This window comes from Abrus precatorius, unplaced genomic scaffold (assembly GCF_003935025.1).
Source record: "Abrus precatorius isolate BTA unplaced genomic scaffold, Abrus_2018 Scaffold9, whole genome shotgun sequence".
NCBI classification, from domain to species: Eukaryota; Viridiplantae; Streptophyta; class Magnoliopsida; order Fabales; family Fabaceae; genus Abrus; species Abrus precatorius.
In genome coordinates this window covers 22,664,956-22,912,479 of record NW_020874439.1, presented here as the reverse complement: position 1 = coordinate 22,912,479, position 247,524 = coordinate 22,664,956, and the positions used below count along the sequence as shown (strand labels likewise).

At 31.0% G+C, this 247,524-nt stretch overlaps 23 protein-coding genes and 2 pseudogenes across 42 annotated transcripts; 12 read left to right on the top strand and 13 right to left on the bottom strand.

Annotated features, from left to right (window-relative positions):
- Positions 1–12,073: 12,073 nt before the first annotated feature.
- LOC113850105 (protein BIG GRAIN 1-like B) lies at positions 12,074–13,810 on the bottom strand. The gene has a single exon (XM_027480473.1). It carries the CDS (start codon positions 13,328–13,330, stop codon positions 12,125–12,127), a length of 1,206 nt encoding a protein of 401 aa, XP_027336274.1. The 5' UTR covers positions 13,331–13,810; the 3' UTR covers positions 12,074–12,124.
- An 8,093-nt stretch (positions 13,811–21,903) lies between these two features.
- On the bottom strand, positions 21,904–32,747 carry LOC113849251. Of its 3 annotated transcripts, none has more exons than XM_027479015.1 (10): positions 32,365–32,747; positions 31,021–31,076; positions 30,781–30,916; positions 30,573–30,702; positions 28,872–29,470; positions 27,945–28,287; positions 27,421–27,688; positions 24,933–25,025; positions 23,227–23,681; positions 21,904–22,503 (listed from the first exon to the last, which is right to left on the bottom strand). In XM_027479015.1, the coding sequence occupies exons 1-10, from the start codon at positions 32,543–32,545 to the stop codon at positions 22,278–22,280; spliced, it is 2,487 nt and encodes an 828-aa protein (XP_027334816.1). In that variant the 5' UTR covers positions 32,546–32,747; the 3' UTR covers positions 21,904–22,277. The 3 variants fall into 3 exon arrangements, with proteins under 3 accessions (XP_027334816.1, XP_027334814.1, XP_027334815.1); XM_027479013.1 differs by having other exon boundaries at positions 22,015–22,503; positions 23,232–23,681; XM_027479014.1 differs by having other exon boundaries at positions 22,015–22,503; positions 23,232–23,681; positions 28,872–29,383.
- Positions 32,748–36,786: 4,039 nt separating this feature from the next.
- Positions 36,787–40,961, bottom strand: LOC113850385 (protein Brevis radix-like 2). 3 transcript variants are annotated; one of them, XM_027480916.1, is made up of 6 exons: positions 40,896–40,961; positions 40,220–40,397; positions 39,669–40,045; positions 38,210–38,345; positions 37,471–37,865; positions 36,787–37,050 (listed from the first exon to the last, which is right to left on the bottom strand). In XM_027480916.1, the coding sequence occupies exons 2-6, from the start codon at positions 40,337–40,339 to the stop codon at positions 36,972–36,974; spliced, it is 1,107 nt and encodes a 368-aa protein (XP_027336717.1). In that variant the 5' UTR covers positions 40,340–40,397; positions 40,896–40,961; the 3' UTR covers positions 36,787–36,971. The 3 variants fall into 3 exon arrangements, with proteins under 3 accessions (XP_027336717.1, XP_027336718.1, XP_027336716.1); XM_027480917.1 differs by lacking the exon at positions 40,896–40,961 and having other exon boundaries at positions 37,471–37,707; positions 37,765–37,865; positions 40,220–40,631; XM_027480915.1 differs by lacking the exon at positions 40,896–40,961 and having other exon boundaries at positions 40,220–40,631.
- A 12,728-nt stretch (positions 40,962–53,689) lies between these two features.
- On the top strand, positions 53,690–58,514 carry LOC113849576 (phospholipid:diacylglycerol acyltransferase 1-like). Of its 2 annotated transcripts, none has more exons than XM_027479578.1 (6): positions 53,690–54,554; positions 55,467–55,689; positions 55,845–56,128; positions 56,480–56,795; positions 56,921–57,180; positions 57,630–58,514. In XM_027479578.1, the coding sequence occupies exons 1-6, from the start codon at positions 54,088–54,090 to the stop codon at positions 58,120–58,122; spliced, it is 2,043 nt and encodes a 680-aa protein (XP_027335379.1). In that variant the 5' UTR covers positions 53,690–54,087; the 3' UTR covers positions 58,123–58,514. The 2 variants fall into 2 exon arrangements, with proteins under 2 accessions (XP_027335379.1, XP_027335378.1); XM_027479577.1 differs by having other exon boundaries at positions 53,749–54,554; positions 56,480–56,828; positions 57,630–58,458.
- Positions 58,515–59,847: 1,333 nt separating this feature from the next.
- LOC113849379 (polyadenylate-binding protein-interacting protein 3-like) lies at positions 59,848–70,881 on the top strand. Of its 2 annotated transcripts, none has more exons than XM_027479259.1 (15): positions 59,848–60,097; positions 61,167–61,330; positions 61,401–61,562; positions 61,733–61,869; positions 62,093–62,283; positions 64,031–64,208; positions 64,306–64,539; positions 67,525–67,652; positions 67,787–67,853; positions 67,974–68,007; positions 68,273–68,583; positions 68,731–68,877; positions 69,921–70,016; positions 70,091–70,147; positions 70,526–70,881. In XM_027479259.1, the coding sequence occupies exons 2-15, from the start codon at positions 61,195–61,197 to the stop codon at positions 70,553–70,555; spliced, it is 1,908 nt and encodes a 635-aa protein (XP_027335060.1). In that variant the 5' UTR covers positions 59,848–60,097; positions 61,167–61,194; the 3' UTR covers positions 70,556–70,881. The 2 variants fall into 2 exon arrangements, with proteins under 2 accessions (XP_027335060.1, XP_027335061.1); XM_027479260.1 differs by having other exon boundaries at positions 59,850–60,097; positions 61,172–61,330; positions 70,526–70,839.
- Positions 70,882–75,382: 4,501 nt separating this feature from the next.
- Positions 75,383–78,076, top strand: LOC113850501 (nuclear transcription factor Y subunit A-3-like). Of its 2 annotated transcripts, XM_027481064.1 has the most exons (5): positions 75,383–75,656; positions 75,985–76,133; positions 76,209–76,283; positions 77,321–77,488; positions 77,561–78,076. In XM_027481064.1, exons 1-5 carry the CDS (start codon positions 75,401–75,403, stop codon positions 77,930–77,932), a joined length of 1,020 nt encoding a protein of 339 aa, XP_027336865.1. In that variant the 5' UTR covers positions 75,383–75,400; the 3' UTR covers positions 77,933–78,076. The 2 variants fall into 2 exon arrangements, with proteins under 2 accessions (XP_027336865.1, XP_027336864.1); XM_027481063.1 differs by having other exon boundaries at positions 77,336–78,076.
- A 1,611-nt stretch (positions 78,077–79,687) lies between these two features.
- LOC113849030 (PHD finger protein ALFIN-LIKE 4-like) lies at positions 79,688–83,954 on the top strand. Of its 6 annotated transcripts, XM_027478575.1 has the most exons (6): positions 79,700–80,087; positions 80,877–80,909; positions 81,901–82,129; positions 82,315–82,447; positions 83,045–83,050; positions 83,376–83,828. In XM_027478575.1, exons 1-6 carry the CDS (start codon positions 79,991–79,993, stop codon positions 83,640–83,642), a joined length of 765 nt encoding a protein of 254 aa, XP_027334376.1. In that variant the 5' UTR covers positions 79,700–79,990; the 3' UTR covers positions 83,643–83,828. The 6 variants fall into 6 exon arrangements, with proteins under 6 accessions (XP_027334371.1, XP_027334376.1, XP_027334377.1 ...); XM_027478570.1 differs by lacking the exon at positions 83,045–83,050 and having other exon boundaries at positions 79,688–80,087; positions 83,376–83,954; XM_027478576.1 differs by lacking the exon at positions 83,045–83,050 and having other exon boundaries at positions 82,315–82,450; positions 83,403–83,828.
- Positions 83,955–85,872: 1,918 nt separating this feature from the next.
- Positions 85,873–89,030, top strand: LOC113850252. Its single transcript, XM_027480710.1, has 8 exons — positions 85,873–86,136; positions 86,256–86,345; positions 86,461–86,516; positions 86,983–87,078; positions 87,196–87,273; positions 87,803–87,865; positions 88,101–88,274; positions 88,510–89,030. Exons 1-8 carry the CDS (start codon positions 85,935–85,937, stop codon positions 88,687–88,689), a joined length of 939 nt encoding a protein of 312 aa, XP_027336511.1. The 5' UTR covers positions 85,873–85,934; the 3' UTR covers positions 88,690–89,030.
- A 1,474-nt stretch (positions 89,031–90,504) lies between these two features.
- LOC113850175 (solute carrier family 25 member 44-like) lies at positions 90,505–93,065 on the bottom strand. Its single transcript, XM_027480584.1, has one exon. It carries the CDS (start codon positions 92,549–92,551, stop codon positions 91,508–91,510), a length of 1,044 nt encoding a protein of 347 aa, XP_027336385.1. The 5' UTR covers positions 92,552–93,065; the 3' UTR covers positions 90,505–91,507.
- Positions 93,066–95,410: 2,345 nt separating this feature from the next.
- On the bottom strand, positions 95,411–96,025 carry LOC113851038. The gene has a single exon (XM_027481528.1). It carries the CDS (start codon positions 96,023–96,025, stop codon positions 95,411–95,413), a length of 615 nt encoding a protein of 204 aa, XP_027337329.1.
- Positions 96,026–97,772: 1,747 nt separating this feature from the next.
- LOC113851037 lies at positions 97,773–99,212 on the bottom strand. The gene is made up of 2 exons (XM_027481527.1): positions 99,171–99,212; positions 97,773–98,492 (listed from the first exon to the last, which is right to left on the bottom strand). The coding sequence occupies exon 2, from the start codon at positions 98,484–98,486 to the stop codon at positions 97,773–97,775; it is 714 nt and encodes a 237-aa protein (XP_027337328.1). The 5' UTR covers positions 98,487–98,492; positions 99,171–99,212.
- A 4,666-nt stretch (positions 99,213–103,878) lies between these two features.
- LOC113851036 lies at positions 103,879–104,666 on the bottom strand. The gene has a single exon (XM_027481526.1). The coding sequence runs from the start codon at positions 104,494–104,496 to the stop codon at positions 103,879–103,881; it is 618 nt and encodes a 205-aa protein (XP_027337327.1). The 5' UTR covers positions 104,497–104,666.
- Positions 104,667–107,697: 3,031 nt separating this feature from the next.
- LOC113848970 (midasin) lies at positions 107,698–150,313 on the bottom strand. Its single transcript, XM_027478439.1, has 77 exons — positions 150,192–150,313; positions 149,710–150,029; positions 148,693–148,759; positions 148,362–148,597; positions 148,058–148,267; positions 147,657–147,826; positions 146,493–146,602; positions 146,254–146,373; positions 144,622–144,697; positions 143,940–144,062; positions 143,714–143,813; positions 143,539–143,632; positions 143,322–143,456; positions 143,188–143,244; positions 142,903–143,079; positions 142,702–142,827; positions 140,886–142,625; positions 140,254–140,321; positions 139,977–140,172; positions 139,775–139,879; positions 139,272–139,577; positions 138,118–138,311; positions 137,950–138,040; positions 136,201–136,351; positions 135,283–135,356; positions 132,617–132,764; positions 132,267–132,365; positions 132,072–132,172; positions 131,855–131,944; positions 131,709–131,774; positions 131,387–131,551; positions 130,913–131,120; positions 129,895–130,787; positions 127,981–129,483; positions 127,560–127,728; positions 127,213–127,284; positions 126,420–126,505; positions 126,088–126,339; positions 125,722–125,857; positions 125,548–125,633; positions 125,369–125,463; positions 124,806–124,947; positions 124,616–124,705; positions 122,871–122,994; positions 122,548–122,708; positions 122,278–122,391; positions 121,408–121,557; positions 119,741–119,920; positions 119,483–119,671; positions 119,275–119,376; positions 118,959–119,183; positions 118,741–118,863; positions 118,038–118,119; positions 117,801–117,931; positions 117,520–117,684; positions 116,691–116,766; positions 116,499–116,611; positions 115,469–115,530; positions 115,250–115,363; positions 114,934–115,002; positions 114,684–114,840; positions 114,015–114,172; positions 113,833–113,936; positions 113,488–113,714; positions 113,136–113,381; positions 112,494–112,715; positions 112,245–112,403; positions 111,930–112,154; positions 111,533–111,847; positions 111,313–111,456; positions 110,912–111,118; positions 109,098–110,813; positions 108,728–109,009; positions 108,440–108,619; positions 108,232–108,330; positions 108,021–108,146; positions 107,698–107,920 (listed from the first exon to the last, which is right to left on the bottom strand). The coding sequence occupies exons 1-77, from the start codon at positions 150,294–150,296 to the stop codon at positions 107,879–107,881; spliced, it is 16,341 nt and encodes a 5,446-aa protein (XP_027334240.1). The 5' UTR covers positions 150,297–150,313; the 3' UTR covers positions 107,698–107,878.
- A 2,140-nt stretch (positions 150,314–152,453) lies between these two features.
- On the bottom strand, positions 152,454–157,450 carry LOC113851035 (U-box domain-containing protein 35-like). Its single transcript, XM_027481525.1, has 8 exons — positions 157,276–157,450; positions 157,006–157,103; positions 156,743–156,870; positions 155,776–156,021; positions 154,783–155,065; positions 154,290–154,391; positions 153,764–154,192; positions 152,454–153,176 (listed from the first exon to the last, which is right to left on the bottom strand). The coding sequence occupies exons 1-8, from the start codon at positions 157,448–157,450 to the stop codon at positions 152,454–152,456; spliced, it is 2,184 nt and encodes a 727-aa protein (XP_027337326.1).
- A 1,464-nt stretch (positions 157,451–158,914) lies between these two features.
- LOC113849951 (60S ribosomal protein L18a-like protein) lies at positions 158,915–161,770 on the top strand. Of its 3 annotated transcripts, none has more exons than XM_027480226.1 (4): positions 158,934–159,130; positions 160,925–161,051; positions 161,132–161,249; positions 161,377–161,770. In XM_027480226.1, the coding sequence occupies exons 2-4, from the start codon at positions 160,933–160,935 to the stop codon at positions 161,428–161,430; spliced, it is 291 nt and encodes a 96-aa protein (XP_027336027.1). In that variant the 5' UTR covers positions 158,934–159,130; positions 160,925–160,932; the 3' UTR covers positions 161,431–161,770. The 3 variants fall into 3 exon arrangements, with proteins under 3 accessions (XP_027336026.1, XP_027336027.1, XP_027336028.1); XM_027480227.1 differs by having other exon boundaries at positions 159,127–159,578; positions 161,377–161,430; XM_027480225.1 differs by having other exon boundaries at positions 158,915–161,051; positions 161,377–161,734.
- Positions 161,771–163,254: 1,484 nt separating this feature from the next.
- Positions 163,255–165,360, top strand: LOC113851379 (verprolin-like). The gene has a single exon (XM_027481843.1). It carries the CDS (start codon positions 163,345–163,347, stop codon positions 165,064–165,066), a length of 1,722 nt encoding a protein of 573 aa, XP_027337644.1. The 5' UTR covers positions 163,255–163,344; the 3' UTR covers positions 165,067–165,360.
- A 203-nt stretch (positions 165,361–165,563) lies between these two features.
- On the bottom strand, positions 165,564–167,038 carry LOC113851482 (aminopeptidase M1-like). The gene is made up of 5 exons (XM_027481979.1): positions 166,976–167,038; positions 166,764–166,878; positions 166,589–166,656; positions 166,428–166,505; positions 165,564–165,836 (listed from the first exon to the last, which is right to left on the bottom strand). Exons 2-5 carry the CDS (start codon positions 166,858–166,860, stop codon positions 165,708–165,710), a joined length of 372 nt encoding a protein of 123 aa, XP_027337780.1. The 5' UTR covers positions 166,861–166,878; positions 166,976–167,038; the 3' UTR covers positions 165,564–165,707.
- A 2,599-nt stretch (positions 167,039–169,637) lies between these two features.
- On the top strand, positions 169,638–170,587 carry LOC113850551 (mitochondrial import inner membrane translocase subunit TIM23-2-like). Its single transcript, XM_027481120.1, has one exon. It carries the CDS (start codon positions 169,807–169,809, stop codon positions 170,359–170,361), a length of 555 nt encoding a protein of 184 aa, XP_027336921.1. The 5' UTR covers positions 169,638–169,806; the 3' UTR covers positions 170,362–170,587.
- A 956-nt stretch (positions 170,588–171,543) lies between these two features.
- Positions 171,544–178,065, bottom strand: LOC113849572 (dihydrolipoyllysine-residue acetyltransferase component 2 of pyruvate dehydrogenase complex, mitochondrial-like). 2 transcript variants are annotated; one of them, XM_027479572.1, is made up of 19 exons: positions 177,831–178,065; positions 177,644–177,737; positions 177,255–177,325; positions 177,011–177,084; positions 176,872–176,915; positions 175,624–175,679; positions 175,471–175,545; positions 175,283–175,375; positions 174,864–175,109; positions 174,687–174,759; positions 174,419–174,516; positions 174,034–174,119; positions 173,877–173,952; positions 172,796–172,863; positions 172,643–172,709; positions 172,451–172,546; positions 172,250–172,352; positions 172,047–172,142; positions 171,544–171,941 (listed from the first exon to the last, which is right to left on the bottom strand). In XM_027479572.1, exons 1-19 carry the CDS (start codon positions 177,867–177,869, stop codon positions 171,871–171,873), a joined length of 1,626 nt encoding a protein of 541 aa, XP_027335373.1. In that variant the 5' UTR covers positions 177,870–178,065; the 3' UTR covers positions 171,544–171,870. The 2 variants fall into 2 exon arrangements, with proteins under 2 accessions (XP_027335373.1, XP_027335374.1); XM_027479573.1 differs by having other exon boundaries at positions 171,547–171,941; positions 176,872–176,912; positions 177,831–178,045.
- A 9,063-nt stretch (positions 178,066–187,128) lies between these two features.
- On the bottom strand, positions 187,129–188,688 carry LOC113851034 (annotated as a pseudogene).
- A 3,249-nt stretch (positions 188,689–191,937) lies between these two features.
- LOC113851033 (linoleate 9S-lipoxygenase 1-like) lies at positions 191,938–193,390 on the bottom strand. The gene is given in 3 exon segments (XM_027481524.1): positions 191,938–192,082; positions 192,085–192,502; positions 193,361–193,390. Coding segments are annotated over 3 exon segments (558 nt in total). The 3' UTR covers positions 191,938–191,972.
- A 4,639-nt stretch (positions 193,391–198,029) lies between these two features.
- On the top strand, positions 198,030–202,275 carry LOC113850558 (seed linoleate 9S-lipoxygenase-like). Its single transcript, XM_027481130.1, has 9 exons — positions 198,030–198,246; positions 198,469–198,752; positions 198,998–199,232; positions 199,568–199,882; positions 199,977–200,062; positions 200,204–200,311; positions 200,520–200,827; positions 200,923–201,186; positions 201,360–202,275. The coding sequence occupies exons 1-9, from the start codon at positions 198,057–198,059 to the stop codon at positions 202,111–202,113; spliced, it is 2,544 nt and encodes an 847-aa protein (XP_027336931.1). The 5' UTR covers positions 198,030–198,056; the 3' UTR covers positions 202,114–202,275.
- A 9,474-nt stretch (positions 202,276–211,749) lies between these two features.
- Positions 211,750–215,835, top strand: LOC113850559 (annotated as a pseudogene).
- A 5,599-nt stretch (positions 215,836–221,434) lies between these two features.
- On the top strand, positions 221,435–226,465 carry LOC113850556 (seed linoleate 9S-lipoxygenase-like). Of its 3 annotated transcripts, none has more exons than XM_027481129.1 (10): positions 221,435–221,610; positions 221,656–221,736; positions 222,809–223,098; positions 223,351–223,585; positions 223,929–224,249; positions 224,342–224,427; positions 224,563–224,670; positions 224,889–225,196; positions 225,287–225,550; positions 225,672–226,465. In XM_027481129.1, the coding sequence occupies exons 1-10, from the start codon at positions 221,502–221,504 to the stop codon at positions 226,423–226,425; spliced, it is 2,556 nt and encodes an 851-aa protein (XP_027336930.1). In that variant the 5' UTR covers positions 221,435–221,501; the 3' UTR covers positions 226,426–226,465. The 3 variants fall into 3 exon arrangements, with proteins under 3 accessions (XP_027336930.1, XP_027336929.1, XP_027336928.1); XM_027481128.1 differs by having other exon boundaries at positions 221,435–221,616; XM_027481127.1 differs by having other exon boundaries at positions 221,435–221,736.
- Positions 226,466–227,644: 1,179 nt separating this feature from the next.
- Positions 227,645–232,390, top strand: LOC113850555 (seed linoleate 9S-lipoxygenase-like). Of its 3 annotated transcripts, none has more exons than XM_027481125.1 (10): positions 227,646–227,786; positions 227,832–227,920; positions 228,760–229,049; positions 229,350–229,590; positions 229,872–230,192; positions 230,286–230,371; positions 230,509–230,616; positions 230,796–231,103; positions 231,200–231,463; positions 231,585–232,390. In XM_027481125.1, exons 1-10 carry the CDS (start codon positions 227,686–227,688, stop codon positions 232,339–232,341), a joined length of 2,565 nt encoding a protein of 854 aa, XP_027336926.1. In that variant the 5' UTR covers positions 227,646–227,685; the 3' UTR covers positions 232,342–232,390. The 3 variants fall into 3 exon arrangements, with proteins under 3 accessions (XP_027336925.1, XP_027336926.1, XP_027336927.1); XM_027481126.1 differs by having other exon boundaries at positions 227,671–227,779; positions 227,846–227,920; XM_027481124.1 differs by having other exon boundaries at positions 227,645–227,920.
- Positions 232,391–247,524: the final 15,134 nt, after the last annotated feature.

Sequence of the window (247,524 nt, the reverse complement as noted above, 5' to 3'; positions counted from 1 at the left end):
TTTTTAATTTTAATCTCTTCAAACATTTTTACTTTAATTTCTACGTTTTAACGTTTTCTCTAAGTTCATCGTGTTGAAGTAGTTCCACAAATTATAAAAACTAAAATTAAAATGTATTAAAATTAAAAATAAAAAAAAGTTCAAAAGCCTATTGAAAGTGATTTCAAAATGGCCCATTTAGGGAAAGATATAACCCGAGCAAAAGATTTTGAGCCCATTTTCGACGTTAAAGAGGTAGGCCCATTTGAATAATAATGTTTGGTTCATAAGGATTGGGGCTCTAGTTGTCATTGACAAATGGCATTGGGGAAGTTGATATGGCAAATAGCAATGAAACATGGACCATTGAGAAATTGAGAGCCATGAAATGAGCGAAAACCTAAAACATTTAGAAAAAAGATCTTTAAATAATGTACGCAACGCAGACTTTTTGAAAGAATATTTTCAGTCAAGATAAGCGAACCCTAGTTAGCTACCGTAAACTCTATTTCTATGAAAGTGAAACCATTAATGAATCAAATGCTAACTTTTCCAAGGTTTTTAATGCAGTCAATGATATGTCCATTCAATGTTATCTCACGTCTCAATCAGGCATGTTACATTTGTAGATAATTTTAATGAATAAATGGGAGCGCCACAATTGCTTTCATTTCTCAAACACTATTCAAAATTCAACTTGGGTGTGTACAGTATAACAATCATAGTTATTCATTACTAGCGGACAACTTGTCACTGTTAATATTTGATGATAATAATAATAAAAAAAACCAAGACATAAATGTATTTTATACCTAAAATTTCATTTCAGGTCTGAAGTTGATCATCGTCTTATCAATTTGGAGTAAGAAAGCCAATTTATTACTAACAAAATAGGAATTTCTGACAATTGGAAACGTTATATTTATCAAAGTATGGAACTGCTTACAACCATATTGATGTCGGTTTCTGCACTATACACAAGTGATATTGATTTGAGTAGCGTTAAACCTTAATTTATGCACAAATTGGTTCGAATTCAGGCTATTAAGTTTCGTCCAAAAACTACGTGGCACCCAGAAATTTTGAGATTGAGATTTTATATTGAGTTGTAGAATATGATTATATAAGAGAAAAAAAATTATTTCTTTATAATTAAATGAGTATATAATAATCAATCATGATAAATACTTGTTTAATAAAAACTTTATTTTTTTAGTATAATCATATCATGTTAATTTATAATGTGAGATGATCTGAGTTTAAAATTTCGTACTAATTTATCACCAAACAGAAGTTTAATAAGGATATGCGTTGTTCATAATTTTCTGTACATGTTTAGTTGTGAATATATACACAAGCTTTAAATGCTTTTGAGAGTATAGAGTAATGTTGAAAATGCATGTTCGTGGGATAAGGCCACATTCACCTCATGTCATGATTTTCATTTGAAACGATTCCATTTTTTTTTCCGATAAGGCCTCTTATAGTCAACCTTGGTGAACAAGCAACATGTGTATACCAAGATCATTCCATCTTTTGACCGAAAGATAATTTAGCTGGTAAGTAGCCTAGCTAGCTAGTTAAAATAGCAGCCATTGCTGGCATTTCCTTCAGATTGGGGCTTCAACAACTTGTCTTTGTCTTACTATTTACCATCATGCTAGTTTATTTCGAATTTTTCCATCTCAACCTCTATTTACCATCATACTATTTAACTGCTTAAAATTTAAGCTTAATTCATGAAAAAAAATATGTTCAAGTTTAATTCATTTGTTTAATTAAACTAAATTTTTCACTTATCAAATTTTAAAAATCAAAATAAAAATTACACATTAAAATTATTTATGATTAATTTGTTAATATTAAATTTATAAAATTTTTAGATTAATCTCATTTAAATAAATCAAATCTAATTTAAAGTCTATTTTTTTTAATTAAACCAACAAACTTAATAAAGTATTGAGCTAGAGGTCTTCTTTCCACAGTTCCCAGTCATCATAGAACAGAACATTAGAACCCCATTTCCCAGCATCTGCTATAGTGCCATGATCATAATGTCCACCATAGTGTTACGACACATGCAAATTAACAATTTTCCATGCACATTTCTTGCAGTCTGGAACATGGGTCGCTCCCAAATGTATGTCCAAAAATGATTAAATATATCAATTCTTAAAGCATGGGATCGCTTGCAAACAAATTAAGGGCTTTCACTGTGCAACAGTATAAGGTATGTGAGCAGGTATGGACATTGACCCACTTCAAATGATTTCTGCCAATAATCATCAATGATTAGAGAATGGCCCACTTTAAGGAATCCACGGCACTGACTAAAATTTACCGACTTTGCTTATGCAGAGGTCAGGTGCATGTAATTGATCTGTTGCATGCAAAATGAAGTTGTACTTGTTCTTACCACCCTTCCAAAGGTAATTTCTATCATTGTGTGTTTGGTAAGTTTTGTATTCTGCTCCAATTTATTAGGCCACCAAATTGGTTGACTGATCTCCTTCCATTATTGTTTTGGAAAATTGGTGAGAGAGATGTGAAAAAAGAAAAAAAAAGAAGAGAGAATAAGAGATCTGATAAGTAATGTAATAACAAAAAATAAAATAAAATACTAACATAAAAGGATGAAAAATAGAAATAGAAAAAGATGAATAAAATATACTAGTTTATTTTCTTAAAACGTAAGTAGATCATTCAGTGCCTCTATGTGACACTTAGTATCTAGGCATGTTTTATGATAAAGAATAGATTATCAATTCCTATAGATCGGAGTTACTGGTGCTACTCAAAGAAGCCTTCATAGATTTTAATCATCAATCCCGTCTAAATCAGGAGTCTGTATTTAGTATTTTATTTTAAAATGTATTATTTTTTTAAAATTTTTAAAATTTTTGTGAAAAATACTAAAATTTAAATCAGGAGTTCGGTAGGAATTTAACAAAAAAATTAGTTATTTTCACAAAAAATTAACAATAATTTATATTTAATGTTTTACTGACAAAATATATATTTTATAAACACATTATTGTGAAAGTTTTTTAATAATGAGGAATTAACTAATAACGGTATGAATTATACTCACTTTTATATTATTTAATATTTTTTTACTCTAATTGATTGTTAAATTAAAATATTTTATCATATAAATTATGTCTATAAAATTTCCAATTGTTTATATATATCAATCCTTTTTTTTTTATCACACCTCTTATTATATATTTTTTTTCTCTTCTCTTTCTATCACTATTCATCTCCCAAGGTGTATACAGTTTATTAGCTGAGCTAAAAATATTTTCCAATCAATTAACATCTATTGGGTATGGTTTAACTTCAACTTGAGTCACTTCCAAGTTACAAATAATAATGATGAGAATTTATGTTGGGTGAAACAATTATAGGTAGTTGATGGCCACAATGAAGTTTAAGTACACAAGGTAGTTATTTTTCCACGACTTCAACCTTGTATTGATGTACAAATAGTACATTGATAATCTTACATAGGAGTAGGTGAGTTTATCAATATCATAACATGCGCATCAAAAAGAAGCAAAGACCTATTTAATTGAATGGTAGCATACCCGTTTCACTATGGAGAAATAATTTGTCCCTTTTACTATATGGGGCTTATGTTTGGCCAACCTTCATCAAACTTACATTTCACAGATTCTTTGAAGGACAGAAGATATACTCACATTGTGTGGTCGGTGTTAGTTAGGCAAGCTAGTGGTAATTAGGCTAATAGGACCCCTTGGTGGAGTGTCCTCAATTCATAACTGCTATAACCAGTCACCATCATAACATAACTTACTCATATGGCAAGTTTCCTTGCTTGCTTTGAAAATTATAGCACAAGTTATATGAATTTCTTTTCCAAGTTATCTATATGCACAAAGATAATTAAGAAATTCTATTCTAGATAATGAATTAACAGCTGTGAAACAGAAATGAATTGCCATGTATTCTTGATGTTTACTTTTAAATTGACATTAACATGCATGATGGGTTGCAAAATAAAGTAGAAAAGCCAAGAGAAGATAAATATCTTTTAAAGAGGCAAGTTAATGTTACCCAAAAGTGATAAAATAAAGTGACAAGATGTAGGGAAGAAAAACAAGGGCAGCGGAAATTGAAGACTATCATTTCTTTTATATAGAAAAAGCCACTAGTTTAAAAGAAAATATCATGGGATGGGATAGAGTAGGAAGCCCACAAAGTGAAGATCAAGTTATTTAAAGACTATATTCCTTGTTTTTCTTGTTGAAACATATGTAAGGATTATGTTCTTTCATTCAATAATAATCCTTTCCAGATAGATGGAAGTGTAGATGATGTACAGATATACTGAATTACCTTGTATTGTTATTCAATTTTTCATTAGTACAATAGAGATAACAAATTAAATTTTACATTGTTTGGTCATAGAAGTTCATATACGATAAAAGCAAAATGCAAAATTTACTAATAAGATAAAAGCTCAGAGCACCTCTCTCAAGCAAGCAAAATGAACAGGATATATCACCTCAACCTTGCCAACAAGCCTATAGTTCCGATTTTCTTGAGACACTATACAAAGCTAAAGCACTAGGAAAAATAATTTCTTACCCTTCAAGGGAAACTCAATAAAGAAATTAACATGACTCCTTTTTTTGTTATGCCAAAAATAACCTTAATTAATTAACCAGATGATTGAAATCCATGGGCCCAGGGACTATTTGCCATCACAATTCTATAATGCTTATCACATTGCTTCTCAGGTGAAAACCTTTCCAGCCAATTTATTGAGAAAGTTGTTAAGATTAACACCAAACAACTTTCACTTAGGCATTTGAAACTTGGAAAAAAGCTTGAATGATAGTCCTTCATTTTTTTTAAGTAATTAAATTTTCTTGCTGTAATAAACTTAACTATTTTTTAAATATATACCTAAGGATATAAATAAAAAAGCATATTTTATTTATTTATTTGATAATAAAAACAAAAATATAATATTTAGTATTATTATGCATTGAATTTTGTAAATTTTAATAAATACTCATTATGTATTGATTTTTTTCAGTATATTCTTGATCACACATGTACATTAAAAAAATCGTAAACTCAATTAATATAACAGGTACTTAATCATGGACCAACTTAACCTTCACTTAATAATGCGCCAATCTCATTTTAGATCAATATGTATATAACTGCTGATATGCTCCACAGATCAAATATTTCACGGCTTGGGCTTTTAATCGAAGGCTTAACACCCTAATTGAAAATATAATCTTGTCCTTTCGTTTATGCTTTCTCTTTTACTTTTGCCAAATTTTACAGATGGAGAGAGAGCAAACAGAAAATAAAATAAAATAAAAAGGGTAGAAAACTGATCAATACGGATTCTGAATAACTATTATTATATGCAGGATTAGTACACACATGTTGAACCGTAATTAGCTAATGTACGATGTTACATGATCATTTTACTTATTCTCGAGAAGTAACAAAGTTATTTTTGTCTTTAATATAAAAGATAAAGTGAATGTACTAACATGAAAGGCACAGTTCATATCCGGAATGAAACATGAACTTTCACATCCTTAGTGTGGAAAAGTGACAGATCAATTTTCCAAACTAACGTGATACAATAATTATTCTTCATTGTGGTTGGATGGGGAACACGTTAGATGGTCTCTCTGATAGAAAGTTGCAATTCCATATCCAAGAAATTACACTATTGCTATTTTTCTATTGAACCGGAAAACTAGGAGAACAATTAATAGATCAAAAACTGCAGATTCTAGCTTTCAAGATTCTGATGTCTGAAGCATACTGATCAACATGTTATGGATTGAGGAAGAAGTTTTGTCTTATTGAAGTTAACTGCTTGATTAGTTGTGTCATCATTTTCATCAGGAACTACATGCATTAATTGCATAACTGATTTAATTAATTAAGGCTTCCCTTCTAATCTTCGCAGGACTAGTGCTTTTGGAATGTATGCTTTCATATTCAACATATTGGATGTGTGGTGTATAATTTATTCGTGAAATTAGTGACAATAATAAAAATATCATATATATAGTTTATTTTTTGGTAAAAAAAAATAGTTTAAATTAATAAACTGTTCACCCCATGTAAGATTAAGAAAACCAACAATTTCAAATACAAATTTACAATGGAATTACGTATTCTTTACTAATTAATGGATTGCTATATTGTAACAAATTTACATTTTGATTTTATGTAAGAGCACTTTTAACAATTTAACTGTTTCTCTCTTTTACGTTAATAAAAAATTATTGAGAATCGCATTTTTCTTTATGCAACTTTGCTACAAACTATAACATCTTACATGTGGATAATATTTTATGAACTGAGGGTTGATCTAAGACCAAAAAGCCGACAATTAAGCTGAGTCTCTGTTAATGATAGATTTATTTATAATTTATTAAAGATTGGATATAAGAACATATCAGTATATTATTTCTAGAAATGTAATGACACGCAGAAGTGTTTCATACAAATTACCTTGATTTGAGCTATTTAATATAAAACTTCTGATTGCTAGCTCTCTCCAGAATATGGGACACCAAATGATTGACCATTAGGTAATGTATAATCTAGAGATTCCAAATTCAAACTTTATTGGGCTGCAGTAAGGCTTGATACATAAGAATTAGATAAGCTCAATTCCCAAAACATAATACTCATTTGTCAGATTAAAAAATGAAATAATCCATCAGAAAAAAGACGCTAGGAAAAATGAAGGAAGCTTAGCCATGATAAAAATCAATAGTTCCTTTAACTTGTTAGTGACAAACTCAAATAAAAGTATATATCAAGTAAATATATAATTGAAAAGAAAATAATATATAAAAAAGATTATTGTAAACTTGGATACATTAAATTACATATATATAACTTTTATTACGTACCTATACTTTAATTCGAATGCATAAGTGTGTAAACAAGATACTCCATGCGATATTAAAGAGGAACATGAATTAATATTTTTTCAAACTTAAATACTTTTTATAACCCAGGAGAATCTCGCACCCTCCTATAGACCATCTCCCACACAAGTCTCTGTCTCTTCAAAGAGAAATTAAAGCTGCTAACAATTAAGTATTTCAAGACAAGCAATCTTCTTGGGATCACCAAAATTTTGTTCACTTTCTCTTTTTTCTATTTTCCGTATAGACAAACACAGTGAATCACACATCCAAATCCACGATCCCTTGCATTGCCCTTTTACTTTCTTTTACTAAAGCTGCTACCTTCACCTCTTCAAAAACCCTGATGCTTTCACTTTACCAATTGTACACATACCATTCCAAATTCAAAAGAACCAAACCCCCACACACACCCTTCATCCTCCACATCAACCATCAAAGTCAAATTAGGCACTTGCGGCACCAAACAAAAACAAGGTGATGGAGCCACACGTGTGAATCCCACACAAGTGTCACCACTTGAGTGGTATTTCTTGCTAGGCAGTAGGGAAGCAACGCTTATCAAATTGAAGGACCCCTACACACAACCCTTTCACCCTTAAATGAATTAATGTAAATATCAATCTTGAATTAAATTAAATGTGGTTCATACTTGTATACGTGTGTGTAGATGACTATACTCTTGAGATATATAATTTTTAAAATCATACATGAAAATTAAAATCGTTCCATCTATATATGTGTTGAAAGATATATACGGCAATAAGCATTAAGAATGAATTATAGAAGAGAGCTTGTATGGATGAGAATGAGTGATGAATCAATATACATAATACATTGATGTTTCCGTGTTGCTTTGCTTTGCTTTGACAGATAGAGAGAGAGAGGTCTCAAAGGGATAAGTGAAGGTGAGGGCACACGTGTGCATGCGCAACAGTTCTGGGACATGTAGGACCAATTCATCACGTGTGGGTGCAAAGGGAAGAAAAGCAAAAAAGAAGTTGAAGGTTACTATGTCTATGTGATGTGGCCTAAAGCTGGCTTTCAAGTTCTGAATCCAATTTGTATGTAGTGACTAGTGAGTGCTTTTTTCGTACACCTACCTAGTTAAATACTAGCCATTAAATTAATGTGTATGAATATTCTTACTAAATATGTGAAATTATGAATGATATAGTCGGATCTATCTATATATAAAAACATTCAACAGACATTAATTACTTGGATTAAGAAAAGTCTTATCATCTCGAAGTATATAATTTTTTTCGTTATAGTATAGAGGTTACACAACTTTGAATTAGTGAAACTCAACCTATATATATATTTTTTAAAATATATATCGTTATTTTGGGTGCGCCCTGGTCCCACGGCCTCTCCTTCACCAATTTCCCACACATTGATATTGGACAAGCCGATTAATTGTCAATATTCAAGAAGAAAATAAAGAAGAGAAAATAAAAAGCAATAAGAACATTGTAAGAGAGAAAACCAAAGGTGAGAGAATTGTTGATTTGGTCTATTATAAAGGATAACTTTAATCTGTTCTACATTTCAAAGATTAACCGGGTGTCGAAATATGGGAAATGTTCTCGAACTCAATTAATCACTTAAATAATTAATTACGGGATTTTGTGTAAATCATTTGAAAAGTTTGCTAAAATAATGAGCGACAAGAAACGGTTTTGGACAAAGAAATGGTCTGTGTATATATGTATGTGGGGTGCAAGGTTGTTGGTAACATATTCTTAAAGACATGATGCTTGCATATATGTATGTATGCACACACACGCATGCATGCGTAGGTTAATTAATGGATCCAGGAAACTTCGCTTCTCATTATGAATTCCATGAAATAAATTCTCATCAACAACAGAAAAGTTGTAAAGATGCTGCTGATATGCGCTTCTCATAATTTTATTGTCTACCAGGAATGGAATATAAAAAAGGAAATACTGCTAATGAAAAAGCTCACTAAATAGATTCTAAATAAACGAATTATTTGAATTTTTTTTTTTATTTATAGTTATGACTCTGCATCATATACTTTAGACATTCGTAATGTTTTTTATACAGAAACATCTCAAACCAAATTGCTGTCGTATTCTTTATTTGAAACATAAAATAATTTCCCTATATATAACCCTCTATAAGTAATATTCTTTTATTAAAGTTTTAATGTTTGTAGAAGAGATAATTTGATGACACAAGGTGTATAAACAGTTCAAAGTTATTAATTTTTACTGATATTTTTTTTTTACCAAAGTTTATTAAAAAGGAAAAAGTAAAAAAGAAATTTATAGAAATAACGATTCTGTTCTTTTAGAAGGCTATTATCTTTTTTGCCTTCTTTTTTTTTGCCCTCCCCTAGCAAATCACTAAACAGTTTTTCAGACCTATCCTCTTTTCTTTGTTTCCCTATTATTTTAGGCTTTGTTATTTGGATATGGATTTGAGGATTTCCTTTGCTTTTCCCTCTTGCGCGTGCTTTGATTAAATTTCATATATGTTTTTCTTTTGTCTTCACCGTTCTGTATTAAGTTTCAACAACATTCAAATTAAACTAATATAGTTTTATGTTTTGCTACTTTTCTGACATACAAGCTTTTTTTTCTTCCTTTTTCTTGATGAAAGGGTTGATTTCACTAAAATCATGTCGGTTATTGATGTGTAACTTGGCAAAATCCAACTTCCTTATTGTCTTGCCAATCACTAAATACTGAACATGATCACAAGATCTTAAAGTAATGCAATGAAAGAGCCAGACACAACATATATACAATATAAGAGATAAGTGAAGCTAAGATAAAATATTAATATAAATTTACTCATTTTGAAAGATCCTGTTTTTAAACTAATTTTTTAAGTAGAAAATAAAGCAAGAATCTCACAATTATGTCCACTTACAGCGTTCACGAACTTCGACCCACCACTCATTAGACAAATATATATACTCTTTTATATAATCTTTATGATTTACCTTAACCCAACTCACCTAATTTACAACCCAAATCCATCTATCTTCATGTTGATATAATCGAATGAATAAGAAAAGTAAAACCTAAATAATAATCTACTTCATACAAATAAATAACTTGATCAACTTGACCCAAATCACAATAGCATATCATAATCTATAAAAGAAAAAAGAAATAGAAGGAAAATAATGCCCCCACTTACGTCACTTTTTCAAGTTTCTGATATCAACAAAATCACGGTAGGACTTCTCTACAAACAGCGCGAAAATTAACTTCTCATGCATGATAAAACTCAAGAAACCAAATAGGTAGTTTTAATTCCATTTAAAGTAAAAAAGAAAGTTCATAGTTAAGTTTAATTAAGGGAAGACGATTGTTGTTGTTATTATTAAAATTATTTGGAATCCAAGGAATCGTCAACACTTGATGAGTAGGTGGTTTCACACCCACTATCCAGTATATATTATCATTGTTGTACTCCCCACTTCACCAACCATATGAAAACAGTAACAGTTATGGTGTTTAAATTTGAAGCAAATCATTTTTATTAGATTACAAAGTGATTTTTTAATCCAATAATTACACAGTTGCATGCCAAATTCCCTTCACTAATCAATATCTTAATGTTTTGTCATTTGCGGTTAGGGCATCACAGGTCCACGACTACACCACGCCCTACAAAGCCATTCTTCGCCTATGACACTTTAGAGCATAGCATAGCCTTTTCTTTTCCTACAGTGCAAGCTAGCTAGCTTTGAAAGTTTAGATTTTTCCCTTAAAAATGTGTTAGTTAAGGCCATTCAACTTAATCAGCATATCACACTGTTATGATTTAGTGGTCCTCCAAAGTTTCTGTTGCTAATTTTTTATTAGCATTGTTTCGTTTTCTAAATTGTTCAGCTGGATGATGCTTTTTATGCTAATTTGAAGAATAAAGGAAGAGATATACTAATTTTTGTAAGGAGCAAAAAAGAAGAAAAAAAGAGAGGAAAGAATGTCATAATCGTTTGGTTGTAGAAAAACAAGGATAAAGAAAAATTATCCTATAGAAAAGTAAATGACAATTTTGGACTCGAATCTGAACGTTTTTGTTTGTTTATCTTGAGTTTCCCTTAATAGATGCAAGATAATGTGAGAATCCCCATAAAGTTGGTTTTTTTTTTTCTGTCCTCATGTATTATATGTAGTCTTTTTGGGATAGAAACTACAGAATGTTTTTTATGAACATGAAACATTTAAAGGGAAAAGGATTAAATTTGACTTAAGATCTATTTCATTGAAGAGAATGAGACAAAAAATGAGAAAAAAAAGTAAAAGGCAAACATGTATGAAACATAAGAAAAACAGAGAGAAAGGACTTGAGATGATAGAGAGATTTGGGGTGGAAGGTAAGAGATCATTAGCAATATTCAGTGATTTGTATTAGCCTTTCAAATAATTCAGGGACAAGCTCTTGGCTTGGAAGCCAACCAATTTGACATCAAGGTTTTAGAGAATCCAAGAAGAGATCTTTTGTCCACATCTTTGGAGACCATGCCTTATATCTCCACCCCTTTTTTCCATTAAACCCATCATTTGACCTCTTTTTTGCTGCCTCTAAAAATTAGCAATGTTTCAATTGAAATTTTCCACCGAGTAATTTTACCAAAAAAAAAGTTCATTTGAGAAATTAAGTTTGAGATGATTATTAAGTAAAATAAATTTCGAAAATTTAAAAGGAAGAAAAGGATGCCATTAGATTAACATAGTCACTTTTTGACTATTGCTCCCACGCATATGAGTTGCATGAGGATAGTGTTAATTTCAAGCAAAAGAGGCCCCCATCCACAAGAGAGAGAAAGCAAAAGCCCGCTTTTCTCTGGCCATGAATAAGTGTAGAAATTCTGCCTTTGCTTTCAACTTCATCTTCATCTTCTTCCCCCTCTTTAATTGCTTTTTTATTTTTTTTCCTTTTTGCCATTTCTTGTGCAAACATCCTCATCAAATGCAAACGTTACCTTCTCTCTAGCTCAATGATTTTGCATGAGAGACACACTTTAACCATAAAATCAAACACACAACCATGAAAAATGCTAGTAAGAAAAATTAATAACAAAAGGAGAAAAATCATAGAGAAAGAAAAGGGAATTGGATTAAAGAAAAAGGAGAAATCTTATTATCTGATGTAAACCCCCACACCATTAAATTCTAATTAAGAAGTAACCCCACTTTTTTTTTTCCTCAAAATTACATAATGAAGCCATTGGCAATGGCGCGATTGGTATTGAAATGGGTAGTTTCATACACAGGCAACTCTTCCCTATACCTCTCAATCCCAATTGCTGATAGATTATCCAACTCAAAAAGATCAGAACTTGAACAACTAGCCACATCATCATCATCATCATCATAATGCATAACATCACCAAACTCCAATTCATTCTTTTTCTGATAATTCTTCAACAAATCTCTGGCTAACTCCTCCACCCTGCGACTCTCTTGCATCACATGCAACCTAAGTTCTTCACTACTATTCTTCCCATAAGAAACAGAGGATTTCACCAAACCCTCTTCACCCTCATGCAGATTCTTGTGCCCACAAGGCCTGCAATCTTCATCCACTATCACACTCACAGGGCAAAATCTCACAGACCTTTTAGCACCTGATCTTGAAGAAGGGGTTTTGCTCAAACAAGACCTTGAAAATGAAGATGCTGATGAACAAGTTGAACTGGGTTGTGCTGATTTGGACTCGTGCCTTGCAGCCACAACAGAAGCTGAAACTTTTGCCTTTTTTGCACTCCCACTTGAAGTGAAGAGAGAATTGAGAAAGCTTGCAAGTCTTGCACCTGGTGAAATGGGTTGCTTTGCTTTCTTCAAGTCACCATATAAGATTCTCAAGGCTTTGGACTTGGTTTTCCCAAACCCATTTTCATGCTTTGGTTTTTGGGTTTGAGAAGAGTGGTTCTTGTAACTGTGAAGTGCATCAAAGTTGGTTTTTTCAGAAACACTTGTTCTTATTGGCTTTGGCCTTTGCACTCCAAAGAAGGACTCTGACTCTGATGAAGAAAAGCCACCAACAGAACTTGACTCAGAGGAGGTTGAGCTTGAATACATGGAGAGTGTGTTTGAATTGCTTCGTGTTCTTCTTTCAAACTCTGTCAATGAGTTCCTTCCCATTAAAACTTTCTCTGTGGACCTCTTTTCAATCCAATTCTCCACCTTTCTGGCCCTGCGAGAGTTGAGTTTTTCAGCTTCAGGTTCTTCTCTGAAACAGTTGCTCTGTTTCTGTTTCCTCATGGTTTCTTTGTAGAAGATGAGTTGGTCTTCTTCTACCTTCTCTTCCGCGTGTTCGTCGATGGAACGGTAGATTACATCGAGGAGACTGGAAGAGAAAGATGGGTTTTCTCTGTGGTGGTGTTTTCTTAAGGGTTTGTTATCCCACTTGTCCATTGGGATGATGGTTCTGTTTTTTTATATAGAGAAGAACAGAGGAAAAAACAGAAATGAGGGAAACAGGGGATTTTGGATGGTATTAATTACTTGGCCTTTGTTGTCTGCTTCAAATAGTATTACTGTGAAAAACTTTAGTAGACTGAGAGAGAGAGAGAGGGAATTATGAGGAGAAAGAAATGATTGTGAGAAAGGACAAAGCCATGGCTATATTTCCAAAACAAGGACTGTGTAAGAGTGCTGTGTTTGGAAATCACTGTGGAAGGACATAAGAGGAAAGAGGAAGAAAGGAAGCAGACATGGGTATTGATGAGTGCTTGATGGTTTAGAGAGAGACAGTAATGAAAGCCAAATTCCACGCCTTAGAAGTGAGGAGAAAACAAAGGATGATGGAGAGAGAGAGAGAGAGAGAGAGAGAGAGTTTTGGAGAGTGGTTTCTTTTGGATGCTCTTATAAGGGTTGGGGAAGGAGTAAGGTTGGCCAGGCTGTCAATAATGATGTGGAATTTCAGTTATTTAAAATTAATACTTTGATTATTCAATTCACCTTCCCCTTCTTTCTCTCTTCCAAGTTATTTTCCCCCTTCATCACATGAATTGACATTAGATCCTTGCTTTTTCTTTATATAAGAAAAGAAGGGAAGTGCATTGTTTTGTAGGACCATGCAAAGCAGATATTGATCCTAGATGTTATGATCCTGCAAAGAAGATTCCACTCCTGCAAGATAAATTTATTGATGTCTATCTTACTCTGGATGTAGATGTGTGTAATTGTGTAGTTTCCTCCATTCAATATATGATAAGAGATGTCATTTAATGGAGTTTTAACTTCACTGGAAAATCTTTGATTATTACCATGCTCCCTTGCCTCTTCTTTAATTGGTGCTTTTTATGATTAAAAGGGTAGTGTTTTTACTCTTGATTAGATATGGGAAATGAAAGCTATGAACATGTGGAGCACTTCCAACATAAGGTATTATACTGTATTATGAGGCATTGCCATTATACTCCTGTTTGCACAGTCAACTAATGCGGCTCCAGAACTAAACTTTGGGCTTTCGGAGTTCATTTATTTTTCTGGATTCTATTGCCCGTGACATCTTCAAATTAAAAATGTTCTCTTTTTCCCTATTTTAATGAACTGCCGAGGTATCGGTGTATATCTTCTACTAATATTTTATTTTGTTTTATTTTGAGGTGGTTGCTGGTGTGAAATACACTTTTTTTTTTCTTTGCAGTAATTTTATTGCTTCGACTTAACCATGTATTCCATAACTCTTTCCATCTTTAAAATAACAATTTTGTTAATTTCAGTATTTAGGATTAAATTTAAACATTTAAAAATAATAATTTTTTATTAAAAATATTTTGATTACATTGAAAATACAAAAATATAATAAATAATTTATTTTCTAATAAAAATTTACTACTATTAGTTACTTAAAATTAGCTCAAAACTAAGACAAACTAAACGCTAAAAAGTGGTATGATTTTAAGAAATAGAACAACGGTTTAAGCTTAAACTATCAGTAAATAAAAAATTTGTCAAAAAGTCATTTTTGGGGTGACTAGAAAAAATACATTAGCGAGGCATAGAGGGATGCAGTTCGAAACCTTTAATTAACAGAATAATTGGTATGCCTGAATTACAAAAGCAAGATCAATAGCAATCTATGGTTGTTCATGTGATTTATGGAAGCTGACTTGATTGACAATGCAAAAGAAATAGAAACACAAAAATGGTTGTTCACTCCTTTCAATTGTCAAATTTATACGAGTCCTCACCTACGTGTCTACACTTGTGGGGGCTTATAGGGATGCAAGTGAAGAGAGAGAGTTAGTGGGAGAAATGGTGTGGTTATTTGCACAATCATTGCTCCCGTGGCTCCTAAACTTTATGAAGAGAAAGAGAAGGAAACAATTGTGAAACGAAGAAGAAAGGCTTTAGAGATTTTATTAACACTAAAAAAGGATTAGAGCAAGAGAATGGGAATTTAGAAAGAGATGAAAAGTGGGATTAATTAAGTTGATAAGCTTGAAAAAGGCACCAAAACAAATAAAACGACGTGTGTATGTGTTGATATGTTCTTCTACTATTCTCTTTTGGCCTCACATGCTCTCTCTCTCTTTCTGCCCTCCCTTCAGCCACAAGAAAATATTTCATAATGAAACGTACCAGCTAGGTTGCTAATATAATAACACATCCACCAAGTGTCTTCTATAATTATACAAAAGCAACTAATACACAACCCATATAACAATCATGGGATGTTATGATGATACACGAGTCTCAACTCTCACGTTTCATGTGTAAGAAATTAATAATTTAGTACGTATGAAGTACTTGGCTAGTTAGAAAAATGATTTTCAAATTACAACAATTTTATCATATAAAACAAATTGGAGATTCTATTATCATGTCACTCGTATGCACACTCTACTATTAACCATTTATGAGAAATTGATGAGTAATCAGTCCAAAATTCCATCCTTAAGAATGAAGGATGTTCAAATCAAGTGTGAGTAATTAGGTTTTCAGGAAGAGTCCAATGATATCTTGCTTAAGTGAAACAATAGTTCATATATGGTACAACTTTCAAGAGCCAAATATTAGTGTTTACTTTTTGGACGGGTTAAAATTGAGGGGATAAAAACAATAAGCTTCTTTCTCTTCTTCATGTATGATCAGCTTGAGAATTATATGCCATTCATTATTATCTCCAATATCATTTTCTAGATAACGACATAGAAGTGCAATATGCTTGTTGTGTAAGACCTATTATTTTCACTCATACTTTCATCATCTAGCTAAACACTTCAATTTGGCGTTTTCTCCAAACAAAATTTAGCTTCAAACATGCTCCACTTATTACTTTTATAATGTCTAAAACTTTAAGTAATATGAGTTTTATGAAGAAAAAAAACTATGTTTCTATTTTTCTATTTTTTGCTTCCTCTCTCTCTCTCTTTCTTGTTTCTCAGAGTATACTTTCTACATTCTTTAAGTAAAAACTAGTCTGTTAAGTATGATTAGTCATTTAGCCCGAATCTTTCTCAACAGTGTTTTCTTCATATATATATATAATTGATTCAAGATGACGTTTTAAGTTGTATTCTTTCTTTTTTCTCTCTGATTTATAATGTATATGAACCTTAAAAAAAATCAATTAATAAAGAAGATTAGTTACTTAAAAATAGTGAGTAAATACAACATCAACTAATACAAATGAAAAAGAAAAATAATTTAACGTATTGACAGGTGTTTTCTTTAATTTCTTTAGCATATTTTTCGCAATATAATGCCAAGGGAATTTTGTAAAGGCTGGCAACTTTTCACAGACTTCTGTTGATAAAGCAAAATATATTACTTAACAGAATAAATTTAAGCTCATAAATAACAAATAATAGAGAGAGAAGTTATAATAGAATAATTTTTCAAGAAAGAAAATATATGTACACCTAAAATATTTAACGCGCACAGTATCATAGTAAAGATTTATTCATCTTACTTTCAAAGTAAATCAATATGCATTCATTTAATTTTGCTAGCTACTATAATAGAGAATCTAAAGCATTCTTATGGGAAAGGTTGACGATTGCTTTCACATAATGGGGTTAACAAAAGAAAGTAATTGTGAGGGTTAAGATTCCATTTAGATCATTGCCAATGACCAATGGGGACCCAGAACCCAGTCATATGCCACATTGACATGGCCTATATAGCCCCCAATTAAGAAAAAGTTACTTGCATCGTGTCCCATGTTTGTATTGCCATCATCCTTCTTAAGAACGTATTAAAGTTTATTCCTTATGGATGTACGCTTCAATTTCCACGAATGTCATCCCATTTGAATAGACACACCACTACTAGCTACTAGGCATGATATAGTATTAAACCGTTATAAAGTTATAATTATGCTAGCTAGAGGATGATGTTATATTTCTAAACTTTTATTCGTCAATTAATTTAGAACGTGTGCAGCATATTATATCAAAAAAGTATTGCATATAACATTACATACAAACACAACTTAAAGACTCTGCATGTATATTAATAAGTTACATTTTCTTTTTATTTCATAACCTTTCATATTTTTACTGTGCTATTCGATATCAAATATTGTTCATCAATATGAAAGCAGTCATTTCACATAATGCGTTTGTTTTTTGCCTTTCCGAAACTTTTGTTTTTAGCATAATGCCGAAGTAACTGTTGTCTTAAACATCTTTGTTTTTAAGGAACCAATAGTCCCACGTTAAACACACTTTGTCTCTTAAACGCAAAAGGAGAACGGGAGGAGGCTGTGAGATAGAAAAAATTATTATAACATGAAAGTTCGTAGGCTTGCTAACACACTTAAATATAGGAAAAGATAAACTGTTACATGTTAAATTTAGTAAAATAAATGTTATATTATGTTCAACAGTTTATTCAATATTAAATTATTCACAATATAAAAGTGATTGCAATTTATATTTGTGTAATTTAATTTCTTTTCTATATTTAATATTTTCTTATAAAATTAAACTTAACTCATGCCTAGTCTGTATACATTGATTAGTTGAAAATTGCAAAGTTAAATTGTAACAAAATATAATTGGTCTGTTATTAAAAATTAATATCATAAATGATATTATATATCGTATTAATATATATATATATATATATATATATTAAAAATATGTCCTATAACACACACACACACACAAAAAAAACACCTAAAAGAGGTTAAAAAATAATTTTATGAAAATTATTAGTTAAAAGTTAAAAAATTTTAAATTCATTTATTAAATTAAAAATAATAATAAAATTAGTTATTTAATTAACTAAAAAATATAAAAGAACATAAAAATATGTTTGTATAATTTTTTTATTTTATAAACAAAATTACATACATCAATTAAAATGAATTGTCAAATACTCTATTAATTATTGATTAAGATAGAATTTCCCATCTAACAAGTCTTGGAACCCATACACTTATTCTTGAGATGAGGTAAATGTTTCCCGGATTTAAAATGTTGCAACATCCCTTCTTCTTTAATTTTTTATAACATAAAAATAAAACACTCTTAATTTGCTACAATATGATAGTTGTAGGGTTTAAATATGATAATCATTTACGAAGTTTCTGAAAAAAAAAATAATATAGAAGAAACTATATACCCACGTATGGGATTACATGATTCGACATGTATAATACTGCTACGATATGAGACCAACTTGTCTACCACAAACACTATGAACAAAGGTGGTTTCCACGAGATGGAGATGTGAAATTCGTATCATTCTTTTCCCTTTTTGAAAAAGAGAGAGAGATGCATCAGCCTCATGACACCTCTCCACACTACAAACACTTTGCAAAGTTGGTTGGTAGCCATTTTGCAAAGGCAGGCCATGCCTCCATCATTTCTTCTCTAACTTCGTTTCAAATCGTGGGTCACCCCCACAACCTTAGCTTCAATCAAAACCATATATTGCTTTGGCCCATTTTGATCGTTTCCTCAATAAAACCACTTATGATAAACCGAGCATGACTGCGCCTTCATGCCTATCCGTTTAACTATTGCTGCACGATTTTCATATAACATGATTCAAAATCATTGAAAATTCCATGCTTCATATATTGTTTCTTATTGGATATTTATTAACCCACTATAGAGGTTTATACAAATTAATGTTAGTTAAATCTAAGGATTTTTTTTTCGCTATCTTCATCAAACTTTGGTATGTATAATATATACAAGATCGTTTGAGCGAGAAAGGACCTTAACAGATCCATACTTCGCTTGTTTTTAGGCTCTAATATTCATTAAACCTTACGACTAATATATCTAAGTCAAACAAAATAATTAGAATATACTTATGAGACAAAACACTTATTAGTTGCTGATTATTAGGAAGCAAAAGCGAAGAGGTGAATGAAAAAGAGATTATATGATTACACTAGGTTAGGAACCCTATTCTGTGGGTGCTCAGTTTTCATTGGAAGGTGAGATATATTGGAAGGTGAGATATATTGTCAATTTTGACCTGAGAAAGTTGACGATTTTGCGCTTCCAAAATGCAATCTCCATTGTGGACTTAATAACTAAATTATTTCGTTATAAAATAAGCCGTAAAATACTGTATAATACTTGTAGCCATGACGACATGCAGAATAAGATTATATTCACTGAAATAATTTTCTTTTTCTCTTATACAAAAGTATTTGCATTTTAACATTAACTTTCTCTTGCATTCATTTTTTTATTTTTCTCTTCTATCTTTCTCTTCTTTTTCTATCACATCTTTTTTTTAATCTTCTTGTTTCTCTCTGTCATCACTCATTTTAAGGGTGGAAACACGTCTCAGATTTCTGTACTATTTAGTTGGTACGTAGTTTTCACACATCTCTTGGACTGATCGAAGTTTAATGTGATTTTCAAATTATCATACAAAAATAGAACCCATCAATACATATAACGCAACAGTTGATCATCTTCAGTTATATGCCATTTTACCCTACTTTTTGTTGAAATGTAGTCCTTACTATAGAGATTGGCACATTTGACTTCATTTTATTATTTTCATTCCCAAGGGAGCTGTGGTAAGTGATTGGTAAAAGTGAGAATCCTGATATCTACGAAGACTGCTCTCAATTTTAAAATGTGTAGAAATCAAAGGAGATTAGGGTGTAGGAGTTTTTGAAGGAGACATGAGTAAGAATCTCGTGTTTCAAAAAGAGGGTTTTTGAAAAATGAAGAAAAAAGGAGGGAGAGTCTGTAAAAGTTAAATAATCAAATTAAAATTTAGAGATATAGGTTTGTGTTAGTAAATTTTAGGCTGCTTAGTGACAAGTTGAAAGGTGAGTTAGTTGAAAACGTTTGTTCAATTCACTCCTCTCACACTAAGAAAATCGATTAATTTCCTTTCCCTAATAATTCATTTTACTTTTTTAATTAAAATGCTTGTTTTAAAACCTATCTAAATTAATTAACTCTTTATATACACTTTATGCAATAAATAAATTAACTCTCAATCACACTCACTCCTTTTGAAAAAAGCTGGAAAGAAGAAGAAAAACCGAAAACAAGAATGGTTTTTGAGCTTGGAGTGCTTTGTTTCTCTTTTAGATGAGCGTGGATGGACGACAGAACCTTGGCTTAGGTCTGCCGTTGCAATAAGGTTAACTTTAAAAATGTATGTAGCTGTTCCTTGGGATTGCTGTAGCTTTTCTTTTTGTATTATCAACACTTTTGTTCAAAGTCTGAAATCTCAGGGTCACTACTCACTACAACCGTGTTCATAGGGACAACCCTTTCTTTATAGACCCTCTTGTGCCCATCCCAAGGGTTGGTTAGTAGGACCAGTGCACGTTCAGCCACTACAACGAATTTTCTAAATCATTCCTTCGATTCGGTGTGCTAGCTAGCTACCCTTTTGCCCTTTCATTCCTTGTTATCAAATTCATCATCATATCGGAAATTTAAATTTTCAAGGGCTTAACAGCATATTTGAATTTGTGTTTAAATAGTTATAGTTTTACATGTATTTTAACGTTGTTAGTTGGAATTTTTACACTGAATTTATGATTTATAAATATTTTAACAAGATTCTAAATATATATGTTAAGACATACCGCCATATTTGCTTTTGAGATTTCATGCCTTTTATACCTCTCTTATATGTTGCTAATTATAATGACTATCCGTGCAGACATAATTTTTACAATTACCTTGTGATTTATTAGATAATAACTGTGTTATTCCATATATGAGAAATTGCATTTGTATATTTATTTTTTTACGATAAAAAGAAAAGGGAAAAATGTAAAAGAAATAAAAAATTATTAAAAGTAAAATATTTTATTAATAATATAATTTTCCATGTATTTAATCTTTTCTTTGGTACAGACAAAATTATAAAACATGTTTGTTCATTGAAACCACTCAACCTTGTTTGTGGTAAAAAGTGACTTCAAACCTGTGAAATCATATTCAATACACTTTCGAGCAAGATCAAGTGTAATTTCAAACGTAGCTTTGACCTCTTAAGTAAAGGAGTAACACTGCGATGTTTTAGCGTTGAAAAATCGAACTCATTTGTGTATATCAACAAAAATATCCTTTAAATTTAACATCATACTACCACAATAATATTTTATTATAAAGCTTATGATTATTTTATTACATTGTACCGATGATGGGTTTGATTCCTCTACAGTGAAGAGTGCAGTTAAAAAGTGTAAAAATATAATCATTCATTAGAAAATTTTAAAAAATACCTTTCAACTTTTATGTTTTGTAATTACAATCCTGACATTGAATTGTATAATCACCAATTGTAACTTTAAAATCTTTTTATCTAATGAAGTACGCAACTCATTTTCTTGGACAGTTGATATCTTTTTCTTCAGTCGTCACAAACACAAAACAGGTCACTGCCACCTGTAACTTCAACTTATCATGTTCACACAATAGTCACCAATTTCAAATGTTGTTTACGTGAGATTATCTGGTTAATTTTACTTAAAATTGGAAGGAAGGCTTTATTGTAAGTAACATGGGGGTTGTTATCACCATAGACCTATCAGAAAAAGCTTTTCAGCATGATCTGAAAGGAATTTAGGAATCACTGATGAGATTTAACTTTTGAAGCTAAAACTCAATAATTCCTAAAGCTGCTGCAAACAGAGAAGATTGAAAATTTAATGCCTCATTGCATTTGTAAAAAAAAAATAAACGATGAGTTAATTCATTTCACAATGAAAACTGCCATTTTTCTATATCTACTTCAGTCCCTTGTACACATAGGGGTTAAATTCACTTTCTTTTCTGGTTATCAGCTCAGAAATTTGTTGTCCAATTGATGTGGCCCAATTGGGGCTGCTGATATGCACCAACCTGTGCTCCAGGGGTAGCTGCGGCTACACCAACTCCAACATTGTTGCCAATTGCTGGTGGTCCTAAATGGTGAGGACTAGCAATGGCAGCTGGTTGTGGAGGAGTATGATACATACCAGGGAATTGCATGTGAGAAGACTGAGCTGCAGCTGCATTGAAGGATGCATGACCAGTGTGAGAAGGCATATAAGCTGCATGCGGCGTTTGCCCCGGCATGTTATAGTATGGAGTAGATTGCATGCCAGGAAGATCCCTTGGATTTTGTAGCCAGATTTCTGATGTCTCAGCCTGTGAATGGAGAACAAATGAGGCATTGAATTTTAGTCAAGTAATAGAAAGCAATCACGAAGGAAAAGGTTGTTTAAGAAGCAACAAATGATCTTATTGATGACATTGAAATATACAGAGATTAGGAGATATTTATGACATGAGGATCATACTTTACATTAATTTTCATGACAATACTATATTTCCTACTAGAGCCAGGGTGTACTACATTCCTCGTGAAACTTGCAACTTATATCACTCAATACTTGGGGAGGAGGGGGGTGTTAGAACCTTTGGCACCTTCCAGACAACTTAAGTTAGGAAAGACAAGGAGAAATGGAAAAAATATCAATTCCAGCAAAACAGGCTATCTAGAATCACGCACATAATTGCCAATCATATTCACTCGGAAAAACTATATTAACAGCGGGGATTTCAGAATAAATGTTGTAATCGTCAAGACTAAAATATCCACATAAGGAATGAATTTGCCCCTCAGGAATGACCCTGAGAACAAGACAGGAAAGAGAATCGGACAGTAATTTGGAAGATTATTTGGTTCACGTTATTAATTAGCTAATAACAAAAGGTGAAAATGAAAAAATAGCCACTGCTATAATAGGAATAATACAGTAATGAAATGATTAAAATTTTTTAAAAATCATAAAAATTTATTAGCTTGTTTGTTGCTTCTTTTGCTGAAATTCAACTAATATTTTCTTCTACTCAACACAACAGCACCACATTACCTGAGGATTTGGCACATAAAGATTATCTTTGTACTTGACTCGAGATGAATCTTCTAGAGCCGTTGCACCCCCAACCACACCAGGAGTTATCATGGCATATCCAGTTGGATTAGCAAAATTTCCAAACCCTGTAGGACTCCCAGCAGGAACAGGCTTGAACTGTTGAACTCCATATTTGAGGTTGTTGGCATTAAGATGGGAACCACCACCTCCAGGCATTAACAGGTAACTGCTGCCATTTGTTGGGTGAGGATAGGGAGGATTACCAGAATATCCAGGCATGGCCATTGGTGGAACATAGACTGGGGACAGAAACTGACGATATGGCATAAGATTAGCAAAATGTGAAACGTGAACTTGTGGATACATCTGTGCCACAGGAGGTTGCTGTTGTTGCACCATGGCAATTGTGGACGCAGGAGTGTTATTCGCTGCATGGGAGATCAAAGCCTGCACTCAAATATTATGTTAAGTAAGAAATGATGAACTTATTCAAGGTGAAAAATACCAAAAATACACTGACAATTAGTGTTGCATTTTAAAATGAAGAGTAGGGATGGAAATACGCCAAACCGTCCGACAAAAGACCTACAATCTAACCTTTTTAAAGTCTAGCCTATTTAATTAATAGGCTTAATTTAAGCTTTTTTAAAAAGCTCAATTAATTAAATAAGCTAGATTTGAATTTAAGAAAAAACCCATTAGACCTATTAGAACAGTCTATTTAAAATTTATAAAATTTATAATAATATATTAAATAATTTTATATAAAAATTATAATATAATAATATATTAAATCCATTAATTTTAAAACAATAAAATCTTAAAAACTCTAATCTTTTTCGTTAGAATTGAAGAATGTCTTTACTACATACTCTTTAAGAGAGAGCCCTGCTTGCCGAAATTTTTTACATATCTTATATGTATAACACTGATTTATATTACACTGTCTCAATTATGTTTATCGCTAATTCGTCTCATCTTATCCATCATCTTCTTACAATCTTGCGCATTTATTTATATTATATCATTTGTTTTAATAATTTATTTAGATATAAGCCTTATGATTTTTAAAAGATATACCTATTTTAGATAATTTAATAGTCTATTTATAAGAAAGTTTAATAACCTATTGAATGTTTTGATACGAAGTAGACTATTAAAAAGGTTAATAAGTCAAATTAGACTTTTAAAAAGGTCAAGTTAGGCTTAATAAAAAGCCTATAACAGGTAATAAGCCAACCTATTTATATAAAGTCTAACCTAACCTATTTCCATCCCTAGTGGAGAGAGTGAATTGTGTCCTGTATGATGTGAAAATATTCTATCCCTCAACAAAAAATCTAAAGCAGAAACATCCAAATGATATTTAAAAAACTGACAATCAACAGAAAAGGTCTAAAAGAATATCAAAAGCTGTTTTCTCAATCAAAATTAAGAGTCAAACTGAGTCGGACTGTTTTAATGGGCTAGTAAAGTTTACTAAAAAAATCTCGTCTAGTTAAACTACTATCACTTTGCAAAACATGGATAGCAGATAAACAAGAAATACTCATTAAGACTAGATTAGTAAACTCTTATGCTCACTATTGGAATTTGGATACACATAGATCAACAAAAAAAGTGTCCTTGCATGCATAAATTCCATTATAATTAAGCAATTAAATGACTGAAGTTCTATTGGTGTAAAATTAATTATACCTCCTGAGGTGACGACAAACCCTGCCCTCGAACAGTTTCATCAATTGTGGGTCTGAAATAAGGAATGTCATAACCAGCTGGAGGATCGTATGCCTGCTTGGAAATTGAAAAGTAAGAACAGAAAGACAATAAGACAAAAAGCAGGTATGTATTAAATATAATGTTAAACTGACATGCAATTAATGTCTAGAATAAAAAGATGGCAGAATCAATGTCAGACAACAGTATAAGATTGTCAACCGTTCACCATAAAATAAGAAATAACATCAGTTTTTATCATGTCAATCCCTGAGCTGAGACTATTTGAATCAAGTTGCATTAAGCACTTCCTCTATCAAGGCAGTATGATACATAATATGTACTTTTAATTTGCCTCTAGGTATGTGTAGATTAACTTATTCTCAAAAAAATATTTCCTTTTATTTGCAGCTTCCTTGGATAGTTTTTGGGGAAAAAAACACCTAAGAACAAATAGTTCCCAAACATAAATTAAGATTCCATCACATCTCATGTGGTTATTTATAAGACGCAACAGACATTGTGGGCTCATTTGAATAAGCTTTAAAGATAAATGTGATTTCAAGATAGCACAAAAATGTAATTTCTAGTATTACATTGATAAAAAAGCAGGTATTTTATTTTTAGATACAATTACAAAAATCACTCTAAACACTAAAAAGTAATGTTTAATCGTTTGGATATAACAACATAAAATCACTCTTCTCTTTATTAAATTACAATAACAGACATAAGAAATTACTTTCCAAAAAACATTTCGGGATACATTTTCTATGATCAACATTTTAATTCTTAGTTTAAGGTATCTTAGTTACTCTAAGCTGTTTGTCTTCCATAACCACAATTGCTCCATATTTTGGTGATTTGAACCCAATATAATCATTTTTCCCTGTGCTAAGATCTTCAGCCACAAATTCTGCCACTTTCTTGGCTCAAGATCAGGTTGAAAGTTTTCCACTGCAAGCTTCATTTTAGACATTTCCTCCTCCTTGAAGTCTCGCGATTTTACCTTTCTTCTTTCTCCACATATGATTATATGTTTTTCCTCTGCTCAGCAATTCTCAGCAGAGGGGAAAATTTCCGTCGCCCACATCGTCCTTCAATCAAGTCTTGATTTATAAAGAAGTTTTTAGGTTAAACTTTTGTGAAGGAAAAACAACCAGTTCGATTAAACTTTCCATTTTGAATTTGTGTAGGGATATTTTTGTCTAAGAAACTATAATTGATTCTCCATGTTTTTCATGCATTTTCTCCCTCATGTAACACTCTTCACTTTTTCAGAAGCTACTAACTGCAGCTTCAGAAAAAAATCCAAAATCTGAATTTTTCTCATATTTTGATAAACTTAGAGCTTACCTAAACAAGCTCCAATATTTTAGAAATGGTTTTTCATGGGAAAAAAAGGTGCCTTTTAAGTATTAAAAAAATAAATAAAAGCTAAAATAAATGTTAACATTGCAACAAAGATGCTTAAAATACTCAATTTTAAACATATAATTGTACAAATCATAGACAAATGGTGTAACCGATACAAGCACAGGACAATTCTATCATGCAACAATTGCACCAACACAATAATTATTAGGCAATAGTTGCTTAAATATTGAATTCTGCCAATATAAAAGAGAGAAATTTTCTTTTAAACTTAGATTCAGTCAAATGGTCCAAAAAGTATGACGAATGAATAAAACAGATTGTTTTCTTACGCATTTCATTCACTAACTCAATTTATCTAATGTATTTTGCCTTGTTGATTTGCCATTTCTTCATTTCTATTTTCCATCTCAGAGCTTTTCTAAAAGAAATGTTGCAATTATATAATAATTTATTCACAAAATTGGCCACTTCTTTGCATCAATTTATTTTTTATACTAGTTTTATAGTTTTTTTAATTCCTGAACTCTTTCATTTCCTATCTCCCACATTCATCTTTTTTGGGCCAGACCAATATATAATTTTTCATTTTTTTTACTAACTAAATCAAAACTTTACATCAATTTTCTTGATATTTATGATTATTTCTTTCCTAATTTAATATTTAATTTCTTCTTTTGCCAGAAAATAAATGACTGACAATAAATACATCTATGGTCCCTCCCAACATCAACATTAATTTCTGGACATTAAAAGACATAAGAAACGTCTTTGCAGACATCATACACAGAATGACCTACCATGCTTCAGTCATATCTCACTAGATCTGACCCTTTCTGGCCACAACCAGTGCCTGACTAGCAACTATCTATAGTTTCAACATAGTTCATAATCATATTTTACATAACATATGATCAATGGCACAAGCCAATCAAACCATACAGGAACATCACTGAAACCAGACCAGATTTTGCTATGCAACCCTCATTCCATACTACCATGGACAACTGTGAGGCATTAGCAACTTTGCTTATACCATATAGAACATTTCGATGACATTAGACTAGGATGGTAAGATTGGAAAAAAACCACTCACCGCAAAGCCCGGCATATCATGAGAATCTTGCTGCTGTGACTCTGAAGGTGCATAAGATGGACTACTATCACGTACCAATCCAATATTGGCATAATTGTCCAGATTCTGAGCGCTTGAGGAATCTTTGTTATCAGGCAATTGTTGTTCAGAAGCAGCACCAGATGCTGGAGAGTCTGACCCAGAACTTCTAATGTGGTCATCCCGCAAGTCAACCTGCTTGCTCCCAGAAACATCATCAGTGGACAACTCTGGAGCAGGTACTGTCAAGCTGACATCAAATGTTAAATAAAATTACATCTAGGTTATGGAAAATGTGGACTAACTATCATGTGCTTATTATACGAGTAAACAGTACAAATTGAGTTCACAACTGAAATATTTTATACACCATATGAAAATATCACAACCAAATAATAACAAAACTTAAAAGAAATTCAATAATATTAGGTCTGAATCAGCTATCTGGGCAAACATTAACTCATTAACATACAATTAAAAAAAACAAACAAAACACAAATGCCAACCTCAAAGTCAATTCCTCATTGGATTTTTCAGAAGCTCCAATTAAGTGATACTTAGATTGAAGCCTTGAAGAATCTAGTTCAGTCCCAATGGTACCAAAGGTCAGGCGACAGCGATCAGTCTCTGGAACTCGTATATGCTGTGCTATAATAACATTTTGATTCTCATAAACATTTACTTGGGAAATTTTGTCCTGAAGCTCCACCCTATCTGATTCTATATCTCCAGAATTTTCTGCTGGAGGTGAAGCAGAAGCAACCTTTTTGGGGGTTCCAATTACTCCAGGATTGTTACTGTTTGACTTCTGGCTTGACTTAGGTTTCCACTCTTTATTATGCTGGGAAACTGCATCAAAACGCACCAAATTTCAAGAAATAGATAAAAATGGCTAACAATTAAAAAAATCTTCCCAAAAATTAAGTAAGCACTGCATTCAAATAAAGAAGAATGCTAGCAATACACTTTTATTAACACACTCTTAACTATTAGCTAAAATTTATTGAAAACTACAAAAATCATGTAAATCTCACTCTTTCTCACTCCTAATTTAATATTTCTCTCATATTTTTGTAGTTTTTAATAAATTTTAGCCAATAGTTAGAAGGGTGTTAACTAGACTGTGCTAGAAAGTGTGTTGCTAGTAGTCTTCTTCAAATCAAAATCCAAGAGAAAAGCAATCAATGAGTTACTATCTACATTTCAATAAGCAATGATCTCTGAAATAGTTTAAAAAAAAAAGGCTTAAACTAATGCCAATAAGTTCTCCCATTCAATTGCTTTGGATTGATGACATAAACTGATAAACCTTCATTTTGAGTTTGACTGAACGACAATGCTTCATTTCCCAACCAAAGAGCAGGCTACAATAGTTCTACTCTTGAAATATTGGATTGAAATGATAATTTGGTGGTGTCATTTTATAGATATACCTCTTTGATGTCCCACAAGTTGTTGATGTGCCCTACTATTATACTGGCTGTTCAAGGACGGTCTGCTAACTGGCGTAGCAGATAATGGAGGCTCAGATACATCAGTTTGACTAAATTGTTCGGTCTTTGAGACAGCACCAACTGATTGAAGTGATTCTGCAGATGTACCATCTTTTCCCACAAGAGAATTGGTATAAGAACTACTAGGAACAAATGATTGTTTTACTTTGTTGTCTGAAGATTGTCGCCGAACACCTACAACCCCAACTTCACGCCTAATTGCTCCAACAACACCTGATGATCTAGAATCAGGTGAGGGCACATGAACTGGATCTGTTGAAGAGGAATACACCCCAACAGCAGAACTGGTTGATGCCATTGACGCAGAACTTTGATGGGTGCTATTAGGCTTAATTGGTTGCACCCGTGCTGCTGCATTCAAAATCATGCCTTGCTTATCCTCAGATGCAACTTTTCTGTCAGTGACATTTGAAACAGCATCCTTTGAGTATCTAGCATGTGAATCAGAAGGACCATTTAGAACCTGAGATGAATTCCTTGCACCAGCTGACCTTTGATTGTTGGAAGCTGATGATGAGCTGTAACAAAGATAGCATGTAAATCATATACAAAATTCAATTACCCAATAACTATGTAAAAATAACTTTGAAGGTCAATTGCATTAGTCAAATCAAAGAAGGGTAGCACCACTGAACCCAGACCGCTTTTATTCCATCAGCCAAAACCTTTATTGCTACCTGATCTGCATACAGAATAGAAACATTCCACTTTCTTTTTTACAGAGAAAACAAAGCTACACTCACTTTGTTTCAGTTATGAGTCACTCTGCTGGATTGGAGATTGTTGCAAAGCAGAACAGAGATGTCAAAGAGAGAAAGGAAGAAGAAAAACTCAGGGAAAAGTGAGGTTAGGTCTGAAAACTAAGAAGACTATTTTACCCTTAAAAAAACCTAAAGATTGTGCCATCATAAGGGCAAAGAGGAAAAACTAGCTTTCTAAAAGATTAAAAGTCCTTTTTACCCTTAAAAAACCCTAAAATTCCTTCGTTCTGAGGGTAGAAAAGGAAAGTTAATATCTTTCCCTGTGGTGGCACAGTAGCACTGAGAAAGTCGCATTTTAGGCCACAAATACAGTTGTGATGGTCGCAATGGCTGCGACAGAAAAAATGCTCTGCTATGCCAGATCTGTAGCGGCTAAAGGCCGCTCTGCCACGCACCACCGCTATCATGCACTATTGACAACTATAATAACAATATTCAATTTAATATATTATTATTCTTATCCTGATTATTTTATTATTTCTCATCATTTGATGCATTTCTAAACCCTTCTAGCCTACATAAACTCTCAACTTCCTCTTCCTGTGTAACAGCATAACTAGCATGAGACAAAAGCTTTCAGTTTGCATGTATAATAACCTGGGTTTAAATAATTGACATCACATCTATTAGTTAAGTAATCTTCTCCTGTTAAAATTGTTTTCACAATAAAGGTGTGCACGCTTTTTATTAACTCTACCACAGAAGCACTTCTGCCTCTGAACAATTTAACATAACCCAAATGTGTTTGTTAGGCTAGCAGGCCAGGGATGCGCATATGGGGACAACTACTGACACTGGATATACAAAGTGCAATCAACCATGCTTGCTAAATCCATAGAAGCTAAGATTAACAACATACCCTTTTTCAGATGTGTTTACAATTAACTGTTCATTGGCAGATGTTGAGTTCTGCAGCGAAGGAGGCTTTACTTCTTTATATATATGATTTACTCTGTTGTCTCTAACCACACGGAATTCTCTGCTGATGCCTGAATAGTTAGGAAGAAGTTAAAGATCAGCGCATCACACTTTTAACCCTCAAAACAGGCACAACATAAGAATATTACCAGGTACAGTACTCCAAGAATAGTTCGTTCTTTGAACATTACGGTCAGAAGGAGTATGAAATTTCATTGTCTGACCACCATTCTCAGCATGCCTCCTTTGTGGGTCAGCTGAACCCTTGTTCCCAACATTCTGAGTCTGCAATAAAAGATGCATGTTAATATACTACTGATAATAAAACTGCTACTTATTAATGGTTATGCTGTTAGTATGAATTTAATGAGCTGTGTAAAGAAGTATACATGAACCGTTGTCTCCTTCTTTCGATCTCTCCTTCTCTTCACTTCATGGAATGGATCTGAATAATAAAACCACAAACAACATTAGAAGAACATAATTTTGATGTTAAATTTTCCTTCAAGGTAATACTTAAGTTGGGACATTATCAAACCACAGCCAGAGTTGGACAAACAATCTGACAAAAGAAAACAAGCGTCAAATTGCAAAATCACACACATGGTTCAAACTTTGATAAAATAAGAGTCACAAACACATCCTAATTTACACCACCTAATTATGGCATTGCACATCAATGGGCACTGACATTCATGCAATAACTATTTAAGCACATTAATTGAACAAAATATTCATCACCAAACAACCCCATTTGACATTTTGACTCAAGATCAATAGAACGATTGAGAAAGATAAAACATGATTTGCATTACATATTTCAATCCAGATGCCAAAAACAATAATAAAAGTAGGCATCAATATAGACACCAAGCTTTTATGAATTCACTGTGTAAACTGGTTTAGACTAATCAAATATCACCCCGCTGAACTGTGTTTCAGGCCCTCTGATCATGCCATAGAATATTAACTATCATTTCTAGTCCTCCTCTTTTCACAGAATGCAGGAGGGCATAGTCACAAAATGCAACTATGTGGAACTAACTTTACCCCAAAGGCGGAGTCGGCAGCAACACAAGGAGACAGATGGAATATCATATTGACAAATTATTTCAATTGTATCATTTCCCCCTAAATTCTCAGATAAAATACAAAAATACAAGGGGAATTATGTTCAGTACACGGATACAATCTAAAATAATTGCGCTAAAATTTCACTCTGATGGTACAAGCACAAATTAGTCAGTATTAACCAGCTCAAAAAAAATTACAACGGCGATAAACTCAAAACCGCATTTGCCAGTTTCAGCTCCGAACCTAAGTAAAGAAAGCAGAACCAAAAAAATAAACATGAACAAATGCAATCATAGAACCAAAAAAATAGTCAATAAAATTAGCGTAGGATTTTTCAAACCAACCTAAGCTGCACCAGCACCACCAAGAGGCTCAACCTAGTCCCCCACCACAAAAATCAAACCGAGAAAACCCATTGCAAGCTCTAGAAATCAGTATTCTCACACTGGCAAATCAAACACCAAAATGCAGCCCACATTCGAATCACACCAACACAACAAACCCCGCGAAACATTTTGCACCAACCCAAAAAAGCCCCAAAAGCAGAAACGAAAAACAAGAGCAAAAAAAAAGAACCCCATTAATCAAAAATCGAGAAACAAACCAACACGATTGAAAAAACAAAAATAGGGTTGAAGAGAAACAGTTAGGTCCACCACCTTGGTTGAGCAATTTCTGAGCGGTTTCGTTAGGATCCATGTTGGTTTCTTTAAGGGCAACATATATATCAGCATCAGAATGATTCCCAACGATTTCCTTGATGGATTGAATGGTTTTGCGAACTCTAGCAGAAAGCAAGTGGGTACTAGTGCCACCTTCGGTTCTGGAACCAGGGACCATTGCACCCAAAAGCGAACGATACCCACAAGAGAAAACACAAAAGCGAAGGTGAAAAAACAAAACTTGATGATGTTTGAGCGAAGAAGAAGAGGTGGGTGGGTAGGGAAGAAGAGAAAAAAAATAGGGAATGAACGAAGCGGCTTTGAGAGACAGAGTGAGGGTTTTGAAAACGTTTGACAATGACTTTTGGTTTTGAGGGAAAAATTTTTCTTAAATCTTAGATTGTATTTGCATGTGCCCTAGCTTGGTCTCAGTGTATAGTCTACTGTTTCACCCTAAACTACCATTTTGCCCCTCTGTTGAACTAAATATTGCAAATCATTAGGGATTAGGATTCATTTACCAATAATGTAAAACCAACACGTGGCTATTCATTAGGTATCAATTTCCCCGTTATAAATTTATCAACACAAAATTAATATTATTTACTATGTAAAATAATTATGAATACTATTTTGTTTAGATGATAAAAATTAAATTTTTATTTTTAAATATGTTAAATGTTAAATTTATTTATATTTGTTATTTTAAGGTTTATATTAATAATATGTTTACTTATTGTTCATCCCTGTAGATGTATTTATTTATTAATTTATAAGTTATTATTCTGAGCATTTAATGTACTGTAAATATTTTTAAATATAGTCAATATTTATGACATATAGTTAGTATTTTTTATTTTATAATTTATTTATTTATTTATTATAATTAGAATAAATATACATAAATTGGGCATTGAAATTTTAAATATTAGTTAATTATTTTTTAAATGATAATGTTTATTTTAATTTTAAATTATTACATTTTTTTCTTGTGATTTGGTGATTAAAACTATTATTATTTTATCATTTTAAAATTAAAACATATATATAATTTTATAAATTAATTTAATATATTATTCAATTTATAGTTACATGTCATTCTCTTTATGTGACATGTGTGCCTTTAAATGAATAAATTATAAATTATTAATTTTTCTCATTTTTAAAAACCACATTATTCTCTTTAAAGTTATTAGTTTTTTTTTTAATGCGTTATTTTTTATTTAATGAAATAGATAATAAATAACGAGACATGTAAATTGATTCCTTAATTTAGATGTGAAGAACACTGTTCAATACGGTTTATATTTTTATTATTTAATAATGTTGTATTTTCACTCAGTTAAATTAATGGATTTTTGTGTAGTATATGAATACTATTAAATTAAAATAAATAAATTATATTGTGACTTCTAAATTTATAAAATGTTATAAACTTCAAAATGAATAGTTTTCATTATATTAAAAAAATATTTTTTAAAACTGAAAATTAAATTTTACGAAAGTATAATATCAGATAGTGTAATAAGAAAACTGTGGCTCTTTTAACATCATTTATAAAAATAATATTATATTTAAAATGAAAACTTGCATTTAATGCATAGAACCAGATGATATAAATACATTATTTAAGGGGGAAAAAAAAACAATTGGGTATCGTATAATTATAAAATAAAAAAATATATGCTATCAACATTCCTGACTTTAAATACTACCGTGACGTCAACGTTTTTTTATTTAAGTTAGTAATTAATCACTCATATATCATTCCAGTAATTTTAAATGGGTTAATATACATATATATTTGAATAAACTTAGATTGCTTTGATGAAATGTTTTTTAATTAATTTTTAAGAGATTTTAAAAACAGTTTAATATTGTGATTTTAAATTTAGTTTTAAATATTTATATTAAATGTTTAAAAAAAAGATTTTTCCTATTTATAATAATCTTATTTAAATTGTCTCTAATGACCTGCCACAAAAAAGTAAAATATTCCTAAGCATGTATGAATTCTCCGTATAACATTAAAATCTTAAATTTTTTAAAATTATTACAAGAATTCAAAGTTGAGATGTAATATTTTTTTAGAAGAATATTAAGAAAATATTATGTAATATATTTATGAATATTTATTTATTTATTTATTAAAGACTTTAACAACATAAATAAATTTTTTTAAAGCAGGAGGTGAATATATCTTATAATTTTTATAAATTTTAATTAATAACAAAAATTAATTTTAAAATACGTGTTAAAAATTATTTTGTTAGTATTTTCTTTTTTGAATTTAGAAATGTTAAAATAACTAAAATATAGTGAGCAATTTAAATAGTTCAACATATAATATTTGTAAAGTCTTTCAGAACTCCAAGTTAGATCAGTTTGGAATAAACTTCTAAAAAATTTTATAAATAAAATCTGTATAAAAAATAAAGGCTTGTTTATTTCTGTTTTGAATTTTAATTTTTAAATATTATATTTAAAAATAAATATTATTTAATAAACATGATTTATTTATTTTTTTAAAAAAAGAAAACACTGTTTTAAAAATCGAAAATAAACAAATTCTAAGAGTATGTTTGATTTACTTTTTAAAAATAGTTTTTAGTTTTTAAAAATAAATTATAGCAAATTTGGAATATAATATAAATAAAAAAATTTAAAGTTCTTTTATTTTTTAAAATTTGATAATATAAACTATTTTTAACTTATAATGTGTTACATACTTTTTGAAGATTTTATATGCATATTAATTATTAAATTAATGATAAGGTTATGATGGAGTTTTAAAGAAAAACGAAACGAAAAGCTTATGGATTGGGCATTTAGTTTACAACTCGAAATGGGGTGGATCGAGATAGCAAATATTCATCCCACAATCTTAATAGGCCGAATCCAACTCTGTCAAAAATTTTGTTGACTTATGCTAGCTGATATGATCAAGTTGGCCTAAATTAACACTCTTTTTTGGGGATTCTGTTGTGAAAATTGGACTGAAAATTAACTGGACCCAAAATTCATGATTTTCACTCTACAAGGCTGATATTTACTCATTTTATTTGATTTGATGTGTTGCTTTATTTAGGGTTTTTTTTATCACTTTTTTATATGATTCGAGGACCAAGTGTTAGAGTGCATTTAAAATTAAGTACAAATTATCTTTATGTTAACATTGAATCCAAGTTTATAGTTTTTTTAATATGTGTTTCCAAACAAATACTTAAAGGGATATAATTAATTTTTCCTTGTGTGCGAAAGTCATGATACTTCAACAAAACTACAACTTGAAGTTGCTAATTTATTTCCTCAAATTGTCAATTTTGAGAAAGAAAAATGTTAGCAACACACTCTTGAAAATATTTTTTTATTAGAAAATCAAAGTACTTACCTCAAAAAATCATCACTTTTTAAATATTGTTTTAACATTTTTGTAAAATAGACCAATAAAGTGTATTAAAAAAGATTGTGTTCAAAAGTATGAGTTATTAGCATTCCTCTTCCAATACAATGTATCTCATGTTTCTTTCATACTCATGGATGGTGATGCTTATTGTTCATGTCTCTGTCATGCTAGAGATGGCAGAGCAATGGCATTTCCCTTTGAGAGGAGCAAGTCTTCCACATGCTTATTTGTGAACTATTGAGCCTAATTTCATCTTATTGTCACTAACATAGTTCATGCACTGTTAACTAAAAAGGTTACTAGACGGAGAGTTATAATTACTTTTTGTTATTAGCTTTTCAGTTGAACTCATTATGTTACTATTAGCTGAAGCTGTAACTAATCATTTTTTGGGTCATTTAGTGCTCCACTTTGATTCCTAAGAGTAACCAACTTACGATATAGGTAGTGCAAAAAAGTTTGTCAAATTCTTATAAATGGCATCGTTGATTGCTCCGAGGGCTCCTTCTAGTTGCCACAAAAGACTTTATTTTAATGCTCAAGATAGTGAAAAAGAAAGGTAGGAACAATTTCAAAGATTGATACTTATGATAGTTTCTTTACTATAGTCATAACATGTTTGGCTCTTAAAGGTTAATTCGATTATATTACGCACTACCTACCTTTTTTGTCCTATCATCACGATAGCCATGAAATGCCCTCCATCTTTCTTGTGTGTGCTATTGATATACTGTCTGAAACTCTTGACCTTTTATAGAAACCGTTAGACGTTTTCTAGTGCTTTTAAAAAAATCAGGTACTTTATTTTCTAGTGCTTTTAAAAAACCAGGTACTTTTTTGTCCTATTATCAGTTTAACCATTTTGACAGAACCAAACGTGTTATCTCAATTGGAATTGGAGTAGTCCAAAATTCATACAAGATTGAAAACATTTGACAATTCCCACTGCATGACATTGGCATGAACAAGTTTTAAATAAAACTAAAATTTCACTATCACAGTCTAATGTTTCCCAACATATGCGTTTCTCCACGGCTAAAGTGAACTACAAAGTCGTAAGTTGAAGTTACTTGCAAATTATCCACTGGATAGAAGGTAACTGGATCTAGAATGCACAATACTGTTGTAAAGCTTTCATGTTGTACTGTGTTAGCCTGCAGAAGCAGTTGTCTGTGTAAAGGCTCTTCTATAGTCACAATCACAAGTATTGTTCTTGTATCCTAGCACGGTTTTCTTCCCACCACAATCTGGCATGCATTTCTCCAAACTTTTCTCGGCTGTGTAAAAAATTGAAAAAGAAAATTGTCAATTTAAATTAATGTGATTATTCATGATAAAATCAAACTTGATACCTAAGCAATCTAGCTGTTAAGCCTTAAGTCATCAATAAGATAAAAAAAAAAAAAGTCCAAATAACAACAACATCATCCAATCCTTGTCTCACTAAGTGAGGTCGGCTAAGGAGCTACATCCAAAACTGGTTTAATTTTTTATTCTATTCACAAGGTTTAATGCATAACAAAAATAGATCATAGAATCAAATTACTAAATGTAAGCTAAATCACCAAAATATTCTGTTCACACAATACAACTTGGTTAAGAGGGAACATTCACCAGTGAAGACAATTATCAAAAAAGAATTCAGAAGTTGTCACATTAAAAGGATTTTATCTTCCACACTAATGATTTATGTATACCTGAACCGGACTCGCCTGAGTTCCCTGGTTCCACCAGGCAGTGCTCTGATAGTGATGTATACTCCTGGTTCATCCTGTTCAACCCATTCAGTTTCCATATCACTGGCATTGCTGATTGAAAGCTCACCCGAGTGATCTTCCTCTCCTGATGAACTTGTCCTTACCGAACCATCAATGGATGATCTTTCAGTCTTTGGTGCGCCAATGTTGGAAAGCTTTGGTGTTGACGCTAGACCACTTGTTTCATAGCAAGGATGAGGTTGCATTTGGTGGTGATCCAGTGAATCTGAGGACGAATAGCCCATCCCCATTGGGTGGTGAAAATGACGGGGTGCACGCTCTTTGCTGAGTGGAGGAGTGACAGGACTGTCCCTAGAAGATTCAATCTTTGAGCTCTGAAAAAGAAAAGGAAAGTTGTATAAACACCAACTAAAATGTACCCATATAAGAAATTCACTAAAACAGAAGATTCTAAAAGAATTGCTCATGTAATGTAAATACTTGAGGTAACAACCTATTCCCTAAGTTAATTAGTACATTACACATTATGTATTTGTTCAATCAAGAGCCAGGTTTCTAACTCAAAATATCTCAAATTCAGACCTCAAGTATGAGTTAGAAGGAATTTGTGATTGATTGCTAAGGATAACATATTAATAGATATGCTGGATGAATCTGTAGAGAAAAGTTTAATCATGCAATTCTTTAACATCAAATGACAAAAAAGATGTATGCTCACCTCATCTTCAGATCTAGGGGGTGTTGGAAGAGGAACTGCTTGCTGATTGAACCTTTGAACATTGTACAATTCCATGACTTTGTCATAATTCTCTGCCCACCACCTCTGTGCTTGCCATTTATTAAACATTTCACGACTGATCAAATATAAAATAAAATATTCAGTACAATCACCAACGGGATAAAGAAAAGAAAAGGAAAGTGACATCACACACTAGTACATTTCCCTTCATTAGAAAATTTTCAGGCTGTACTATTGATTGACACAAAAATGTAAACATGGAACTCCAATTGCTACTTTTTGGGACTAGATATGAATGCATTCAAGATTTCAAGGAAAGACAGAAAATACTTGCTGGTTAAAATAATGTATATTTTTCAAATATTTTCAAAGACGCTCCCCACCCCCCCCCCCCCACAACACAAAACAATGAAGAGCTGCTTGTGCTCCAGTAGGGGTACAGAAATCATTAATTGGTGAACCCATTGATGTTTTAGCCATAATAACAAATGCAATATGAGATTTGGATCCCCAGTTGTTGTTCATAAACAGCAAGGGTGCTGTTTCAATAGTGATTCCAACAGGCATAAGAAAATTGCTTCAGGTGGTTACCACTAAGAAAATAAAAGGTAGATGAATTTTAGAAGAAAAAAGTTAAATTCCCACAACCTTCATATTGTTTTAATTTGAATTTCCACAGCCCTTAACTGCTTTAAGATTCAAGATCTTATTGCTTGTTTCCAATTCAGTTCTGAGACTAGCTTAATAGAAAGCCAAAACTTTCATAAAAGACAGATGAGCCTGAAGTTAAGTCTCATGACAAAAACCCAAAGGACACTTTCCCAATAAAAAGGACTTGTATTCATGATTCATGAACTATTAATGATTGAATAGACCCTTCTAATACCCCTTTATAATAATTGTATTTAATTTTTTTTCCCTATTCAGAAGAGATGGGTTTTTTGTTGACAAAATTGCTTTTATTCCATAAAATGAATGTTACTCTGCCACAAAACCAAGCCTGGCCTTTTTCTTTTGCATAGCTTCCTTTTCTTTTTTCTTTTTCTTTTTGTGGGCTGAGAGGAGGGAATGAATTTGAATGATCAAGCTAGAAGATAAAAATACTTTTTGCTTTTGTCCCTCTCTACTACTTCCAAGCCAAGCATGAGTTACTGACAAAGGAACAAAGCTAAGGTCCTCAAAGAGGCACAATAGAGACAATATAGATCCTGGTAGCCTAGAATCTGATGAGCCTTTGAAAAGCATTTGATCACTCTCAAACAAACATGTACTTAATATGCCAGATCAGAGAAGAAGAGAAAGTTTAAACCACAAAGGACAAGGTCACATTGGTTAAAAAGCAAGTTGCATCTAAAACATGACAAGGCATGTGCTTTCACTCCAACAAATTGGAACATTGTACAATTCCAAAACACGCAAGATAGAAGAGTAGTAGTACCTGAACCGTATTCTCTTCAGATCATTCCCACCCTGAGGCAATGAAACAAAAGTAATAAGCACACCAGGCTCCACTTGTGCAATCCATTCCTTAGGCTCATCCTCCTCCATGAACACCACTGACTCAGTTCTTCCACTCACTGATGCTGGTGTTCCTTCACCACTGGAAAGCCCTTTCACTTTACCTTCCATTTCCTTCCCCCACATCCTTGGGGTTGAATTGGAGCTCCCAGTTCTGCGGTAGGCCCAGTTGAACCTTGCTGAATCTGATGCCATATCAGAATCTGCATACTTTCTATTCCTGTTACCATTTGAAGACCCTGAACAAGGCTTGCAACTCTTATAGGCCCCAGAAGCCTTCACTGCCATGTCCTTGATCTGAAAAACAAAACCGGGTACCCCTTTGTCACACCTTAGTGAAGAAAATCATGAAAAGACCAAAAAAAAAATTTGAATCTTTTTATTCCATGATTGAAGAGGTGGATTCTGGACTTGTGTTTCAAGATTTAGTAATGAGTCAAATCAGGTATATATAAGGCATGGCCAATTTACCTGAGCAGTGAGAGCCTTGATGGCTTGCTTGGTGCTGGGTGTGTGCACTGCTTCTTCCTCTTCTTCTTGGCGAAGAGATCCATTATTGAGCTGCTTTGTACACGCTATGCAAGTCAACATTTCTGATTCTACTCACCTGATTCCTCTAAATGACAAATGATTGATAACCAAGTTGAAGCTACACTACCAATCCAAGATATTAATCAGAAAAAAGAATGACACTTTGCAACAATCAAACAAATTGAAGATCTGAGGTCAACTCAATCCATTTCCACCCAACAAAAAGCTCCATTGAATGTGCTACTCTCTCAACACCCACAAACCAAAGTCAAATAGAGAGTGTGTTCCCATTAAGAATGAAGACCAAAATCATAACATTTCTCAACACTCCCACGAGAGCGAGGGAGAGAGAGAGAGAAAGAGAGAGAGAGAGTATAGAAGTGGAAGGCTTTGGCCTATGCATAGATGTAAAAGGACATGTTTCAAGGCGATTTGTGAGATCAAACGCATTAAAAATCATTTCTTTTTTCATTTTTTTTAAAATTCCAAAGTTTGGAAATTTGATTCTCTCTTTGAGTGTCTCTCTGAGTGTCTCTCTGAGTCAGAGAAGACTAACATACATAACACACACCCAAAACAAAAACAAAGAGTGCAAGTTAAAAGAATGAGTACCTACCCTTACTTCCTTTTCAGTGCCTGGGAAAGGCCATTGAGATTTGAGCTGAGGGTGGAGCTCTACTACGTGTGAGTCAGAGGTTTGTGTTGGAGGCTTATGTGTCTGTGTATGTATCATGTAACGTGTGATAGAGTGCATACATTTATAGTGAGAAAAAGTTGATAAATGGGTTGGCTTTTGTGTCCAACACAAGTGAGTGTGTGTGCATGCGCCACCCTATTCTCTCCGATGAGATGAAAGACAGTGCAAAAGGTGAAAATGGGTGTGTTGCGGCGTGAAGTTATCAGTTATGTTATGTGTGCTTTGTTGTTTTGCACGAACAAAAACATTGTGCAAGCATCAGTGTAACATAACCACTTTAACTTGCCCCCACATGATAAAAACACATCTGCTATTATTCTCCTCAAAAGCTGTCTCAGTTATTTTATTTTTTTATTTTTTACTTTTCTAGGAGATTCGGATTATTTTTTCATAATGAGTAGTATCATGTCATGATGTTATGATATGTACCTAAAAATATTGGGCATCATGCCTAATAGTTCTTTCCTTATATTTTTGTAAAACATAATTGCTGATACATTTAGATCAAATTTTCTCCATAATTTTTGCATTCATTTAATTACAATCATTTCTTTCCGTTATAGTCAGAACTATTTACTTCTTTTAATTTTTATCCCTCATCATTTATATTTTTGGGATTAAAGAGGAACGGCTTTTAATTATTTTATATTTAAATAATCGGATTATTCTACTTTTCCTTGCATTGATGTCCATCTTCAAGATTTGTGAAGTTATTTGTTAAATTTATGAGCTAATTGTTTGGTTATCAACTGATTGTTTAAAAAATAACAAATCGTATGAGTGATTAAATAAGATGCAATAGTTTACTAAAAGAAGTGCAATATTATATAACAATTTACATTAGAGCATCTTTAATAGTATAATTTAGCATAGTTGTTTAACTCTATTCTTAATTCTATTGTGGACACACCACCATAAAAAAACCTTTTCACGCCGTGTAGTTTAAGCAATTTTCTTCTGTAATATATATAGATGTAGTTTTACCAATGGACTTTTTTCTAATTACTTTATATTTCTGTACCTCATCAACATTTATTTATTTATCCCACAAGTTGACCCACTTTTATTGATAAACATCTACTACATATCTGGAGAACCGTTGTTTATGTGTGAATCCCATGTAAGCCATCTCCAATAATGCTGCAAATTAAACATAAACGGTACTTTAATAGTTAAAATAATAAGGTTGCTTGAATTTGAAATTACTTTAACAATACACTGAGTGGCACATTGACAGACTGGAATAAGCTTAATAACAAAGACATGAACAGGTTAGAACATCATTTCCTTTTACTTGACATGCTGTGATCGTGTGAACCCAGATGCTATAGTGCAAAACCAACAATGTTAAGCAACAAGTACTCCAAGGTTGGAGGTTTGCGTTATGAAGGGAACATAATTGGCTGTAGAATATGCAACATATCTAATACTCCTAAGTCTAGGTGTATTGGACAGATAATCTTTCAGTTGTTCCCACGACACCCTTTAGGATCAGAATGTCATACATCAATTCTGTCAGCAGTGGATACATATGTGCCAAACAGTGGCAATAGGTATAGTTGCTCCACATGTTGGCACCTCACGATGAAGACTACTCTTGCACCTGTTCCATCTTTTTCTTTCCTCATATCTAAAGTTATAAAACTACTTACAATTGACATAGATATTTTATCAAATAGTTAGGTATTTTATTATAAGATTATGTTTGTACATTTTTTATATTATAAAGAGAGATGTGAAGAGAAAAGGGAGATTGTGAGATAAAGTATTTAATGTAATGGAGAGAGATAATGAAAAAATAATGTTATAAAAAAGTTGTGTATGAATAATATAACTTTTTTATCTTAAGAAAAAATATATATTTTTGTATTTTATTTGTAGTTATAAATATGTCATTTTATTTTTTATAAGATTAAAATTAAAATTTTATTGTTTTATAATTTTTCATAAATTATTAAAAATAATAAAATAAAAAAGAAATTTTCTGTAATTATTGATAAATATAAATATTTTATTGGATTAATTAAGCATGTCCGTATACTTTAAAGTCATTTTTGATATGGTAAAAGTAAAAAAAAGCAAGAATATGCTAAATACGTGCAAATCTTGATTTAGAGGCTTTCAACAGCAAATCCAAGAGACGCACACTTGTTCCAATTAAGTTTATACTAAAAATGTAAATATAAAAACAAGGTATCAAATATCATTGTTTGTTTTGGGGTTCCACATTTTAATATTAGGGAAAAAGTTAATCTTATAGACTAATAAAAGAATGAAAAAGAAAACAACAAATGAGGAACTGCTAGGATTTTGTGAATTAATGTGATTATACTGTTTGAATAAGTACAAGTAACACATCAGATTCAAAATCCAATTAATGACAACCCTACCAAAATTGATTAAATTGGAGCTTTAGTTAGAGGTTTGATTATTGTCTGATTAAGTTATTAGCCTTATAGCCGTTGAACATTTTACCAAAATAAAAAAATGATCATAATGTGTAGAGTCACGGATAGAATAGAAAACAAGCAATTAGGGCTATGATCAGAAGATTGACCCAAGCTTCAGTCAAACCAAGAAAACTGGACGTGGGTCTGCCTCACTTTCGTCCATTTCTTTCACAGTCGAAACATCTTAAAATTCAAAGATACCAAAAACTTCCTTTTCTGGTTTTTTTCTTCTATTTGGTTTCATGTTACAGTGTTTAGTCAATTCCAGTTGGCACAAATTCGGTATGCCTGTTAGGCCATTCAATGGCCAATATAAGTAAGGATTAAGGAAAACAAAATAGTTAGAAAATTTAAATGTAAAGTACAAATCTGGTGTAAGAGTTTTTATCTATAATGAATTCAATGAACTCAAAATTAGTTTCAGTCTTTGAGATTTTATTAATTAATTAATTAATTGAACTTGATTTATGAATATTTTAGCTAAAATTTGAGCTTATTAAATAAATGAGTTATCTTGAGGAATATATGATTTATCTCGTCCGGTTCATATATTAGCTCGTGTGATTCTTATCACAATATTATTATATAGAATTCAGTTTTTTTAATTGGAATAAATAAAATTATACAGTATTTTAAATCATATTATATTTACTTTTATGTTTTACATCGTATAATTACTATTTTTTTTGTCTAAAAACTATTAGTAGATGGTGAATTTAAATTGTTCTAAATTTAAATTATTTTGAGTATTAATTCATGCAATTCGAATTAACAAATTGAACTGAATTATTCATGAGCTTGAATTATTTTGAGTTTGGGTTAAAAAATTTCATATCACTCGAGCATGAGTTTCAAGTTTGAACAATTTTTGTCAAATTGACTAAAGTTAAACCAAATTTGATTCTATTCGACGCATTTGCAACTTATGCTTATGTATATCATTTGTTTAAAAGAATGAGATAACTCATTATTCTAATAATTTTTATATATGTTATTGTTACGACCATTTATTTCTTATCAAATGTGACACTACACCATATATAATACTTTGTTTTACTTCATTCGATATTTACTAAATCATTAATTAATTATTTCTTTTTCTTTTTCAAGATTATATGGCTTGATCGATGCCTTTCAACTTACCAGTAAAAGCTGAAGTAATATTTTCTTCAATTTGGTGACTCAATTTGATTTTTAAGACATTGTCAAGAAGACACAACAATGATGTATCAAACAATTGTAATAATTGGACCCATATATATTGCAATACTACAATCCCCTCTTTTTCTTTGTCTTTCACTTATACACACGTGAAACATATTGGGAATGCATTATATTATTTATACTATTTTTTAATAGTTTTTTTATTATCGAGTAAAATTTTATACAACTTCACATGTTATGTTTGGTATCCATGAAAAGTGAAAGAAAATAAAAGAAAAAACTGGAAAAACAGAACAGGTGCTTACATATATTTGGTTAAGAGAGAAGAAAACAACTGCGTGAGTTTTTTTTTTTACTATTCACTGTTACCCTTCTTTCTATTTATTATTATAGTATATAACTTAGGGGCTGTTCATTTTTTTTTACCTCTTCATTTTTTTATATCAAATAACTTAAAAATTTATTATTTTTTGTCTAATTATTTCTCTTCTACAATTTGTTCTTTTCTATTTTTGTAAAAATCAAACAAAGTGAAAAAGTAAAGCTAAAGCATTTAATGAGACCTACTCAAAATCAGAGTAAGGGCTGAGGGGAATAAATACAATACTATAATGCTCCAGTTACTAGAACTACTATATGAATTATAATATAATATGTTCACTCTTTTTTAAAATACATTTTATGTAAAATATTTTAACTGAATGAATAAAAACAATATTCAAACAAAAAATAATAAATAAAGAGTAGCAATAAATAAATAAGTGACGATAAATATTGTATCTACATTTCAAGATCGAAAACTGTATTTGCATCTTTGTATTTGGTGCCAAAACCACGTCGGTCTTAAATAATAAATATATGACTATCACACTAAATACAAATGAATAATTCTAAATCTTTTTTTTTATACTTGTAAATTATTTTAATTAATAAATTAAAATATTAAATAATTTTAAGATTATATATATAATGTTTATCTTATTAAACAATAGATGGACTATTTTTTAAAAAATTAGAGGAGAATATATAATAAAATTCAATACAATTTCAACTTCTTGCAAATGTAGGGTATATGAACATGTATTTTACCAAAAAGACATGGATCGAGTTTACTTAACATGTAGTTAGTCATGATTGAGATTTTCACTTAGCTGATATATAATCTTCATTAACCTTTATCATCGATAAGAAAAGTGATAAAGTCATAAAGATGCAAAGTGTTGTACTCTAGTTCTACAAAATCTATTTAAACTTGAGCGGTCTTGTTACTAGGAAAAGTGGTGATTGATCGAATCTGTTTAATTTGCACCCAACACAACGGGCAAACCAAAAGGCCAAACTTTTTTTTAGAGCCGAAAAGAAGCATCAACAATCACTACAAATACAAATATTGTGTGATGACAAATTTTCCTCTTCCTCTCTCCCTTTTCTTTGGGCGTATAAGATGCATTAAAATATGTGTGCCTTCAGCTTAGAGGAAAAAATGATTTGGATTATTTAAGTTTCTCTTCAGTTGTTGTCAAGAAGGGACGAATAAAGTGATGTACACCCTTTCTTGTATAGTGGATGACTCTTTTTGTTTCTTTCCATATGCAACATTACACGGGAAGAGGGCAACTCAAGATTCCATATTTGAAACCTTTAAGCAAGAATTCTTACTTCTTAAGGAATTCTAATACATGGAATTTCGATCTTTTTTCGAAGTAAAGTAGTTTGGACTCTTCATTCTTGAATTTAAATTATGACTTGATTTCATCAATGGAACATATGTATTTGGATAAGTCGGATAAAACCCAATATAAATTAGCATAAAACCAAGGTAAGCTCCCTCCTGAACATCCCGTTAGTATATGAAAAAAAGGAGAAAAAAAAAAGTCTTGTTGGGGGCTCATTCCTTTTCCTAGAAGTCTTTGTCAAGTCGTGCTCAATGTTTATCTCTATAGTACGTATCAATTGGTTTGCTTTCTCAAAATATGTTGATGAAGAGATCGAAACCTCCAATTCCATTAATGTCAGGAATTCATATAAAATTAGCCACTATGGTTCTACAGAGATGAAAGTTTATCTTGGCAAGATTTATAAAGAAAAGAAAATTACTAATAACAACTAGTGTTCGTGGATTCAGTTGAAGAGTTTAAAGTATTTTTCTTTTATGAAAAAGTGTTGTTGAGACAGACTTAAAATAACTTCTAAGGCAATTTTATTATAATTTTTTATTTACTTATTTCTTAATTAATATTTTAAAGACATTTGATAACACCATTTTGAGGAAAATCAAGATAAAGAGTAATTGTAAGGATAGAACTCTACTACTTTGCTGCATGTCCCCAGCTTTTACTAATTAAATTTCTAAGCTGAGCCATTTAGAATAGCATACACGGAAAGCATTATAATATATTATTTTTTAATAATACATTCCAATCTATGCATTTATTATTATTATTATCTGTCCGATACTAAACATAATATTTTAAAATTACATTTGCGTGTAATTGTTCCACATTTTTAACTTGAAAAATCAGCATTGAAATCAAAATTTATGACACGCAATGTACCGCATGGGTAAAATTAATGTATAGAAGCGTAATTAATATTTGTTCATATCTGTTATGATCCTTCAAAATTCAAACTCTAATCTTTGGTACATCACGTATATAAGGGTTAAAGGTGACGGTGGATTCAAGGGCCTTCGCATCTGATGAAAAGACTTAGGCCCACCTAGTTTCGTAGGGGAGACATTATCATATGAATGATTTCAATGCCATTAATGTATTGGAGTTAATGTTCATCAAATGTGAAGAAGATATGTTGTCATCATATCAGTGGACCATAAGTCACATGCTTGCAAAGGAAAAGATAGGACGTGATTGGCTTTTGTACTATGTTTCAAGAATTTAGAGCATTTACACTTGGATGGGAGAGCAAAACAATGATGGTACTTTGGGCACTTCAATCATTCAATCTGGCATGTAAGGTAAGGATGGGGCAAAAGGAAATGGTGAATTGGATATTAACTGGTTTAGCCATATGTTCATAACTCTTTTAAAATCCACAAAGAAAGGGACTCTCAGTTTCTGATGTCTCATTGCATACGTACATCAAATTGTGACAAATTGAACATTGCTATGTGCAAAACATGCATGGATTTGTAAGAAATATGCTAGTGAAAAAAAAGAGCCCCATAGACTTCATTTCTACAATGTCAGAGAGTAGTATTAAAATGAACATAATAACCTTTTTAATAATCAATATTTAATTGCTTTAAATTACTTAAAAAGTAGTAATTTACATATAATATAAATAATAAGATAATAATGTGGGTGAAAGACAAAGGCTGCAACTATATATATATATTATGGTTACGATGATAAAATGATGAAGGAAGTGGTGAAGTGATGAATCACAATGATAACAGTAATAATCGTAACACAATAACAGTGATGGTAATTAGAATTAAAAATTTATCTATAAATATCATACCATACCATATTTCTAACTAAACTCACATCTTAGTGATGAAACTTGAACAATAAATTAAACTAAAAAATATTCATCTTATTCTATTTTTTTATTTTTACCACTGAATGGACCCTTAACTTACAATTTTAACATTGTACGTGCATCGTATGTATATGGTGAAAATGAGATAATTTTTGTCATTTGAGCAGTTAATATATTACTCTATCATTGTTGCAACTATTTGTAGGATATTTGATTTTTTTAAAAATAAAAGATATATAAAGGGCATGGAATATAAAATTATAATCATTAACTCAAAAATTAATGCAAGAAATATGTGTAAATATTTATTCAACAATTATAATTTTATACCTTTTTTTAGAAGCGTACATCCTTCATTTTAAGGAAACCAGATTTATTTTTATGATTTCACTAAACGCGTGTCAAACTAATCTCTCATTAAAATAGTGAGATTACTTATATAGTTTTTACAAGTGTGTTCCGTGGGTTTGAAAATCTCTTCTTACCAGAAAGCTTCATTGAGTTTGAAATGTGAACCATATATTATGTATAGTAATAATGATTGTAAAGTAACTTATCTTAAAGAATGTAACTTTATAAAGTGAGAATAAAGACCTTATTCTCTTTTATTTTTGTATCGATTTCATGTAAATATCTTTTATGTTATTTTTATTCAGGTGCAACTTCATTTATCCCTACTTTATTAAGCACATTATTATGATTTGTACAGAAAAGATAAAGAAAAGTGAGAAAATGAGGCATTATGAACTTTGTCGTTGATATAATCACTCTCAATTTACAGTCACAAAATGGTTTAGAATTGTTTTGATTGAGAGGTTTTGAAGAGGAGAGTAAAATTTATATTTTAAATAAATATTTTTTAAATTAAAAATATAAATTAATATATTAACATAAACTTAATATATTAATAATGTATTTATCTATTATAAATAATATATAATTTTTAATTTAAAATTTAAAAATATGTACTCTCTTTAAAAATCACTTTCCAAACATGCCTAGGGCCAGAAATCATTTGCACTCCCTTTTTTTACCCCTGAAATCGTTGCCTATGGGCTGCATCTGAAAGGGCTCTGTGTTTTTCGGCCCATGGGCTTGTCCCTACCATTGTTGGTCGCTTATTTGAATGATTTAGCTTTCTTTATATTTAATTAATATTTTTTTTCTAAAGTCAGAAATTATGAAATTCAAAAGTTAAATACTAATCTCTATTTGTGATTCATTGCTATTATTAACTTGAAAGAATTTAATTTATATAGTTTTTTGATTTTCTTCTGCTTAATGCTCTGTTTGTCATAAGAGAAAATAGTAAAGAAAAAAATTTCTAATGGAATTTTTTTAGTTTGAAAAAACATAAAAATAAACGCTAAAGAAACAATTTATTTGAAACGTATACCAAAATTCTTTCTCTCTAAATTGTCTAGAAAATAAAGGAGAGAAAGAGATAAATATTTTATTCCTTTTTTGGTCTTATTTTGTATCTTTTATACTTTCTATTAAAGCGTTTTTAAAGTAAAGTATATAAATATATCATAAGAATATATGACAGCGATTCCAACAAACAATAATTTAGATTAGGTTATGAAAAAGTTTCTATAATGTAATCCAACATACACGTGCTATTTTTATTGAATCACATATTATCTTGTGAACTAATGACAATTCCCCATCAAAAGTAAAAAAAAAAAAAAGAAAGAAGAAATCCTTTTAAAATATAAAAATCATTATAATAAATTGTCTTTTTTATAAATTTATATATATAAATTAAAAATAAAACATAATTAGCTTGTTACATAAATATCTGTCGAATATGTGACTTTATTGATAATCCTCTCTTATATTGGACGTTAGTTTTAAATGAAAAAAAAAAAAGAGTTAAAAGGGACTGATAGAGAACATGCTGAGTACAGAAACTAGCAAGAAAAAAAGTGGCCAAGTTAAATTTTAGACATCAGAGAACTTTCTTGGAAAGATGATGGCAGAAAGCACAACATTAATTCGATAATGCAGACAACATTCAATTTGCTAGGTTTAATTGTATGTCTTTCAAGCACCAATATTAATCGGATACAAGTTGATAATTAATGCTTAAAGAATCTGCAGTGTTAAAGCTGACACCATCAACATAATCATTAATCAACATAAAGCAAAACACAAAAGTTTTTCTTTGAGGCTACCCAACACACAAATCTTATTTAGTTACAACAAGGAAACAAACATTTATCTTTTTAGTCCCATTTTTTGAAGCAGTTGAGGCATCATGTTGGTACTATGGTAAAACAAATAGACTATAATGATAAGAAGAATTTGGGTGTTTCTTAAGTTAACCTTAAAAACAAGGTTGATGGATATATTAATCGTTCGAAATGGGATGCTTGTTTGGTGCAATGATTAATATAAAAACTACTTCTTTAATTATGCTGAGCTAATAAAAAGCATAATCACTATGCTTTTATTGATGCAAGACGGCTAAAAGAAGAAAGCTCCAATATGATGGTCATGTAAGAGTGGGAAGATGAGAGGCAAGGGAAGAGACAAAAAGAGAATAACAATTCTTATTGTGTACGCTGTATTTTTATTTATTTTTTTAAATTAAAAGTTGTATGCATTAATTCATTTTCTAATAGAAAGGATGCATTTTAATGTTTAAATTTGTTGTTCTATATTTGTTATTGTAATAATAATATATATATATATATATAAACAGAAAAAGCATTTAATAATAATAAAATATTTAATATAATATACTACTTAATGTTTTTACCCGATCTTGCAATAAAAAAAAAGCCTCAAAATAATATTGCGTTTAACACGTGAAACGTTACTTGTAAACATCATTCTTTCTTATTATAATGTAAATTTTCTAAAAGTTTTACTGTCAATAAACAAAGAAGGAAGAAGAATGGCATAAAAAATATTATATAAAATTATTTTCATGTGATTTTTTTAACTAATATTAAATAATAATGTAACTAATAAAATAATAATGTCACCCACTATTATATATGAAATTAACGTAATGCCCACAACTTTAATTTAGTCAATCTTCAACTAATTCATTCACTTCGTGACCAGTGAGTTTTTTTCTCTCTTTCTTGAGAGTCATTTGTAAATCAACTAATACTAGAATGTTCGGTTATTATTTTCAAATCTCTCAAACAATTTCAAAGATAGAAAAAAAAACACTTTATTAATTAGCCAAAGATAGAAATTTAAAAGGTATATTTAAGAATGAAATTTGTGAATATGAAAAAAATACCAAAGTTAAAGAATGAGTTGAATTAACTAATGTCTTTAGAGTATATATATATATATATATATATATATATATATATATATCTTTATAACATGTTAAGTAATTTAAGTCTAATTCACTTTTAAAAGTTAATTTATAAAAAAAAAAACTACACAAGTTTTCATAAGAACTAATATGACTCTTTTTTATTAATGTAAAATGTCTTAAACAGAAGTGATTTTAAGAGATAAAATTCTGATGTTTAATTAGATGATCAACACATAAGCATTAATTGTGGATAGAAAGTCCTCTCCTTCAACATCTTATTACATTTCAGAAGACACTTTTTTTAACACACTTTTATTACATTTCACATATTGGGTATTGCTTGTTCATTAATTCATACTAAGACTGACATGTGTATCCAACATATAAAAGTCCATTGATGACGAACTCTCAAGCTGAATGGTGATGCAATTGCAAACCATGCCACGTAACCTTGTTGTGCTACTATCAATCTCTGTCTGTACATTTAAATTTATATAATTTTTACTACAACAAAAAGAAAACTAAGAAAAGAAAAGAAAAACTTATGTGATAAAATGATTATTGTAATAAAGAGATAAAAACAAGTTTCACTTTAATTTTTAATATTTTATTAATTTAATTTTATAAATTATTTTTTCAAGTCAAGGTAATTCTTTAACTTTTTCTAACTTAATAAAAGTTTTTAAATTGACTTTTGGACAATAATTTTTACTTGTTTTTAATTTCCTATGCATTTCCTTTCATGGAATTTGGATATCTATAAATTATTACCCTGACATACAAATATAACTATGAGGTAATCTTAGCATGAAGTGAGTTTAGTTAACAATGAAATTAATGTTTTACTTATAGGATTCGTCGAATGCCAATGAATTATTTGCTCAAGCACAACTTCATAATCTTAGCATTAAGTATGTTAACTATTAAATTTGTTGAAAGCCTCATGAAATGTAGTACCTAATAACTTAATTTTTTTTACTTTTAAATATAATGTTAAGTATAAAATGCGTGACACTAACACATTTTTTAACACACTTTTCACTAGATAAAATTTATTAAAAATTACAAAAATGAGATGTGTTTTACTCTTTTATATTTTTTAGTAAATTTTATCTAATAATAAAAATTATATTAAAAAAAATATGTCAAAGAGTATAATATTAACCTTCTCGAAAGTATAAACTAAGTACTTCCTTGACTTTTGTCAATTCAATAAAAAGAAATTTCAACAATCAAAATCAAAGCCATAGTGGAGTAAGATTTATTAGACTGAACATCATATCCAATTAAAAGATTTGGACAATCAAAGCAATATGGGAGTAAGATTCATTAGACTGAGCTTTTAATTGTGTAGACCCACGAGAGTTATGTTTATGTCTTTTGTTACAATATATTTAGCTATATGTTATTATTTGTGTAATAAAGAGTCCAACTACTCACTGTTGTCCACCGTCTAGATTCATGGATACCAAAGACTATGAAACTTAAAACTGTGTTGTATGAATATGTATTATTAAGATCATGAAAATGAGATGACGTTGATAGCATGGAAGATGAAATCGAATCAATATGGCTTCCTATATCTTCACGTAAAATATTATATCATTGGATAAGATAAAAACAAAAGAAGATATAAACACAACTAACTCATTTGCATGAAGTTGCCCTATATATTCAACCTATTTGGTTACGTTTTTTAAATATATTTTTTATTTAATATTTTTAAGAAATATATAAAAATGTATATATTTCTATATTTTAAGAAAGCTTGTATAATTATATTATTATATTTTTAAGCATGTTTTGTTTAAAAAACAAACAAATGGACATGTATATTTACATAGACAAACCATGCTTACAAATATAGAAAGTAAACAGATTAGTAAAGTGCACATATTATTCTTATATCATCAGGCATAACAATATTAAATTTCACGATCAGAATTGTTACTCCAAAATGTATTGTTACTTCTATTTAAAACTAATAATTATATTTAAATAAAAAATTAAATAAAAATTAACACATATTTTAAAATGCTAATGGATTCTCAAACTCTTAACGTGACATTATAATGAAATATTGTATTTATCTTTTTTTTTCAATAAACAATATATAATTAAAACTTCTCAATCATTTATTAAGCGATAAATAAGCACAATATTTCAACACAATTGATAAAAAAAAAGGATTATTTTTTAATGCATGAAATTCTTTCTCTGTCGTGCTTATGCAGTGCCCTGCAGCCCTATCACATAAGTAATTGGTATTTGGCACTGCGAGGAGTACAAAAATCGTTTAATCACCAATCAAATTCACTATAACGTCGAACCGTATTAACTCGATCTGGACCCACCATCACAAACAACACCCTTCACCCAATAACCACACCTTCTATAATTCCTGATAAGTTTCTGTTCATTTCTCGGGAAAATCAGAGATACTGTAACCAATAATCACGCTACTTCGATGCCCATTTCCCACAAAATACAGAGACAGGAACCTTTTTCTGTTTCTTTTTTGTTCCTGAGCTCACCGAGCTACCCAATGTGATTTCGATTCTGAAGGTTTTCATTTTCACCTAAATTTTCAATCTTTGAGAAAAGTAACGCGACCCCAGCTGCTTTTATGAGCCAAATTTGAATTAAAAGCTGAAAAAAGTGATAATTTTTCTCTAGGGAATCTGGGTTTGAAGTGAGTAACGTTTTCTAGAACATGTCTTTGATTCGAAGGAGAAAAGGGTCGGAAGCGGAAAAGGGTGATAGGCAGAGTTCAGAACCGAAGGTTAAAGATGAGAAGATTGAAGAAGAAGAAGCAGGAGGAGGAGATGATAAGAAGAAGAAGAAGCAGAAGAAGGTGATGGGTCAGAAGAGGAAGTGGTCGTGTGTAGATAGCTGTTGTTGGTTGGTGGGTTGCATTTGCACGATGTGGTGGTTTCTTCTGTTTTTGTATAAGATGATGCCCGATTCTATTCCTCAGTATGTGACCGAGGCCTTTACTGGGCCCATGCCAGACCCACCAGGCCTCAAACTCAAGAAGGAAGGCCTCACTGTGAAGCACCCTGTGGTCTTTGTGCCAGGGATTGTCACTGGTGGCCTTGAACTTTGGGAGGGTCATCAGTGTTCGGAGGGGTTGTTCAGGAAGCGCTTGTGGGGTGGTACCTTTGGTGAAGTTTACAAAAGGTATGAACAGTTTTGATTGTGCTTGTTTTTATTTGTTTTTGTGATCTTAATTTGATAATTGATGGTGATGGTTGGATGTGGCTAGCCTGGTTTGTTATGCTAGCTAAGTGGTTTATGGTGTTGGGATGTTTTTATGTTATGTTTTTTTTGGTTGGTGATAACAGGTTGTTGAAGTGGTCTTGATTAGGTAATGTTTGATGATGCTTGGAGGGTAAAATTGTGATATGTTATGTCACTCTAGTTTCAGTTTGTTGGATGGATTTGTCAACTTGTTTCCATTATTGGTGGAGTAATTGGAAGGAAGTAATGAATTGAAAAAGGAACTTCCCTTTTATGGTCTTGCTTGTTGACTGATCATGAGATTGCCTGAGATGGTTAAGTTTTTCACTTTTGAGTTATTTTTTTGTGTATGTATTGACTTGTCGTAAGAAGGTTTGTTCTCGGACTCTGTCCTTTTGGATAATGTGAAGTCAGGTCATTATTTTCCTAAAAACCTTTGACTCTCGGAAAAGATATTTTCAAGTGCTGTGCCTAACCTTGAACATGTTTAAACATGTTAAGTGCTGATAGTGAGTGTTTGTTTAAATTTTGGTCTAGATAAGGCATATAAGGTAGTTCACCATCACTTGATGTTTTCTGAAATGTGCATACTCCGGTGGGAGTAATACCTGCATAGGCACTGTTGCATTCTTTATCTACACTTCTGATACTTGTAACTATCCTGTGGACCTAGAAATGGTGGGGAACTGGGATAATGAATTAAGTGTGCTTGAAAACATGTTGAAAAACCTATAAACGTAGATCCAACACAAACACTACAACTAATAGCATTGGAGTAAATCTGAATCTGTACTAATTCAAATGTGAATCCAAACATGCTATTAATCTTGTTTCTTTATAAATCTTTTGCAGACCTTCATGCTGGGTAGAGCACATGTCACTGGACAATGAAACGGGATTGGATCCACCTGGCATAAGAGTCAGGCCTGTCTCTGGACTTGTAGCTGCTGATTACTTTGCTGCAGGATACTTCGTGTGGGCAGTCCTAATTGCTAATTTGGCACGCATTGGTTATGAGGAAAAAACAATGTACATGGCTGCATATGATTGGAGATTATCATTTCAGAACACAGAGGTATTCTTTAAAGTTTTAATTTTCCTGGAATTGTTATGTCTCAGCCAAAGATCTATATTCTTGCACCTGTAGGAAGTGGAAAAGAAGAACTATGATACATATTTAAAATTGCTGAATCTTTCTTTTTCCCAAATATTAATAAATTAATTGATCAGGTGAGGGATCAAACACTAAGTCGGATAAAAAGCAACATAGAACTTATGGTTGCTACTAATGGTGGGAATAAGGCAGTTATTATTCCACATTCAATGGGTGTGTTGTACTTTCTTCATTTTATGAAATGGGTTGAAGCACCAGCTCCAATGGGTGGTGGAGGAGGACCAGATTGGTGTTCCAAGTATATAAAGGCGGTTGTAAACATTGGTGGACCATTTTTAGGTGTTCCCAAGGCTATAGCAGGGCTTTTCTCAGCTGAAGCCAGGGATATTGCTGTTGCCAGGTAAGTTTTCTTAATGATAGGATCAGTTACTATGTAGCAAGTTGGTGATGACTTAATGAGTTTAGCATGCTTCAACAGTATTATACTCACTCCAGCTAAGAATATTTAGATCAGCTCTTATGCTATTAGATACCCTTTTAAGATATCTCTTATATTTTCCTCTTTTAAAAACTTCTTTTAATTACAGATTTTGCTCAGTAAACAATCATGTCCAACATTGTCTGCTTGTCCTTGTACCGATATGTATTAGAAAAAGCAAATTCTGATTGCATCTGGCAGCCATCATATGTTTTTTTAGCCAACAGCTCAATATCTTAAACTAAATTTGGTTCTTTCTTGTTGTATATCAAGGACAATAGCTCCGGGATTTTTAGATAATGATCTGTTTCGCCTTCAAACCTTGCAACATGTAATGAGGATGACCCGCACTTGGGACTCAACAATGTCAATGATACCAAAAGGAGGGGACACTATATGGGGTGATCTTGATTGGTCACCAGAAGAAGGTTATGTTCCTAACAAGAGAAAACAAAACTGTAACAACAATACTCAGTTGACTTGCCAAGAGACAAATAAAACACATGCTGTTAACTATGGAAGAATGATATCATTTGGCAGAGACGTGGCAGAGGCACCATCCTCTGAAATTGAGATGGTCGAGTTCCGGGTTAGCATATTTTTAACATTGAATCTTGAAATTGTTGCAGTCTTGTATGCTTACTCCTTCTATTACCACATATCTCAGGTTCCTGAATATATTACGTTTATAGTTAATAGTTGTTCTTTTAACAGGGTGCCATTAAGGGTCACAATGTTGCAAATACCTCTTGTCATGATGTGTGGACTGAGTACCATGACATGGGATTTCAGGGAGTAAAAGCAGTTGCAGAACATAAAGTTTACACAGCTAGCTCAATCATAGATTTGCTTCATTTTGTTGCTCCAAAAATGATGGCTCGTGGTAATGCTCATTTCTCTTATGGAATTGCTGACAATTTGGATGATCCTACATATAATCACTACAGACATTGGTCAAACCCCTTGGAGACCAAGTAAGAGTTTTTAGTTCCTTTCTTCTATCAGTTTATTTGAATTATTATTATTCTTTATACATTTCTGAATTAAATGCTATGGTGGTAGTTCTCCAAAACTTTTTAGCTCCCTCAATGTGGCACGTTTATTATATTCTCAAATTTTTGAGTTGGTCTATTGGTTGACACTGTCTTAATAACTTGTCATGTATATTTGACTACTCTTTGTTTTTTTTTTTTGGATTTTGTTAACCACAGCCATTAGAGCTGGGTTTAAATATTCGAAAGTAGCAAGTTTCCATTGAAAGAACACATTTGTTATATTAAATTTATAAAAATATAATAAATACTTTTTTTTTCAATAAAATATTACTATTATTAGTTGTTTTAGTCTTTAGAGTTAAGGTTAAGATTTTTTTTTTTCTTTGGCTATTCAGTTTATGCCTTTTGCTACTCTAAAATAATTGCAGGTTACCAAATGCTCCTGACATGGAAATCTTCACCATGTATGGAGTTGGCTTACCAACCGAAAGAGCTTATGTTTACAAGTTAACTCCCTTTGCCAAAGGAGAGTGTTACATTCCCTTTGAAATTGATACAACAGCAGATGGTGGCAGTGATGAAGATAGCTGTCTGAAGGGTGGAGTGTACACTGTTGACGGGGATGAAACTGTGCCAGCTCTAAGTTCAGGCTTCATGTGTGCTAAAGCTTGGCGCGGAAAAACAAGATTTAACCCTTCTGGGATTCGCACTTACGTTAGAGAATACGATCATTCTCCTCCAGCCAACTTGTTAGAGGGTCGTGGTACACAAAGTGGTGCTCATGTTGACATCATGGGAAATTTTGCATTGATTGAGGATGTTATAAGGGTAGCAGCTGGTGCCACAGGAGAAGATCTAGGTGGTGATAGAGTGTATTCTGATATCTTCAAATGGTCTCAGAAAATCAAGTTGCCTCTATGAATCAACCACAATGCATGCACCAAAGGGTGGGGTGAACTATGCAAATTGGTTATATTAAAAGATCATGTATTGAATATTATTGTTATTATTATAGTTACTCAATCAGAAAACATTTGATTTGTTATATCTGATAAACTGGGCCGGGGGGGGGGGGCATGATTCTAAATAAGCTCAGCTAGTTAGTTATGAGGTACAACTCAAAAGCATCTGTAGGTAGGTGTTTTTGTTGTATCATCAAAATTTTCTATGGTCCCTTTTATTTTTCGTCATTCTTTTTTAAATGACTCAATCTGAAAAAGATTTGTGAGAGAGGGTAAACATCAGTTAACGGAACGTTTGAATGAGTGCGTGTTTTGATATCAGTTAATATTGCATATACATGCGTTTTGTATTCATACGTTACTCTCAGCTGCTTAATAAAAAACGCAGTCTACAGCATATAGATGTAGAACCAAACATACTATGAGCTTATTTTACTTAAAAAAAACACACTTTAGTCCATAAAGATTAACTTTTAACTGAATACTTTCTATTACAAAATAGTTTAAAACTGTTGAATTATGGATAGGAATTTTAAGGGCCGTTTGATTTAGTTTTAATTTTTAAAAATTACTTTCTAAAATAATTTTATAAAACTAATTTTAAGAAAAATATAAAAGAAAATGTATTTGATAACTTAGTTTTAAAACTACTTTTAGTTAAACTTTTGTTAGTTTTACCAAAAGAAACATATAAATAAAAATAAAAACATCCAAATAATAATTCTGTTTTTCAGTTTTAAAAATTGGAAATAAAAATTTATTTTTAATTTTTTTTAAAAATTTACATTAACAAATAAGTTTTTTGTTTTTTTATTTTTAAAAATAAAAAATTATATTTAAAAAGAGAAAACAAACCAGTCCTAAATAAGTCATTTTTCAGTTTTTTAACCTTGAATATGATTTTGAACATAAATTCATAATCAAAATTTACTTTTAAGATAATTTTAAAATTAATATCTTAAAACTTAATTCTTTTTCAATTGATTATATAAAAATAAAGTATAAATCAAACATGAAAGTGAAGATACCATTGCATGAGACCTAACCCTTTTTGATATATGCTATTTATATGATATATTTTATTTTAAATAAAAAAGTTTAAATAAATCAATGGTGAAATTAGCATAACTGATGGTGTTCAGTTTTTTATTTTACACATGAGAGGATGATCCATCAAACATGTATTCTTTTATTTATAGTTAGTGATTGAGACAAATTTACTCAACTTTTGTTTTTTTTATAAGGAAAGTCGTTGATTTTAATGAAACTAATAATAATTGTAAACAAAATTAATTTTATTACTAATGGTTTAGTTAAAAAAGAAAATATTTTAAAACATAATATTTAACATTATTATCTATTTTGTTATCATTTTAAAAAAAATATTATTTTTTTAACGATTGTTCACGACATAATAATTAATAAAATAGAATTAAAAAAAGTTTTGCTAATCAGTAATTTGGAAGTAATAATTAAAAGATTAACTTTTTTTACTAAATACTACATTAGATTTATTAAAAAATATAAAAAAATAGTGCATAAGTAACATTTTTCTTTTTACTTTTGAATGTAGGTGAGAGTAGAATTTCTTAATTTAACTTGACTCGTGAGTCGCGATAAATTATTGATTGTGAGAAATAATTAATGATTAGGATATTGCATTTATCTCTAATTGTTTACGCCAACTTTGGAAAATATCTGTGTTATTTCTATGCTTCGTTGCGTTCTCGGTCGCTCTTTTTTCTCTCTTCGCCTTTGAAACCGAAGAAACAGTGTGATTCCGATTTTGGATCACCGAACCCTACACTTCTCTCTCCGTCGCTGCAATCGCTTCCTCCGTCGTTCTCATCGTTCCAATTCCTATCCCTACTAACCCGCGCATCGCATTTTCAATTTCAACCAAATTCCCATTCTGATCAAGTTAGCTCCCACAGGTACCCCAGCCTTATTATCTCTCTCCGCAACCAACAACGCTGCTTTGTTTATTTTATATATTCAATTTGTAAAATCAAGCCACGGTAGCATCATGCATTCGTTTAATTGGTAGGTAAGAAGACGGTTAATTAGTTGCTTGGTACAATTGCATTTGTTTTTCAATGCACGAGTTAAAATATTTAATTAATAAATTTTTAATAGAAGAAGGAGGGGAACTGAAAATTAAGCTAAAGGAAAAGTGAAAATTATCTGGGAAAGGTGAAAATACAGCTTCATCACGAAGAAGAAGTGATGGCAATAGAAATCGATCCTTGAAGGTTTATGAATCTAGCATTTTTCTGCTATCTTAAGCTTTGTAGTCAACTGTTGGTGGTATTTGAAATTTGAAGTCATTATTTTTGGTGGTATTTGAAATCTATTGAGGACATTAAGGTTCCAATTTCCACGCTTTGTTTTAGGTTTGGGAATAGAGGAATGGTTTGTGGGTTTTAAAGGTTGTTTTTGCTTGCACAAGACTGAGTTGTAACAAAAAGAGGGGTTTGGAATGTGAGGAATGGTATGGTGTGTATCCTCTGTGACCGGGACTTAGATGATTTGGATGTATATAAATATGGTTCTTTTGCAGATGGGAAGAAGAGAATGAGGGCTGGACTGTAAGTCTGAGGAAGTAAACAAGAAGAGACTCGAGAGTGGAGAGAGAACAGATACTTGACTTTTGAAGCTTTAATATGTAAAATACCTTCATGAGACTTAAATTCCCATGCTTACAGCTTAAGAATGTTGAATCTAAACGTACATGGCTCGTGTCCTTTTTGTAGATATTTATCTCATATTATATGCTATATAGCTCTTGGTCAAATATAACCAGTCCGTTGTTACATGAATGATGATTGCGAGGGATATATAGTAGCATCCTTTGTGATTATTTCATTTTATATCCTTCTGCTTTGTAATGTTTTAGCAATGTCTTTTGAGATTATTATTCTATGAATATATATATATGTATACCCTTTCTTTGTCATTTTTTATGGAATGAACTCTTGTAAATTTACTTTCTAAATATTCTAGATTAGTGGGGGAAGGGCTGTGGGTAAGGATGAGTTTGCAACAAATTGGGCAGCCTAAATCATCTAATGGATATGGTCGATGGAAATCTGAAAAAGAAAGGGCAACTAAGTCTGATAATAAGTTCTCTGGAAAATCAAATGCTTGCAGCAGATTAGCAAGTACAGGTGATCTTCTGACCTGACTATTTATTATTTTCTATTTTACTTACTGCTTTACTGATATTTATTATTACAGGTGTAATGACTGGCAATAAAGGTGGAAGTTATGAGAGTACTTCACGTGATCGACTAGTATATTTAACGACATGTCTTATTGGGCAACAAGTGGAAGTCCAGGTGAAAAATGGATCTATATACTCTGGAATATTTCATGCAACAAATACTGACAAAGATTTTGGTATGTTCTGTTATGTTTGTTTATCAATTTGATGATATTGAAGACAATAATATTTTTGTATTGTTGTAGAGCTGAATAGATTCCTGATTCCTGTTTTCATTATTATCTTTATAGATCATACAGAATTGACATTTTTTCTAATGCTTATGTCATTATTGCTGTTTTTTTAGGAATCATTTTGAAAATGGCTTGCTTGACAAAGGATGGTTCTTTCCAAGGGCAGAGGTCTGGTGTAGAATTTGTCAGCAAAGCTCCATCTAAGACTTTAATTATACCTGCCAATGACCTTGTACAAGTCATAGCGAAGGTTTGCTACTTTCATCTATTTGCAGTTTCCTGAGAAAATCATGGGGGTAATTTCATTTTAAATTTTGCTATCCTGTTTTGTTGTAGTTGTTGTTTTAAGATGCTGTATAGTAATGAATGATGTTGGGAGAGTTTTAGTGGTGGATTAGGTGAAGTTGCATACTTGCATTGAACATGCCATCAATTTGCTTGCTGATTATATTTTTGATGTGGCACTTTGGCAGAATGTTGCTGTTTCCAGAGATGGCCTATCTAGTGAATCTCATCATGATATGCATGAGGAGATCATGGTTGATTCAGTAATATCTCAATCTCGTCATGTGGAGCTAGGTAGAGAATTACAAAGATGGGTACCTGATGAAGACGATCCACAATGCCCTGAAATGGAAAGTACCTTTGATGGCCCTTGGAAAAGGTGGTTTTACAATTCTCTTATTATTCCTTGAAAATATTTTCCAGAACAATAGGATTGTTTTCAGTGGACCCCAGTTCCCCACTTAGCAGGAGCTTTATTAGCACTAGGCTGCTCATTTTTAGAAATGTTTCTTTGTTGAAGCCTTGAAACTCAGATGCATGCTTATCAGTCCCCTTTGTTATTCTTTAAACTTGGATGTTGGCTGAGAAACTCTAATATGTAGCTTTTCTCATTTACAATTGGAAATCCATTAAAAATAGGACGTGAGATGCAAATGGTAGATGTCTCAACTACTGCTCTCTCCTCCTTTTTAAAATTATAAACATTGGATATTGGGTATATTGGAAAAACTGAAACTGGACACCAAGAAAGTGATACCCCCAATATATGCTGTATACTATATCATTAGTCATAGTTGTTGGAATCAAGTGTGAATTGAGTTATACATGAAATGAAATATGAGTAATCTAGGAGTTTATAAGGAGATGGACCTATGTACCTATCGCCTTAAGATTTTGGAGTTGCATTATGGTGTACTACTCATTGTAAGGCTCCCTACTTAAAACTCTCCAACCCAACAATGGTCACCTTTTGGATACTGATTCTGCAAATTTACTTATGATTTCTATTTTCTCCAGCATTCTTGTTTTGTTGACTTTCTAATCACATGTTGCTTGTTCATCTCTATGACTTTTCAGAACTAGGTTTTTTTTGTTAAGGACAATTCAATTTGCCATGACTCGGAATTTTTTTGCTGAGGACCTATTTTTCAGTGAAGTTTTTATCTAAGAAATGACTTCAGTTAAACATGACTAACCTCTCTTTAGAGGGCATTGTAATGATAATAGACATATGGCTTGTATGAGATCTTTGGTTAAATGCCTTGTTGGATGTACCAGTAACAAGTGAAGGAAAAGCAATAAATGATTTTTTAATGACTATTAAGAAACATAGGGCTAACTCATTCTCAAAAGCTAGCTCATAGAAAGAGAATTATCATATCCCTTATAAGGAGTATATTGGTTTTATTCCTAATCAATATGGAATATCTTAACACCACTTTCACACCTAGGACTGGACATCTGGTATGTGAAATTTGTAGGACTGAATTGACTGGACATTTGTGAGTAGCCCAACATTCAAACTAGATAGACTTTGATACTATGTTAAAAAACTTAAACTTAATTTACGCCCAAAAGGTAGCTCATAGGAAGAGGATTATCTTATCTCTTATAAGGAGTATACTGTCTCTATTCCTAACCAATATGGGACATTTTAACAATGATGGATTGAAATTTTTGTAGGAGCTTAATAATTCCATTGTTTATACAAGTTTTTTAGGTTTTCTGTTTTTCCATGCTTTAGTTTTTCTCCTTTTTACTTGTTGACATTTCTTTCATTTATGTCATGTAGTTGAATTGTTCCCCCTTGAAGCCTTCTAATACATTTTACTTGTCAAGAAGAAAAAAAAAAAGATGTTTTCTTGTTGTATCACTATTCCATTCTCTGGGCTGTAGTCTAGGAGCATTTGATGGAAGTAAGCAATGTTCCTTGGGGAATTATTGGCATGAAATTGGGTTATTAATTATTCCAACTTAGCTAAAAGGAAGTAGTAGATTTTATGGTAGGTTCTTATTAAATGAGGCTTAATTGAGTATTTCATTTGTTTCTTCCTTTTTATTGTAACTATTCACAGCTCCTCTTTTGTTATAGTTGACTTTTTTTTTTTTTTTTGGTATTTCTCTAGGGATTGGGATCAATTTGAAACAAATGAAATGTTGTTTGGTGTGAAAAGCACATTCAACGAGGAACTCTATACAACAAAGCTCGAAAAGGGGCCTCAGATGAGAGAATTGGAAAAGGAAGCATTAAGAATAGCAAGAGAAATTGAGGGTGAGGAAACCCAAGATCTTCATCTAGCAGAGGTTGGTGTGGCTTCAATGCCTTTTCCCAGTGTGAATTTCAATAATTTCTTATTTAATTGTCTATTTGAATTCCTTAAACTCTGTTTTTACTCAACAGGAAAGAGGGATTTACCATAACTTTAATATTGATGAAGAGACCAGATTCTCTTCAGTATATAGGGGTAAAGGTGTTGATGATAGTGGATATGATGAAAATGAGGACAAATTGTCAGATTCACAAAATTCTGAAACATTTGGTGACATGTATGGTTCAAGCATTAAGAAACCAGGTGAAATAAGTGGTCGAAGAGGCAATACTGGAGCTCAAACATGGTCAAATTTCACCTCTGTGGTATCTCCTCAACCAGTTATTTAATAATTATAAGTTTTGCATTTTATTAAGTCTCAAATCTCAATCATTTATCATTTTGGATGCCATCAGCTTGTCCTTTCTTGTTGCTGAATTCTACCATCACCGTGGTTATGCACTACTGATTTTAACAAACAGTTTATTTTAGATTTGCTGGCATGCAGCATTTTTCAGCCACATGAGGGCACCACTCTGTACTGTTGTCTCATTCTACGTCAATATTGTGATTCTGCAATTTTAAATTATTATTAGTTAAGAGTTTGAGTGTTGTAATAGGAAGATGTGTGTTAGCTGTTTTGGCGGTTAATGGGGTTACTCAGTAAATGATATATCTGTGTCATGGTTATAATAGTTATTTCAAATTGTTTTTTTACTCCCTTTACAACTTCAAATTACGAGTAAGACAACTGGCTGGCATTTGCTTTTCACTGCGTTTATTTTAGCACACAGTTTTCCATCCAGAAGAACTCATTTACTCTAAAGAGGGACCAAAAATTTAATTGTATTGTAGCAGTAAAGTTACTGTTATATCGCTCTTCTAGTGCAAGAGAAACAGAGAGAGAGAAAGAAGAAACGCATCTGCCTAAAACCGCGTCTCAATGTTTATATATTAATAAATACAATGATATGGTTTTTGTAATCATTACTTTTATGCAATACACTGAACCTAGACATGATAATACTCATTTCTAACATAGAAGATTGTGATTGATGACATGGAAAATTTACTGCATTTGTTAATTGGTGTTAAAGTGGGATGCGGCTTTATATTCCAGCGATGTCAAGATTTGAGTTTACTCATAGGATCTCACAATCCCAAGTGTAGTGAGGATTGTTAAGCTGCAGGATTGGGGTGGCATTGCTTTGTAAACTTGCCAAGATGGTGGAATTTGTCTGAGTCAATGTTATTAATAGCGGATGGCGGCTCATAGCAAAAAATCAAAAAACTACCATAAAGTTATGGCAATCGCCATGGCGGGTTATGGTAGATTTATGACGGATATAATAAAATATATATAAAAAATACTATAGGTCATAGAAAATGATAGAAAATAATTAACTCAAAATATATATGGTATAATCCACAATCTAAAGCATAATTTAATACAAAATATGCAATTATCAAATGTCAAGTTAACATTAAAAACAAAGATTATCAATTTAGTCATTTTCTTCAACTCTAATATAATCATCTTATTTGTCATCCACCAAGGCATATCCTTCTTCCTCTTCTCTCTAATATTGTGAAAGATTAATTTGTAATTTATATTCCCTATATCTCTTCATCTTTTAATTCTTCATCATCATCTTCAAGAACTATTTTTCCTTTTTCTTTTACTGTTGAACATGCCTTGATCTTGGAAACTTTTGCAGCTTTGATAGTGATACTACTTAATAGACTCTTTCTTTTCTTAGAATGACGCCTAGTATATGTTGTAAGCTCTTTAATTCCAGAAGCTTTATAAACAGTTACCCAATTTAAAGTGTCATCATCATAAAAAACTAAGTCATTTTCAGCATCTTCATCTTGAGCATCATTATCTATTTCTCCAACTAACCACTCATCAATGTCATTAAGTGTAGTTGGATCAATTACATCTTTAAGATTGTAACATTCTTTGAGTTGTTGGTTGTATTTCACATAAACCAAGTCATGTAATTTTTTGTAATCAAGTCTATTTCTCTTCTTTGAATGAATTTACAACGTGAGTTTAAATATAAGAATTGGAGAAGAAAAAGATCTGAGATAAGTGCAGATCTACATTGGAGAAGATAGAGATTGGAGAAGAGAAATCGAAAAAGATGATGTTAAAGAGAGGTCGGAGAAAAGCAGAGAAGAGAGAGATTTGAGATGAGGGAGAAGGGTTTTGAGTGACGGAGAAGAGAGACTTACCTAAGTTTATGCGCGGGTTAGCCTTGGACCGGGTTGGGTTTGGGCCCAAATAACAAAAATCAGCCATTTTTCACAATTTTTTGCCATGGCAGCCATTACTGCCATGGGCGTAACGGCCGCCATGGCACCGTCACGCAAAACGGCCATGTAACGGAGGCGGTTTAACAACGGGGTTGAAAACCGCCACTGCAAGCTGCCATGGCGCTGCCATTTGACAACGCTGGTCTGAGTTTGGCGAGTCAGGGAAGCCTCTCTAAATCACTCAACTTTCCCCTTCTCTTTCCAGCTTGGCTTCTCTCTCTCAGACTCCTTGACGACCTTGTCTCTTAGCCCTTGATCTCCCTCTCTCTCTTGTATCACTATGGTTTGGGTCTTGTTTCTTCTTCTTGATTCTTTTTTTCCTTTTAGTTTTTGAAACCCATGAATTGTGTTTGTTCTGGGCCTTTATTTGTTGGAATTCAACCTCTTATCTTTGGTTTCACTACTTTCCTATTCTCTTTCTAAGGCGTAACCTGAGGACGACTCTGTCATGTCAGAAGCCTTGCCGGAGATGAAGAAGGACATCGGAAGCAAGAGAATGTCGCAAAGAACGGAAATGGGGAAGAGCGAACCAGAGAATTGAGAGACAAAAATGAAAACTTAGGGCTCGTGAGAAAGAAGATATCAGAAATATAAAAGGGCGCGAAATCTCAAGATTACCAAGATATCAGAAATATAAAAGGGCGCGAAATCTCAAGATTACCCCCATTTAAAGATGTCCAACGTTAAGAAAGCAAGGACAAAGTCGGGTTTTGGCCAGGGATAAAATAGCAGCCGCTATGGCTGCGATTCTTCCGCGATTTGGCCGCTATTCGCGGCACGATGGTTGCTTCACTGAAACGCAACGCTATAAGCTTCCCATAGCGGCGACCTGCCGCTCCGCTTCGCTCTTGTGTGATAGCGGTTGACTACTATAAGTAATAAAATATTCCTTTTTGTCCAAACTTTTGGTTTGTCCACCCTCCTTCCTTATAAACTAATTGCTTTACTTTCTAAATTCAGTGTAATATTTCATATATTATTTGCATGCACAGGATCACTCACAGTCATCTCAGTCAAGTACCGGTGTGGCTTTGTGTCGCTCTGGATCTAATGATCATGCTAAGCAGTTAGCACCTGAACCCCCTGCCCAAAGTTGCTTAGTTTCAGATGGGGAAAGAAGGTATTTGTTGACTTTGGTTTTCCTTTCCATAGTGTAATTATTTGTATTCCTCTTCCCCAAACATGGCCTCCAAGAATCAGAACATAGAAATGTAAATATCTACTTTATTATTAATTCTCAAATCCAACTAACAGGATTCAGGAGAACTCGGTTAGCGATCTGGATGGAGCCCATGATAATGCCGTGGAAGAAAATTGGACAGTGAGTTGAAATTTCAGTTTTACAACTCTCATATCTGCATATATATCTTGCACGAGATTGCTATAATATGAATCTTAAATCTCACTTTTCTCTCTTTCTTTTTACCATTAATTGATGCAGCAAGCTGAGGATGCCCAGCTATCAAAATCTGAGGGTTCGTGAAATTTCTTTCTCAGCTCCCTGTAAATTGACCAGATCTAAAGCATTGTGCATGAATTAATGTGCAATTGTGCATGAAACTAAACCAGTGCCATTTTAAGTGTTTATTTTGTTTATTATAAATGATGTATTGAAGTTTTTTGTCAGTACTCAATGGTACTTCTGAATGGAAGCTCTTGCCTACTGTTGAAATTTCATTTTAGTGATCGATTCCTTCATTATATTTTGTAGTTCTTTGATCTTGGCAATTTTTAGTGCAGATTTACAGTCATCACTCAACATAAAGAAAGATGGTTCCAGTGAAAAGGGGTTATCTCCTGATGCAGCCTCTGGTACCCCTTCTACTAATATTTTATCGAAGACTCATGAGGGAACTGTTGGGGAGTTGACTGGGGGTTCTGCATCTGTTAAAGCTAACAAGGAAACAAAGTCTGTAAATTCACGCGGAAGACTAGGTAGTACACAATCTGGTTTGGATTGTGTTGTAGCATCTTCTGGTCCTGGTCTGTCTCCAAGCTCTTCAGTTGGTTCAATGTCTTCGGAAAAGTCAACTCTGAATCCCAATGCCAAGGTGTGAAAGTTTAAGAGCAACTTTTTAAAATCGGAAATAACACTTCAAATGCTGTTCAATTTTTTTGTTTGGGTAGACACATTCTGGTCTTTTATATTATTACTGGCATGTTTCAGAGCTTCTCCTTTTTTGTTTTCCCTTTGTCAGGAATTCAAGCTAAACCCCAATGCTAAGAGTTTTATTCCATCTCAAACACATGCTAGGCCTCGCTCCCCAGTTTCTGATGGTTCCTACTATTACCCACCTAATGTAACCACTGTACCAAATATGCCAGCCATGCCCATGGGTATTGGAGTAAGTAATGATATTCTCAATCAGCAGTTAGCAAATTATGTATTATACAATTATTTCAATATTTTTGCCCATGTTCTTTTATAAAGTTTTCTTCTGGGCCATTATTGTATAAGATTCATATTAATTGCCACTAGTTCTAATAACATTTCTGTCTGCTGAAGTGAACTGAGTGAATGGATTCAGGCTTATTATAGTTTTCAATTCGGACTATGCTAGTCTGGTAATGCAACTTATGTCATCATATTAACTTAAAAGGTGTGAATCCTAATGAGTTGTGTGATGTAAAAACGGATGATGTTAGTAATTGCTTTCTTGTCTTGGTTGAAATCTCTGGAGACCATGCTTTGGAACTATCTTTGCTATTTGGATAAGAAAATCTGACTGCAAGTCTGGCAGGATCTGTAAAACTTTATTGTATTTGAGGCTTGAGCCATGATCTTGTATTACCCATTGTTAACAGGATAAAAGTCTTTTGCATGTAGTGGAAATTTTGCTTCATTTCCTTTTTATTCTAAAAGATGAGGACTGATATAGCATTTGATAATTGGCTTAATTTAGTGGGATAGTTTCTGCTGTCCCATAGACCATAATTGAGACTAGAAAGAAGTTTAATATGGAAATTAGTTCCTTGCTCCTTCCAGTTGGAGGCATAATGACATTTTTAGAAGGACATTCATATTTCTTAAGGAATATATAGGAGTGCATATTTATGGGATGGAGTTACCTCCTTTAGGCTACTGATTTTTTTAAGTGGCACCATAGGACTAAAAACTTCCTGAAAAGTAAAAATTTAGGAGCTGTCAGTGAATAGATTTCACATAAGCTATTGTGAGAGCTTTTATAGAAGTGAAAAGTTGTTTTCAAAATATATCCAAACATTAGTTTTAGATTGTACACGAAACTAAACTAGTAGATAAGTGTTTATGAGCTGTATCCAAACAGGCCCTACATCGCAGAATTATCAGTATGGTCCAAATGTTGTACTCAGTAACCTCTGACTTGCTTGTGTTTGAAACCTTGATAATGTTGCGTGGGGTATGCAGGTTGGAACTACTTTTGCTGGTCCACAACCTGTCATATATAATCCGCAGGTAGCACAAATACCATCGCAACCATATTTTCATCCAAATGGACCGCAGGTGGGATTTGACTTGTAGTTTCTAATTGGTGACTTATGTGAATATAGATGCTAATATTATTAATCTAATTGCAGTATGGACAACTTCCTGGTCATCCTAGGCAAGTTTTATACATGCCAAGTTACCTACCGGTAAGGACTCACGTTTTGCTCATACTTAGGTTTTTTTATTTTGCTTGTTTTTATTTGAAAATGTTTCTAGTTAATTTTGGTTTTCGTGTCTGTTATTTGGTTAGACTGCGTTGGGTATGCTTTAATTTTATGTATACTAGTTTTGCTTTTTGCAGTTTGAGAAAACAAATGATTAAATCAGTTATCTCAGTAACATAATGTGTGTTTATGCATCATGGATGTTGGACATTCTTCCTTGTAAGAGGCATGGAGCTAGAATTTTCTTCATTTAGGCATTTGATCTTAATTTGATCAATGTCAGCCACCAGTGTATATTTTCGGGGTAACTTCTCTGATCACTTTTTGGGAAACTAAATTTTCCAGTTTGGTTTTTTACAGGAGACGCCGTATAGGGGACGGGATTATTGACCACTTGGTGAACTGCATTCTTGGCTAGTTTGCTCTTTGCCTGGAAAGAATGAACTGAGTGGATGGCGTTAAAGAGTTTCAAATCACAAGGATATCCGCCGCTGAGGATTTCCTTAAAGGTTGGATAATTTCTAGGCAAGCTGGTTCATACATCTTTTATAAGTTAATTGATCTTGTATTCGCTCATACATCTTTTGGGATTTCTTAGTTTTCGGTCATGTAGTAGCTAAACTCAATTTTTTTCTTCCTTAGTATTATTATTATGCAACATTTACTTTAAATTGCGTCTTCCCTAGTTCAGTAACTATCATTATTTTGACCTTCAATAGTTTCTCCAGCCATTAGGTTATCAGTGCGATGCTCATAAATGTTTTTAAATATAAACAATTCATTCTAATCCTTAACTGAAATTGATTTTGTAAATTCAAATTCATTTAGGATTCAGTATAATTAATTTTTATAAAACTAATTTTTATTGTCGAATGTAATTAAGATGTATGTTTAAACCAGTATTGCTTTTCACTTATTTTTAAATTCTATTATTTCTTAACCTCACACGTATTCATTGCAAAAAAAAATTATAAATTAGCAAAGTAATAAAATAAAAGAATTGAAAAAAATAGTTAAAAAATTCCTTGTGATAACTTTTTGATAAAGAGGAAAAGAAAAAAAAAAGACAAATTACAGAATATGTAAACTGTTTAGAACTAGAGATTTAAAAATTTTATTTGGAAAATGATTTAGAGAGTAAAAAAAAATTTCAAACAAGAGTTTTAAAAAATATTATTCTATTGTGAAAGAGTAGTCTCTATAGCTTAGCTTAGAGTAGTGATTTTAAAACCAAAATCTTAAATATACTTCCTAAAATCACAATTATCTTTTAAAGATGAAACATTGATTAATAAAATTTTAAAAAAACTAAGTTGAAATAAAAAGGATAATTTTATCTTTTTGGTGATTAATTTGAGTCAGCTTTAAATCTTTAGAGACCAAAGTAGTTTTTTTAATATTTTTATAAAAAATAAATAACTAATTCATAAAAAATAATTACATATCATACATTTATTTATTTATATATAAAAAAGAAATGTTAATAATACTTTTTTCAATACACTTTTTAATTTTTTTTACAAAATTAACCAATCATGTAAGATGAGTTGAAAAATATTGCTAGCATTACATATATATATATATATATATATATATATATACACACACACACACTTTATAATTAAATAAAATACATAATTTTTCTTAAAAATATTAATACATTTCTATTCAATAGTTAAGAAATTTACAGATATGGAGGATATAAAAATTTTAAAAATTGTTTTAAAGGCAGGGAAGTATAAAAGAAAAAGATTGATCTTATTTAGTCTCACTTGTGGTACTTTGATTTGTGTACGATCTCAAGAATATAATATAATTAAATGTAATGTGGTACTTGTAGTTGTCCTTCATTAAAAATATAATGTATAGGAAACCAACATCATAAGACGTGTAAATGAAAAGAACAATCACTTTTTAAAATCAAATTTAAAAATATTATTACAGTTTTTAAAATTTTAAAGTAAAATTCATCCTAATCCTATCATAATCCCTGATAACTACTAAAACTCGTATTATATGCCTATAGACGACATGATGACTAGCAGCCAACTCTCTGTAATTCATTTTTAATAGAGACTGAAAATTTACATATATATCAAAATTTATAAACATAAATTAAATATAAAATATAATTGATAATATTAAAATAAATTTTAAATCATAATTATTAAAATGCAAATCAAAAGACAGCCTGAATTAATATTCCTCTTCAGCTATTCGATTGTATTTGATATTGTACGATAAAATATTGCATCCGCCATTGGTGAGATCATAAGAGAAGAAACCTAAAATCATAGATTAAGGTACGTTTCATTTATCTTTTAAAAAGAGTTTTCTGTTTTTAAAAATAAAATACTTAATAAATTTATATAGTATTTTAATACAGTTAAATTAAATATAATTCATTATTATTATACAATTTTTTAGTTGATTTTATCATTCATTAATTTAAAAAAATTTAAAATTATTTAATATTTGACATTATAATAATAATATTATGCAAAAAATAACTAAGAAATTTCATTAAATTTTATTTTGTCTAACAAGTTATTGTAACATCACACAACATTACATGTTATTAAACTATATTACAACCTAATTTTAATTAAACAAAAATATAAACTAAATTAAAATATTAAAAAATAAAAAAATAAAAAAATAAAATATTGTTACTAACCTCTGATGCAGCAAAAATCTTAGCACTGACCAACCACATAATTTTTTACTTGAAATACTTAACAAATTACAACAGTATATTTTTAAATTTTTAGAAATTTAAATAATAAACAAAATACAAATTAATATCTAAAAATATATATAAAATAATTAATACCTCATATAAAACACGTCCAAAACTTCCTCAATTGTTTATTTTGAATATATTTATTTATTATTATTTTTGCTTTCTATGACAACTTAATCAGATTGTGTTACATGTCATCTCGCTGCATGTTGTTTTCCTTTGCTGATGGTGAACTCTGTTTTAAATTTATAAAATTTATGACGAAATTTATGAATGCGTGACATAATCTCGTTTATTTTGAACTTTTGTAGCGAAACTTATTTAAAAAAGACGATAATAAATTTTGTAAATAATATTCACAAACAGATAAATAGTTTTAAAAAACAATAAATAAAAAAGTTTATTTTTTAAAATACAATATTTAAATAAAAAGCTGTTAAAAAGCGCGTGGATGAGGCAGAAATTTAAAGAGCGAGGAAGACATTTAAGGCGCACACAGAAGTCTATGAGTAGGAGCCATCACAGATTCAGAGTCTGATGTGAGGTTGAAACTTGGAACACACTATTCATTTTTTTACTATTTATATCCCCATAACCAATACCAATGTATCTCCCGTCACTATGCATTTCAACGTACCACAAACGACAAATCAGAAATGCATCCTTTAAAATTATGATTTTCTTAACCATGTTGATACTTGATACTGATGGATAATATAAATTTTAATAAAAGTTTATTATATACAATTTTTTATTATTCACAACATTGCACATATAAAAAAAATTGTTAAAAATATTCATGTGATGTGATAAAAGAAAGTTTGGATTCTTGTTTCATACCACCCTTTTTTTCTCTCGTGTCTAATTAATATTATCAATAGTATAATAAATTATAATAATCGAGAGGAGAATTGAGAGAAAGGTGGTGTGGTCTGTGGAAGGTGGGTGATGACTGGTGAGGGACTGCACTTGAACTTGATTGATCATTGACGTCTGTTAATGCAGCAGAGAGAGAGAGTGTTCTTTGTTCTTCATGCCTCTACCCTTAAGAGACCAAATACAAGTGAAAGACTGAAGAGTGAGTGGGTGATGAAGTGGTGTACTAATCACTAGTGGGGTATCACTTTAGTTTTTTGAGATTTTCTTCTAAGGCTTTAAGTGCATGTATACATGTACATGCATGATTTCTGGTTAGTAGCAAAATCCCATTTTTTTTTCCTCTTCAATTTACTGAATTTTGAAGGTTACTTTTTTTTGGCTTAGTTGTCGTCTTCTTTCTTTCACTCTCTTTTTTCTTAACTTTTTTTCTGGTAAAGATTTGTTTTTTTGAAAAAAGCCTTGGAGTTTAATATAACATTAACAAGTGGCTGATCTTAGATAGTGGACTCGTTGTTTTTGGTAAGACAGTCTTCTATTTGCTGATGGTTGATACGTTGCTGGTGTTTTTGGCAATGATTTTGTTTCTTCTTTCTGTGAATATTCTCTGGAATTATCAATTTAGGAAAGAGCTTTTCAATTTTGACATGCTTTTTATGATGTTAAAAATTTTGAAAAGGGAGAATTGCTTTTCATTCAACTCCTTTCTCTAGTTTTTATGAATTTTCTTTTTTAAAAAAATTCTGAAGGGATCACATGCATTCACTATCTCTATTCTGTTGTGTTGATTCAAGTTGTCTTCTGTTGGATTGCTTTCTTGAGGTTGTAATTTAGTTAACGACTCCCAAACTATTCATGTTTCTTTTTTTAAAAGAAAATATTGACTTATTATTTGTATGCCTGTGTTGTTGAATGAAATCCACTTTCGTTCTCCCATTTCATTTTAGACAAGAGAAGTTTGATGACCTCCTACATCTTATTTGCATAAAAGTAGCATATGAATTTCTATAGGGCAAATTAGGTGTCATGGTTAACAAGGGATGAGTTGATTCAAGTTTTGAAAGATTAACGGCATGTTTTTCTGAACCTCTATACTAAGTCCTTACAAATATCTTGTTGGAGCTTCTGTATGTCATGTCATGTTGTCTGATTTCTTAGTTTTCCAGTTAGTTCATGAAGATAATGGTTTTCTTTTTCTCTTCCATACACCTCTCTCTTCCAATACACAAGCATGAGTGTATTTTCTGACTATAAACACGCTGCAAGATGCGAGGTTGTATACCCAGTTGCCTCATACACAATGACTAAAAGTTGATGTAATCTAGTAGCTACCTGTACTTGTTTGTCTTATTTGTAGCTGCATGTAAAATTTGCAATGTTCATTTATAGTTCGATTCTTACGTTGTTCCGAATTCTCGAAGCTCCTGCAGTTGCTTTGTGCAATTTGGTTGCTATTAATAACTGAAAAACAATATGATAAGTATATGCTACTTTGGGAAATAATTGTCGTTGATCGAGAAGGTTTTAGCCAAGTTTCCCAGCTCATAGTTTTAAATTTGTTGAAGGTAAGTGAATTGCTATTCTTATAAGCAAGCCTTGTGCCGTAGTGGAAAACAATGAAGAACTTATCTAAGAAAGATTCTGGTTCTGCCCATTTAACATCTTATGCTCTTGGATGCTCATCATGGGGCACTTCCTCTGAATCTAATGTGCAACAATCGTCCATGTCCAAAAATTTGACCTTGAAAATGAGTGTTCTTCCACATCAATGCCATAAGACTAAGCCAATGAATTTTCAATTTCAAGACCAAGATTCATCTTCAACTCAATCAACTGGTCAATCTTATCCGGAAGTGGGTTCGGCACAATCAGGTATTTGTAATGAAATACTATCTATATCTCTATGTCTGACCATGTTTATCAATTGGCTTTGGTTATCTCTAGATCTGTATATCATTTCTATTGAGAAGCTGCAGGAGTACTTTGTATGGTAAAAACAGAGAAATGAATTAATACAAATTAATGATTATGATGCAATTGTTAAGTAATATCCTAGCATTGACTATAGGATAATAACAATATCCATACATGTAACACATTTTTTTTCCTTTCGAAAGTATGGAATTGATCTTAGATAGCCTAATCAGTGTCTGGAAACACTTGTTACTTCCTAATGCATATTAATGAGTATTTGCTCTAGGTCAAATTTCTGTCCAGTATAGCAATTCTTCTGCTTGTTCAACACTTAACAAAACTGGGGAAAAGAGCGTGGCAGGTCTCATCAGGTCATCTGTGGGGAGTCAGGATTTTACCTTCCCTCCTTCGCAACTGGGTCACAACCAATCATTTGTAAGTAGATATAGGCTTTTGTCTCACTGGACAGAAGATATTTGTAGTTTTTTTCCCTTATAACTTGTGTTTCAGGTTCATACTGCATTCCATCATGGGGAGCCTTGCTTTAGTGGCCTACTAGCTACTCCATATAGGCCAGAACCTAATGTAAGATGTTAGAATCTATTCATTTCTTTTTCATTATTGTGTATTTGTGTCAGTTTGTCCCCAGCATAATAAGATTCACTATATAATATAATGTTGAAAATAATTGTATGACAGACTCATGGCATCAGATTTATGCTTTATTTGGGAAGTGTTTTATTCAGATCTGGTATTATGAGTTTTCACTTCAATTGCTCCACTCTCTGTGTTCTGATTAAGTTTGGTACAATGCTATTTTTCCTTTTTTTGTTGAGATTGGCTTAGTCTTTGTTATGTCATTGTCTTAGAAATAGGTAATGAACTTCCTGGGAAAGCAAGTTGTTCTTATTATATATAGTTTTCTTTAGAATTGGAATAAATTCTGTCCAAAGCTTTTGAGAGACTTCTAAATAGATTTTACTAGGGGTAAATGATGCCATGGTTGAATACTGTTCATGCCTTTATGATGTTTATTAAAATGAATAATTGAATTAGTCCATGCTCTCTCAAGATGTTCAATTTTTGCGTCCTTGGGAATCTTTTTAGTCAGTCATCTATGCTTAATTAATTTTTACAATTTGTTGTGCCACGGATAGTTTGCCAAACTTACAGATTCTCCTAGTTCATTAAGTATATTTTATGAAGAATCTCTTTATTAAAAATGTTTCTTAGTCTTTCCTTTGCACCTCCTTTGTTCTTATTCTTTCATTGCTTTTTATTATTTATTTAAATACTTTTCTTGTGGTGGAAAACTTGTTTCAGGATTTTCATTATTATAAACTTTTAACACTGAGAGATGCAATCTATACGAGACAGCATGGTTATTCTTAGTAACCTTTTTCCTTAGTTGATGAAAAAGAAATCGGGCTCTCTATAGATAATAGGGATACAATTCAATCTTGAAGTATTTGGAATTTCGAATGACTTGTTGGTTCTCTAATTTAATGACCTAAAGAAGTTACATAATGCCATGAAACTTCCAGTGAGTTGCATGTTTGTACCACCTAGACGAAGTCTGTCCATTACTGTATTCTAAAATATATGCTATAAAATCTGGCTAGATTCATCATGCTCAGCTAATAGGAATGACTCCTATGCGAATTCCTCTGCCACTTGCTCTCAGTGACGAACCCATATATGTGAATGCAAAGCAGTACCATGCTATCCTGAGACGCAGGCAGTATCGTGCAAAGCTGGAAGTGCAGAACAAACTCATCAAAGAACGGAAAGTAAGTGCACTTTTTTTTTTTCCACTCCCCTCTAAAGTCATTTCTCTTAACAACTCTGACATTTGTTTGCAGCCATATCTTCATGAGTCCCGCCACCTACACGCACTGAAGAGAGCAAGAGGTTCTGGTGGACGCTTTCTGAATACCAAAAATCTCCAAGAGTCAAAGCTCGTTTCTGGCCGAGACGTTTCTGGCTGTACTCAATTGAATCTGTGTGGAAAAATTTCAGAATCGAAGGTGCATGCAGTGGAAAACTACAGAGATGGTGCTTCCACAACCACTTGTTCTGATGTTACTAGTGCATCTAATAGTGATGACTTGTTCCGGCAACATGAGTCAGACTTTAGATTATGTGGTTACCCTTCTAACATTGGGAGGAACATACAGGGTTTCTCAGCTGATTTTGGTGGTGGTAATAAACATCATCTACCAGTCCTAATGTGACAAACTTGAATGGCTCACAGTAGTAAGTTATTCTTCAGCACATAGTTGGAGAATATGACTACTTGTGTTCCGTTGGGAAGTCATCCTTGGCTCATTTACATTATTATGTCTAACTATTGTTCATGTTAATTGTTTTGGAACTAGGATATGAACCTTTGCTTGATTCCATGTATTGTTGCCCTGAGAATGTTTGGGCTAAGAAACACATTAAACAATTTAACTGACTACTCAAAAACATTTCTTTATGTTGATGTCATGTTGCAAAAATGTTTTATCTTATATGCTGATGCTTTTTTTATTTTTAAGGTAAGAAAATGGCTTGGCTGCTCTTGACAATGTCTTTACTAAAATCAATTGTGTTAGGTCCTTGTCCTTATTGATAAAGCCTTCATAAAAATTTGATGGATGATTGTTTTGAACAGCAAAGCATCTTCTGCTTTGCAAGATATCACTTTTCGGTTGTGCTTTGCTTCACTTCCCTGCCAACCCTTCTCTCCCCACCGCCAAGTTGCTCACTTCAGAGAATTTGAGAGGTTTAAGATTGTAAGTTACAAAAAAAGAGGCAATCCTTTTCTGTCCCCAAGACACTAATTCGTTGATTGATAGTGAAAATGAATTTAGATATGATGGTTGTGATTGTATAGAGTGCCAAATTCTCTGTCTCATAATATTGTGAAATGTGAAGTTTTTCTAGAATTTATTTTTAGTTTACAGATTACCCTGAGTTGTTTTTTTATTTTTAGGGTGTATTTAGATAAATAATTTAATTAAATACTTACATAGTGATTTATTATCATACAAGAATTTATGATATAAATTTAATCATAAAATTTACAGGTATGTGTTAAAAAAAGTTCACTAAAGTTATGATTTATTTTTGTAAGGCTTTTATAATATCTTTCAAATAACAAAAAACTGAGTTCGATGTGTATTGAAAAGCATTTTTTGGTAAATTATTCATAGATACAGTTTAGCTAACTATTATTTTAAGGATAATAATTTAAATTTTTAAACATTTTATTAAAAATTATGATATTTGATATTATTAATACTTTATCATATTTTTTTAAAATTTTCTAAAATTTCTTAATAATTGTTCGCAAGATAATGATTAACAAAACCGCGCATCACCGAATTATTTATGTCCTTTTATACTAATGAATTAATTAATGTAATCACATTTATTAAACATTTTAAATTTTAATTAGCTGACTTGTCAATTAATTTTTATCAAAACAATGTCCTTAACTGTAAAAGTGGGAAAACTCAAGATAGAAATTTTTTCCCTATTCTTAAAAAATATTTAAGAATAGGAAAAATATATCATTTTTTCAAAAAGCAATTATTTTAAAGGAAAAATTAAAAATAATTGAAATTTTAATTTTAAAAAATATAAAAATACATACTAAAATAAAATTAAAACTACGTATTAAAAGAAAGATGAATAGACGAAGTATATTTGGCAAGCCTTTTAAATTAGCTTTAAATTATTAGACTAACTTAAAAATTTGCTTAACTAAATTAACCGTGTTTAGTAAATGGCTTTATATAACTTAAAATCTTACAGCATTTTTTAAAACACTAGTTCAAATAATGTTTGAGTTAATAAAGTCCTAATTTATTTTTAAATTGTTATTCTTATAATTTGATTATTTATCAATTAATTAATTAAAAATAATTAAAATAAAATTATGTAATATACCTCATGAAACAGAGTATAATAAATATAAAAGCGAGGAAGTGGTTGATTTATTTGCATGAAGGAGAGAGTAGTGAGTGTACTTGACCACACGCCGGCGCAATTACATTACGTATCCTTAATAGGAAATTTCGCTTCCAATTTTTCGACCAAAATAATAAAAAAAGAAAAAGAGTTGTGTTGTTGTGAATTGCATTGCAATTTGCAAATTGCAGAAGCAGAGAGAGCCACCACTACTCTCTACACTCTGTAACTCTCAAATCTCTTTCTTCCATCTGAAACCACTTTTCTCTCTCTCTCTCTCTCTCTCTATTTGGTTCGGTTCTTCTGATTCAGAGGGAGGAGCAGGAGAAGGAGCAATGGACTCGCGCGCACAGTATAATCCTCGTACCGTCGAAGAGGTTTTTAGGGATTTCAAGGGTCGACGAGCTGGTCTCATCAAAGCCCTTACCATCGGTATCCATCTTTATGCAACCTTTTTCTTTTTTTAATTGTTTTTTGCAATTTCTGTGTTCGAGGCTGTTTTGCTTGTCAAGTAACGTGCTTTGCATGCTAAATTTTCGGGTTTTGATTTTGTTTTTCGGTTTTACTTAATGGTCTGAAAATTTTCTAGGGGGTTGTTTCCTACGCGTTGCTGTTGACAAATGACAAGTGTTAGTGTGAAATTTTGATTTTGATTTTTGTTTAGCATTTGACGTTTTCTCTTTTACAGTTTATTTTCAGTTGAAAATTTGAGATTTTGAATGTTATGCCTATGCGAAAATTTTAATGTTTTAGTACTTTTTAAACTCTGTGTTGTTTGCTTTGAAGCTGGTGGGTATGAATGGGTTTGACTTTCAAATTTTATATGGATGGTTTTCAGTGGTTATTTTTGTCTCATTTGATTTGTGTAACAATTTGTGCCTTCCCTATGGGCATTGTAATGTGGTTTGAAGAAGAGGCACTAAATGTAGCTTGTGGGAAACATGGAAGGGAAGGAACCTAGAGCTGAAACTTCCTTAGTTGTAGTGTGTGTGTGGTTTACAAATTAAAAGCATTGCTTGATTTGAGAATTGGATTGGTTTGTATGGAAGTTGCAGTGCATTTCCTGATAAACTTGTATTTATATTCATTTTCATTACTTGAATATGACATTCAGTACTATTATGGCGTTCAGGATTTTGTATTTGTTTATCTTTTAATATGAATGTTTTGAAAACTTTTCCATACTAATGAACTTTTTCCTGCTTGGTAATGCTGCTGCAGATGTTGAAGATTTCTACAACCAATGTGATCCTGGTCAGTTATACTCTCATTTAATGTAGTCTTTGTTTACCAACTCATTTGTGTTTTGCAATGGTCAATTGGTTTTTAACTTGCTGGGCGCCAGATTCAATTGAGGCCTCTCTAAAATTAGCAAACAAGTAATCATTCTGTTGATTTATATGATTGAAGGATTTTTGCTGTGAATGTAGGTTTAACAACTATTATTGCTTTTTGGGTAGTACTCAGTTCCTCGAGTTCTTTATTTGTTCTCACCTTCCTTTAATAAATGCCATGCAGTCAATTTTATATGAGAGTGCCTATATTTTAATTTTTAATCTCTTCCAAGTTACCTATTCTCACGATAAATTTACACTTCTCTTGGTTCTTCCATCCAGGAAAATCATTTAAAGCTAACTTATAATCATGTTGTTTTCTTTTCTAATATTAATTCCTTTGTGATGCCTTGTTGAATTGTAGCTTAGTTATGCATTCCATGTGATAATCAGTCAGAGTGGCCATAACTTGCATTTCAGTACTTGCTGATGTTTATGATTAAATGGAATTTGTATCAAACATGTTGTAAAGTTTGGATATGGTATATGGAAGCCAATGAAAAATTGACAAAAGGGATTGGCATGATGCAATTTTTTTCGTTTAAAATCCGTGAGTGGTTATTTTGTTATTGAAGTGTGATTATCCAATCTGGTTATAAACCAAACATTAAGGGAATACATTTGCATTGTGAACCTGTCATATCAGTGTAATGTCACTCTCATGTAGATTGTGGACATTCTTGTGTGCAGAACTAGGTTAAATCAAATGCTTGATACTTATCAGTCTCTTGGTGATAATTTTTGTTAATTTTTCTAGGAAAAAAATTATTATTATGCATCTTTTCTATCTGCAAAAAAAAGCTCGGCAGAGAAAGGGTTATGAATTATTTAATAGGAATTGTAAGGCTTTCCTTTTCAGATATTTTTATTTGGTGTTGTGTTTTATGAATCAGTTACCTTCATTCTTTCAGAGAAGGAGAATTTGTGCTTGTATGGCTTCCCCAGTGAGCAGTGGGAAGTAAATTTACCTGCTGAAGAAGTACCGCCGGAGCTTCCTGAGCCTGTGCTGGGCATTAACTTTGCTAGGGATGGGATGCAAGAAAAAGACTGGTTATCTTTAGTTGCTGTTCATAGTGATGCATGGTTACTTGCTATTGCATTCTATTTTGGAGCCAGATTTGGGTTTGATAAAGCTGACAGGTATTCATACTCTGATCATAAATCTTATCCATATATCTGAAGTTAACTTATGAGGAAGTAAACTTATGATGGTTGAAAATAACAAAGAAGTTGGGATCCTACTTGTTTGATTATCTCATTGGTTCAGTTCTTTTCTTCAAGTTTCTTATTCATCCTTGTATTCATGATTTGCATATGTGATGCAGGAAACGACTTTTCAATATGATCAATGAACTGCCAACAGTATTTGAAGTTGTTACTGGTTCAGCAAAGAAACAAACTAAGGAGAAGTCTTCTGTTTCAAATCACAGTGGTAGCAAGTCTAAGTCCAGCTCTAAGGTAGTAACCAGTAACAATATCTTCTCACATCTATCCCTGACATATAACTATTGTTTTCATTCATAATTTTTTTTGTGTTGCTGTGAAGAACATTGATTTTCAGGTGTGGTCTTTTTCTAGATACAGGCCCTATTTAAAATTGAACACCCAAGGTCATTGAGTTAAATTTTGGAGAGTTCAGTCTATATTTTAAAATACTAGATTGACTGTGTAGATGTTATGAAAATGATGAGTGAATGTGTAACGTATGTGGCTAATCTATACCATGCTTGGAAGATAAATTTAGTATCATTTGGGATGAGTATTATCTGAATGAGTGTGTGTGATGTAGGTAGGTGTTTAATATCATGGTATCCCCAAAATATAACCCTTGACATTAAATATCGATAGTTATGGTTAGTGACATTCTCTTATATGCTCTAAATAAAAAAATTTAGAAAAAGATTGCCTTGAGTGCATGCCATGAATAATGATAAAAGTTTATATGAATAGAAATTAAAGTTAGATGTAGAGAAACTGGAATAGTAAACAATGTGTGTTGAAACTTGTATGCGTTGCTACAAATTAATCCCTTCAGATTAAGCTATGGTCTTAAAGGCTGAGGTGTTGGTGAAATGAAAATATCTCTATACTTGACCTTACTTTTATTTTACTATGCTAATTTTGACCTTGCTCATGTATTCAAAAGAAAATGAAAAATATTGGTAGCACTTGTAGATTCTTGCAAGCTGTTGTACTTGTAAGATGAAATTTGGTCCTAAAAGAGTTATGGCAAATGAACGAGTTTGTAACTGTTGGAGTACATTATAACTGTAGTTCTGTAAATGTACTACAAAGTTGTGCTGCCTTGTGTAGTGTGTCATCATATTGTGGTTCTCTTTTACTCAGCTAGTTTATTTTCTCATCTAATTATTGGCTTGTGGAACAGCGGGCTCCAGAATCTCTGACTAGGCAGGCAAAGCCTCTGCAGTCAAAAGATGAGGATGAGGAACTGGATGAGCCAGACGATGATGAACATGGCGAGACCTTGTGTGGTGCATGTGGTGAGCATTATGGCACTGATGAATTCTGGATATGCTGTGACATTTGTGAGAAGTGGTTCCATGGTAAATGTGTGAAGATCACCCCTGCTAGGGCAGAGCATATCAAGCAATACAAGTGCCCATCATGCAGTAACAAGAGAGCTCGCCCCTGACATCTCCAAAATACCATTATTGAGAATCTTATATTTGTTGCAGTCTTTGCTGATCTTGTTATTTTGCTTTTCTTCCTAGATGTTGCAGTTAATGGATAGTTACTGTTTGATACAGGTAGGTTTCTTTACTAGTCTGTAGGATTCTGCTGTGTTTGTTTTGTTTGTGTCAGCTGCAATTCAGTTGATTCCTTCTTGGGTTTGATCAATCTGTAGTTTATGCATTGTTGACTTGGGAAAGTGAAGTCTTTTCCTTAATGTTATTCTAAAACTAGGTTAATGAAACAAATTATTTGAAATGATGTCTAATTATGTCATTGTTGATAGTTTGTCCCCTACCCCAAAACTGGAGGTTGAGTCACTTTCCTGGTCAAGCATTTTGCATTTCTCATCTAGAGAATTTCCACATTCTTGGATCGGCTTGAAGTACTTGCTCATAATTTGAGTTTTGCTCGGGGAAAAAGTGGCTAAGCTAATGATGTTTACGGGATGCGATCTCGTTTTTGTTAATCTACAACACTGGAATCATCTGGCTATGTTTCATAAGGAGAAATATTTTTTGCACAACTCGTTTTTGTTAGCTGCACTGTTATTTTTTTTTTGTCGATTTTTTTTTAGAATTTAATTTCTAAAAGCATATTTTATATTTTTTAAACTTTTAATTTCGAAAGTTATTAGTCAATTCCACTATTCTCTACAGCAGATGAATCCTTAAAGTCGATAGCCCCTTCTCCAGTCATTATTTCAAGAGATCACAGTTGCTACATTCACATTTCCACAACTGTCTTCTTCACTTTTGCCAACTAATTGATTTTCTTTAACAAAGAAAGTTGTTGCTGAAACATCTGAAGCGTAAGTTATAGTCGTGGCAATCCTATTCAGCCACTGTTTATCTTGTCTTTCACAGTAGCTTCTCGTCTAAAAGTTTCCTTAAACAGTTAATGTTCTCTGATTGATACCTTGTGCTTAAATAGTACCTTAAACATCTGCTCAGTGTACTGCAAGAAGTTTAAACATTTAGAAGGACCCTATTAAAATGAAAATACTATAAATACCATGATATACTGGCAAAAAGGCCAGAGACTACGTGCACATATCAACGAAAGGAAAATCCACAGCACGCCGTTAAGAAAAATGAATAATTAACCACTTCCCAAATAAAACTACGTACATAGTACAGGATATAAAAATCTAATGTAGGAGACTCGAGGCTCAGATATAGAAATTTAAATCCAAGCAAGCACATGAGTACATAACCATGACTAGGAAAAAATCGATTATGATACCCATTTAACTTTCTTGTGTCCAAGATGAAAATGTTGCAGTCTACACAAGTAAATCCAAGCTCAAATTATTCATTAAAGTTCTGCCAAACTGAAGTGTCCGCAATTATTAAATGCTATAATTCTTAATTAGAAACCTCAGTCACTTATTAAGCTATCTCTAACTGCATTACCCATGCAATGTAAACATTTTTTCTTTTCTTTTCTGGTGACCTAAGAATTTTTATCAGAGAATTGTGTGGAAAATTCCATGGGAAAATACAAATTGGCATTGCTTGATTCACACACGGGAATACAAGTGCTGCAAAAAATGTGACTATATATACCAGGCAAAAGCATGCCGTGGATAATACATTGCTCAAAACAAAATAAGTTGTTGACAAAAATGAAAAAAAAAAAAAAAAAAGTTATCAGAAATGATCATCGCTTGTTCTACATTTCACAATTTGACAAAAAGGGAAGATTATACTGATCACTCCTTTATGTTATATGTTCTAATGGAAGCAAGCATCAAGTTGGATACACAGTATATGTTCAAACTTCAAACATAATTGCAAAAGCACAATTAATGCGTGCATGCATTCTGAGAAACATTAGATCAACCAAAGAATGCCCCCATCTCACTTGTGAGAACCTTATTCATCTCCCGAAACCAAAAACCGTTTGGTTGGTGGGTAAAAAGTGAAATTGGAACTCTCCTTTGGCTTTTTCCTCATCTGGGTCCCCATCTTTGGCATGCTTTCTGAAGAAAAACTGAGCCTTTCTATGCAATTAAGGTGTCATGGGAGACAATAGATAGAAAAGGGGTGTATTGGGGATATTTTTGTAAAGTTGACATGATCCAACGGTTAGTATCATGGAATCGAAGTTTTTTGACGGCTATGATTTAAAAAATTGATTTTTTTTGGGGGATTATTAATTGTTAATGAAATGGCATCATTGGTAAGAAATGCGTTATCCTTTCTACAGGGAAGAAACGGTTGGAGAAGAAAGGAGAGTGACACTGCCAGCAATGGTGTTGGCATGTGCTGTTGCGCTTTCTTCCACACTTTTAGTCCAAAAGTCTGTTCCTTTGATTTCACAAAGTTCAGGGACATCATTTGGTTCCTCTTTACTATTCAGCAGAGAGAATGATTCTGTTGTTCCACTTCTTGTTGTGTGTCATGCTAAGAAGAAACTCAATTTTGTGGACCAAATTCTTGATTACATTGAAGGTGGATAGTAATACCTTTACCTTCTTTACATAACCCATTTTTATTTATTTTTGGTTCTTTGATCAAGTTTCCAACCTTTCTTCATGTTTTGCTCAATGCTTGACTCTCTGTTCATTTAGGGGGTCCCAAATTAAGGAAGTGGTATGGTGCACCTGATCTTGAAAAAGATGGTACTGCCACAGAAGAATATGGTGATGATGATTATCCGGGTAAGTAAATATGGCATAATCATCCATACATGGCAATGGTTATATTTATACGGGTATCTAAGTATCATGTTTTTAGTAATAGTGATTTTCATCTGACACAAATGTTTAAAAACAGAAGATGAAGTCAGGGATGCAGTGCTGGTAACAGATGGAGATAGTGAGATGGGTCAGGTCTGCTTGCCTTTTTTATCCACTATATTACAAGTTTTGCTTAGTAATATTGAAATTCGAATTTTATATTATTGTTATAGATAGATATATTATAATAGTTAAAAAAGGAAGGACCATACAGTGCCAACTCCAAACCGTGAGTCGTGAGATATTTGGCAATGAATCCCATCACAACTTTAAAGAATTTCAACTACATAAATATGTTAGCTTATAACCAAAAAAGTGTGAAGATAAATTTATTAAATGCCAGCCATTGGATTGGAATCACACACATCTCTACCTGTGTAGATGATCCAATTCCATTAAGCAACATGATAACTTGTTCTTATCTCCATCTTTATTGTCATTAAGTTGCCTCCAAATTCTAAAATCTTATAGTTCATAAATGTCTTGTGTTTATTACCATGATTGATTTACATAATTCCAATGAATTCTGACTTGTGAGCCTGTTTTCTGGCTTTCGCAGATGGTGATATTGTCATTGATTGTGAAAAAAGCTCGAGTAAAGACACTGGTCAAGGATAAAAGGGTTGCACTTGAAGCCTTTGGAAGTTATGTTGAGGTGAGTGAAGTTAATTTGCAATACAACTAGGACATGGCAACTTTATGTTGTGTGTTAGTATTTTTGTCTTTTAGACTTTAATTTCTTGTTATTGATTACATGATGCTTGTTGCAAAGTCAATGGCAGGAGATACAAATGACAATCGGTTCCTCAAGAAAGCTCTGAGAGGAGTTCGCACAATTATATGCCCAAATGTATGCACACCTTCCTATGCCTCTTTAGAGATGGAACAAACAAATCAAACCCCCATAAAAAACAGATATGCTTATTTCAGTCTTAATAAAGCTTATTTTTCTGTCAAGGCTATATTCCTTTTTGTGTGGAAAGGAGGGAAGCTTCTCTTTTGATGTGCCTTTTGAATATAAGCTGCAACGAGTCATTGCTATTCAATAGAGAGTGAATTTCTATGATAGTTATATCTTTAGAAATGGCACCAAAGAATAATCTGTATCCAGGATACCACGGTCCTGATCAACTAACTGAACAGACATAGAGAAAGTACATATGCATGTCTACTTCTGTTATTTACTTGGATAACAGGGGAAAATCTTTGTGATATAAGTTTTAGTCCAAGCAAAGCATTTTATTTTTTACTAAAAACAATTTACCTCTATCCTTGATTCTGGTTCTTTTTTCCCCGGGTTTCATTTGGACCATAATGATGAGAATTAACCTTCAAACAATTTTCTGAAGAAATGCTTGAATTGTTTCATTCTTTTCCAGGAGGGTTTTCTTTCCAGCATTGGGAGCCTTCAAGGGGTACAACATGTAATCCTCTTATCTCAGGTACACTTTTTGGTCCCTCAAGTTACTTTCCTTTGCACTACAAAAACAAGGATCCGGATTCAGTGCAGTCTGTGCGAGAACTGCACTGAACATTTAGGCAAAATTTTGCATTTTTGCTTAAGCGAAAATGCAAGGGCTTAAGCGAAAATAAAAAATCACGTAACGGGACGGTGCAGTTACTGCACTGAATCCGGATCCCAAAAACAATCTTTATTTTGTTTTAATGAAGTTGCAGTTGTCAGTTTATAGTGGTAAAAGTGGCATTCAATCTATGATAAAAAGCAACGCAAAGAAATTGGCTGAGCAAGATGAATCAATATTAAAGACTTCAGGAATTCCTTACACCATAATTAGAACTGGTGCGTTACAAGATACACCTGGTGGGAAGCAAGGCTTTACCTTTGATGAGGTAAGGACTAAAGCCTTTAATTTCTACATTTTGATGAACAAAACAAATTGATACAAAAGGCATTAATTTCACAAGTGTATATGCTAATTGAAAATTTGGAAAACACTAGCAAATGCATTATATTTGGATCATCATTTATCACCTAAAACTGAAATCTCCTGAACATAAGAAGGTTCTGGCTATTTATATTATCATAGCTATGACCACTAATGTTATTTGATGACTACAACAATAGGGTTGTGCAGCTAGTGGAAGTATAAGCAAAGAAGATGCTGCCTTTGTTAGTGTAGCAGCCTTGGACTCTGTCCCTCAAACTGGATTCTTATTTGAGGTGGCTAACGGGGACAACAAAGTTTCAGATTGGAAAGTATGTTTGGCCACATTGATGGACAAAGCTAGTCAGCAACTTCAGTGACTGTTTTCATTGTTTACGTGCGTTATGGGCTTAAATGGGTTTGTATTTCATGAGAGAAAAAACAAGTTTTGTTTTTTTTTTTCTTGCAGTGTACAAAATTGTTGGTTGCAGACTAGACCGCATATTTTAGGGGCACTGGTTAAATAACTAATAAATAAATAAAATTATTAAAATTACGATAGAGATACATTAAAATTTATAAGGGGGTATATTGTCACATTTTTTAATAAATTCTTTTCTTAAGGATATTGATTACTAAAATTTGTTATTATGACTTAAGGAATCTTTGGCACCACTTCAATGAGCTAAGGATACTCTATTGAATCCAACAGCAGATGGTGTTATGCATTGGTGTGTTTTGCTTGTTTACTCACACTTTGTATTTTGCACCACCTTTAGAAGTATTAGTTAAAAGATTTTTGTTATCCTCAACTCTTAGAGTTGCATTTAAACATTTAAAAATATAAGTTTTTATTAAAAAAATACATTTATTATATCAAAATTATAAAAGTATAACATATTTTTTTAATAAATTTTTATTATTATGAATTGTTTAAATTCAGCTTTAAAGATTAAGGTTAACATTTTTCTTTAATTAAATTATGTAAATAATTTCTCACTTATTAATCAAGCTCAAAACGGGTATATTTAAATAGAAGAAATGGGATAAGAAATCCACCAAGAGATGCAACACGAAATAAATAAATAAATGAAAAAGGATCTCACCTAACCTGAACATGACCATGTCCGAAGAGAAAGCTCGATTTCTTGTCTTTGAGTGGACATGGTAGGAAGGACGTTGTCTTTTGGATTATTACTTACTACTATTCAGAGTTCAATGCGCACTACCTCTGCGTTGCTAACAACTATTTGAAGTTTTATTTAATTTTTTTCATTTTCTTTTAAATTATCAAAATGATGATAAGATTCAATGTTAGTCACTAACGATGATTAATACAAACAAAGCAATCTTAAGAAAGTCATTCAAAATTTAGATAAAAATATAACATGTATTAATCCCTTAAAAGGTATAATATTTTAAAGTAAAAAAAATTATCTAATATGAAAGTTTCTTCTGAAAATATAATTTATATTATAAATGTTGAATATCTCAATGAGAATATTATTCTTATTAAAAATGCTAAACAAGTTGTTTTTTTGTGTGGCTAAAATGTATTTTATATTTGAAATTTTTTAATACAATCTTTTAAATTAATTCTAAGCAACTAAAAAAAAATAAAATTTTATTAAAAATATTTATTACATTTTTATCTTTCTAATATAATAAATACCATCTTTTAATTAAAATCTTGCCTATTTTTATGATTTTTTTGTGCATATTGATTTAGTTATCCATTATGAGTTTTGTTTAATTTATTTAGGGGATTTCCTACTCATCTTATCAATATAACTTTTTAAACAAGTTCATATGAAGATAACAGATAAGATGGTATTTATAAAGTTAAAAGTATAGCACCGAATATTTTCAACCAATTATCTTATAGTTGTAAGATATGTGGTTACTTATAAAAGTATATTTTGAGTCAGTTTGAAGTAATTTATAAAAATAATTTATGATTTATGATTTATATTTTTTATTTTTATAATTTTTTAGTATAATTCATCTAAATAAATTTTTAATTGGTTTTAATAAATTTTACAATATGTTATAAACCTTCATGTAATAATTTATTAAATAAACACTTAATTAAACACATTTTTATTATATATCTTAACTTTATAAATAATTAAATGAACAGGAATCGAGACATAACACAAATTCTTTCTTTCTTTCTTTCCTTTTTTAGACTCAAAGGATTTTAGGATTAATTTTTATTTACAGTTTATAATTGTTATTAGTCTGATAAAATTTATACACAATAAGATTTAAATGCAAATTTTCTATTAAATAAATTAACTCTGCATATAAATGCAATGATACTGTACAACATTTCACCTACCCTTGGGATTTTATAATACAGATTTACTTGAGCATTATAACATATTAAATATCAACTTAATTTATAATGGAAGATATTTTTATTTTTCAACACTGGATGTGGGCAGAAAAGGGCGCTGATTTATAGGCTAATCTTTTTTTAATGATAACTTTAATCTGTACAAGATTCTGTAGAGTACAGCGACATGTTATTTCATTTATTGGGAGTGGGTAACTATGTAATTTTAAATTTTAGGTGTGGGCCAATTGGAGGCCCACCACTCAACATGTTGGTAGGCCCACCATTAATAACATGTCCACAATAAGCCAAACCTAAATACACCAAAATGAATACATAATTGTTGTTGCCCACTTCTTATTAACTATCATATAGATCTACTTATTGGAAAATATATGTAGAAAAATACTGACAATTATCGAATGCGGATAAGCCACTGCTATACTCACTCAACACTTTCTTTTGCCATTTTGTGGTAAAAGTTTTCCATAGATCACATGGGGCACAAGATTCAAGTTGAAAACCACAAGGCCAACATTGAAATCACAGGATTCTTCACATTTTAGGGTTACCAACTAAAAAACCATAGTGGCTGTTGATTTTATCAAAACAAACTTCCAAATTAAACATGAAGCCTATGCATGATTTTCAATGGTGACTAAGAAACATAGATGGGTTAGAAGAAAATTTTTATTTATGTAAGAACCTGCAATGACTTACATTGATCAAACAGTCATTCAGGCAAGCTCAGAGAGCAGAAGTAACATTGACAAGTGGAAAGAAGATAAGAACAGAAATTAGGCAAAGAAGCAGCTCCCCTTCTTGTTTTCACCCTTTTGCTATTATAAACCTATCCTTCATCATGTCAAAACCTCTTGATTCTTGGCGGAAAGCCGTTTGAGAAACTCATAAGTTGTGATCATTGTTGTTGCAGACATTGACATTGAAGCCCATCTAGGTCCCAATCCTCTATAACAAGCCATCCAACCACCTTCCTTAACCAGACTCCTCACTGTCTGCATAACTGTCGGTCCACGGCGGCCGTTCTCATCGCTGTCCAAGACCTGCAGTCTTGTCTTGATGGTATCCAACGGCATGGTTATCAAAGCAGCCATGCCACCTGCCATTGCTGCACTGACTCCCTGAACTGCCATCACAGTCTTGGTATCAGGCTTCAATGCATTATTAGTTGCACTGTCACTCCCCTCCTCACCTTTCTTGCACAAGTAGTACCCAACTCCACCCCAAACCATTCTCTGTGCAACAGAATATGAAGCCCACCAAACTGCATTTGAAGGTGCATAGGTCAAAATTGATATCCCAAAACCCCTATACAAGCCTTTAGGACCATCAGTGCTTAGAATTTTCCTGAAGGCATCAATCCCATTAACATACCGAGAAGCCACCGCCTTAGGATTACCGGAATCAGAACAATCTTGAACCATCAATCTTTGACTCACAACATCAACTGGGGTCCACACAAGCTGAGCTGCCATGGCTGCACTCAAGCCAGCAGCTGCGTTAGCAACTGCAGCAGCAGTAGGTTCTGCAAGACCAAACCGCACAGTAGCCGTGCCCACATTGCTCTTTGTAACCTCTAATGCAGCCATATATAGAGCTCTAGCAGGGATTGTACCCATCAAAGAAGTACCAAACCCACGATACAAAGCTCTAAAACCCTCACCCCTAATCAATGAAAATGCAGTCTTAATGCTAGAAACTTGAGACTGAGCCACTTGTTGCCTAGTTTTCAACACAACAACAGGGTAAAGGGTTGCAGAAACCCCAGAGAAAAGTGCAGCACCAAGGAAGAAAAACTTTGATTTATCAAGCATGTGCCAATCAATCTCGGCCGGGACATGAACCTCTTCATCAGGTTCTTCCTCGGCCACACTCATGTTCATTTTCGCCACTTTCTCAAACCCCAACAAAAACCCTCAATCAAAATCTGTTTTTTCCTTCAAAAACACTCTCCAACCCTCACCATCTACAACCCTAACTGTACAATCCAGCAACGAAAATTGACAAATAAAGAAATTATAAATTTTTTTAAAATAACAAAAAGGAAAAGAAATTCTAACTGTACAATTCGCAAATTACAATCGCGTGTTAAGAAATTGAAAGGGAAATATCACGAGGGGTTAAGGGAACGAAGTAGGTTGCTTTTTTTTTCCTCTTGTGGAACCAGGTTTTGGATCGAACGTGAGATACGATGAATAGATCTAGCATTTCTTAATCATCAAAGGGAGTGTCGCAAACGATTCATACCGGAAAACCCATCAAAATCGAGGCCGGCGACGGAAAGTCTGAACCTTACCGGAAAATTGGAGGCACCCATCAGCGTCAGAGAAGAATATATATAGACAAAGTTCAGAGGATCGATGATAACAGTGTTATGAGAGAGAGAGAGAAAGAAAGAAAGAGAGAGAAAGGTGTTACCGGAATGAGAGGTGGATTTGAAGGAGGGAGAAGGAGTGATAACCCGACACGTGTCGGTTGTGGATTAGGGGCATGTGTTAGTTTGTTAGGGTGTTTTTGTTTTTGTTGTTGGTTTGTCAGATGGACTGTTGTCCGAGAAAGTTAGTGACGTGGCAATCCTTATCCATTGTTTGCTCGAGTTTGGTTCTCCTGTGATGCGCACCATGCAACTCCTATGTTCATCCCCACTATCATATTATTTTAAAAAGAAAGGCTAAGATATGATATCACCCTTTTAAATATTTTTTATTATAGATTAAATTTTATTAAAAATTATTTAAATTTTACTTATATTTTTATAATTTTAACTAATAAAAAGAGTATATTAAAAATATGTTAATAACATAAGCTTATTTAAAAATTATAATAACTGATTTTAAGAGCAAACACAAAAAATTTAATAAATTTTTTTAAAAAATTATTGTAATTAATCTTATGAATTATTACATTTGTATAATATTTTATAACTTAAAATAAAATTTACTATACTTATGTTTTTATTATATAATCTCTCACAGTTGATTTATGTGTTAGTGGGTGCTTAAATTTTTACACTATATTTTTATAAATATTAGGAATTATTTTAAACAGTGAAGAATTGTGCGATTTAAAACTTACATGCATGGCAGATAAAATCAAGTTTATTATCGTAGTGTAATATAAAAAGATGAATGGATAAGGTTCTTGGCGAAAGATTGTTCTTCTATTGGTTCAACACATTGATTAGAAACGTGATATCACAAGGATTATAATAAGATAGATTTACTTATCTGAGTCTTCACGGGACAATGTTTTGTGAAAACAAAGGTATATACATCATTACATATGATTTTAATAGTTGGAGCTTATTAAATTTTGTTTATTTTATGTAAAGTATTTTGTGTGCTTGGTGTGTTTTTAATTTTACTAATTTTTATTGTAAGAAGCTTTTATAAAGATTGAAGCCTTTATCCCTTTGTAAGTGTTCTTCATACAGCTCGAATATTGACATTATAAAGATTCTTCAATTGATGAATGGACATAACAAACAAATAACTTCAACTTTTCAATATATATTTTTTAAATACCATTTTATATATTCTTGAAATCGTTTTTTTAGAAAAACGTAAATAAATAGGCCATTAATTTAATTTAATTTAATTTTCATATATTTATTAATACACTACTATATCAAGCTTTATCTAGCGATTTCACTGAAAAACACAACTTAACCAAATAGTATTAATTAACGGATAACACAAATTTGTCTAGTCTCGTACATATATAAACTATCTAAGGCTCAACTAATTATATTGTATCGTTTTATTTATGTTATTTCTTGACATGGATCAAACACAAACATTAAATAAAAGATCATTATTAGAAAAAAAATAAAAAAATCCTGAGAAAGATCCCAGAAAAATATGAGGACAAGAGATTTAAAAAGCAAATGTGCTAGACATATAATTTGGAGCTTGGCCCGTTGAGCTATATATGGTGTTGGGCTCTGGCCCAACCGTAAGACTGAAGTCACCATCCAGTTTTGTTTAGACATAACCACATTTTGTTGAGTTGACAAAAATTTAATTCTAAAATATACTGACACTTTTTCAGGCTTAAATTGTTTAATGTGATTCATTTACAAATCACCTTTCACATGAGCAATGCCTAATCCAAATTAGATCTTAACATGTGAAGTAAGATAAAGAAATAAACTTTCTTGAGCCACGTTAATGATAAACGAAGATTTAAGATCTATTTACAAATTTTATAAAAATAATTTAAAATTCCTGTAAATTTTTTGCAGCTTATTTTAATATACTATAATAAGTTATTTTCAATTTAGCCTAATAAATTTATTAGATTTATGACATAAGTTATCATTTGAAAATAATTTATTGAACAATATCTATCCAAATGCACCCTTATACTAATACATGCCTTCAAGTTATCTGTGGGATGTATTCTACTCTCATTCAATTCAATTACTTACACAAACAGAAGAAACCAAACTAGCATAACAGCATACCTCTACTCTACTGGAAACACTTCTGCTAAAGAAAACTGAATATTATTTCTACAAAACATCCTATAGCCTATACAATTTTTCTAACTATTAACTCATTTTCATTGACTTTATATTTACTAGACTTTGAAATCGCACCTTCAAAACAGACTATATCAAAACTTCATCACCAGCCCATTACAGTTTTGTAGTTACAAAATGAACGATTGTTGATCAATACTAAATTCAACCAGTCTACATAACCAACCTTAATGAGAAAAGACTTGGTGATATGGTAGATTTAGCCACGTGCAGATGCTATGAACTTCTTCAGTAGCCAAGACAAGAATCGGCCCAGAAGGAATAGACACAGCAAAACAACCGAGGCAGCCCAATATAATGCATAATAAACAGTGATGTGATAAGCAGTTTTATCTAGAGGGTCCATCACCATCATAATAGAAATAACATAAGCTCCTGCAGTGCAATACACTGAGATACACATGGCTATTATGAGCAACCACATAACCAATCTGTTACTGAGGGTAAATCCAAAAATAAGCAATAGGATTATGGCCTGAGATGCTGAGAAAGATATGGTACATAACAGCATGAATATCTCATATTTTAACTTTTGGTTTGTATCACCAAAGGCTAAAACTGAAGTACCAGCTTTGCATAATTTTCCAGAAGCACAACCGTTTTGGCTATTTGTGTCTTGTTGCCAAACACCCCCTGGTGGGTTTATAGCAATTTGGAAAGTCATGGTTGCAATAACTGTGGCTACTAACATTAGGGAACCTCGTTTCTGTTCCATCCAATCCCTTTGATAGTTTTCGTACTTTGTGAATGGGCCTTCTCTTGGTTGTTCTCCATTCTCAATCACAGCACTTGATGGTAGTGACCCTCTCTCCATCTCTTTTCTGGCGCTCTTCTATATCTGTGAGGAATTTTTAATCAAACCATCACAAGCTATGGCTATGTATCTTTTGTAACTCTTAATAGAACTTCTAAGGGTCAAAATTAGTAATGCACTTTTCACAGAAGATTCGCTGCAGTGTAGCATGGGAATTAGTCAAACGAGTATAGCAATTAACAAATAACAATCGTATACTTTCTATGATCCTTCCGCAGAATAGAACTCCGTGTTTGGATCACGGGATTTAAGGGCCACAGATTTGTCAATCGGGTCATGATAAAGTTCCTTATTTTAAAAATATTTAAACTCAATAACTTAGGAAAATGGTTCATATAGCAGCTTGTTAAATAGGTAATCAAATCCAATGATGTAATGGATATGTCTAGAATCTATAATAAGTTAAAATTATATGACTTACTCAAACTGCATTATGATCTCCATATAGTTATCTTATACTAGTATTATCATCCGTGTTACGTCGGATACCGTCTCAAAAATTATCATTTAATTTTTATTTTATATTTAGTGTAAAATTTTAACATAATTTACAATTTGATAGTTTTGTATCTTTATTGTATATAAAATACTAATATTATACTTATTTTAAGATTTAAATGGATTTTATATCTTTGAAAATATGATATTTTGTTTTAAAAATTAGTTATTTAAGTCCTTATATTTAACAGAAAAAAATCTATTTTAATTTTGTTATCCGAGAATTATTAGAGACTAAGAAGTAATCTTTATATTTATTAACGACTACAAATAAAGAAAATTTAAAGAAACTTCCATTCTAAAGAAGTTAGAAATTAAAAATATTTTAGATTATTCTTCACATATATATAATTTTAAATAAAGATAAAAAATAATTAAAAAAGCCTATATATTTAGTTATATTTTACATTTTATATTTTATCATCTAATTAAAATTAGATATTTATGAATATCTAATTTATCTAAAATTTGATATAAACAACCAACATGTTACTGTCACATTATTTTAATTGTTAAATAATTAATAAAATTTAACATTTATAAAAGCCTGTTAAGTAAATAATTTTGATAAGGATTACTTTTATATAATATTTGGTTAGAGGGATTTGGAAGTTAAGGAAGAAATTTTATAATTTTATCATGTTTGATTCAAATTTTTGGATAAGAGAAAGGGGAATGGAGGGTATTAGTTTTAATTTTGGCTTCCCCTAGATTAGAAAGATTTGAAGAGAAGAGAAACAAAACGTAAGATACGATAAGAAAAATCATACAATATAAATCTAATTACATGTATTTCATATATGACATACTAGAACATTGGACTTGTATCAGCCCCGTCAAACTAAGGAAGAAGAGACGATCTTTCTCGTACAATTTTTGTCACTTCTAGAATAAAGACGAGGCTTTGAATCTCTCGTATGGTTATATAAAATGTGGAAATACAATTTCTCAGGATCCGTTTGATAAATATAAGAATGAATTCTTCTCGTGATCATACACGTTTTAATGTAAAGATTATAGTTATTGAAGTATTTATGTCAATTACGATTAATGATTCTAAAGTAATTATATTAAAATAAATTATAGAGAATTTCAAAACATATGGACCGTTCTTCTTGATCATGCCCAGTCACGATGAATAGTAAAGAAGATCCTTCCATTGAACGTGCAGAGACAAGACCAGCATCATTCACGACAAAGCTTTATTGTTATGTTAGAATAAAAGATAGAACAATAGAAGAAGCAAGTTCTACAAATGATTAACCGAAGCCTGGCTAGTATTTTTGGGAGCTGTTGAAGTCTCACTCTTGTTGATAAATATATTCACTCCCCAAACAACAAAGCGCACAGTGAGGAACAAACCCAGAAGACCTAACAATCCGATCCAAACGTGAAGCATTTTTTCATGAACATTGCTAGTTTCACCCCAAACAGGATCTGGGGTGACCATTGTAACGGCGTTTAGGTATGCAAGTGCAAGGCTCGTAATAGTAATGCACATACCAATTGATAGAAGCCACATAGGGAAGCGATGATTGAGAGGAAGTCCACTCACAAGCAAAAGACAAACACTTAATGATGCAATGAAACAAATAGTGTTCCATAAAAGGAATTGGAAATATTCATGTGGGAACACAACCGCTAAGATTGCTTCTCCGGGACATGGTACCATTTTTTTTTCGTAATTTTTGCATCCAATGTCGTCTCCAGTGTCTTTTGCTGGCCTAACACCACCCGGTGGATTAAAAGCAAATTGAAATGTCATGGTTGAGATCACTGTTGCCACCAAACTAAGGTTCCCCCTCATGTCTTTTAACCATTCATCCTTGTCCTTGTGTGTTAACCAACTCCCTACACATTTTAAAAAACTTCTCCACCCATTGTTCTTTATAGGTGTATCTTCTACAACGCTATCGTTTGTTGTGGATTGTGTTGACTCAGGATGACCCATTTGATTGTTCATCTCCTTCTAGAGCAGGTATGTAGGAAAAACAAGGAATGAAATTGTCAGACCAGTGTACTTAAATTATAGTTCTTGACCGAAAAATTATGCCATGTTAATGTCATGCAACAAAATTAACATGAACTATAATTAATAAATTAGTACTATGTCATAAACTTTTCACTTTTGGTAAACTAGTTAATGTTACCTTACTTGAAAAGAAAATATAGAACATCTAAATTCTGTGAGATAAGGATAATCGAAACAGATGGTTATTTATATTTGAGTGATGTTACGGAAGAACCGCTAATTAAGTATAATTCAAATTATATATTTATTAAATTATTAAATACTCTCAACAAATGCGGTAAGTTTAGCAGATCCAAACTTGAGTTAGTTATTGCATTACATATAATTATTTTATCAATTTTTTATGTCTCATTCCTAATTATGTTGTATCTCTGTTTTTTTTTTTTTAATTCAAGATACGTTTATTTCTTTTGAGGACTGTTTAAATTTATGATGCTGAGGAGAAAAGATGGTGTGTGAGCCCCTAACATCATATTTAAGGAATGTAGTTAACACTTTAATCGCTTAAAAGTTTTTCATCAAGCTCCTTGCAGTTGAGTTAATCTATAATTAAGAACTAATCTACAAACAACACAAACATTCATTAGGAGTTTGGGACGATAAAATCTTACTTACCTTTGCTTGCTTTTGTATGAATGCTGAAGATACTACTTGAACTTTGCGTGAAGTGTGCTTTTCAAGCCAAGTAAGGCATATATATATAAGCTAAGAGTAGGGGTAAGGTGGGGAACTTTCGTTTAGATTCCCATGTGTTTGGATGAGCTATATAAAAGGACAAATTAAATATTATAAGAACAAAAAAAATATAATAATCGATGATGATAATCAATTTCACGTTTGTATAATCCAAAAGTGACTAGAATTATATGTTTTGTGTAATTTGTATAATTTCTTATATCATATGATGGGATTTGAAATATGAAGGGGACAATTCAGTGAAAACATAAATCACTACAAAATATTAATCTGATTAATTGTAATCAAAATGTTATAATGATTAGACTGAGTACACTGTGTTTAATTTTATCGTACGATCAAATTGCATTATATCTAAACCAGTCTTATACAAATATTTTCCGATTAAACACAATTAACAAGCAAATTAAAAATTTAGCATGGTTCTGGAAGATTTCATCTTCGTGAAACAAATATACCCTTAATTAAAGTTTAAGACTCCACAAAGTGTGAGCCACAAATATTAATGGTGGATTTGCTTAGAGTTGGAAAAATATCAAAGAGCATATATAATAAAGAATCTTTGGTATAGCAAGAATATCTTACTTTATAGCTTCACTTGATTATTGATGATAACAATGTTTGACAGCATTAGGCAACTTCGGAATGATAAATGAATGCTGATTTTGAGTTTTTTTTTTTTCTTTTTTCAAAACTTGTCTCTTTTACTTTTTTGTTCAAAAAATAATTTAAGAAAAATGCTAACTTCAAAGTCCAGATTAGGTTATAATTTTTAATATATTTTTAATAAAAAATTATTAGTTATTAGTTTTTTAACAAATGCTCTTAAAGCATTAATTAATAAAAACCTATAAGAAATCCTAAACAGGAAAGCAACCGACATTATTTATTTGGTTAAATAAAACACATCATTAAATAAAGAATACACTAAAAGAGACTGACCAAACACTAAATAATGTTATTATTACTTGAAATAAAATAACTATGAAGGAAAAATATATTATTTTTATATAATTTCTTATATAAATTAATTAGAGCAACATAATGGAGAATTACTTTTGTAAGATATGTATACATATTTATTAAATTAAAAAAATTCTCACTGATCAATCTTAAGAACACTAGTTAAAGAAACAATAATATATAATAAACTTTTATTAGAATGTTTTTTTTTTTAAATTTCTTTTGACATTATATATATATATATTATCAATTAATTGAATGAATAATTATATACTTATTATTTTTATTTAATATAAATAAATTATTTAAACAAAAAATAAAGAATAGAGTGAGTTAGAATTATTTTGTGTAAGTTATTTAAAAAGTTAAAAAAAAGAAAAGAAAATATTATTAGTTAACTTCTAATAAGTTAAATCTACTTAAAGTGGTTTTCCATAAGTCAATTTTATTTATTTACCAAATAGCTATATAATTTATTAATAAAATATGATTACAAACTCCAAAATAAATTATAAACATATACGTTATCTAATGCTAATCAAGAGAACCAATACATGACACACATCATTTTTGATATTATATATGTTATGTGTAACCTAAGATGTTCTTAATGGAAATATGGGGTTAATTAAACAAACGAACAACACAATAAATGAACAGATGGGAATAAAGAAAAATGATATAAAAAAATGCAAGACAAAAAATAAAAAATAAAGTGTAAAAAAATTATAATTCTTCTTTAATAATTTTTTAAATAAATACTGAATAGTATTATAGCTAGTGTTATATCTAGATATGTCACAATTAACTTGCGTGTGGTCTCTAAATTTGTTTTTCTAGCTTTTTGAACAAGGAATGCCTTTGAGGTATACATGTTTGGCATTTCTATGTAGAACATAATAATAATCTAATGAATGTAAATAAATAAAAAATGAATCTTATCGTAAATGTATATTTATCATTTTATAAGGTAATGTTCATATTATACAATGAGATAAGATGTTTTACCAAACATATCATATTCTTTGAAAAGAGCTTTTGTACAAAATAAAGTAATCATCGTTTAAAGTAGCTTTTATAAAAATAAAGTATCCACTAACTGGTAAAATCTGATTCACTCAAAGTGAGACATTAATTATTGACAATGCGTGGGACCTGAGATTGTTTGGCATGGTATATGAAATATCACACAACTTGTACTCAAAATTTCAACCTTAATATTACTTTTATGGTATTAGCCCATATGCTAGCTTAGCTGTTCAAAACCTTTAGGACATTACAGTACTCTTTTTGTTAATCCATGGTGGATTTTTTATTTTTTATTTTTGGTTTCAAATAATAATGTTGAGGGTTGTCCCCACTGAAATTGCAATACTCTCGGTAATTAAATTTCAAAATCAAAGTTTAAAAGGAAGTCATAATCAATTTTAATCAGTTATAAAAATATTTAAAAATTAGATTATGAATCGAATCGAATCGAATAAATTGCATGTTTAAATTCACATTTGAATTATTATAAATTTTTATTTATTTAAATATTATTAGTTATAATTGGTACATGAGATTTGCATTACAAAATTTTTAATGTGTTTGTACATGTCAATTTTTACTCATTTTCTCGACCAAGATAAACAGGAACTATTTGAAAAGCATTTTGCGGGTGCTATTATTTTCTTGTTCTCCAATTGACCAGATTTCTATGAGAAGTGTCACAGGTAAAAAGAAATGAAGAATGTAAAAGAGAAGAAGAAGAAGAAAATATGAAAAGAAAAAAACAAAGAAGAAGAGAAAAAAAGAAACAGAAATAAAAACAAAGAACAAGAGAGTATGTATTCTTTCGTCTGTCTTTTTACTCTTTTGTGTTTGTTTTTTAGTTTGTCATCGCAAGTAATCATAAATGTTGGGTGTATTACACTAAAGAAGGGACTGTAGAATAGTAGAATTCAAAAAATATATTAATCAAATTTAAATTGCAAATTCTTAAGATTCACCTCATGAAATATAATAAGTAGCTTTTTAATGTTTGATTCTGAGAAGTATGTTAGGCAAAGATTTGAAACAAAATTTGGTAATTATTGATGCTAAATTATCCTCAATCTTATTGATGCTAAATTCCAATCAACATTCATCGTTTCAATTGTTTTTGGGTGTTTCGAAGGATCATCCTTTTCTGAGATATATCTTGTCAAAATTATGAATTCCCTGTAAAACTTGAACAAAAGACCTTATCCCCAAAATTTGATCCTTCAATAAGAACAATTTTTTTAAATCAATTATCTCCTGACGAACTATTCTTTGAGCTGTTAGCAAAATTTGTACATCTTATATACTTTCATCAAAATTCTCGTTCTTAAACTTACATATAATCTCAACTAACAAATTTTCGATTAACTGCTCTCGATCTTATATCAAAATTTATATTTCTCAAATATTTATCGAAATTCTAACTTCTAAATTTCTATCGAAATTGTCACCTCAATTTTGACTCGTCTCAAAATTGTCACTTTTTCTTCAAATATTAATTTTAACTTTTCAACATATAGAAAATTTCACACCAAGACCATCATTTTTGGCATCAAGATTTTAGTACACGTCAAAACATCATAAATACTACTAAGGGTAAAAAGTGTCTGCTTCAATTTACTAATTTTGTTTCTTTCATTCGTTCTAAGTGCACTAAACATTAAACAATGCAATTGATTGCGGTGATCAAATGTTTGACCTAGTAAACTTACTGCCATAACAACTAAAAACACATTTTACACTTTTGAATAAATCCGTTTGACGTGAACTTGATATAAAAAATGTCCGAATAAATTGAACAAAAAGAATTTTAAAATTTATATAAATCTAAAAATTCAAAGCTGAAATCTTATAATTCAACAAAATTGCGTCAGTCTAACCAATTTTATATTCTAGAATAAAGTCAGTCTAAACCGTTTGAGTGATGATAAATACTTAAATTAAATATTAATTTAATTCTTTTTGTATATTTCATTAATAATATGCTTGAATTTGATTTTTACTTATCTTGATAATAAAATCAATATTGAAATTTTTACCAATACTTAATATTTTTAAGTAGAGATCTTATTTAGTATATAATGAGTCTGAGGAGGAGAGTATAGGATGGTATATAACTAAATGATCAATTGCTGTGTCACTCATTTGTAAATTGGAATTGTCCCTCCGTTGAAGAAAATGGAGCTCAGTTGCAGAGGAGAAAAGAGAGGATGAAGAAAGCCTCTGATTTATTTACGAATTTGATATATTATTTGCCATTGGAAGCTCTTGGGTTTGGCAAGAAAGCATCACAAGAGGCAGATAAATTGACTTTAAGGGCTATGAAGGAAACTAAAATTCATCAAGCACAAATATGTAGTCACTCAAATCTTCTAGTCTCTAATTTGGTGATTTACTTGCTCTACGCAATTCAATAAATTCAATTACAAATACCAAAGAACCAAAATCAGCAAACGTCTACCCAATATACAGTTTAATTATTTGCTTAGACCCTTGAGAGTAAGGAATTTAATCTATTAACTCCCGAAACAACTAAAATTTACATACCCAACACTACAACAGTTGATAACAATAAATTTCAACCAAGTTCAAATAGATCCTAAGATACATCTAAATAATATGCTATACATACGGAACTCCTTCAGTGGCAGCAACACAAAAGGCGGCAAAACTTCTTGAGTATCCAAAACAGAAGGCGCAGGAAGAGTACCAGACACAGCAAAGCAATTAAGACCACCCAAAATCCTGCATAGTAAAGGGTGATGCGATAAATTGTTTTGTCAAGAGGGTGCAACAACATCCAAATAGAAGTCACATAGGCTCCTGCAGTGCAAATCACTGAGATGCACATAATTATTATGAGAAACCACATAACCAACTTGTTTCGTAGGGGAATTCCACAAATAAGTAATAGGATAATGGTCTGAGATGCAGAGAAAGATATGGTACATAACAATATGAAAATTTCATATCTCAACTTTTGGTCACTGTCACCAAAGGCTAAAACTGAAGTACCCGCTTTGCATGTTTTACCAGAAGCACAACCGTTTTGGCTATCTGTGTCTGCTTGCCAAACACCCCCTGGTGGGTTTATGGCAATTTGGAAAGTCAATGTTGCAATAACTGTGGCTACCACCATAAGGGAACCTCTCATCTCTTCCATCCAATGCCCCATTTTGTTTTGGTACCTTGGATCACTTGGATGATGTACTCCATTCTGATTCACAACACTTGTTGGTAGTGACCCTCCATCATCCATTGCTAAAGTTTCAGCCTTTTCTCTTCTATATTAAGATGCAGTGTGGTAATTTAATCATATGGGAATAATTAATGCCAAGCATTTTCTCTTAACTAGTAGAGGTGATATATTTTCTGGGAACCTTCTTTTAGGTTGATAATTGTGGGATTGGGTCGACGTGATTGGAGTATCTAGAAATTTGACAAGGTCAATAGATTAAAACTGCAATACAAAAACCGGAGGAAAAGCGTTCGCATAGCAACCGGTTTAATAAGTAATTAAATCTGATGATGTAAGAGATATATTTAGAGTTTGTAATGAACAAAACAATTAAATGAATAAAAAAGTCAAATTTCAAGAATGCAAGTTAATATTTTCAAATTCCAACTTTTAATTCAGCTTGTTCATACTAAACTATTAATAAATGAAAAAAAAAAGCAAGAGAAGTTTATTGATGTTATTCGTCCGGTTTTACAAGACAAATATACATGATGACAAGATCAAATATTTTATTTTGGGTTTTAGAAAGGAAGTGAAATATATGAGTGAAACTTGTACATCTATGGGTGATGCTGGAATGGTGTTTGGATCCTCGTAAAGAAAGGATGTGCAAGAACAAATTATCTCTTTGTATAAATCTATATACTATACATATTTAGTCTTAATCTATAAGAATATTGGAAGTAATAGAATAAAATAACAAGATGATTAATGGACCCATGCCATTTTATGCATTATTGCTATTTCACATTATGAGAATCATGCTGGCTTCATGTATTAGTCTTCCATTTTAATTGTTCTAGTAGAAGGAAATAGTGAAGCACAGTAATTTTATAGAATTTGGGATATTAATATAAACCGAAAGATCAGCGAATGCTATCCTTACCCCATTCCACGATCCTCTAAGGCATTTCATCAAACATTTTCAAGGCAAACCCAATTTATACGCATTTAAGGCACATTTTCAACGATGGAGCTACCTGTAAAACCTAACGTAGAGGACCCTAATGGAGTCGTTATGAAAACACGAAACCAACGAGAAATTTTTAATTTTGTGGGAAGGAGAGTTGGGACAAGAGAAATTGATCTGTGCTTATAGATGGCTTTCACAAAGGTGAATTTAAGGTTAAGGGAAAAATGAATCATAGATTGATCTATTAAACCCTTCTATGTCCTAAGAGTTAAGCTATTACCACAAGTATTTACTTAGAAGTTTTTATTACCTAATCCTACTCTTCTATGTCACAAATTTTATTCTGTGTATACTACTTAAAGTATAACCCTGCGAAAGAACGAATGGTTAAATTAATGAATTTGATTGAAATTAAATGTAAAAGTTTTATACAGTCTTCTAATCTTGACTTAATATGTAATTAAAAATTATTTGTTTTGTAATAATTATTTTAAAAGTTTTTAATTAGTCATGTGCAAAAATATTTATAATAATGGTGTATTAAAATTAAATTATAAATTAATTAGGAAATCCCATGAACTAATTGAGAAATTTCTAAATAGGTTCCACACTTTGAAAATTGTAATTGTACGACTAAAATTAGAAATTAGCTCTTGGAGCAAGATTTTGTCAAAATACACAATATATACCGGTTTCTACATATAATGAGAAAATAAAATTTGTCATATTTTCCTTTAAAAATTGTGAGATAAATAAGTCAACCTTTATATAATATTATATAAATTTACAAATTAATATTATAAATTTATTTTCATAATTTTTTTTGCTAATTTAGTTAACAAGATAGTTTTAAATTAATTATATAAATATAATTATTTTTAATTCTTTAAAAAATTAGATTGCACATGACCTAAATTATTATAAATCTTTATAGTATTATATAAAAATAAAAAAAATTATACATTACTACTAGCATAATAATTTCATTTTAATTATATATATATAGATATATATATATATATTTTAATATTTAAGAGAATGTATACATACAAGTCTTTACAATATTACAACACATAAAAATAAGAAAATATCACGCATTATTACAACAAACTGAGTCCTATAAATTTATCTTTATTCATTATTGTTATTTTGAAAAGAAAAGTAATAATTTAAAAGATAATATAAAAAAACATGAACAACAAATTATATAAATTTTTAATATTTACATTGAATTGAATAAAAATGATAACAATAATAAAAATATTACCATCACATGAAACTTTTATATTCATTTTCTTTCTTTATTTTTCTTGTTATTAAAGAAAAAAGAATAGTAAGACTAAAACATCATGATCAAAATAAAATTGAAGAGAAAAAACTAAATAATATTTCAATAACAAATAACAATATAATTATTAATAATAATAAAATAAAAGAAACTATTTACATAAATAAACTCAACATAACCAAAAATTTAAATTGATTAGGCTGTGATACCATATTAAGAAACTTATTCATCTTTAAAAACCCATCTTTAAAAACCTAACTAATAAGAAGAAGATTAACTTAATCTTTATAAAGAGCATTCTAACTCTTCCTAATTAACATAAAACATGTTAACCATTATTATGATTAGAAAAGTAAAATAATTTACAAAAGAATGATATCTCAACTAAATTCTACCGTTATTAAGAAACATGATACTCATATTATATTAGTTTTGCTTTACCTTCAAACAACTTAAACACACTTGAGAAGCTAGTCATCAGAAAGAAACTCAAACACACTTGAGAAGCTAGTCACCAGAAAGAAGCGACTCTTACCCTATCGTTGCTGAAAACTCTCTGGTCAATTAAGCTTTCAATAAACGACTCTTGATTGCGGTTATCGCTCCTTCACTTCTTAAACTCGGTAGCTCGAGAAACTTCGCTCTCGCTTTTGTTCAATTATAAAAAACAAGCAAATTTGATAGAGACTTGTAGCAAAGTTTGATATACTAAACAATACCTTTTTTTTACTTGAGATTTTTCATCCAAAATTTATTAGAGTTGAGAAACAAGTATGCAGTAGCTATTGCATTAAGTTAAGAAGTTTATATTAACTTTTACTATATCCTTTAATAGAATTTTCTGAACATGTATCACCTGAGTTCAAACTTATATCAATTTTAAAAAATCAAAATAATCTAAAATCAATTTGAAAGCTCACACCCGAAAACACTAGGTCAGAGATGCAATATCAGTGTACTTTGAATAGCAGTATTACTCAATTTCTATACAATTTCCAAAATTGGTGAAAATGGTACTCGTTATGAAGTTTCATTGAATGCAACTAACATGATATTCTTAGTCAAAGAAGCAATATCTGTACACTCAATTGCTGTACAATTAGAATACTATTTTGGGCTCTACTACGTACAATGAACACCCCCCTCCCCCCACCCAAAAAAAAAAAAAAGCAAAAATAATTGAACTTGCACGACATAAGTCTTCAACCATTAAAGTCCGTTGAATGCTGCATAAGCTCCATCCACTGAAATAAGCACAACAATATAAAATATAACTTTGTTAACCAGGATCTTTATTTATTTATTTTTCTTCCTCAGAGAAAGAGTAAATGGACTCAAACTTACCTGTCTCAGCAGGTTTGCAAGAGTCCTAGGCAGCGCGTCAATGTTCCTCAGGACAATATAGTAGGGAAAGGGAAAGGAATCCATGTACTTGGAAAATTTCATCTTTCCACCCTCAAAAGATGCTTCCTGCAGCCCAGAACGTCATGATAAGAGAGAAGAAAAGTTGCATATACTCGATAAAATTGAATGACTCAAGAAAACTGAATGATACCATGAGGTCCATAATTGACTCCGGAGAATTATCCAGAAGCAAGAAAGCAACCATCCGATTACCAGTTGATACATCTCTAACACACCGCTTTAAGTTCTCCTAGAAATATTAAAATTGAAAATGAGCGACCAGAAAGGCCACTAGATATGACTAAAGAAAATATATAGGGGAAAAAGATTAAGAAAAAACAGGTTTCTTTATCAGGTACCTTTTCATGAAACCGACCATCTGCAATTATTAAAACTAGTTGCTGCAGGGGGTTATGTCCAGATGGAAGTCTTGCTTTTGCTACTGCAGTATCTAGCTTGTTAGTCAAGTACTTCAATAGATCAACAACTGGCTCATCAGCAATAGTATTCTCCTGCTTGAATGTCAAATTGGAGATCATCTGCTCCTCAGCCAAAACAAAAAGTCAGATCCTCTCACAAACAATCACAACACATGCATAACTATGTCAATAATAATAATAATAAACAAATATATTCATCCTGCTAACCTTAACCCCAGCCTCTCCAGTAAAGGGCCTATCAAAGTCGTGCAATAACTTTATGTTTCCTTTTGTGCCAAAGCTCGCAACAGCCAAGCTGCCCATCTCTAATTGAGAAACAGCACGACATACTGTGACCAAAGCTTCAATGGCAACATCACCACAGCAGCTCTCTGACATACTATGTGAATCATCAACAGCTATCACAACTTGATAATCCCGTTTGTTGGGTCTAGTCCGCCTCAGCCATATTCTGTCTTTACTATAATCACTTGCTATGTATGGAATTACCTGGGATTTATTTTTTGAAAAAAAAATGATGGTAAGCTAATCACCGATATATTTTCTCAAATGTTATATTTTATAATAAATTATCTACCTTTTTCATATTTATCCTTTTTCCAGTTCTATAATCCCCTTGGAGTTTGCTTGCTACAGTGGGCTCCATCACAAGGCGCAACTGCTCAGCTAACTCGAGAGACAATTTTGTTGTGCTAAGTTCGTATCTTCTCCACAGAGCTGTAGCATTATCTTTCAGATAATCAGGTACATCACAAGGATCTTGGCCTTTACCCAAATCCTTATCATGCACAGAAAGCTGGCTCAGTTTATCTGTGTTCTCCCTTAAGTATGAACTCCTGAAAGAAACCAAGTCTTCCAAGCGATTTTCATGATCAACATTCTTACTAGCAAGAGGGTCCAGTGATTTATCTTCTTGTGACTTGTCCAGGTCTGACATACTCACTTGCTCCCTTTTTCCATTTGTGGGGATTAAGGAAGATTTGCTTACAGAATCCATTTCTGATTTTTCCTTCTCAACCTGCAACTTTGCATCTTCTCCGGCAAGACATTCTTTATCAAGCTTATTGCCATCAATGTTTCTATCAACCTGCTCCGACGTTGCAGGTCCCAAAGCTTGGTTTGTCCCCTTCTCATATTCAGAAACATAGCCATACTCATTAGCATTATCATCATCCATTTCCCCCTGCTTCTCCATGTTATCTTCCTGAATATCACCAGATACTCTAATTCTTTCTTCCTGACACTCCAGCACATCACCTATACTTCGATGAGGATTGGCATGCCTTTCCTGAATAAATGAATTTTCATTCTGTGGAAGGTTTGATTTAGCTTGATTTTCACTGAATCCCCCAGTCTGTGATGAGTCAGACATCTTAAGATCCATCTCAGACATACTACTAGATGGCAAACCTCCCAAGAGAGCAGGGTTGTCAAAGTCATGATGGCTATTTGACGTATTTGAATCTGCTGCTATATTTTCAGAACCAGATGTCTGCCAATCAACTGTAGACTGTGATGTTAATTCGGATGGGGAAACTTGCTCATTAATCAACTCAGAAGATTTAGATGCATCTTTTTTTGGTTCTGTGATATTCATGTCATCACTATCTTGATGGTCCTGATTGAGATCATCTTTTTCAGAGTTTACATCAACTTCAGTATGTGCCTCTTCCATAACTTCATCAGGGGAGCATGTCTCTTCATTCTCATTTACTTCATTTCCATTCTTATCTGAATTACCTTGCTCATCAACTTCTCCCTCTTCCATGAGATCTGCATCTTCCTTTACATCCATATCCATGTCAGACGTTTGTTCTAACTCATCAGATTTCAATCCACCAGGATCTGAATATGCTGCTTCTTTGTCCATATTCACCTCATCTTCATTTTCTCCATCACCAATGTCATCCTGGGTTGCAGTTTCATCATCCTGAGCATCATCTTCACCACAATTCCCATCCCCAGGTTCATCGGTGACGGAGTCATCCTTGGCTCTTAATTCTCTGTTGCCCCCATTTCTATCCTGTACGGAAGGTCCAGCTTCATACTTTTCTTTTGTGTCATTGGGATTTTCATCTTCATTCTTATCCCAAACTTTTTCAGCCACTGCTTCACTGTCTGCTCCTGTGGGTCCCATTTCAGACTCAAGTTCTCCCTTTTCACCATCAATATCATCATCTTCTTCAGAGTCCTCACTAAGGCTCAGTGCATCAGCCTGAAAATCCTGTTCCATCTCGATTCCAGTATTATTGATACTTGGAATTTCCTTGGAGTCATCTTGCTTTTCATTTTGCTGCATCATTGACATAAATACATTATACAGAGCCTGAGAAATCTCTCATGCAAAAGAAGGATCTCACCAAATCATGCAAAATAAGCTTGAAAGTTAACCTGTTCACGTGTTCCCAGCAGCTGATCTTCATCAGCAATCTGATCACTCACATCCTTTAATCCAACACCCTCTCCCATACCTGTCCCACTTGCATCGCCAGATGTATTGAGGGATCCATCATCCTCCTGGTTTTCAGTTGAAATTCCAAAACCTTTTGAAAATAAAGAAGCTAAAATATTTGCAATCACATGTGTTGTTACTGACACCTGCAAATTGACATACATAATAAGATCATCCAAATCAATTAAGTTTAAACAACATTGAGCTATTAATAATTTAGAAAATAAGATATTGTCTAATGTATTATCTAAATACAAAATGTCAATTATATCATTTACGTCATTTTATCATGGGGAAAAAATGAGCTTATACACAGAATGAGGTAAGTGAGAAAGCTTACTGAGTTGTGCATGGCTAAGAAATTTTTCATGAGCTCATCACCCAAATTCAGTAATTGAACCATGAATGTATATAGATTTCTAAAGTGCGTTCCTACATGCGAATAACTGTCAATTCCATTCTCACCATGTTTAACCAGCTTCTCCTACACAGCAAAGGTATCATCAATTTTGTTATCTAGCAAGAGAGACTAATATAACATGCACGGAAACAAAACTTACCCCAAGAGCAATCGTTTTGAAAAGATTCTCGCACAATACGTCCAAGCTAAGATTTGTGACAAATGACTCAAATAGCAATTCCCATGAAACAATTTTTACCATGGACTCTTCAACTTCAACCACAGGAAAATTGTGTGACAAACATAAATTCTGCAATACAGTTGCAAGATGCTGATATGTAGACATAAGGGCTTCACTGAACCTGGCATCGAGCTCCAGAGTTTTTCCTTCACTAAGTCTATCCTCATCGGATAATTCTACTGGATTGGAATTAGCCTTTAAAGAGGTTTTAAACTCTTCCTCAATTAAATTTGCCTGAAGAGTAAATGTTTTTAAATACCAAATTTCTCTTCCAAATTACTAGACTTCACAGGATTAAGTCAAAAAGAATAAGTACCTTCTCAATTATTTCTTGAAAATGCTGAATCAAAACCTTTTTAACCGTGCTTCTATCTAGTTCATGCTGCTGTAGTTCAAGAAAACAATCCTTAAAACCCCTAATAGTCTTGAAATTATCTGATACCAGCTGTTTCATTTCTTGGGTAACAATGCAATGATGTGAGGAATGAGCCATTGCAGTGACAGCTCTGGTCCCCCCAATTAGGTAACTATCCAGTGATTCCTGTAATCATGTCTTGATATATGATGATCAAAGAGAATAGGTACTACACCAAATTTAAAGCAATTTACAACCAAAAACCAATATATGCACCTTTGATTTGCAGAACAGTGGTAAAAATTCTTCAATGGAAGCAATCATCTGACTGGCTAAAGATCTTTCTTTTTGACAAGTGTTTAAATGGCTATTTTCAAATGTCCTAAGTAGAAGCAATTCTTCTCGCGAAATAGCACACAGACTATCAAATAATTGCTGCATGGTCAAGAAAAAATAATATTCATATAAAAAACGCAAACACCAGAGCAAAAATAGATATTCAAATAAAATATTAATAATACTTGCCTTTTGTTGCCACATGCATTTATAAGTAGAAAGCTGATTTGGAATAATAGAGCACATATAATTAGAATTGCAATCACTGGAGGTGGAAAGTGAAAACAACTTTCCTAGAGTAGATACACATTCTCTAAAGCATTTCAATTGTTTGTCAAATGCACTGGCAGCAGTCAGTTGCTTCTGCTGTATCTGAATGAGCTGAATGAGGAAAGAACTAGAACTGTCAACCTACAGAAACCAAGTCCCACATTTAATATACAAATGCAGAATAAAATTTCATATTATTCAGAAGGCACACAGCAACAGGTGGGTCAGTCTGACACTTTTTCTACCACTGAAAGGATTACAAAAGCAATGTGGTAGACATGTAAAATTTACTTATTAAGTAAATTATCATTTTCAGTGTGAAGAGAAGTAGCAAAGTGACAGTACTATTAAAAAAAGATGGGACGAGGGAATATAAAAAAAAATAAAAACAAGAAGCAAGGGATGCAAATGAAGATAAAAATGTAAGAAAAAAAGGAAATCATCTTAAAAATTGAAATTTTTTAAAATGAAAACAATCATAGATACAAGATATCCACAGATATTGTCGTTACAATTTAGTACAAGTCCTTACACTACCAATATTTAGAAAAAGACATTTACCTGTTCAAGAGTTATATCTTTGTGTGGATTGAGACACATCTGCTGCAGAAGAAGCACGGACACGACACTTTTGAAGTAATGATCAATGGCTGTTTTCCACTCCATTAGAAAACTTTCTTCTGGGGCATTTTTATTTTCGACTCCAACAGCAATTCCAATGGTTAAATAAGGTAATCTGCAATTTGTTAGCAATAAATACTGTATGTTGCAAGAAAGCTGAAGGAACCACCAAGTTTCATGCTGGTCCTGCATATTTGTTTAATTAAAAAAAAGAAAAAAAAGTAAAAAAAATTAGCAATTATTAAAATGAAATAATCTAGACATTCATTAAAAGAAACAGGTGTTTTCATACTTCCATATATGCAGACTTGTGTCGAGATAACCCATTGCTTTCTAAAAGCTTAAGAAGGTCAGACAAAGCTCTTCTCTTCCCTTGACTCTTTTTTTCCTCCTTCCAAAGATTGCCACAGTCAACTGCTGTAATATATATTTTTTCAATCATATGCCACACAGCCTTCCATCCCTCTAGGTTAAGTGTATGTTGTGAATCACTGCAAGGACTACATATGCATCTGATATCTGCAAAGATTACTATCTTCTCAATATTTCCAAACAAGAAATCAACCAGACAAGAAAAGCTAGGAACACAAAAAATACAGGGATTAGAAAATGAGGGGAAAGGGAGGGGGACCTTCACTTATTTTATGTAAGGGTAAAACATCAAATACTGATGTTTTCTTAAGCAGAAAGTTCTGCAAAGCACTGTCTAATTCCTTGTTGCAGTTGTCAAACCATGTTAACCTACACCAAAAAAGACATGTTAACAACTTAGAATTACAAAAGATGATATTACATAGTATACACGCAGCTGCAGATAACCTGTTTTCTGCAAACAATGTCAAATCAAAAGCACCACTGAGCAAACCCTTGTTCAGATCATCATAAATGAGCTTATGACCATGAAAAGATTGAGCTTTTGATCCACTTAGTGCAGCTCCTTGATTAAGGAAAATTGACACAGGTTCTTGCAGAATATCCTTCAACGATAAAAAAAGAAAGCAACATATTAAAATCATAATTCATCTACAATTTAGACAAAAAAAATGAAACTTTGCCCAAATGAAAGACTAGGAACAAACATATTGCAATGAAACGAAAAAAATTGCTAATGTAGGGGGAAGTGGGGACCAATGTATTTGCACATAAAACTGAAAGGTCCTGATCCAGAACATTTCATTAAACTAATCATCATTGGTATAAGATTTATTATAATAGTTAAATATTTTAAAATTGAGGGAAATAAAAACCCTAGAAGAAGCTAATAAAGCTATATGGCAGAATAAATTAAGAGAGTCAGAGATATCTAACGAGAAAAATTTGTAGAAATTATTGAAGTTACTTGAATGTTCTAACAGGCTAACTTGATTAGTTGTCTAGTTGCCAATAGTTCATGTATAAACTAAGCCAACAAGAATAGTGAAAAACAGAAAAAAAAAATGCTTATGTTCGAATCAATTTTTGCAGAATCACATACAGTCTGAAACTTACAGTATATTTTTGTATAAGCTTCCTCAGCTTCTGTCGGCTCTTTTTCAAGTTTTCAATTGATACATAACTCTTGTCATGCTCCCACCGACATAGTTTTACTAATTCTTTCAGTTCAATCTCAATTTCTTTCCTACTAGTTTCAATGTACTTCAATACTCTGCAGTCAGATGCACAATTACACCCACAGACAAAAAGGCCAAGCAGAAAAATAGACAATATACTGGATAAACAATAAATCAAAGGAACTCACATGGGTAAGAACTGCACATAAAATCCAAAGATATTGAATAAGAATGCTGACTGTTCCGACAGACAAAGACTGCAGTGTTTAATAATGAGGGAAAACGTTCAGATTTTAATTTTCAAATGAGACAAATATTCTACATTTAATGCTAAATATTCACATCAAAATATGATGTGTCAAAAGGAAAAAAAATCCTGACTTTTGTTTTTGGGAGAGTTATGGTGGATTAAACTAAAATTTCCTATTTCCTTACATGACTATTTTTTTTCCTTTTTTTTTTTTGGTTTCAAGAAAACATAACTGCCAGAACAACAAATTGTACCTGGAATTATTTTTCAAGCATGCACTGGTATTGTTTTGGCCAAGGAAAGCATAGAGAAGCTGAAGACGTTTCCCAAATTCCCCAATGCTGGATGTGTGAATGAATTCCTTCAGGCTGCAAGGTACAAAAGCAAAACAAAAGTAACTTCAGAAAATTAGGTCACAAAATCTAAAACACGAAACTTCAATCAAACAGAAAGAATTTTAATCTGCCACATGCCTCAGGACAATTGATGGATCAGAAGAGCTGGGTTGCAGAACAGAGTACAGAGGAAACCACAACTGCAACCAAAGCAAGCAAGTAAGAAAGAAATAAAGCAATAATGTTGAAGAAAATAAGACAATCAAAAGCACAATGAACAAAACCAAGTCATAGTAATGAATCCCAGATCATGCATTGAGCAGCCAACCATAAGAACACTATTGCATTATAGCAGATTGATGAATGGCAGTTACATGAATATAGATACAAGACAAATAATCAAAAGTCATAGTCTAACATATAATCATCATCAATCTAAGATTCAGAACTCTTCAGAAAAAATAAGAAACCTCTATGATGTTTAAAAGAACACAATACAGTGAATACACACAAGCCTGTCTTTGAACAGACAGACAAAAGAGGAGAAATCAAAGTGCTGTGATGGGAGAACAAGGTTGGCCAAAAGACAAGATGCCACATCTCAAGTATTGTTGTCTATGCATTGAGATGTGTGTTAGAATTGCCAGTTTTTATTATTTTTATATTAAGCATTCATTACTTGAAGTTTGCGTGATTTAGGTTGAACTGTCAGTTTTTATTATTGTTTATATTTAGTATTCATTATTTGGTAGTTCTGAATTGTGGTTATTTTGTGTTTAAGGTCCAATACCAAGGAGGAAATAATAGTAAATCTAGAAAAGTACTTAACTATTGTTTTGTGCTCATATCTTTATCCTATTTAGAAAATTAGTATAAAATCCATTTTTGTCCTTACCTAATAATAGTCTATCCAATCTTAATCTTGGGTCACCAACAGATGTAGAATTTTTGAAATTTCATGTCAAGACCTCCATTAGTAGTTAACATATAGGTGCAGACAGTTTCTAGTTCATCTTATATCACGTGTACAACCGATGCACTAGCAAAATGACGGATTGCAACACTTCCAAGTATTTAGGGTTTCTTGAACCACAATAAACATACTGCTTAGAAAACATATATAACCAAAAAAAAAAAAAAAATAGAAAAAAAATAGCCATGCACTTACTTTTCCAGCATTATTCTCATACTGATCCATCACCTCATCAAGCAAAGCAGGCCAAGAGCCCAGTTCCATCTTTTGCCATGATGACAACAGATCATAAACAGATTTGAATTGACCTACAAGTCATTTACATCATAAAATTACTGAAATTAAATCACATAATTGAAGCTTCAACACTTGAAAGAGAATTCATACTTGAAAAGGAGAATTTTGAGCCATTTTCTTGCATAACTTGAGCTTTATACAGTAAAAACTGCAACCCGGAAAAAGCCTACAGAGGAAAAGACAGATAAAAATAGACAATAAAGTCACAAATGAAATCATGTTTCTTTCTATTTTAACAAGCATATATTATAAACGAAAAACTGTCCTAAGGGCATAAAACTATAAGAAAACAGTGTTGATATTATTGTAAAAGGAAAAGAGTGCCAACATATAACCAATTGATTAGCAATAGAGGTTCAAAAAACTTTCAAATTCAATACAAATAAATTTAAACATATAAAAAATGTTTCCAATGGAAACAAAGTTGATGCAGAATAGGATGACAGGTATATGAGTGGTCTTAACAACCAGGTTACCAAAAGTCAATTCCAAATTGAATTCAAAAAATTTCACATGAAATTCAAAGCAAATAAATTACTCCTCCGTTTTTTTTTTTTTTTTTTTAATTTTGACATTTTAGCAACTTTCTTTTGTTCATTTTTCATGGCCATTTTATAAAATTAACAAACAAATAATTCTTTTCACAATTTTACCATTAATAATTAATGTTTGTTTAGTAAATGATAATGAACAAGTGAGATCATTAACATAATAGATGAATGGTATAATAGGAAGTGAAGTAATAACTTTTTTATGGAATTTAAAATACCAATCATTTTCTTATTCCCTGTGCATATAAATAATTGCGGCAGGATAGAAATTAATTCTAATCAGTCATTCAATCAAACCAAATACAAGGCATACATTGGATTATATACTCATTATCTGTAGATTCTGTACATTAGAAATTGACCACTACCTTTGCTAAAGGGGTATCCGATGGTAGAGTCAAGAGCATGTCAATTACATCCAAAATTCTCTGAAGATCATTATGATCTTCCCACTCATTTAGAAGGGAAAGAATTTGCTGTTGGAGAGGTGCAAGTACTTTCAACATTTGTACCATCTCAGGAGCATTTGAATCCTTCATTTCAGAAAGAACATAAAGAATACACACTTACACAGGTCATGATTTGACTACAAAAACAGGAAGTCAAAAAATCAAAGGCTCCAAAATATTAAAACAGAGTTGGGCTACACCTTGTAAAAATTGTATCTGGTAGCACATTTGTGAGACAAAAGGAACTTTCTTCTAAAGTCGACACAGAGATAAAATAAGTGCTCCGGCATGAGTTTAGCATCCATACTGGGAAACTGTGTAGAGAAGACACCTGAGAGAGGCAAAATTAGGAATGGAAATGTAACATGAATTAGAAAATAAAAGATAGAGCAGTTGATATTGTTTCTTTTGGGGAAAAAAACTGTATTGATTACTACCTTTGATCAAATTGATACCCATTGAATATGAGTCACTGAAGGAATGCAACCGATCTTCATCAGAAACATGGAAAGTTCCCGGCTGAACCAAAAAAGAAGTATTATAACAACAAGGAATGGGTTAAAAATTACAAGTTCTTAACAAATCAGCACTAGTCATGGGTTTTAACCATGTTAAGAATAATGTTAAATTTCCCTAACACTAAATAAATCCAAGCTTGGTCAGTAACAAACTTAAATTGCCTATAAATAGGCCTTGCTACTGCTGTTTTCTATGCAGAGTAGTAGTAAGAAAGAGAGGGTGAGCAAGAGTGCATAGAAAACCAAGGACAACTGGGTGAGCTAATATCTTTTATACGTAAAGCCATTCATGTGACAGAGGTACACACAGGGACAGATGAATGTAGACAAAGCTTCACAAATAAATGCAGAAACAGTTGGTTGAAATACAAACAGATATGAGTAACTGCACTAAGGCCAAGGCCAATCCTGGTGATTCAATTCACTGAAATATAAAGCTCTGAATCTGAGTTATACATAAAGACACACCATAGAAATAAACAGCTTAGCCTGATCTCTTGACCGGCTACTCAATCAAAGAGATGCCAACAAAAAATAACCATTTAGACAGGAGTTCAACATTTACATGATTTAATTAAATTTACAAGTTATGTTCAGTTTCGACTGTGTTAAATAGACTCACAGTTTGGATTAGATCACTAGATCCAAATAACTGATTGTGAATGAGAACCACATGGCTGAGGATAGACTCTTCCAGCTGCTTCCAATCGTCATCCAATTTGAAACATTCCTCAGTGAGGTCCATCTGATTAAACAAACATATTTCATTCCAGATAACAACCAACAGGTGCAAGATGTAAAGTACAGAGATTTAACATTAAAAGCTCAGATAAGGATTACCTTGTCAGCATATTTTTCTTCATAAGAAAATTCTCTCCATTCTGAAAATGTTTCAGTTGCAGTTGAATTTGCAGGAGTTGATATTTCAACATCAACAACACTCTCAATTTGGAAAGCTCGAGGTTTAAACTTGTACTGTTGAGCATCATTATCACTCTTTGTCTTCGAATGAACTTTCATACTCATCCAAAGCCTGGCAAACTCATCAAAAATCTTGTGCAAGAGCTGATGCAGAATATGTAATTTTGTAAGAAAATAATAATTTCATCAATACAAATGACCAGATTGACAAAAATACCAAAGTAAGGAAACTGACCATATAAGATTTATTATCGATTATTTTTGCATTAGCTATAGAATGTGCAATTTGAACAAGAATGTTGTGATAGACAGCAGCTCTATATTGCACCACAGATTCCTGTTTATCATGATTCAGATACAATGAATAAAATTAATCAATTCTGCAAATTATGCAATCCAGAATATTATTTGGGAATTGGAATTTAATCCAATAAAATATGCACCTTCTTATCAGCAGCAATGCCACTTGAAAGTGTAACAAGTCTTTCCATCAAATCCATATCTACCAAATAAAAGCCTGTAGCGGAATCTAGCCGGTATGAAGGACACATATCCAACCCAATGTCACACTTAACAGAAATGGATATGCATGAAGCAGCACGAGGGAAGCGCATAAGTGTGTATATCATTTCCTGGCATGTTCATTGTGTCAGTTCCCAAACGAAAAAAATAAAATAAAACAAAATTCATGAAAAGCATACCATAAGCTGGTTGATGTTTTCCTGCCCAAGCATATGCAGATATTTTTTTCCCAAAGAACTAGACAGAACAAGTGACAATCCAAATTTCATCTCATACACGGCAATTTGAATTGGTTGAATAATGTCACAGTATGCAGTGTACTCATCCATCATCCGATCAATAAAACAAGTTGCTGTTTCCTGGAACTCAAAATTGGAAAGAAAAATAAATGTGAAGAAAGAGAATGAATTTAATTGACACAATCATTATAAGGGATTTGGCTCTCTAAAGTGAAGAGATGTGTAAAGTGAGAATACAAGGGTCTATCAACCATTAAGAAAGGAAGGGTTTTTAGAAAAAGACAGGTGTTTGTAATTTCTGGAATTGCCATTGAAAAAAGAATTGATTAATTTTATGTTTTATCCAAATTGTACAGAAAAGAGTGATATCATATTCTATCCTCTACAGAGATACTTTCAGCTGTTCCAGGCAGTAAATAGCACGAAGAATCATCTACGTAAATGGAGGCATGGTAGTTGATAATGATTACTTAATGTACAAAATAGATAATGCAAGTATCACATGATAAAATGCATCTAGTGTCTAGGAAGTTTCACTTAATTAATATTAGCCTAGGAAAAGGTCCTATATCTGCATAGCCTATGTACTCAAGAAGAATAAGCTTTTCATTCCCTAAATTCTCTCTAGATTATTTTTTTTCCTGCTCCTCTAAATTCAACAGTTCTTTCTATATATCATTCTTCTATATCAGAAAGGAGATGGACTTCAGATTCCCCTATAAAATATTCCAACAAATCTTATTTGGAATCCCATTCATTCTCCAATAACGGTCACAGGTTCGCAGACTTCACAGCAATGTTTTATGTTATTTTCTAAACTTGAGACTATGGCACTATATTCATATTGCTGCATTGCTAGAGATTGCAGTGAAGACTTGTGGGCAAGTTTAATAAATGCTTATTTAGCAGAGTGTGGACCATTTTCTCAAATGTCAATCTAGAGCTTTTGGAAAGAGTGAAAAGGGCCAAACTATATGGCTGAATGAAACAGTAATGAATGGAAAGAACATCAGAAATTGCAAGGATAATTTATATATGCTATTCCTCAGACATTGCATTAACATAGTCCTCGTAACCTCATTATGGTGTTGAGCAAAAAGTTACTTATAGAAGTTTCTTTGTAGGCTAATCTAGTGAGCTTTGCTTAGTTACCTTGTCTATGCAATTTTGATAATCCATGTCTTCTTTAATGAGCATATCTTATCCCAATCGTTTTAGCTGGTTATATTACTTTTCATTTTACAAACTAAACGCATTCATCTTACAGTTAAAATACTAAGGATTTTAATGAGACAACAAAAATCATTCTAAACATTATTATATTATAAAAACCTTCTGAAGTTTTTGTTGATCCATAAAATAAGACTTCTTACAAAATTTTAGAAGCATTTATTTTTTTGCATTTGTCCTTCATTATTGAGCCTTTTTAACTTCTTAACAATTCGTATAATAATAAAGTTTGACTTCAATTAAGAGTAAAATTAGAATGTTATAATTAATTTTCAAAAGCCAATACATTAACTTCTTTTAACAATTTTTCTCAACCTGCATGATTTAGGTGATAGGGTGCTATAAAAGGACCTGAGGGAGTAGTTAATTAGTTATACCTGCCAGCTGCGAGCATGGTCAAGAACCTTCTGTAATTCCTCAGCATCAGCACTGCTCAATAAAACTTCCAAAGCATCAACGAGTTTAAGAAAGTCACCACATTCATTTATTAACTTCTTGTATTTCCATGGTTCAGTGCGAAACACAGTCTAAGGACAAGACAACCATCATCAGTTTTCATAATTCAATTTGAAGGAATGATAATAGAGTAGCAATGCACAGATAGAGATGAAATGCAAAGTACTTTCCAAAAACAAGCGATTAAAGGGAGGAAAGGGGAAAAAGATAACACACGGTTGAAAATTATATCAGAATCATCCCTCATAAAAGGAGATAAGTTAAAAAGAACTAACCGAATCTTCCATTTAAATTGTTTTAGGTGTGAACTATAATTACATGAAAAAATATTGCTATGTAGTAATACCAAATTGCCAATAGTAAGAGTTTGCTTTAAGAAGACTACCTTTTCGTTATTTTAGAAAAGAACTAAGCATCAGAAACAGCAGTAAAACCACAACCATAGTTCAACTAATAATTACATCAAAACAAATTACGGTGTAATACTACTAAGTTGATAAAATATGTGTACTGATAAGAGAAGATTAAAGGAATCCATTAGAGAGAACCACATGCATGCCAACAATAGAGACAAAGCTTTTGTCCACAATTGAATACATTCATCTAAAACTCACTGCACTACAGACAAAAAGAAAAACTAATAACAATGACAAACAACTAATAATGACTTCATAATACATGATTGGTATCATTCTGTAACAAATTACACACCCACAATCCAGAAATGACCACATGAAAGCCAGTAATTACAATATAAAACATTTAAAAAGGAAATATTAAAATCTAGAAACCTTTCTTTGCAGCTTTCTACACTCTGCTTGAAGCTTATCCAGCCTTTGTACTTTTCTTTTGTCAGCCTCTAGCTCAAAAAATTGCCCAGCAAAATACGCACACTCTGTTCGGACCTGTAAAGAAATTAGTAATTGAAAAATAGTTCACCCTGAAGATATACAGAGCTGATCCATTTAGGGGCTCCGATAGATAATAGGCAATGACAATAGTAGTTGAAGTAAAGTAATAAAATATCAAACCAAGAAGAATTCAAGCTTGTTGTAAAATACCTGAATTTCAAGTTCAAGTGATGATATTGTTTCCATGAGCTGAGAGTACTTGCAATAGTACTTCATGGCGGGATCAATGTCATTAGAGCTAAGCAATAGATGAATGCGTAACATGCCAATGTGTACCCATGCACAACCAATAGTATGATTGATATATGGGGCTGGAAAAGTGAAGAAACTTAAAATATAAGCTAGAACATTCAGAACCAGGAGAATAAAGATACTAATTAATAGTGTCTAATGCTGCCAGGATAAAGGTGAAACAGTAATTATACATGTCTATTAACGAGGCAAAAAAAAAAAAAAAAGCAGCACATAATTACCAGCAGTATCAGACTGAAGATACAGCTCCCTAAGAAGCGGGACTATGAATTTCTGCATTGAGTTTTTCAGCCTACAGTGTCTTGATGAAGCAACAAGAGAGCTCAGCATATGGATGCTTTCTTCCTAGATTCAGTTAACAAGGGAATGAGAATAAGAAAACCAAAGTTTAAGGATGAAGACCTAATAGAATACAGAACCAAATATACAGCATCTAATAAATAATGTAATGGGCAAAATAAAACAATATATGTCCTCCCTTGTATTCTGTGCTTATTACAGGGACCTTCCCTGTAATTTCTGCCATCAAATCAAACCTGTCTGAAAACTCCATTAGAAACAATGTAGCCAGGAAAGTGAGGGAAGGATGAAGAAGATTAGAGAAAGAGAGGAGTTTTCTGGACTGATCTTTTTTGGTTTTCTCAATCTGTCATTTCTGTGTACATGGTTAGGTATTTTTAGAGTTTACAGGTATATTTCAACTGTAATATAGTTATGCTTGAAATATGTTAAAACAGATTTCAGATTCCCATGTTCCATGTAGCTAAATTAGTTCAGCTTATTAGACATGTGACAAATTAGAACTACAGCTGCACCAGCTGCACAAACATGCTCCTAACAATGCCTAAGATATCCATTAAATAAAGCATTATTTCATAAATATGGGTGTCAAAGGTCATCCCTACCCTTGTCTAGATCAGTATGTCGGGAAGAGGGGAAGACAATGTTCATTACAATTCAGTGACATAAAATGAACCTGATTTTTTATTATCTCAACATATAAATTTGGATAAGGTTAGAATTAAAGTTGACCATAAAACATTCAGAAGCTAACACGGTAACACCTCAATTGATGAACACTAGGGACAAATCTGGACACCTCATCTATGCAAACAATAAACAGGAGGAGGATGTGACAATAAAATAATACAGATGATGTTTTTATTACAGAAACTCACCATACACACCTAAATAACATTACCTAAAATTTATTTTCATCTTTGCCAGCAGTTTATACTCAAATTATAGTGTTTTTTAATAATCAAGGTAGTTTTGTGTAGATTTTCATTAAAAATGAAAAGGGTGTAAAGTAAATGGCCACCAAAAAGCAAGAACAAAGGACTCAATAGCCCAATCCAGTTTCTTTAAGCAACAAGGGAAACAAACTAAACACTCGACTTCCTTAAGTATATTCTACATCAATGTATGGATGTATACAGCCTAGGATATATTTGCAATGCTCTTTACAAGAATTTTAATCTACGTTGATCAGAGCATGATTTGGGTAAAGTACATTTGTTGCCAAAGTAAACAAACCAGCACTTCATTGTGACTTAGTAATATGCATAATATGGGCTTTAATTTTGTCCAATTAGAAAATTCAAAAACTATATATGTCATGCACAAAGCTGAGACTTAGTTAAGTTGGGACAGTTTTTACATAATCCTTATCCAGCCTAAGATTTTTAGATTATTTTACAATAATACATGCAAGCAGAAAGGAGTAATTTTTGCAACAATTTATTGTGTCTTTTTTGTTTTCAACTTCAATTAGTGTTCATAAACTTTTCAACTTGCAGTACATTAAAGTCTATCACTGAATATTTTATGATGAAGCTTCCAGAAAAGTATATTCCAAAATGATTTCAATTAAAAAATATCAGATCATAGGGGGTTAACTGTGTTTGATATTCCAAAAAACAAAGAAAACAATAAACAACATAACAAGCACAAAAAGAGGACATACCGTAACAACATTCTTCTCAAAAGAAGAAAAATAAGATTTAACTCTATCAAATTGATCCACATCAAAAGATTTTCTATGTGCATAAATAATCTGCATTAAAGCATGCCATAAGCATGAATCAGTTCGAAAATTTAAGATAAAATTATAAGACATCAATATGAGTGAGGAATAGAAGGGAAGTAATAGTTACCTGTTGGAAAAGAAAGCGAGCAGCAGATAAAAGAAAATTTGGCAGATGTGCTCCATAATGAGAGCAATGCCACAAATTGGACAAGGTAACTCTAGACTTGAGACACTGAACCCAAAATTCCTTGATAGCATGTGTGCTTAGCCTGAACATTTTATCCAAAAAAGGTTGAGACATTCAGTGGCAAGATGCATAGTTGTATGTAGCAATCTCATACAGCTATTCTATGCTCTCTTACACATAGAATAATTATGACTGTTAATTTTATAACAATAGATAATGGAGTTAGTGGTTTATTTTAAAAAAATGTAAATATCCTTTAATTTTTAAAATATTAAAGAAATCATAACTCTCAATTTAGAGAGGGTATACAATGTCCCCTCAAGTTTAGAAGTGCCGTAACAAACACCTATTTTTAAACTGTCCAAAATAAGCTCCCATCAAGATGAGAATATTAAAGAATCCAACATGAATAGGCAAACCTCTGGAAATTTTAAAACATCACAGAAAGAGAATGTAGGACATGAAGAACAAAAAAACCTATCAAATAAATAAAATTAACTCACGTGATCTGCATCACAGTTGATGCAATGACAGGATGAATAAGCATGTGGGGCAGTGCAATACTGATTGTATCAAAACCATCAATCTTTGAGAAGTTCTGGGTAAGAAGAAATATCAAAAGTAGGTAAAATTTCGTTTAAAGAACAGATGAATATGAAAGTAAAAGTGCACTTGCATGTACCTTAACAAATTCAGGGAAAAGTGCCCACATAGATTCATGCCAGTTAAACCACATCTCCATAATAAAGCTCGCAATTTTCAAATTCACTACAAAGAGACAAAATTTAAAAACTGAATGTAAGCCTACTTAGAAAGAAAAAAGAATAATTGGAACCATTGAATCTCTTGTACCAACCTGCATCCACTGAAGCCCATGCATTCAGGGTCCACAGTATCTTTTGGTGTGGGGAAAACATTTGTGGAGGCCTTGATGAGAAATTCAATGAAAATTTTAAAGCGAAGTCCAAAAGGTTTGATAGACGTTCCACATCCTATTATCATGATCAGAGAAGCATGGAAAATAAAGTTTAAAACAAGCAGATGTTAATTCTTTTTTATACATAAACTATTTACAAGAGGGAAATAAGTTTTACAATATAAACAATTCATGAGGCAAGCTTAAGAAAGCAACCAACATTCACAGCCAAACCAGTATAAGGCAATACAGAAAATCTGGAAAAAAATAATAAAACAATAAATAGCTTATTAATCACAATATTACCTGGTGTAACCCACTGAGATCATCCAAATGAATTGATGTGAGTTTCTGTAGTAACTCCATGTCCCAGAATAAACTGGTATAATTAACTGGAAGAAAGGTATCCTGCCAGCCCTCAAATACAGACTTTTGGCATAACATTTCAGGGGTAAATGAGCAACAAGCAGCTAAATTTTCAGCAAAAGCTGAAAGGTCTTTGGATCCTGTATTCAACTGCAACTTGTGTTTTTCATTTTCAAACCTTCTTATCAGAATCTGTAGAGAAAATTTAATAACAGGTCAATAAGCAATGTACAGTGTTACAGATTTCAATAACAACATGAAAAGGTACGAACCTGATACATCTCCCCCAACTTCTCCCCAATATGAATACCATCCTCTTGACTCCATTTTGCCATTAAAAATGATGAGTTTGAGATATCTACATAGTTTTAGAATAAAGAATGAAACCGAAATCTTCACTAGCAACAATGAATTAAACCACAAATACTCCTGCTATACACTTCTCAGTATAAATTCCTGATCATATATTCTGTTGATTTTCAATGTAAAGCATTAAAGTTAAAAAAATACAGAATTTCTAGAAACATCAATTTTGTTATGCAATAAAGTAGATGGGTGATGTGGGAAGCAAAAAGTAAAAAATCTTAATTGTGTTAATCAAAGTTTTAAAACTACATCACTTTAAAGCAAGGAGTAAAAAAGTCATCTACGAGAAGCCAAAAGCTACTATTTTTTGGCAGGAAAAAAAATCAACAAAGAACAAAAATTGATTCAATAAAATTTATTCCGACTCATATTTGAAATAATGGAAAGTGTCATCCACAACCACTCAGATATAAAAGAAATCAGAGATATCACCATAAAAGACAAATGGCCACTTAACTGAAACTTTTTGCAATCAGTATCACTAAATATCCAATTCCAAAGAAATTTATTTGACAAGATAAATACAACTTAAACTGACCTACTGATATTTTCACATCATCTTTAAACTAGAGATGGGAATAGAACAAAGGAAAATAACCAATCACCATTGTATATCCAAATAATTCAAACTCTTAATGCAATGTGTGTCTGAAGAATACGTGTCTAAAAATGCTAAAAGGGAAAGAGGGATACCAATACCTTGCATCACAAGGAAGCGAAGATCATGGTCAAATGATGCAACGACATCAATAAGATGACTGCTCAATACTCCTGAATATTCTCAAGAGAAAATTAAAGAAGAATGAAAATTTGACTAAATGACAAGTTTGAAGATACAGAGCAAATTACAGAAATTAAATTCTTGGGGAAAAATTATTTCATCTTGAGAAATTTCAACATGTGGTTACTTGAAACCAATTACTGAATTGATTCACCACCTAAGTGTTTGAGTGGTTAAATGTTCCAAAATTGGGAATATCAGAATTTTGGAAATTTTTTATAGTTTCCCAGAAATAAACAACAAAAAGGAATTCAGCATAGCAAACCTGGATAACCAGATGCTGCCTTTCTTGGCCAAATTGTTTCAACAAATTTTAAAAGCTGATGTTGTTTATCATGTAGATCAGAGGATGAGGGCAAAAATGGGTGACCGCCATGAATCCACAGTAAGGATTTCTCCCGAGAAGAGAACATTTCCAATTTTTTGCTCTCCATCTGTTTAAGGAGAAATGATAATTAACTGATCTGAAAATAATAGAGTATATAAAACAGGGATGTTTTAGTGATACGAAAGTAAGAAAGTGTAAAGCAAGAAAATAAGGGTGCATCCACCCTTGATTTAAAGGGGGTCAAGTTTACAAGGTAATTTAATTGAAACCAAGGTATGAACACACCCTTAATTTTCTCACTCTATACATTTTCTCCCTTTAGAGTAACTAAATCCATAAAACATTATCCTTGTCCTACCAAAAAATCACCCAGAGCTTCTGGACAGATATCTGAAAACTTTCCAGCATCTTTAACCAAAGAATGCCAAGAAATTATCATCTGATCAAGCTTCGAAGAAATGAAGTGATGCCAAAATAAAGCATGGTCATCAATAAGGTTAGAGTATAACTGTAATTTATAATCAAACGATTGATCCTCAATTAGCTTAGGAGTTGAAACAACAAATCTGTTAAGTATTCCATCTTCCAAAACGTGAAGAGACTTCAAAAGTGGAATAAAGCAACTGGTTTCTTCATCGAAACTATGCTGGTTCTCAATATTCCATTGCTGGTAAGTTAAGCTTAGCGGATCAAAGCAACTAATAGCATTAAAGAGAGATTTAATTTTGCTATTTGATGCAGCCAAATCAGCTAAATCAAGTGATAACAATGGCATTGACTGCAAATCGACATGTAGTTTGTCACGACATGAAATATACTCCCAAATAGGATGCTTGATTATCTGTTCTATAAGTATGATGAAATTTTTAAAGAACTGACAGAAGGGCTGCAACTGAGAACTAAACCACTTAAACCGAAGAAGATAGAACTTAAAATCATCTTGTGTAGCTTGTTCTATTGTCCAATTGCCTGCAAATAATAGCATCTTATTTGTCAATTCTGAGTCAAATTTGCATTCCCTTTCATAGTCTGAAATCATCACATTTGAAGCCTTAGGAAACATAATTTCACGTAAAGTCCTCAAATCCATAAAATATGCCCTTGCATGATCACCAGTAGTCTGCAAACAAGCTGTTGAGTGCCTCTTATGAGCAATTTGATATTGATCTGATGCACACTGACTTCCCAGGAATTCCAGATACATGCAGTTCTGTTTGACAGAAGCTTCCTTTGAATAATAAACATAATCCCTTAAACTGAGTGGCAATGGCCATCCTCCAGGCAAACCCAAAGGACATGTCGCTAAGACATCATACCCAGCCAAATTAGTTACAGACAAAAAAACAGTTTTGGCAAAATTGATTATTTTCTCTCCTTCAAAACCCAATGAGGAGAGATATATATGTTCCCAACTTATTTTTAGACTCCAGATAGGACAACAACCATTCATGAGAAGCTGCAGAAACAGATGAACCCAATGTGAAAGTTCGAGATTCGTAATGTGATCATTAAGCTCTGAACCTTCATTTTTAGCATAAATGTGGGCTCTAGCCATTGAATCAACCAATGGTGCAATTGGGATACCTGACAAAACAAGAAACCTCTTCACATCTTTGAATTCAGTATCCCCATAATTGTTCCCACTTTGATTATCTAATGCCCAATATGGCTGCATCATAAATATTTCAACACCCCTATTACGCATTGCCCTAGAAACTTCGCCATAGTGAGGATTAACCGTGAGGAACATGCGAAAATTAGGGTGAGGATGAATAACCAATGGGTTTCCATCAACAATTCCACGCTCATTGACTGTGATTGATCCGCAAGGTTCTACCAATGAATTAATCCTATCAAGAACCTAGCAACAAAAACAGGTAAAAAATAATTTAGTATCAATTGACTGACTTGCACTGCTCAATCAGAAAAAATATTTTAATCAATCCGTGCTAAATTACACAATTATTAGCAGATCGTACATGTCAAATTACAATGACTTCTATTTTAGTTTACTAGGGGGAAAACTATTACAGATTAACATCAAGACAATTAGATGGATTAGGAATAAAAGTTGGATTATGGTGAAGTTCAATGAGACAAACTTTTGTTGCACACATGCACAACACAAATTCAGCAACAGATTATTCAGTTAACACAGTTCAGTACACATGGTGTGTACAAACTCTAGTGTGTAAATAAGATTTTGTTCAGGCAAAATTAGCTTTTAAAAGCATGAACATGCACAATATTACTCAATATAGGGATCACATACAGTGGGGTTACATAGATTTGCATTCTCCAAGACAATCCATTCCCCTTGCTCAATAGCCTTGATCAGTAATCCTGTAACCCATTCAAATTTGGTTGAAACAACCCTTTTCTGATCATCTGCTTTCAGCTTCAAAACTGTCTTCATAGCCAAGTCAAGACCCTGGAATGAGTAAGATACAGGAAGGGAATGCTTTTCAATCTGCAACTTTAGTTGTCCAATAATCTCAGCTAACAAATTAAGAGAACCCACTATCTTCCTCCAGTTTTCAAAATAATTTGAAGGAAAAGATGACAAGCTGTCAAATTTCATGGCAGAGAGGAAAGCAATCCATTTGATATATAAATCTGTTTCCCTGAAAATTGCTTCCTGCGAAGCCTCCAGTTGCAAACTGATGTAGTTATTAACATAGAACTCAATTTGAGCAACAACAGAGCAAAAACTACGCACTGCATCATATTGTTCAAAAGACCCCAATAATTCTGATATGTCAGTTGCAGATGAAAGATTTACTTCATTTAGCACATTGCCTGTTAGGTTAGCAAGTAATCTTATCAATGATGTTTTTCCACAGTATGATGGACCAGTCAAGATACATAACCACTGACGCTCTATACATTGAGCAGCAGCTTCCAAACTTTGACGAATTTCAGGCAGTATCAGGAGCGGTTTGCTTGAGTCTGTAGTTAATTGGACGTGATTCCTCTTAATAGTCACATTCCCCACGATTAAATTATGTGAATTGAGCTGAACACGAGGATATGGATTTATAAATGGTGTCACCTCAAATACCTCCTTGAAGATCCGCAATACTTCCTTGCGATCAGCTGCTGTGCGCATTCTTTGAATATAAACTATGTTCAAGAAGGAATACACTCTTGAGTGCTTTGGTGCACCTAAATTAAATATAAGGAAATATCAGGATGAAAAAGGGAACTACTATACATGACACTTTATAAATAAGATGAGGAAACCAGCAAAAATGACAAATCAGAACTGAAGGGAATACAGATGATAGAACCTTCAATTATCTCGCAAGATCGAAAAACATCACGAAGATTAAACTCCCACGGGAAGCCATGCTTGGCAAACTTTTGATTTACCGTGGTGTCTTCATGCATCCTTTTATTGAATAAGATTAACTTTGAGAGTAAAGGTCTAGGTATAGTTGAAAATTTTGATTCACAAATGGATAGATAGTCTTCCTCAACTAACTCATCCACATATACCTGAAGTCAACAACCCAAACACATATTTGATATTGCATAATGAGTGCAAAAGAAAAATATTGACTAATATTTATCATATTCAAAAATGAGGAAAATACAGGAAAGCAGAAAATGAATTGGAGTTCCTGTAGGTTACACAAGATCCCAATTACTCCTCAGGATTTTGGACTTCCCAATTTTTTCCAGTTTGCTTGCTTTATCCATCTTTCAATTTCTAAGAGGCTTAAAATAAATAAATAAATAATAATAGCATACTAGCAGCATACCTTGGTAAATCGATTTAGGAAGGATTTAGGAAGGCCTTTCCTGCCACCACCTTGATGTGATGGATTCTGACAAGCGAAAACTCTAAATGATGGTGGACATTTATAAGTATTACCTAACTCTGGTATAAACACCTCAGCTCTGTGGTCCAGAATGGCATTTAAACCCTGATACAAAGAACTTCGTTACAACAAAGAAGCATAGAAGAGGAAACATAGAAAGAACAATAACCAAGATGGAAAGAAGGCAGTAGTGTTCATTAAAAAATGACAAAAAGGAAAACAATGAGCAACAAGTAGATATTAAAAATAACGACTAAAATACCTCTAGAACAGATTGTGGAGCAAGATTAAGCTCGTCCAGCAAAACCCAACAGCCTTCCTTCAGGGCCTGCATAAACAAGACTGGAAGTTAAATACATATCACAAGCACAGATGAACATGATCAGTTGCATCACAAGACAATCCAACCTGCAATAGAATCCCATCAGACCAACAAAACTTGATTCCCTCATCACTTTCAACAGGTAAATCAGACCCTAATAGATCCATCATATCAGTCTGCACCAAAAATGCATAACAGAACTAAGTAAGAACCTTGCGACAACAGAAACAGAATTGAACAAACTATTATAGTAATAAGGATGAAGTGCTATAAGATAAAGATAAACTACAACTAATAACTGACCTGTTCAGAAAAGTTTATTCGTACCACCCTATGCCCAGAACATTTTCCCAAGGCAATGATTAAGCTTGTTTTTCCTACACCTGGGCTACCCTCCAATAAAACTGCAAACAAACAATCATTTAAACACTTAGAAACATAATGATTAAAAATGGAAATTTATGACAAAGGAAATTTGAAACAAATAAAGAAACTTACCAGGCTTGGGAACCTGCATAGCCCGCAAAACTCTCAAGACATTTCTGCTAGTAGTAGGTGCATTGAATTCAAACCCATCATCATCACAAATGCCAATACCTATACGCATAAACCAAAAGTAACACAAAATAAACCATAAGAAACATTATGCATAGTGGTATTTAATGGAGGAAAATTATTATAAAAAAGAATAAGGCTACAAAGCATGAAGAAAGTGAATCCTCTTAAAAACCCTAAATGCAAAAAATAAAGAGAAAAAAATACATTATCTCATAACATATCTCTGTCCTTCAATATTATTTTAGAAATTTAAAAAAAAAAAAAAAAAAAAACTAGTACTACATTATTACCTTTATTGATGTAGAATGGATCAATGCCAAATAAATCATCATGGTGCTTAGCATCACTCTGAGACACATCCACACCTGTGCCAAATTCACCCCAACTGTAATTTCCCATTCTTGAAAGCTTTGAATATAATAAATTGCTTTGATCAACCTGTAAGAATAATCCAGTCAGCTTTTACAACTGATTTTGAGGGAAACCATAAAATAAAATTTCCATTACAAATACAAATATAAGCATTCCACTGCAACAAAGTACACCATTGAACCATAAATATACAAGTATTCATAGGAACAGCCACACATACAGGACATAACTGAACCTTGCCTCGAAACAAAATTTAATTAAATTATTTCACAGATGTGGTAGCTAGACAATGTTGAGTATTATTCACCTTCAGAAGAATTGTGGTAAAGCACTGTAATCAGCCAACACAGGTACTTATACCACTGCATTATTTACTAAAGAATTAATACAGTTCATTATACATATGCACAGTAAATCATTTTTAACAGTAACAATCCCCCAAAAGCTAGAATCATTATGCTTTTAGCTTGATATAAATTCATCTTAACCAAACAATGACAAACAGCCAAACAGAACCCAGGAAATCACTAGCACATGTAAGAATAAGATCAATTAGACCAATCGCACATCCAGAAGCAGGAAATCCAAACAGATGATAGGTTGCAGGAGATTCTTATGACAACTTAACATTCTGTTTGAGTCTCTGCGAAAGGGCAACACAAGAAAATGCACCAGAAAATTATCAGCAAGTGTAGGACCTCCACATAATTTCATTGAAGGGCAGAAGCAATTGAAGATTGGCACAGCTGAAAACGCAGTGGCACATATTCTAATAATACATTACTACTAATGTCTACGCATAACCACCAACATGACACTTAATATTACACTTGTATCTAATAATACATCACAGTTTACGATGGTAATTATCAACTCCATTCAGATGATATGATTCTAATACCATATTGGATGTAGAGGAAGAATTGTGCAAAACTTTGTCACCAGCTCCCACAGGTAGGTAGTATATTCCTCATTATACATTAACTTTATACACACTATACAAGCCATGTAAGATATTCTAACAATTATAGATGAAATGAAATTCTAACCAGGGTCAAGATGACTTGAAGCGCCTGGAAGAGGGCTATAGTGCCTCTGTCCAAATGGAAGACTTAAACTCAGGAAACATGGATTCCAGAAAAGATTTCCAAGGATAAAGTTCAGTGTGTTCAACATAGTATTAAAAAATTACAAGGAGATATTACAGTACTAGACACTGAAAAAATCTGTAGTCCAATCCTCTTATCTAAATTGGAATCCACATGAAAGAATTGAGTGAAATCAAAAGGATTTCTAATTTGAAAGCAAAGACAGGAAAAGTTTATATGCAAAATTTCAGGATTGGAGAATTTTGGATGCCTTACCAGGAAGAGCCTCAAATATAGGAAGATCCAATCAAAAAGTATACCCTCACAAACCAAATCTGAAAGCTCGTCTGGAAAATGATTAATAGTCCAAAATACAAATATCTCCCAATAGATAAATTTCCAGGAACTTAGGTTGTGTTTGAATGGAAAATTTTAGAATTTTGCACAATATGAAATCAATAATGAGAGATGATTAAAGTGATAGTTAACGTATGAGAGGAGTTATGAAAGATAATTACAAAAATTTAAGCATAATAGAGAAGTTTTTAAATTCTCTTCGAACACGTCATTTGAAATTTTTTTTATTTAACATAAAAATTATCTAGTTAAAATTCTGAAATATTCGAAAAACATTTTTCCTTACTAACTAAATACATATAATCTAGTAATTTAGAATTAATCTATCCAAACACAGCATTTAAAGACACAATGATGGTGGATCAGCATCCAGTCTGACCATGCACTACACATTTGAGCGGTAATGGTTCAGTTTCATAACAAATCACATTCCGATCAACCAGTTAAATGGTTGAACCAACTGACCACTAAATTATGTTTAAAACACTACACTAAGTGTTATTTGAATAGACCAGTCAATTGGAATGCTTGAATATGAAGAAGTTTTGGTGTTCAGTATCCAGTCCTGTTTTAACAACATTGGATAAACCCTTCAATAAAAGGGTGATTACAAATCTTCAACAAATGCTAAAGCAAAAACATAGATGAATGCACTGAAACTGAATATCACAGAAAATGTGACTACATAATCCATAATGACATCAAATGACTCGGTGCTTCCATTAACTACACAACAACTAGTTTCCTATCTTCTTTCCTTCAGATCCTACGAAAGACTCATTCAGGGTAACATAGGGACGTAATTGTGTTTACAATATGTCCGTACATACTCACTGTCTAACGAGATCTCCCATAACTATTGAAAATTATATAATGTAGTTATGTAAGAACATAATTGTGTTTACAATATGTCAGTACATACTCACCGTATAACAAGATCTGCCATAACTACTGAAAATTATATAATGTAATTATATAAAGGATGGTAAACCATAGACAGCATCCTCCATTATTATATTACTTCACAATAGTTTTATAACTTTTTACAAGCACATACAATTACATAACTAATTCCACTGTGTCTCACCACTAGATGGAGAGAGACAATGCATAATTGATGAATATCACGAGAAACATACCCCCAGCTTCTGCAGAAGAAAAGATAAGCATTTCTCCCTTGTCTCTGCAGCATCCCCTTTTGAAATTCCAGTCCCTGATAAAAGTTGAGAAAGTGTAAACAGAAGGCATACAGTAAGATCTAATTCATGTCCACAGAACTTCTGGGATATCAATGTTTGAAGAGTGTTTCTGCCTCAGGCATTTTGGGAGCCCATAAATGAACCTTTGTTTGATAGAAATGCAATATAAAACCAAACTTTAAGCTTTCAGAATATTCAGACAAGTAAAATAATATAAATCCATCTCCATTGCCACCACAATCAAAGCACAGAAACAATACTCCTACCATATCCAAAATCCAAAATAACCTAAAACCATTACCACCACTATCACCATTAACAATTATATTAAATATTAAATTTATATGTGTTCAATTTTAGAACTTCAGTAACAATATTATATAATTCATCTAAAAATTTTGAAGCTGAAACAGAAGAACATATAATTGAGCCCAAAAATAGAAATAATTCTCCATGCAACCCAAACATAGAAGATTCTGATTTCATTCTAGCTTAACAGAAATTTACATTTTCAACACATGGCCAACCCTTGGAACATACTAAAGCCCCAAGTGGAAGCCATCAAACATCGAGATACCAAATCATTTCATCAAATATTCGGGTAGAGGTAAATCCTAACCAGCCCAAAGCTTATGGCTCCAACCAGTACCAAGAAATACTTCATGCATTCTCCTCCAAGCAGAAAATAGTTACTAAACTGCTGCCTGCCCACCATCCATATATCTCCCAAAGTGTAACCAACTTGCACATTTCATCAATTTGGACTAGGGCTCTTGATTAAAATGAGATCACAAATTACAGATATAAAGAAATTAGAGAAGTTGAAAAAATGAAAGATCATTAACAAGTGAATCGTACCTAGACTTAAACCATCAAGCAAAACAAGAAATACTCCATGAAGAAGTGCATATTCAGGACCTAAGCTTTCTTCCGTTGCAACAAAAAAATCAACCCAAGAAATGAGATCTCTCACTGTAAGCATTCTCCCTGGATGCAGTTTATTGAACCACTGAAAAGCATAGGAGTAATAAATATCAAATGGATAATATTACATAATAGATAAATAGATCAAAGAATTAATCACTACATCAGCAAACATCACATAAAAATGAAATAGTAGTATTCAAATATCATTACATGCTAAAAATCAAATCAAGAACCTAATACCCTCCCAATTTTTTTTATTTTATTTTTATGAGACGAACATTAAGATAAAGAAGAGAAATAAAAGAGCCCAAAAAGCCTTATAAAACCACTAGAACAAGCTCATCAAACCCATAAGACCAACTCAAACAAAATATCAAAGGCAGACACCCACAACAAGCCAAAACACAACTCTGAACAAAATCGATTGACAGAAGATTAAAAGAACATCTGATGAAACAAAAACTAGAATAAACTGTAAGTGTAAAACCAACAAAGTGGAAGCAGGCAAGGAAGTATAACTACCATATTATGACAAAGGTCAAACTCTATAACACAATCTACCTTAGCCCAGTTCTTATCCAGCACCACCAGCTTACTTTATCAGCTGCTATAGTTCCCTTCCCACAATGTGAATCTCTATCACTTTGCAGTTACAGCCCAGTTCCACCTCTCAAGTTACTTCTGAACACTAGCTAACTCTGGACCTACCTATATTAGCCATGAGTGATCACCAACCTCACAGTTTGGAATGATTGCAGTAGTTCTACCTATAGAATAGATCATGAACGAGGTGATCAGACTGGTACTCAAATCTTTTTATGTTCCCAGGTTTCCAGACACTTCTGCTTTATTCGAGGCTGCTACTCAGCACTAATGGATCAAAGAAGAGAGGGGAAAGAACCTAATCTCATCATGTAACTGAATTAGGAAAATTTAGTGGATAATGCAAGTAACTTGCCCTTCAACTCTTCAGGGTCTAATTCCGTCAATAAAGGTATACTCCAGAACCAGCTCTAAAAAAGCCAACAATTAAGAGCAAGAAAAACTATATACCAAATATATTAATATATTGGTTTTCTATTACCATTTATTTGCTTACTTGTATTAATGGAACCCTCTCATGTATAATAGATAATTCAGATTAATGAGAAACCTTTCACACTTCTTCATGGATATTAGACCAGCATATTGGGTCTCATACCCCACATTTATGGCAGCAATCACTGACCAGACCAGAATCCTAACCAGAGATGAGGACCACAGCAACCCAAAACAATACCGACCCAATCTCTTCTCTAAATATTGACCACCATTCTTTGTAAATCACAGACCATTATTTGAATGGTACCTAATTCCAAGGTGGGATGCTGAAAACAATATTATTATGGCATGGGTAGCATGTTTCAAAATAGAGAAGCAGAAGCTCCACCAATTAAGTTTAAGGGAACCTATATTTTATGTTTTTCTTCATTAAACTAGTATATTTTAGAGCTTCTGCAAATTTTATTTTGCTTGTCCTTTTCTTTTAAGGGGAAGAGAAACCCCATATTGCACCGATGACAAGAATCCCAACACTAAAGTAAAAGCAAAACGGGCACCACAGTAGCAGCAGCTCAGCAGTGAATATTTTACATGCAGCAACAGTTAATGACTTCAATAGTGAATCACCATATAATATACCTCAAAAAAATTTATCATAGCATTAACAATGAGTGTGAGTCTTTCTTGATATGCGGGGCCTAACTTGCCAGCAACTTTATACTTGGAAATTCTGCAAAATAAATAAACAAGAAATAAGATGCATGTTTATCTAAACACTAATACTCTAATACAGTAAATTAAATGTACCTTTTCAGTGCAATGCCTTGAAGCTCATCCAGATCATTAACAGGGGGAACCCATATCTCTGTGAAACGGTTGCGTAGTGCTGGAGATAACTCCTTCTTACCATAATCACCACCAGGATTCATTGTAGCAAGAACAAAAAAATTTGAGTGTGCAGTAACCCTCTCCAGATCAGACCCTCCTTTCTCAGCCAAAGACTGCAACCACAATGAACAAACATCAGAAATTGTTGACAATTATGCAGAAAAACATGACCAGTAGTAAGTAACCACAATCTACATGAGCAATTAGCTATGTTTATAATCACATCAAAAGTGCTTTTTTGTTCTATGTAGTTTGTCTAGTAATAAGGTTCTTTATAATGATATAGAAGTTATTAGAAAATAAAGCACATAACTCACTCCCAAAAGCTAGCTTATAAGAAAAGGTATACCCAAGCCTTAAAAAAAATATTATGGATCTATTCCTAGCCAATGTGGGATATTTTAACACTCATCCCTCATGTCCAAGACTAGACATCTGGTGCATGAAGTTTGCAAGACTAAATATCTGTAGATGACCTAACAAGATTAGCCATCAATAAGCAACCTAACATTCAAACTGAATAGGCTCTAATACAAATATCATATTAGAAACTAGGCTTAACTCACTCCCAAAAATTATCACATGAGAAGAGAGTTACACAAGTCTTATAAGAAATATTTTGACTCTATTCTTAGCCTATGTGTAACATCTACCTACATTATCTTTATTTATTCTTTGTGCTTTAGCTAAGGGATATAACTGATCCTACTTTTTTTATAACATTTCTACAATTCTACTCAAGAATATTTAATCTCAATCCAGCTCAAAATACCTATCAAATTCTAAGTAGATACGTCCCACAATGATAAAGGACTGCCCGTTTCATTTCTCCCAATCCCTTTTTTGGGAAAGCAAAAATAAGGAGTTGCCACATCTTTTCATTTTGTGCACATTATATAATATATTCACTCAGTATTTAAAACACATACAATTATAAGTATACCGATAGAAAGAGAAGTAATGATACCAATATTTGATACACTATTGGACTATTGGTTATAAAGGTAGGTCCAAAAAACGGGCTTAAGCAGCAAATTAAGAAAAAAGTAAGAATATAGATTAAAAAAACTTACTAGCATCCTTTCTGGCTCCAGCACACTGTTCAATCTCTCAAGTACACTATCATCAGCCAAGGATATTTCATCCACAAGAAAGAGCTCACCATCTCTCATTGCCTTTATAAGCGGACCATCCTGCCACACAAATATGCTCTGCCACTTTTGATGCAGAACATCTAGCTCCAACTTTATTTGCTCAAGAGCATAAAGATACTCTCTGCTAACATGCGAACTACAAACTTGTCCTCCTTTCAATTTTCTTATCATACTATTCAGCAGATCAAGAGTTGAAGAAGCTTTATTTATGTCACAAGAAACTAACTGCAGCAGAAAATTAAGTGTTCTCTTCATGAATAAAAAGGATTCAGATAGAAGAGAAAAGGGAAAGAGAAACGGTGGTGTAAATAGAAGAGCTGTTGGAATGCAGCAAAAATAAGGCTAGGAAACTATACATACAAGTCAACTTAAAACTCATTGCATGATCCAAACAGGAAAAAAGAAAGAAAGAGAACACTCACAAAGTCCTTGGGAAAGTATGTAGAAGCCTTTAGTTTCTTCAGCTTTTCAATGATCTCTTTATAATTAGATATCAGTGTAGATCTCTCTCGTATGGGACGGAATCCCTGAGAAAAATTTCCTAGTTAACACTTCAGCTGATAATAGTAATATATATTTCCCTTATGAATCCTTACGTTAATGAAAAAGCATGAGAAAACCAACCCCAATAAAATCAGATGTTTCTGTATACTGATGGCAATTCAAGATATGTAACTTTAACTGCAAACAAGCACTTAATAACTGACAAACAGTTGTCTTCCCTCCACCTGTTTCCCCAACAAGCAGTACAGGCTCACGTAACTTAAAGCAGCGTTCCACAAGGAAGTATAGCCTCTGCATAGTTTTTGTCAAGAATACACTGCATATAGAAGAACAATCAGTAAGAGGCAGTGAACGTTAGATTTTGGACTAGACTGGAAAGGCAACAATGAGATCATACCTTTCTAGACTCTCTGAACTTCCTAAACCAACGATCAAATTGGAAGAAGAGTTGCCTCTAAATAATATCTGCAATACAGTTAAATTGTTTGTTGAAGAAATATTTAATGTTCAACCTTCTACAATTCTTTAAATTATTTTGAACTAAATCCTAAGAGAAACAATACTTTCCAAACCAATACCCAAGAACTCAACGCTGAAAATCAGAAATTAACATAGAAGGCATATCATCAATACATTATACAATATATAGGTACATCAAAGTTTTAAATTTAAGTCCAAATTATATGACTGTTATCAACAACAGAACAATTTGTATATAAGACAGAAAAAAAATGGAAAATATGGAGAATGTTCAACAGAAATTCCACAGTTACCTAGAAATTAATTGAATCCAAGATAAAATTCTCAATTTTTCAGTGCTTAGTCAATGAAGCCTACACTGAGTAACCTAACCTTCCATAATTCAATTTACCAAATTTCCACAAAGTATATAATGATTATTCAGAGATAAAAATCAATATCCAAAAGCATAAAGCATATGAAAAAGTCAGGGCAGACAATAATAAACAGTAACCATCATCCATTGGCTAACCGCATATGTGCAGAAAACAATAAAAGAAAGTTTGATACCTGATCATATAAATTTTTTACATTTAGTTTAACCCGAAGATGCTTTTCCAGAACTTCTTGAACAACAGACTTCTCATCCTCATCCCGTAGCCTTTCTGCCAAAAGATAATAGCCATCTTTGGCCAAATCTTCATAAGAGCTACCAAATCTCTTGTAACGCTCAGCCCAGCGAAACAAGTCTCGAGGAGTTATAAATCCATGTTTACCAGCAAAGACTCTGCTACTCTGTCTGTGCAACCGTAGTTCCTTCATCACTTCAACCATTTTTTTGGCATAACTTAAGGGGATTTCACATCTCTCCCCCAATATTTTGCAGAGCTCATCATCTGGAATTTCACCAACATGAATCTCCACAAAACGATTGCGAAATGCCCGGGACAACATTTTGCGACCACCATAAAGTGTTGGTGGATTTTGAGTTGCAAAGAGCATGAAGTCTGGATGTGCTTTAATCGTTACTTGCAGTTCAGGAACAAAAAGCTCTCTGTTATCATCAAGTAATCGGTTCAATGCCTCCAGCACATCAGATGGAGCCAAGTTAAGCTCATCCAGTACAATCCAGTAACCATTTCTCACAGCTTTAACCAAAACACCTTCATTAAAAACAAGCTTTCCACTAGTGTCAGTTATATAAGAACCTAAATACTCCTGCAAATCAGTGTGTTCATGATTATTGATTCTTACAAAATCATGACCAGTTATTGCAGCAAGATACTGAACAAGGCTAGTTTTCCCACTAGATGTGGGTCCCTGTAAGAGGACAGGATATCTCTTTATTAGAACAGCACGTGCCAAATTTGCAAGATGCTCCTGCACACTTTTTGTTTGAACATAGTTCCCTGAATATCCATCAGATTTGAAGGTATCTAAATAGCTGTAAAAATGTACATGTGGAAGCATATACCCTCCCAACAAAAGAGATGATATCTTTTGCCTCATTATTTCAGCACTGGGTCCATCCAACAATGAGAGGAAGAACATGCTAAACCCATCATACAGTGCCTTTTGAAATCCAAATTTTCTCTCTGCCTTCCTTGTATACTCTAGAGCACGATAAAGGGACCTTAAACTGTATTGAGGTTTCTGATTAGCACTATCCTGCAACCTCTCTTCAGATTCCTTTTTTGATTCTTTATAGAAACACACAATTTTATTCACCAACTGTTGATCCATAAAGCCACAGCTAATGAACTGACTAATAAACAAACTTAAATCCTCATCATCCAAAACATCATCAACAAAATACTCAGTAAATCTACTTCTCAAAGAAACAGGCAAATCCCGCTTCCCTGCATCTGTTGCAGGATTCATGCAAGCAAATATACGAAAGTTTGGATGACGGCAAATATAATCTGTATCACCTCTTTCAGCTAAACACAGCACTCCATGTTCCCCTTCTAGAACACCAACAATTCTTTGCAAGGTTTCCGGAGGAGCCAAATTCACCTCATCAAGCAAAATCCACTCACCATTTCTAAGAGCAGTTACAAAACTTCCTTCTACAAATGAAAACATCATCCCTGAAGAAGGATTATTTTGACAGACACTATCCAGTTTTAAACAAAATCTCTCCCAAGCTTGAATTAATTCTTCTTCTAATGGCCTTTTACGCTTTTTTGAAGATCCAGGTTGAATAAGCTCAACTGACTTTTCAACTGCTTTTCGCAATCCTTGCAGTAGCATTTCCCAATTCTTATCAATTAAAAACTTTTGTAGATGACCAAGAAAGTCTACATTTTTCTGAACAGCAGTAAAGCGTTAGAGCCATTAGCAACAATTACACACAAAATGTCAATACAAAAAAAAAAAGAAATACCTTCTTCGAAAATGTCCTAGTAAAGATATCCTCAAACTCCTTATAAAGGGGGAAATACACAAACTGTGCATCCATAGGCTTAAACCCCCCTAGTAAGTCAGCAACATCACTTTGCTGACTCAAGTTCTGGAGGAAAAACAGCCAAACACATCAGTAAAAGAATTACAAATAAAGGAAATTAATAGAGAAGTATTGATATACCAAAACAGTAAGCTTTTGACCAAGCCTTGAAGCTAAATTTTGAACAATTGTAGTCTTCCCAGTACCAGTTTCTCCAACTAATAGTACAGGCTCATTATATCTGACAGAGCAAGCTATGCGCTCCAAAACATGCAGAGAACTACGGATCTCAACAAAAGGTCTTTTATGCTTTTCTAACTGCATAAGAGAAAAACAAAGCATACCAAGGAAACATAAGACCTTCTTACCAAAATTGTATCATTGTTTAAGATTTTAAATTGTCAACTGACTATGCTGAATACTGACAGATTTTTTAGAGTACTGAAGGGAAACTCGGCCTATTCTTAAATCTGTGACAGAATCCTGCATTTAACAACCACAAATGAGAAGCTGATCTGGCAAAAATACAAAGCAAAGCTTGATATTTCAATAGATAAAACCTGAATTATTGGTTTGTCATGGGGATACAAGTTCTCAGCAGCAGAAACTGGTAATTTCCACAATTCTGCTATCTCTTTCATTATTGACAAACGGTTTTTAATTGATGTTGAAAAGGAAGCAAATACATCAACAGCCTGAGATCATAGCTAAATATGAGGTAACTCTATGAAACAGATTATGCGGAACAAGGGGATAAAAAGAACCTAAAAAACAGACCTCTTTATACACCCTTAAACATTGGTTTTCTGATAAGCTACCATTAAAGCAAAAACCTAAACCTGCAATCCTTTTGCACCACTTAAGGAGATCCCTACCATGAATAATCAAAAGTCAGACCAATTAAAGAAAATTGACAAAACAAGCACAGGCAAAATAGTATTACTTTAAATACCTTAACGAGAATCTGCAGGGACAATAAACAGAAGCAGAACTTCCAGAGTGAAAACCCACAATTTCAAGCATGCAGATAGAATTAACCCTTTCAAAGGTTTCTGCCAAAAAATAAATAAAATATATATATATAGCAATATAACAAAGAATGAGCCCATATTTTCCACTTAAAATAACACAAATGAGCAAGTGTGAAACTACAAAGTAACAAAATATCATATTTATACCGAGGAGTCTGTCAACATGAAGCTCCAAATCAGGATACCTCGCTTTGATTATATCTTCCATCTCTTTCTTATCTGGAGATGGAATCATCACTCTTCTCCAAAAGACACTATGTGAATTTTGAGCTTCCAGTACAAAAAAATCAGCTTGTCATAAATAAGGCAAAAAAGGAGAATAATAGAATTTTGATTCAACACCCAAAGCCAAGTTTTCCCACTAGGTGAGGTAGCGCACAGATCAAAAGATACAATTTGTCTCTTCCAAAAACCTTACACAAGAATCTTTCTCTATATAAAAAAATATGATAACAGAAACAAGGATGGGCGTTGGGCATTGATGCAAAGATGCATGCATCTTGTTCAGTAAAAGATGCAAAGCCAAAGATAAACTTACTCTCCACTTTGCCATTTTAAACTTTGTCTCCACATTGTTTCAAGGGTATTGCTCATGATACACATAGGTCTCCACTTTGTCAGAGAAGCAAAGCCCTTGAAACAATCATGTACCTTCAAAGATGCATGCATCATGCTTCAACCAACAGTATCAAAAAATTGGATTTACTGTATACTACTAGAAAATGTTTGTCTCTTCTTATAACCAAACTAGCATAGGTATCACCAAAACAAAATCATGAGGAAAAAGAATGACAATACAGTAGAAAATTGAAAGAGGTAAGGTAGAAACCTGCATTCTCAGATGTGTCAAACTTAGAAACAGCAATAGTTGAAAACATTCTAAAACTATCTGCCACCTTTACTACCTGCAAAATATGAAACTCCTCAACAATTATTAGCAAGTACAGAGGAATGAACAGGTAAATAGACAAAAAGGTAACCCATTTAGTATTTTGGTAATGCATGCATCACCTTCCCCATAAAATATGCATATATTAGGATCTTTGGTTACCCTAGGGCAACGTAAAAGATGCCAAAGGATGCTGCCACCACTACCAATCAAACAGAGCTCAATAACATTTTTCTAAGTAAAAGAAGAGAAAACAGCTCATAAACAAATTATGTTGTGTGCACAGCATTTTGGAGCCTTCATAACATGAAGAGGGGCAATAAAGAGAAGATAAGGTGGCATGTTTTAAATTAAAAATGAAAACAAAAACATTTTCCAATACTATATGGCCACTTAACTTTTCATTTATTTTAAAAACAAACCCTCAAGAACTATTGTTTTATAGTTTTAATTTTAGTAGAATTTATTTACATTTCTTTCTAATCATGTGATGCCTGATACTCACCTTGTAACGTTTTTCTGTTTGATAGGAACTATAAACAATGTTGTTATTGTGAAAATTACCACAAGATACTGTTAAAATAAATAGCTACAGTTGCCACCATATGCTTTCAAGCATCGCATGTTCTTCTAAAACTTCTCCACTGCCCATCCCCCAGCTACTACTTGCTTAGATGATTTCCTTCCTTCTGAATTTTCTTCCATCATCACAGAAAGAACATTTTCTAGGATACAATTGGTATAACCATGGATTGCTTAAACCAAAATTAAGCTTCATTAGCTATGTCATTCTACTTAACCATGTCAATTAATTCAATTCAAGGATAATGACTTCATAATAACCATGTTTAAAATAACAATTTATAGAGTTAACCAGAAATTGTTAACAAGCATATCAGTAATTTAAAATTAAATTTCTTCAAGTGGCGTAAAAAATGAATTAAAAAAACTTAACGGAAAAAAAAAAGTGTTACAAAGTAGATACTTTCTAGTGAAATAATTTGTTATCATGGTGCACACAAGATAGATCCTTTCACCTTGAAGCAGTTACTTGTAATATGTTTTGAAAGTTTTGACAGCTATGATTTTTTCATAGTTCTAATATATGGAATTACAGATGCATGTCCAAAGTTCAAGTTGTCTCCGTAGCTTACATTTGTTGAAAACCATAATTGTCTATTTGGATTCTCTTTGGAGCTCAGCACATTTAGCTACTTTGTCTAATTGTCCTATTGTTGCTTTTCTACTTAAGTAGATTCATATACTACCTAGGATTTACTTCCCCTTTCCTTCTACTAACATATCCCTCTACTATCCAGAAAATAAACATATATGTTCAAAAGATAATCATTTCCCTTCAAACAATCAGCAATTAAACGCACAACTATCCAACAATGAAAACAAAACATTTTACCATAGATGTTACCAATAAGCATACTCGTTACCACAGAGAAAAATGTGACAGTGGCATACATCAAATATGCCAAACCACTAGTGTGGTAAAAACAATATATAATAAACTGAACTCCTGTTACTTTTTTTAAGAAAAGAAGTATGCAAAGAAATCATCACCTCCCCATGTCCCGTTGCAAATGAACCAGCCCCTTCCAATAAAGGCATTAATATGGAATGTACATCAGACGGTGCTTTGTTGACATCCTCAAAAACAATCCACAAACCATTCTGCACAGCCTGTGATAACGACAGTACAGAAAAGCAAATAAGAAACCTTCTTTGCAATTATCTAAGCACATACAGCAAAAATTATTGATCTGTTTGAAGTTAGATAGGACTGGAACAGTCACACAAACCTGGGTAAGTGATCCAGGCTGCCATCTAAACTCCCCAGGCCTATCTGTACAGACATAAGCTCCAACCAATGTTCTACCATCAATTTGATCATCCATCTGTATAGATAGCACTGCAAGACAAAATAAGAGCATAAGTAATTATTAGATTTAAGCAATGATAAAAGAAGAAAGTTAGTGCATGTTTGATTCAGCTTATATTATTTTTAAGAAATAAACTCTTCTTTTTATCAGCTTCTTGTGATAGATTTTGAACAAATAACAATTATATTTCTAAATTTAAGTGTTACCAAACAATTGGTATCATCAACAAACTGCAAAAGAAAAACAGCAATTCCCTCTGAACCCACTTTAACTCCTTTCATGAAGACTGTTTGCTCCTGCTCTAGAAATAATATCACTAAGGACATCCACCATCAAATTAAACTAAAAATAAAAAACATGCAATCTCCTTTTTGCATCATTTGCCACTCTAAAAATTTATTATCACAAAATGACCAATAATTCACACTAAAAATGCTACAAATACTAAAAAAAACTCTCCTTTTTGCATCATTTGCCACTCTAAAAATTTATTATCACAAAATGACCAATAATTCACACTAAAAATGCTACAAATACTAAAAAAAACTGTAAATTAAAATAACACGAATCAAGTGCATGGCAGAATAAATAACCAATAAGACATCAGATCAGCTTACTTCCCTGTATTCCCTCCTATTAAAACAGTATTTGAAAGCTCATAGAAATTAATTTCAACTAATTTAAAAAAAAAAAAATTAACTGGCATACTTGAACAGTTGAACCAAAGCAGCCACAATTAATTTCAATAAGACCTCACATCAACTTATTTCCCAATGATCCCTTCTATTAAAACAGTATTTGAGTGCTCATAGAAATTAATTTCAACAATGAATTTCAAGAAAATAGGCATATGTGAACCAGAGCAGCCATAATGTGTACAAAACCAAACATGGTTATCATCTTCTATGAAGCATTTAATAACAATTTTCCCAGAGAATCCCCCACCCCCCAATCAAAGAAAAAAAAAAACTAAAATATATGTTCTTCCTACTCTCTGTGTTTGATCAATTTCTGTACAAGAGCAGACAAAATAATAATAATAATAATAATAATAACAACTAATTGGTATATATTAAGACATACCTTGGTTTCCACTATCTTGAGCCAGCTTGGCAATGAGAGCAGATTTTCCACAACCAGAAGGACCACATAAAAGAACAGGCCACCTCTGACTCACCGCCAACAGAACTCTATCATAACTTTTCTTCACCGCTGGTGTCAATACAAATGTATTACTTACTGATACATCACCCCTAAAATTACAAAAAGATATCAAAAATTAAGTGGTAATCCAAATGAAATATGGAATATCAGTAATATCAGTAAGAATCACCAAAGAGAAGCTACAAGAAATAAGCCAAGGGAAAGCATAAAAAGGACCACTTAAGAACTTTCAAGCATTAAGAAAGTGGGTAGCACTTAAATTTAAAATGCCAAGTCCAAGTCCAAAAATCAGTGTTTTAATCCAGAATAATAAGCTGTACCTTGTCATAAGCCGTTGACTCCTAAAAGGTTGTTGAAAATCATGAAGAGTTGGTGAACTAACATGCCGAGAATTAAAGCCAAAGGATTTTAAACAGTTCTCATTGTTGAAATCCATGCTTCCATCTGAAGAACCAGACACATAGTCTGCTACTGGCTCAACATACCAACCAGCTTTTTCTAGTGATGTGTCCTGACAGAACTCTTCCCAACTGAATATGGCAAATTGAAGGTTGTAACTTGTAATTAAACATGCACTACATTTTAAGTACAAAACACAGCCAAAAAGAAGTAAACAGTACTGACCGCAATAGACTAGAAAATGCTTCCTCAGCTCCAATATTCAAGTTTTCTGTAGCTCTATAACCTAACTTGAGCACAACTCTTAATATTTGCACCCCACACCACTTAAGATCTGGAGTGCATGGCTCTTTTATGAGATCCAGAAAACAAGACCAATTCCAAAGCTTTGAGAAAATTTCAGGTTTCATTAGAAGGAGGCGGTATGATATATGGGCAGCATGCAGTGCATGGGTCTCAACCTGGAAAAAAAAAAAAAAAAAGTTATTACTTGATCACATGCAGAAGCATGTCTCAAAATCATTTCTCAAAAAATCAATGCAAAAATTGAACTGACCATGTCTTGTTTCACTGATATTCTTTCAAATGGAGCAGGAGCAAAATTGAAATAGCTTAAAACAGAACTACATCAAATAGCAAACATGATCATATAATATTATTAGAAAAACAATTTTACAAAACAAATATAAAAGCTCAGATCAATAGAAATTTTCAACAAGAAATCAACATCATCCATTATGAAAAGGACATGCCATTTGTAGATAGAAAGATATATAATAACTAAATATCAAAAGGCTTGAGACACACCACTACATGAATTCTGCAAATAAAAGATTAAGAAAAGATATTCAATTATAATTTATATTACCAAATACAAGAGGAAAAATATTTATCAAAGTATTGCTGATAATTATCATTTCCTTAGGCTGGAATTTCAGGATTGGAAAACATTATCCCCCTTTCATTTTTCCTTTTTTACAAGTAGTTTTCTTCACAATGATGAAATGGGATTTTGGGGAGCACGGGGATGATGAAAAAATACAACATTCTTTTTTATTTTGGGCAAATGAAAGAACTACACAAATTAACATATTGATAATTGCTATACACGCACATACTTCACCATTAAAGAGAATGATGAAATATTGCCAAAAAAAAAGGTTATATCCTCCTAAGAAAAGGTACAGGCATGAGATATAGAAATGGAAAATAAATCCATTAATACAATATCTCACACAAAGTACCAAGTATATACAGACTTATTTGAGATTTAACAAGATTTCATGCTAAGCCATTCATAGAAGAAAAGAAAGGAAATATAAAAGGCATATTTTGCATTCCTAGCTTTTTAATGATAATAATTAACAGTACTAACCATGTTTCTACTGAATTCATAGGAATATCACAGTGAAGAAAGAACACAGAAGAAATTTGTAACAATGGCTTTATTATATATCGCCTATGAAAGCACACAGCATGATAGACAGACAGAACATGTAGATAGATAAGCTGTATAGAAGAAGTTATTGAAAACTAGGCTCAAACTACTGTATGTTACAGGGAAGGTATCAACCTCAGCAGAAAAGGACCCATGTCAAGTGCACGACAGAAGGCTAGACAAGCAAGCTCGTGAAGATCGAGACCCTTTCCCTGTCCACTATAAAACTCTATGACATTAGCAACTTCATCCAAAACGCTTTCGCGATCATCTTCCACAGCAGTTTCATCAGTATTACATCTCAAATCTGGTACAAGACTAAGCAGAGCAACAGCTTTATCTACAAAATGTCGAGCAATTGGACGGAAACATCCCATCAATGGAATTGTATAACTTGGGTGCAGAAACACCCCTACTAACACATTAACCATTTCCTCTTGAGTAACCAACTCCCCCTGCACACAAGAAAAAACAAATAAATAAAAAAATAACAATCTATACAAAAATTGAATTTTATTTGTTTAAGAGAAAACCAAAACAGGTAATATGAACTCAAATACGCGGGAAAAAATTTGTGCAATGCACACAGAAACTGCAATTCAAAATTGAAGCAATACCCTCTGTGCTAGCGACTCAAACTGTGGAAACGATTGGAGCTTCGGGCAACGATCAAAAAACCTTTGAAGCGAAGAATAAAGGCTGAAACTACCATCAATCGACATTTCAAGCTGAAATAGTTGTCTACGCTCGCTCAAATTGACTGTAAAAGAGTATTATATATATAACAACCAAAAAATTGAAGAAAAAAAATATTTTCTACTTGAAGCAGGTTTTCCTTGTCGATAAAAGTAGCCAACCAAAAGAAAAACAAAATTGATTAAGTTAATTAGCGGAGGTTAGGATTTTGAGCGTTTGCAGATAAAAACAATTCCACTGCGCTGCGAAGTGTTCTGCGGGAGCAAGCTCTGTGTGTCTTCTTCCCCAGCTAGTCTCCAAAACACCTTCGTGATACGTGTGTCGTGCGGGGTTTTAGGGTTTAAGCGCTCTTATATATACGTTCTCAGTAAACCGACTTAGTATGTTATTTGAAAAAAATGACACAAAAATTCAGTTATTTAGAATTGTGAGAGTAAATTTAAACGTAAATATTAAACAAATGATTTGTTATTGTTTCTGAAGCTGTTATGAATATATTTTCTTAATAATTATTTTGATATTTGAGAGATAAAGTATATTACATACGAAGACTATTTTCTCCGGTTTAATTTTCACTACCCTTTCTTCCTTCAAGGTAGATTTAATCCCTTTTATATACTTTCCTTTTAAAAAACGTACTTCTACATTGTATACAAACAATGTCAATCACTTTTTAAAATAAAATTACAATTTATAGTTATAATTCAACTACAATTTTCTTTAAATCAAAAATAATTTTCATAATAAAAATAAACAAAAATAATATTTTGATCTTCTAATTTTATTTTTAATACAATTTAAGCTTCTAACTTATTATTTAGTTTGATTCTTTAATTTCTCATTTTGCATCTATTTTATCCTTCTATTATAACAATTTTTTAATCAACATGTTTACAACCTTTCTTTTGGGTTAGAAAAATAAGTAACATATTTATTATTATATTATATTGTGTATTTCTTATCTTCTTGCCGGGTGAATTTTTATGTGAATTTTACTGAATAAATTAGACTTTCCCTTTATTCGACGGCACTCAAGTGAAATTCGTTTAATTTAATAAATATTAAAAAAAATCACATTGCCTATCTCTATTTGAAATAACAATAAAAATAATGTCATGTTGTCCTATGATATTTCATTACTTTATAAAAATAGTAAATAAATAATAAAACATAAAATGACTCAATACACAAATGATTAATATATTTTTTTTTCTAAGAATGAGAATGTTATTAATTAAGAGAATGTCAGAAGCAATTGCAATTATGAAAATTTTATTTAAGATGTGTTTCATTTGATAAACAAATATTTTATTGTATTTTTTAAACAAATTATAAGTATTGTCAAATTCACATCATTAAGAATTTTATTTTTACTTTCAAATGTTTGATAAAAACTAATGACAAAGTTTGAATAAATTAATAATTTTATTTTTACTTATAAAAATAAGTATTTTATATATATATATATATAATTGCAGGTCTTACGATAGTATTATAATTAAGAGCTCATTTTAAAAGTGTTTTTAAGTATCAATAATTTTTCTTTTCTAATCATTTATTAATTTAAATTTTCATTTTAATTTTTTATAATTTATTTATTTAATACCATAAGATATTTATTATTATTAACATTTTTTTGGTTATTTTATTGCTAGTAGTAACTAAAATATTCATCAGTTTAAATTTTATCAAATTTAAAAATATTCATAAAACCTATTTCAAAATTTAATTTAATTTAATAATAACTGCGCAATACAGAAAAATGTAATAGTTAATATAATATTTGTCTAACAAAAATTAAAATATTAATATCAATATCATGGGCTATAAAAAGTAATAATTTTATTTATTTATTTTAAAAATATCAAATCTTTGAAAATAATATTTTTACAGTATTATATTAAAACATTAAAACAGGGAATAAAAATAAAAAGCATTTGTTCCTGGCATCCCTGTTAGTTTTTTTTTTTTTTTTTTTGATAAATAACTCCCCACACAGCACAAGAACATGCCAGTAAATTTAAGTCCACTGGTCGACTAACATAGAGAATATAAGCAGCGTGGGTTTCAAATCCTCTGCAGTTTGCAATTTAAAATATTTTTACTTTTACAATAAACTAAAAAAGTGCAAATATACACAAGCCATTGGACCAACAACTGCATGCAAAAGCCATGCAGATGTTTCAAAAATGCAAAGAACCATGATCTATGAGCGGCTCCTCATAGTACCATATCCTTGATATTCGATTCAGCTCAGGCAAAATAACAGAACCAAGGTCTGGTCGATCACGTTTTCTCAACTCACAACACTTCAAAGCCAACTTGGCATATGACAAGGTCTCTTCAACAGGCCAATCTACACTTGGATCAAGCACTTGTGTTAAAGTGTCTGCTTCAATAGCCTCTTCAACCAAGTGTGACAAACCCATTGGAGGCTTTGCAGTAATAATCTGTAGCAACACCATACCTAATGAGTATATGTCTGATTTCACACCCAACAACCCCGTTTGTTGATACTCAGGATCAATGTAGCAAAACGTTCCAGCTGCACCTGTTAAGCGATATTGAGTGGTTTTGTTGGCCACAGATGGGGGAACAAGCCTTGCCAAACCCACATCACTGATCTTGCTGACATAGTTCTTGTCTAAGAGAATGTTTGCTGGCTTAAGGTCACGGTGCACAAGTGGCTCAGGCTTTGTTTGGTGAAGGAAAAGAAGGCAAGTCGCAATCTCAGACGCTATTTTGAAACGTGTTTGCCATGGAATTGGCGGGGTGTTATTTTTCCGGAATAGACGATCTTCTAAGCTCCCATTTTCCATGTACTCATACACAAGGCATCCGAACGCTGGGCATGCACCTAGGAGAAGCACCATGTTTGGATGTCTTATGGTGCTCAAAACAATAACCTGCATTAATTAGAACCATTCATACATAAGACGACTGATAATCCAACGGCCGTTTGTTTGATAACATTTTCTGTTTTTACTTTCAATAACAAAAATGTCAATTTTATTCTGTTCCCTATTTTCAAAGATTTGCAATGAAAACTTTTCTATCATAATCCTTTTTCCTGTAGCCCAACACACAAATAACCTCCAAATTGCATGTGATTTTCACTAGTCATTTGTATTAATATTTTGCTGTGATTGTCACTCCTCTGTGCACTCACAAGAAAGTCCTTGCACTGTCTTCCTTTGCACAAACTTACATGTCAATTACTTGTGGCATGGTGGAATTAAACATGCAGGAATGCAGCATTCTGTTTTTATATATTTTCAGAACAAAACAAACTAAATAAAGATGTAAATAGTGTGAATTATTGGTATTCCTTCTATTGAACTGTATACTTTATGGTGACTCTATGAGGACAATTATTTCACGTTAGCTTTTATGTTTTGACAATAAGTAATTGACCAAGTGTCATGTATTTTATAAATTTGTTAGAATTAATACTCATGCTCCTTGTTTCTACCAAAACCAAAACTATAGTTACCTCTTGTTGAAATTGCCTCTCTCCATGAGCCATGTCTGGTCTCACAGCCTTGATGGCAACAACAGTGTGATCAAGCAAGCCTTTAAACACTGGTCCATATCCCCCTTCACCAATTTTCAAAGCATTGTCAAAGTTATCTGTTGCAGCTTCAATTTCTTCAATATTGTATCTTCTATACGGAACGCTATTACATACAACTTCATGTAATGCTTTGTTCCTCTTTTCTTCCTCATGCTTGGCCCTTAGTTCGGCTTCCTTTCTCTTTTGGGTTTCCATTTCCGCCAAGCGTTGTAACATTTCTGCTGACTCCATAGCTGCTTTGGCCTTTTGCCTCTCTATCTCTACCAAAGCCAATGCAGCCTCTTCAGCATGCCTAGCTTCTTCTACATTGCGTTCTTTTTCTTGCTTAATCTTTTCAAGCTCCATTGCCTAAATGACAAATACTTGTCCTTTTAAGTCCTCTTTTTCCATGATTTATTATTGTAAAAGGAATTGGAACTAGAACAACTGCATTACATGGAATTACCTTTTGTTTTGCTAAAACAGCTTCTCTGCAAGCCATACTATACTTCTCTGTTGTTTTTTTCAGTTCTTGCTTTAGTTTCCTCATTTCCATCTCCAAGTTTCCCTGTAAGATAAATCGGGCAAAAGGGAAAACATTTAAATATTTACATATTAATGGAGAAAAAAGCATTTTCAACTCAATGCAGATGATTGAAGCAGGGAGTGAATCATCAGTTATGTCAATCTAAACCCAAACTTTGGTTGGATTATCTGTTAAAAAACTAATTCTTACACCTTTTAATAAAAAAAACATGCTCCCATAAAAATTATGGTTTAAATTAATTTTTACACCCATCTCAATTAGATTCAACTGGTCAAAAACAATTATATTCAACTTTAAACCAAACGTACAATTCATCATTAATATGATTCTGAAATGCATAGCCAATTTGTTATTTTCCTAGTGTGAAAAGAAAGTGGTATGTCCCATTTAAACAGCATAGTACATTACTTACTAATGGTTTTAAAGGAGAGATGGCCTTAGGATTGTCTGATTTTACTACTACTTCATGGTTTCCATGTAACTTATCATTCAAATGAGGACCAAGCAATTGCCCTGAGCTATCACTGTTGGCAGGAGAATTTCGATTTGATGAATTTTGTGATGATGGGGAGTATTCCGCTGGACATCTTGGTGAATTGGTATCTTCATGACACTTACGTGGTGTTTTTAACGTGGCCTCTTTTATTTCACGTAAAGATTCCCAAATATTGCTAGGGTCTCTCCCAACTGGTGTTCTGTGACAGTGCCAAAACGCCAAGAACAATAAAATTACTTATTTTATTTTAAAAAGAATAGTTAACATCTTTGAATTCAATTTTTAAGAAACTAACCATGGATAAATATTTTTTTCTATGTTAGTTTTAGCATTTTGGTTAAAGTAAAATCCCATGTTTTGTATTAAATCTTCAAGTACGCCTTTTATATTAAAACCTTCTAATGGATTCCAATACTTAAAAAAAAAATAACTTGATTAATTTTTAATTAGATTCATACTAATTATAAAATTTGTAATTAACTTCTTAAAACTATAAACTAATGATTTGTATATGACTATAGAATATTATTAAGAACTTATTATGTGGAAGTTTATTCTCAAGTTTGACTATTAAAAGAGTTTATTTTAACAATATTTTTATCGAATGTATTAAAATAAGTTTTGAAAAAAATTCCTATAGGAGATCATAAATTCAAATATATATACTCCTAAAAAGTTCTTTCAAACTTCTCATTTAATAAAATTTAATTACAAAATTAACTATGAAGTTAATTAAAAAATTAAAATATTTTTTTGATAAGTCTCTCCAAAAAAAAATTATTGAAATAAAATTAAAAAAATATATATAGAAAGGTCATGAGAGCTACCAATAGGCTTGGGTAGTCCCAAGTGTTTCCAAGAAAGAAAAAGAAAATGTAATTATGATGTGGGGGTAACATACTAACATACCTGTTTATATCTTCATAATCAGGGTGGGGGTTGGCATGAACCTTGTGTGAATGAACCAATGGCGCATTTTGCCAGAGAGTAACTATGTTGTTTATGGTTTTCGTTGGTGTGACATTAATATGCTGATGAGGCTGACCAGTTGGTTGGATAATTTGTACTTTTCCTTTTAATACAACATATAAAGTGCAAGTCTCTGGCAAGGACTTTGCTAAACTAGTTGCCACATCTGCATCTTTATTAAATCTCCTACAAACGAAAATGATACCATTGGTTAAAGTAAAAAATATGATCATGTTTGATAGTTGTTTCAAGTTTAATTCCTACTGCAATCCATTTCCAAGGGAACAAAATGGGTATTTGAGCTTCTGTTCTCCTCACAGCTACAAGGGAATACTTGTAAATGAAAAAAAATATATATCATTTAAAATGGGGCTTTTTTTATTATCTCTTATAATTTTGAAGAATTTTTTTGAAATATGTGTATTATAAAAAGATAATATATAAGATAAAGATTAAAAAAAAGTGAATATAATTTTTATATATTGACAGTATAAATATTTTTTATATCATCTTCTAATCATGAGTGTTTATTATATCAGAAAGAATTTAATATAAAAATCATAACCACGATAAATTCTTATTCATTGACACTGTCAATTTTTTTACACTAAAAATGTATCAAAATAAACTTAAAAAAACTATGTGCAACATTACATACAACATTAATTTTTAAAAATTTATAAATGTAAGTTGTGGATCATAAAATATTCATTGTCTTTTTTCTTTTCTTTTTTACTTGGCAATTATTGAATGGTTTCTGATGAAAATCTTAAAGCTATTTCGCGGAGAGAAGCAAACACATGTATCCATCTTAGAGAGGAATTATCAAATTTATGCACAGGCACGAGTCTCAACACCCCCGACAAATTGATGTTTAAATGCGAGTTTTTATGTGAGAGAAAATGACCTTACAAGAGCACCCCAAGGGGAAGCATCAACCCCAACCACCACATTGCTGATAGAATGTTCAACGACATAATCTGTCAGCGCACTTGGAACATCAATGTCATGCAGGACCAACTCCTTTGCTGCGATCTGAAATACCGATTAACGTTCATAATTATAAACTACAACTACCACGAGATATCTATACACGACACATGATGTTTATTATGATACAATTATGGGGTTTTAAGAGTTCATAAAACTCTCTGGAAATATATTTCTCACCCCTTTTCTAGCACAAAACCCACGGAAGGGAAGAAACAATTGGTGCAATTCTTCTTCAGTTGGTGGACGACCGTGTTTAGGTACATCAACGACATCATCTACACAATCCGAAATTCAAAAAGCTATAATATCATATACATTAAGAACCCCCTCTTTTAAATTATTAGGCCAAGGGTTTTAAACCATTTAATTACATGCGTGACATATATGATTCAACAAATTAATGAGGCATCTAAGGATGCAAAAGGGGCTAAGGAGAAGGGTACCTACGGGGATGCATAGACTTGGTCCTAACATGAACAAGGGTGCATGAGGAGTTTTTCTTTAGAAGATGCTCCACCGCCCATTTGACGGCAAAGTGGCTATTCCGGTCAGCATTGATGGCGATGACGGTGGTGCCTCCGTCTGCCACGACGGCAGGCGACGGCGTATGCATGAGGAACATGGTCAATGGTGGTGCCACAAGTTGGGAATGCTAAAGAAAAACAAAGGTATGCAGAGAGCAATAAGGTTGTCCCACTCTCCAAAGAGTTTGGATGTTATATTGACCAAACCGTTACTAACGATTCAAATGTGGTATTTTCATCTGGCTGACTAGCTGGAACTACATTAGTTGGATTTTCTAAAACACGTATGCATTTTATCATATACCTAAGTTGCATCTATTAATGGTATATCAATTATAAGTATAAAATGGGACACTTTTTTTAAAATCATTAAAATTAGATCCCTAGGGATATTCAAAATTAGAAGAGACAGCTAAAGCAGTAGTATGAAAGAATTTGGTTAGACATAAACTTTGTACTTGACCTATTTTTCAAATCAAAGGACTAAGTTTGATGTAGGTCATTTTTTTAAAAGTTTAACCTATCTTTTTAAAAAGTTTGATGTGCATTGAAAGTTTACTTAAAAAAATATGTTGCAATAAAATTTATTAAAGAATATTACAAATATATTATTGAATGGAATATTTTTTTTTTTTATAAAAGTAACTTGTAATTTATTGATTAATTAATAACAAAATTACTATTTAGTAAATACAAAATGAAAAAAGTTAGTGACTTTTAAAATTATCTTTTTAAAAACTATAAAGAATTATTTAATTTTAAAAAACTAACTATTAATATTTCTATTATATTCTTATCCATATTTTTAAAAAAAAAAATCATTCTTCACATAATTAAAATTCTAATACATTAATCTGATTATTATTATTTTATTTTTTTCATTTTAACTATAATTTATCTTTTTTATTTTTTATTTTTCTTCTTATCTTTCGTTTTTTTATTAGTTTTGTTATACTATTCAATAGAGGTTGACCAATTTGTTGACTTTATTAAAACAATATTACCATTTAGTTTATGATTTTTGACATTGTTAAGATAATTTTTTAAAAATAAATTAAATTTAAAAACATTATTGTCTTAATTAATATTATTTTGTTTAATTTTAAATACATTTTTAATATATTATATTCAATTTAATAAAATATAATTTTGTATCTTTAATCATAAAATTATATACATTCTTAATTTTTAGATATTTTAACATAATAATACATCATCTATCCCCATGCGTTATTAAAACAGAGTTCTATCTATTTGGAACTGACTTTCGATAAATTACGTTTGTCATTCTTAATTTACCTTATTTTTTAGATTTAAAATTAAAAATTTCTTCCAATTTATTTATCAACATATTCTCATTTTCAATTTTACATATATTCCTATTTAATTCATCTCTTAAATTATTTTTTAAAATTGTGAAATAATCAAAATTAAATTCTAATTACATTTCGAGACCTGAGAAAATGAAATAAAAAAACAAAAACTAAAAACCGAGCACACGACGTCGTATCCATTCCAATTGGGAAGCTAGTGTATATTCTGTACCTAGGAAAAAGCAGAGTGATTGAGAAGATATGCGGAGAAAAAAACGAGAGTTTGGAGTTTGTTTTCACTTGAGCGCTGTTACTTCGGTTCCTGTTACTTACCGTTCCCGATAAATGGTCGCTACCACCATGCAGTGTAGAAGATAAAGCGCTTCCTTTGCCAACAAGTTTCAATTTCTTCTTCAGGAACCCTCCTCTCTTTCTCTTTTTATTTCCTTTAAATTCACTGCTCAGGTAACTCACTCTTCATACCCTTTTTTTTTTTTTTTAACTTTTCTATGGGGGGAATGGAAAATTTGAAGATGGTTATGAAGGATTTTCCTCAGTGGATTATGGGTCTTAGCTATTTTTCAATAATTTTATTATTTTCTTAAAAAGTTTTGAAATTGTTCTTGCATTGAAGGCTTTTGGGAGAAAGCTCTGATTTTTATTTTATTTTTTAAAATTATATCTATGGTTCATATGAGCAAATAACTTTACTTGTAAGGTAGTGTTGATCTTAGTGTGGTTCTCTTCTCTTTATTCTTATATTGATTCCAAAGTTTGTGCATGATTATGCTTGACTTGTGTCTTATGGGATTTTGGCATTTGTGCAAACCCCCTTTTTAAGCGTCTAAGATATTTCAGCAACGAGCGTGTGCGGATAGCTTGAAATACGATCAGTGATAGGGGATTGACTGATGTGAGTTCTTTCTTGTTTTGCGTTACAAGTGGTGATCCTTCAGCATGTATAAGGAAGCGAAGATAAAATATATTAAGCCTTCGTAATTAGGAATTACTTGCATGCTTGATTAGTTGAGTTCCATTGAGGTAAATGTTTGTAGTTCACTTTCTGGTGTTTGTCTTGTTTTCACTGGACATGAATTGGATGCTTTTTTCATGTTGAAATAGATGTTTTCATCGATTAGAGGTGGCTTTAACACATCCATAATATCTTACTTTGATCCTCTCCCCCCCCCCCCCCCCTCTTTTTCTGAGTTAAGCGCTAGATCCCCTATCAAGCATCTATCTTTAACCTGCGGATGATTTAAATCTCAGACGTGAATCTCGTTATAATTTGGGACAGAATATTCTTGGTCTGAAATTGTCTCTCGAAACCTCTTATGTGAAAATGTTGAAACTCCATATCATTTTCTTTTAGTTATCACGTGAAAACCGTAATTTGTCCAGTTTGTTTTGATGCCTATTTACACTGTTTGAAACGACTTCTTGTTGGTGGTGCCATTATAAGGAGACTCTGAATTGATTTTGAATTTTTGATTTCTTCTCATTCAAACACTGCTAAATTTTCTTCTACTTCAGTGGCTCCCGTGCTGGAAAAGTTAACCTGCTGATGAATTATTCTGAGTGCATTGCTGATTGTATACAACACAAGAGGCATGGATATTGTGCAAGCCTTGTCTTAAAAAAAAATCATAATATAACAATCTCGTTATTTCATCATTGGTATTAGATAAGCTTGATTGTTGTTTTAATGTTTCAAAAATTATCATCATGCCTCCGTGGATCCATAAATGCTGAACTATGAAAGCAAAATGTGTTCTTTAAATCAATGGTCCTCAACGCTTCTGCACTTCTCTCCTTACATGTAGTCAAATAGAGTATTGAAATGTTCTTTGACATCCTTTGTTAATCATTGAGGTCGAAATGGCTTTTGAATTTGACTAATTTGTGTAAAACTAGACATTTTTATTGAATGTTCAGTTTCATTTCTGTAAAATAGATGGTAAATATTCTATATATTCAACTATTGAAGCACTTCAGCAAAAGGTTTTCTTTCACAGGAGCTTTTTGACGAGTTTTGGTTGACTATAGAAGGAAAAAAATTATAAAGCATTTTAGCCACTTGTGGTTTAGCCATGATTACTGCTTGTGACGTTTGGATTTCTGGTGGAAAAGTTCCAAACTGTATTGTATTTTGGGCAAGAACTTGTCTTTACCGCTTTTGCTGGCATCTACTTCTCGTCTTACTTTTTATCTTGCTTCTCTGTACAAATGTTATAAATGAATATTGAGTTTAATATACAGGGCTCTAGATGGATACAGTTGACCAAATAAAAGGCAAGGATGCTCTTGTCGGGGACTCGGAAAACCCACTATTGGGAAAATTTGACAAGCCGCTTCCATGTTTTGGCTGTGGAATTGGATGGTTCTCGTGAGTTATTTTGTGCAGATTTATACTACTCTTTTTTTATCTTTTATCTTTTTTTTGAATTTATTATGTTTGGTTGCCAGTCTCCTGCTAGGATTTGTTTGTCCACCCATGTGGTATTATGCTACAATTCTCTACTTTGGAAATCACTATCATAAGGATCCAAGAGAGCGAGCTGGACTTGCTGCTTCTGCTATTGCTGTTAAGTGTTCTCGTGCTTAAGAATGAATATACATTTTATTTTGTATTTGAATCAAACTTTTTTTTTCATTGGAAGTTGGAGTGTCTGTTTTCTGTCTCAATTAAATTTTATTGATTAATGTTGCAGGCTTTGATATGCACAATTGCTGTGATGATAACAACATTTGTTCTTATCTTGTAATTTTACGTTCAACTAACCTATCTCAAGTCAGTTAGTTAACGAGAAAAAAAAGGAAGGCAAGGCTAAGGCCACGTGAGAAAGACGACAAGGCAAGCTAGATCAAGCTGTTGTGAGCACTTTTGATCATCAAGGAAAGATAGATGCAGAAGCATGAGCAAATTCTATTATGTGACACAGCTGCTTTTGTCCTTTTTATAGTTGTATATATACTAGATAAAAGATAGTTACTTCATCTCATTAACTTATTCAGGTGATGTGTATGTTTCTTGAGAACGATAATTAATTGCAATTACAAGTTTGTTAGAAGAACAAAAAACTCGAAAAGAAAAGGCAATTAATTGAGAATGATAGTTGTCCACTTGAGCGTAGTATAAACAAACACTTAAATAGGGCACAAAAATGTGTACTCGGTGGACTTAACAGCAATATTCTCTTCGCCCAAGTGAGAATAGAATGGGAGAGAAACTAATCCCTTTTTCATGTTCCAAGCTTGCCCCTCATATTTGTTACTTTTTTAACGCATGCATAATTTAATATAAAGATCAAATATCTTTATATAAAAAATTAATGCTTTCTATCTTTAAGAAGTTAAGTGAAATATAAACTTCTCCTTTTCTGTTCCTCCCTCTCCCTCCCTCTTTTTCAAGTCAAATTAATTAAAAATCCGTTCATTTGTTAGTCCTTTTATTCTTGTTGATTGGTATTTAACTTTGGAAAATAAATAAGGTGGCTATAATTGAAAGATTATATCTTTTAGCTTTTTAGATTTAGAAAGGAAAATGCTTTTTTTTTTCAAGGAAAATAATCTTTTAAGATAACGGAAACTATGACACTTGAAACCTGATTTTAATTGCAGCATTTGTTTTCCAATTGCCTCTTACACTTTCTTGTTTCTCTTACTTTACATCTTTTATTGGCCAGCTAGATGCATATCAAATTTATTAGTTATCTTTGGTAATTGTTTTTAATGGTTGTTTTCAGAAAAGCCTCACTAAATTGAACGAAAGTATTCACTAAATTAAAGCTCTCGCTCTAAAAAAAAAGCAGCACCAATTGCTTTTAGTGACAAATGACATGCATAATTAGTTTAAACAATTCTACTATTTGAAACACTGAAAATTAATATCATGTACAACATCATATATCATATTTTTATCTTCTTTATTTTGTTATATGCATTTTAAAAATACACTTTCAAACAAAACACTTAATTTTTTTTTAAAATCCTATGTGAAAAGACGCTGGTTCGTTTTGACAAAAACAAACAAGAACAGCAAAACTCAAATTGTTGACGAGGACTTAACAATATAGTGATCACGTAACGCGCTTTCTTCAAATACGCTATAGGTTATGTTCAACTTTTGTGTGTTTGTGGGCGTGTGAAAAGCTCTGTTCCCCTTACTTGTCTCTGTCTACATCTAAGTTAATGCAAGTACGTCCGCACATATCTTTTTTGCTCATACTAAAAATAAAATTGCATGAAAATGACCATGCACTCCGAATCCAACAATTTATATAATTACGACACTTAACTAGATTGAAGGCAAGAGATGCATTAATTTAGGCCAATGATTCCAACACTTGCACTGTTGAGGTAGATAAACACGTTTTAGGGTCAAGAAAAGCTAATTGGAAAAGCATTTGTTTGAAAATGCACATTGTTTACCACTCCCTTCTCTTTCTGTATCTTTGCTGTCATTCACGTACAAAGACAAACAATTACTGAATTGTCACCAATTTCCCTCCTTATTTCCCCATGCCCAACCCCACCAGTCCCACTAACACAATTAACCTAATCAACCAAACCACGACAAAAGCAGAACAAACCAAGCAACCAACTCACAAAGCAAAAAAGCCTTAAGAAAAAACTCGCTTTCTTCTTTCTTCCACCCAAAAGAGACTCATTCCTTAGAAATGGAACAAGAGGGTGACACGTCCATAATGGCACCGTTGTGGGCTTCAAATGGCGATCTCTACCACCATAACCGCCGCCGTCTCCGCCGTTCTTACTCTTTGTTACTGACCTCCAGCTCTCTCCTCGTACTTTTTATCGTAATCGCACTCGTCTTCACGCTCGTTGTAGTTCCCACGTTACGCTCTTTCGCCTCTAACGTTCTCAGACCCCACACTGTTAAGAACAGCTGGGACTCCCTTAACCTTGTACTGATCCTCTTCGCCATCGTTTGTGGCTTACTCAGCAAAAACACCACCACCGAAACCCAATCCCCAGGTTCCCATTATCGTAGAACCTTCTCGAACCCTTCAACGCCGCCACCGTGGTACCAATACTCTGATACTCATCGATCGTTCAATAGGTTGAGGAGTTTCAACTCTTACCCTGATCTCCGGCAACACTCGTCTTTCTCCGCCACCGATGAACGCTACCGCTTTTACGACGATACTCATCTCGCCCTCTTGCACCGGCAGCAGAGAACTGACGCTGAAGGTCAAGAAGAAGTGGGTTTTGAGAATGTCGCCACAGCCCCGCCGCAATCGCCGCCGCCACAGCATCGAACGAATGCTGGTCGAAGAAATGTTGAGCGAATGTATCGAACGGAAGCGATCGAGAAACACGAAGCGAGTGGCGTGGCTGCGGAGATTTCACAACCGCCGCCGCAATCTCCGCCGTCTCCTCCGCCACAGCCGCGAACTGAAAGTGTTCGAAGAAACGTCAAGCGAATGTATCGAACTGAAACGATCGAGAAACACGAAGAAAGTGACGTGGCTACGGCGAGTTCACAACCGCCACCGTCTCCACAGCCACAATCGCCGCCGTCTCCTCCGCCACAGCTGCGAACGAAAACTGTTCGCAGAAATGTCAAGCGAACGTATCAAAAGGAACCGATCGAGGAACCGGGAAGAAATGATTCAGTTGCGATGAATTCACAGCCGCCGCCGCCAGTGCAGGGTAAGAAGAAAAGAGGGATTTCAACTAAAGAGTTCTTATTGACATCGTTGAGAGGAAAGAAGAAACAACGACAGAGAAGCGTTGAAAATTTTGATAGCATTATAAATTCTGAACCTTTTCCTCTTGCTCCACAACCGCCATTACCACCATCGCCATCGGTTTTTCAGAACCTGTTTTCTTCCAAGAAAGGAAAACACCAAAAACGCACCTTTGTTTCTGTGGCAACAACACATATATCAAATAAGAGAGAGCATTCTTCCTATAGTTCGGAAGATAATGTGATGATCACTGGCAATGAGTCACCATTGATCCCAATACCTCCACCGCCGCCACCGCCGCCGTTCAAGTTGCCGGCGTGGAAGTTCCGGGTGCAGGGTGATTTTGTCAGGATAGATAGCATTGGTAGCTCACGTAGTGGGTCACCTGATTTGGATGAAGTTAATAATGTGGACTCACCAACAACAAGTACTACTCAAGATGAATCAAGCCAATGCAATAGTCCTTTTGCCCCATATGGGGAAGACCCTTCAACTGCAACTGCAACTGCACCCTCACTGTTCTGTCCCAGCCCTGATGTTGATACCAAGGCTCACAACTTCATTGAGAGTTTCAGAGCTGGTTTGAGGATGGCTAAGATGAACTCTATGAAGGAGAAGCAGGGGATAGGGAGGTCCAACCTAGGGCCTTCACTGAACACTCAAACCATAAATGGAAGTAGAACAAGTTGAAGTAATAAAGTTGATACTTACATTATTATTTGATTTCTTTTTTTCTTTTTTCAAACACTTTTTCTGATGGTGAATTGTTCACATGCATACATAGGCTTCAAATTCATATAGAAGGGAATCGGAGGACTAGATCTCGTCTTAAGAGAATTCTGACTTATAGTTCTTGATTACTTTTTCTTGAGTGGAGTGATTTATGCTTGTGCATTTGAAATGGTCAATTTTGGATTTTGTGACTGAAAGATTTTGAATGTTATTCCTGGCTACTGTATAAACGTTATATAATTAATCAATGAATAATTTACAAATTCAATTTTGTTTACTGTATCATTATTAACATTAACAAGCCGCGGATGAATGCAACTAAAAAGAATGTTACTTCACAGAGATAGCTAGAAATTTGCTGCAAATTACAATACTATAAAATTTGTACACTGAATAGACTTGCCATTTCAAAAATATAACAAGTACACAAGTACTTAGTTAAAAGTGATGAAACGAACTTCAAATAAGAGATATATGTAACATACAGTATTACTGGAAACTAGTTGTGTTAATGATATGCTTAAGAAGAAACTGATGTTAAAGCCATCATTTCCTCTGAGCTAATGGTTTGATTAAGTCGGGCAGAGAATGCTCTTGCCTTACACTCCAATCCACCTTGCTTTGATACGGACCTGCTCAATGCTCAACTTCAAGTTCATAACAATGGAATGGTTCATGCGACTGGCAAAAAATGCTTCTATCTCATCTGCTTTCTCGTCACTGTTAACCTGCCAGATCATGAAATTCAAGGAATGAGAGGTTTCAACTATGAAGGCCTTAATTTACTGCCACGTCTGATAACATTGGAATTGACATCATATTGTATAATCTTAATTTACTTAGATCTCACATACGGTTTACTTAAAGATATCAAAGCCAATGCCACAAATCTCAGACGAACAGTTAAATTGTTGTGGTTATGTTGACCAATCCCTTTAGATCCTACACTTGATAAAAAATACTGTTTTGGCAAAACTGAAGGAATCTGGCAATACAGTATTGATCCATTAATTCAATGTTTTCTTTTCCATTTGCTTACCAGTGGGACTATTTCGCTTATGAAATTGGTGAGTAAAAGCCCAGCACCATATTTGGCCAAGATTCTTTCCCAATTATCCTGCATTTGGTATCAAACCACAATGAATCCACTAAATCAAAATAAATATCCACTGTATCTCACAAATGCTTTCTCAATTCTACTCCAAAGATATTATAATCTATATGTTACACACTTACTGGTGTTACTTATTCCCCACTGTTTAAATATGATAAGGACAAAATAAAAGCAACGAAGAGCTTGTTACTGTGGAAGCACATACCATCAACCATTTCAAAGCAATTTCACTGCCTTCTAAGCTTATTCCCCATAGTACATAAATAATATCTTGATCTGGAATCTAAAAACAATTTAGATAAAAGGTCAAACAGAAAGGAATTTCAGCTGCTCATAACCAGAAATTGCATAACAAAATTATAATACCTCATCAGACAACAAAAGATTCAGAACCTCTAGTACTATATTTGGGTCTGCGCTTGATGCAATACAACCTGCATGAGTTCATAACATTTTTAATCAAGTGATTTAGAGTTTAGCCAATATAATGGGAATTAAGGAATTAAAGAAGTTGCATTCAGTTTGAATGACTGTGTCATACGCAATATTTTTTCCCTTTCTTGCAACACATCAGTACTCCTATACAAACTCAATAGGGACTCAAATCCAGTCCTATTTTCCATGGTAGTATTCCTCATTACAGCTACATAAGCAGCCTGAAAAGTATTTTGTAAATGTACATGTAAAATATAAGTATAACCTAAGCAATGATGCAATAATCTTGATAAAAAATGAATTGAATGTTATTGTTACCCTTCTAGTGTTGGCTGGAAGTAGATAAGTATTTCTGTCATCTAACAAAATCTGAAAGCGGCAGATTTCATTTCATTCTATCTATATCCTATTTTCTGTTACTCTCAATTTAGGAGCTACATGTAATGAAATCAATATTATTTTATAAAATATCTAAATAATAGAGTGATTGATATTTTTGGTCCATTCAATTTTTTTAATTCTATTCTATTTCATTCCGTTATAATTAAATATCCAAACGAAAGATAAGATTTTGCTTTTAAAAAAATAAAAATATATCACTTAAAAATAATCACTCCTTGATATAAAAATTTGTAAATTAACAAAACTTAAGTGTAATAGTTTATACAATTTTCTGACGTTTTTACTTAAAATTTTATCTTAATAACTTATACAATTAAAATCAATGTTATTCTAATTTTAATTAAAAAAGAATATTTACAACAGTTAAGATATTCAATCTACATATTTTCCTTTGTGAAAATCTATCAACAAATGAAGAAACAAAATTTATGCACAAGAAAATCAAGATTAGAGAATCTATGAAGCAGGTCTTCTACTGAAACAGGATCACCAATCAAAAATAGGGCTTGTCTCTATCAGACTCCGCGACGGAGAAGGGTTGTTTGAACCAAGATTGATCACGTTGAATTTCAAGCGAAGAAATGAGCACCATGCATGCAGTCTAGTTGTGGAGACTCTTCCGCTGCAGAATGTCACAGTCGAAGGCGTTTAACTCTCTTTGGCCCAATAAAGAGAGTGAGTTCATCAAGCTATAAGAATAATCATTTTAACATTAATAATAATAAGGAATTAAGGAGTTCAACATTTTCTACTTTTTGAAAAACTGCAAAGTAACAAGTGAAAAAATAGTGAGTGTATAGGCCAGTTTACAAATAGAGAGGAGAAAAGACGAAAACAAAAAAACGTGAACAGGGTCAAGACCAAGATCAAAAACAAAATATGAACACAAACGAAAGTAAGAACAAGACCAAGAGTAAGAGCAATAACAAGAAAACGAGACCAAAAAGAAGATCAAGAGTAAGAAAATGAGACCAGGAACAAGAGCAAAAAAGATCGAGAACAAGAGCAAGAAAACAAGACTCAGAACAAGAACAATAAAACAAGAGCAATGACAAAAACAAAAAATGAACACAAATGAAAGCAAGAACACAACCAAAAGCAAGATCAAGACTAGAACAGGAAAAAGAAAACGAGACCAAGAACAAGAAAATAAGGCCAAAAGAAGATCAAGATGGAGAAACAAGAAGAGAAAGAGACCAAAAACAAGAGCAAGAAAACGAGACAAAGAGAAAGAACAAGAAAAAGGATCAAGATATCGAGACCAAGATCAAGAGCAAGAACAAGAAAACAAGACCAAAACAAGATCGAGAACAAAAAGAGAAAGAGACAAAAAACAATAGCAAGAATACGAGACAAAGAGAAAGAATAAGAACAAGATAAGGATAAAGATTGAGGAAGAGAGAACAAGACCAAGAATAAAGATCAAGAACAAGAGAAAGAATAAAACCAAGCAAACGAGACCAAGATCAAGAACAAGACCAAGACCAAGACCAAGATCAAGAACAAGATTAGGACAAAGTCCTACCAAGAACACAACCAAAACCAAGACCAAGACCCACAAAACAAGAACAAGAAAACAATACCAAGAAGAAGAACAAGACCAAGAGCACGAGAACAGGACCAACACTAAGAACAAAACTAAGAGCCCGAGACCAAGAACAAGATCATGCTAAATACGTGAAATTTCATGCAAAATCAGAACACACATGAACCACAATTGAGCTTTAAATTAACAAATCCACCAGCTTGGGTCTGAACTCTGAACTATTGCGCTGGGTCTGGAATACAGCTACTGTGACGTAACAAAGGAGAAATGACACGAACCAAAGATAATGCAAAACGTAGGATAACGTGGTATCTTCTATCTGCAACAATACCAACCAAAGATTAAACGAACACAGTGCAGATTCAAGCACCCTCTGGTTAATTGTTTTACGGTTCTTAGTGGGCACCATTTCTTGTCAACGGGTAGCTTTGGAACTTCTTCATGAGGTGGTTTTTTAACTGTATAGGTTCTGGTTAAACTATCTGATAAATCATCCACACTATCATCAATGAGACTCGATGAATGAGTCCCATGTCTACATTTAACAATGTTAAACTTGATTAAGAATGATAATTTTGTAAGGTCATGATTTTATTTATTTTTTACTTTTTTCTTAAATTTTATTCTAAATTTGAGATTTTGTTAAATCATTTCTAATTATTGTATACAATTTTTTAAATTTTTTTAATATCTATTTTTATATTAATAAAAAATTTAAATTTTTTAATTTCATAAAAATAACCTTTTTTATTTAAAAAATACAGAATCCATTATTTCCATACATATTCAATGACTTTTTAAACTTCTGGCGAAGTTATGAAATTAAAATTTTGAAAATTAATTCATGAATTATTAACTATTTTTAAAACTAAATTTTAAAAATTAAGATTTTATATTAGTACAAAACATATTTGCTGAGACTTTTTTATCACCGTAAAAAATATTTTAAAAAAAATTACTAAAAATTTTTAATAGGAGCATAAAAAAAAAATTCCATAAAATCACTTTCGGTCTAAAGGCATTCCATATTCAACCGAATGGCCGAATCAAATTGCGTGGATTCTCTAACGAAACAGAATCTAATTGTTTTTATTCTTTTTTAATTCTCTGAGAACCAAAGGAAAACCTTTTCTCGGTGCAGTGTTGTTTCTTCTCCTCTCTCGATCCCACGAAACCCTAACCCTAGCGTCTGCAAAAGGCAATGTCCGATCACAAATCAGGATCCGACCCGAACAGCCAAACCCGACTCTACAATCCCTACAAGGACCTCGAAGTTCCTATTCGAAACCTCTACCACCTCCCTACCTCGCCGGAGTTCCTCTTCGTCGAAGAGGCTCGCCGCAAGCGCCGCTCGTGGGGCGAGAACCTCACCTTCTATACTGGCTGTGGCTACCTCGCCGGAGCAGTTGGCGGTGCCAGCGTTGGTCTCGTTGATGGCGTCAGATCCTTCGAGTCCGGCGACACCACGAAGCTCCGAATCAACCGCGTGCTCAACTCGTCTGGTCATTCGGGTCGGGCGTGGGGAAACAAGATCGGAATCATCGGGTTGATCTATGCGGGAATCGAAAGCGGGATCGAGGCGGCGAGAGACACCGATGATGTGTGGAACAGCGTGGCGGCAGGGCTTGGTACCGGCGCACTGTATCGAGCGGCGAGAGGGGTAAGATCAGCGGCGGTGGCCGGAGCGGTGGGTGGGGTTCTGGTCGGAGTGGCAGTAACGGCGAAGCAGGCGCTGAAACGATACGTTCCTATATGAGCGATAAATTGATCAATTTTGAGCGATAATTTGAGGTTAAATTGAGATATAGATTATCATTATGGTAATATCTATGTTGCTGTTGATGGTAGTGACTAGGTTATATATCTCTTGCAAACTATTGGTTTATTGCCATATTTTTTGAGCTCGTTTATGGCTAACGGTTCTAATGTGTAATTTATTGAGTCATATTGTGGTGAAATTAAAAGATGGATTTGGCTACCCTTTGATGTGATATTTTGGTTGTATTGGTCATTACCCTCTGCAGTTTCTCTCTCTTTACACCTTTGGACGAAGTTTAGGTTTCACAGTACTGTTGATTATGGCTTCTAATCATCATATCATGGGTGAGCTTCTAATTGGTGTTTATTACTCTTGTTTCTCAATGAGCGCATGAACCAGCACTTGAGGGTCAAGTATTGTTGTGCTTTGTTAAAACCATGCTTCGATGGTTTTGATGAACTGCATTCGTAGTTAAACATAAGTTAAAATAGAATAGCATAAAAATAATTCTTTATAATTCCTTTAATCAATACCCAAATTTCTTTTAAGACTAAACTTGGGTGCACTTGCAAAACAGCAATCCAAGTTTTTTTTTATTTTATCAAACATTAACATACGAGATATTTGCAACTCATCATTACTTTGAACTAATTTGTGATTTTCGAAATTAAAAATTTCAAACTCCCGTGTTTTTATTTTTCAAGTGTATTTACAAGTACCCATCCAATGCTCGTAATCCTGACTAGTTTTGTGTAATAGCGATTAAGAATGTTGAATTTGAATGATAATTAAATATAGTAAAATTGTTTTACTTCAATAATAAACTTAATAAAAAAAAAAGTACATGAATACAAGAAAGTAGCATATTAAAAAAGAAATTTCAAATGACGATAACTGTTGTAAAAAAATTATGAATGTAGCATATTACAATTAGCAAACTATAATTACAGTTTGAGCCAACAAATGAATAACTTATTGTGTTATCAAATAAAATAATCAATTAGATCAATATATGATTAAAGAAACCAAGTCTCCTGCATGTGTTAATATTACAATTCATTTGTTTGTTGGACTCTATATTTATTGCGATATAAAGCCATATATAAGCGTTATAATTAAAGATTACTGTACTGCCCAATCAGAATAAGGCTAACTAAATTAACACAAAGGTGAGGGGATGCCAAGAAAGTTGAACGTTTTTTCAATTATTCGCACCATCTAAACAAAGGAAATGTTAAATTCTCATCTCTGTATCATGGGGGCAGCGTTCTCTGGTGAGAGCATCATTTCGGGGTTTAAATTTAAATGCCTCATCTACCCTTGCTTATTAAAAAATTACAAATCTGCAAAATTTATTCTGAGTGATTAAATACTTCAATCAAAAATTGGTCAGGGATACAATCAACCAAACCCAAATGGATATACCCAGGTGAACAAAATCCCATCCCCGGCCAACAATGCCACTTGAAAGGAATTGAGTTCGTCATGGGAGCCTTCTGTTTATTCTTACAACAACATGGATTCTGGATTTTCAATATAGCCTTTAAATGCTTTCAACCATTCGGCACCAATAGCACCTAAACAGAATAAGCGATTTGTTAGAATGTTTTACCACAAAACAAGCTTAATTTTTAGTTACAAATTTAAAGAATAAGAAACAGCAGCAAATTAAGAATGATTACCATCTATAACACGATGATCACAGCTGAGGGTCACAGACATGAAGGAAGCAAACTTGAATTCTTCAGCACCCGAACCTGGAATGACCCTCTTCTCAGCTGCTCGTGTAGAAGGCAATGCAGGAAGATGATCATTAGAGAACAAGAACAGCAACTGTAGTTAATAAAAGAAATAAAAGGGGGTAAAAAGACCAAATTATTCTCACCAGATCCAACTGCAAGAATGCCTGATTGAGGAGGATTGATGATGGCACAGAACTGTTTGACACCAAATGGCCCTCCCAAGTTAGACACTGTAAATGTACCTCCCTGCAATGCGCGTCAACCATTAAAAAAATCATAAACCAGAACAAAGGTCGTCATCATTCAAAGATGAATCAGAATGAACATGAAACTTCAATAATAACCTCATAATCTTGTGGTTTCAAGCTGTTCTCCTTGGCTTTCTTTGCCAACTGTTTGACCTCTTCGCCTATTTTAGAGAGGCCTTTCTTGTCTGCATCCTGCAAATATTAAGAATATAAGGTGAAAATTAGAAACTGTGATCGGAAAAAAGGCTGTATTTGTACTTGAAATACTAGAAAGAGGCCCTTGCTCACCCTGACGACTGGAACAAATAGTCCGTGATCAGTCTGCACTGCAACATTAATATTCACATTATGATACCTGCACAAAAACAAAATAACAAATGTTACATTTACAACGATTCACAAATTTGATGGCAATACAACATTAAAAATTTACTGACTTACTGGCGAATATAATCATTTGCCCATGAACTGTTACATTGAGGAACTTTACGAAGAGCCAAAGCAGCAGCCTGAAACAGAAAGGACAAGCATAAAATTTAGTTTTTTTTTTTTTTTTTTTTTGGCTACAATGTTAGCACTTAGGTTTGAAACTATGTCTTCATGCAAACTACCCAGGCCCTTATATTAAACCTAATTAATATGTACGTCTTCAACCTCTCCAACATAGAACTGGTGGATTAAGCCACAAAAGGTCTCTTTGGTTTATGATGAGTTTTGAGCAATGATTGCAACTTGGATAACTGAATAGCTCCTCTCAAAATTGAGGGGTGATGAAGGAACAATATTTAGATCAATTTCACAACATTGCATTCTGTGTCTTGACAACCAATAAGAAACTTAGAATGGATTGTGCCTAACTCAGCCCCTAAAAACAAACTCAAGGAAGAGGATTATCCAAGAGATTATATGGAGTACTTCAGCCATATACTTGGCTGATGTGGGATCTTAACACCCATCTCTCATGCCTAGGACTAGACATATGTAGGTGACTCAATATTAAGGCTAAGTAGACTACGATATCATATTAGAATAAAAAATGGATTGGGCCAGACTTAACCTAAAAACCTAGTTCAAGAATGAAGGATTGTCTAAGGAATACTTAGGCCATGTATGTTGATGTGAGATCTAAACAATAACCATTTCCCAATTAAAGACCTAGCCTTTTGTTTACAATGCACACTCAATTTAATGTGTAATGCTCTTTGAATTGTTTTAACCTGAACTTCATTAAGTTCTCTGATTTCATAAGTTGTTAGACAAAGGGATTTAAAAGAGTCAGTGTTCTATAATGTGGCCAAAAAGAGACAACTGAGGTCCCGAAGTGGAAAATCTGTCAAAGCAACACTTTGACATTTTGTTCTAAGCTAACAACAAACAAATGAAAAGTAATTTCATATGATCTAAAGCTCTATGACGTCCTTCTCCATTTATTGAGCACCTAGTGACCAGCCAAAACACAATAAAAGGAAGACAATCTGCAAATTACAAGAATATATATCTTGGTCAGAGAAAAATCCAATACCTTGATTACAAGGTCATTAACTGATATGCGGGGCCCACCAGAGGCTTCTTGCAATGAATTGAGTTTGGTCCGCAAACTGCAGACAAGGAGTTCCACTTATCAGAAATGATCTCTATCACAGGTAAACTTTTTGAATATTGATAATAAAGAAACTCACCTCATGAGTTTGTCAACACATGTATCTACTGTTAAATAGTAATGAGGAATAGTTTGTTTTGATAATAATAGCCGCGAAGCCGTGATCTGTAAAATATGTATAGTTATTTCTAAAAATATATAAAAAGAATCACTTATGCTTAAACAAGATATGTTAAGATCAGAACATTACACAGACGTGTTCATGCAGAAGGAGAAAATAAAACATGCTGGTAATTAAGAGCAAAAGTAACAAGCATACAAAACTTTTATTCACATGATATTGAGAACACCATATGTGACATGAGTCCTAACTTCTAAAAATGGTCTTTGATTGATGCCTGGAACACAAGTATCATCTAATAGTTTCAGAAACATTACATTTCAAGACTTGTTTAATAAATTACCTTTCTTATCTGAGAGACAGGAATGTCAGCATAATCCAATGCTGCATCTGTTGCAACCTTGGCCTTCGAGGGTGCTGAACCTTCTTTAACACCAGAAGCTGCATCAGAATTCATTCAATCAGCCATGTATGACAGTGAACAGGATATCCTAAAGCAAGCAAGCCAAAAAGGTATTCTCTAGCATAACAACAAAGCATTTGTTCCAGTATGATACGTACAAAACACAGTCAGGCTGACAAACAAACAGAAAGATAGAATTGAATTATACCCAAGAAATCATCAATGTCAACCTTGACAATGAGCCCTTCATGTCCTGTTCCTTTGATGCTAGAGAGAGGTACCTACATTGATGAGAGAAACAGATAATGTAACGTTATAAAAATAGCTTAATTAAGTTCTTTTACAGAAAGAACTTCAACCATCTATTTTAGTATTAATAACTTACATTTTTCTCTTCAGCCAACTTTCTAGCTAGAGGACTAGCAAATATGCGATCTCCAGATGAAGCTGGTGCACTAGATTTGGAAACCTTTGGCTCAGGTTCTCTAGCTGGCTCCTCTACCACCTCTTTCTTTGGTGGAGGTGGGGCAGATGTTTCTTTGGCAGGGGAAGCACTCGGTTCTGTTGCTGAAGGTTGGAAGTCTTTAAACTTAGCTATGTCCTCCTCATCTTCAACAGTAACGGCAATTACCTATGAAAGAAAAACTTCATGTTACTAACACTGATTCCTTTTATGTGTTGTAGTTTGTAGTGTAAAGCAAAAAATATTCTTTTCTTTGTAAATTCAAACTGCGGAATAATAAATAAAAAGTCCTTTCCAAAGAAGAGAGATGGGGGAAGGGGAGCATAAGAAGATATCAATACCTCACCAACTTTAATTTCTTTTGCCCCATCCCCCCGGATTATCTTGGCCAAATAACCTTCCTCCATGCATTCCATCTCAACAGTGGCTTTATCCTTCATATGAAATACATTCAGATGTCAATGTTCACATAAGAATATTAATAGTGATATTTTACATGCCAAATCTATCTCTGGTGCAAGAACCATACAGTTTCAACTTCACAGAGCACTTCACCAGGAGAGATTTTATCACCTTCTTTCTTCAACCATCTTGCAATGTTACCCTGCATATCATTGGGAATCAGTAAGGAGAAACCATGATCTACTATATAACAATTTCATAAGATTCAGAACATTAGAACCTCTGTCATTGTAGGTGAGAGCGAAGGCATTCCAATTTCCTGGTGTGGCGGGAGATCTGAAATACATTCACCAGCATCGGTGATGAAATCAATAAGTACACAGTCATTTATATTGATATTATGAAAATCTAAAATTTCCTTTGCAGAAACTTTTGGAAAAATACATTTCCTGTATCCGAGCAACTAGAATTTTAGGTAACAACTGATCAAGTACATACCATCTCCCTCCCTGTAAATGATAGAGCAGCATGAGCTGTGGCACAGAGTGAAAGGTTTTACATTGATTCATGCATGTTATAGAAATGTAAAAACCATTATTGTATCTCCACCAAAAAGGTTTTTAGGATTTTAGGAGAGTCTGACTTTGGCATGGTATTACCCCACCTATTAACAAGTGGTTAGAAGTTTGATCATTCCACTCTATTCTTTGTATATAAGTTAAATGTAGCAAATGGTAATGTATGTGCACAGTGCACCATCCATTCTTTAAGCTGAAAGATTCCTGTGTAACAGGGCACATTAAATAAATAAAATCATTCTTGTACCTCTACCCAACAACTTCTTTTAGGGACTAGATCCTCCACAAGACCCGCCACAGTTTATGGGATTATCACTTATCAGCATATTGTCAAAACTCGAAACCTCCCATTAAAAAATTTCTCATAGCTGAATCCAAGGTCAAGGACACTAGTTAGTATAGTTAGGAAGTTAGACCACAGATTTGCTCAGGTAGCTCTACATTTGCAAGTTTCTACAGGGCAGATTTGCCATTCTGTTTATAATTTACACCAGCAACAAATCTAACATAATAGGCCCAAAGATGCTGTGGGTTTAGTGCAACCCAGTAGTATCTATGCACATCTTCCATTTTGTTCAAATTCAATTGGCCAAACTGTATGTGTTAAAGCTCCACTACTGTAAGACATAAATATGCATTCAAAGCACCATAAAGGCAAGAGAAAAGCCACACGCGTATTGCAGATCTTTGGTAAATGGATGACTCACTCAAATGAAAAAACTACACAGTGAATATTTTAATTAGGCTGCTCATCTATTCCATATTCTATGATAATGAAATGTCAAAAAGACGTAGAGTGCTTATTCAGATCTAGGAGAATCCATAAATAGAAAGATCATAATCTCTTAGATAATTAACAAGCAGGAACAACTTGCAAAGCTTCATGGGATACCCAACACAGGAAAACTCAGCAAATAAAGTTGACGGCCCCAAAGAACCATGAGCAGTACCTGAAGCTGATGCATAACACCTGCTTGACAGCACCTGTGAACTTCTTTTGGAAGCATGGTTGATTGAAATAAACAAGTTAATGGCATTGAAGAAAATAGAGGAAAACAAAATTCAACATTATAACATAAACTGACATACCTTGAAATCTCTCCATTGAACATAGATCCAACGATGGAACCCCTTTTCATGGTAGTCATGGAGATGTTTCTCTTCTGTATACCAATGAAAATTTATATGAAAGAGAGAATCTGGTTAAGCTGAATTCGCAGAATGTGTAAAAAGTTAACAGCATAGGCAAAGGAAAAGATGGGGTGATAGTGCAGACAGAAAACATCTTATGATATATTTGCTTGTGGTTGGCATGTATATGAGCTCTACTCACAGTAAAGTTGAAGCACGGTTCACAGACATTGGTTCTTCTCGAAGACCCATGAAATCGAGTTTTCCACGTATCTAAACAATAACCAAGGACAATTACAGACATAGAAAATAAAATTCAAGTAACATCATTCAAATCAAACATTTTCCCCACAACTCTATACAACGATAAATTCTCTCATATTTGCCGCTCACACGGGAACACATAATTTAAAACACCAAACGTGTAAACCGATTATTGCCAATGTACCTATAGCAAATCAAGCATTGCACACTATTCCCCTCTCTAATCAATACGTGCATACGATTAGGTCAATCCAACACAGTGCGTTGTTTCCAATTTCTCAAAATTTACTTTAAATTCAGTTGCAGATAAAAAAACGAAGCAAGTACCGCGATTTCCATTGAGAGAGGATTGGGCATCGCCGGAAAACCAACGAACGAGAAGGGCACGATCAGGATGCAGCAACTTGGGAGCATTTTTCATCTGAAACAACAGACACATAAATAAAAAAAAAATAAAAATGAGTGTGTGCATTGAAACACAAAAATATGCATATCGTGAATTAATTAAGTGAACCTTTGAAGAGTGATTGAGTAAATGAGATGCGTATGCCATGTTCGCTATCGCTGATGAGATTTGAGTTTACCCCAAAAAAGGGAAAGAAATGTGTTTGTTAGGGTTGGGTGTAGATCCGATCAAGTAGAAGCAAATGGCACTGCAGCAGCTGCCCCAGCAAACCGACCCAGAATATTTATTCTTTCGTTTTTTATATATATTCAAAATTAAATAATTCTTCTCCCTTTACTTTTCTTCTTTTGTTATATTTGTTATGATCATTTTCTTTGATACGACGAAATTAGAAAATTGGTGTATGGCTTTTGGGTCGGGTTTGTCTCCATTGCTAATTGGGTTTACGGTCCACACTGGCGGCAGACGCATTGCTAATTTAAATTCTCCTTTCCCAACTTTTAGATTAAAATTTTCTTTTATGGTTTTATTAATATTTCTTTATCCTTTTTAAATATTTTTTTTTTTGCATGTGACTAATCAACTTCAGAAGATTTTTATCATAAGTGCTACTCTATTATTATTATTATTATTTAAAATAAGTTCGGATATAGTAATCCATTTATTATTTGATTAACTTGTTGAGTAATATAGAATGAAAACTTGAGTTTGTTTGATGATAAAGAATGCACCAAAAAAAAAGACTTTTGAAAGAGTTATAATTAGAAATGAAAGGGAGAGATTAAAATATGATGACAGAATAGAGCTACCAAATCCAAAGCAAAACGCAAAGACACTGAGCCTAAACCACAATTCTGGAAAGCATAGCGCAGCTGCATGAAACTGCAAAGCACGGTAATGTCCATTTTCATATACATCAAAATATCTGATTATGTCACTTATTGTTCAACACTTGTAAGCTATTCTTTGCTTAAGCATGCCTTGCCTCGTTTATGTGTTTTCCTTCTTCTTCTTTTTTCTTGGTCAATCTATTACGTAATTAAAAAAGAGGCCACAGACTACAATATGGGCTACTAGACCCAGCGAATAAGGAAAGCAACGAGCACAGCTTAGATTCTGGTGTTTATTTTTTGAGAACGTTTATATATAATTTTTTGTTTCACATCTTAGGGACTGTTTGGGTCTAAAATATTTACTGATTTTTATTTTTATTTTTCTAGACTTATATAAGAATCATTGATTTTTTTATTTTTTATCCTTCACTGTATAAATTTTTAAAAATAAAATACAATAAAGACAAGTAGATAGTTTTACAAGCAAAAGCAAAAACAAAATATTTGTATAAATCAAACATGGTCTAAACTTTTTTACATTAGACATAGGCCTTGACCACTTTTTGGGGTCGTTTGGGTTTGGGTTTGGGTTTCTTCAATACAACTTTACTCAACTACAACATGGTGTGTGTGCATGTTTTTTTTTTTTTTTTTTACACAACCCTTCTAATTTTTTTTAAAAAAATATTTTTTATTTTTATAAAAGACTAATATATTCTGAAATTTTATTTTTCAAAAAAAAATGGTGTAATTAAAAAAAGGTACAAAAAGAAAAATTCGTATAATACTAATAAAAAAACAACTGTTTATTTTTATATATAAAATGTGAGTCTTTAATTTTAAATGACAATATTTTTACAGTTTAATTATCCTCTCCATTTTTTCATGTGATTTTTCAAATTTTGGATATTTAATTATTTTTTAATTCGGCCTTATTTTAAATTTATAAGATATTTTTAAAAAAATTATGGATTTAGTTTATCTTATTGAATATGATAAAAAATAATTATAAATAATTAAAATATTTAATCTTTTAAAAATTTATAAATTATTACATTTGTAAATAAATATAAATATATCTTTAATTATTATAAAAATATTATTTAATTTAATAATTTCTAATATAATGTACTAGAAACTCGCTAATAATGCATATTTAATAAACATATAATACTAGTCATGCATGACTGTTAATTTACTTTATTTTGATGATAAATAAAACACCTTATTAAGCCTAATTACAGAAATAAATGATGATCAATGAAATGAATTTAACTGGAATTCGCACTTTGCAAAAGAAAAAACAATGTAATGTCAATTTGAAAAAAAGTTATCAATCAATGTGAATATATATATATATATATATATATATATATATAATACATCAATCATAATTAATTTTTTAATAATATGAATATTTAAATAAAAATATTATAATAACAACAGTAAATTATGTATAGAAATAAAAATACTTAAATTTTTAAGTTAGCTTTACATTAAAGTCTCAGCAAAAGAAATTAAATAATTCTTAATTAATTCACTATAAGAAATACGCTACTTAGCGTCAATTCATTAATAACTACAAAAGTATTTTAAAAATAAAATTTAATGTTAGTTTTAGTAACTGCAAAAAAATGTAAGATTTAGTATCAGTTTTATGTAATTGCCATAAAAAAAATGTAAGATTTAGCGACAGTTTTGTATAATTATTGCAAAAACTACAGAGTTTAGCGTCAGTTTAAGATAACAGAATGTAAGAAGCATCACTCCTCTCCCTATTCTCCATCACCCACTCAAAGCTACAATTCATCTCCACTTTAGCCTCATTAAGTTTCACCATCCTCTCTCTCATTGCCACCACCATCACCACTATTAAAGTGTTTTCTCTAACTGTATTAATCTCAGTAATTTTTTCCTGTCTTTTTCACTTTTTCCAAAAATAGCTCATCTCCAATTATTCTATACTATAAATTATATAATATATATGTTGTGATATTAAAAAACAAATAGAATGTGAATTCAAATAGCAAAAAAAAGAACTAAATAGAAGATAAGAACAGAAAATATGTGAAAGCCAAAAATAGAACAATGTTAAATACAGAGCACTGACACGCAGGTAATCTATAATTTGAATTTCAAATTTTAGCAGCGGTTCAAAACCGCTACTAAATAATTGCTGCAAATTTAAAAGTTTAGCAACGGTTTAAAACTGCCATAAAATTGACTTTGCATTGTCAATTTTAATATTGTTTCATAACTGTCCAGAAAAAATATTTAGAGACAGTTAAAATTGCCGTTAATTATTAAATTTAACCGCCACAATTAAGCAATTTTTTGTAGTGATTGATTATGCAAGATAAATGTAAATATTCAACATACAAATTGTGACACTAGGAGTTTTAGGAAAATGTTTTTTAACACACTTTCAAGTATTAAAAGAAATATATATTGACACTATATAAGTATAAGTCGAACTCACAACATTAACATTAACAGTAAAACTCGCATTTTTTGTTTTCTTCTTTATTCAAGAATGGAAGCTACACTTTCCATCTTCTTCTAAGTCCAAATAGCAAGTCTTCAATATTTGAAACATCATTGTACATCTTTGGTCATTTCGTCTTCTTCTTTTGACTCTCAATATATTTTATTTTTATAGTCCAAAATTAAGTATAATTTTTCCTTAACCTTTCTGAAGATTTTATTTTTCCTCTGATTTTGGCTTTCTTTGTCAATAAAAGACGGAAACTATAGTTGTGGAAGGAATGTTGGCCAGAAGTATATCTAAGTGCTTAAATACCAACCATTTTTTCAGTTCAATTGCTAACCTCAAATCAAATAAACTTCTCTTCCCTTGTAAATGGATGCTCATTGTCTTTTTCTTTTACTATTGTTGTGGGCTTTTTTATTTGAGAATGTGAAATAAGTATTTTATGTATGCACATTATTCGTTTAATGAAAAGCCTCAATAGCAAATGGTTGTATGAAAATTAAGCTACTGTATTCTATAGATTTTCATTATCTGTCACTTTCATTTTTGCTAACATTATGCTTCATAAATTTTTTGAAGTTTCCAGGCATGCCCAATAGATCATGGTTGGAGTTAAGAAAGTAGATCATGTTTGGAGTTAAGAAGTAGATTTTGGGATCATGCCCTTTATGAAAAAAAGTTACTCTATTTAATTGGGTTGTGGGGGCAAGTTTGACAAAATCACTAGAACAGGTGGTGAATGGAAATTTAGAACGCAATTTAAATGCAATTGAAGGCTAGGCACATAGAGATGGCCGATGAAAAGGGGGTCACTTTCTATTCACATTGAATAAAAGCACTCCACTGACTGGGATTTTGGGGGCGACCTTCAATGTTTTTTATAACTTTAGCAGCGCCTGTTTTGATGATTCGTTGGATCAATAAAAGAGTGGCTGAAAGTTTAATAGAAAGAAATGGAATAGGTAGGTTAGATGTGACATAGGAAGTTTATCCCCAAAATTGAAGTGTAATCACGGTAATGCACTTTGAAGGAAGAAAATTACAACTTTTCTCTAGAAATTTTGTAAGATTTTAAGAAGTATTGAGAATTTCTATACATTCAAAAACAAACTTAACGCATAAAATATGAACCCTTAACCATACAATAATGATATTTTTTAATTATTTTTAACTTTTGGTGGTATTGCATAAAAATAATTTGACAAAATTAACGTTTTTATTTACTAATTTAAGAGTTAAATTTAATTTTCTTTTTTAGCTTTTTTTTTATTTTAAATTTTAATCTTAAAATATTTTAAATAAAATATTTTTCATTAAAAACATTAACTTTCATCTCAAATAATTTAACAGTTAAAAATTTATCTTTTTTTTACATACTTTTTAAATAAATTTTTAATTATTAAATTATTTAATTTTTACAGTTAAAATTTAGTGTAAATTTTTTAGATTTATACGTAATGTTATTTTACCCAAACAAATCTAAATCTGAGTTAATTGGTTATGGAGACGCAGGTTTTTTGTCTGACTCACATAATGGTAGATCACAAACAGGTTATTTGTTTACATGTGGTGGTACAACCATTTCATGGCGATCTATGAAACAAACTATAACGGCTACATCATCCAATCATGCAGAAATTTTAGCATTACATGAAGCAAGTCAAGAATGTGTCTGGTTAAGATCTGTGATTCAACATGTGCAAGAAACTTGTGGTTTATCTTCAGGAAAAACGACCCCAACAATTATATGCGAAGATAATGCTGCATGTATTTCTCAATTGAAAGAAGGATACATTAAAGGAGATAGAACAAAGCATATTTTTCCAAAATTATTTTTTACCTATGATCTTCAAAAGAATGGTGATATAAATATTCAACAAGTTCGTTCATGTGAGAATCTAGCAGATATTTTCACAAAGTCACTTCCAAGTAAAACTTTTGAACAACTAGTTCACAAGATTGGACTTTGTCGTCTTCGAAATGATTGTCTACATGAGGGGAAGAATTAATAAGCTCTGTACTCTTTTTTCCTTAGTTATTCCCATTGGATTTTCCTGGCAAGGTTTTTAATGAGGTAGCATGTAACAGCGTAAATAATAATGTATTTTTCTTAGGTTTTATCCCATTGAATTTCTCCTAGTTAGATGTTATGAAACATATTCTCAAATAATGAACATTCAAAGGGGAGTGTTATGAATTATTATATGAGTGAATGTTCACATTCATAACTCCTCCTTATTCTTTGTAACTTACGATTTTGTAACTGTTTTGTTTAATTCTCATTCAAAGAGATATGATTCTTCAGTTATAGTTTTAGGCCTATAAATAGGTGTCTCATTTTTATTGAGGTGATGTAAAATAAAATTGAGATTCTCTCTTCCTCTTTATATTCTTCTCTCTATTCTTTCTTACAACTTTACCTTCGTTTTATAACAAATACTTATTTTTAGTTTTTTTAAAACAATTGTTAAATAAACACATCATCATTATTTTTATTTAATTTTAAAACTTTAAATACAATTGTAATTTTTTTTTACTTTATCAAAAATTAATGGTTAATACAAATATGCTTATAATTTATGGGCAATCAAATTATATTAAAGCATTCTCTCCTAGAGCGAAACAGAAGGATCAAACAAAACCTGTTATAGTTTGTGGCAAGTATCGTGGCGAAGTGAGGGTGCATGCCCCACTTAATTTATATTATAATTATAACTTTTAATTATAAAAAAAATATGTTTTGATTGTCGCAATTGGTATATCATTCGTTTAATAGAAATTAAACTGAAAAAATAAATATTGTTGCATACACTGACAGTATAAAGTATTATATTAATAGTTTAATATATTGATAGTATATATCAACTTTTGTACTAATAAAATTGTTAATACGAATGTAGGACGAATTCTTCGCGTTGTTATTTAATATAATGTATTTATGATTATTTAAATTTTTTAGTGGTCCTAATAGTATAGATTAATATAGAGCAGATGTTTTACAAAGTTTACGGAGAGGGAAGACTCTGTTTAAGTGTCTAGTATTTTTTTTTAAAATTGTTATTGAATGTAGTTCTTTATAAAAGTCTATTAATTAATCATGGTATTCAAATTGATGATACAATTTGTTACTTCTGCCATGATTTGGAGGAACTTTCAAGTCATTTGTTTTTAATGTGTTTAATTTCATCTCGAATCTGATATTTTATTGCGCGTTGGCTTGAATTCTCAATGGTTTTGCTTTCAGATTTATCGACTTACTTGCTTGCTTGAGATTATGTTAGTTGTAGTAAAAGAGAATAAATATATTTATTAATTGTTTGGGTAAGTCTTTGTGATTACATAGAAATAGAATGACATTCTACCGGTATTTTAAATTAGAGGAAAGTACTAAATTCTATTATTATGGAGTTTTGCAAGTTACTATCACTTGTTAGTAAAAGATAAGATATTTTGTTAGCTAATTGATATCTAAACTCAAGAAATTGCATTCACTTTAGTTTAGCATGAGTATATTTTTGTCTTTTTATTTTTCCGCGTAAGTGTTGTTTTTTTCTCTGTGTATATAAATTTTTAGTTCTCTTTACACTTTATTTCATAATATACATTTTGCCTATAAAAAAATTGTTAATATAATATACAATATTATTAGTATATATTTGTAATTTTATATTATTAGTTTAAATTGTTAAACAAATTTTGAATTAAAAAACATAAAATCATTGACTAAACATTAACAAATGATTTTACTATTAAATAATGTTTTTTAAATTTTTTATTTTTATTAATTTTTTATTGAAGTTTTAAAAAGGTGAAAATTCAATTATTATTTTTCGCTTTATATGTATAATAGTCTATATATTTTTTTTAAGGATTTCTTATTTTTAATTTAGTGTATTTGAATGCCAAAAGAAAAGAAAATTAGAATTTTTAATATCTAAAATTGGAAACGATATTAAAACATAAATCAAATTAAAGTTTTAAAAAGAAAAAACTATCTTTCTTTTTAAGTATAGACAAGGACACAATGGACCGGACAATAAATATTTTTATTAGTTATATATTTTATCTTGTTATTAATGCATTAATATGGCATTTTTATTATTTAATAATTATTTATAAGTTAATTAATTTCGATTCTTTTGTGACTTGCATTTATTTTTTTGTGTTTATTTTAAATTTAAACTTTAATCATAGATATTTTTTTATATTATTATTTAAAGGTGTGTTACTTTGCTTAGGTAACCCAATCTTATATAAATATAAACTTTAATATCACATTGTATTTGAGTTTTAAGTCTAACCCAATCTGAAAACTAACTTATAAGATAAAGGATTGTTTTAACTTTAGGTCATATTTATAATTCATGATTACTCAATACATAGATAAATTAATAAGGGTTATCTAATTTAATTTATGGCCTTAAATTTATTACTCATAATAATTTCATTTAAGTTTAACAAAATTATCTTCAATAAAAAATACTTGTAAGTTAGACTATATATATAATAAAAGTTCAACATATAACTAAAACAACATTTCAACCCTTTGTCATAAGTTTTTGTGTTTATTGTCTAATCTTATGCACCACTTTTAGATAGTAAATTTAAGCTTAAATAACTTATTTATTTTTAAAACTTGTATATATATTCATACTCCACTTACTCTTTTGTCTTTTAATTTATTATTAATCCAACAATGTAAAATTTTTATTATCTAATGTTACTAAATTTTATAATAATGTCATAATTTTCATTTAATTTTATATTAATATTTTTTATTAATAATTAAAAATATCAGATTATTAAAAACATATTAATTTATTAACAAATATAAATATATATTTTTTACATTGTTAGTGTCTTAAATTTGAAAATTTCAAAAATCTTGGTAATAGTTTAAAACTTGAATGAGTGATTTTAGATTCTAAAAATTATTATTCTTTCATAAAACTTTGAATGAGTGAACTAGATATAAAACTTTTACATACTCTTGGTTAACGAACTTTCATAAATTTTGATTATTTTTTTATGGGTCGTTTGAAAACATCATAAAATCTAAAATTCTATCTGATATATATATTTTAGAAGTATTTTTTTTTTCTAATTCTATAGATAAATAAACTGATAATTTCTTTGATTTTTTACGAGTAAAGAATAATCTTCTTTCATAATTATTTGTCATACACTTAGATTTTGTCATGGCTTGAAATCTTCACATTCATCATATCATTAGTGTTCATGCTATTTAACTTATTTATAATAATCCTCTAGCTACCATCTATATGCTTCAATTATCAAGACAATTCAAGATTTGTTAACATGGAAGTGAGATGCTTGTCTTATATTCATGTGCTTAGAGATAGTCTAACTAAAATAGGTGATTATCAAACTCAATTCATTTTTCTTAATAATCCTCTTATTGAAACATTAGCTCATTTTTGTTTAATTATTTATACGTTGCTAAGACTTTTTTTTTCCTTCTTATATTTATTCCGAAAACAAAAGAATAATTTTGTTTAGTTGCAGGTAAATACATATTAATTACTTCAAATTTAAAAGCACATAATCAAGTCATGTGATTTCTCAACGTTGTCCACGTACAGTATTAAACAAAATATGAATAGACTTGTGATCAGGAAGTGGACATATCATTGTTTTATTTCTTTTTATGTTTATCTTTTGATAAATATTTTTGATTCTTTGTTGTTTGGATGATCGGTTGCTGAGGTGCTCAATGAACAATATGATATTATAATGGCTCGAGGAAAGCATGGTTTGGGACCATTTAGTTTGATATAAATAATTTCCAAATAATGTAATTATTAAAAAAGAAAAAACAAAAAGTAAGCATTCATAGTGATGGCAACGGGGAGGGGTTAATTAATCCTGCCCACATTTTTGCTAGATTTTAAAAAAAAATGTTTGTCATCCCTAAATATGATTTACTTGGATCAAAATTATATACAAAGTTTACTTAAATTATAATTTGAATTTTTTAAAATATAAAATTAAAAACACATTTATTTTCTTTTAGATCAACTCCTCTACAATTTCGATCTATGCAAGAAAACTTTTGTAACAATTAATTATTTTTTAAGTCTTCTTCAACTGCATCATCTGTAGCATAATACAAGGAAACATATTCATAGACCCATGTCTTAATGGCACCCCCTCTGTCACAAGACGAAGACCATGTGGACAAGATGAATCCTTAACAGCCATTCCTCTGAATCAAGCAAAAGAAAAAGCTTCTCATTAATAGCAAAAGTATTTTGTAGTTTTTTCCATAATCAAATAGAAATTGTATGTGTTTCTATAGTTAAGATAGTTGTTATTTTTATGTGTTCTGTTTTCAAGAAAGTTAGTTTTTGACTTGACTTCAAGATCAAGACTCTAATCCATTATCCATGTGGCCCTTGTTTTTCTAAATGAAAATTTCAATTTTAACACAAGATAACGAAGCTTTTGCATTGTCCATGCTTCAAGTTCATAAAACTCTGAGATTAAAGCAGGGATGAATCAACTATAAAACTAATTATATAGTTTGTGTTCACATAGATTACCTCTTGATGATCAACAGGTAACGCTTGGTCAGGAAATACCCAATTTTTATAAACTCTAGAAGACATCTCAATTGCATACTGTCCAGCCAAAAAAGTTTTCTCTGTAATGGCATGTGCATTAATTAGTGATTTTCGTGCAAGTGCATTGATATTCATTGTTTCACGATAGTGAGGAAATAGAAGTTTATGATTAGTGCATTAATTTTCGTGCAAGTGCACTGAGATTCCTGTTTGTTGCTATGACAAATGGCTCAATCAAAGCATGAGTATTTAACCTGTGACCAATAAAAATAAGATTAAGAATCACTTCATACATAGATAATGCTAAATTTGTTTGCAATTATTTTAATGATAAATTTCATACCAATGGCTTACTAGCTGATGATGGCATGAATCATTTACAATAACATGAGCCAATAGCCAAATTGTACTTTCAACACCTTGGCTTGCAGGCAAGATGATTTTACTACCTCTACCAAATTGATGTTAATCAGAACATGGCAAACTTAATTCCATGGCCAATGGTTTTAAAGTTCCATCATCTTTCAAGAGAAGGATTGTCCCGGTGGCATAGCCTCATTTATCCTTCTCAAAAATGGGATAAATACATCATGGTGATCTAATATGAATAATCTCTAGAGTTCAGTTGCCTGTAACACAAGTACAATTCTAACTCTTAATTTTCATAGATTGAGTCATAGTCAATAAGCTTGGCTTAGTACAACACTAAAGCAGAAATTATCACATGGCATTTTATTAAAGTGAAAATCATACCTTCTCTACTATAAGTCCTTTTAAGTTAGTCTCCAAGTATTGTTTGATTATTTTATTTGTTTGATCACCATAGATTATGATATCTAACTTGCTTTGAGATATAAATTTCTGCCATTAGTTAAAGAATATTGTCACAAAAAATGACAAACAATGTTTTTTCCTCAATTGTGCCATACGAATATTAGTTTAACATGGGAATTAAGGATAAAAACATTTGGACTTACTTGAAGATGGCAAATCATGCAATAATTTATATCAGCAATCATCTCTCTTAAAAATTCTTCATTAGTCATCCATGCAGATTTATTAACTACTGCAACCATTGAAAAATTAATTTCTCAAATTGGATTAACTTAATAAATGCATAGCTTTAACCAAATCTGTTTACAATATATATATAAGTAATATTAAGATTTTGAACATGAGTTTAATTTAGAGTTGAGATAGAATAGACTTTTAAGCTTGAACCAATAATATTAGAATTTTGAATGTGAGTTTCACTTAGAGTTAGGATAGAGTAGAGTTTTAAGTTCAAATAATTTGTTTTGCCGTAAATGCTTAAAGCAATTTAGACTCATAACTCTCTTATTTATATACTCTTTAATTGGTTACTAACTTACCATCCAATAGCATAAACAACTTGCTAATTAAAATATAAGGTAACTAGGTATCGTTGTAAGCAGTTTAATTCCACTTTCACGTAGTATGTAGACTTCATCAAAGCTATCAAACTCATTTAGTGTAAAATTTGTATCAAATGCTAATTCAGCTAAACAACTTCAAGATTTAGATTTTATTGTAAAAGTTAGGAAGTCTATCAAGTGACCAAAATTTTCATCTCTTAAAACATAAACCTTTTTTATTTCTACCATTGGAAGCTGTTGAGAATCAAATAATAGCATAAATTATATCAAGAAAAAGTAAAAAAAAGCAATTCTTCTTAACCATTACACAAAATATTTTGTGTGGATAAAAATTTTCTATATTTTTAAGGGATTATGTTTCTATTCATGCAAATTAGAACTGCCTTGATTATAGTTCAATTTACATGAATTTCTCAACAAGCACTCCGTAAAAAATAAATGAACCTGTGTCCTTCAATTCTTCAGAACCTCCCTCATTGATATACATGAGTTATTTTAAATTTATGAAAGAAAATTCATTTATTTTTATTTTTTTAATTATTTTATTTTCTCCTTTCATAAGTATTTGTTGCAAAATTTATTTAAGCTGATACACCACACGCGTATGAAGTGAGAGTTGTTTTAAAATTTCCCCATGAAAACAACAATTATGCAAAATTAGTTAAGCTTGTTGTTCTCATCAGAATAGCTCTCATGTAATATATCCTTTTCTTCTTCTTCTTTTTTATTATACTTCTCATCACATCCATTGCTTTTCTTTATTTCTACTTTCTTTCACTCTTACATGGTAAGTTATATACAATGGAGTGTGAAAAACTTTACTTTTTCTATAAAAAAGTAATTGGAAACAAAAATAGAGGCATCACTTAGAAATATTAATTTAACCATTCTTAGTTGCTTTTCTACCATTTCTTCCCCTTCGAGGGTAGGGATAAGTGATAGATCCTCCAAAAACTGGGTGAGCAAACTTTTCACCACTGTCTGGATTACCCAAATCATTGTAAACATTATAATCATAGACTCTATCCCATTCCTGACGCTTCCATGTTCCATTTCCTCTTAAAGTCTGCAATTCTACTTCTCTGTATGCAACTAATGGACCTTGGAAGATAAATGTCTGCAATATATTAAGCTAAGAAATTTTTCATTGATGACATAAAGTTCAAGATTCTTGTAAGACAAACGATAATACTATATTATTATTAGCATGTTTGAAACCATGTTTAAACATATCTAAAAATATATTATATTTTTTTTCTAAATTACATTTCTTTGAGATTATTATCACTACTCTCTAACAAACAAATGTTTTTAAGCCTGTTATACAAAAAAAAATTGGAGTGATTCGTCATCGTATTATTCCAGTTACTAATACTATAATTTGTGATAAAATTTAATGATTTAAAAAAAAAATACATTGTAATATGTAAGTGGCCAACACCAGAAAAAAAAATTCCATTATTCTTGTTAGCTTCCTACGTTAGATTTTCCTTATTCACGGTCAGACAGAAAAGTGGATTGAATTGAATTAAATTTTGTGAAGTTTAAATTTAGTTTATTTTTTAAATTTAATATTTGAATTAAATTTATACATGTATTCAATATATGTAATATTTTATTATTTGATTTAATTTTTTAAAGTTTAACTAGACCTATAAATATGTTTAAAACTTTATTTTTATTTTTAGATAATAAAATACATCTAGATTAACTTATATATACATCTTTAAATAAAATAAATATATAATATTAAAATATTAAGTTATTATTGTTGTTGTTTAAATAGAAGAATCTATTAAAATTATGACTTTTTTCACATAGTTTGAAGCTTAAGTTTTTAAATAAATATATTTTTAATAATATCCATAACCTACCTATTTAAAAAACAAACTAAACATATTTCAAGGCAAATACAAACAAAGTCGCAGGTGTCACTCATATTCTGGATTGTTATTTTCTCTATACAGTTGGCATTAACCCACGTAAGTCTGAATATATACTTTGTTTTTATACATTTACTAAAGTAATAACAAATTTTCCCATACAATGTACTGGATATTTTTAAATTCAAACAAATTCAAGAATTTTTTTCTTAATTTTATGAAACTTAAAATACATTATTTTTATTATACTATATTAATATTTTATTCATAAAACTAGTGTGCAGGTCTTCTTTACAATCACAAACACCCATCATGCACAAGATGATATATTTATTTTTATAATAAAACTAAATATTTCTATTATTTAAGAAATTTAAAAAATATATATAAAATTAAAGGATTTAAGTTTTGATATGTCATAATATTTTAACAATTATCCGTACCAAATTCAAAATAAATTGGACATTTAAAAACATGCAATCGTATAATTACTATATATTTTTTTAAAAAAAAGGAATTTTTGGTTAAATGAAATTATATGATAAATTATTGATTAAATTTAAATTATTATTTTTTAATGTAAGTTTAGCTTGTATGGTAAGTTATTGAATCAAGGAACTGAGATTCTCTGCATTAACTACACCCTACAGTTATATTTTTAGTTCGCAATGATTTTAACCAAAATTTAAAATTTACAAGAAAAAAAATACATGTAAGTGATCGATATCATATAGAAAAATTTGTCTGATCAAATGAAGAAAGTTTAGAGGTAAAAAATATAATAAAAAAAAGTAATAAACAAAGCCTGGTTAGTGCGGTAGAGAAATTTAATTCGATATTCATAGGTGGGGATACCAATTAAACTTGTAATATAAAGATCCTCCCAACATGCTGCAAGTAAACATGATAGGAATTAGATAATAAACACAAACTAAATAATAAACGAAAACGAGATTACATGCAAATACAACAATTAAGCACACATACGACAATTGCACAAAGATAAACTTTGCATTATTTGTGTTACTGAGAGGTATGTTTGTGAAGAAAATCAGACACTCCTTAGATAGAGATGCTGTTAGGAATGCCTCTGAAGGTCAACCCTTCCTTGCTGGTTGGAAGAAGCACAGTGTAAGGCAAATTAAGAGGTCCATTTCGGTTTCTAAGACTTGATCACGGTTTCTTCCTGAGATCTTGGACTCGATTTCTGCTAGCTTTTGTCCAAACCTATCAAAGGCTTCAATGGCCTTTCCATCAGATGTCCAAGTTCGATTGTTCCTTTGTCCAAGGTAGATCTCATCAGAAGCATGTCTTGACAATATCTCTATCACTGAAAGGTCAACAAGGGCCTCATACTTTCCTGTAATTGTTCTCAAATAAGCCTTTTGATCGTTTTTAGCCATCTCATCATATTCTTTACTTCCTGGTTCTGGGATCAATCTTCGGGTAAGAGTTGGACGGTTCAAAATAAAACCTCCATAAGGGTATTGTCCAAAATTAACAGCTACATGGAGAGCCGAAGCAATCCATATAATAATAGTGCATATTTGAATCAACTCTAAGATTCTCCATTTTAGGCCACCATGGCTTGTCTTTTAAGTCACCATGACCCTTCTCAACAGCTTCCTTCCACCAAGCTTGGAGTTCAGAATCTTTTCTAACTGCATCATCTGTGGTGTAGTACAATGAAATATACTCTTTGAACCCATGTAAATTGTCCAAATTATTGCAAAGACATTTCTGGTTGAAACTGAAACATGCGCCAATAAGTATTTTTAGCCCATTAATTTAAAATTGAAAAAAAAACATTATCAACACATTCTTATCATGTTTTTTAATTCTAACTTGACATTTTTAATATTAGATCGTGAATTACTCCTATATTTTTATTCTGCAATCCTACTATTTGTTACTTTCAAATGATTGCTAATGATTGGATAACAATACACATATTTTATATATTTTTTATTTATAGTTAAAGATTTAAGTATTTTTAAGTTTAAACACTATAGAATTAAGCATAGTTTTTAATTCGAGATTATAGTTGAGCTAAATTTTACACGTAATAATGTTCAAATATATAACTTTATGCTAAATATACCAATCTCACCAATGTAAATGTAATAAAATTTTAGATTACTATGTCAATCCTTTTAGTTAAATATTTTGATGTTTAAGTTAGCAAAATAAGTTTGCAAAGTTTTCAAAACATGAGATTGTATTTTTATTTTTTTAAGGTCCTACCAGTGGTGTGCCCCAGTATTTAAGGGTTTGTGATGATCAAATAATAGAAATAATATATTATATATGAATAAAAAAGTAATATCCTTTTATAGGTTGAAAAGGTATTAAACTTTATTTTTTATGATAATAAAATTGTGACAAGGATCCTTTACATAATAAGATTGGTGGGGCGCATTTCTCTTTATTCCTCGTCGCTACTACATTACATGGTCGGTCACTCCTAATAATTTATTCATTGCCTATATTTAAATAAAAAATCAACCCAAAACTTTTATTTTATATTTCTTAACTATTATCCTATGAATCATGTGATTAACAAATATCGATTAAACTCAATTAAATTCATATATTAATGGCAATCCTTCTCACATTATGTTGTTGTCGCAACCATACCTTATGCGACTTTAGTCTGCACTAGAGAGTTTGAGATAAATATAATAAGAATTAATACACCTTTAAGAATAAGTTGTTGTTTGGATATGAGAAAAAATAAGTATATGAAAGGATAAAGTTTAGTTTTGCCTTTACTTGTCTAATTAAACTGAAAAATGAAAACTATAATTATATTATGTACATGTTTATGATGAAATTAAAGACAAGTGCATTTTATCTCTCAATATATGATTTGTGAACTATACTTTTTAAACGAAAGTATTTTTAAATTTTATATTAAACAAATGTGTTTTTAGGTATTAATTTTATTTATCTATGTAAAGAAAATATATTTTTCTTTTACTTTTTTTCCTGCTCTTGTTTTTTGAATTTTTCACATTTCTGAGCAAAGAACAAAATTTTTTTCCCTTATAAGGTAATCTGAATATATACTTTAATTATGGTTAATAGTGTAAAGTTAATTTTACTCAATTTTTTAAAAAAAAATATCCTATAGTATTTTTCTATTACATATGCGGCATCATATGCTTAACTTACAACGTTTCGTGTATGTAGGGTAAAAGTAATTTTGTCAACTTAATAAATTAAAATATATTTACTTGTTAAGTTAGAGAAATTTAAAACTGTAATACGTTTAAATTAAACTAAAAAAATTAAGATTCTTTTCTATTTTATATATTTTTGCTGCTCCATGTACATGCCCCTGCTGTTGTTGAGTTGTGAATCACGTTTTTGTTTCTTTCTCATCAACTATATATACGGCTTTTTTATACAAGTTTTGTTAACCTTACCTTCTAAAATTGAATTTAAGTATTTACAGATAAAAAATATATATAATTATTATATTAAAATTATAAAATTATAATAATTTTTTAAAATAATTTTTTATTATTATTAACTATTTATTTTTAATCCTTGAAATTGAGATTAACAAAACTTTGTGTGTATATATATATATATATATATATATATATACATATTAGAAAAAATTAAATACGAAAATATAAAATTAAAAAGAAAAATTTTCAAAAAAACATAAATAGTAATTTTTGAGCTAAATTCTCATTAACAATGTTTTATAGTTTATTTTTTTTATTTTCAGAAAATCATGATTAGTGATTATAGATACTTTATAATTTTAAATTATTTCATCTCTCAATTTTTTTTGCCTATTTTAATCTTATATATGAATTATTTATTCTTTATTTGTTTGAATATTGCTTATTAGTGATAAAAAAATAAAACTTAAATAAAATTGTAGTTTCTAAAAAATTCATATCTTTTAGTTTTAATTTTTATAAAAAAAATTATTTTTTAAAAAAATTATTCAATTTTATTCCTTAATAAAACTAAAAGACATAATATTTAAAAAACAAAATATTATTTATGAAAAAAAATATTATACTTTCCTCGCAGAACACGAGGTTTTGATCATTTCTCAAGGTCATAATCATATTCGCACTGTAAAAACAGATTTTGACTTTTCCGCGCAAAGCATGTGAACCATCCGTGATGAGTTTGACAACTTTATCTCGAAAACCTTTTTTTTTTTTCATTATTCACCTCGATTAAAATAAATAAGATATCGTCATTCTAAAATAGATAAATAATCTCACTTTTTTAAATATTGTTAAGAAAATGATCTTTTATAAAAAATATTATTACACATTATCACCTTATTGTAAAATTAATTAAAATAAACAGCCTTTTGAAGAATAAAGTTAACAATCATTTAATGATACTACTAGAGTTTAAATATTTTACTTTATTTATAGTTTTTTTTTATTAATTTAAGCTTGAGCTAACTTGCAGGAGTATATTTACAATATTTAAGAAGACAAAGGATAATTGTTTTTATTAAAATATATACCAAAAAATATTTAACATCACGGCAGGAGTATAATTAATAATATTAGGATATTAATGAATATTCATTTTGAATTAATATTAAATTATTATTTTGTCATACTGAATAGGAATAGGATAATGAAGGGTTGCCGTGCATTCATATAACTCTTTGGTTGCAAAGACAGTGATAAAAAAAAAGTTGAGGAGTAAGGACAAACAGATCTGAACTATTACGTGGAATTTGTTCTATTAGTGCTCACATGCATGCAACTTGTCTCACATTTATAAAAGTGTTTGGTATAATTTTTTAAGACTTAAGTAGAGTATTCTATCTTTAAATTAATTATTATAATTTCTTTAATATTTCAAAAATTAAAAAATATTAATATTTTTTAATTAAATTTTTAATTATTTTATTTATTAATATAAAATTAATAATAATTATTATTTCATGGTAAATCATTTGTCACGCGTCAGAAAAATGTTGTCTATATCTTCTGTACAAGTACAACACGTTTAGATAGAAAAACACGTGTGAGTGCTGTAGAGCCACGTTTTTCGACAAAAATCTTATCTATTAAAATCACTGATTAAAAATGTTGTCTACCTCTTATTATTATTATTGAATCTCAATTTATGAATATATTATAAAATCTCAATTTTCGACAATTATTATTAGTGTATTAAAAATTTAATACACTAATAATGTAAAAAAAAAGACACTTATATTTATCAAAATAATTTGATATTTTTAATTACATACGAAAAACACTAATATAAAATTAAATGGTAATATACAAAATTTTACACAATTATATTAAAAAATGATTTAGTAATGTTAAATAATTAAAGTTCTATATCGGTAGATTAAGAATAAGTTAAATAATATACAACTAAGAAGGTTATGGATGCAATTATTAAGAATTTTTAAGTTTAATTCAATTTTCTTTTTGAATCTTATTTTGAGATGCACTCAAATTTTAATATAATATTAAAGTTAAGTGTGAAAGAAAATTCAAAAAATATTAAAAAATACAGGTAAAAAAAAAAAGGCAAGCTTAGTAAAATTTGAATATTTCTAAATCTCAGATCTAACTCAAAAATCTTTAAAAAATTATAAATTTTTGTCACTTATATATTACTTAACTTACCAATTCATTCTGATTATTTGAATATAATTGTTTATTTTTAAAATTGAAACCATGATGGACCAGTTTTGAGTGACTTATTGTAGAAAGTAAGATTATTTTTTTAATTATATTTTAATCTTTTTACCTTTTTATTTGTAAGTGTTGATATTGTAAAATATTATCATACAATCCTTGTAGCACATCCTGGGAATCATATTTGTTTGGATATTCACGCGAAAATTCTGAGTGATTTTAATTTGCAATTTCAACACATTTGAGTCTGCCTATGATCTGTTCAAATAGATCCATCGAGTGATATCTTGTGAATAAGTGAATTGAAAAAGGAAAAAAGTTTTGTTTCTAAAAATGAAAAGAGTGAACATGAAGTTGTTGTTGTGAAGATAAAGAAGAAAGAGGAAGAATAACATATATATATATATATCCAATGAAAGATGAAGAAGTAAAAGAGATAAAGTCAGAGATTCAAGAAAAATGATTAACACATAACAAAAACTTTTAATAGAAATAATATTTTTAATAAAAAATTTATTTAAAATATTTTTATAAGTTAAAAAATAAAAATAGACAAAAAGAAGTTAGAAAACAAAATAAAAAATTATTTCATATTTGTAAGTATATAACATGTTATATGAGATGCTATTTTTTTTTTTTTGAATGGAATAAAAGATGCTTTTTTAAGCATTGGAAAATATAGACGATTAAATGCACAGTATGAATATTTAATATTTTCAAGGATTTATTATTTTTAATAATTAAAACCAGTAATAATTATGTATTGTTTCTTAACTTCTATTTTAAAGATAAGCATTTTTTTTTTCATAAAAAAACTATATTATAGATGGCTCAAATGCAAAAGTCATTGGATCATAGAAAAATAGGTGTCCTTAACGCATTGACTAAAATTTCCAATAATTTTAGTTAAAATACGTTACATTTTTCTTCTTTAAAAGATGTTAAAACTATAATTTTATACTCTTCTAAAAGATATATATGAATTACACTTTAATCAGTTTAAATATAAATAATCTTTTTGGAAAAAAAAAGTTTTATGAATGTTTCTTTCAATAATATATCAACTTTATATGCAATATTAACTACTGCTTTTATAGATGTATTTCATGTATGTATGTTTTTCTTTTAGAGATGTTGACGAATTTGATAAATTCGAGTAATTATCCAACCAGCCAAACTCAGCCCAGAAGAAAACGAGTTAGCAAGTTGCAGTAAACAAGCCTTGTTAGGGTAGTAAAAGCATAAAAAAATCCATTAACGTAATCACGTAAACATCTAGTTCTTTCTCGCACATCACTGTCTCGTGCACATTTTTTGACTTGCATCTTTGGCTCTGCATTCTTGGTATCTTGGTGCATGGAAAGTTCATAAAAGCACAGGATCCTTAAATCTCCCAGATCTCACTGGCTATAAATAGCTTTAATTGGCTTCATCAAAACTCACAAGCTAAGCTACAATCTTAAATCTTTTCATTTAATTGGCAAAAGAAGAGGCAAAGATGCTTCCAGTCTTTGGCAATAAGAGCCAGAAAATAAAGGGCACAGTGGTGTTGTTGCCCAAAAGTGCTCTTGACTTCAACGCCGTCACTTCAATTGGTAGTGGCGGTGTTGGTGACGCTGCTGACAATGCTACTGCTTTCATAGGAAACAGCGTTTCCATGAAGTTGATCAGTGCTACCAAAGCAGATTGTTTGTTCTCTCTCTCTCTCTCTCTCTCTCTCTTCATATATATTCCATCAACACATGACTGTATGATTGAATATTCATTTCAAATGTTAATAATGGAAGGAGTTGCTTGTCTCGACTTTACAGTTTACATAAAATGACTTCACATACATATCTTGACTTTACAGTTTACATAAAATGAGTCTCCATCCTCTTTCTTTTTTATTGTTTGTATGGTTTTTGTAGCAAATGGAAATGGGATAGTTGGAAAAGAAGCGTATTTGGAGAAACACCTTCCGACGTCGCCAAAGTTGGGAGCAAGACAGGAATACAGTGTTTATTTTGAATGGCATGCTGATTTTGGAATTCCAGGAGCATTTTACATTAAGAATTATATGACCGATGAGTTCTTCCTCGTCAGTGTCACTCTTGACGACATTCCAAACCATGAAACCATTCAATTTGTTTGTAAATCATGGATTTACAACTATAATTATTACAACAAGGATCGCATCTTCTTCGACAATAACGTAAGCTAACACCCCTAACACGTAGTTTTACAATTTTAATTAACCAAAATTATTAGCCCCCCCTTTTTCTTCAATTATGATCACAGTCACTTTTGAAATTTAGGTGTCACTTTTGTAATTGAAATTTATTTTTGAATTACCTATATATATAAAAAATGAAGAATAATAAGAATAATGATACATGATGCTACAAGTGACATCTATTTTCTAATGATTCAGATTACAATATTTTGTAAATATTGCAGACATATCTTCCAAGTGAAACACCATCTCCTTTAGTTAAGTACAAGGAAGAAGAGTTGCAAAATTTAAGAGGAGATGGGACTGGAAAGCGCAAGGAATATGAAAGGATCTATGATTATGCTCTGTATAACGATTTGGGCGATCCAGATAATGGTAATGCTCGCCCAATCCTTGGAGGGTCTAGCACTCATCCTTACCCTCGCAGGGTTAGAACCGGTAGAGAACCCACAAAGACAGGTTAGTCTTTTAGTTTTTAAATTTTAAATTATTTTGTTAGTTATATATAATTAACTGTGATATATCTAGTTTTAATGTAGTTTTGTACCACAGTTGCATTGAGAACATGTGATTGAGTTGGTAATGTTTTGCTAAGCACTAAGCAGGGATTAAAACGTGCATGGAAGGCACATATAAATTTGTGAATGGAGTGGAGTTTCGCGATATGATTTACAAATATGGATTATTAACTTTTGGGCTACGGTTTATGAATTTTAACACTTTTTGGCCACCCAATTTGCGTTTCGATTGTTTTTTTATGCTTATTTTACTAATATATATTTGATTAATTACAGATCCTAACAGTGAGCAACGTGGCGAGATTTATGTTCCAAGAGATGAAAATTTGGGTCACTTCAACCCATCAGATTTTCTCACCTATGGAATAAAATCTTTATCAGAGGACATCCTACCTATGATCCAATCTGTGAATTTTGACTTAGACTCATCCAATGAGTTTCGTAGCTTCGATGAAGTGTATCAACTCTATGAAGATGGAATTAAGCTGTCAACAAATAGAATTAGCCAAATTAGCTCATTACCAGTCCTCAGCGAAATCTTCAGCACTGATGGTGAAAATGCCAAATTTCCACTACCCCATGTAATCAGAGGTTGATATACACGTTAATCAAATAATTTAAATATGTTAGCTTTTGATGAATTAATTAATCCAATTTCACATTTTTAATTTATCATTTTGAGCAGTTAGCAAGTCTGCTTGGATGACTGATGATGAATTTGCGAGGGAGATGGTTGCTGGCTTAAATCCTTGTGTAATTCGCCGTCTTCAAGTAAGTCCAAATATTTTATCATTATATATGATGCCTTATTGCTGAATTTTTATGCTACTTTTAAACTGGTTTACAGCCTAACAATGGGTCAGTATCAGAATATGTATCATCTTTCTTCATATTCTTTGTTAATAATGGCAGGAGTTCCCCCCACGAAGCACTCTAGATCCCACACTCTACGGTGATCAAACTAGCACAATAACAAAAGAACAGTTGGAGATTAATATGGGTGGGGTCACGGTGGATCAGGTAATAATATAAATGTTTCACTATAGAATATGCTAAAAGTCTAGCCAGCGTTGATATCTTCAACAATTTTTCTTTTGAATAATAAGGAAAATACTAAATAAAATTCAATATTTTCTTTACTTGAATTATAACTATTCTAGAGAGGCATATTGTTTGTGATTCAAAGCTATTAAATAAAGTGATTGAAATTGAATTTTCTGGGTAACAGGCAATTGGTAGTTTGAGATTATTCATATTAGATTACCAAGATGCATTCATGCCATTTTTGACGGACATCAACAAACTACCTTCTACAAAGGCTTATGCCACAAGGACAATCTTCTTCTTGAAAGAGGATGGGACTTTGAAACCACTTGCTATCGAATTAAGTAAGCCACATCCAAATGGAGTTCAATTTGGTGCTGAGAGTATAGTGGTGTTGCCTGCTAACGAGGGTGATAAAAGAACAATTTGGCTATTAGCTAAGGCTCATGTTATTGTAAATGACTCTGGCTATCATCAGCTCATGAGCCATTGGTAAGAACTGATCTTCTAGCAACATTTATTAACATGTTTAGTCTAACTAATGAATGAAATTATTATTAATCGTTTTTTTACTCATTGGGTCAAAGGTTAAAGACTCATGCAGTGATGGAGCCATTTGTCATAGCAACACATAGGAATCTCAGTGTACTTCACCCTATTTATAAGCTTCTATTTCCTCACTGTCGAGGCACCATAAGTATCAATGCCCGCGCTAGGGCATCACTGATTAATGCAGGTGGCGTTATAGAAGCAACATTTTTTTCTGGACCGACCTCTATGGAGATGTCTTCGGCTGTTTACAAGGATTGGGTTTTCACTGACCAAGCATTACCAGCTGATCTTATCAAGAGGTAATCTTTATTAAATACACATCACTATATAAAATATACTATAAAAAACATCGACATTAAAGATATAAAGGTTTGAAATGTAAGCATTTTGAAATAGAAACATAACCTTGTTCAACTAAGGGACAACAAAAACAAAATTTTCTTTGCTAACACAATTTCTTTGGTTGATTTAGAGGATTGGCAGTTGAGGATCCCACTGCCCCACATGGCCTTCGTCTTTTAATTGAAGACTACCCTTATGCTGTTGATGGACTTGAAATATGGGATGCTATTAAGACATGGGTCAAAGAATATGTCTCCTTGTATTACCCTTCAGATGTAGCAGTTCAACAGGATACGGAGCTGCAAGCTTGGTGGAAAGAAGCTGTAGAAAAGGGTCATGCAGACTTGAAAGATAAGCCATGGTGGCCTAGGATGCAAACTCTTGAAGACCTTATTCGTTCCTGTTCTATAATTATATGGACTGGTTCAGCTCTCCATGCAGCTGTTAATTTTGGACAATATCCATATGGAGGGTTAATCTTGAACCGTCCAACTATGAGCAGAAGATTTATCCCAGAACCAGGAACTGAAGAATATGATGAGACGGTGAAGTGTTATGAAACGGCTTATCTGAGAACAATCACACCAAAGGACAAAACCATTATTGAGATGACAATGATAGAGATGTTGTCAGCGCATGCTTCTGATGAGGTATTCCTTGGGTGTACTAACACAGTTATTTGGAAATCTGGTTCAAAGGCGATCCAAGTCTTTGAAAACTTTGGAACTAAACTGACAGAAATAGAGGGAAAAATCACAGGAAGGAACAATGATCCAAGTTTGAGAAATCGTTTTGGACCAATTCAGTTGCCTTACACATTGCTCTTTCGTTCTAGCGAGCCAGGAATTACTTTCCAAGGAATTCCCAACAGTATCTCTATCTAAAAAGAGTGTTTGGTTTCCTTTTCTATTTTACTTTCCAATAACAGATGTTGCATTGCATGGCGTATTCGGATGATGCACGTCTATGTGTATGTTTTCTCCATGTATCTCTATTCCTGTATTTGGATGCTCTCAGTTTGGATATAATAAATGCACGTTTGAAAATGGTACAAAATGTGTGTTTCAGTATGAAAATTATAACTTAAAAGTGTTAACAATGTGTGTTTTAGTAGGAAAATTATAAGTTACAGTGTTAAAATAGATTTACTCTTTTTAGTAGGAAAATATCCAGTCCCAGTTAAGTTGCCTTACACGGTGTTCTATCGTTCTAGTGATGAAGGGTTGCCTTTTAAAGGGAATTCCCAACAGTATCTCTCATGCATTGCATGTCGTCAAAAGCCAAAAAAAAAAAAAAAAAAAAAAAAAAGAAAGAAAGAAAGAAGAAGAAGAAAGATGTGTGTCTGTGTTATTGTGTGTGAATATTAATTTTTAATAAAGTAGTTTTACAAAAAAAAATAGAAAATTTTTGAAAAAAAAATTTGATTCCAGAAACGAAAGCCCTACATTATGCAGACTTATACCTCAACATCAAAAATCGAGTTTTAAGCATGAAAATGAAAATACTCAAAATTTTTGTCTCTTTATAAAAAAATCATAAACAACTCATATAAATACACAGGTAAGGGATTAGATGAGGAGAGGCTTTTAAAATGGAGGAGGCAACCATTATTGGGAGTGGGAGAGATAATTTTTAGAAGAGTCAACAATCAACAAATCTTTAAAAAAATTAGAAGAAGATAGCAGTGGTGACCAGAAGAGAGTGTATCCATAGAAAAAGTTTTGAAAAAGTGACAACAAGGTTTTTAGAAAGAAAACAAAAAAAAATAGAAGAGGATATCTAAAAGGAGAGATCCAAAAAAGAATCAGAGCAAACAAAAAAGAAGAAACAAGAAAAAGAGAATGCATCAGAAATCAAAAAGGAAGAGAAAAACTCATTACTGTTTCAGGTACCTCATCTGCGTTGCCTTTATCCACCTCTAAATGTCTCTAAAAGATAATGAATGAAATTTTTATTGTCAGAGTTGCATTCAAGGAATGGAAGAGAAGTAGATAAAAAATGTTTCATAAAGAAGAGGAATAGAAAGGTATTAGACATTTATGATTTTACAATATGATGGAGTGAATCATTAATTTGGGCAAATTTCACAATGATGGAGTCAAATCCAACAATCGGCATAAACCAAAGCAATATGACATGGTAAAATATTGAACTGGGGCAATTGTGAATTGTTGAAGTTGAATTGAGCACGATATGAGTCCAAAACAACAAATTGGGCCAATTATTTTTGATAGTTTTGTTAATAGGTGGTCAATTTACATGAAAGACTAACACTGATCATCTGAAAGGCGTCACTTAAGCGGCATGGTACTTCACCATTTTTGTAGTCATCCTAATCCTTTGTTTGATGTATTTCTTTCTTTCATTACTCATGCCGTTATTTTATCGATTACTCATTCCATAAGTCTTCTTTGTAAAAATTAATCATGTCTTCTCCATTATAATGTTTTCATTTTTTTTTATAATTGTATCTTGTTGCCTTTCATTCAGTATGTGTGTCACCTCATAATTTGTTTACTCAAACTTTTCAACAACATTAACTAATAATTCAATTGTCATTTCAGTAATTATATATTAAAAGGAAGCATGTTAAATATTGAAAAAGTAATAAGAAAATACAATTATAATAATAGGCTCTAAGAATCCATACCGTAAGTTTAATTAATTTTTTAATAAGTTCAAGAAGTTGACTCCTTGTGACGATTCAAAAATAAATGACAGTCCAATTTGATTGATGTCTCACCCAACTCAGATTTCATGAAAGAATTGATCCTAACTGAAAAACTTACTCATTCATGAACCTTGAGGTACATGTTCTGATAAGGTTGAAAAATTAAAATCCCTGGAAAAAAATAGAGAGTTTATTTTAATTTAATATCTCATCACAACATTTGACTTCATCATGCAATAATTTCATCCCAAGTGTTAACATTCATCTAATTTGTGCAATCACATCATTACATTAGCGTGTATTTATTTTTTATCCATTGTCACCCTTTGAAGTTTAATTTAAATTCATTGTCTGCCTCACAACCTTTATGTTCTGTCCAAGTCCAAGATTTGACTTGGTACTTTACCTTTCAGCAAAATTTAGAAGATGATTGATCTCTTTATTTTTCTGTCTTACTTTTACTGTTAGGGTCTAGAGTTTGATTGTCCCTTTTATTTTCTTTGCAATCCAGAACATGATAGACTTTTTTATTTTTCTGTTTTTCTTTTTACCTTCCTTGTCAAAGTCTCTATATGTTTTTCTCAAAGCCTAGAACTTGACTGACATCTTTCACTTTCCTGTCAAAGCCAAAAACCTGATTGTCGCTTTTCACTTTTCTAACAAAGTTCAGAAATTGACTGACATATTTTATTATTTTTTCAAAGCCCAGTACTTGACTAGCACATTTCACTTTTCTGTTAAAGTCCAAAACCCGACTGACACTTTTCACTTTCCTGACAAAGTTCAGAACCTCACTGACACATTTCATTTTTCTATTAAAGTCCAAAACTCGACTAACATTTTTCACTTTCTTGACAAAGTTTAGAACCTAACTGGCACATTTTACTTTTCTCTCAAAGCCCAGCACGTACCTGACACTTTTCACTTTTCTGTCAAAGCCCAGAACCTGTCTGGTACTTTTACTTTTCTGTCAAAACCTAGAACCAAACTAACATATTTTATTTTTTTGTCAAAGCCTAGCACCTGACTAGCACCTTTTACTTCTCTTCTATAGTTTAGAACGTGACTGACACCTTTACCTTTATGTCAAATCCCAGTATTTTCCTGGCAGCCTTTGTTTTTAGTTAAAAGTCAATGTCACTTTACGATTTCGTTTACCACAAATCGTCATAAATTATGACTTTCTCTAACAACTGAGTGTTTACTATATTTGTCTTTGTATTCCTTGTACACCTTGTCAGACAAAAACTGATTCACTTCTTTATTAAGTTCTCATAAACTCTAACTCCAAAATATCTCTAATTGATATGAACTGAGTAAAGAGGGGCAACTGTGAATATCAATTTTTTCCTCCTCGGATTACTTTTAATTTTTTTTAAAATAAATAATAAAATCATTTTACAAAAAGAGGAGACGACAACCATTATTGGAAACGGGAGAGATAATTTTTAGAAGAGTCAACAAATCTTCAAAAAAATTAGAAAGAGATAGTTGTGGTGACTGAAAAAGAGTGTAACCAAAGAAAAGAAAGATAGAAAAAGTTTTTGAAAAAGTGACAATAAATTTTTAGAAGAGGAGATCTAAAAGGAGAGATCTAAAAAAAATCAGAGCAAAGAAAAAGAAGAACTAAAAAAAGGAGAAAACATCAAAAACAAAAAGGGAAAGAAAAAGCTTATTACCCTTTTAGGTACCTCCTTTGCGTTGCCTTTGTCCACCTCTAAATATCTCTAAAAGATAATGAATGAAATTTTTATTGTCGGAGTTGCATTCAAGGAATGGAAGAGGAGTAGATAAAAAATATTTAATAAAGAAGAGGAATAGAAAGTCTTCAACATTTCCAGTTTATGGTTGTTATTATTATTTTTTATTATTTTCTTACAATGTCATATTATTTGACATAAGTTGATTTGAGATTGGAGAAGATTGAACGAAGTTTCACTGCTACACGCTCTCTCATCTACACGTTGAAAGTAAATGAATTCCACCATTTTATTTCCTTTTTTATATATAAAATCTTATTTTCTTTATGTTTCGGTCCAAATATTTTGCTTCTTTCGGTCCAAATGGTGTACTTCTCGATTGAACTCAATTTCTTATTTCTATTTTATTTTTTTATTTATTTAGTTTTATATTATTATTATTATTCTCTTTTTACTAAAAATGCAAGTTTTTATATTTTTATCATTTACTATTATTATTATATCTTAGGTTTTTTCTATATCTTAAATAATATATTTTATTCTTTAGTTTTATTTTATTTTTAAATTAGTTCTCTTACTTCCATTTATTAATTTTTTTTAAAGTAATGATAATTAATGATAATAGTAAAAAGATTAAAATTGACTTAGAAATAATGAATTTTTACTTTTTCAATCATATTTATTTTCACCTTATTTTTATGTTATTTCATTATTTTCATCCTATCTAGTTATTTATGTCTTAATCTTTTTTTATATTGCATAATTTCAAATTGTTAATGGCTAATGAATTATTTCTAAATTATCTTTATGAATAATCATATAATTGCATCAATTTATAATATTAATGTATAATTTCTCTACCGTTGTGTGTACGTGTATCTACATGATCGAGATTTTAAGCAATATTAATTTATCATATGTTATATTTGATTAATTAGAAATTTATCTTAATAATCAATCAAAATGTATTTTCTATAATTACTATTTTACTAATCAATCAATTTAAATAGAAATTATTTTATTAATACAATAATTTATAATGCTAATGTATAACGACTCTACCTTTACGTGTTATAAATTATTAAAACTTATATGTGTCAACGTTACATTGAATTCTATACAACATAAAGCTATCAAATGAAGTTTTTAATTTTTTTATTAAATAAATAAATATTTTTAATTAATTCAAATATATTTATTTCTTTTATTAAAATGAAATTAATCTTATGTTTTAAAGTTTCTAAAGTCATATTTTTTATTTTGATCAATTAAATAACTAAACATTTCTTTACTTATTTATACAAATTTCTATAATGTCAATGTATAATTTACATTGTCTTTGATAGTTTAATAAATTGTAAGAGATTTATGTATAACTTACGCTATCTTAAATTTTTCTTTCAATGTTAATTATAATTAAAATTCAAGTTCAAATACTTTGTTTACGAATAAAATATTTTTAATGATTTGTAATATAGTTTTGTGATCTTCCTTCACCTTCGGTATTGTTTCTCAAAGGGTATATGTATAACTGTGTTATCTTGTATCATAACATTATAATTTTATAAAAATAATTTTAGTTTTAAAATAAATTTTCTTTTACTAAATTTAATTTTAATCAACTAACTTCATAATTTTTAGACAGAATTACGTGACTTTGAGTTTCTCATTACACCCGAGATACGTAGGAGCGAAAACTAGACCCGTCAAGTCAAAATAATTTTTTTAAGGTATCCATTAACATTTTAATAAATAATTTGTTTTCTTTTAAAATAAAAAATAATAATAATTTTTGTTTAGAGGTTAAATAAATATTTTTTAAAATTAAAATAAATTAGTACAATTAATTTAAGGTAACCGTTTTTTAAAAGACAGATGTTGTAGGATACTAATACCTTCCCTAAACGTAAATGACTTACAGACTCTTTTTTGGTTTCGAAGATATTTTTTAAAGTTTTTTCAAATTTTTTTTTAATAAACTTTGGTGGTGACTCCTTTAATTTATTTAGAAAACATTTTTTATTCTTAAAAGATATTTTTCTTAAACATATTTTTTGTTGTACTGTTCCGACCGTTCGATTGCAACATTGTGCATGTCTATAATTAGGGAAAATTAATACATTGTAGATATATCTTCCAAGTAAAACACCAGGTCTATTAGTTACACACAGAGAAGCAAAATTGCAGATTTTAAGAGAAAATAAAAACGGAAGCTCAAGGAATGGGACAGAGTCTATGATTATGATGTTTTCAATTATTTAGGTAATCCAGATAGAGGTGAAAAGTTTGGTCGCCCAGTTCTTGGAGGAAAGAGGAAGAACCGGTGGAAAAGCAAATAAGAAAGGTTAAATTTATATTTCTAAGTGATGACTCTATTTTTGTTTCCAATTATTTTTTGACAGAAAAAGTACGGTTTTTCACGTTCCATTGTATATAATTTACCATGTAAAATAGAGGGGGAAAAAACAAATAAAAAAGCAATAGATGTGATGTGTAATATATATATATAAAACTTACCCTAAAGAAGGATATGTTACATGAGAGCTATTCTAACGATACCAGTCAATTTTGGAGTACCATTTTCTCAAACACCTCTTAACACACAGCAAATTTCAATACGAGAACGGTTAAGGGCTATGATTCTTCTAGACTTACCACAACATAATAAATAAAAACCAAAACCAGTAACTAAATTTAGCCAAACAAATCAGCACACTAATGTCTTAGAAGTTTCAGACTTCAAAGAAATCCAAAACAAATCATAACACAAGACTTGAGTGACCACAGGGTATAGATGAAAGATTTACTATTATTTCAACTCAGGACTCAGCGACAAGTCCTTGCCATTTGGAGAACACTTGGTATCATCAGTCATGGTCTGGCCAGAGGGTTCACACGAAATTACCATATGATAGCCTTGCCATAAGCCCACGTTTCAAGCAATCACATTTTAATTCAAATATTATACAATATTCTGAGTTTCAGGTTTAACAATAAAATACTGGACATTAGATCGTAATTTAACTGTTGTAAAAAAAGAAGAAGAAGAAAACAGAATATGAACTAAATCATCACAACTAGTTGACCAAATTTATTGTGGGGCTTTATTCTGTATTTAGCATGTGGCTTACAATCTTCTGGTTCATCTGAGACCATTGAAGAAATATATAAACTACAAGATATCTCATATCTGAAAATATTATATATGACTATGTGAATCATTTGCACAGTACCCATATCTTTAATGTAATAAATATGATTAAGATGATACACAGTGAATAACATAAACTAAGTTCGATTCACCATTTTTCTAGCAAATTATTTTAGCAAAACAATTTTATTAAATTATGGAATAATAGAAGTACTCAAAAGTGCACACATGAAAACATTACTGTGGTCCTCCTGCTGCTAATATCATGTTATGTGTTAAAAGTTTATAATTGATAAGAAAAATGCAGTAGTTACGTCACCTAAATAGCAATTTAAACATAGGTTTAAACTCTACCACGCCTTCTATTGCAAAAATAAAAGGCAGAAGCTTGAAAGGTCAATTAAACACAAACTGATAACATTATGTTATTTCCCAGAATGTGATCATGTCTTAGAGAATTTAATTTTTATGTTAATTTTTCAGCTAAGCTTAATGTGTTTAAAACAGACAAGCTTTGTATTTTCATGTACTCCCGTCAATAATAAATAATTAACTCTTTGCTTATATATCTTTTATTTTTGTTATTAATTTCTTCCCCTTATAAAAAAATGGTCCAAAACCATGCGTTCCTAGGACGTTATATTTTGTTTCATATAAAAAAAATTCACATCCATTGACTAATCTGTTTAATATTTTGTTTAATACTATGAGTAGACTACGTTAAAGAATCACATGACTTCATTATGTGCTTTTAGCATAATCAATTCTGCCTGTAATTTTAAATTTGAAGTAGTGATTAACTAAATCTTAAACAATATACATTTAGATGCAACTACATAATATTATACACTGTCTTAGATTCTTTAAATTATTTATTATTTATATAATAAACACTAGAAATCTAGTTCATTCATTCAGTGTTTCATGAAAGAATAATGATTTTTGGAATCTAATTAAATGACTCATTCAAGTTTTAAAACTATCACCAAAATTTTTAAAAAAATCAAATTTAATACACTAATAATGTAAAAAAAAAAAAAAGACACTTATATTTATCAAAATAATTTGATATTTTTAATTACATACTGGAAACACTAATATAAAATTAAATGGTAATATAAAAATTTTTACACAATTATATTAAAAAAGATTTAGTAATGTTAAATAATTAAAGTTCTATATCGGTACGTAGATCAAGAATAAGTTAAATAATATACAACTAAGAAGGTTATGAATGCAATTATTAAGAATATATAAGTTTAATTCAATTTTCTTTTTGAATCTTATTTTGAGATGCACTCAAATTTTAATATAATATTAAAGTTAAGTGTGAAAGAAAATTCAAAAAATATTAAAAAATAAAGGTAAAAAGAAGAAGCAATCTTAGTAATATTTGAATATTTCTAAATCTCAGATCTAACTCAAAAATCTTTAAAAAAATTTAAATTTTTATCACTTATATATTACTTAACTTTCCAATTCATATTTAACATGAGATTTTTATCTCTCATACTGATTATTTGAATATAATTGTTTATTTTTAAAATTGAAACCATTGTGGACCAGTTTTGAGTGACTTATTATAGCACGATTTTTTTTTAATTATATTTTAATCTTGTTACCTTTTTATTTGTAAGTGTTGATATTGTAAAAAATTATCGTGCAATCCTTGTAGCACATCCTGGGAATCATTTTTGTTTGGATCTTCATGCGAAAAGCTATGATTGATTTTAATCTGCAATTTCAACACATTTGAGTCTGTCTATGATCGATTCAAATAGATCCATCGAGTGATATCTTGTGACTGAGTGAATTGAAAAAGGAAAAAAGTTTTGTTTCTAAAAATGAAAAGAGTGAACATGAAGTTGTTCTTGTGAAGATACAGAAGAAAGAGGAAGAATATATATATATATATATATATATATATATATATATATATATATATATAAATCAAATGAAAGAAGAAGAAGTAAAAGAGAAAGTCAGAGATTCAAGAAAAATGATTAACACATAACAAAAACTTTTAATAGAAATAGTATTTTTAATAAAAAGTTTATTCAAAATATTTTTATAAGTTAAAAAATAAAAATAGACAAAAAAGAAGAAGAAGAAGTTAGAAAACAAAATAAAAAAATATTTCATAAGTATATAACATGTTATATGAGATGCTTTTTTTTTTTAATGGAATACAAGATGCTTTTTTGAGCATTAGAAAATATAGACGATTAAATGCACAGTATGAATATTTAATATTTTCAAGAATTTATTATTTTTAAATAATTAAAGCCATTAATAATTATATATTGTTTCTTAACTTCTATTTTAAAGATATGCATTTTTTTTTTTCATAAAGAAGTATATTATAGATGGCTCAAATGCAAAAGTCATTGGATCATAGAGAAATAGGTGTCCTTAACGCATAGACTAAAATTTCCAATAATTTTAGTTAAAATACGTTATATTTTTCATTTTTAAAAGATGTTAAAACTATAATTTTATACTCTTCTAAAAGATATATATGAATTACACTTTAATCAGTTTAAATATAAATAATCTTTTTCAACAAAAAGTTTTATGAATGTTTCTTTCAATAATATATTAACCTTATATGCAATATTAACTACTGCTTTTATAGATGTATTTCATGTATGTATGTTTTTCTTTTAGAGATGTTGACGAATTTGATAAATTCGAGTAATTATCCAACCAGCCAAACTCAGCCCAGAAGAAAACGAGTTAGCTAGTTGGAGTAAACAAGCCTTGTTAGGGTAGTAAAAGCATAAAAAAATCCATTAACGTAATCACGTAAACATCTAGTTCTTTCTCGCACATCACTGTCTCGTGCACATTTTTTGACTTGCATCTTTGGCTCTGCATTCTTGGTACCTTGGAGCATGGAAAGTTCATAAAAGCACATGGTCCTTAAATCTCCATGATCTCACTGGCTATAAATAGCTTTAATTGGCTTCATCAAAACTCACAAGCTAAGCTACAATCTTAAATCTTTTTCATTTAATTGGCAAAAGAAGAGGCAAAGATGCTTCAAGTCTTTGGCAATAAGAGCCAGAAAATAAAGGGCACAGTGATGTTGTTGCCCAAAAGTGCTCTTGACTTCAACGCCGTCACTTCAATTGGTAGTGGCGGTGTTGGTGACGCTGCTGACAATGCTACTGCTTTCATAGGAAACAGCGTTTCCATGAAGTTGATCAGTGCTACCAAAGCAGATTGTTTGTTCTCTCTCTCTCTTTATATATTCCATCAACGCATGACTGTATGATTGAATATTCATTTCAAATGTTAATAATGGAAGTAGTTGCTTTTCTTGACTTTACAGTTTACATAAAATGACTTCACATACATATCTTGACTTTACAGTTTACATAAAATGAGTCTCCATCCTCTTTCTTTTTTATTGTTTGTATGGTTTTTGTAGCAAATGGAAATGGGATAGTTGGAAAAGAAGCGTATTTGGAGAAACACCTTCCGACGTCACCAAAGTTGGGAGCAAGACAGGAATACAGTGTTTATTTTGAATGGAATGCTGATTTTGGAATTCCAGGAGCATTTTACATTAAGAATTATATGACCGATGAGTTCTTCTTCGTCAGTGTCACTCTTGACGACATTCCAAACCATGGAACCATTCAATTTGTTTGTAACTCATGGATTTACAACTATAATTTTTACAACAAGGATCGCATTTTCTTCGACAATAACGTAAGCTCTGCCCTAGGTTGTAGTTTTACAATTTTATTTAACCAAAAATATTAGCCATTTTTTTTCAATTATGGTCCCAATCACTTTTCAAATTTAGGTGTCACTTTTGTAATTGACATTTATTTTTGAACTACCTATATACATAAAAAAATGAAGAATAATAAGAATAATGATACATGATGCTACAAGTGACATCTATTTTTTAACGATTCAGATTACAATATTTTGTAAATATTGCAGACATATCTTCCAAGTGAAACACCATCTCCTTTAGTTAAGTACAAGGAAGAAGAGTTGCAAAATTTAAGAGGAGATGGGACTGGAAAGCGCAAGGAATATGAAAGGATCTATGATTATGCTCTGTATAATGATTTGGGCGATCCAGATAATGGTAATGCTCGTCCAATCCTTGGAGGTTCTAGCACTCATCCTTACCCTCGCAGGGTTAGAACCGGTAGAGAACCCACAAAGACAGGTTAGTCTTTTAGTTTTTAAATTTTAAATTATTTTGTTAGTTATATATAATTAACCGTGATATATCTAATTTTAATGTAGTTTTGTACCACAATTGCATTGAGAACATGTGATTGAGTTGGTAATGTTTTGCTAAGCACTAAGCAGGGATTAAAACGTGGAAGGCACATATAAATTTGTGAATGAAGTGGAGTTTCGCGATATGATTTACAAATATGGATTATTAACTTTTGGGCTACGGTTTATGAATTTTAACACTTTTTGGCCACCCAATTTGCGTTTCGATTGTCTTTTTATGCTTATTTTACTAATATATATTTGATTAATTACAGATCCTAACAGTGAGCAACGGGGCGAGATTTATGTTCCAAGAGATGAAAATTTGGGTCACTTGAACCCATCAGATTTTCTCACCCATGGAATAAAATCTTTATCTCAGGACGTCCTACCTATGATCCAATCTGTGAATTTTGACTTGGACTCATCCAATGAGTTTCGTAGCTTCGATGAAGTGTATCAACTCTATGAAGATGGAATTAAGCTGTCAACAATTTGAATTAGCCAAATTAGCCCATTACCAGTCCTCAGCGAAATCTTCAGCACTGATGGTGAAAATGCCAAATTTCCACTACCCCATGTAATCAGAGGTTGATATACACGTTAATCAAATAATTTAAATATGTTAGCTTTTGATGAATTAATTAATCCAATTTCACATTTTTATTTTATCATTTTGAGCAGTTAGCAAGTCTCAATGGATGACTGATGATGAATTTGCTAGGGAGATGGTTGCTGGGGTAAATCCTTGTGTAATTCGCCGTCTTCAAGTAAGTCCAAATATTTTATCATTATGATGCCTTATTGCTGAATTTTTATGTTAGTTTTAAACTGTTTTACAGCCTAACAATGGGTCACTATCAGAATATGTATCATCTTTCTTCATATTCTTTGTTAATAATGGCAGGAGTTTCCCCCACGAAGCACGCTAGATCCCACACTCTACGGTGATCAAACTAGCACAATAACAAAAGAACAGTTGGAGATTAATATGGGTGGGGTCACGGTGGATCAGGTAATAATATAAATGTTTCACTATAGAATATGCTAAAAGTCTAGCCAGCGTTGATATCTTCAACAATTTTTCTTTTGAATAATAAGGAAAATACTAAATAAAATTCAATATTTTCTTTACTTGAATTATAACTATTCTAGAGAGGCATATTGTTTGTGATTCAAAGCTATTAAATAAAGTGATTGAAATTAAATTTTCTGGGTAACAGGCAATTGGTAGTTTGAGATTATTCATATTAGATTACCAAGATGCATTCATGCCATTTTTGACGGACATCAACAAAATACCTTCTACAAAGGCTTATGCCACAAGGACAATCTTGTTCTTGAAAGAGGATGGGACTTTGAAACCACTTGGAATCGAATTAAGTAAGCCACATCCAAATGGAGTTCAATTTGGTGCTGAGACTAAAGTGGTGTTGCCTGCTAACGAAGGTGATAAAAGAACAATTTGGCTATTAGCTAAGGCTCATGTTATTGTAAATGACTCTGGCTATCATCAGCTCGTGAGCCATTGGTAAGAACTCGTCTAGCAACATTTATTAACATGTTTAGTCAGTAATGAATGAAATTATTATTAATCTTTTTTTTCGTCATTGGGTCAAAGGTTAAAGACTCATGCAGTGATGGAGCCATTTGTCATAGCAACACATAGGAATCTCAGTGTAGTTCACCCTATTTATAAGCTTCTATTTCCTCACTATCGTGGCACCATAAGTATCAATGCACGCGCTAGGGCATCACTGGTTAATGCAGGTGGCGTTATAGAAGCAACATTTTTTTCTGGACCGACCTCTATGGAGATGTCTTCTGCTGTTTACAAGGATTGGGTTTTCACTGACCAAGCATTACCAGCTGATCTTATCAAGAGGTAATCTTTATTAAATACACATCACTATATAAAATATACTATATAAAACATTATAAATACAGAATTTTGAGCAAAGAAAATTAAAGATATAAAGGTTTGAAATGTAAGCATTTTGAAATAGAAACATAACCTTGTTCAACTAAGGGACTAAAAAAACAAAATTTATTTTGCTAACACAATTTCTTTGGTTGATTTAGGGGATTGGCAGTTGAGGATCCCTCTGCTCCACATGGCCTTCGTCTTTTAATTGAAGACTACCCTTATGCTGTTGATGGACTAGAAATATGGGATGCTATTAAGACATGGGTCAAAGAATATGTCTCCTTGTATTACCCTTCAGATGTAGCAGTTCAACAGGATACGGAGCTGCAAGCTTGGTGGAAAGAAGCTGTAGAAAAGGGTCATGCAGACTTGAAAGATAAGCCATGGTGGCCTAAGATGCAAACTCTTGAAGACCTTATTCGTTCCTGTTCTATAATTATATGGACTGGTTCAGCTCTCCATGCAGCTGTTAATTTTGGACAATATCCATATGGAGGTTTAATCTTGAACCGTCCAACTATGAGCAGAAGATTTATCCCAGAACCAGGAACTGACGGATATGATGAGACGGTGAAGTGTTATGAAACGGCTTATCTGAGCACAATCACACCAAAGGACAGAACCATTATTGAGATGACAATGATAGAGATGTTGTCAGCGCATGCTTCTGATGAGGTATACCTTGGGTGTACTAACAAAGATATTTGGAAATCTGGTTCAAAGGCGATCCAAGTCTTTGAAAACTTTGGGACTAAGCTGACAGAAATAGAGGGAAAAATCACAGGAAGGAACAATGATCCAAGTTTGAGAAATCGTTTTGGACCAATTCAGTTGCCTTACACATTGCTCTTTCGTTCTAGCGAGCCAGGAATTACTTTCCAAGGAATTCCCAACAGTATCTCTATCTAAAAGGAGTGTTTGGTTTCCTATTCTATTTTACTTTCCAATACCAGATGGTGCATTGCATGGCGTATTCAGATGATGCACGTCTATGTGTATGTTTTCTCCATGTATCTCTATTCCTGTATTTGGATGCTCTCAGTTTGCATATAATAAATGCACGTTTGAAAATGGTACAAAATGTGTGTTTTAGTATGAAAATTATAACTTAAAAGTGTTAACAATGTGTGTTTTAGTAGGAAAATTATAAGTTACAGTGTTAAAATAGATTTACTCTTTATAGAAATCCAACCATGTTTTAAAAGTGTTTTTATTATTATTTGAAAAATAATAATAGTTTTTGTTACTAAAGTGTTTTTAGACAAATTATAAATATATGAGAACTTTTTAAAAAAATTGTTGTTAACAATTTTTAAAATTTTATAAGTTGTTTTATCAATATTCATTCTAAGAATTTCTATTGATGATTTTGAATTTTTTATTTTTATATTTTTTTCAAAAATATTATATTTTAGTATATATAATTTCTAAATTTTATATATAAAAAAAATTCTAAAAAAGAAACCATTGATGTCTAAATTATATATTAAAAGGTGACGAGTTTTTTTTTTATTATTATTATTAGAGGAGCTTAACAGCCCAAATCATTGATGAATTTTGATTTTTGATGTTGGTATTAAATTGTTTTATGGCCTAACAAAGAGTCAATGTCTGTGTACTAATTATCATCTATGCTCATATTATTCTTCAACAATGGCAGCAATTTCCCGCACAATGCAATCTAAAACTAGCACGATAACAAAAACAACAGTGGGAGATTAATATGGGTGGGGTCACGGTGGATGAGGTGATCATATAAATGTTTCACTATAAAATATCATATAAAAATTTCTAGCTAGGGTGCCCCATATTCATCTATAATTTTTTTAATAATAATAAAAATAAATATAGTTAATATATTAAAACCAATCAATATTTTCTTGGATTAGAACTGTTCTATAGAGGCATTTGAAGCTATATGTTTGTGATTTTAGGAAACAAAGTGACTGAAATTATTTTTTTTTAAATTATATACAAAGTTTACTTAAATTATAATTTGAATTTTTTAAAATATAAAATTAAAAACACATTTATTTTCTTTTAGATCAACTCCCCTACAATTTCGATCTATGCAAGAAAACTTCTGTAACAATTAATGATTTTTTTTCTTAAATAGCAATAAAAGATTAATAAAGTGATTGATAAATATATTTTTAATTCTTTTGTCATCATTTTTTAAAATAGTTTTCTAACATTTTGATCCAGACCACATAATATATTGTGGGGCTTTGATCTGTATTTAGCATGTGGCTTACAATCTTCTGGTTCATCTGAGACCATTGAAGAAATAATCTACAAGATATCTCATATCTCAAAATATTATATATGACTATGTGAATCATTTGCACGGTACCCATATCTTTAATGTAATAAATATGATTAAGATGACACACATTATTGAATAACATAAACTATGTTTATTAAAAGAATCGCAAATATTTATTAAAAGATAAAAATATCATTAATAATATCTCCATGTCCGATTCCCAACTCTGTTTCATATTTTGTTTAATACTATGCATGGCAACGATAAAGAATCACATGACTTCATTATGTGCTTTTAGCATAATCAATTCTGCCTGTAATTTTAAAGTTGAAGTGGTGATTAACTAAATCTTAAACAGTATACATTTACATGCAACTAAATAACATTGTTCAATTTATTCGTAGAAATAATGGATATAACATCAGATTGTAAAAATGACCTCATATAATATTATATACTATTTGAGTTTCTTTAAATTATTTATTAATTATTTAATACAAACATAAAAAGTCCAGTTCAGTCGTTTAAAGTTTATGAAAGAATCTAAATGACTCATTCAAGTTTTTAAACTATCACCAAAATTTTTTAAAAATTCAAACTTAATACCCTAATAATGTAAAAAATATATATATTTATCAATATATTACTATATATTTAATTGCATACCTGAAACACTAGTATAAAATTAAATGGTAATATAAAAAAATTTACACAATTATGTTAAAAAAAGATTTAGTAATGTTAAATAATAAAAGTTCTACATCAGCGGATTAAGAAATAAGGTAAATGATATACAAGTAAAAAGATTATAAATACAGCTGTTAAGAATTTTTAAATAAACAAGCCACCCAAAAGATTAATTCAATTTTCTTTTTCAATCTTAAATTGAGTTCCACTTAAATAAAATATAAGATTAAAGTTAAATCTAAAAGGAAATTTAAAAAGTATTTTTTAAAAAAGGACAAGCTTATATAAATAAAAATATTTTTACATTAGCATAAATTTAAAAATTCTTACATTTAATATGAGTCTTTCATTTAACTTATATTTTATGGTTAGTAAATTAATAAATTATAATTCATTAAATATAAGTTAAATAAAAAATTTAAATCAAATGTAAGAATTTTTTAGACTTATATTAGTGTAAGAAAATTTTGTTTTTTTATATATTTTAAATTTTATATCTAATTGAAAAATCTTAAAGAATTATGCTATAAATTTTTATCACTTATATATTACTTATCTTTCTCATTCTTAGACATGAGACTTTTATCTCTCATACTTATTATTTTTATATAATTGTTTATTTTTAAAATTGAAACCATGGTGGACCAGTTTTGAGTGACTTTTTATAGCAAGATTTTTTTAAAAATTATATTTTTTTATTTTTTTTTTCTTATTTGTAAGGGTTGATATTGTAAAAGGTATCATGCAATCCACGTAGCAAATCATCATGCGAATCATTTTTATTTGCAATTTCAACACATTGGAGTCTACGATCGATTCAAATAGATTAATCTTAATCATTGTATTATTTTATACTATATCTAACGGTAGATAATGAAAGAGACCATGATGGAGAAAATTTCTGGAAGGCCATCTTAGGCACCACCCTCACCGAATATAACTTATACAAATATTTCTTGTCCATAAACGGTTAAAAAATGTAGTTCTTTTTTTTTCTTTTCTTTTAATTTGTTTTTTTTTATTCTTTCTATTTGTTCAAAATTACAATAAATTAAAAAGTTGTTGTTGTGAAGGTAAAGAAAAAAGTATAAAAAAATCATAAAAAAAGATGAAAATGAAATAGAAGAAGAAGTGGGGGAGAGATTTGAACAGATCGATGAATAATATTTATGTAGTATGATTGGTAAAAAAATGACAAATTTTTTTAACGGAGATAGCATTTTTAATAAAAATCAACTTATTTAAAATATTTTTACAAATTAAAATAAAAAAAAAACAGATAACGAAATCAAAACTTATAAAAACATTATTTTTTTATTTACAATTACATAACTTGTTATATGAGACGCTTTTTTCCATTTTGAATGAAATAGAATATGCTTTGTTAAGCTTTGTTGAGTTGTGTTAATATGATTGATAAAAATCAAAGAAATCTCCATTTCATATACCTTAATTCCTAAAACTAGGTGCCCAAGTTTTGTATAATATTTGCATTAGGTAATAGTCATTTTCATGCCTATTATGTTATTATTACATATGAGAGAGTGTGCCCTCTTCGCATAAAATAAAAGCGCTTTCAAAATGTGCCTTCCCCTTAGCCAGAGAGTGCATGGCGTAACTTTTTAAGATGTCCCTTAAATTAAATTTTTAAGGCTCAAGACATATTTTAAGAAATTAGAAAAATATACACTGTTAAATGCACAGTATGAATATTTATTATTTTTAAATAATTAAAACCAGTAATAATCATAAAAAAAAAGTACATTATAGAGATGGCTCAGATGCAAAAGTCATTGGATCATAGAGAAATACACCTCCTTATTGCATTGACTAAAAATTTCAATAATTTTAGTTACCATACGTTATGTTTTTCTTCTTTAAAAGGTGTTAAAACTACAATTTTATACTATTCTAAAAGATAACTATGAACTACACTTTAATCAGTTTAAATATAAATAATCTTTTTTAACAAAAATTGTTATGAATGTTTCTTTCAATAACATTTTAACTTTATATACAATATTAACTACTGCTAACAACTCATTTTAAATATAATTTAATATTTTATAAGATATAATAAATTTTTTCATATTTCTATAATAAAATTATTATTTTAGCTTCTAAAATTATAAAATTGATAATAAATGTTTAAAATTAATTAGTTGTCAATTATGTTAAAAATAACGAGAAAGAAAAAAGTCTCTAAAAAGTTCATTCTCTATAAAATGAACTGTATATATGAAGTGTGAATTTTGAAATAAGAGAAGACTGGAGTATAATTTATTCATTTGTCAAACGATAAATGTATTATATTTATTATTAATTTTTTTATTTTTCTACCTAGTGCATTTAAAGAAGTCGTCAACAAATTTTTCAAAGAAAAAAGTTGTATATTTTTAGATTTTCTGTATTTCATGTGAATGGTTTTCTTTTAGAGATGTTGACGAATATGATAAATTCGAGTAATTAGGGTAGTAAAAGCAAAAAAATCCATTAACGTAATCATCTCGTTCTTTCTCGTGCACATTGCATTCGATGATTTGCATCTTTGGCTCTTCATTCTTGGCACCCTGGTGCATGGAAAGTTCATAAAATCACGTTAAACTTTATTTTAAAGTAGAAAATTATTTATAAATGAATTTAAGTTTAACTCAAATTGACTTCAATGGACCTTTTGATAATTCTTTATTACAATTCATATATCTTTTAATAGTTGTTAACCCCAATATTCAATCCCACCCAAGCATGTGATTGGGTTGGTTTGGGTGAGACAATCATAACATATATCATTTTTCTTTCATTAGTATATGACAACTATTTTTTATTAATGAACAAAATATTTTCACACTATCAAATTTTTTATCTTCAATTTCATTGAAGTTATCTTTTCTGCAAAATACTCAACCACTTACATATCTTATACAAAGTGGGGCCAATTAAGATAAGGTTTGAACAAAGAAAGGAAAGCTTTCGTCTAACTAATATTAACATGAAAAATTATATTATTTTTCTTATGCTCTTAAACCAAGAAGAATGTACACGCATGTATAATCATGTATAAAATAGTTAAATCACTCTATAAGTCTGAATAATTTTATTAAATTTCGAAATCAATTTCTACAATTTTAAATTTTTAACTCAGGTCTTATAATTTTTGCATTAAAATCAGTTCTTACTAATTAAAGCGTAACATAATTAATCTTTCTGATTATTTGAAACAGACAAGAGGATAATATGATTTAATTGCCTTTCAAAGTTATATATTTTACCCAAATTACAATCATGCTACATCTAATTTTTCTTACACACATATTATTAAATGTCAAAAGTATTTAAAGCAAACATTGTTTTTAATACGTAAATATCAAAGTTTATCATATAAAAACAAAAGGCAAAAAAAACATGTAAAGAAACAAAGGAATCAATTTAATATTCACGTGTTGCATATGGACTAAGTAGCTCATAATAAAAAAATTAGCCATTGGAACATAAGATAAAGCCTCGTTTATGGTTCTTCTTGATCTCACTGGCTATAAATAGCTATAATTGGCTTCATCAAAACTCACAAGCTAAGCTACAATCTTAAATCTCTTTCATTTAATTGGCAAAAGAAGAAGCAAAGATGCTTCCAATCTTTGGCAATAAGAGCCAGAAAATAAAGGGCACAGTGGTTTTGATGCCCAAAAATGTTTTGGACTTCAACGCCGTCGTTTCAGTTGGGAGTGGCGGTGTTGCTGGCGCCGTTGGTGGTTTTCTTGACACCGCCACAAGCATAGTTGGCGGTGCTATTGACGCTGCTACTTCCTTCTTAGGTCGCAGCGTCTCCATGCAGTTGATCAGTGCTACCAAAACTGATTGTTTGTTCTCTCTTCCCTTTCTTCAATTCCTTTCTCACACATAACATCAACACAGTAGTGTCTTATGGATTTCAAACCTTAGTAATGGAAGGACTAGTTGCTTATCTTCACTTTGCTGTTTATGTAAAATGATTTGAGGAATAACATACTTTTTAATATTTTTTAATTATTGATTAATTTTTTTTAAAATTGTAAAAGAACAAAAGAGTGAGTTACATATCTATATTTTTATAATTTTTGATAAATTTTAATCAATATCTAAAAATATATTACAAAAATTGTGTAGTCAACATTTTGCAAATAATTTTACATAAATAACACAATTAAGTGTTTTTTTCAATATTTAAAATAAAATTTTGTAACAGTCGTAAACATTTTTACATAAGTTTTACTTTCGTATACCTGTATTAGTATTTTTTGTTTTTCTTTTAAAAAAAATGTCCTACAATTATATGTCGCATCATATTATTTAGGTTTTTTTAGAATTTAATTAAAATATAGTGAAAGTACGAAAAAGTTTAACTTTTATTTAATTATGTAACCTCACATAAAAGAAAATTATTTTTATAATAATTAATTTAAAAGTTATATTCTATATATCTTCTAATTAGTTAACATTATAAAAATTTTATATCAACAATAAATTAAAATTAAACTCACACCTATTTTTTTTTTATCTTTGACTATATACATATATACTTCATGAATATATAACAATTATTGTCCTTTCTATACACGCTCAAACTTTTCAAAATGTACTCTCTTTTTTTAATGAAAATATTATATATTTTTTTTAAAATTCCATCTGAATATATGAGCACCTATTCAATATTATAACTCAATTACCCTAGTTTAAAATAATTATATATGTATACAGGTGGGTGATGTAGCTTACTTTTTTTATTTCAAGAACATCGCACTACATAGTTTATAAATTAAACGACAGCTAGACACTTGAAGTATACAAATTAAAATATTGATGCAAGTGTCACTATTATTTAAAGATTATTGTTCCATCACAAAGTAATCTTTTTAATCCTCTTTCTTATTTTTAATTGAATGGTTGTTGTAGCAAATGGAGATGGGAAAGTTGGAAGCGAAGCGTATTTGGATAAACATCTTCCAACGTTACCAACGTTGGGAGCAAGACAGGATGCATTCAGTGTTTATTTTGAATGGAATGCTGATTTTGGAATTCCAGGAGCATTTTACATTAAGAATTTTATGACCGATGAGTTCTTCCTCGTCAGTGTCACTCTTGAAGACATTCCAAACCATGGAACCATTCACTTTCTCTGTAAATCATGGATTTACAACTTTAATCGTTACCACAAAAAGGGCCGCATCTTCTTCGACAATAACGTAAGCTAACCCCCCTAACACGTAGTTTTACAATTTTAATTAACCAAAATTATTAGCCCCCCCTTTTTCTTCAATTATGATCACAGTCACTTTTGAAATTTAGGTGTCACTTTTTTGTAATTGACATTTATTTTTGAACTACCTATATACATAAAACATAAAGAATAATAGAGATAAGAATAATGATACATGATGCTACATGTGACATCTATTTTTAATGATTCAGATTACAATATTTTGTAAATATTGCAGACATATCTTCCAACTGCAACACCATCTCCTTTAGTAAAGTATAGAGAAGAAGAGTTAAAAAATCTAAGAGGAGATGGGACTGGAGAGCGTCAGATATATGACAGGATCTATGATTATGATGTGTATAATGATTTGGGCGATCCAGATCATGGTAATGCTCGCCCAGTCCTTGGAGGGTCTAGCACTCATCCTTACCCTCGCAGGGTTAGAACTGGTAGAAAACCCACAAAGACAGGTTAGTGTTTTAGTTTTAAAATTTTATACATTAAATTATTTTATTTGTTATGGATAATTAATAATGATATATCTAGTTTGAATGTAGTTTTGTTCCACAATTGCATTGAGAACATGTGATTGAGTTGGTAAAGTTTTGTTAAGCACTAAGCAGGGATTAAAACTTGAAAGGCACAAATAAATTTGTGAATGAAGTTGTGGAATTTTTGCAATATGATTGACAAATATGGATTATTATTTTTGGGGCTACGTTTAATGAATTTAGCATTTTTTGGCCACCCAATTTACGTTTCGATTGTCTTTTTTCATACTTATTTTACTAATATATATTTGATTAATTACAGATCCTAACAGTGAGCAACTGGGCGAGATTTATGTTCCAAGAGATGAAAATTTTGGTCACTTGAAGTCATCAGATTTTCTCACCTATGGAATAAAATCTTTATCTCAGGACGTCATACCTATGTTCCAATCTGCGATTTTTGACTTAAGTGTCACAAAGAGTGAGTTTGATAGCTTCGATGATGTGCATCAACTCTATGAAGGTGGAATCAAGCTGCCAACAAATATAATTAGCCAAATTAGCCCCTTACCAGTCCTCAGTGAAATCTTCCGCACTGATGGTGAAAGTGTCCTTAAATTTCCACCACCCCATGTAACCAGAGGTTGATTTACACTTTAATCAAATAATTTAAATGTTATGACTTTTTTAATTAATTAACCCAATTTGACGTTTTTATTTTATCATTTTGAGCAGTTAGCAAGTCTGCTTGGATGACTGATGATGAATTTGCTAGGGAGATGGTTGCTGGGGTAAATCCTTGTGTAATTCGCCGTCTTCAAGTAAGTCCAAATATTTTATCATTATGATGCCTTATTGCTGAATTTTATGTTAGTTTTAAACTGTTAACAGCCTAACAATGGGTCACTATCAGAATATGTATCATCTTTCTTCATATTCTTTGTTAATAATGGCAGGAGTTTCCCCCACGAAGCACTCTAGATCCCACACTCTACGGTGATCAAACAAGCACAATAACAAAAGAACAGTTGGAGATTAATATGGGTGGGGTCACGGTGGATCAGGTAATCATATAAACGTTTAACTATAAGATATGCTAAAAGTCTAGCTAGCGTTGATAATCTTCACCAACATTTTTTTTTTAATAATAAGGAAAATACTAAATAAAATTGAATACTTTCTTTACTTGGATTATAAGTTTATAACTATTCTAGAGAGGCATACTGTTTGTGATTCAAAGCTATTAATCAAAGTGATTGAAATTAAATTTTTTGGGTAACAGGCAATTGGTAGCTTGAGATTATTCATATTAGATTACCAAGATGCATTCATGCCATTTTTGACCAAGATCAATAGCTTACCTTCTGCAAAGGCTTATGCCACAAGAACAATCTTGTTATTGAAAGATGATGGGACTTTGAAACCACTTGCTATCGAATTAAGTAAGCCACATCCAAATGGAGTTCAATTTGGTGCTGAGAGTAAAGTGGTGTTGCCTGCTATCGAAGGTGTTGAAAGTACAATTTGGCTATTAGCTAAGGCTCATGTTATAGTAAATGACTCTGGCTATCATCAGCTCATAAGCCATTGGTAAGAACTCATCTAGCAACATTTATTAACATGTTTAGTCAGTAATGAATGAAATTATTATTAATCTTTATTTTCCTCTTTGGGTCACAGGTTAAATACTCATGCAGTAATGGAGCCATTTGTCATAGCAACCAATAGGAATCTCAGTGTAGTTCACCCAATTTATAAGCTTCTACTTCCTCACTATCGTGACACCATAAATATCAATGGACTCGCTAGGCAATCACTGATTAATGCAGGTGGCATTATAGAGCAATCATTTTTGCCTGGACCATACTCTATTGAGATGTCTTCAGCTGTTTACAAGAATTGGGTTTTCACTGACCAAGCATTACCCGCTGATCTCATCAAGAGGTAATCTTTATTAAACACAACGTCACTATAAAAATAATTAAATACAATATTTAATTATTGTATTAAGAGACTTAAAAAACAATATTCTAATTGTCAACAACAATTTCTTTGATTGATTTAGAGGACTGGCAGTTGAGGATCCCACTGCCCCACATGGCCTTCGTCTTGTAATTGAAGACTACCCTTATGCTGTTGATGGACTAGAAATATGGGATGCTATTAAGACATGGGTCGAAGAATATGTCTCCTTGTATTACCCTTCAGATGTAGCAGTTCAACAGGATAAGGAGCTGCAAGCTTGGTGGAAAGAAGCTGTAGAAAAGGGTCATGCAGACTTGAAAGATAAGCCATGGTGGCCTAGGATGCAAACTCTTGAAGACCTTATTCATTCCTGTTCTATAATTATATGGACTGGTTCAGCTCTCCATGCAGCTGTTAATTTTGGACAATATCCATATGGAGGTTTAATCTTGAACCGTCCAACTATGAGCAGAAGATTTATCCCAGAACCAGGAACTAAAGAATATGATGAGATGGTGAAGAGTTCTCAAAAGGCTTATCTTAGAACAATCACACCAAAGTACCAAACCCTTATTGACATTTCAGTGATAGAGATATTGTCAAGGCATGCTTCTGATGAGGTATACCTTGGGCAGAGGGACACAGATTTTTGGACATCTGATTCAAAGGCAATCGAAGCCTTTGAAAAGTTTGGAACTAAGCTGACAGAAATAGAGGGGAAAATCACAGGAAGGAACAATGATCCAAGTTTGAGAAATCGTTTTGGACCAATTCAGTTGCCTTACACATTGCTCTATCGTTCTAGTGAGGAAGGAATGACTTTTAAAGGAATTCCCAACAGTATCTCTATCTAAAAGGAATGTTTGGTTTCCTTTTTTATTTTACTTTCCAATAACAGATGTTAGATTGCACGCCGTATAAATTAAAAGAACAGATGATGCAGGTCTACGTGTAAGTATTCTCCATGTATCTTTACTCCTGTATTTGGATGCTCTCAATTTGGATATAATAAATGCATGTTTGAAAATAGTACAAAATGTGTGTTTTAAAGTGAAAATTATAACTTAAAAGTGTTAACAATGTGTGTTTTAGCATGAAAATTATAACTTCAGTGTTAAAATGGATTTACTTTTTATAGAAATCAAACCACGTTATAAAAGTGTTTTTATTATTATTTGAATGCTATCAATTTAATAGACGCTATTTTAATTATTTTTTTTTTAAGTTACACTGGGGGGTAAAATTGAAAGAGGTAGAATCACCCCGTTTTGGTAAAATAAAAATAAAAAAGTCCAAACTTCAATAAAGTGTGACTCAGTGGATCGAGGAGTTTCGTCAATTCAATTAGATTGGTGTATTTTCTTTCGTTTTTTAATTGAATTTGGTGAAAAGCAAACCATCCATGTCTAAATTATATACTAAAAGGTGACGAGCTTTGCATCTTTAAACTGTTAAGATCACGTAGATTCGAGTTACAAATATAAAAAATGTGCTAAAACATTTAAAGAAAAATTTGTCACTTATAATGATTTTATTTGGTTTAAACAAAACTACTTTTTATAAAAATATATATAATTAAAAGATTATATTATTTTTAATATATATATTTAAGCATAAATAACTTCTTTAAAATTATATAATTTATTATTAATTATATTAAATACTATATTTTAAAATTAAACTAACATCGATGCTGTTAAGAATTACATACGAACAATTAGTTTTATATGGTTTCTTCACATTAAAATAATTGAAGTATAACATAATTAATCTTTCTATTTCTTTAAAACAGAAAAAGAGGATAATATGATTTAATAAAACGAACATCGTCTGTAAATGTAAAGATTATTGAAGTTGAATACATAAAAACAAAAGCAAAATATGTGTAAAAGAAAGAAAAAGGAATCCATTTTGATAATGGGTTGAAATCATTTCACGTGTTGCATATGGTGTTGGTGGCCCATAAAAGTATTAGGCATTGAAAAGAGGACACAGGCTCGTTTATGGTTCTCCAGGGTCTATAAATAGCTTACTTGGCTTCATCAAAACTCACAAGTAACAAGCTAAGCTACAATCTCCTGAATCTCATTCATTAGGCAAAAGAAACTGAAAAGATGCTTCCGATCTTTGGCAATAAGGGTCAGAAGATAAAGGGGACAGTGGTGTTGATGCCCAAAAATGTTTTGGACTTCAACGCCATCACTTCAATTGGGAAAGGGGGTATTGTTGGCACTGTTGGTGGTATCTTTGGCACCGCCACAAGCGTAGTTGGCGGTGCCATTGACGCTGCTACTGCCTTCTTAGGAAGCAGCGTTTCCATAAAGTTGATCAGTGCTACCAAAACTGATTGTTTGTTCTCTCTCTCTATCTCTCCCTCTCTCTCTCTCTCTTTCTCTCTCTCTCTCTCTCTCTCTCTCTTTTCATATATGTTCCATCAACACACGACTGTATAATTGAATATCCATTTCAAATCTTAATGACGGAAGAAGTTGCTTGTCTTGACTACCGTTTACATAAAATGACTTTACATAAATATCTCAATTAAGTTTTTTGTTTAGATATTTTCTTATCACTTAGAAAATTGAAATACAGTATCAAAAACTTATCCTGAAAGTTTTAATTTTTGTATACCTGTGAAGTATTTTATTTTTCTTCAAATTTTTGTGGCTACATCATGTCATCTGCATAATTTTTAGAATTTAATTAAAATCTATTAAAAGTATAAAAATCCGTAAACTATTATTTAATAATGTAATATCACATAAATAACAATCGTTAATTTTTATGATAATGAATAAAAATTACATTTACTGTAAATTTTAATTAATTAATTAATAATATGAAAATTTTACATCAATAATAAATTAAAGTTAAACTCAAATATTTTTTTTTTCATCTTTTACTACGTATATTTATGTCCCAACTCTTCAAAATTATAAGCACTTTTTCTAAATGCCCGCTTAATAGATAAGTACTTGTTAAATATTATTACTCATACCTTAGTTTAAAATAATCACATGCAAACAAGTGGCTGACGTAACTTACTTTTTTTATTATTATTTCAAGGACAGCTATGCACTTGTACTTTATAAATTAAAATATTCATGAAAGCTCACATTTTAAAGATTATTGTTCCATCACAGACTCGTCATTTTAATCCTCTTCTTTTATTTGTGGGATTTTTGCAGCAAACGGAAATGGGAAAGTTGGAAAAGAAGCGTATTTGAATAAACACCTTCCGACGTTACCAACGTTGGGAGCAAGACAAGATGCATTCAGTGTTCATTTTGAATGGAATGCTGATTTTGGAATTCCAGGAGCATTTTACATTAATAATTATATGACTGATGAGTTCTTCCTCGTTAGTGTCACTCTTGAGGACATTCCAAACCATGGAACCATTCACTTTGTTTGTAACTCATGGGTTTACAACTTTAAAAGTTACAACAAAAAGGAGCGTATTTTCTTCGACCATAACGTAAGCCAAGCCCCTTGCTTGTAGTTTTACAATTTTAATTAACAAAAACTAGCCCCTTTTTTATTCAACTATGATCCCAATTATTTTAAGTTCTCATGAGAAAGTATAAATATCAGAAATGGTCTTCCTATCACTAATTATGGATGCATTTATGAATCACCTTTGTAATTGATATGTATCTTAAAATAAGTATATATAGAAAAGATAAAAGATAAAAAATTAAATATAATGATATATGATGTTACGTGTGGCATCCATTTTTATAATGATTGAAATTACAAAATTTTATAAATATTGCAGACATATATTCCAAGTGCAACACCATCTCCTCTAGTAAAGTACAGGGAAGAAGAGTTGCAAAATTTAAGAGGAGATGGAAAAGGGGTGCGCCAACCATATGATAGGATCTATGATTATGATGTGTATAATGATTTGGGCAATCCAGATAGTGGTGAAAAGTATGCTCGTCCAATCCTTGGAGGGTCTAGCACTCATCCTTACCCTCGCAGGGTTAGAACTGGTAGAAAACCCACAAGGAAAGGTTAGGCTTTTATTTTTTAATTTTATACATTCAATTATTCTTTTAGTTATATATAATTAACCGTGATATATCTAGTTTTAATGTAGTCCTGAACCATAGTTGTATTAAGAACATGTAGCATGTAATTATTTTGGTAGTGTTTTGTTCAGCACAAAGCAGAGGTCAAAATGTGAAAAAAAGGCACTTGCAGTTTTATTTTAAATGAAGTTGTGGAATTTTATACATTCAATTTGATTGTTTGCTGATATTTATTTGACTGTTATATGTTTGATTAATTACAGATCCTAACAGTGAGCAACCGGGGGAGGTTTATGTTCCAAGAGATGAAAATTTTGGTCACTTGAAGTCATCAGATTTTCTGACATATGGAATAAAATCTTTATCTCAGAACGTCTTGCCAGCGTTACAATCCGTGATTTTTGACTTAAATTTCACACCAAATGAGTTTGATAGCTTCGATGAAGTGCGTAGCCTCTATGAAGGTGGAATTAAGCTGCCAACAAATATACTTAGCCAAATTAGTCCCATACCAGCCCTCTCCGAATTGTTCCGCAGCGATGGTGAAAATGTCCTTCAATTTCCACCACCCCATGTAATCCAAGGTTCATATATACCTTAATCAAATAACTTAAAAGTTTTGTTGGCATTTGTTAATTCAATTATCCAATTTCACAATTTTATTTTATTTTGAGCAGTTAGCAAGTCTGCTTGGATGACTGATGATGAATTTGCTAGGGAGATGATTGCTGGGGTTAACCCTTGTGTGATTCGCCGTCTTCAAGTAAGTCCAAATGTCTTATCATTAAGATGCCTAATTGGTGAATTTTGATGTTAGTGTTAAATTGTTTTATGGCCTAACAATGAGTCACTATCAGAATATTCGTCATGTTTCCTCATGTTATCCTTTAATAATGGCAGGAGTTCCCCCCACAAAGCACTCTAGATCCCACACTCTACGGTGATCAAACTAGCACAATAACAAAAGAACAATTGGAGATTAACATGGGTGGGGTCACAGTGGATCAGGTAATCATATAAATGTTTCACTGTAAATATACTAAATAAAAGTTAAAACTTTCAATATTTTTAAAATATTAAAAAAAAAAATATTTTCTATACTTGAATTAGAACTATTCTATAGAGACATATTGTTTGTGATTCAAAGCCATTAAACAAAGTGATTGAAATTAAATTTTGGGTAACAGGCAATCGGGAGTCTCAGATTATTCATATTAGATTACCAAGATGCATTCATGCCATTTTTGACCAAGATCAATAGCTTACCTTCTGCAAAGGCTTATGCCACAAGAACAATCTTGTTTTTGAAAGATGATGGGACTTTGAAACCACTTGCTATCGAATTAAGTAAGCCACATCCAAATGGAGTTCAATTTGGTGCTGAGAGTAAAGTGGTGTTGCCTGCTAACGAAGGTGTTGAAAGTACAATTTGGCTATTAGCTAAGGCTCATGTTATAGTAAATGACTCTGGCTATCATCAGCTCATGAGCCATTGGTAAGAACTCTTCTAGCAACATTTATTTACATGTTTAGTCTATATAATGAATGAAATTATAATTAATCTCTTTTTTTTTCCATGATTGGGTCACAGGTTAAATACTCATGCAGTAATGGAGCCATTTGTCATAGCAACCAATAGGAATCTCAGTGTAGTTCACCCAATTTATAAGCTTCTACTTCCTCACTATCGTGACACCATAAATATCAATGGACTCGCTAGGCAATCACTGATTAATGCAGGTGGCATTATAGAGCAATCATTTTTGCCTGGACCATACTCTATTGAGATGTCTTCAGCTGTTTACAAGAATTGGGTTTTCACTGACCAAGCATTACCCGCTGATCTCATCAAGAGGTAATCTTTTATTAAACACACGTCACTATAAAAATAATTAAATACAATATTTAATTATTGTATTAAGAGACTTAAAAAACAATATTCTAATTGTCAACAACAATTTCTTTGATTGATTTAGAGGACTGGCAGTTGAGGATCCCACTGCCCCACATGGCCTTCGTCTTGTAATTGAAGACTACCCTTATGCTGTTGATGGACTAGAAATATGGGATGCTATTAAGACATGGGTCAAAGAATATGTCTCCTTGTATTACCCTTCAGATGTAGCAGTTCAACAGGATACGGAACTGCAAGCTTGGTGGAAAGAAGCTGTAGAAAAGGGTCATGCAGACTTGAAAGATAAGCCATGGTGGCCTAGGATGCAAACGCTTGAAGACCTTATTCGTTCCTGTTCTATAATTATATGGACTGGTTCAGCTCTCCATGCAGCTGTTAATTTTGGACAATATCCTTATGGAGGTTATATCCTGAACCGTCCAACTATTAGCAGAAGATTTATCCCAGAACCAGGAACTAAAGAATATGATGAGATGGTGAAGAGTCCTCAAAAAGCTTATCTGAGAACAATCACACCAAAGTACCAAACCCTTGTTGACCTCTCAGTGATAGAGATATTGTCAAGGCATGCTTCTGATGAGATTTACCTTGGAGAGAGGGAAAATCCAGATTTTTGGACATCTGATTCAAGGGCAAAAGAAGCCTTTAAAAGGTTTGGTAGCAAGCTCTCAGAAATTGAGGGGAAAATCACAGGAAGGAACAATGATTCAAGTCTGAGAAACCGATATGGGCCAATTAAGTTGCCATACACATTGCTCCATCGTTCTAGTAATGAAGGGTTGACTTTCAAAGGAATTCCCAATAGTATTTCTATCTAGAAGGAGTGTGTGGTTTGCTTATCTATTGCATTTTCCAATAACAGATGATGCATGATTATGTGTAATTATGGTTGTATTTCTGCACTACTACTCTGTTTTGATGCTTTCAGTTTCCATGTAATAAGAATGTTTTCATTGTCACTTGGTATTTGGTTCATGTTATTTTTACTAGCAGTAATGCAGAAGCATTTGATTTTTTTTTTTTATTGACATTATTAGGGTGTGTGTTAACTAAATCTTTTGTCAATCTATTTCTTACTAATTATCTTTTATTCAGCAAAAGAATCCTTACCAATAATAAAAGGTTTTCCCCTTTAATTATTCTTTATGATTTTTTAATTTTCATATGAGAATTAATCATTTTAATGAAGTGTTTTATAATTTTTATTTATCTTTAATAAATAAAATTGATAAAATTTTAAAAATAGATTTTTTATATTATTGAATAATATGAAATAATTATGTTAGAGTAAAAAAATATAATTTTGTTCAATTTCAATTATTGGATCCTGCATCTAATCAAGGTAATTTCTTATTTGATTAGAATTTTATTTTTCTCTTTTCAATATAACCATATTTAATTTTTAACACGAGAATTATATTCAATTAAAATTAACAGAGATGAAAGGAAAAAACTATGAGTTACACTTAATATCTTTGACAGACCTAGACCTCCAACTTCTTCTCTTTTTTTTGCGCTATTATGGACCTTCAAATTTAATTGTTTGCATATCTAAATGAATATAATTCTTTGTTTATAAGTTAAGAATAATCTTTTTTCAAAATTAATTGTCATGCATTGAGATCTTGTCCGTACTTAAGATCTTCATATTTTTTTTCATTTGTTATTCTGATTTTTTATATTATTTACTCGTTATGATACTTTTCTACTTACCACTTATATATTTCAATTATCTAAATAATTTAAGATTAACTCATAATTTGTTTTAAAAAGTTAATGTTTATATTAATAGTTTAGTCAAAATGAGTGGTCAGTTAGTTTTTTTAGTGATCTTTCTCCTAAAATTAGATTTTTTTAAATGTAATAATCTATCTTCTAATTCTCATTTAAAACTTTAGTTTTTTCTTACTTTTTTACTCTATAAAAACATTTATCATATTATTATATTAAAAAAAATTAACTACTTATACAAAGGAGTAAATAGCATATTATGTAACTAGGTGTACCTTTGATTTTTCTTATATATAAAAATAGAACTAAATATTTTATTTTTCTAAATTTATTTGTTTAATCTTATAATTCTATTAATATAATGTTGTTCCGACCATCCGACGGCATAACTTATCAACATTTTATAGCCTTTTCCTATAATAGACTAAAATTTTTTAAAGAGTTGTTTAGGAAAGAAGAGTTTGAAAGACAAAAGAGGAAAGGGGAGGGTATAAATTTATATTTTAAATAAATATATTTAAAATTAAAAAATTTTAAAAATAAAAGATATAAATTAATATATTAACAAAAATTTAATAGATTAATAATATATTTATTATCATAAATAATATATAATTTTTAATTTAAAATTAAAAAATATATCTCTTCTTCTTTTTTCTTCCAAAACTTTCCAAACAATTCCTAAAATAATTACCTTATAATTAGTTATTTTTTTACTTTTACTTTAATAAAATTACAAAATTAACACTATCTGCTGGATACAATTGGTGTAAAAAAACAGAGAATCTTAGCTAATTTTGCAGTTATGACGTAACATATTTTGACATGTATGTTCTGGCTGTTAAAACTCCTAGAATTGTTTTTTTTTTCGTTGGTATTATGAACCCCACAATTTTATTTAACACTAATATAATCCAATTTTTATGTATTATAGACATATTATTAAATTAAATTTTTTTATAAATAAATACAAGTATATTAAATGATTATTATAAATTTTAATATATTTCAAAAAGAGTAAATGTTGTGTTTTTTCAATTATAAATGTTATAATATTAAATATAGAGATTTTTATTTGAAAATTGATTTAAAAACTCAAATTTTAAATTAATTTGAATTTAAAAACAAGTTCATAACATAAAAAAATTACTTGGGGTTGCATGGTATTTTTTTAATTGAAGTATTTAATTTTTTATAATTTTAATTAAAATTTATCTATTTATTTGATTAATGTAATATTTACTATTTTTAAATTAATTAAATTTTAAAACAATCATATGATTTATTTTTAGTTATCTATTAAAAATATATTTTAATTTAATTATATATATTGCATGATGCGTGAAAATTATTATATCAGTGTTGAAGAAAATATGTCGGTTATGCTGCCAAAAAATATTTTTTTATCGATTTCAAACAGCTAAGAAGTACATCTCCAAAAATTAGAAAAGTAATTTTAAAACGCCATTTTATATTGTCACTCATTCACTGTGAAAGTTTTGTTAAAAGAAAAATGCTGCAAATTAAAACACCATATTTTAATAATTATTTTTAAAAAATTATTATTTTAATAATCGAGCCAATAGATATATCTACACATGAGTTCAGTTTTTTCTTTATCTTAATACCAATAAATATTAAAAAATTTAAATTTTTTTCTTACTATTATCTCTTAATGATGTGACAGACAGATAGGATGTTACCTTGTAATAACTATATGTTGTAGTGACATTATTAGTTCACATTACATCAACACAAAGTGGATATGAATAATTTAAAAAAAATAAAATTAATATTCCTTTTCAAAGGTTAAAATTAATTTTAGTTTTATTTATAAAATTAAAATACCTTTAAGTCAATAAAAAATTATTAGTACCAATAATTGTATTATATTATTATTTAATATAATAATAATAATAATGTATATCATGTTGGTATAAATTTATAGTATTTCGGCTAATATTTTGACTTTTGTTAAAAAATAGTATATTAATATGGATAAAATTTTAAGATAAATTAGTTACATAAAAGAATTTGGAGTTTCTTGTTTACATTTGTAATTTTCTTTCTTGTTTTTCCATTTTCTCCCACACAAAAACAAGAGAATCATTATTTACATTTCATTATGTATTGTGCTTTGTCAAGCCACACGCTTGTTTATTATTTAAAAAAAAATAGATGAAAAGGTCTATTTAACTTAGCTTTGTAGCTTGTAGGATGACATTAACATTTTAACCCTAATGCATTAATTAATTAAAAAAAATTGGTGACTTTACATAAGCAGGTAAAGCCAAGGCCAATAAAGAAGAAGTCGTTGAAGTGTTTAACCACGACATTAATTAAAATATTTACTTCTCACAAAGTTGTTTAATCCACGCGTGACAAGCGTGTGAATTATAATATTGTGTTTCGCTGTTTAAGGACAGATGATAATATTAATTAATTAGTGACAAGTTAAACTTTGATTGTTGTACAATTTTTTATTGCTTAGCCATAATAAAGTGAAGGAATAAACTATTAATTTCTTTGATCTGTGTCCAAATCATGATTGCCCATAATAAATGTATTTTAATCTGGTCTATTTGTTTTTGTTCATCAGTCATATATCCTCGATACCAAACGTGATTATATAATAAGATCTCAATTATAGTGATATTCATTTATTCATTCACTCACTTTCAATCACAAAGGGATGACATAGATATATGATTACAAGGTGGAAGTTCCCAGACAAACAAGTGTTTGTTGGCTTTCAATTCAATAATTAATGCACATTTACTATCAATATATAATTAAACTTCTTTTTCAATATAGTCAAATGCTTAAGAAAAATTATACCAATTAAAATAAATCATCTTTGAAAGATTAAATTAACATAAACACAGTCATTTCAAGAACTACATTAATATTATCACGTTCTTAACTGATAATCCATAGGTCATTCTTTAAAATAGAAAGAAGATAAAAAACACACACATGAATCATGTTTTTTATAATCAACGTGAGATGATGGTTACAAAGAAAAATTATAGGCATTAGGCAAGTAAGTGTGGCGAAAACACAAAAAGAACCAAACAAATGATAAATGTCTACATCAGTTGATGCCCATAGCCCAATTCCTGTTCATATTTTGTTTGATGCCACGTCAGGTTTAAATTTTATATCAATTTATGTTTATTTTAACATAGATTTTTTAATCGAAGGAAAACGACGTGGATATATTTTATAGAATATATAATTAAAAATAAAAAATTATATAATATCAAAAAATAATGGCACGTGATATGTAAAGTTGCTTAAAATCACTTCAAACGAAAAGACAAAGAAGCCACGTGGCATGCATGTCATGAACAGAGACATATCGTTGACAGTAACAGTACCTCAATGATTCAAATCAAAGGGCAGTGGAGATTGTATTATCATACCTCGTTTTTTATTTATTTATTTTCAAATTATACAGATTAAAAAATCATTATTTTGTTAAAATTATTCAATGAGCTTTTTATTTTTAATTTATTTAAACAGTATGAATTTTTATTATATTTAAAATGTCATAAAAATAAAATTTTTCTTTTTTAAAGTTTTACATGAATAAATAAATAAGAATAATCTGTCCTCCAATCATATAAATAAAATCATAGCTAATATAAAAGTAATGGATAAGATGGATAATAAAAGTCACATGGGATAGGAAGACCAAAAGTGGAAAATAATAAATAAAATGAGCGGTGTGCATGAGAAAGACAAATAAAAAAAAGCTATTATAATATTTTATTTTAAATTTATTATGTCACTTAAATTTTTTTATCAATATAATATTTATTATTAACTATAAACTAGTATTTAATTAATTTTATCTTCTAATAATGATATATTAATTGCCCTTTATAAATTTTATAACTTAAAAAATAATGTAATGTTCCAATCATTTCTTTATCTGCCCATGCTTAGTTATTACCTGAATTGTCGACATCATCTTGCACGATTATATTTTTACCCAAAAAAAAAAAACAATGTTTATTATTTTATAACTATTTAATTTTGAAAGCTTTTTCTCTCAACTTTCTTAACTAGTTAGGTAGCTCGAGTTTGTTTATTTCAGCATTAAAATTAATTTTGCATATTATAATGTAAATTATCATAAATTTTATTAATAATATTTTTACTTCTTTTCTCAAATTTTTTATGTTTCTTGTTTGAAGTGATTTTTCAAAGTAAAATACTAATATTAATCTAGTTGTTATACAAAAGGCTGTATTTAAGCATGAAGAAAATATTTAAAGCTAATTGAGTATTTAGTTCTCACAAAATTCGTACAAAAAATTATTGTTTTTAATTTTTTTAACTGATATAATTTATTGATATACTGTCAAGTGTTAATTTTTTTTAGATATATTAGTTACATGATTAAAAATAATAGTTCATAAAAAATTAAAATTATATCATAACAAAATATTTTATGAAAAATAAATTTAAATTATGTAAAATTTGAAAGTAGGAATCAAATAGTTAATTAAATCAAATATCCAATTATTATAGTGAGTTTTTTCATATTGAACAATATTAACATTAAATTCTCATTTTTTATATTTTTTAATGGTAAAATACTAATATTTTTTAGCTTACTGTAAAAGAATATAATTTACTATTAAGAAAGTATCAAGTAATAGAGTTGTCTTTATTGATATTACCTTTGTTACCATAAATTTAATTATTAATATGTATATATATTATGAATCTATATTAACAGTATGATACATTGTATTAATATTTAAATTGTTGTTAAATAAAAATGATATGAATAAAAAATAATCCAACGTTAAATTGTTAATATACAACAGTTTATATTAATTATAAAATTTTAATATATGTTAAAAGTTATAGAAAAGTGTATGGCCACAGAATTTTTAAAAAAATGATTTGACGTAATGCACTTTACTAGCTTTTTCCCAAAACATTCTAAAGATGACGCGGCTTACGGTCGACGCAGCTTTAATTGAGATGTCCTTATCCACATACATACGCACGCGATGGCTACCTAGAACCATTCACATCCATAGATGATATGACGTGTCATTTATTTAAAATTAATTTTAAAATCTCTACAATTAAAAATGAATATAAATTAATTTAAAGAAAATATATTTTTATTAGAATATGCATTTTATATTAAAGAGTCTAAGAATTAATTTCTAAACAAACATATGGTAATTTATATAAAATAAAATATTTATTTTATAAAATAATTTAGATGACACGGTGTCATATATGTAGCATACTGACTCCGTCACTGTGTGGAAATTATGAAAAGCATGTAAACGGACACAGCTTTTCAACGATCCTCAATAATGAAAGGGAACAGATATAAATATATAAATATATAAAATAAAAGTAGCTAGCGACAAAGGATGGTAGATACACCATCTTATTATGTTATGCATGTGCATATGCAATGCACCCATCTCTTCTTTTCTAATTCTTTATTTCACTTACTACATAAATAAATAAATAGAAAATAACAAAGTAAAGAGAAAATATTTGTTCTTGCTTCTTCTTCTTTTTTAATTATGAGAGAAACTATTTAGTGGTTTCACAATTTTTATTTTCTTAAATGAAGCATAAAATATATTGGCCTACTCGTTTGCCTCGTGGCTCCTGCAAAGCAATTAAAATTATTTTATTATAGGGTGGGCGTGTCACGTGCGCTTGAGCTGGATTTGGATAGACCAAAAAGGACGTGACACGTGCAATGTGTGGAACGCTTCATTGATGCAATCATTGTAATAATATCATTTTCTGTGGTTCATATATCGACCATTTTACGTTATATTATTCCCCCTCGCCAAACACGTTCCACCTTTTCCATCTTATTTAAAGTAGATATTTTCTTGTTACGGGATCTTTCTTGTATAAATACAAATCAGATTTTTTTTTTTAGGTGAATATTAATGAAGAGAAATATTGCATTTGTAAAATATATTTTGTGTTCAGAATATTCGATAAAATATTGAATTTCTTTTGTATAATTATGGGATGGTAATGGGTAGAGTATGGGTAGGATATTATAGTACTCATTCTTATATCTGTATTTTAAAAAAATACTAGTATTCAGCCTCATACCCGTGTGGATATAAATATTAATTCCCGTACCTATACTTTTTGGGTACCTGCATACCCATCTTATACCTATTATCCACGCTTGTTTGAAAAAAAAATATTTATAAAGAAAAATATGTTTATATAACTTCATCTAATTAGCATAATAAAAAAAAATTCAATATGTAATTGCCGAATAAGGTACAAACATAGATAAAAATAAATATTCAAATATCATAAATGTTAAATGTATCTTAATATAATAATTTTCTAAACTAAAATTCTTAGAAACAATAAGCGAAACTAAACACATAAGTTATTTGTCAGTAATAACCCTATCTTGTGTAAGATTTGATCAATTTGTAATGTTAGAGCAATAACGAAATAGATCTGTATAATGGTTGTCCCTTCGCGTGGGATCACTTGGTGACCTCTTGTGACGATATTAACAACTAACTCTAACAAATAATATTTCATAGTTGTTTTAATAAGACAAACATTGAGAATGAGAATAAAGTTAGAGTAGAGAAGTTAAATACTAACAACAAAAAGTGGATATATAAAATATTGTTTTTAACTTTTGAATTTAAAATTGTAAGAAAAATAATAGATTTAATTAAAATAATATATATATATATATATATATATATATATTAATACTAGTATTTTTAACTCATATACTATACAAAAATATTTTATCAAAAATATAAATTTTTGAAAAATTATTTTAATGAATTAAATATTTATAATGTATATAAATTTTAAAAGAAAGAATTTGAATAAAAGATAAATAGTTACAATAAAATTTTATAATAAAAAAATATACGTGTATATTAAAGAAATATACTTTTTTATCTGAAAAATTAACAAATAAAAATTAACAATAATTTTTTATATTTATGTTTTTTCAAAAACTTCTTTGAACGTGAATAAATAGTAAAAATAATATTATTTAGATTCAATAGATTATAATTGTGCTTGTAATACATATGTTGCATTGAAAATTATTATTTAAATTAAAATATAAAAATAAAATTTAAATATTATTAATAAATAATAAGTTTACGGTAATAGTAGGTGATTGTAAAATTTATAAAATATTTACAATATATTTATTATTTATCATTCACTTTATGATTTAAATATCAATATGATTTTATTAACAAAAATATTTGTGTAAAAAATATTTTATGTGTCATATATAAATAATATTTTAAAAAAAGTCAATCTCATATTAACTATGTAATAATTAAATTGTATTAGCCTAATTAAATGATATAAAATAATAAATAAATTTTTCTATTAAAAATATAAACTTTCACATAAGTAATATAATAATACAAAAATTCAAACATAATTATACATATATGCGGATATAGGACGAGATGGGTACTTAGATATCCATACCCGCTCCTATCTCTATTAAAATTTATAAATTTTTACCCACACTCATACTTATATAGCAAGTAAATATCTTATCTATTGTAGGTAAATTTTACATATAATCGTAAATTACTTTACCCATATTTGTACAGTTATCTAAAATTATGATTCAACAAAACTGTATATTTTACTATCGATTGATTGAATGTCTAGGATTAAGAAAACGCCGCTGTTAGGTAAAAAGGTTGAAAGAAACACTTGGTGGGGTCTTTTTATTTTATCAGTCACTGGCTTTTCACTTAAAATAATGATATTTAACGTACATAGATTTTTATTTCTGTAAAATTCAGGCTTTGTTGGAATCTGAGATAAAATTAAAAGAAAATAAAAATAAGAGTACCTAATATTCTCACCCTATCTACTACTAAGTAGGTAAAAAATCCACTTAATTAGAGTTTTATTTATGAATATTGAGAATGTCACTTAATGTTGATGCAATCAAAATCGCAAGGCATCTTCTATCTACCTTGATTTGCAATAACCACCAATGAAAGCATTGTAGTTGTTACATCAATAACAATTATAAACTCCTCTAAAATTTCGATTTGACTTGCATTCTCAGTCCTATCCATCTTGCAAAACTCACGGATTAAAGTAGTGTAAGCAATGACATAAGGGATGTTGCCTGTGTTATTCATATGCATAAGAAACTTAAAACCTTCCTCCAATTCTCTAGAGATTATGAATCTCAAACTCCTCAAATTCATGAAAAGCATTGACCCATTCGGTGAAAATTCCACCTCATTCAAATATCTTTTCAATTTTTCATATTATTACAAAGTACCATTAAAACCAACATAAAGTTATTAACCTTAATATAGTCTAATATAATAAACAAACAAGTGAGATTTGTAGAACATGTTATATACCTCATGAAATTGAAAACAAAATCAGTGTTAATTTTGTCTGTAGAAAAGTGTATTAATATTTTTTTTACTATACACATCAACTTTATAGATTAAAGAAATAACAATATATTTTTATTAGAAATATGAACTTTATATTTTTATTTTTTAAGTACTAAAAATTGTGCATTTAACACCCGTTAATTTAGACATGGAAAACATAAAATAAAATATATATTAAAATTGATTGATTAAATTGTTTTAAAATATAATTATTTTTTCTTTTTGTGTATTCAATTTTGTGCAGTATTTGAATATATATAAAATTTAAAGATATATAATATACTTGTATTTTGATTTGTTTATGATCTCCACTAATTAACTTTTACAAACTAATGCTTTAACATAATTTTGAATTTGAACATTGTAAGAAATATTTTATTTAACATAGTTATATTTAGATAATCATAGTTAAGCAAACATAATTATTGACAATATATATTTTAATTAACTTCTAATATTAAAAAATACACTCGTCACTTTTATAAGGTAAATCCGTATTCAGGATAACGTATATAATCATACAAGTCTATTATTCAAATAATAATATTGTGAGTTGACATAAAAAAATGATAATATTATGATCGTGTTCATAATTTGACCCAGCACGAAATCTTTATTGAAATATGTAGTAGATTAAATAATAGCCAGATATAAATGAACTCAATAATATGCTCATTGTTCAATTTTATAGTGTCTGGTATGAGCCAGTTGGTACTTAGTCTATTATATGTTCAAAATTTTGACATTATCTATCCATCCATGAAGGTATATTTGTTTAATTAACAACAAAAATTAACATTTCAAAGAAGAGTAGCCACTGTACTTCAAAGATTACATCATGTCCTTAAGATGATTAAGGGCGTTCAACATCCAATAAAACTGATTTCAAACCACCGAATTGATTTTAAAAAATTGATCGAACTAAAAATTAATGAAATAAAAGATAAAAGAAATTGAATTATATACTGTGATTAATTCAAATTTCAGTTCTCATTATTAAAATCAAATCAAACTACACTATAACGTATTTATATTAATTTTCTATTATATTTTTATATATAATCTATTTTTTATTTTTATTATTATAACAATACATAATATATAATACACTACTTCTATTCTCAAAACTCTCATTTCTCTGAATTGAGTAACTTTTTTTAGTAATTGTTCTTTCACAGTCTTTCTTAATTAATGTCTTTTTTCTTAACAAATTCATTTGATTTTTAGGTTACCTTTTAATCTAAACAAAAAATAAATTAAAAATCATATTAAAATAATTAAAATTCAGATAATAAAGGTCATTTAAAATAAATTAAAAATTAATGTAAACAAAACCTTATATTGTTTTTATAATTATATGGCTTTTTAAATAAAAATTTTATTTTTATGATACTTTTTATTGATAAAATTTAAAGAAAGAATGAGATATATTAGACATTTGCTTCTCTAACACGTACGGTAATAAACCTAAATCTATGTCAATATCAGAGTATTAGAAATTTGAAAAGAATAATAAATTATCTTTAAAAAATAAAAAAATTAGCATAGAAAAAAATTGACTAGACATAGACGATAAGAGATGGAGAGAAAGCTGTCCATTTATATATTTATTCATTGATATGGGACCAAGTTAAATAATTTGATGATCCATGTCGAGGGTAGGAACCCAAGGATATTTAATAATTAAGAATATAGAAAAATGGAAGTTCCACCTACAACTCAAAATCTCAATTAGTTATGGTAGATATATTCCATATTTTGCATATTTTTAAATATAAATATTAGTATAACATCTAAATTTGCATTGAAATTTTTTTATTTATTGTGTTTTGGACTCGTATGAAATGCAATAATGAGTATAGGGTATAAGCATTTGGTTGCTTAATACAAAAAATTCAAATGTAATTCAGAACCATGAAAACGTGATAATGAAATTGTTTGCAACTTGCTGGAAAAATATTTTACAAGGTTTACCTGTTTGGACGAAAGCACCTTCCCTTTTCATAAAAATATAAATAACTCTTTGCATTTTAAATAAAAACTTTATGGATAAGGTTTAAGTGACCCACCATCACATAAGAAGTAATTTTAATAATATAATTATTGGAGTGTTTCCATTGTAAATTATGGTTCTGGATCCTCCCTTCCTCTCTATGATTTCAAAGTTTTTGTTTTCTTTTCAACGCTTTGTTGGGTGCCTCATAAATATACATCCAGAGAAAGACAAATGAGATTAAATTATTAGATAATGCTTCATGTCTCGCTTAGTATTGTGTAATATGATAGTGTATAATGATGAAATAATATTATTCAATGATATAAAATTATATAGATTGTATGCTTTGATAGATAAACAAATGGAATAATATATCATGGAATATTATTCTAAATCTTATGAATATAACAATTGGAAGTTATTTAGATGCATAGGAATGAAATCATTTAAACTATGTCTTTTCGGATCACAAAAATAATTTGAGATGTGAGTATAGATAACTCAAACGAAAAACAAGTTATAATTAATATAAAATAGTTTATTATATGACTCATAAATAAATTAGTAAAATAATTTATTATATTTTTTTTAAAATTATAATATTTATAGTTTAATACTTAATAAATTTTGTAAGTTAAAAATATCAAAATATTAAATATTTAAAATAATTTCTTTAAAATATTTTTAAAAAATATATATTTTTAAAAAATAAGTTTTATTTTTATTAACATAAAATTTAATCCTATTTACTCCTTTTCATATTTGTTTTTGAAGTTAGTTTAAATATTTTTTTTATATTTTTAATAAATAGTTTAATAGATTCAGTGATTATAGTTAAAATTTAAGGTTAAAAAAATTTGAAAAAAGTATCTAAGATAATAGATTAAATGAAATCAAACAATTTACACTCAAAATAGTGTCTAGAATTTTAGAAGTTTTGTTTAATTTTTTTTTATTTTTTCTATTGCATGTAAATTTATTTTCTAAATTTAACAACCAAAATAACTATACTCTTTTTGTATTAATATACTTTGAATTGTGATATTTGTGAGTATAATTAATTAAATTTAAAAATATTATGTATTTATCATTATTTTTTTAATAGCAAACAACTTGGCTAAATCAGAATAAGATGATGACTAAAGAGATGTAATTAAAAGTTAAAAAATGCAAGAAAATTATTTGTTGTATATTTTGCTTTAAGACATATAATATTCGCTTAAGTTAATTTTATAGAGTGATAATCATACAAAATTTTATTAATAATTTTTGCTTAAACTAAAATTGAATAATTTCTATGTTTGTACTATTTATTTAAACCAAGTAAATTTTACTTAAGCTAATAATATTTCTGCTTAAACAAATTTATTACGACTTAAGTGATATTCATTTAATGAGTTATTTTTTCTATAATTTTTGCTTAAGTAAGATTAAGATAACTTATGTGAATTTTCTAAACATTATCTTAAGTAGATAAGACTAATGTATAGAAAAGCTATAAAAAAAAATTAAGATAATATTAAAAAATTTATTAATACAAAAATTAATTTTCATAATAAATTGAATTCCTAAAAGTAACTATAAAAATTTTAATTCTAAAATTCATGAACTACATCTATATATAGAAGTTTGTGAAAGTTTTAAAAGTTTAGAGACAATTTTATAAATTTTTATAAAAAAATATAAAAATTTTGAACTATTAATTGTTTTAAAAAATAAATCTAACAATTTAAACATACTAATTAATTCATATATCACTTAATTACTTGCTTAAAACTTATGTTATGTAATGATTATCATAATTAAGTTAGTGAAATGATATAAATGGCATGTGATTGTTGATGTATATATGAAATGGTTTTTATTGAAATGAGTGATTGTATAATATTAATATATGGAAATTGACCCTAAGTGGATTTAAGGTTGGATAAGAGTTAAGAGGGATATGATGGAACCGGAGACTGAAGGATAATGGTATGATCATTGAGGAGTGGAATAAAATTAAGAAGCCCACAAAACAAGCAACTCCAATGACTAACTCTTGAGTAACGACCCAGCCAAAGAGTCGTGGTATCTATGACATATAAATAAACAACATCAGGACCATGACACTATTAGCTTGCCATAAATTCCATTGCTAAAATGTTATAATTTAGTTGCTAAATAAATTAACGACTGAATTAGTAATGTTAAATGTACACATACTTGATGAAATGATATTCATGTATATAATTTGAAAAATTCTATTCATCAAGTTAAATGTTGATATAATATTTCCATTGAAAAAAAAAAAAATAGACATTCAAATATTTTCTAGAAAGCTGTAGTATAAATATATGACAAAAATATCCTATGAAATCCAGACACCAGACATGTCTACATGATGGCATGACGTGAAATTAGTGTTGTTACTTGGAATTAAGCATGTAAACATACCAATATCAAACTTGAGTTATATATATATATATATATATATATATATATATATATATATATATAATTTTTTATATCGGTGTAAGTTTAAAATCTCTTACATTTAATTTAAACTTTTTATTTAATTTATATCTGTCATGTTATAATTTATTAACCGTTAAACGTAAGTTAAATAAAAATTTTAAATTAAGTATAAGATTTTTTAAAATTATACTGATTATTTTCTATGTATCTTCTATACGTAATTCCAGCTTAAAGGATTAAAGAATCCTTCAAGAATTTAATTTTATTATATTTTCTTTAGTTCTGTCCTTTTAGATTATTTCCTCGTTATATTGTAAAGTCATTTTTAATTATTTATAATGTTTCGAGAAATGATCAGAGCTTTTGAATGCCAATTTCTAACAATGCTTCCGAAAATTGTAAAGGAATGTTTTGTACTTAAATTATGAGATTTAAAATTTTAACTCTTACTATTAGTTTTTTATACAATGAGACCGACATTAACTTTTGACATTAAATATTTCAGTGAATGAAAAATATATTTTGAGAAATTAAATTTTATTCAAAAGGATAAATAATAAACTTTAGAAATGGAGACAAGTTTTTCATTTTGGCTGATCATGAACACCGATTTTGAATAGTGGTAAAAAATAAAGTAAAATTGTTAATCTTACAACTGATGATATATATTTTTTACATATTTTAGTTAAGATAAGTTACTGTTTAAAACTATTCTTCATATTGTCTAAAGTATCGAAATGTTAATTAATTTTATTTTTATATTAAAAAATATTCTTTTTTCAGTAAATATTATAACTATTCATTTTCGTAAATCAACATTTATTTAAATTCGCCCTTTTCAATCGACACTTTTTTTTAACAAATTTCAGCAGCTTATTTACCTACTTGAATGATATAGACCAGTAAGATTTAAAATATATTTGTTGTGATTTGCATATAGTTTTAAGAATAAAGAATAAGATAAATGTTTAATAATAATGATAACCACAATATTACTTTAAAATTGATAAATAAATATATCTAATGTCAAAATAACTTTTATTGTTATAGTCTTAGCTAAATACAAAAATTATTAGTATATACTTACTAGATTTATACTAACAATATATATATATATATGTTATTAATGTATCAAATATTAGTATAAATCTCAAAAATCATATTAGCAATTTGTTTTTTATTAGATAAAAGTTATAATTAAAGACTACTCTAACACTTGATAATTTTTGTGCTAGTAAATGGTATTTTTCTAGTAGTGCATCTTCGTAATATAAAAAAAGACTTGGATATTTTTTTTTTATATTTTAGTGATTTTTTATTTGTTTTTCTACATTTTGTTTTTAATCTTTATCGCTGTTACAGGTTGTAAA

Bases quoted from the DNA above. Each gene is read 5' to 3' on its own strand.
- LOC113850105 (XM_027480473.1), bottom strand. From the start codon at position 13,330: ATGGACAAGTGGGATAACAAACCCTTAAGAAAACACCACCACAGAGAA.
- LOC113849251 (XM_027479013.1), bottom strand. From the start codon at position 32,545: ATGGTCCCTGGTTCCAGAACCGAAGGTGGCACTAGTACCCACTTGCTT. The intron at 30,917-31,020 runs GTATACTTCTTT...CTTTTATTGCAG, and splicing joins AGAAGGAGACAACGGTTCAT to ACTCAGAATGTTGGGAACAA. The intron at 29,471-30,572 runs GTATGTTGTTAA...TCTTTGTTACAG, and splicing joins GTAAACACATCTGAAAAAGG to CTCATCATCAGCTTCCAACA.
- LOC113850385 (XM_027480916.1), bottom strand. From the start codon at position 40,339: ATGTTGACTTGCATAGCGTGTACAAAGCAGCTCAATAATGGATCTCTT. The intron at 38,346-39,668 runs GTACTACTACTC...ATATTTGATCAG, and splicing joins CTGAAGAGAATACGGTTCAG to TCGTGAAATGTTTAATAAAT. The intron at 37,051-37,470 runs GTATACATAAAT...TTTTTTACACAG, and splicing joins CTCAGGCGAGTCCGGTTCAG to CCGAGAAAAGTTTGGAGAAA.
- LOC113849576 (XM_027479577.1), top strand. From the start codon at position 54,088: ATGTCTTTGATTCGAAGGAGAAAAGGGTCGGAAGCGGAAAAGGGTGAT. The intron at 55,690-55,844 runs GTATTCTTTAAA...TTAATTGATCAG, and splicing joins TATCATTTCAGAACACAGAG to GTGAGGGATCAAACACTAAG. The intron at 56,829-56,920 runs GTTGCAGTCTTG...TTCTTTTAACAG, and splicing joins TAACATTGAATCTTGAAATT to GGTGCCATTAAGGGTCACAA.
- LOC113849379 (XM_027479259.1), top strand. From the start codon at position 61,195: ATGAGTTTGCAACAAATTGGGCAGCCTAAATCATCTAATGGATATGGT. The intron at 67,854-67,973 runs GTGAGTTGAAAT...TAATTGATGCAG, and splicing joins CCGTGGAAGAAAATTGGACA to CAAGCTGAGGATGCCCAGCT. The intron at 68,584-68,730 runs GTGTGAAAGTTT...TCCCTTTGTCAG, and splicing joins CTCTGAATCCCAATGCCAAG to GAATTCAAGCTAAACCCCAA.
- LOC113850501 (XM_027481063.1), top strand. From the start codon at position 75,401: ATGAAGAACTTATCTAAGAAAGATTCTGGTTCTGCCCATTTAACATCT. The intron at 75,657-75,984 runs GTATTTGTAATG...TATTTGCTCTAG, and splicing joins AGTGGGTTCGGCACAATCAG to GTCAAATTTCTGTCCAGTAT. The intron at 76,284-77,335 runs GTAAGATGTTAG...CATCATGCTCAG, and splicing joins CATATAGGCCAGAACCTAAT to CTAATAGGAATGACTCCTAT.
- LOC113849030 (XM_027478575.1), top strand. From the start codon at position 79,991: ATGGACTCGCGCGCACAGTATAATCCTCGTACCGTCGAAGAGGTTTTT. The intron at 80,088-80,876 runs GTATCCATCTTT...ATGCTGCTGCAG, and splicing joins CATCAAAGCCCTTACCATCG to ATGTTGAAGATTTCTACAAC. The intron at 80,910-81,900 runs GTCAGTTATACT...TCATTCTTTCAG, and splicing joins CTACAACCAATGTGATCCTG to AGAAGGAGAATTTGTGCTTG.
- LOC113850252 (XM_027480710.1), top strand. From the start codon at position 85,935: ATGGTGTTGGCATGTGCTGTTGCGCTTTCTTCCACACTTTTAGTCCAA. The intron at 86,137-86,255 runs GTGGATAGTAAT...CTGTTCATTTAG, and splicing joins AATTCTTGATTACATTGAAG to GGGGTCCCAAATTAAGGAAG. The intron at 87,274-87,802 runs GTATGCACACCT...ATTCTTTTCCAG, and splicing joins GCACAATTATATGCCCAAAT to GAGGGTTTTCTTTCCAGCAT.
- LOC113850175 (XM_027480584.1), bottom strand. From the start codon at position 92,551: ATGAACATGAGTGTGGCCGAGGAAGAACCTGATGAAGAGGTTCATGTC.
- LOC113851038 (XM_027481528.1), bottom strand. From the start codon at position 96,025: ATGGAGAGAGGGTCACTACCATCAAGTGCTGTGATTGAGAATGGAGAA.
- LOC113851037 (XM_027481527.1), bottom strand. From the start codon at position 98,486: ATGAACAATCAAATGGGTCATCCTGAGTCAACACAATCCACAACAAAC.
- LOC113851036 (XM_027481526.1), bottom strand. From the start codon at position 104,496: ATGGATGATGGAGGGTCACTACCAACAAGTGTTGTGAATCAGAATGGA.
- LOC113848970 (XM_027478439.1), bottom strand. From the start codon at position 150,296: ATGTCGATTGATGGTAGTTTCAGCCTTTATTCTTCGCTTCAAAGGTTT. The intron at 142,828-142,902 runs GTATATCAATAC...TTTTTCCTCCAG, and splicing joins GTCAAAAGCTTACTGTTTTG to AACTTGAGTCAGCAAAGTGA. The intron at 118,120-118,740 runs GTGAGTCTATTT...TTTTTGGTTCAG, and splicing joins CTAGTGATCTAATCCAAACT to CCGGGAACTTTCCATGTTTC.
- LOC113851035 (XM_027481525.1), bottom strand. From the start codon at position 157,450: ATGTTCCTCATGCATACGCCGTCGCCTGCCGTCGTGGCAGACGGAGGC. The intron at 157,104-157,275 runs GTAGGTACCCTT...CGGATTGTGTAG, and splicing joins GACCAAGTCTATGCATCCCC to ATGATGTCGTTGATGTACCT. The intron at 156,871-157,005 runs GTGAGAAATATA...TCGGTATTTCAG, and splicing joins GGTTTTGTGCTAGAAAAGGG to ATCGCAGCAAAGGAGTTGGT.
- LOC113849951 (XM_027480226.1), top strand. From the start codon at position 160,933: ATGGATACAGTTGACCAAATAAAAGGCAAGGATGCTCTTGTCGGGGAC. The intron at 161,052-161,131 runs GTGAGTTATTTT...TTTGGTTGCCAG, and splicing joins TGTGGAATTGGATGGTTCTC to TCTCCTGCTAGGATTTGTTT. The intron at 161,250-161,376 runs GTTAAGTGTTCT...TTAATGTTGCAG, and splicing joins TTGCTGCTTCTGCTATTGCT to GCTTTGATATGCACAATTGC.
- LOC113851379 (XM_027481843.1), top strand. From the start codon at position 163,345: ATGGAACAAGAGGGTGACACGTCCATAATGGCACCGTTGTGGGCTTCA.
- LOC113851482 (XM_027481979.1), bottom strand. From the start codon at position 166,860: ATGAGGAATACTACCATGGAAAATAGGACTGGATTTGAGTCCCTATTG. The intron at 166,506-166,588 runs GTATTATAATTT...AATTGTTTTTAG, and splicing joins ATCTTTTGTTGTCTGATGAG to ATTCCAGATCAAGATATTAT. The intron at 165,837-166,427 runs GTATGTGCTTCC...ATGATCTGGCAG, and splicing joins TTGCTTTGAAATGGTTGATG to GTTAACAGTGACGAGAAAGC.
- LOC113850551 (XM_027481120.1), top strand. From the start codon at position 169,807: ATGTCCGATCACAAATCAGGATCCGACCCGAACAGCCAAACCCGACTC.
- LOC113849572 (XM_027479572.1), bottom strand. From the start codon at position 177,869: ATGGCATACGCATCTCATTTACTCAATCACTCTTCAAAG. The intron at 175,546-175,623 runs GTTCTAATGTTC...AATGATATGCAG, and splicing joins TCTCACCTACAATGACAGAG to GGTAACATTGCAAGATGGTT. The intron at 171,942-172,046 runs GTAATCATTCTT...TATTCTGTTTAG, and splicing joins TGATCATCGTGTTATAGATG to GTGCTATTGGTGCCGAATGG.
- LOC113850558 (XM_027481130.1), top strand. From the start codon at position 198,057: ATGCTTCCAGTCTTTGGCAATAAGAGCCAGAAAATAAAGGGCACAGTG. The intron at 198,247-198,468 runs GTTTGTTCTCTC...TGGTTTTTGTAG, and splicing joins CAGTGCTACCAAAGCAGATT to CAAATGGAAATGGGATAGTT. The intron at 201,187-201,359 runs GTAATCTTTATT...TGGTTGATTTAG, and splicing joins CCAGCTGATCTTATCAAGAG to AGGATTGGCAGTTGAGGATC.
- LOC113850556 (XM_027481127.1), top strand. From the start codon at position 221,502: ATGCTTCCAATCTTTGGCAATAAGAGCCAGAAAATAAAGGGCACAGTG. The intron at 221,737-222,808 runs GTTTGTTCTCTC...TGGTTGTTGTAG, and splicing joins CAGTGCTACCAAAACTGATT to CAAATGGAGATGGGAAAGTT. The intron at 224,250-224,341 runs GTTGATTTACAC...CATTTTGAGCAG, and splicing joins ACCACCCCATGTAACCAGAG to TTAGCAAGTCTGCTTGGATG.
- LOC113850555 (XM_027481124.1), top strand. From the start codon at position 227,686: ATGCTTCCGATCTTTGGCAATAAGGGTCAGAAGATAAAGGGGACAGTG. The intron at 229,050-229,349 runs GTAAGCCAAGCC...TAAATATTGCAG, and splicing joins GTATTTTCTTCGACCATAAC to ACATATATTCCAAGTGCAAC. The intron at 231,104-231,199 runs GTAAGAACTCTT...ATTGGGTCACAG, and splicing joins CATCAGCTCATGAGCCATTG to GTTAAATACTCATGCAGTAA.